This window comes from Lithobates pipiens, unplaced genomic scaffold, assembly GCF_037356315.1.
Source record: "Lithobates pipiens isolate NorthernLeopardFrog02 unplaced genomic scaffold, aLitPip1_a1.2 Scaffold_28, whole genome shotgun sequence".
NCBI lineage: Eukaryota > Metazoa > Chordata > Amphibia > Anura > Ranidae > Lithobates > Lithobates pipiens.
This window is the reverse complement of record NW_027507789.1, coordinates 42,023,699-42,304,187: the sequence shown is the minus strand read 5'-3', so window position 1 is coordinate 42,304,187 and position 280,489 is coordinate 42,023,699. Positions and strand designations below refer to the sequence as shown.

The 280,489-nt window shown below is 43.6% G+C and overlaps 2 protein-coding genes and 1 non-coding gene across 3 annotated transcripts; 2 read left to right on the top strand and 1 right to left on the bottom strand.

The window, feature by feature from the left end:
• The first annotated feature begins 16,311 nt into the window (after positions 1 to 16,311).
• Positions 16,312 to 48,493, top strand: ZHX3 (zinc fingers and homeoboxes 3). The gene is made up of 3 exons (XM_077459132.1): positions 16,312 to 16,503; positions 40,988 to 43,877; positions 48,035 to 48,493. Exons 2-3 carry the CDS (start codon positions 41,120 to 41,122, stop codon positions 48,043 to 48,045), a joined length of 2,769 nt encoding a protein of 922 aa, XP_077315258.1. The 5' UTR covers positions 16,312 to 16,503; positions 40,988 to 41,119; the 3' UTR covers positions 48,046 to 48,493.
• A 16,197-nt stretch (positions 48,494 to 64,690) lies between these two features.
• On the bottom strand, positions 64,691 to 218,777 carry PLCG1 (phospholipase C gamma 1). Its single transcript, XM_077459131.1, has 32 exons — positions 218,138 to 218,777; positions 162,365 to 162,517; positions 159,945 to 160,038; positions 157,285 to 157,332; positions 141,297 to 141,381; positions 132,777 to 132,860; positions 129,317 to 129,339; positions 123,257 to 123,329; positions 118,745 to 118,846; positions 118,398 to 118,516; positions 115,234 to 115,319; positions 111,317 to 111,437; positions 108,357 to 108,525; positions 108,092 to 108,214; positions 106,838 to 106,939; positions 106,211 to 106,398; positions 101,779 to 101,979; positions 101,331 to 101,450; positions 100,980 to 101,160; positions 100,684 to 100,761; positions 100,436 to 100,539; positions 94,372 to 94,468; positions 92,090 to 92,159; positions 88,381 to 88,538; positions 88,019 to 88,115; positions 86,543 to 86,767; positions 84,949 to 85,097; positions 84,139 to 84,253; positions 74,222 to 74,383; positions 74,050 to 74,138; positions 72,260 to 72,426; positions 64,691 to 69,694 (listed from the first exon to the last, which is right to left on the bottom strand). The coding sequence occupies exons 1-32, from the start codon at positions 218,346 to 218,348 to the stop codon at positions 69,652 to 69,654; spliced, it is 3,837 nt and encodes a 1,278-aa protein (XP_077315257.1). The 5' UTR covers positions 218,349 to 218,777; the 3' UTR covers positions 64,691 to 69,651.
• On the top strand, positions 117,146 to 117,279 carry LOC143937626 (small nucleolar RNA SNORA17). Its single transcript, XR_013263716.1, has one exon. It is a non-coding gene; the product is annotated as a small nucleolar RNA SNORA17 (small nucleolar RNA).
• Positions 218,778 to 280,489: the final 61,712 nt, after the last annotated feature.

The window sequence follows — 280,489 nt, the reverse complement described above, 5'->3', positions numbered from 1 at the left end:
TGTGCATAACGAAGCCAAGGAAAGATGGAAAAATCTCCAAATGGCATCAAATTACAGATTAGACATTCTTATAATATGTCAAAAAAGTTAGATTTTATTTCCATCATTTATACTTTCAAAATTACAGAAAACAAAAAAATGGCGTCTGCAAAAGTTTGGGCACCCTGCAGAGTTAATATCTTGCACTGCCCCCTTTGGCAAGTATCACAGCTTGTAAACGCTTTTTGTAGCCATCCAAGAGTCTTTCAATTCTTGTTTGAGGTATCTTTGCCCATTCTTCCTTACAAAAGTGTTCCAGTTCTTTGAGATTTCTGGGCTGTCTGTCACGCATTGCTCTTTTAAGGTCTATCCACAGATTTTCAATAATGTTGAGGTCAGGAGATTGTAAAGTCCATGGCAAAACCTTAAGTTTACGCCTCTTGATGTAATCCCCCGTGGATTTTGAGGTGTGTTTAGGATCATTATCCATTTGTAGAAGCCATACTCTTTAACTTCAGCTTTTTCACAGATGGCATCAAGTTACCATCCAAAATTTGCTGAAATGTTATTGAATCCATTTTTCCTTCTACTAGTGAAATGTTCCCTGTGCCATTAGCTGAAATACAACCCCAAAGCATGATTGATCCACTCCCATGCTTAACAGTTGGACAGAGGTTCTTTTCATTAAATTCTGTGCCCTTTCTTCTCCAAACGTACCTTTGCTCATTCTGGCCAAAAAGTTCTATTTTAACCTCATCGGTCAACAGAACTTGTCTCCAAAATGCCTCAGGCTTGTCTATATGTTCATTTGCAAAGTTCAAACGCAGATTTTTATGGTGAGGACGTAGAAGAGGTTTTCTTCTGATGACTCTTCCATGAAGACCATATTTGTACAAGTATCTCTTTATAGTGGAATAGTGTACCACAACTCCAGTGTCTTCCAGATCTTTCTGGAGGGATCGTGCAGTCAGACATGGGATTTGAATTGCTTTTCTCACAATCCTGCGAGCTGTTCTGTCTGATATTTTTCTTGGTCTTCCAGATCTTGCTTTAACTTCCACTGTTCCTGATGACTGCCATTTCTTAATTACATTACGAATAGAGGATATTGACATCTGAAAACGCTTTGCTATCTTCTTATAGCCTTCTCCAGCTTTGTGAGCGTCAACTATTTTCTGTTTCAGTTTTCTAGACAACTGCTTAGAAGAACCCATGGTGCTGATTGTTGGGGCAAGGTCAGATGAGTCTGGCCATTTACAACCTTTGAGATTGACATCATCTGGTCTTCCTAGATGATGATTGAGAACAATCCATGACACTGGCAGGTCTCAGCTTTGCAAAGGGGGCAGTGCATGCTATAAATTCTGCAGGGTGCCCAAACTTTTGCAGACGCCATTTTTTTGTTTTCTGTAATTTTGAAAGTGTAAATGATGGAAATAAAATCTAACTTTTTTTGACATATTATAAGAATGTCTAATCTGTAATTTGATGCAATTTGGAGATTTTTCCATCTTTCCTTGGCTTCGTTATGCACATTAATACACATTTTTAGCTGTGGTGCCCAAACTTTCGATCCCCACTGTAATTGGGAGAAAGTGTGCCCCATCGTTGTCATTATGAGAAATTGTGCTGCTTCATTGGGGTCAGGGGAGGGGGGTCTTCGAATATGCCCCAAGGGCCATATCATTGGATGAAATAATGGCCCAGGGGCTGGATAAAAGTAAGCAAAGGGCCACATCTGGCCCCTGGGCCACAGTTTGGAGACAACTGGTGTAGAGAAATGGCGGGGGCTATCACAGCGGTAGGTATAGAACCTGCAAAGTTTTTTGGAAACTTATTTTTGTACACTACTGTGTGACAAAAAGACTGAAAAATAAATAAAACATTTAAAGTAGAACTAAAGGAAAAACGTATTTTGTTCATTTTGGATAGAATAAGGGAGTTTTTTGTTTTTTTTTGCTAGCTGTGTCACAGTGGAGACATTTTACTCTACTTCCTATCCCATAATCAAAACAGGAAAACCCTCCAAAGTGAGGGGAAACCCCTGGTTGTCACAAGAACTAGTTTCCCCGTTGCAAGATTTTGCCTCTATTACTGTTCTGGGGGCCAAACCAAAAGGTGGTATTTTCTTTTAACTTCACTTTTTGTTGATGTCCATGCTCCCCTCCATGACCAAATCTTCTATCTTCACCCTGGCATCTTCTGCATTCATAATCTTCATTCATCTTGATTGGCCTGACCCAGATTGATATTACTTCCAGACAAGTGCACCAGAGTTATTTAGGCCGGCCATGCACAGAGCACATTTCTTTCCTGCAACCACAGGTTGCAGGAAAAAAACCTGCTAGATTACCCCATCAACACAGATAGTGTTGATGCAGGAATTCCTCCTGCTGGGCCATTGTCTTTTCCCAGCGGGGTAAGCGGTCCTTGCCGTGAGAAGATAGTGATTACCATAGCAGGTAAAACCCTGGCATGCTGATTGTACCCAATCTGATCGATCAATCAACTTGGTATATTCAGCCTAACCATACATGATTCGAATCGTTCAAAATCGAACCGTGTATTTGTCCCGGTACAGGTCCATCCAGAGATACTACAATGTACACTCAGAAAAAAATTGCTGACACCCCTGTCATGATAGGACTTGCATAGTAACTTCCTGTAACAGGGTGGAAAAGTTCTGTGCCTATCTCCCAGTTGTGCTTCTGTGTAGTTACCCAGCCATGCAGGCTTCGGATGGAGACTACAAGAAGCCTATTGTCACCATCAGGAAACCTGCCCTGAGAAATGCCATACAGCCAATGCTGGGGTACCTATAGTATAGACCTTCCTGGCTGACTGCAGGAGATTAGCAGCACTGAGACTGATGACCGAGGGCTTTCACACTACAGCGGTGCGCTGGCAGGACGTCAGAAAAAAGTCCTGCCAGCAGCTTCTTTGGATCGGTGAAGGAGCGGTGTGTTTACCGCTCCTTCACCGCTGCTCCCAGCGCTATAATACCGCTGGCAAAACACCACTATTCCGGCGTATTGCCGGCGGTTTTAACCCTTTTGCAGCTGCTAGCGGGGGTAAAAGCGCCCCGCTAGTGGCCGAAATGCGCTGCAAATCCGCCGCAATGGGCGGTGTGGTGTGAAAGGGGTCTAAAGGGGATCTAAACCCTCCTATCACGTTCAGCCAATGAAGCTGCCATCTTGGCCTCTGTTTGATCTCCAACTGCCATGGTGCTGCACATGTGATAAGTTATGACACAACCATTTGATGGTTTGACAGTTTGGTTGAGAGCACAAGCAAAAGTGACAGTTACATTCCCAGCACATGCCGGAATGTAACTGTTTGTTGAAACTGTTGAATCAATAGATTTAGTTCTGCTTTTAGGGCTCGCCCACACCACCCACATGTAGCAGGGTGTTATGGGGGTGGGTCTAGGGTTGCCACCTGTCCAGGATTCGCCTAGACAATCTGGGTTTTGAATCATGTGTCCGGGTTTGAGTCTGGCTGAAACCCAGATACATTATTCAGGCCGGGCTGTGGCTCCCCAAGTATCCGAGACAGTCACACACAAATTTGTTGTCTTCTGGGAACTGTGGGTGGCTTTCTGGGGGCAGGTTCGGTATCGCTGGGGGGGTGGAACAATGATGTCAGCAAGAGCAAATTGACCACACCCACTGTTTGCCATAGCGTGCTCCATTACTACTCTCCTTGGAGCACCCAAAGGTGTCCCAGGTCTTTTATAATCCTATATGTATACTGCAAAGAAAAAAAAACGGCCCTATGCCACTAAAGTGTTTGGGTTTGGCTTGAAGAAAAGGTGGCAACCCTAGGTGGGTCAGATGCGCCACTTTCAGCTGCAAGTGCACCGCTGAGTGACACCGGGTGGAGCTGTGTCCTGCCAATCGCTTGGTAGGCAGTGTGGTCACATGATCATTGCTGTGATCTGGGCACAGCGGGAGCCTTGAAAAGAAAAGGTTTGTCCTCTGCAGTGGGCTTCAAGCGGCCATCTTTGGGGAACCCTGTGTCTATTATAGATGGATTTGGCAGACATTTTGCTGTGGAAGTGATATATAAATATCATGTGTACAGCTTTAAAAGGATGTCCTCAGGCAGAAGAAAGATAGATGCGTTCCCTGAAAACGTAGAGACTGATCGAACATACATGGAAAATGGGACTTAAAGTGGAACTTCAGCCAATAACACAACTTTTTTTCTCTTGGCTCCTCCCACAATTGGCTTTTTTGGTGCAGCACTAGGCTGTTTCTTGCCTAGGCAAGACTGATGTTTTACCCCTCACTGCCTCCTGTCAATGTCAGTCATCCCAGAAGACAATTTTACAGTTTGGTGCATGTTCTCTGCAGGATTCTGTGCATGCGCAGACATGCCCCAGGTTTTCAGGACCCAGCCGACACCTGTAGCACATCTGCTCAAGTGCTGGTTTTCCAATGCATACGCACAAACACTTAAGCCTCGTACACACAATTGGTTTGTTGGTCAACAAAACCGTGGACTTTTGTCCAAAGGGAGTTGGCCCAAACTTGTCTTGCATACACACGGCCACACAATTGTTGGCAAACAATTACAAACGTAGTGACGTACTTCGTTGTTATTCTGCCCTTTAGCGCCACCCTTTGTGCTCCTTCTGCTAATTTCGTGTTAGTAGAAGTTTGGTGAGTGTTGATTCGCGCTTTTCATTTTGAGCTTTTCATTTCGCTCTTTTCAGTTAGTTTCTGAACAGCCGTTCGTCAACCAGACATGTTGTGGAATTGGAGGAGATAACATATTATTTATTATTGGCCTTGGAGTTATTGCTTTGATATATATTTTTTGGGTTGAATAATGAATTGATTTGGTATCTTTTCTATATTTTTGGATGCATAGAATGCACTTTTTGGTTAAGTTCTATTGGCAGATAGCGTGTCTAATTTTATTTGTTTTCTTTTTTTAATGCACAATAAAGAAATTGTGGCGAATAATACTTGGCTATGTGTTTTACTTCAAATGACAGTTTGGGAGTAGTCAGTTACAGTTAAAAAAAAATACAATGCAAAATACAATGTTAAAAGGGACACCAACATAGTTGTATCTTTGATCTTAAAAATGACAGGATAATGGTGTTGTGGTAACTTACTCAAATTAAAAAAAAAGCATAATAATATTATTCTTGATATCACTAGAAAAAAGAAGCCTTTGAAAATTAGTTTCCAATAACTCCATCAGTGTCACCAGCAAAGTAGCTTCATTATTATCCCATTAACCGCTTGCCGACCGCCTCATGCAGATATACTGCGGCAGAAGGGTATGTACAGGCAAACTAATGTGCCAAGTTGTGGGTCCCGCGGACTTGATGTCTGTGGGGATACCCACGATTGTCTCACGGAGATGAAGAATGGGGAGATGCAAATGTAAACAAGCATCTCCCCGTTCTGCCTAGTGACAGTGTCACTGATCTCTGCTCCCTGTGATTGGGAGCAGAGATCAGTGACGTGTCACACGTAGCTACGCCCCCCCACAGTTAGAATCACTCCCCAGGACATACTTAACCCCTACACTGTCCCCTAGTGGTTAACCCCTTCACTGCCAGTGTCATTTACACAGGAATCAGTGCATGATTTCTGTATAAATGACAATGGTCCCAAAAATGTGTAAAAATGTCCGATATGTCTGCCATAATGTCGCAGTCATGATAAAAATCGCTGATCACCTCCATTACTATTAAAAAATAATAATAATAAAAATGCCATAAAACTATCCCCTATTTTGTAAACGCTATAACTTTTGCACAAACCAATCAACGCTTATTGTGATTTATTTTTTAACCAAAATTATGTAGGAGAATATGTATCGGCCTAAACTGAGGAAAAAAAATGTTTTTTTATATATTTTTGGGGGATATTTATTATAGCAAAATGTAAAAAATAATGTGTTTTTTTTTTTCAAATTTTTTGCTCTTTTTTTGTTTATAGCGCAAAAAATAAAAAACTCAGTTGATCAAATACCTCCAAAAGAAAGCTCTATTTTTGGGAAAAAATGGACGTCAATTTTGTTTGGGAGCTACGTCGCATGACCGCGCAATTGTCAGTTAAATCGACGCAGTGCTGAATCGCAAAAAGCGCTCTAGTCTTTGGCCAGCAAAATGGTCTGGGGCTTAGGTGGTTAAAGAAGAAGACAATTGTGCGCTGCATTTCGAAAGTTCATAATTTGCTGTATCTGGCTCATCCTTGCTTCCGAGCATGCGTGTTTATACTTTGGACTTTTGTTCGATGGACTTGTGTACACATGCTCAGAAAATCCAACAACGCACATTTGTCTGCTGAAAATTTTAAAACCTGCTAGCCAACATGTGTCTGCGACAAATCCAACAATTGTCCGATGGAGTGTACACACGTTCAGATTTTCCGCCAACAGCCTGTCTTCGAGCATTTCCCGTCAGAAAGTCCAATCGTGTGTATGAGGCTTTAGGCTCAGTCTACATATACGTGTATCGGATGCGTTTTTGACCGCATCTGATTTGCATAACATGTGAATCGGACTGGCTTCCAATGGAGCCGGTTCACACATGTCCGGGGTGGCCTCTGTCCGTTTCTGAAAAGTGTCCTGTGCGATTTTGGGTGCGAATTTAAGTAAAAATTCACAGATGAATTGGTGAACAAAACCGCACTGGACTCCAGGCTGCAAACCGCAGCCAAACGCGTGAATACAGCCTAAAGACCTCAGATGCCAATGGCATTTGCACCTATGTGCGGGAACCCACACAACTGCACAGATATGCCGCTGATTACAATCTGACCATACAATCTCTGTACAATCAACTTTAGATTTACCAAAATGATGTAATATGAGGATCTACCTAATCTATCCAATCGATGGGTATCCAGACAGGCAGAGCCCTGCACTACATGGTTCAGGTAGGATCCAAAGCCATTCACTACATCATCTGACCATGCAATGGGGGAGATTTACTAAAATTGGAGCACTCAGAGCAGGGGCGTAACTAGAAATCACAGGGCCCCATAGCAAAATGTTGTATGGGCCCCCCCCCCCATTTAAAAAAAAAAAAAAATGAACTAATGCCATTGAACAACAGACTACCACACCCATGTGGCACAGTACCCAGGCAACAGCTTATATTAATTTTGAACAACAAAGTATGCACTATACTGTATGCAGCCCCTGAAGGGAACAAATTGCAGACCTCCAGGCCTTCTAACCAATTTCTGTTCTGTTATATAAAATGAAATAGTTCAACTCACCATAATGCAAAATCAGTGGGATCCCTGAGCGTGTCACTTGCCATCATCGCCTGCCACCAGATGCAGATTGTAACTTGTCACAGGTTGCGGAATGTCACCTACCACATGTTGCAGATTGTCCACTTGCCACATCCCAGATTGTCACTTGCCAAGATAGATACCGTATATACTCGAGTATAAGCCGAGATTTTCAGCCTCTTTTTTGAGGCTGAAAGTGCCCCCCTCGGCTTATACTCGAGTCATCGCTGTCTGCCCGCTCGATCAGCGTGTCGAGCAGACAGACAGCGGCCATTCTATTCAAAAGCCGCGCCTCCGGCTCCGCCTTCGCCTGTGATAGGCGGAACACTGAATTTCCCAGCAGCCTGTGTTCCGCCTATCACGGACATCGTATCATCCTCGTACTACGGACGAGGATGATACGACGTCTGTGATAGGCGGAACACAGGCTGCTGGGAAATTCAGTGTTCCGCCTATCACAGGCGAAGGCGGCGGCGCAGCTTTTGAACTTTACAATGGCCGCCGACGAAGAGGGCACGGGACGGAGGCAAGGCAAGGCACGGCACGGCACGGGACGGGACGGGGGCAAGGCAAGGCACGACACGGGACGGATGCAAGGAGGCAAGGCACGGCACGGGACGGAGGCAAGGAGGCAAGGCACGGGACGGAGGCTCGGGACAAAGGTAGGCTGGACACACACACACACACACACACACACACACACACACACACACACACACACACACACATGGATGGAGACACACACAGGGATGGATGGATGGATGGATGGAGACACACACACACAGGGATGGATGGATGGATGGAGACACACACACACAGGGATGGATGGATGGATGGATGGAGACACACACACACAGGGATGGATGGATGGATGGACACACACACACACAGGGATGGATGGACGGACACACAGGGATGGACGGACACACAGGGATGGACGGACACACAGGGATGGACGGACACACAGGGATGGACGGACACACACACAGGGATGGACAGGCATGTCTCACCCTCGGCTTATACACGAGTCAATAAGTTTGCCAGTTTTTTTGGGGGTAAATTGGGGGCCTCGGCTTATATTCGGGTCGGCCTATACTCGAGTATATACGGTAAGTCACACATTATGCCACACATTATGGATTGTCACTTGCCATGTCCTGGATTGTCACTTGCCACGTCACTTGCTAAACATTATGGATTGTCACTTGCCACGTCCTGGATTGTCACTTGCCACATCACTTGCCACACATTATGGATTGTCACTTGCCACGTCCTGGATTGTCACTTGCCACGTCACTTGCCACACATTATGGATTGTCACTTGCCACGTCCTGGATTGTCACTTGCCACATCACTTGCCACACATTATGGATTGTCACTTGCCACGTCCTGGATTGTCACTTGCCACACATTAAGGATTGTCACTTGTCACATCACCTGCTACATGTTGCGGATTGTCCACTTGCCACATCGCCTGCCACCAGATGCAGATTGTCACTTGTCACACGTTGCAGAATGTCACCTGCCACATGTTGTGGATTGTCCACTTGCCACATCCCGGATTGTCACTTGCCACGTTACCTGCCACACATTACGGATTGTCACTTGCCACGTCCTAGATTGTCACTTGCCACGTCCCGGGTTGTCACTTGCCACGTCACCTGCCACACATTACGGATTGTCACTTGCCACATCACCTGCCACACATTACGGAATGTCACTTGCCACGTCACGGATTTTCACTTGCTACGTCCCCTGCCACATGTTACGGATTGTCACTTGCCACATCCAGGTTGTCACTTGCCACGTCACCTGCCACACATTACGGATTGTCACTTGCCACGTCATTACAGATTGTCACTTGCCACATCCTAGATTGTCACTTGCCATACATTATGGATTGTCACTTGCACGTCCCGGGTTGTCACTTGCCACGTCACCTGCCACACATTACGGATTGACACTTGTCACGTCACGGATTTTCAGTTGCCACGTCACCTGCCACATGTTATGGATTGTCACTTGCCACATCCAGGTTGTCACTTGCCATGTCACCTGCCACACGTTATGGATTGTCACTTGCCACGTCCCGGGTTGTCACTTGCCACGTCGCCTGCCACACATTATGGATTGTCATTTGCCACGTCATGGATTTTCACTTGCCACGTCACCTGCCACACGTTACGGATTGTCACTTGCCACGTCGCCTGCCACACATTATGGATTGTCACTTGCTCTGCCACTTTCCTGCTGTGTCACAGAGTCAGGCAGCAGATTATCAGTCAGACAGCAGAGAGATAATGTCAGCTCTCTGCTTCCTGGCTGCCTGCCCAGTGAGGGGGGAACTGCACTGCAGGGATGCAGGGCGGCCAGAGATGATGTCATCTCTATGCTCCCCGCCTGTCAGCTCCATGATTGGCCAGCCCACTCTCTCACCAGCGAACTGGCCACTCTCATCCGCCTCCCACGGATCCTCTGACCGCCCGCTCTCACTCACTGAGCCGCCTGTGGACCACCCGCGGACCGCCCACTCTCGCCCGCGGAGCCGCCCGCGGACCACCCGCGGAGCCACCCGCGGACCACCCGCGGAGCCGCGGACTACCCGCGGAGCCGCGGACTACCCGCGGAGCCGCCCGCGGACCACCCGCGGAGCCGCGGACTACCCGCGGAGCCGCCCGCGGAGCCGCCCGCGGACCTCCCGCGGAGCCGCCGGCTATCTCCCGCGGAGCCGTGGCGCCTGTCCTCACCGGGCCCCACTTGACTGCGGGCCCCATAGCGCCCGCATGTGTTGCTATGGCGGTAGTTCCGCCACTGACTCAGAGTCTGGTCCAATGGTACATGGTAGCCAATCAGCTTCTAATTTCAGTTTGTTCAATTAAGCTTTGGCAATAAAACCTGGAATCTGGTTTCTATGCAGAGTTGCATCAGACTGTGCACTCTTTTTTTATTTTTATTTTTTTAGTACATAACCCCCTACGTTTCTTAATATAAGCCCTTGTACACACGGTCGGACATTCCGATGGACAATGTCCGATAGGACCGTGTTGTCGGATAATCCGACAGTGTGTGGGCTCCATCAGACTGTTTCCGTCGGAGTATCCGACAGACCAAGTTTTCCAGCTGGGCTATAAAATTTTCCGTCAACATGATCCGATCGGACTTTGTCCGATCATGTGTAGAGAATTCCGATCAGACAAAGTGCCACGCATGCTCAGATCAAATTCCTAGACCAAAGCTATTTGCTACTAGCCTGAACGTAGTCATGTCCTAACGAAATAACGTCATCACGTTAAGTACGATCGGATTTTCTGACAACTTTGTCCGACTGTGTGTATGCAACAGTTTCGGACAAAATCCGTCGGACAAAATCCAATGGATTTGGTTGTCGGAATGTCCGACCGTGTGTACAAGGGCTAAGACCCCATACACACTATTAGGTTTTCTGCAGATTTTTGTCTTTAGATTTACCAAAACCATGTAAACCATGTGAAAGGGCCTGCCTGATTGCTCACAAAGTGAATATCTTAAAAAGGTTGTAAACCCTTGTTTTTTTTTTAAATAACAAACATGTTATACTTATATCCACTGTGCAGTTCGTTTTGCACAGAGTGGCCCTGATCCTCCTCTTCTGGGGTCCATCAGTGGTGCTGGTGGCGCCTCCTCACATCGCGTGTCCATGTTGGAGAAGGCATGGGGGACACAGATGCGGGCGCACTCCCGAGTCCATTCACACAAAATGCAGGACGCAGCTCCGCCCCCTGGTGTCGTGTCATTGGATTTGATTGACAGTAGCAGGAGCCTATGACTGCAAGGTGTTTTTTCACCTTAATCATAGCTCCCAACTGTCCCTGATTTCGAAAGACTCTCCCTGATTTGGAGCAATGTCCCCCTGTCCCTTTTCCCCCTTATTTGTCCCTCATTTTGATCTGATCTATGTAGTATATCAAATACACTTTTTAGCTTTCAAAAAGTTTTTCCCAGAGCTAAACCTTTCAACCAATTTCTAAATTGCTGCATTTGTACATTTTAAAAGCCAATATAAAGGAATAATAATGGTAAAAAAAAAAAGTGTGGATTTAATTAACCTTTTTTTGGTTAATTCTCCTTTAAGGGGGTGTGGCAGGAGGCGTATACTGTGCCTACATACGTTTGTTAGTAGGTGTCCCTTATTCCCATCTCAAAATGTTGGGAGATATGCCTTAATGCATAAAAGTGGTTGTAAACCCTCACAGACCACTTTAACCTACAGGTAAACCTAGATTAAGGCTTACCTGTAGGTGCAAGAATATCTCCTTAACCTACACACAACAATGGGCACCGATGTCCATGGCTCATGTGCGCCATAGACAATGGCGCAGGCGCACTGAGCATGCCGTTAGTGAAAGCGATCATGCTGTCACTGATGGCTCCCCACACATGCGCCAGAGTGATGTCATCGCTGCTCCAGGCCAGTCACAGTGGGTATCATGGAGGCAACGGAGGAGGTGAACAAGGATCGCTTGGGGGGTAGTTTTGCCACCTTCCCGGATTCACCCGGACAGTTCAGGGTTTTTTATCATGCGTCTGGGTTTCAGACTGTCTGAAACCCAGGCACATCATTCAGACTGGTCTATGGCTTCCCAGCAGTGTTGCTAGCTGCAGTTGTCTAAGCTGAGAGTGTCTGTTACACTCTCTTTTATGCTGCCCAAAGCCAACACTAACAATCCCCCCCCCCCCACAAACACATACAGAGGGGAGAGGAGAGAGGGCTCGAGCTGTACCTCTTCCCGCCACCCCTCCCCTCTGTGTCTGCCCACACTCCAATCACCGGGGCTGTGCCTCAGTAAAGGAAAGTGTGGCCTGGAAATTTGAAGTCCAGCAGCCTCAGATACATCTAGTTGAGTGGTGCTGACTGCCAAGGGGTGAGTGAGCTCACCATCCATCCCTGTCTGTGACTGAAGTCTCCCCTCTTCTCTCTCCTGCCTCCGAGTGAGTACACTAAGGTAAATCAGGGTTCTCAGAGCACCCCTTTCATCAAAGCTCCCCTTTACACCAGAGGCCACAGTGTTCCCCCTTACATCAGAGTCCTCTCTGTACATGAGAGTTCTCAGTGTTCCCCCCTTAAATTAGGGTTCTCAGAGCATCCCTTATGTTAGAGTCCCCAGAGTTCTCCCTTACATCAGAGTCTGCAGAGTTCCCCTTTACAGTAAATGGGAACTCTGGGAGTTCAGATGTAAAAGGGAAACTCAGTGGACTCTGATGTAAAGGGGAACTCTATGGACTCTGATGTAAAGGGGAACTCTGTGGACTCTGATGTAAAGCGGTTGTATAGTGTTTTTTTTTTTACTTTTACCTACAGGTAAGCTAAGGCTTACTTGAAGGTAAAAAAAAACCTGCTAAACCTGTATGGTTTAGGAGATATTCCCCTCGCAATGAGCCGCTGACTGCAGCGGCGCATGCGCACAGGGGATTTTCGTCAGAAAGCCCTGAAGACGCCGGACTTTGCCGGAAAGAAATCTCTCACGCGCATGCGCGGGAGTGACGATATCACGGCTCCTGCCACTCACAGCGCTGCGATACCCAGAAGACACACCGAGGGAACATGTCAGCTCCCTCGGCGTGGATCGGGCGAGATGTCGGGGCCTCGTTCTAAGGTAAGTATTTCATAATGAGCTAGTATGCGGTGCATACTAGCTCATTATGCCTTTTTCCTTGCAGGTCTAAAAAAAAAAAAAAAAATGTCAGCGGGTTTACTCCCGCTTTAACTTCATTTGATTGGAAATGTTATTTAATGGCAAAATATATGTATAGTTTATGCAACAAAAAAATTTGCTATGTGCCACTAAAGTGTTCGGGCTTGACTTGAAGAAAAGGTGGCAACCCTATTCGGGGGCTTCGATCTGAGGTAAGTAATTCATAATGAGCTAGTATGTATTACTTCCCCTTTAAGGTGAAAAAAACACGAGCCTTTACAACCCCTTTAATTAAGCTTTGGCAAGATTTTGCACTCTCCAGCTTTAGTAAATAATCCCAAATAGTTCAATTTTATACACATTTGACAGGCCTGCACTGTTATCATTGTGCAACACTGAACTAGATTTTTTTTAATTTTTTTTAAATTTATCACAGTTACTTATATAGAGCGACAATTTACGTAGCGCTTTACATATACATTGAACGTTCGCATCAGTCCCTACCCTCAAGGAGCTTACAATCTAAGGTCCCTAACACACATTCATACATATACTAGAGCCAATTTAGACTGGATCCAATGAACCTACCAGCATGTCTTTAGAGTGTGGGAGGAAAGCGGAGTACCCGGAGGAAACCCACTTTTCAGGAGCTTTTGAAGCTCTTTCCATTCATTTCAATGGAGAGGGGCGTTTTTTCCCCGGCCCTGCGAGTGCACTGCTCCAGTGAAAGCATTCATTGATTTTAATGGAAAAAGGTTCTTGTAAGCTTTTCAGGCGATTTTTTTAGCGTGAACGCGCCTGAAAAGCACTTCAGTGTGAAAGAGGTCTTAAATAAATAACTTGGTTGATTGGTATGCCATATGTGGGGGATTGAATTTGCATCGTTTTTAACCCCTTTCACACTGAGGTGCTTTTCAGGCGCTTTTGCGCTAAAAATATCGCCCGAAAACTGCTTCCCATTCATGTGTAAATTTAGTTTTTTGCCTCAGAACAGTAAAGGGGTTCTGAGGGTTAATTATGTAGGTTTAACTTTGACATCAGTTTGGCTGGGTTGTGTTAGAGTTCTGCTTGGTCATGTGTACAGTGAGGTGCACATGGCAGGCTCAGAACCAGGCCTGGTTGGACGTTTTGGGTATCAGCTTCCTCTGAGCCAATCAGTGGGTGTACCGGGCCACGCTGAGGAGTCTGGGGAGGGGTACTTAAAGTGGTTGTAAACCCTTACAAACCACTTTGATCTACAGGTAAGCCTAGATTAAGGCTTACCTGTAGGTCCAAGCAATATCTCCTAAACCTATATGGTTTAGGAGATATTTGCCCGAAAACAGGCACCGCTGTCTACGGCGCATGCGCCGTAGACAGCAGCGCGCAGGCGCACTGAGCGCGGCATTTCCAAGAATGGAGCTGCCACGCGTTGACTCCCGTGCGCATGCGCGGGAGTGACGTCTTTGCGGCTTCGCCGAATGACAGCGGCGGAGCTGCGAGACGCCACCAGCAAGATGGATGCGGCGGACTACAGGGGACAGCGGCGACTTCGCTGGCTCCTGTGTCAGGTAAGTGACACATAATGGGCTACTATGCGATGCATAGTAGTCCATTATGCTTTGCCTTTGCAGGGAATGAAAGAGGAAGTAAATCCATCAGGGTTTACTTCCTCTTTAAGATGTTGAGGTCACGTGTTCTGTGTGGTTTGTTCGTGAGGCCCTAGCGGTCTGTTCCTGATTCTGGACCGGGGTAGCCCCGCGAGGGGTCACGGGAGCGTTCGTCGCTCCACAATATGCTTCAGTTGGTTAACCCCAATAGACCCACCTGGTCTGGGGTAGGGATCCGTCTGTTCCCGAGTCTCGGAACCGGCCGGTCCGAGGCGCAGAAACTGAGGGAGTATTCAAGGTGTCCGGGTGTGCTTTTGGCTTGAAGGGGCACCGCAGCTCGTGTAAGTGACCGGGGGAGGACTCTTCGGAGGAGGGCCAACAAGCTGGCATCCTGGGAAGTGCCTGGTTACTGAGTTTTGAAGGACATTGACGAATCCACGCTTTTTCCAGTACTGTCAAGGAGACTGAGAACGTTCCAGTTACTGAGGAAAAAGGTTCCTGTTCACTTTCAGTTACAACTGAGTCAAAGTGCTGACTGCCATAATCTCTGGCTAGAGATTTGTTCAGCTTTGAAGCGCCCAGCTGCGAGTGGCTACTCTCTGGGTGGTATTAGAGACTTTGTTATAACTGCAGTTCAAGGTGCCTGAGTTCTTTCACCCTTGCCCTCTGTTCATATGAGACTGTGTTGTTGGATGTTACCCCTGCAAATAAAAACTTTTCAAAAGAACTTTATTGGTGTCAGCGTCCAAAGTTGTTGGGTACCAACCCTGGGAACCCCTAGACGTGGAAGAACAAGCCAAGCAGACGTAACTGGTAAGTCCAAAAAGTTAAGGCCACCCTGCCAAGGGTTATGGCCGCTACACAAGCATTCACTTTAAATGGCTGCCTTATGCACATTTGTCGCCCAAAAAAAGCTCCTGCTCCTTTTTGGGTGACAAGCGTCCTGCGATTTTAAAAGTTGTGTTTTGTGGCGCCGATCGCGTCCACATCACACCGCGTTTGGGGGTGCCATTTAGAATGAACGGCACCCAAATGCCTGTTGTGTGCTTTGCACCGATTGTTAAACGGTTTTGGAATTGCGGGCGGAATCGTTGTGAATCTACCCACGATTCAAATCGCCAAGTGCGAGTGGGGCCTTATGGATCCCATCTCTGTTTCCACCATGCCATTTTCAAACCTAATCAATCAAAATACGATTGTCTTCATCTCGGTGCTGCCGATTGATTTAAAACAATCCATCATTTCAGTCGGTCAACTCAGCTTGACTGAATCCAATCGAAATCGAGCCTGAATCGATCGTTATGGCTATTGAATTGCTTGCGGATTCGATTGCTTTGATCAAACTGCACAGGTATTTAAATAAGTGCAATGGGAACCAAAGAGGCCAGGAGGTTGTGGGGTGTCTTTTTTTTTTCTGAAAAGGTGAACTTACACTTTAATGGCGGCCGTTCATGGAATGATTTTCTAAGTGTTTATATTTTTGATTTACTATCCAATTGGAAGACTGAAAAACTATTGTTCATTACACCATACACAATATAGGCATGAGTATGATGCCTATTGGAAATATGGATAAGGAGCTTATGTATGAAAAAGTTGGTTGCCCATAGCAACAGTTCAGCATGACTGCCCATAGCAACAGTTCAGCATTCTTGTTCCCTTCTCCCACCACTCACTACTGTGACAACTAAACTGGTTGCTATGGACAACAGAACTCTATTTTTGGGCCATTATACACTTTTCATTCAGCACTTCCACAGCTCTTTACGCCCTCCCCCTTCCCTCCATGACGGTCACGTGTTGATGTTTCACTGGCGGCGGTTGGCGCTGGTTTGAGTTCGTCCCGCCCAGGCAAAAGGTTGTCACGTGGCGCGCAGCGGGCCAATCGGAGCCCCGCGTTGGTTTCTCAGAGCCAGAGCGTCGCCGTCTGCTCCCGGGCCCTGAAAAGTGTGGAGAGCGGGGACGGAGACGGAGGAGGCCCGGCCTCGGTGTGTGGCGGTAAGTGACGGCAAGGACACGGTGCTGGCCGGTCAGGGAGGTGGGGGGGCTTACTTATGTCTGATGGGGGGGGTCCTCCATGGGTGTTGGGGGCAGTGTGTATGGAGGGGGGGTGGTGGTGGAGAGGAATGGGGGTGCACTGGGGCCTCAGTGGTGGGTGAGGGGGATAGGAAGGCCCGGAGAACCCTCACATGGGAGGACATGCGCACTCGTGGACTGGGGTGGAGAAGCATGTGCCCAGTGAAGTCATAACACCTTCCAGTATGAGTAACTTCCAGAAGGATTGAAGTAGATGGGGAAACGAACTTCTAAGGACTTCCTGGTGATTCTAAGCGTCTTCTCTCTCATTTCTGTGTTGTAAAAAAAAAAAAATTGCTGTTAAAATGCTGTATTTCTACATATTTTGTGGTTATGTGACCTCTGACCCCACAACCATAGCTTTTCTCAGTGAGCGCCGGGGGCGGAGATCTCATACGACGGTGAAGTGACGTCACCAGGTCTGAGCGTAGATGAGCGCAAAGGAACGCGTTGGCTGGATAATCCGAGGTTTGCGCCTCTGCGCAACTTCCAGCGCCAGAGCGATCCACCGTTTCAATGGCAGCTAATTCCTCCCCACCCCCTATACCGTTGGTCAAGTACTCGCCCGTTCAGAGAAGTGATACCTTTTTGCGGTGTGATTTGAACCTGTGCAAAACGAATGGGCTCAAATCGCACTGCAAAGAATTGCATGCAATGTGAACAGGAGTCCTGTCTGAATGGCATGCGGTTTCACACACACCGCTCCTGTGTGAACCCAGGCCTGTCCTAGTGATTTTAAGCTTGAGTTCGCACAGGGGAAAAAAAGAATGCGATTCAGACATGAATCGCACCACAGTCCTGTTTACATCCCATGTGATTTGAGCAAGGGCGCACAGGTGCCACTGCCCTCCCCGCTAGCCATGCATCCAGCCCCTTTCAGGATGCATCGATTCCAATGGGTGTGTGTTTTTGGAAGTACCGGATTAGAGCCAGAGGCTTAAATAGGGTGGGTTTGGGGCGCAGAGAACGTGCTCCGAGCCCACTCAGGCGTGTCACAATAGCGAATAAATATTCGCAATTATAACACTGATCTACCAATCAGGAAGTGGCTTGTGAGACCTGTCACCCGATTGGCTGAAAGGACAGGTGATCCTATTGGATGCCTAGGAGGAGACGCATGGTTGAGAGAACATGTCTGCCCGATGCCAAAACCTGCCACCTAGATGGCGTAAGACAGCGGGGGGGGGGGGGGGGGGGCGGGAGATAAAACGTTGATCGCTGCATATAGTGTCAATTCACCTTTTGCAGATTTAAAGTGATACTAAAGTCTTGTTCGTTTTTTTTTTTAACCACTTCCGGACCACCCAACGCCGTTATACATCGATAATTTGACGTTAAATACCGGAGTATGGCAGCAGATAGCTGAAACTGCAGGCGGTCCGCTTTAAGACAAAAGTGGTCTCTGCGGCGGATTTGTTACGGTCATCTCCACCACTTACCAGAGCTGTCGGTAGCGGCGGAGACGATCCGGCCCTTCCCCCTAAAAGGTAACTGTGTCGAGTGAGGGAATCGTGGCCCCCCACGTCAAATGTCACTTCCGCCTAACGGACTTAAAGGGACATTTTTTATAAATTATTATTGCGTCTAAGTGTAAATGTGAGATCTGAGGTCCTTTTGACCTCATATTGCACATTAAAGAGGTCCTGTCATGTTTTTTCTTTTACAAGTGATGTTTATATTCCTTGTAATAGGACTAAAATTCATCGAAAAAAAACTTTTAAAGAGCCAGTGAATAAAAAAAAAAAAAAAAAATATTTATATATATTTTCTCTCATTTCCCTTTTTTTTTTTTTTTTTTTTTTTTTTTTTTTTTATAAACGCTCTGTCCCTCCATGCTCACATGCAGAAGCATACACATACGTAAGTCACGCTTACATATGAAAATGGTGTTCAAACATGTGAGGTATGGCCACGATTCTAGCCCTAGACCTCCTCTGTAACTCAAAACTGGTAACCTGTAGAAATTTTTAAACGCCACCTGTGGAGATTTAAGTGTCAAAGTTTGTTCCCATTCCACGAGTGGGCACAATTTTGAAGTGTGACATGTTGGGTATCAATTTACTTGGCGTAACATTATCTTTCACAATATAAAAAAAAAAAAACCCATTGGCTAACGTTACTGTTTTCGTAAGTATTTTTTCCCAAAAAATTGCATTTGTAAAACTCTGCGCAAATACGGTGTGACAAAATATTGCAATGACTGCCATTTTGTTCTCTAGGGTGTCTGGCGTAAAGAAAATAAAAATAAAATCTGGAGGTTTTCAGTAATATTCTAGCAAAAGAAAAAAAAAGATTTTAACTTGTAAATAAGTTTGAAAAAAAGGCCCGGTTGTTAAAGGTTGTAAACCCTCGTGTTTTTTTTCACCTAGGATGCATTACTTACTTGAACCCTGGAACTTCCCACAGAGGAGATGTCCCTCTGCTCGGGTTTCTCGGCTCTTGATTGGATACATTGATAGCAACGCTGCTGTTGATCAAATAAAATGACGCAAGGTAGAGCTGCACGATTCTGTCAAACGAGAATCGTGATCTTTTTATTGTAAGCAAAAAAATCATGATTCTCACAACGTAAAATCTTTCACATTATACAAAAAAGGGTTAACTATACTGGTGTGTGTGTTTTTTTTTTTTTTTTTTTTTTATTCGTTAAAGTAATTTTTCCCCCAAAAAAACACTTTGCAAATACAGTGTAACATAAAATATTGCAACAACCACCATTTTATTCTCTAGAGTGTCTATAAAAATATATATTTATAATGTTTGGGGGTGCCAAGTAATTTTCTAGCAAAAAAACCCAAAATGATTTTAACTGGAAACCAACAAATGTCAGAACTTAGTGTTTAAGTGGTTCAACTTTTTTCACTTGGGGTCCTTCCACACGGGGCGGATCAGTGCTGATCCGCCCCGCGGATATCCGTTTGCTCAGCGGGGATCATTCCGTCGATCCTCGCTGAGCAGGGAGATGACAGGTCCGTCTCTGCACACCGTGGGAGATCGGATCACGATGGACCGCAGTGTCTGTCGTCATCCGATCCGCAGACGGATGGAAAAATAGCTTTTTTCTCCGTCACGCTTTTTCGAATCGGAGCGAGTCGGATGTCAGCGGACTTGTCACCGCTGACATCCGACGCTCCATAGAGCTCTATGGAGCATCCGTTCAGGTCCGCCTGAAAAACTGACAGGCGGGCCTGATTGGATCGTCTGTGTGAAAGGGGCCTAACAAGCAAAGTCTATTCCATTGACAAATTGTTACAATTATACTTAAAGGGGTTGTAAAGGTAAATGTTTTTTTCATCTTCATGCATTCTATGAAAGAAAAAAGAAAGAATTGTGAAATGCATTCTATGAACGAACAGAAAGAATTGTGAAACACTTTAGTCAAGATCGCGGTAACGTTTGATGGTTAATTGCGCAGCTCTAAAGCAGGGGTGGGGCTGAGGCCTACATTCAGCATCTATGGACTCGGGAGCGTGCCTGCAAAGCAACCCCCAGGAGAGTGCTTCTACTAGGGGGTTATATGATTATTGGGAGGCTTTACAATCGCTTTAACCACTTCGGTCCCAGAAGATTTTATCCCCTTCCTGACCAGAGCACTTGTTTACAATTTGGTACTGTGTCACTTTAACTGACAATTGCGCAGTCGTTCGTTGCTGTACCCAAGCAAAATTTGTGTCCCCCACAAATAGCGCTTTTTTTGGTGGTATTTGAACACCTCTGCGGTTTTTATTTATTTTTTGTTTTGTTTTTCTGTGCTATAAACAAAAAGCGACAATTTTGAAAAGGGGAGAAAAAAAAAGATTTTTTGCTAATTATATCCCCCAAATAAAAAAACAAAAAACTTAATTTCTTCATCAGTTTAGGACTATATATTTTACATGTTTTTTGTAAAAATCGCAATAAGCATAGGTTTGGTTTGCGCAAAAGTTACAGCGTTTACAAACTATGGGAAAGATTTATGCTTTTTTTTTTTTTTTTTTTTTTAAACCTAGTGATGATGGTGATCTGCGGTTTTTAGCGGTATTGCGACAGATGGATCGGAGACTTTTGACACATTTTTGGGACCAATGGCATTTAATCGGTGCTATAAAAGTGCACTGATTACTGTGTAAATGTCACTGGCAGGGAATAGGTTAACACTAAGGGGCAATCAAGGGGTTAATTGTGTGTTCTAACTGCATATGGGGATAGGATTGACTAGGAGAGGGGACCTATCGTTTTCCTACTTCAAAAGAAACCATATGGCTCCTCTCCTTTGACAGCACAGGGTTTTGTGTTTACACACATAAATCCCTGTGCTGGCGTTCATGATCTGCCACAAGCATCGGGTCCCCCACCGTGCAGCGGGCACATGCCCTCTGGTGGCCGAAAAAAGGGTAGGAGAGTCATTGTGCCTCAGTATATCTGCGAGACATGGTCGGGAACAGGTTAAAGTGGTAGTATGGTCATTTTTTTAACTTTTACCTACAGGAAAGCCTATAATAAGGCTTACCTGTAGGTAAAAAAAATATCTCCTAAACCTGTACGGTTTAGGAGATATTCCCCTCGGTATGCGCCGCTGACTGCAGCGGCGCATGCGCACAAGGGGGTTCTCTCCGTGAAAATCCGGCAGCGCTCGTGCGGCCGGACTGAAATCTCCCGCGCGCATGCGCGGGAGTGACGATATCGCGGCTCCGGCCACTCACAGCGCCGGAGCCGCGATACCCGGAAGAGACGCCGAGGGAGCATGTCGGCCAGATGTCGGATCGGGCCAGATGTCGGGGCCTCGTTCTAAGGTAAGTATTTCATAATGAGCTAGTATGCGGTGCATACTAGCTCATTATGCCTTTTGCTTTGCAGGTTTAAAAAAAAAAAAAAAAAAAAAAAACATTGCGGGTTTACTACCGCTTTAAGTGGTTAAAAAAAAGTCATACCTGCTCTGTGTAATGGTTTAGCACATGGCAGCACGGATGTTCCTGTCCCCTGCCGAGTGCTCCCACAGCAAGCAGCTTGCTCTGGGGGGCAGCTGAGCTGCTTCTGTGTGTGTCCATTCAGACTCGGAGCCCTGGCTTCGCCTCACCCCCTCTCTCATTGGCTCAATTACTGATTGCTGTGTACTGTGCAGCAGCTGTCCGTTTTGTGTGAATGGGCCGTAAAATGTAAGTTCTCCTTTTCAGAAAAAATTAGGTAACCTCACCCACTACCTGTCCCTCCTATACTTGCCTCTGTGGGTGATTGGGTGCCATTGCCTACACAGCTGGTATATCGGTCCAGGGATTTAAAAGCCGCATACCTCTTTCCTTAGGGATATCGGGGTGATTCTGATTTGTGACAAGCTGGCAAATGACCACTTAGACCATTCAGTATTGCTGTGATCTGTGCCGGAAGAAGGCCATGGCTTGCAATTCCCTGGAACCCTGCCCACCTATGTGTGCAGTGACAGCTGATTTTCTACAGAGGTACAGTGCCTTGCGAAAGTATTCGGCCCCCTTGAACTTTTCAGCCTTTTGCCACATTTCAGGCTTCAAACATAAAATTATAAAAAAATTTATTTTTTGTGAAGAATCGCCAACAAGTGGGACACAATTGCGAAGTGGAACGAAATCTATTGGATTTTTGAAACTTTTTTTTTTAACTAATAAAAAGAAAAGTGGGGCGTGCAAAATTATTAATACTTTGTAGAGCCACCTTTTGCTGCGATTACAGCTGCAAGTCGCTTGGGGTATGTCCCTATCAGTTTTTCACATCGAGAGACTGAAATTTTTGCCCATTCTTCCTTGCAAAACAGCTCGAGCTCAGTGAGGTTGGTTGGAGAGCGTTTGTGAACAGCAGTTTTCAGCTCTTTCCACAGATTCTCGATTGGATTCAGGTCTGGACTTTGACTTGGCCATTCTAACACCTGGATACGTTTATTTGTGAACCATTCCTTTGTAGATTTTGCTGTATGTTTGGGATCATTGTCTTGTTGGAAGATAAATCCCCATCCCAGTTTCAGGTCTTTTGCAGACTCCAACAGGTTTTCATCCAGAATGGTCCTGTATTTGGCTGCATCCATCTTCCCCTCAATTTTAACCATCTTCCCGGTCCCTGCTGAAGAAAAGCAGGCCCAAACCATGATGCTGCCACCACCATGTTTGACAGTGGGGATGGTGTGTTGAGGGTGATGAGCTGTGTTGCTTTTACGCCAAACATATCGTTTTGCATTGTGGGCAAAAAGTTTAATTTTGGTTTCATCTGACCAGAGCACCTTCTTCCACATGTTTGGTGTGTCTCCCAGGTGGCTTGTGGCAAATTTTAGACGAGACTTTTTATGGATATCTTTGAGAAATGGCTTTCTTCTTGCCACTCTTCCATAAAGGCCAGATTTGTGCAGTGTACGACTGATTGTTGTCCTATGGACAGACTCTCCCACCTCAGCTGTAGTTCTCTGCAGTTCATCCAGAGTGATCATGGGCCTCTTGGCTGCATCTCTTATCAGTCTTCTCCTTGTCTGAGCTGAAAGTTTAGAGGGATGGCCAGGTCTTGGTAGATTTGCAGTGGTCTGATACTCCTTCCATTTCAAAATGATCGCTTGCACAGTGCTCCTTGGGATGTTTAAAGCTTGGGAAATCTTTTTGTATCCAAATCCGGCTTTAAACTTCTCCACAACAGTATTACGGACTTGCCTGGTGTGTTCCTTGGTCTTCATGATGCTCTCTGCGCTTTCAACAGAACCCTGAGACTATCACAGAGCAGGTGCATTTATACAGAGACTTGATTACACACAGGTGGATTCTATTTATCACCATCAGTCATTTAGGACAACATTGGATCATTCAGAGATCCTCGCTGAACTTCTGGAGTGAGTTTGCTGCACTGAAAGTAAAGGGGCCGAATAATTTTGCACGCACCACCTTAGTTTTTTTTATTTGCTAAAAAAGTTTAAAAAATCCAATAGATTTCGTTCCACTTCACACTTGTGTCCCACTTGTTGGTGATTCTTCACAAAAAATAAATTTTTTATATCTTTATGTTTTGAAGCCTGAAATGTGGCAAAAGATTGAAATGTTCAAGGGCGCCGAATACTTTCGCAAGGCACTGTAAGTGCAATAAGAACCAGGTGAGTGTGGAGTTTTCACTTCTTTTTTTTTTTTTTTGCCAACTGTGTCCCACTGGGTAGATTTTCCTTTTGCTTCCTGTGCCTTAGCTAAACAGGAGATGGATGGAAATCCATTCAATGTAAGGAAGTCTGTGTAGTCGCAGACCTTTTTTCACTTTCGATGATTTTAAACAGGACAAATAGAGAAGGTGAATCTCTCTAACAGGGGCTCAGATGGCAATAAAAACCATGATAGGTGCTCTAATTCCTCCCCACTCTATCCAAAACTAAAGAAGTTTTGACTTTAGTTATACTTTACCCTCCCTGGCCATTTTCCTGAGTGTGGATTGGAGTTAAAGTTCAGTACTATTAGCCGTAACCCTGAGCTACGCTCGGGATTACATCTAAGGATCCTGGTGCAGTGTACTTACCTTGTCCCCAGGATCCTGCGATGTCTGCCCCCCCCCGCTGTGTCTGCGCTCTGTGTCCCCCGCCCGATGCCTCTGTGTGTCAGGCTCCGTTCCCTGTGAGTGTTATATTAGTTATAATAGTATTTTTTTTTTTTTTTAAGGCCATGGAATTTACCACTATTAAAGTGTTGAAAAAAAAGTTCTCACCCTTATAGCCTTAAAGGACTACTCATAGGAAAAGAAAAAATTGATTGGTCGCCAGAACCAGGATTGAGGTAAAATCTTCTAAAGGGGTCACCAGTTCCAATGACAATTAAAAGGGGGTGGCACTCATTTTTGAGAGATTTCCTCTTACTTTCAGGTGCCTCTCCAGGACAGGAAATTGAGAAATCTCCCCTATGGGACCCCGACCGAAAAATTTAATACAGATAAGAGCACCAAAATTGAAAAAATAAAAAATAAAAAAAAATAAAAAGCTTTAGCAAAGTTTCCGTAGCCACCCTGGCGGTATGATTATGTCAAATTGTTTGCGTCTCAAAGCAGTACAATTGTTTTGCATAAAAAATTGCAGTTTTATATTGTAGTCCTGTAATTCTTAGCAATAACACACTTAAATCTGTCCAAACAAGTCTAGTAGACATAGCGGGTATGATAAAAGTTTGAAAAATCATAAATATAAAAAATGATTTTCCCCACGATTCAATTCTGCAAGTGTTCCCGTCTACTATAGCTGTTTTCTTGCTGGTCTAAAACCACTTTTGACATAAAAGGGACACTTTTGTTGCTATGGGCAATCTCAAGTTTTCAGGCAGAAAGAAGTGTGTATGTGTGTATATGTATGTATATGTATGTGTGTGTGTGTGTGTGTGTGTATGTATGTGTATGTATATATATGTATAAAATTTTTTTATATATTTTTTACTTTCTGTTCAATGATGGTCAATAGAGAGGGTGAATCTACCCATCAGGAAATCAGTTATTGTGGTATTCCTTCCTTTGTCTACCCCAGCCATTCTCAACCAGGATTCCTCCAGAGGTGGCTAGGGGTTCCTTGAGCTGTGGTTGATTTACCTCCTGTTTGATGGTGCCTACATACCGGTAGTTCTGAGCCAATGCCACTTGGAGGAGCCAGTGGTATGACACTAATGATTTTTATAGCTCTCTGTAAAGGGGCTATTCTTAACCACTTGCTTACTGGGCACTTAAACCCCCCTCAGTCCCAGACCAATTTTCAGCTTTCAGCGCTGATGCACTTTGAATGACAATTGCGCGGGCATACAACACTGTACCCAAATGACATTTTTATCATTTTTTTCCCACAAATAGAGCTTTCTTTTGGTGGTATTTAGTTACAGCTCGGAGTTTTATTTTTTGCTAAACAAACAAAAAAAGATGCAAAAAAAAAAAAAAAAAAAAATCATGTTTTAATAGTTTGTTATAAAATTTTGCAAACGGGTCATTTTTCTTTTTCAGGCGGCACTGATGGGCTGCATTGGTGGGCACTGATGGGCTGCATTGGTGGGCACTGATGGGCTGCATTGGTGGGCACTGATGGGCTGCATTGGTGGGCACTGATGGGCTGCATTGGTGGGCACTGATGGGCTGCATTGGTGGGCACTGATGGGCTGCATTGGTGGGCACTGATGGGCAAAGATGGGCACAGATAAGATGGCACGGATAAGTGGCAAGGATGGGTGGCACGGATGGGCACTGATAGGTACCACAGATAGATGGGACTGATGGGCACTGATAGGTGGCACTGCTGGGCACTGATGGGCGGCACTGATGGGCGGCACTGCTGGGCACTGATGGGCGGCACTGGGGTGCAGCACCTTTGAGGCACTGTGGGTGGCACTGTGGGCACTATGGGCACAGACGGGGGGCACTTTTACTTTTAGTTATTGTTCAGGATGGCACTGCGGGAGGCAGGTGGGCACTGGCAGGTGGCATGTGGTGCCTTGCATTGCTGGCCGTGATCGGGACTGATGTCCCGATCACGGCCGCCGGTGATCGGCTTTTTTTTTAAAAAAAAAGGAGGAATAATAGCCGATTACCGGCTCCGTTCTATCACATGATCAGCTGTCATTGGCTGACAGCTGATCACGTGATAAGGGGTCGGGATCGACCCCTTACACGGATCGGTGATCAGGCGAGTCTCACGGACTCGCCGATCACAGAGCGCGCCGCGCGCACCCCTCAGGGGGCGCGCAGGCCGCTCGTAACCGGGACGACGTCAATAGACGTAGTCCCGGCAATCTAGGTCCGCGCTAATGCCGTCATTCGGCAATAGCGCGGTACCCAAGTGGTTAAACTGACCACCAAACTAAGTGCCATTGTTCCCACTGAATCCCAATAAATGGATTTTATCCAGGGTTCCCGAGACCTGAAAATAATTTTAAGGGTTCCCCTGGGCTAAAACGGTTGAGAAAGGCTGGTCTACCCAAAAGAGGAAATATGAAAAAATACACATGGTTTTAGTAAAGCTGCCCATACATGATGGTTTATTGGTCAGAAGAGGCAAGAGATGCGATAGTCTTCACACATTATTCATAAGGGACAGCCAGGCTTTGTAGAGTTGTTCAAAATATTTGCATTAAAAATATTAGTGGTTCTAAAGGCGGTTTTCAACCGTAATGCATTCTATGTATTAAGGTTTAAAAAAAAAAAAAAAAAAACTGGGTGCAGCTCCCAGCCCCTCATACTTGCCTGAGCCCTATCTTTACCCCCCCCCCCCCCCCATCTCCTGTAGCGGTAATCTGTCTTCTCCTTGCAGGGATGGTTTTCCCCACCCCTCCCCCTGGAGAAGACGGTTGTTGATTCCCCTGTCTGTTGATGGTAAATCATGGTTGCAGAAAATAAATTTCGACCGGGTATGGCTGGCCTAACACTCGAATTGTGTTGCTGGCCAGATCACCAGGAGAAAATGCAGAAAGGAATCCTAAAGCTTTCTCTTCCTTTCCTTTTACAGAGACAAAACTGGAAGTTTAAATCTATAAAGTGAGGCTAATTCTTCTCTTGTCACGGAAACAAGTATATCTGTTGGAAAATTCCCCCTTAAATCCTGTCCTAGTGACAAGTGTAAAACGTTGGATTTGCTTTAACTGTTTGTCTTTGATGTTTATCAGTGAGAACTAAAAACTTACTAAAAAAATGAATAGGTGTGAACCAGGCCTGAAACAGTTGTCACCTGAACACTGTTCACAATAGAAGCTTCTCCTCTATCCTTTCTTGTGACAATTGTAAAATGTTAAGGCTTCTCATCACTTTGTCATGTTGACAAATGACAAATAGAGGGGCTGAGTTTACCTAGTGGAAATGCGGACAGCAGTACACATCTGACAGGTTCTACTTCTTCCCTCCTCTATTCCAAACAGTAAACAGTTTAGGCTAGAGATGCACTTTAATGATGCTTCCCACTGAGCCTGCAAATCAACCCTGGTTTTGAAACCAAAAGCAAAAAAGTAACGCATGACAGCTTACCAATCATTAGATGTGGTGGCTGCATTTTTACTTTTTTTTTCCCCTTCTGTTTTCACCTTGAGACCTGATCAGTAATAACTTCCTGTGTTAAAGCATGTGCCACATGCTGGATGAAGGAGCATAGGAGTTACATTTGGACAGCAGTATCATAATTTGTCATGGGGGGAGGGGAGTGTTGGATGCACTAGCAGCTTTAGATACTAACAAATTAAAGCCAAATTCCAGCAAATACTTTATAAGCAGTTACAGCAAACAGTTTCTGTTCCTTTTTTAGGGTAAAGGGTTTAAATAAAATCTGACCATTGCAAGTGCCCCTATCGGTCGTAAATGGTTTGTCTCAACCCTATCTAACTGTTGCATCCACAGGACAGCTTGTTCTGTTGAATTACCAACTACTGGCACGATCACTAGAAAATAAGAGCCTTAAAAAGAAAACAAATACAGCCATCACATATTTTGGTAAGCTGCAATATAATGTTTGCTTAGGAGTTTAATACCACTTTAAATGAGAGGATGGGCAGTGCTATATATATATATATATATATATATATATATATATATATATATATATATATATATATATATATATATATATATATATATATATATATATATATATATATATATTTATTCTCTCATACACTAGTATTGATATCGCTATCTATTACACATACACTAGCATTAGTATTTACATACACTAGTATTTAAATCAAGAGTCTTCATTTCTGCACCGCCTGCCAAATTTTTTTTAGACTGGGTCCTGGAAAAAATAAATTTCCTGTGCGGTGGGGCTATGCCCGCATTGCACGTGTTATCTGCAAATTTTTGTCGGGGGGGTGGGTGGGATTTGAGAACGGAGAGATATTTGCCTATTCCTCTAGTCCTTGTGGCTCCTGCTCCTCCAGTCTTTCAGTCCTGTGTGCAAATTGGCAGAACAGTCCACCACTGGAATATGAGGAAGTGCCATTTGCAGGTGGAGTGGAGCATTGGGGGGATTATACAGTTATACAGCTTTCTCCTCTCCCCTGCATAAAATGATCAGATGACCTGTGCAGTCTGGGCACAGCTCCACTGCATGGGAAAACTTTTTTTTTTTTTTTTTGCTCAGTTGAGCTTTTAGTGCAGGAAATGGGACACAGTTTTCATCACTTGTAGCAGCCAAAGGTACGGTAAAAGGTCTTGGCGGCGTAAAACTGTATGGGAGGATGTCTTGCTGTTAGTGCAGCATTTTAAAACTTGTGTCGTATTACTGATTTTTAGGAAAGTGGGTAAGGTTTGATGGAACCCCAAGTAAATGAGTGTGTGGTGTAAATATGGAGAATCTAAATATTGGACCAAAAGTACCACACAGCAAAATTCAACCCCAGATACAAGTTTATTCCAATAACAAACGTTTACAAAGCCAACATGTTTCGGATCTGTAACTACCCCTTTATCAGGGCTGAAAAACAATGGAATACTACATTGGGACTCAAAAAAAATCAAAGACTGGTCAGGTATTTATGACAATATGTGGGTTTGCACGGCACTCTTCAGCAATTCTAGCAGCAAAAATGCTACCAGTGCCATCTGCTAATCAGTGATGTACAAACCCACTTAGGCCCCTTTTTATACAATTGCTCTTCTTTCTTTCTCAGATTTCTATACTAATATACAGTAGTATATCGCATAACTGACCGCTTTCTCTGTTCAGTTTTTTTTTTCTCTACCATCTCATGATGGAGGAAAAGGGGATCCATGTAATCCCTGTGGCTTGCTGGATGTCAGCAGCCGTGCATCCGCCTATATCTGCCCACTTCTGATTAAAATCAGCAAAAGTGGACATGAATGCAAAATTTTTCCCTTCAAATTGACAAACTTGGACTGACCCAGCTATAGGCGGACACAAACATACATGCAAGATAATGACACTGCAGCCCAATCATGCAATTGGGCCTGCAAGAGCTCTCCGTGTCCAATCGGCGTGCCTGACTTGCAGTCTTCAACCCTGTGTCACAAGAGTCCTTTCATGTAGGTAAATTCTGCAACCAGGTGACTATGAATACAATTTCTCTTCATTTTGTTCAAGGAACATACATGTTCCAAATGGCTAACGCTAGTGGTTGGTGACTTTATCTATAGACAGGCGGACGCGCACCCACAGGGATACATTGCTTTCTGTTTTTGACACGTAATCGTGGGTCAAAAAGGGATTGATAGAATGCTCATGTGAAAGGTGCCTTACTGTCATAACTCTCAATAATACATTATTGTCTTCAAGCCCTAATGATGGAGGTGAAGTTACAGCCCCTGAAACACAATTAACCTCTTGCCGACCACATCACAAGGATGTACAGGGGCAACGCAGTGCTGTTCTGCGCTGGATCACGTACCCTGTATGTGATCTAGCACCTCTCTGATGGGGAGCTTGCTGCTCCTGCTCTGTGTTTTGTGTGCAGAAGCCGATCAGCGGTGCTGGCGAATAGCTGTTCTCCAGCACCCGTTGATCATCGGGAAAACGCCAACAACGGAGCTCTGCTTGTATAAACAGGCAGAGCTTCGTTCTGATGGGGGGAGGGATGGACTTTCTTTTCCTGCGTAAGCAGGGAATAAAATCCATTGCTTCCCTTTTTAGTGAAAGCACCAAACACAGTTCACACAAACACTGACTAGGCACACAGTTAACCCTCTGATCGCCCAAGCTGTTTAACCCTTTCCCAGCCAGTGTCATTAGTACATTGACCGCTCATATTTTTAGAACTTGGTGTCACTGGTCCCCAAAAAGTGTCAGAATGTGTGCCGCAATATCAGTCCCACTGTAAGTCGCTGATTGCCAGCATGACTAGTATGCAAAAAAAATGCACAATAAATATACCATAGTTTTGTAGATGGTAACTTTATTTTTTTTTATTTTTTTTTATGCCTTTTGTTTTATAGTGCAAAAAAATTGCAGTGGTGATCACATGCCACCTAAAAGCCTATTTTGTGGGTAAAAAAATTACAAACTTTTATTTTGTCTAATTATTTGCATGACCGTGCAGTTGTCAAAGTAATGCAGTGCTGTATAGCAAAATGACCTGGTCAAGAATGTGGTAAATATTCCAAGTCAAGTGATAAACATTTTGTTATTGTAGTAAACGTTCTTCTGGAGTTAATTATGGCGTGGCATTTCATTTCTAGATTCCCAATTTACTAATCCTGTCCCTAACCTGCAACAGGATTGCGAAAGAGACACCTGCTTATTACTCATTCTTGCTGACCCAAGCGCTATAAAATGTTATTTGCCAGTGAGGGAGCAGAGAGATGGCATATGAGCTGATGAGTATTGTTGGTGCCCTTTCACACCACAGTGCAGTGTGTTGCAGCATGTTGTGTTACACAGCCCATATTAATGCGAGGTGATGCAGGCTACATTATTTTTTATATTTTTTGGACACTGCACGGTCATTGCTTTGTAGTGCACATGTATTGTGGAGGTATGTGGCATGCTTTTCACAATGAATGATACTACAACACACCTTTGTGTGATAATGTACATGTTACCATGTTGCTGCATATGATGTCAATGGGCCGTTTGAAAATTCCCACTGATGACTGGTTTGCGTTTGTGACATGGCCTGAAAACATCAAGTAGTTGGAAAGACAGTGGTTGTGTTTTTTTTTTTTTTTTTGGATAGAGTAGGAAAGAGCTAGAGCCTATTCAAAGTTCAAGAGTAATTTAACCCTCTTTCCCCTGGTCTGCTGACCACTGTGATTGGGAGAATTATATATATATATATATATTTTTTTTTTTTCTTTCTGTGGACCACAATTGGTTAAACCAGAACTCCCATATTTCCTGTCACTTTAAAGTTTTATTGCTTGCAATTATTCTATCTGTTGGAATGATCTGGAAGCTGTAATACACTGCAGTAGCTTGTGCTGCATATAGTAAGCTGTACTGTTTTTTTTGTTTTGTTTTTCTCCCCCCTTCTGCATCTGGAAAGAAACAGTTGGTCTTTCGGCATCTCAGCCATTCAGAAACAGACTTTTTTTTTTTTTTTTGCAATGAATACAAGACCTTTCTCAGGCAAAGGTAAAGATGCAGGCGAATTATGTCACATCCTGCACCTCAGCCAATCGGAGAATGCCTTGTACAACCTCCACAGCGGGTGGACTGATCTGTAACCGTAAGAATTCATTTGAACTGAGCTGCCCCCGATAAAGTTTTTTTTTTTTTTAATTTATTTTTTTATGAAGGGAACCATGGAGTTTTAGATTAAGATCTCTTTAGAAAATAATGCAAAAGGCCTTGGTGTAAGATGACAAAGTTCTAATAGAAGGTTTCTATGCAGCCATAACATCTGGCTCCTAAGTTTTCATTCTTGGCAGCTTGTGTTGTCGAAAATGTTGTCCTGTGTATTTTGCTGCTATGTTTTTTACAGTGGCATGTGTCCAGCAGCTGGGTGTGTGACTGTAAGCTAGTGCATTGCTAATTTCAGAGCTTTACAGTTTGTCTAAATGTTTTAAAGTGGAGTCCCAGTTCTTTTTTTGATGAATGGGAAGTATTGCCTATCAAGGTTGTAAGTGTTAGTGCTGCAGAAGTGCACGTGCGATTCTCTCTGTTTGTGGAACATGAAAACTGGGCCTCCAAGTGCATAAACGCTCGATGGCCGCCAGCCCCCAATCTGTTCTGCTTCACTCTTTTCTTTTGCCTGCCAGGCTGATTGTGGGTCAGATGTTATGCACGCTTCAGTACTTGCCGGTCTCCTGCTGCTGTCTGATCATGCGCATTGTCATTTTTTTTTTTTTTTTCAATACTGTGGGAGTTGCAGGCAAAGAATGGAAAAACACAACCTGCACTCCTAACCCCATGAGTATAGCAACAGTTTAGGTCGGGACATGCTGCACCCATGGGATTATCTACATCTCTATAACATTGCAGGCTGAAAAGAGGTCTTAAACGCTTAGTACTTTTGCCTAAATGGATTTAGATAAAATGGCATCATGTCCATAGTATGTTTGTTTGTTTGTTTTTAATGGTCCATTCAGTGCCTTTTTAGGTAGCTAGAGCTTTCCCAGGGTGTTGCAAAGTACCGTAATCTCGAATTCTTATGTGACTGTTTACTTTTAAAAATCTACTATATTATACATGATTTAAAAAAGGAAAGGGATACGGTACACTTCCAGAACAATTCCAAAACTGTTCAAGACAGAGTTGGAGTGGAGGGCCCTGCTCATGAGAGCTTACACTCTAAAAGTGATGCAGTAGTTAGTAACTGTGAGGGATGCTGTGTTCGAGAAGGTAAGATTATTAAAAAAAAAAAGTAAGGTATACACTTGCCACCCAAGAGGTTTTTAATTTAAAGCGGAACTTGCCTGTATTTGAACATCATGAAACTGCTATTCATTTTTAATGTTTAAATGGAAACTCGCCCATGCCTTATTCTGTTGTGAAATCATTTTGAAAAACGCCCCATTGCATTTCTACATGCAACCATCTTGATTTAAGGGCAGATGAATTGTATAGAATTTACTTAATCAATCTGGCCTTGGCTCAGGCATGCAGACTGGAGGGTGTGCTTAGCTGAGAAGGGCATTCCTTCTCAGCTAATTCCACCTATTCCAGTTGAAAGAAAATAAAATGCCCATTAAGACTTCTGGGATGTATGGCATAATTTTGGCCTTGACCAGAAATCGGGAAGCGACTGAAGAGCTGTTAATTTAAAAATACCTTCCTATCTATTTATTCTAGTAGAATAAGGTGTAAAAAGAATGTAAGTGTTATATTGGGGAAAAATAAAAATTCCACATATGATGCATTGGGGGCATTCAAAAAATAAAATTTTTATAGGATTCCGCGTGCGATGTGAAGGTCACGTGACTCAGTTTTCAGAAGTATGAGAAGTCAATACATCAAAGCGAAATATCGAATGTGGGAAAATACTGTTAAAAAAAAAAAAAAAGTCATTAGAGGAACTTAAGCATCCTCGCCACAGTTTTATTTTATTTATTTTTTACCTTGCAAGGAAAATGTTTTCCTTTAAATCCTATGGGACTCTTCATACCACTGCATTACAAGGGCAGTGCATTTTGAAAATTCCTGTAAGCTGCAGCCTTGCGGTTTTGAAAATGGCACCAAAAACACAGCTCCCCATTGAAGTGAATGGGAAGCGTGGTAAAAACGCAAATCATTTTCGTTTTTTGGTGGGGTTTTTGAGTTAGTTCCATTCTTCGCAGGTGCAGGCAACCCAGAAACGCGCAGGAAATGCATTTGAAGCACAGCAAAATCTTTTGTGAAAAAATGCCAAAAATAAAGATGTTTTAAGGAATAAATATCACAAAACTTAAGATATTTAACGCATTTGGTAAATAACACTTTATTTTTTTTTTTTTTCTGAATTGACTACTTTTGAGACAACTGCATGAGCTCTTTTAACCACTTGCAGACCGGACCATTTTGCTGGTCAAAGACCAGACCACTTTTTGCGATTCGGCACTGCGTCGCTTTAACTGACAATTGCGCGGTTGTGCGACGTGGCTCCCAAACAAAATTGACGTCCTTTTTTTCCCACAAATAGAGCTTTCTTTTGGTGGTATTTGATCACCCCTGCGGTTTTTATTTTTTGCGCTATAAACAAAAATAGAGCGACAATTTTGAAAAAAAGCATTATTTTTTTACTTTTTGTTATAATAAATATCCCCCAAAAATATATAAAAAACATTCCAAAAATATATAAAAAACATTTTTTTTCCCTCAGTTTAGGCCGATACGTATTCTTCTACATATTTTTGGTAAAAAAAAATCGCAATAAGCGGTTATTGATTGGTTTGCGCAAAAGTTATAGCGTTTACAAAATAGGGATAGTTTTATAGCATTTTTATTAATTTTTTTTTTTTTTTTACTAGTAATGGCGGCGATCAGCGATTTTTTTTTTTTTTTATTGTGACTGCGACATTGTGGGGGACCCATCGGACATTTTTGACACGTTTTTGGGACCATTGTCATTTATACAGTAATCACTGCTATATAAATGCAGTGATTCCTGTGTAAATGACACTGGCAGTGAAAGGGTTAACCAGTGGGTGGCAGTGTAGGGGTTAAGTGTTCCTAGGGGTGTGTTACTAACTGTGGGGGGGTTGGGCTTTCATTTAGTGAACACTGATCTCTGCTCCAATCACATGGAGCAGAGATCAGCGTCACTAGTTGCTAGGCAGAATGGAGAAATGTTGTTTACACAGCATTTCCTCCATTCGGCCGCTCCGTGAGACGATCGCGGGTATGCCCGCGGCGATCGAGTCTGCGGGTCCCGCGACCGGACTCACGGGGGTCCCGACCAGCGCGGGAACGCGCCGCTGGCGGCGCGCTCCCGATGGCAGGGCGGCATTGAATATTGGACGTACCTGTATGCCAATATGCCTGCCTGTGCCATTCTGTTGACGTACATCGTCGTGCGCTGGTCGGGAAGTGGTTAAAGCGAAGTTCCAACCAAATGTGAAATTTCCGCTCATTTGTCTCCTCTCCCAGGACTGGTCTTTGACGGGTATCCTGTTCCCGCTTCTGGGAACCGTGGGCCTCCTCCTTATTTATTTTGGGGAGGGGGGAAATGTGTGTTGCATTTATCTTTTAGTGAATTGACCCCTAAGTGTCTGGCATAAACAGGACTTTCTTTGTTTTTACAGTCCCCTGTAACATAATTTTTATTGCCTATTGATCTTTGTCGTAGAATAATTGAAAAAAAAATATATGTAATTTTTTTTCCTTTAACAGCCTAATTATGCAGTAAAAGTGTCAGTTACAGGGCTGGGAAAAACAGAGCTGCAGCTTTTTACCCATGTGATCAGCTGTGTCCAATCACAGCCGATCACATTTAAAGCGGGATTCCGCTCTTTTTTTTTTTTTTTCTTACCTGTGTTACAGGTGGGCGACTGCTACCTTCGCTTAGCATCCACGTCCGGCGTTTTTTTGACCCCCCGCGCGACTATTCTTTTCCTCGGGATGACTTTTAAAAAAGTGCTCTGGCATTTTCCATTTTAAGTGTGGGCATCTGAAGCCCACAGGCATTTACTTCCTGTATATCGATAACGCTCGGCTCCCAGCATGCTCCGCTCCATCTCGCACATGCTCAGTGTGCAATGGTGGTAATGGCAGATACAGCTGCCTGCCCACTTTAAAAATGGCAAATTCGGACACGCCCTCGTCACGTGACCGGCATCCTAATGAAATCTCACGAGATTTTGCGATTTCATTGTCCCCCCATGGATTCTTGGGAAATGGCTTAGAAATTTCCCAGGGACCATTGCGAGGACAATAACCACGCCTACTCCCACGGGAGGACAACCCGGAAGTCAGCAGAAACATCTGAAATAAAAGGTAAGTAAAGAATATTTTTTTTTTTTCAGGGTTCATTTAGGTAAGTATTCTATCTTGTGATTTTAATAATATGAAGTTTAATTTTTAGGTACCAAACCGCTTTAAACAAGGAGATGCCGTTTATCGGCTCTCCTTTCCTCACACTGACAGTGTGTGAAGAGAGCCGAGCAGCTTCATCTCCTCACAAGGGAGACATGTATAGGAAATGTGAACTGATCATCAGTGCTCAGATTCCTGAGAGTCCACTCGGTGCCGCCTCATCGGTGCTGGAGAAAAATTACTTATTTTCATAGTTTTCTGACAAAGTAAATTTTTTTTTTTTTTTTTGCAAAAAAATAAAAAACCCAGTTCTGATTAAATACCGCCAAAATTTGTGGCAAGAAAATGATAAAAAAAATTCACTGGGGTACAACGTTGAATGACTGTGTCATTGTCTTAAAAAATGTGACAGTGCTGAAAGCGGAAAATTTTGCCTGGGCAGGAAGGGGTTGGAAGTGCCCTGTATTGAAGCTGTTAAAGTTCAATTAAAATGTCATATCCTTCTAAAATGATCTTGAACCCATGGTAACAACAATGCTGTGCTTTCACTGCAGAGCGAGCCTGGTGTTCCAATTCCTGTTTCAGGAATTGAACAACATACAGCCCACTGGCAGGATCAGCGAGTAATACAACTGTTGGGGGACCTAAGGGAAAAAAATAAAACCTGCTGCTTTGTATTGGGTTGCATCAGGCATGTGGATCGTTAGACTGCGTCATTTTGTGTGTTGGGTGTAGCACACAACGCAAGCCTGGGATTGTTTACTGTAAGTTGCCTACCTGTGGTTGCCAGTGTGTTCTGCGGCTGATGCAACTCCGTTCAGTTAAATACTATCTATATGTACTGGGAAAGGGAACGCTCGGACAGTGCTTCTTTCTGCACAGTATTTTTCCATTTACCGAACCAGGCAAATTCTGCAGATGGCAGAACACACTGTTCTGGTGTTACTTGGCTCAATGTCAGGCTCTTCCCAGTTTGGTGACTGGGATATGTAAAAGGAAGCTTGGTGTTTTTGAAGATTGCGTACAAATGAATCTAGATTCATCTTCTAGATTGTAAGCTCTTACAAGCGGGGCCCTCTGATCCCTCCTGTATTTGTATTGTAAGCGTACTTCTGTCCCCATGTTGTAAAGCGTTGTGCAAACTGTTGGTGCTATATAAAGCCTGTATAATAATAGGGACATGCTTGTTTTTGACTGACTGAGTGGAGCAGTTTTCTTGATTTGTACTACGAATAGGGAAACTTATGTGTTTAGTGCTAGATCGCATTGTATCACAAACAATAAAAAAATGTTTTTCCCTTTTTGTAATGTACTTTTCATTATATATATATATATATATATATATATATATATATATATATATATATATATATATATATATATATATATATATATATATATATATATATAAATTTTTATTTTTTGCATTTCAGGGCTCTTGATTTCTTGCAGTTTATTTGCAACCAGTTTTTATCTATAGCACATGTGTCAAACACAAGTCCTGTGGGTCGAATCTGGCTCTCCGCCCCCCACCTTGTCTCGGCAGCAGAGAGGACAACAGAACTTCTCTGCCAGATCCTGCACTTCCCTGTGTGGCCTCAACACCCCCTTGTCTCCTCCCTTGTTCTCAGCATTTAGCAGACTCTGGCAGCTGAATCCAGCCCTCCTCTGGTCCTCCTCCAAACCCTGCACTTGCTGCATTATAACTCTGTCTCCAGGTTCTTGCCAGCAGCTGCACAAGGTGGAAGGGTGGAGAACGCCTTGATTTCTGATGGTGTGCAGGCTCTTGTCATCTGTAAGGGGGGGGGGGGGGGTGTTCTGAACATCTGCTTATAATAATACAGTTCTGTGTCAGTTGAAAAGGAAAGTCACACACCGCTTGTGTCAACCGCAAGTAACTTTACAGTGGGGAAAATGATTTGATCCCATGCAGATTATCAACAAGTTTGCCCACTTACAAAGAAATCAAGGGGCTATAGTTTTTTATCATAGGTGTGTTTTAAATGATGGAGACAGAATGTCCAGAAAAAGCACGATACAAATGTTATAAATTGAGTTGCAGTTCAGTGAGTAAAATATTTGATCCCCCCCCAAGCAAAACTTGACTTGGTGGAGAAACCCTCGTTGACAAGCACAGAGATGAGACATTTCTTGTAGTTGGTGACCAGGCTTTTATGCATCTCTGTAGGGATTTTGGTCCACTCTTGTTTACAGATCTTCTCTAAATCCTTAAAGTGGAAGTCCATGCTAACACTAAAATCTACTGCCACCAATATTCTAACACTAGCCTATCTAGCTCTGTAAAGGGTAAAAAAAGAGTATACACACCTTTTCTGAAGCCGATCCGATCTCCAGCGGCGGAAGCTCTGCTGAGTACACGTCCCACAACGGCTGTGAAATTAATGGGGGGGGTGTTGTGTGACGTCACCAATAGGGTTGCTATGGGGCTTGTGTTGTTGGATGTGTCCTCTGCACCCGCCTACACAGCGAAGCTGTGGATGACAGCATGGGATCGGGGATTCTGCCGCTGGAGATCAGGTCGGATCACCTGCAGAAAAGGGATACTGAAACTTGTGTGTGTGTGTGTATATGTGTGTATATATATATATATATATATATATATATATATATATATATATATATATATATATATATATATATATATATATATAGTGTGTGTAAAAATGACCGTATTTATTGGCGTATAACATGCACCCACGATTTTTTCCCCTGATTTTTAAGGGGGAAAGTGTGTGTTATACGCCAATAAATACAGTAATTTTAACTACAGGGGCAATACCAATAATGCAACAGTACACATTACATCTATTTTATATTTTTGTTGCATAAATGATTGAAAAAGCATTTTTTTTTTTTTTTTAATTTTTAACATTTTGACAATTCCAAATCAACTAATGTAGTTGCTCAACTTGCACAAAGTTCTAGTGTAGTTTGCCTCGCTTTTGGGCCTGCAGATTTAAAGCCTAGTACACACGGGACGAATGTTGGGCAGCATCAGCCAGTTCAATTAAAAAAAACGACCGACATTTGGCTCATGTGTACTGGAGTCTGTCAGAAACCGGCCATAGGGCCTGCTTCTTTCGAAGGGGCATGCCTGAAAAGTCTGCCAATTGAGTAACCAGAGTGTTCTGGTCGAGGGGGGTCGTCCCCCTATCAGAACACAATACAAACAGCAAGGGAGATTGCTGTACTAATTGTCGGATAGTTAGTAGGTCGGCTCCTCCTGAGCTGCCAGTTTTCCTTTTCATTTAGCCCTGCTTCTTTGCAAGAAAATACTAGCCTTTACCCTGTGAAATCTAAGGCTCAGAACACTATATCTATATGTGTTTTAATATATCAATTGTGAAGCTTTTTAGGTTATTTTTTGTAAATTGGACTGAAAAACAATTCACCTAATGCAAGTGTTGCTGATTGTTGGGCATTAGTCTGTCCTGCTGCGGTTGAACTTTAAACCTTGTTCTTTGGTGAATCTGTTTCTCTATGGAAAAAGGCTGTGATCAGAGTGAAGATCATTGTTTGGTGCTATGCCCAGAAGTATTTAATTATTCAACCCATAATCACAACTTCCACTGCCTGAACATTTTTCCTGCATACGTAAATATGTGAGCCCAGGCTCTCCATTTACGTTGATTGGGGAGGGGGAGTGTTACATTTTTCATTATATTATTTATATATATATATATATATATATATATATATATATATATATATATATATATATATATATATATATATCTCTATATATATATATATATCTCTATATATATATATATCTCACCCTGCAGGGGAGATGGGTGCAGTGGAGCATATTTAAAGGGGTTGTTTTTTTTCACCTTAATGCATCCTATGCATTAAGGTGAAAGAACATCTGACAGTTAACCAAATACTGATATCATATTTAACTCTGCATACTAGCTCAATATGCCTTTTTGTCTTGCAGGTTTTTTTTTTTTCTTGGGTTTAAAACCACTTTGGATAGATTGATATCAGTGCCGCCATTTGGCTCCCGCTGCTGTCAATCAAATCCAATGATGTGGGGGGAGGGGCCGAGTCCAGCATTTGTGTCTATGGACGCAAATGCTGGACTTGGGAGCGAGCCCACAAGGTAACACCCTGAAAGCTTCTCCTAGGGGGTTAGCTGATGGGGCAAGTAGCCATGAGAGCTGCTGGGGGACCCCAGAAAATGAGGTGCGTGGCCATTCTGTGCAAAACGAGCTGCACAGTGGAGGGAAGTATGTTTAAAACAAAAAAACCCTTACAAGCACTTTTAAGTGCTGCTTGTGTCACATTTTGTGTTTGCTACTCCCTCCTTTTTTTTTATTTATTTTTTTACTTTTTTTCAATCCGCCATTGATAGTTCAACTGCTGAACTATATACTTCTCTGTAGCTAGTGGTACAGCTCTGCAGTCAAGTGGCATCTGCTATATGATTATTGAAATGTCCTCTCGCCCAGGAATAATCACTTATGACAGGTTCCCTTTATTTGCTGGATAGGGTGGTAGCCCACAGTCTTTAAAGCAGAGGTAGGCAACCCGGAGCCCTCCAGCTGTTGCAGAACTTTAAGTCCCATTATGCCTCTGGGAGTAATTGTAACTGCCAGCCTTGCCATGCCTCGTGGGAAATGTAGTTCCACAACAGCTGGAGGGCCCCAGTTGCCTACCTCGTAAATCTAAAATAACGGTCACTGTATAAGGATTGTTAAACGGAAACATATGTAATGTGTTGCACTTTAAAGTAGGTTTGCATCATTCACTCCTGGAGTAGTGTCAATGATTATCTGGCCTGAGCAGGACCTCCAGCACTGTACTGAGCGTGATGTCTGGGACAGTGCAGGAGCGTGGCAAGAGCAGTGGAGTTAAAATTGACAAATGGTGTCCTAATGTTTTGGCTTGAGTTCCACTTTCTTTTCTTGTGCTGCTACTACATTTTTATTACAGTTCAAATTATGTTTTTAATATTCTTCTTGCCTCACTAGTAATTAAAGGCTTTGTTGTGTTTTCTATTTTCTAAAACCCTGAACAACATATTTGTTCACAAAGTAATCTGATTTTTATTTTTCTCCTTTTTAGATCTGTGCCAAGTCAAGCTCAAGTCTTGTAGATCAACATGCTCGAAGAGTAATGCCTTATCAGTGGTCATTCTGAATTAAGACAAACGCACACCACATCCTTCCTTCTGTGGGAAGAAGAAAAACAGAAAGCATGGCAAGCAAACGGAAGTCTACAACGCCTTGCATGATACCACTCAAGGTTCTAGCCCTCGATGGTGGCACAGACATTGCAGAAGAAGACAAGGACCAAAGTTCTACAGAGGAGCACCAAGATATACTACCAGCTGTAGATCTTATGGGTGACGGTCATGACCTGCTCTCTAATGGACATGAAAATGTAGAAGGTCTGAGTTTTTTTTGTAAATATTGTAATTTTGGTTCTCAGGAAACGAGCCCTTTTGTGGAACACATGAATACGAAACACCTTGACTTTAGAGACGATCCCTCGTATGTTTGCATCGCATGTAGCTTCTTGGTGAAAGATCCTAAGGAACTAGAGGCTCACAATGCAGATTCTCATCCTGGTGATCCAGATCTCTCCTGGAATGTGGCCAAGCATGAGAGCTACACTGTTGTGGAACAGAGTGTTGGTGGCCAAGGCATTGACCATGATGAACCTGTACGCCATGGTGACGAACTTGTTGAAGACTACTCAGAAGTGGCTATTACTAAAACCCCTATAATGAAGAATTTGAAAAATAAGCTGGAAACAAAAAAAATTATTACCATGAAGGATAATGGTAATAGCATAGGCGAGGAGCATGATAGAAGAGGCCGTCCAGTCACCAGGAGCGGAACAGCGCTGATAAGCAAAGTAGCAAACAACATTGTCAATTCTTCAATAGTAAATGGCCCCATAATAGGAACAGTACCTGTCTTGCAAACTGGGGTCACCCAGTTGGTATCTATAAACTCATCTCAACCTGTAATACAGCCAAAGATTCCTGCAACTATTCTAACGCCAGTGCTGCCCAAACAGTCTGCGCAAAAGTCTCATAGTCACCAGCTTCCCAATGAAAAGTCTCTCCCTAAAGTAATGATTCCATTGAGCAGCATTCCGACATATAATTTGTCAATGGATTCCAATTGTTTTTTGAAAAATTCTTTCAATAAATTCCCTTACCCCACAAAGGCTGAACTTTGCTATCTGACAGTTGTGACAAAATACCCTGAAGAGCAAATTAAAATATGGTTTACTGCTCAAAGACTTAAACAGGGAATCAGCTGGTCACCAGAGGAGATTGAGGACTCTAGAAAGAAGATGTTTAATACCATAATCCAGTCCATCCCCCAACCCATGCGGCAGCCCACTATAACTGTTTTGAATGCTCCTCTTGTAACCAATGCAAATAATGTTCAGCACCTCATCCATGCAACCCTTCCTAGTCAGATTGTCAATCAACCTCAAGGGACCGGTGGCTTAATAGTAACTCAGCCTATTGTTACCAATGGAATTCAAGGAGCTGTTACTTCATTGTCTTTAGGGGTAGCACCACTTTCCACTAGTCATTCAAATGAGTTTGGTCAAGAGTCCTTTACATCTGATGGAAACTCTCCTCCATTATCAAATCTTTATGAAAGCATTCGAATTAAAAAGTCAAGACAGCAGCTGAGCGCCCTTAAAAACAGTTTTGGCAAAAGTCAGTTTCCTTCCCATGGGGAAGTTGCGAGGCTGACCAGAATTACCGGCCTCGCAACAAGGGAGGTTAGAAAATGGTTTAGTGATAAACGGTATCACTTCCGCAACAAACCAACCACTTTATTAGACCCTAACGAGCAGCTACTTGATCTCCATTCAGATTTGGTGTTTTCTGTGGGAAAAGAGCATGATACTGACTTTGCGCTTCCAGCAAGCAGCCATACACCGTCGCACACACCATCGCACACACCATCCCATACCCCTAGGAGGCAGTCATGGCATCAGGCTCCAGACTTCACAACCACAAGATATAAGGAGAGGGCTCCAGAGCAGCTGAGAGCTCTGGAAAGTAGCTTTGCAAAAAATGACACCCCTTCAGATGATGAAGTGACCAGGTTGCGAAGTGAAACCAAGATGACAAGGCGTGAAATTGACAGCTGGTTCTCAGAGAAACGCAAAAGGGTTGCTGAAGAACTCAAGAGAGAAAAGGCTTGGCATGAAAAGCATGAAGAAGTCTTCCATGAAGAAACTGAGAACTCAGAGGTCAAGACTGCTGAAGACGTGAAAGCTCCTAGTTCTCCAGTCATGGAGCGAAAAGTAAACCCAATAAAGATTAATCTAAAGGCTCTTCGGGTGACAGATGCAGGCAACAACACAGACAGATTTAGGGATGATCACAATCATCACAGCGATGGTGGTAGTAGGCCTTGTACTCCTCAGAAAACTAGATCTGTTAAAAAGACTGCCCAGCAACGGGATCATTTAAGACAATTGTTTGTGAAGACACAGTGGCCATCGCACGAACAGTACGATTACCTGGTAGAGCAGACAGGACTGCCACGGCCAGAAATTGTGCGCTGGTTTGGGGACGCCAGGTACTCTTTTAAAATTGGCAATTTAAGATGGTATGAGGGCTACAAAAAAACCTATTCAGAATCTAAGCCTGTGACTCTGCAGCCTCTCTTGGACTATTATGGCGAGCATCAAAAACTTTGTAAAAGTGACATTAATGATCTTTGTGATCAGACTGGTATGTCCTCGGATGAAATCCAGAGCTGGTTTTCCGAACGGCTGGTGGAAGTCAAACAAGGTGAAGTTGAGGAGGGCAGCGATGACACCCATTGCAACTATGGTGACACGGCTGAAAACCAGAATACAGTGCAAGATTCGTTATCGAATGTATCTGAAAATGGGGAATCCTGTGAGCCGATGACGCAGGAGTGCAGCACTGGTTCACCGCCAGAACCGCCACCATCGGTTATACCACTTGGTAAGAAATTATATTACTGTAACATTATCTGTGCTAATTGTGATGAAGGCCTGTCTGTACTAGATTTTGCTGATTTTTGTATGCCTTTTTTTATTTTATTTTTTTGCTCTTTCTAGCCTATATTGTACTACATGGGTGTCTAATATTTTGACTTTTTCCTGGGCCACAGTGGAAGAGGTGACATTGTTATTGGATTTTATGTGCTGCCCAAGACAATAAGAGAACTGATGAGTAGAAAGGCAGATCACACATTAACGCTCACTGATATAGATAATGAACCTATATGAGTAATAAAAACTTAAAACGTCTTTTAAAAATAAAATAAAAAATTGTATTATAAAAGTTAAAAAGGGCAACATAATACTAGTGCAATATTTTACACTGTTTTTGATGAACTAACGCAGGGGTCCCCAAACTTTCTAAGCAAAGGGCTAGCTTTCTGTCCTTCAAGCTTTTGGGGAGGCCGGCCTGTGTGAGTAGAAAATTCCCCCGGCATCAGTACCTCATCGTTGGAGGAATAGTACCCCATAGTTAACAATAAGAATTGTGCTCCATCATTGGTGTCAGTTGGTGTAATTTTTCCCAAAGGGCCACATCCGCCCCCTAAAAATTCTCTCGCACCCAATAGGATACGCACGATAAACATAAACACAAATTTACATTATCGACTATGCTCAATGAATGTTCACTTTGTGTGTTGAACAGTTAATATCCCCCCCCCTTTTTTTAAATTATATTTAAAGCGGGAGTCCGCTTTATTTTTATTTTATTTTTTTAAAGCCAGCAGCTACAAATACTGCAGCTGCTGACTTTTAAAATAGTGACACTTACCCGCCCAGCGCGCCCGCGATGTCGGCACCCGAAGCCGATCTCTCGATCGTCTTTCGGGTGCTGCCGCCGCCATCTTGGGTATGGGAATCAGGAAGTGGAGCCTTTCGGCTTCATTTCCCGGTTCCCTACTGCGCATGCGCGAGTCGCGCTGCGCAATAAGGATAGTCCCCGCTGTCTCTGGGATCCGTGTTTTTCCCAGCAGGCAGCGGGGAACTTTCGGAAAGGGGCGTAGATTCTGTGGAAAGGGGCGTGCCTTCTGCAGAATCTACGCCGGAAGTGGGTGCAGATACCTGTACTGTACAGGTATCTGCACCCCCCTCCCCCCTGAAAGGTGCCAATTGTGGCGCCGGAGGGGGGGAGGGTTCCAATGAGCGGAAGGTCCACTTTAGGGTGGACCTCCGCTTTAATGCAAATGTGAAAAATGCTAAGAGCACGGACTGCTTGCAGCACCTGAAAATAGAAACTACATGTATGCAATATTTCATTTTAGGTTGTGCTTGCACACGGTGTAGTGACGTGTTTTGCTACGCTAGAAGAATGCATGCCACCGCTAGGACACAGAGAAAACCGTTTTCTATGTGTTCTTTTCACAGTGCAGCAGGATTGAACGCCACTGTACAGCAGTGCACCATGCTTCTGTGCAGTGACATGAATGAAGTCACTTTTGTGCACTTCAAAGAAAGTGCCTACAAAAAAGCTGTGAAATGTGCACCACACCGCACCCCCCCCCCCCCCCCCATAACTGGCTCACTACAGCTACCAGACACTAAAGCCATGGTGTGCATGTGAGCTGCTCAGGCTGCAAGGAAGTGTAGTCCTGTGCCTGCTGCTGTGAGTGAAGGAGCCATGCCCATGTATAAGTGCTGGTGGGGTGAAACGCGTTGAGGGCGTGACCAGGCTGAGACTGACACTTGTTCACACACATCAGCTCTCATCTATCAGACGCTAAAGCCAACCATAAACGACTGGGCTCTGGGCTGGTTCAGCAGATCAATCAACTTGTGTACAATCAGCCTGTTGGATTTCACATGTGATTATTGCTAGTAGCTAATTATAGCTACTGGCACTAGTCACTGCTTTCTGGCTTGGATGGCTACCCTCCGCTGAGAGAACACAATGGCCCAGCAGGAAGGATTCCCCCATCAACGCTGTGAAAATTACTCCAAAATTCAATCAGTCTATGGCCAGCTTAAGGCCATTTTCACATCTGGCACTTTAGGATCTCGTACAGTGCAATAGTGGCAAAACTTGTGTTTTTGGGTGCCATTCATTTTCAGTGACAAATGCAGTGCAGAGTTTCTGCATGATAAACCGCATTACAGTCGCAGCAAACCACACTGAGCAAAAGAAGCTCCTGGTTTACTATGCCATTTATCGCGCAATATTCCATGGCAAAACTGACCGCCCTTTGGTGGCATTTTGAACCATTTGAACAAATGAACTCTGCGTTTTTGCCACAATTGCATTTCTATTTGGGATCGCGGGCAGAATCGCGATTCTGCCTGAAATCCCAAAACGCCACTTGTGAACGGGGCTTTAAAGTGGAACTTCACTCCACAGCCTTTTGGGATACATCACCAGTCCCAAAAGGCTGGGACCATTTTACAAAGTGCACCATGCTTTTTGCATATGCAATAGGAAGCTGGCTATGAAGCCACAAGGCTTCACAGCCGCTTTACAATCACTTTAAAGGTAAATAAAATGCTACTTGCCTCACCCCCCCCCGCACAGGGCAGCCTGGATCATCCTCCTCAGGTCCCTTGTTGCAGCCCCTGGCCCCCTCCCTCCTATCGAGTGCCCCCACAGTCAGCTTCCTATGGGGGCACTGGAGCCGAGTCACAGCTCTGTGTGTTCATTCGGACACAGAGCCCTGACCCGGCCCCGATCGGCTGACTTTGACAGCCGCGGGAGCCATTGGCACCCCTGCTATTTCAGCCAATCAGGCTGAGTGTCCCGGATGGCTTAGACAATTGTGGACATCGTTGGAGAGCAATGGGGCCCAGGTAAGTAATTAGGCGGTGGCTGCTAGACACAAGGGGTTTTATCTTGATGCAAGATAAAAACCACCTGCCTTTACAACTCCTTTTACGATGTTCACCTGGAGCTGATTGAAGAATCAGTTTGCTGGATTCCTGGACAGGTAAGTGTGCTTATATTAAGCCAGCCGCTACAGCCTGGAGTTCCCCTTTAACCACTGTACTGTGTGAACTGGCCCTTATCTGACTAAAAAGAAAAGAGTGTTTATCTACTATTCATTTCCTTTATGTGTATATAAACAATTTGTATATAAATTCTTAGGCCCCTTTCACACTAACGTCCCGTTCAGGCCCGCCTGTCAGTTTTTCAGGCGGACCTGAACGGGTGCTCCATAGAGCTCTATGGAGCGTCGGATGTCAGCGGTGACATGTCCGCTGACATCCGACCCGCTCCGATCCGAAAAAGTGTGACGGAGGAAAAAGCTATTTTTCCATCCGTCTGCGGATCGGATGACGACGGGCACTGCGGTCCGTCGTCATCCGATCTCCCATAGGGGAGAGCGGCGCTGTGACAGGTCCGTCCCTGCACAGTGTGCGGAGACAGACCTGTCATCTCCCTGCTCAGCGGGGATCGGCGGAGTGATCCCCGCTGAGCAAACGGACATCCACGGGGCGGATCAGAACTGATCCGCCCCATGTGAAAGGACCTTAACAATGAAATTCTCTTATTGGCTTTACCTTTTGGTTTTATTACATGGAACAATAAACAAGTTTTGTTGTTTCTATTCAATAAGTGCAAAATGTATCTTATCAATGTGACAAATTCAGAGCTGTCCTGTGCACTCTGCCTATGTTATCTTAGGGAGTCTTGATTTATTTTGGGACTACAGATTGATTAATGTCTTTTGTGGAGGTGGGAAAGTGGGTGGGTATGCGTAGTTTAGCAAAAGACCATTGGGCAGGGTTGACAATGATCACTCGGCTTGTATGTCCCGATGTGGGCTGACAACACATTGGGGTTGCTTTACTAAAACTGGGGCACTCACAATCTGGTGCAGCTGTGCATTGCAGCCAATCGGCTTCTAACTTCAGCTTGTTCAATTAAGCTTTGACCAAAAAAAAACACCTTTTTTATGCAGAGCTGCACCAAATTTTGCACTCTCCTGTTTTAGTAAATTCCCCCCACAGCAATTGTGTGGATTGAGAGCATTTCAGGCACATGAACAGGTATCTGTACTTGCAGATCCCCTTTTAAAGGATTCAAACATGGGGAGATATGCACATTTTATTATTTCTGTATGTTTTATTTTGCCTGACATGCACTTTAATATTTATTTCTATTTTCTTTAGAAACGGACTGAGCACCAGCAAAATACAAGATGCTGTTAACCCAGAGGACTAAAGTACCCCCCCCCCCCGTCTCCTTCTTAGGGGTTCAAATGGCACTGGAGTGTCTTTTCTCCCTGCTTGGTGGCAGGAAGACCTTATGGCCATCTCAGCACTACATAGAAAATAATGGGGCCTTGTTGCCGTGATGCAATTTCTGGCCAATAGACATTCTTTCCCTCGTTGTATATACCATAATGCAGGTTTTCAACTTTTGCCCTTCCTCCCATTGACCCCTCACCCCCTTTTTAGTGCTTTCCCACCCCCTCCTGTCCTGTTCACTGTGTTTATTGGTACAGGCGCTTATTTATATGTCAGAATAATATAACCATTTCGTATTCACAGACTGATTTAATACAAAACTTTCTAGTTGGAAACCTGCTTGGACTAATGCTTTGTAAATAAAGATTTGTTTGTTTTTTTTTTTTCTCCCCTTGTTCTTCGATACAGAAATGTGATTGTGTGCTATGCATATTTTGTATTTTGTATTTGGGAAGGGTATGGGCACCAGGGTTTGGTATGTGAGCCCAAGGAGCTTTTATTGTATGCCGAGCTTGGCAATCCCAGCCGACAAAGGGCTGTACTAGGACATTGTGACTGATCTCCTCCTGTAATTGCTGGGAAGATCTTCTAGTGTATGCAGGCAGGTGTGCTTCTCATTGTCCTTTTTACTATTTCTCCATGTTGCACTGTGTTTGCTGAGTGACACACATAGCAGAGCTTCTAGGGAAATATAAAATACCTGCAAGAAATGTCATATGAAGGCAAAACTTTTTTTTTTTTTTTTTTTATTAAGTGTTTGTTTTTCTCTGTCAGATCCTATATTTTGTTTCCAGAGTTGTACAGCTAATGGTATTAGACCAGTTGAACACTATTCAATGACACTTTTGTTTAATATGCTTGGTACTGTTAATCGATCTATTCCAGTAGATTGATCAAAGGACTGATATATCATAGGAATGAGAAAGTTGCAGTACCTCTTTGCCTACAGGGGGATGTGGCACTGTGGTTGATGGTACTGGACTTTTTTTTTTTTTTTTTTAATGACTAACTATAGTTTTTTAGAGTTTACTTAGTCTGGTTCAAAAAAGACACAAGTCCATCTCGTTCCAGTTTAGAAATATTAGTGTTCTCTTTTATGTTAATGGTAATATCCACAGCGGAGCAAAGGAGGACAAGCAGAATATTATTAATGAGGCAGGCAATCCATTTTAACTGCATTCCATCAGTGTCATGACTCTTTTTTTTTTTTTTTTTAGGGAAATTGATAAACTCTTTTCATTACAGCTGTAGTTTTATCCATTTAAAAGTTTTTAGAAACTGAGCTTCTCTCTTCTTGTTAATGCATAATTATGATTACAGCTGCCTTGCCTGTATGTATGTGATGCGCATTTCATCTCATCCAGTGTTCTTGGCTCTTTTCCAAAAGTAAGACAGTTTCTGTCTCTGGAAGGTGGTGATTGGCTGGATCACAGTGACTGTTTATCCCTTTTAAAGACTCCTCCTGAGCATCAAAGGATGTCAACACTATATTGACTAGGTAGTTGGAGACTGGATTTATTTGCAAAGATGTTGTGGTGTTTGGGACTGCATTGGATACTTGATACATTACTGACATTGATAAAAAGCAAGCCTGTTTGCCATATTAAAGAATACAAGGTTACACTGGCCTAGCTCTGACCAATGGAACTCTGTATAAACTGTGCCTAGAAGCTGGAAATCACTAAAGTAGACACCACTACAGTGAGTTCCACTTGTGTCCAGTGCTGAGTGGCTATTCGTCTGCATTGTTGCCACAGGAAAGGTCGGTTGCTTGGCACTGGCGCCATTCAGAGAATGCTCTCTATTTAAAAAAAAATAAAAAAATGAATGCAAGGTGTTTGAGGTGGAGAGCATGAATGGCAACCCATGCTGAGCGGCCGACCTCTCCTGTTCACAGTGCAGGAAAACAGCCACTATATGGGGCCCAGAGGTTGGTGGAGTTCACTGGAGTAGCAATGTCTGCTTCAGTGACTTCCGGGAGTTTCAGCCAGGCGTGCTATGTCTACTATGTGTTTTTTTTTTTTTTTTTTTTTCTTATCTAAAAACTTTTTGCTGTGCCTCTTAGGCAGTTTTCACTAGAGTTTGATTTCAAGGCTGTCAACTGCTTTTTATTTTTTGTTTTTGGTCCAGTAAGATCTTGGAGGTCATTAAAGCTGTGGTCGCCACTACTACAGTGCTTATCATTGCTGTCTGAGTCCCGTGCTGAGTGCGGTTCCACTGCATACTGACCATAGGGGGGTTGCTTATTGTGAACCAACTGCTATTCACAGAATTCCTTGTTTTTTTTTCAATGAAGACAAAGTGGGAGAGATGTTACATCATCAATGTTTGTAAAGTAATGCTGTTTTAGGCTTCAAGCACACTGAGGTTTTGCTCAGCTCCTCAGAATGCCCTTTCTCCTTGGAGGAGAAAAGCTGCTTGAAGTGGTTCTATGCAATAAGGTTTAAAAAAAAAAAAAAAAAAATAAAACCTGCATGCAACTCCCCACCTTCTCTAAATACTTAGCCTAGTCCAGTTATGGAGAACCCTGGCACCCCAGATGTTTTGGAACTACATTTCCCATGAGGCTCATGCACTCTGCAGTGTAGGTAAGCATCATGGGAAATGTAGTTCCAAAACATCTGGGGTGCCAAGGTTCACCATCACTGCTCTAGTCCCATCTCGATCCAGCAATATGCATGAGAGCAATGGTTCTCTTGAATGTCCATCACAGCCAGGGAGGAGGAAGCAGGGATGGGCCATGCTTTGCCTATGGACATAGCCGGCTTGGGAGTGAGCACAGCAGGCTCTGCTTTTCCTCCCCCACATAGCAAGGGAGGAACCAGAAGTGCCAGCTAGAGACCCAAGAAGAGCTGGTAAGAATACTGTGGTGTGTTTTTATAAAAAATAAATAAAAAAAAAAAAGTGATCCTTTACAATCACTGAGACAGAAAAAAATAGCACCCCAAAAGCTGCATTTTGTCTACACATTTAGATGCATGTAAGGTTAATGGATTCCATTGGTCAAAATGCGTCTAGTGTGGTCGGAAGAGAGTGTTGGGCCCCCCACTGTCAACGATATTGCCTAGTAATAATGCAGAGATCAGAATGGATCCAAGTGCTCCATGCACTAGGTCTCCTGGCAGATTGTGCAAGGATTTAACATTTGTAGTGATACTACTTTAAAAGTCAGGAATTTAGACCCCACTAAAAAGGAACATTTTTAATTGAATGCACTCAGGAGGAGGATTTGTAGTTGATGAAGGTAATTTTTTTTAGCACATTGTATATGCTTTTATGGCTGACAGGTTCACGTTTACAGCAGCATTTCTCTTTAAAGGGTCTGATCTATAATTGATCCAAGTGAAGCTAGTTAGCTGAGTGGAAAACATTGGGATTGAAAGAATAGCCATTTTAATATTTCTATTGATCATTGTATAATTGTAGCTGGAATGTTGAAAAGCAAACTCTGTATGAAGAACCCTGTGATGGCTTTAGGCATCAGTCATTACTTTGAGCCATAAATGTGTGTATTCTGTAATGTTTAATCATAGCAACTGTTCTTTATTTTCAAGAAATGGTATAAAAAATCTGTTTTTGTACTGTATTTACACAATCTGCATAGCAGTCATCACAGTAGCTTTCCTTAACCAGAATTGAATGTCGCCAGTCTAGTCCTATAACTACCAGACACTCCCAAGCATACAAGTACTCTTTAAAGTGGTTGTAAAGCAGAAGTGTTCTGTGTTTCCCCCCTCCCCCCTCCCCCCTCCTTTGGTTCCTGCTGCTGTCAATCACAGCCAGAGACGAAGGGGCAGGACTTGGGTGCAAGCAAGCACAAGTGCCCTCATAAGAAGCAGCTTGCTCCTCCGAGAAGAGGAGAATCAGGGCTGCTCTGTGCAAAACCATTGCACAGAGCAGGCAAGTATAACTTGTTTTAACAAAAAAAAAACCAAAGCAACTTTACAATCACTTTAACAGCATTGGCATAGAGCGAAGAAATTTCAATATGTTGGCTAATTTGTACTGAAAGGAATTTCTTGTCTGCACACACACCATCTTGCATTTGCAAAGAAATTCTTGGTGGCCAATCGGGTTTTGTTTTCTGCTACTATGTTAGAATCGGTAGGGGACTTGGCACTTCTGGCCAGTCCTCCTTGCCAACGGGGAGACCCCAGAAAAGGATGATTGGGGCTGCTCTGTGCAAAACCACTACATAGAGCAGGGAAGAAGGATTTTTATTTTATTTTTATTTTTTTTCTCAAGAAAAAGCTGATCAAGGGTTGAATCTTTTGGCCGGTTTCTGAACTGGTCATGATTCGGACAGTCTATGGCTGGCTTAACAAGCCTTATAAAAAGCTGACACTAGCTATTCAAAGGTTCAGAAAAACAAAGCAAATGCCCCACCAGTTGTACAGTTCAGAGGTTGTGTGGTAACACATACTAAAGAGCAAGGGTTATTGTGATGCCACAATGCATGATAATGCACCTTTGCCATGTTTAATATGTTGCAGTGCCATTCAGTGTAAATGGCACCCCAACATATTGTACAGTAGAGCACAGCGACACGTATGCTGTGCATTGTTTGAATAAAGGGTTTAATCTGCTGTGGTGTGTTGGTAGCTGCAATGCACACAGACAGATCACTTTAGTGTATTGATCCTTAAGATGACTCTAGGTACTAGATCAGTGCACTTTGGGCTTGTGAAAGTGCCCATCTTCATCGGGGGCCTTTTTGAAGGTGCATGGGACTGTTACGAAATAAGCCCAACATTTTGTTTGACAATTACATAATCAGTAATATTTGTTCTTTGCTTGTTTACGTTGTGCTTTTGCCATTTCTCTTAAAATGCACTAGTTCAAATGCTATAATGTTGAGTAAGGCTGACCATGCTTTTTACAGCTTTTATACAATTTTTTTTTTCCTTTTTAGATGTACCAAAAACCATATAATATGAGGTCAAACCTAAACACTTTCAGTTTGTATCCAATCTAGTAGGCCCTTGCACTACATAGTTGAAGGTAAAGCTAAACAAAATTGTACAAGAACATTTTATAATGTAGGGCTAGCTTAAGGCACACACCCCAGCTCTCACTTGGTTGAAGATTGAATAATTCATCTCTATAGTTTCTGGAAATTTTGATGAGATCTATATACATTTCAGCATGGAGGAAAATGTGCAATGATTATGTACGTTCTGTTAATTTTATTAAGCCATACAATTATCATAGAAGTTGACTGCACATTAGCTTGAATTGTTCCTGTGCTGCAGGAATGATTCAAATGTTTCTATGGTGACTACCTTGCTGCAAACATATAGCCAGTCAAAAGAAAAACGTTGTAGTTCTGTATGTCTTTTGGGGCTCCAGAAATGAGACCTGTGTTCCAATTAGAGAGTTTCCACTGAACTATTGTTTTCTCTTGGTGGGGGGCGCAGGGAGCCCACAATGATTATTGCTAGCAGCTATAGCCACTGCCATTACTCTTATGCTAAAAAAATATCCCACATGCTGGTTGCACCCAAGTCAATTGAGTGGATCGACTTGGATATAATTAGCCTCCCCATAAATGGATTGAACCAGCTGAGATCTGATCCATCCATCTCTCTATGGCCAGCTTTAGTACATAGTAGTACATTAGCGTCAAGTGTATGAGTCTTGGCAATTCTGGCGTGAAGATCTCCCCACCAAAACTGCCAGTGACTAGGAAAAGCTAAAGAGTGAAGCCAGTAACTGGTTCCCCTGATTACCCACTCTTTTCACTGCTCACACCTTCCCCACTCTAACCTACCCCTTCAGTGTGTCTCTCCACTGTAGATCCAAGACAAATGGGTTCACATTTTGGGGCTGTAGATTACACAGGACTATTGCCTCTTGCTCTTGGCACCACAAGGCTGGAGTAAGAGGAGAAGATGGCAGATGCTCTGCTGTATTGATAGGCATTGGGTGCTTGGAGGGAGTGCAGAAAAGGTGTCCGCTGTGGAGGGAGCATGCTATCAAGGGAACCTGTTACATTGACCTAAAAGTGCCCAGGTTTACTAACGTGGAAAGTAAGCTGAAATAATGCAATGAAGTTAAAAGAGCTCCAATTTCCCTTCAATTGATTCAATGTTTTAAGTGAATCCAGTCTTGTTTTGTTTGCTTTTAGTAAATCTGCCTCCCCCCCTTTACAATTAGTTTCAAAGATTACACCCTCCCTAATCTTGCCTAAAATGAAGATGTATTGCATGCCAAGTGTGTTGGCGCGATGCAGTGTCATTCATAGGAATGGCACCCTAATGCACCTACCAAGGGATGTACGTTTTAGTTTAGAGTAACGTACATGTGGTGTGCTGCCAAGAAAATGATGCATGCGCTATTTTATGACTGCCCAGCAATGCAAATTTGTCGACAAGTGACTGTGTGTCATTCATAATGAATGGCATCGCATTGCACCAAATTTTCTTAACGTGTGTTACTGATAATAAATGCGGCTTACGGGCCCCAGCCTGTGGCTGACCTGAAATTCCTGCTTTATGCTGCCAGCGGCAATGCAGGGTAAGGGTTTACTTTATCATGGCTTACAAAATGATAGTATACAGTTGAAAAGTGAACTAACTCTGAAATGCTACTGAATTGTAAAATATTTCAAGGGAACATGAGCACTTTTGAAAAAATATATTTGTAAATAATTGTACTGAAGTTTGTACTTTTTTTTTTGTGAGAGAATGGCTTGTCATGGTTTATAGATAATTTTTGTATTGAATTCCTAGCCATCATAATAAAAACTGGTTAGTATTTTGCAAGATAACATGCTGTAAGGTGTCACAATGTTGTTTAATGGTTGTATTTAACACACTGTGGTCTCCCCCTATTATGTCAGTAACTATACTATACGAGTTCACAGCTGTCATCACTGGTTATGCTAAGATGGACTTCAATGTTTATTTATTTGGCCCAGTCTGGAGTGTCACACCACAGTGATCAAAGTGCCCCGACTCTTGGTATGGAAAAGGTGAATACAACAACTCGGGTGCTACTGCTTTGGCCCGCACCCCCGCCTCCCTATTGCTACATTACTATGATGGACAGCCTTGGGGCCAGTGTTAATGGGCTTTTTTGCTCAGAAGACAACCGCTATTTTTCCCATGGAAGTCAATGGGAATCCAAAAGCAGCTCAAAGACTTTCAAATGCACCAGTAATTCTGCATGATTTTAAAGTGGCGTTCCATCCTTCTCTCCCCCAATGGCCCTTGCAAGACCATGCCCATCTGTAATGGCAATAATGGTGTTTTTTTTTGTTTTTTTTTTATTACCTTATTTTTCTCTATACAGTCTGCACTTCCTGTCGTGGCTGCCTAGGTGATGTCTTCATTAGGTGATTCCCTAGGACATCAGCGTCATCTATCCTAGGAATACCCAATAGTGAAATCTTGCGATAGTTCAACACATTAAGTTTTGTATTTGGCAGATTCCCATAAAATCTGGGTGGGAAATTCTGCTGATGCTGCTATTGTTATTGCAGTCTGTTTAAAAAAAAAAAAAAAAAAAAAAAAAAAAAAAAACTGCTCTACGCAGACACGAGGCAGCTGCATGGAACTCTGAAAGCAAATTGGAACGGACTTCAGCTGCCCACATCAATGGTTGCTTCCTGACTGCCTGCTGGAATGCTGTGAGTAATGGTTGAGTAAGAAGTCTTACATTTCCAATAGTAGCCTACTTATATTGTACAATTTGAGAATCACTGCAGTGCTTTTTGGAAAAATAAGAGTTTTACAATGGAGTTGGGCTGTGCCTGCACTGCATAGCTCGACTGGTAATATTTTTGTCTAGGGGTGGGGGGGAGGGGGAAGCTTATACTCCACCGATCCCTTGTTCCACCAAAACAAAGCACTTCCCCATGGTCCAGTGGTGGACTGTTCCTGGTCTATGGAGCCTGCTCTGGTCTTGATAACATCAGGAACAGTCCACAACTCAAGACTGCTGAAGTGCCAGACTGATCGTGTGCTGGGAGGATTAGCTAAGTAAATCGTTCCCCTAGCTATAAATGAGTAGTTGATCTGCGCACTGTGGGTACAGCCCCACTGCATAGGAATTTTTTCATATATATATTTTTTTCTTCTGGAGATGGACTTTAAAATAATTACTTTACTAATTAGACAGGTGTAAGCACATCCCAGTATAATTCCACTCCCAGCACGCCGCATACGGTCCTTGCGTAGTAGGCGAGGTTAAAAAAAAAAAGACACAAGTCCAACCTCTGTGTGTGATTATATGTCAGTATTACATTGTATAGTTGTCATTCAGGTGCTTATCTAAAAGGTTTTTTTTTTATTTATTATATATATATATATATACACATATACAATGCTCCCCGCTGATATAATCACTTGTGGAAGGGAAATCCACATCCTTGATGTTCTTACAGTAAGAAACCCGCTATGCAGCTTAAGGTTTAATGCGTGGCCATGTGTCTTTTTAAACTCCCTTCCACAGAAATGTTTTATCCCTATTGTGGAGGCACCAGTATGGTATTTATAAATTGAAATTGTATCCCCTCTCAACCATCTCCTTCGCCAGAGACAATAGGTTCAGTGCTTGCAATCTTTGTCTTTCAATCATTGATGGACACTTCATCTTGACCTTCCGGTTATATTTGCCACCTTCAGGAGAGGACTAAGGAGAACATGTAAAAACAGCATAGTACCGCCCAGGGGGCAGTCCTACTGGCTATAACCCTTCACACTGCATCCAGCAGCTCAGGTTTTTTTTCTGCCTAGTGTAGAAGGACCATTAGTCCTGGGAATTTCATTTTTCTGCATTGTTTTTTTTTATTCCTGTGATCTACAATCAACAGCAGGGCTGGGTGATAGGCTAGATAATATAGATCCTGGTAGTTGCCCCAGCCTGGCCATTGAGCATAAGCAGACCTTATGCTCGATGGCCAGGCTGGGGCAACTACGTGCTGTTTCGGTCATGACATGTCCCGTCTGATCCAGGGGCAGCCGGTGAGCTATATGCTCCAGGGCACACATATGACCAAGCTAGTGCTGTCTATGTCACAGTGTGCCATGGCCAACAGCCGCCCCGTACTGCTTGGGTGATGGGTCTGTCCGTGGAATGCGTCCAGCAGTCCCTGCTGGAGGGGTAAGTATGGTTCCACCTGTCTTGGCAGGATGGAGCAGATAGGCACTCCCTGGGAGGTCAACTAGGGGGTCTCGCTTCGCTCCCTGTCCCCTTTCCCTCCTCCCCATGCTATGTGCTGCGTGGTAACTGGGCATATGGGGATGCAGTGCATGTACCGGGGGTGGCTCAGAGACCTGGCAGGGGGCTGTGCTGGGTGTGGGTGGTCTGCTCGTCCTTTTCCCTGTTTCTTGGGCCATGGTGGGGTGTTTTAGTGTGTACGTCATGTGGGGAGGCCGCAGAGCGGACTGTGGCCATTTTTCTGTAGCCACAGCCAGTTTTTACCCTTCGGCTATTTTCTGGAAGTCCGGCAGCCATTGTCCCCGGCGCCTTGAGATGTTTCTTGCTGATGCGGCCATTTTCTAGTAGCCGTAGCCTGTTTTGCCTCTAGTGGTGGGTGCCTGTTTTTTCTGGAACAGTGCAGATTTAACACAGAATGCCTCATGGCTGACACAGAGGAGAGCGGATGGTGGCAGCACAGTGCAGTACCTGGGTCAGGGTGATGAGTCCTGCGGGGGGGGGGGGGGGGGGCAGGCCTTGGTCTGCAGCGGCTACGAGGATGGGCATTTTGTGTGACTTGCCTTAGGTCCCTCAGTGGTGACGGGAGCGTGGGTCAGCGTGACGCGTCCCTGGTATTGCAGATGCTTAATGGGCTAACTTGTTGCACTGTGAGTTGGAGAAGCAACAGACTACCCTGGTCTGCGTGGAGTAGGTGGACCAGGTGGTGCAGGGCCTTAAGTATGTCTTTGATACGGCCCCCTTGCTCTCTAGCGCATCAGCTGTGGTGCTACGCCGCCTGATTTGGCTAAAATGCTGGTCTGCAGACTAGGCATCTAAGAAAGCACTGGCGGATTTGCCCTTCCAGGGAGAGAGGCTATTTGGAGCCTCGCTGGCTGACATTACTAAGAATGTCACTGGGGGGTAAAAGTACTTTGCTCCTACAGTCCAGGAAAGGTAAGGAGCCACGCTGTAGGCAAGGGCCCTCCTTATCTGTTCAGAAGCAGATTTTTCGTCCACCTGCGTCGGCAGGTAAGCTTTGCTAGTCTGACAAGGTGCCCACTGAGTGACAAAAGCATCCCTGGTTTCACATACCTGCGAGCAAATCTATTGCCTCATGAAGGTTTGCCCCCACCCGACTCTTGGGTGGGGGGGCTCGCCTTCAGGAGTTTGCAGCTCGGTGAACCTCCCTACTTTCCGACCAGTGGTTCTGCGAACTGGTTTCATCAGGATACAAGATAGTTTTTTTTCTTGCCTGCCAAACTTTTTCCCTCCAATCTTCATATTCTTCCGGCTTGTCAGGAAGCCCTGTTCGGGGCAGTACAGGACCTGCTGTTGCGTGGACTGATGCCTGTGCTGACGCCAGAAAAGCTTCAGGGATTCTACTCCAATCTGGTTGTAGTCCCAAAGAAGGAAGGGGTCTGTCCGGTCCTGGATCTCAAGGCCCTCAACAGCTTTGTGAAAGTACAAAGGTTCAGGATGGAATCAGTTCGCTCCATGCTTGCTGCACTCCATCAGGGGGATTTCCTGGTGTCCCTGGACATCAAGGACACATACTTACATGCCCCCATATGTGTCAGGCATGAGAGGTTTCTGCAATTTGCGGTCAGGGATGAGCACTACCAACTTGTAGCTCTCCCTTTTTGCCTGGCGTCTGCACCAAGGTGCTAGCCCCACTTCTGGCTTTGCTAAGGCAGCGAGGGATCATAATCGTGGGTTACCTGAATGACCTCCTTCTGAGAGCAGCTTCCGTCTCAGACTTAAGGGAGAATGTGGCAAACACTTTGGGAGTTTGGTTGGGTACTGAACCTCCAGAAGTTGGTGCCCACTTAACGCCTGAAGTACCTGGGCTTGCTTTTGCACTCCTCAGAGGCAAGAGTCTTTCTCCCTTCAGACAAGCTGCAGACTCTTCACGCTGCAGTGAAGTTGTTGGTGTCCCGCAGGTAGTCACCGCGTTTTTTTGAATGCGAGTCCTGGGTCTCATGGTAGCTACTTTTGAGGCGGTACGGTATGCTCAATTCCACACTCGAGTCTTGCAAAAGAAGATCCTGTGTAAAATGGGACAAATCTCAGTTTATCTCTGGATTGTCAAATTCAGGTGAGCCAGCTAGTCAGGGATTTCCTGCTCTGGTGGCTGAGGGCTCCAGCCCGGGAAGTCGTTCCTTCCTCTTCGTTGGATGGTGGTTACAACAGATGCCAGCCTGACTAGTGGTGGTGGGGGGGGGGGGGGGGGGGAAGTACAGTTGGCCCAGGGTCACTGAATAAAAGAAGAATCCCCACCTGCCAATCAATGTGCTGGAACTTCGGGCGATCAGGCAGTGCCTCTCCACATGGTCACAGAGGCTGCAGGGGTGTCCCATCAGGATCCAGTCGGACAACGCCACAGCAGTGGTGTATGTCAACCATCAAGGAGCTCAGCTACAGCACTGGAGGTTGCTCACATCCTGCGTTGAGCAGAGAGGCGCCTGACGGCCGTGTACATTTTGGGCGTAGAGAACTGGGAAGCAGACTACCTAAGCCGTTGGATACTGGAGCAAGGGAAATGGTCACTACATCCGGATGTATTTTGGCTCCTTTGCCTACAATGGCGCACGCCAGATGTGGATCTCCTGGCCTCTCAACTGTAGCGGAAGGTACATAAGTTTGTGGCCGGGGTAGACACGTTGGTGGCATTATTGGCCGATTTATGCACACACACAGGTGATTCTGATTAGCCTTGGTACGCCAACATACTAATGGTGGCAGATGTTCCCTGGTGGCTGACGATGTGAGAGGACCTTCTGTCGCAAAGTCCAATACTTCATCCTGCTTTACAGTCACTAGCTTTAACGGCATGGCTGTTGAAAGCCAGGTGCTAAGGGACCTAGGTCTGTTTTTCGATAATCTCCACGATGGTGAGGGCACTGACGTCATCTTCTTGGAGGATTTATCATCGTACTTGGAAGGCCTACATCTCTATGTGTGAGGAGAGGGGGTGGCGTCTGCGTACATATTCAGTTTCTAGGATCCTGCTGTTTTTGCAGTGAAGAGTGGATCAGAAACTTGCCTTAAGCACCATTAAGGGGCAGGTATCTGCTTTGGCTGTCTTTTCTCAGCGACCTTTGGCAACTCATTCATTGGCGAGTACATTTTGTTTAGGGGGTTTGACATGTGGCCCCTCCGGTTCGACCACCTCTGCCTCCGTGGGATTTGAATCTGGTGCTCTCGGTGCTTCAGAAACTGCCGTTTGAAAACATTAGGGAGATCTCCTTATTGACACTCTCTCAGAAAGTAGTCTTTCTATTGGCGATTACATCTGCCAGGAGTGTTACTGAGTTGGAGGCCTTGTCATGCAAGTCTCCCTCCTTGGTTCTCCACAAGGATAAGGCGGTACTGCACCCACAGCCTTAGTTTCTTCCAAAGGTGGTTTCAGTCTTTCATCTAAATGAGGACCTTGTGCTTCCTTAAGTCCTCGGCCGTCGCATCCCAAAGAGGTTGCTTTGTATTCCTTGGACGTGGTCTAGGCTCTGCAGGTGTCTGTCTGCTATGGCTCCTTTTTCGGATGTCGGACTCGCTGTTTGTATGGGTGGTTGGTCCGAAGAAGGGCCTGGCGGTCTCGTCGGTCACCATTTCTCGGTGGATCAGACAGATTGTGGTTCAGGCTTATGTATATAAAGATATATGGCACTGACTCACAGAAATAAAAAATTATTAAGGTGCAGAATACACTATATAGATACTACATCCAAGACCAAGCTGTGTGCTAGAAAATCAAGTGCAAACAATATTTAACATAATAAATGGTAATAATAATTTATATTGCAAAAAATATTCCAAAAGTACAGTCCCTAAAAAAAAATCTCCAAAATGACAGAGAAGGAAAGTGCATGTGCAAAAGCAGCCAAACAAAATCCACCTCACCCAATAAGTATCATCATCAGTGGTGCGCCACTCATTTGCCCCAGTCTCTCACCTCATAGAAAGACCCCTACAGGTCAAATCAAGCCTTGGTATGGATATACACTGGATCCTCAGCAATCTATCAACTCCCACCAATATCCACAGCAATGTCCTTATCAAGATAAATTTTAGGCTCATCAGATGCAGTATAGTCATGCAATAAATAAAACGGGGGGGGGAGGGGGGGCTCCACATTGTAGTAACTCAATACAATTTAAAAAATGTAGTAACGTACAATTCAGAATAGCATGTACAGCTATATAAAAAAAGTGATGACATTGGCTCCTCCGTGACACGTTGCATCACTGAACACGCGACTTCATCAAAGGGCATTTTCTTTAGATTTTTTTTTTTTTTCCTTCAGATTTACCAAAACCATATAAAATGAGGTCAAACCTGAAGCGTTTCAATTTGTATCCAATCAGGCAGGCCCTTGCACTACATGGTTTTGGTAAATATAACGAAAATATGACAACAAATGTATAGTATGTAAGGGGTCTTAGCTACAAAACGTCTCATATTTGCTTGGGTAGAATGCCACATCCCAGACATTAAAAACTTGTAAATAGACTTCCTCAGTTGTCAGTGTCGGGTCTCTTCACCCTAAGGTGTTTGCAAGACATCTGGTGCAGGATGCTGGACATGGACCTCATGGCTCACAGGTTTAACAAAGTGTGTAGGTTTGTTTCCAAGACATCCACTAGTCTTCACAGTGGATGCTGTGGTTGTCCTGTGGAGTGATTTTTAACCTGATCTATTCTTTTTCTCTGAAGAGATTTTTATTTTTATTTTTTTCCACAGGATTGAGAGTTTTCTGGTGATTTTTCTTTTCCAATAATTTTTATTGAAAATTGTATATTTCAAATTCCAAGGCAAAATATTGTTTACGTGAGATAAGACATTATTTTGTATACAGGAATGCTTAAGGTATGAGCAAAATGGTATACCCTGACAAGGGTGCTTGTTGTATCTTATCTCTGTATACTACAACTTAATGAACTACAAAAAAAAAAAAAAAAAAAAAAGTGGAGGAAAGGATTAGCACATTCTTGGATCCCTGTCATTCATTTAAGCTTCATGAAGAAGAGGAATCCATACCATGAGGCCAATGTGCGCTTACTGGTCTCTCAAACAGAATGCAGGGGAAGAAAAAAAATAAAGTAATATCGCTGAAAGGCATTCATTGATCATGATCTACAACAACTTATTTCTCACTAAGTTGAAGGGTGTCATGGGTGCCGTACAAGATCTAGCTACCGCTATCCTGGATGCAGTAAAGATGAATATGTGTCCTGTCACTCCCTTCACTGGGCATCCTAGTAACGTCTGCTGTGGTGATGTTATTAAATTTAGCTGGGTTAGTGAAAAGATAAAATTATAGATGCAAATCCAAAATTGCCTGACTTTAGGGCATGTCCACCATATATGGCACACCGTGCCTTTGCCACAGCCCCTAAAACAGAGGGGAAGTGCCTGGGATATGTCGCCACTCTCACTGGTACCATTGCAGCAAAACTTTGTAATACACCTTGATCATTGAGGTATTAAATGTACGATTTTGAGGTCAATTGTGCCATTTTAACGTATTTATTGATTTCCAAAATTACCTCTATATCCTGTTCCCACTTGTACATACATATAAAACTATTTTTCCGACTTTGAGGACCAGATGCTATATATTTTCACGCTATTCGGGTGGAAGTTGTTAAATCATTTGTGGGCTGTAGAGTCTTCAGATAATGCACACCTGGAAGTAATGGTACATTTCTGAGCTAGGAAGTTGGTATTTATCTAGTAGGGTTTATTTAGATATGATACCTTTATGGTCGCACATGTCAACAATACGTATCAAGCCATTGTTAGTCCACCATACGAGCTCTTGAGAATTAAGACCCGGGGTGAAATCAGGACTACCAGTCAATGGAACATGAGAAGATCTGAATGCATGAGGCTTCATCCATCTGTCCCATAAAGAAAAGGATAATGTGGGGCACATTAGAATTGGTTCTGGTGATTTTTTTTTATCACTTCAAACTGTCCCAGGCGGATGTGATATTTGGACCTCATCAGGCTTCTGCTCGACTCTCTGGACCCTCAGGTTGACCAGATTTTCTGTGCCAAAGCCTAGTTTACCTTAAAGTGGATATAAACCTGATTCATGAAATTTGGCCTAGGCACATCTATGTGTAGTGTTTATTTATCTCTCTCCAAAGCCCTAAGTCCTGTGTCTTTCTGCTGATCTATTCTTCTGTCATCAGCATAACCTTTCCTTTAATCAGCTATCACACGGAGTATACCCAGACTCCCCTTGCCACTTTCTAAAGACTATAGCAAGCTGAAGACAGCTGATATACATGTAAAATTTATGTAGGGAGATTTGTTTCATCTCTGTATCATCTGCGGCTGTTCACTTCACTGGCTATATGTGAGGGTTTACATCCACTTTAATTTTTCTTCCACTTACCTAATATCCCAAAGCCTTGACATGACCCCTCATATAGTGGGCAGAGTTGGGACAAGCGTTGTTAACTCCTACCTCCTCAGCAGCACTTCACACAGGCCAGTGAGGCCGCCTCACCTCAGGCAAGTACAGGTAGACACTGGGCAGGCTCCTCTCCGATGTGTGGTGCTGGTGCTCCCTTCCCTCAGGCTCTGAGCCACGCATTGCTGGAGAAGATGGTGGGTGGAGCTGGAGCCATAATTGAGTCAATGGGCACGTAGCCTTTAACTCCTCCTCCACTCTGAATGCTGGGGCCTCATCCTCTCCTTGCAACGTCACTGGTTTGTAGACATCAGGCGATCCTAGCAGGGGGGGGGCACAGTAGATGCCAGTGAAGGATCAGCCTGCCGCCCTGGACTTGGGCCTAATGATGTAAAACGAGCACTACAAGACCAGGAGGATTTTTGGGGGCCCACTTGGGGCTATAGCCCAAGTCAGGCCCCCCCCCCCCCCAAATGCTTCCTACAAAACGCCTGCAATTCTCCCGCAGTACAGTTGGAGAAATACTGTTCCAGCAGAATAATGCACCATGTCACAAAGCTCAAATCATCTCACCACTGGCTTCTTGAACACGACAAGGAGGTCCCTGTACTCCAATGGCCTCCACAGCCACCAGATCTCAATTCAATAGAGAACCTTTGGGACCAAAATCTCAGAGGAATATTTCCAACACCTTGTTGAATCTATGCCATGAAATATTAAGGCAGTTCTGAAGGCAAAAGGGGTCCAACTGGGTACTAGCAAGTTGTACCAAATACATTTCCCGATGAGTGTATGTACACTGTGCAGGCTTATCTTCTCAATATTGTAAATTATAGTGTTTTTCGGGATACCTCATTACATAAACATTAACACAAAGGGAAAGTCCACAGCTTACCTTGCCCCCAACAAATTGACAGAGTCCAACAATTGATTAAGCAGCCAGTTTAGTTGACCGAGTCTTTAGCCTGAAAACGAATGATTTTTTGCATTTTCACAAGGTAAGCAGATGTACACAAAAGGTCTATAAATATGTGCTTTATTACTAAGATAGTGAGGTTTCATTTTTTGTCAAACAAGATAAACAGTTTTACAATAAACAGAACATTTCAGTCACAGCTGGCTTGACTGTGTTTGGCCATTGGGAAGATGGAATCCCCCCTCTGTAAGCTGGGATTTTTTTTTATACCATAACAGGTCAGAAGGACATGAGTTGGGGGATTACACTGTGGTAAGGGTTGTATAATAACAGCATATATTTTTGAAGCAGTCTTTCATATATGGGGTTAGAATACAAACCATAATTTTTCCAGGCAGCTGTGTGACAAGACTATTCCAATCTGTAAGTAGGCTCTGGTTATGTGCCTGTCTGCCTTCTAAGTGTTCTTCCCAATTGCTAAAACTTTTCACTGTGACCGATAACTCATACAATATAGAAGCGAAAAGCTTTTGGGGTAACTACCATGAAAGTGCGACTGGGTGTATTTGTAGCGGTTTTAAGAGAGAATTTAGCTTAACAATGGATGGCACATCCAGTATTTTACCTGGGCTTTGGGTCCAAGTAAAGTACTGGATGTGGCACTGCTAAGCAAACAATAAGGCTCAAAGAGAGTCTGCTATCCACTTAAGGCAGAGTAACTGTGCCTTCCGATAGCTTCAGGAAAGTGTATTTACCCAGGAGTCCATCCCAGGTTGAAGTATTACTAAACCCAGGACCCTGCATTCACTCTATCTGGTCTCCCACATAAAAACTGATAAATACATTTTCTCATCAGCAGTATATAGCAGTCTTGTGAAGGGGTGCCTTTGAGTATATATCAAAAAACATTTATTAAGAAAAAAACAATATCCACTTCCACGGGAGACTGTAGAGTTGAGTTCAGATACATCTCTGGGCTGAAGAGAAGGGGGAGGACTACAGGTCACAGCGAGTCCAAGTGTTGCTGGCACCACATCAGATCCAACAAGGATAGGGTGGGATGGCTAAGCACAGCAGATTCTCCTTCAGCTATCCAGATAACACATCAAGATTTGATGGGGTCAGTGAAGTGATCGTCAAGCAAGATGTTGGTTCTGGGAGTGGTAGTATGGGGAGGTCAGACGCCGGAGCCCATTGCTGGCCATGCTTTAGTGTCCATAAGGCTCATCCAGCATCCACAGTATGGTAGTCGACACGGCTGTGTGATCGGAGCCAAAACGAGGCTTGGGAAGCAAACAGTGTGGCGCCGGGCTGTGACGTCACAGCTGTGCGGCATGTTTCTGAGCTTGCTATTGGTGTAGAGATAGCTGCAGTCCTTTTTGCTTGAAAAAGAAGTGCGGCTATCTTTACACCAATAGCACGCAAGCTCGGAAACGCGTTGCACAGCTGTGACGTCACAGCCCGGCGCCACACTGTTTCTCTTCAGCCCAGAGATATCTAAACTCAACACCACAGTCTCCCATGTGAGTGGATATTGTTTTCTTAATAAATGGTTTTTGATCTATACTCAGAGGTGCCCCTTTCCTTGTTTTTCTCCTAGCTTACTGGAACCTGCTTCTGGTCTTTTCAGTGACAGCCCTGACAGACTAATCAATAATATATTATATTAATATATATATCCCTGCCCTTCGGAGTATTAGGAACATTATATTGAGGTATCTTAGCATTGCACCTTTTTACTTGTATAATATAGCAATCTTGTGACTTCTATCAGTGTTTGCTTGTAGGAGAAATTTTCACTTTGCACTGGCTGTCTTAGCAGGATGCAGGACCCCTGAAGCTCTGTCTGGACAGTGCTGATTGGCCCTGTGCTGATCACATGCACTCTCCTGAGGCTGCTTTCACACTGGGGCGGGAGCAGCGTCGGCGGTAAAGCGCCGCTATTTTTAGCAGCGCTTTACCGTCGTTTTAGCGGCGGTGTGCGGGCACTAGCGGGGTGGTTTTAACCCCCGCTAGCGGCCGAAAAGGGGTTAAACCCGCCCGCAAAGCGGCGCTTTGCCGGGCGGTATTGCCGCGGTGTCCCATTGATTTCAATGGGTAGGAGCGGTTTAGGAGCGGTGAATACACCGCTCCTTCACCGCTGCAAAGATGCGGCTGGCAGGACTTTTTTCACCGTCCTGCCAGCGCATCGCTCCAGTGTGAAAGCCCTCCGGCTTTCACACTGGAGTTAAAGGGGCCGTTTTTTTTCAGGCGTTACACAGGCGCTATTTTTAGCGCTGTAACGCCTGAATACCGCCCCAGTGTGAAAGCAGCCTAAGAAAAAAAAAAAACAACTCTCTAGCAATACACAAACTGGGCATGTGCAGCCTGATGCCACAAACTCTATCTTATCCAGGATTTGTGCATACAGTAACAAACGGCTTTTTTTTTTTTTTACACAATGTGGAGGATTAACCCCTTAGGTTCCACAGTGAATATAACACGTATGCTTTACTGCATATACAGACTGCTTTTACTGTTGGACGGCAAATCCAATACTTAACCTGGGCTTTGGGCCTAAGTGATGTAGCACTGTTAGTCTTCATGTACGCGGGACGTATTTACAACCTTTCCTGAAGGATTTAACTTGACAGATAGTAACCCATGTTTAAAATGTCAGTTTTACCATGTTTGCGCTTGGAAGAGTTTTAAAAAAAATCCAGAAATGAAAAACGTCTGTAAATGAAATGTGGCTAAACGCAAGTTAACGAGTTTAGCGCTTGAAATGTCTCTAAACTCAGCTTCTGAACCAATGTTTTGCGCTCCAAAAAAAGCCTCTAAACTCAACTGCCTAGAAACTACTTTAAATAACCCTGTGTACATGTACTGATAAGATAACAGAGGAGAGTTCAGGAGCAGTTGAAAAAAATGCCCAACTGCTCCTAAACTTCAGTTTAGCAGCAGCAGTGTATACGAGGCCTTAAGAAAAACAAGGCCAAGGCTTAAAAAGAGTCTCCTACCCCCTTAGGGCAGAGTAACTGTGCCTTCTGATAGCCTCAGCAAAGTATACTTACCCAGGAGTCCTTCCCAGGTTAAAGTGTTACTAAACCCAGGAGCCTGCATTTACCATATCTGGTCTCACACAGAACATGGAAATGCAATAGTTTTAGTAAACTTAAATGCCCTTTCTCATCAGCAGTTGACCCTCTATCTGGACAGTGCTGATTGGCCCTGTGCTGATCACATGCATCCTCCCAAGAAAAAAAACAAAACAAAACACTAGCAACACATAAAACTGAGCATGTGCAGAGTGCCCCCTAGCTCCTGTTCCATCAGCAGATGGATTGGGGACTGTGTAAGACGGGAGGAACAGTCTTTTTTTACACCATGCAGAGGACTAACCCCTTAGGTTCCACAGTGATTATAACAAGCATGATTTACTACATATACAGTCTGATTTTACCGTTTTGGGTTTAGTAACACTTTAACCTCTGCTATTAGCACTAACCTAGTTGGGTGACATCATAACCCATGCACATGTGACATCATAACCCATGCACATTTGTCACACCTGATGATCAGGCCCGGGAATCACATGTGCATATAATTTACTGGAGTGGGCTACCAGGAAGTACTGTCATTTTCCTCTAAATAGTCAAAGTGACAGTGTTTCTTTAAGTTGAATCTATAAGGTTGCACATGTGGGCAAAGCAACAGGTTTACTTCAATGCTTGCTCATACGGCCACTTATATTTCTTCCCCACCACTCTGTGAGCTCGCAGTTGTGAATGGGAGCTTAGGCAGGGCTGAGAACTATGTCCCCACCCCTACAAGACAAACACGGGGTGCCTAAGCACCACTACAGTTCCACGGGAGGGCATTGCCAGGTATTTTTGCTCCAGGTTGCAAAAGAGCTGAAGGGAAAACTGAGCATAGGATGCTGGTGGAGCTCTCTTGCTAAAATAAACTTATTGCTTTAAAAAGTAGACCTCTAAGGTGATCTTACTTAAATATTTTATGTTAAGACCTACATTAAGCATGCCTCCTTGTTCTGAATCAGTGATTCTGAAAGAATACAAGTCAAAGCACAGCAAGAAATAGGACAAAAGGTAGCAGCCACGGATTTGCCCTAATCAGAGTTCTTATCAAAACATGAAGCCTATAAGGAGAGTGACAATTCACATTGTCTGTAGATCGCTACCATCCCTCATCCTGCACTGAGACCCGAAGTTGGAGGATCCAATTAGCTGCTATAGGACCTGCTCTTGTTTCGTACAGGGATCATTTGTCCTCTATCTTCCCAGCTTTTGTTGTGGATACAGATAAAGGGCAAAGTGACGGGTCCACTATAATTACCTTGCTCCCTAAACTCCCTTTCCTTTAATTTCTGTAAGACCCACAGGAGGCGGAAAAATAGTTCATTCATATTGGCTAGAAAAAAAGTCAACAGCTATTCTTTCAAGCAAAACTTAGGACTGTCCGCCAACAGATGTCAAAATACAACCAACATCTTCCCAAAACTATTACTCCGAACTGACCCTTTTAAAAGCTGAATGTTTTATTTAAAACCAAAATTGTAAAAACGGAACCTGAAATATAATGTTGCAACGTACATAACATTGAAAGGGATGAAACGTGGCTCTCACTCTGGAATGTACTCGGCAATAACGGGACAGGTGAAGTCAGGAACAATAAAACGCTTCGGTTTCCTCTTTTCACAGTTGATAGATGAGTGAATATGAAGCAAGAGGCTGCCCAAAGCTCTGAAATGGATTGACAGAAACCTAAGTCTTTCGATCAGCCCCACGCATATACAAGGCATTATATATAGAAAGAGCTCCTACAGCTTGTGCTGCAGATAAACAGTTCCCTTTGCGGAAACATCAGATACTGAACGAAAAAACACCCACTGGGGGGGGTCATCTTAGAGGAAAAGTATGTGTTGCTGAATGTGCAAAGTTCACATCTCCATGCAGCAGAGCTCCCGTCTTAGGCACTTTTTCCGCCTGGGCGAAGGGTAGACAGAATCCAGATTCTGTCCATGGAAAAGTCTTGCTGACCTCCATAAACATCAACACCGCCAACCTACAATCTGTTATCTCCACTTAGGCGTGTCTTCCGAGGCATTCTGCAACAATAGGAGAGAGGATGTTGTAAATATTTGAGGCATCAATATTTGCTAACTCAAACCAAAGCAATGGCAGGTATTGCACAGAACAGAGCACCAAGGTAAGACTGAATTTATTGATTGCCAGCAAGGTACAAAGGGCTCAGTTTCTCAGTTGCTTTGCGCTTAAGCTGGCCATACATGAATCTCGGCTGATTTAGGAGGAACCGGAAAAAATTTGAACTGTTAATGGGCGGGCTGAATGCACCAAGTTGATCAATCAACTTTGGTACACAACCAGTCTGCTGGATTCTCTTAAGATTATCACTAGCGGCTGCTATCAATATTAACTGCCTTCACCCGGGAGCAGACAATGACTCGGCTGGAGGGATTCCCATCAGACTGGGGGAATTGTGGTTGCAGGAAAGAAATTTGCACCATGTATGGCTGGGCATAATCAGCAGTTATTTTCTTAAAGCGGAGTTCCAGTAATTTTTGTGTTTATTAAAAAGTCAGCAGCTACAAAAAGTGTAGCTGATGACTTCTAATAAAATTACACTTACCTGTCCAGGGATCCAGCCCCGTCCTCACCTGAGCTAGTTTTCCACAAGCCTTCCAGTTCCTGGCGCCGGCATCTTAACTGTGGGTTATGCTGCTTTTGGCTTCACAGCCGGCTGCTTGATGAGCTTTGTTAATAGTCCTGTGACGTGGCAGGAGGTACGAAAAATGTAGCTGCTAACTTTTAATAATCAGACGCTCACCTGTCCCACAGTCCAGCGAAGCGGGTGCACAAAGCCCCGCTCCTCTCCGAGGCGCCAGCATTCTACCTGTGGGCGCCTGACTGTGGCTTCACAGCTGGATGCGCCATGAATGGCCGGGTAATCTTCTGGGAACTGTGATGTGTGCCAGAAGATTGATGGGAGGGAGGGAAAGAGGAGAACGCCTGCTTCAGTTGCATAGGCGGCCCGAGCAGAAGTGGAAGCTGGCTACCTGTCAAAACTAGGTACCTGCCCCCCCCCAAAAAAAAATAATGATATTCCAAACGTGGCATAGAAAGGGGTGAGGAGGACTTTAAGCAGAAGTTCCACTTTTGGGTGGAACTCTGCTTTAATACCACACATCATCTAGCGCCTATCTTTTAGATCTCAGCTCACAAAAGGTGCATAAACATGCTTTATTTAATCTGCTTTTTGGGTACTGTACCCTACTAGTGATAGAACACAGAAACTGATATTTTAGTGGTCCTGTTAACTGCACGCCTTAGCCACCTCAGCTCCGGAAAAGTTTTATCCTCTTTATTGCTATTGAGCATTGCACTACTTTAACTGGTATTTGCGTGGTCAACAGAGCCCTGGGCTGTGATTATACACAGCCAATTAGCAGGTCGCTTTGCCATGGCAGGTGGGTGGTCCAGAAGTGGTTAAAGAGGCGTTTCACTCTGGAGAATTTTTTTTTTTTTTAAGTTAGCAACTATAAATCCTGTAGCTGCTGGCTTTTAATAAAATTACACTTACCTGTCCAGGGATCTAGCCCGGTCCTCACCTGGGCTAGTTTTTCACAAGTCTTCCAGTTCCCCAAGCTGGCATTTTAACTGTGGGCAGCTGGCGATGCTGCTTTTGGCTTCACAGCCGGCAGCCGGCTGCCCGCTGTGCTTTGTTGATAGTCCCGCAGTCTTCTGGGACCTGAGATGTGTCCCAGAAGACTGCAGGGAAACTTTGGGGATGAACTGCTCTACAGTGCCTGCAGCCACATGGGATCAGTGTAGAGCTTGCTTTTAAAGCTTGCTTATTAAGAACACAAATATTTAAAGGTTTTTAATCTGTACATAGTTATACTTAACAGCACACCCATGATGTGCAAATCTATGTTCATTGGTCAAATGGCTCTTTAAACTTTTTTAGAACTTTCAAATGGGATTGTTGCAAGGGCACAAAGAACTGTTAATATTTTCCATAAAAAAAGTTGAGATGCACAGAATGTAATGACATACAAATTGTCACTAGACACAAATTTATGAAATATTATGAAAAAAAAAACAAGAATAGTTGCACTTTTTTTTTTGTTTTGTATTGGGTTGGCACAAGAGCCAGGCAACTAGCATTTGCTGCATAACGTTGGCAAACGTGGGCTCACAGTTTTCTCCCAATGCAGGTTTGCTTTTTTTTTATGTATTATTTGTTCCATAAGTGCAACCCCCCCCCCCCCCCCCCCCAAAAAAAAAGACCTGATGATCCTGCTAGAAATCCAGTGCTGTCCTGTGCTTTACACATCCTGCAATGTTATCTCAAACAGCATTTTTGAAGGATTTCAGAACTACTCCAACCCCTATATTATGGAGAAGAGGAGAGTGAGGAGTTCTGTTGTCCTAACGCTTTCTGTCAAAGGGTGAAAACGATGTTAGAATCAGTACAACAAGCAAGCATTGCCATCTAGGACAGGTGGGATCACCAGGTGAAAAAATAAATCCTTAAAAAAAAGACAAACTAATGCACCACTAAGGACTGATGAGTTGCAATAGATTTGATTTTTGTTCTTAAATTTAGATTAACCTCAGCTGAGATTGGGAAGTGTGTGCCCTGGTCTTACCTCCTCTCTCTTTCGAAAGGATCCGCCAGTTCTTGTGACATTCGGAACTCATCTAGCTGATGTGCAGGGCATCGAGAATCTCCCATTCCATCACGTAATCGACCAACTGAGGGGTCACTGATCCGCTCACGGGGTGCTGCTGCACCGTTAATTTCTCCATTCTCTTGCTGCAATTTATTAAGCAAATATTAGTTTCTATGAGCAAGATCTGGGATTACAGGAAATCAAAAAAATACACTAACCCATACAACCAATCAGAAATCATCCAAATGATTTTTTTTTACCAATCTCTGATTAGCCACTATGGGTTGAAGTAACATTCTTTAAAACATTATATTATCTATCCAAAGTGAAGGTTGGGGGTACCCAAGATAAGCTAACCTTTCATTTGGATGCAAAGTCCTCTTTGAACACTCCAATACTGAGCACTTTTTTACCCCCTTCCTGCCCAGGCCAACTTTCCGTCTTCAGCACTGTCGCACTTTGAATGACAATTGCGTGGTTGCGCAACAATGTATCCAAACTAGAGCTTTCTTTTGGGTATTTATTTTTTGCTAAATTTAAAAAAAAATTTCATTTGTTATAAAATTTAGCAAATAAATTATTGTTCTTTATAAATTTAGAGCAAAAAGTATTCACATTTTTTGGGGTAAAAATGACCCAAATCAGTGTATATTATTTAGTCTGTAGGAAATGTATAAAGTCTGCAAACTATGGTATATATCTGAAAATGGACCAATCCTGATGTACTGGCAGCCCATCTCATTTCTTGAAGCCCAAAAATGCCAGGATAGTACAGATATCCCTTCAAATGACCTTTTTGGAAAGTAGACTATCCAAGGTATTCAATAAGAGGCTTGGCTGGTTTTTTGAAGTTGTAAATTTATGTCTTAATTTTTTGGAAATAAAAAAAATAAAGTTTAATTTTAATTTTTGCATATCACCACCAGTACAGTACACCATCATCATATAACTGGTGTGGCAGTGATTAGGGACACTGGCTGATGACAGTATGGAAAAAAGAAAAAGAAAATTACTTTTTTTTTTTCACAATTTCTTTTAAACACACTGTGACAAGAGCCATGTTACCATAGTAACATTACACCACACTGGGGAAGTGAATTATTATTATTATTTTTTTTTTTACACATTATGATTGCCATTAGCATACTCACATTGCTACAAAGCAAGTGTTTTACTGAATGATTTGTCAAAGCTAATTGCTGTGATTTGTCAAAGCTAACGACATAGTACAGCTGTGATTGGCCCTGTCTGTGATCACAATGACTAATGACAGTTAGCAACACAATTGTACACAATGGATGGCATGAAAAGGAAGCCATCCATTGTTTACAACTGTCATGTGACCTGCTGTGATTGGTCACATGGTATCGGCAGCAAGCCGGTACACTGATCAGTTAGCCGGACACAGCCGGGGACAGGTCGTGTTGATGCGCAGCCCTGCTTTATGAGAGGACATTTTTGGATGTCCAATCAGACTGGTAAAGCCACCAGCCAGACGTCATAGTGCTATAGGCTGGGTGGGAACGTGTTAAGGTTGTTATCAAGGAGGATGTGACTTTGGATGGATTGTGAAGTCTCATAAACACGACACATCCATAATACACCAAGGTCTTTGTTAATGAAGGAACCAAGTACAGTTTACCCCGTTGTCTCTTTTCACACTATCACCATGATCAAATAACTGAGCTCATCTTAGACCAGGGCTCCTCAAACTACGGCCCTCCAGCTGTTAAGTGATAAACTATACAACCATTAAGGTCACTCACCTTGCTGGAGTAGATATCTAAACGTACGAGAAGGGACGCCAGCTCCAAGTCTTCGGTGTAATTATTCTTCAGTGGAACTGATCTGTATCCTGCAAAATATAGACGTGACCTTCTAAATGACCTTGCTATGAAAATCACATGTACAAAGCCCCCTGTCTCCTCTTTACTGTACCTGTTTTTAGGCCACGAACCACAAAGGATGCCTGGGCTAGAAAGTTCTGATCACTGAACATGTCCTCCTCATAGACCACAAACCTCAGGAAGGCAAGCTCTGGGTTGGAAATAAGGAACTGGAATGTCTTCTGGGGCCAAACCGGGTTCAACCCATTATCAACTGTTTTTAAATAGAGATAGTTAATTGAACGTACTAGAAGGAGTTTCAACATATACAGGCGTTAGAGTGCCAACTGTTTGTGTAGTGCTTTACAGAATAAAAGACAGTGCAGTTACAATATAATTCAAGACAAGAGGGTTATAAGGCCCTGCTCATAAGAGCTTACAATCTAAACATATTTGAACATTAAAATATTAGATCTTTAGTCAAACAGTGCCTAAAGATAGAAGTGATATCTAGTTAAAAAAAGTAAAAAATTCTTTCCTAAATGTACATAACTGGATACTAACATTTATAGGTAAAGTTGATCCAGGCAAAATCCAATTGGCTCTCCTGGATCAGGAAGGAATTTTTTCCCCTGCTCTAGCAAATTGGATCATGCTTTTCTGGGGTTTTTCTTCGCCTTCCTCTGGGAAGAACTGTGGTTATAGGATTGGGTATATGGGATTGTATATTTTTTATTTTATTTTTTATGGTTGAACTAGATGGACTTGTGTCTTTTTCAACCTGACTTAACTGTAACTATGATATGCTTGGATAAAAACGCACAAAATTGGTCTTTTTAATCATATTTACCGAACAAAAATGTCAATAGATGTAATGGAAAAAGTCAGAAGCTGGTTTTGCCCCCTTATCAGAAATCATGAAATTGCATTTAGTACAACTACCCACCAGGCTTCAGACAAACTTTCACTACATTTCAAGAGGTTTGTGGGTTTCCTTGCATGATCTGCCTGTTCCAAAATCCCCCTACAGACTTTCAATTGGGATCGATCAAGGCTGGGAGTATGCAAGTTCATAATCTTCGGCCTCTCCTTTTTGAGCCATTCCTTACTGGAATTGCAAGTGTGATTCAGACCATTATTGTATGGACAGACTCATTTCTGGTTCAACTTTAAAGCGGGAGTCCGCCGGGACTCCGCGTTTTTTTTTTTTTTTAAAAGCCAGCAGCTACAAATACTGCAGCTGCTGACTTTTAAAATAGTGACACTTACTTGTCCAGCGCGCCCGCGAGTCGCGCTGCACAATGAGGATGGACCCGCTGCCTCTGGGATCTGTGTGTTTCCCAGCAGGTAGCGGGGGACTTTCGGAAAGGGGCGTAATCTACGCCCCTTTCCGCAGAGAGCTATCCAGGAAGTGGGTGCAGATACCTGTACTGTACAGGTACCTGCACCCCCCTCCCCCCTGAAAGGTGCCAATTGTGGCGCCGGGGGGGGGGGGTTCCAATGAGCGGAAGGTCCACTTTAGGGTGGATATCCACTTTAACTTTCGGATAGATTGCCTCACATTCTCATCGTGCACAATATATAGTTTGACTTGTAGACTGTGACCTGCCCAGGCACTGAAACAGCAAAGAAAACCGGAGTTAGACTTACCGGTAACTCTTTTTCTAGGAGTCTTCCAGGACAGCCTTTGAGATATAGGGCTCCTCCCTCCGGGACAGGAAACACGTCAAGCCAATTAAATAAAAGGTATGGTCCTCCAGGCCCTCCTCAGTTTTACTCCAAGAACCGCCGGGAGGCTCTGAAAGACATAACACACTAACAATCACGTTAATACACATCCTCACCACTTAGTCCAATTTAAACAACTTTGGGTGGGAAGCCAGGCTGTCCTGGAAGACTCCTAGAAAAAGAGTTACCGGTAAGTCTAACTCCGGTTTTCTCATATCGTCTTCCAGGACAGCCTTTGAGATGATAAGCAAGGAGCTCACCTTGTCAGGGCGGGACCACTGCCTGGAGGACCTTACGTCCAAAAGTCTGTTCTTTATCAGACCATAAATCCAGACGGTAATGTCTTGCAAACGTTGAGTAGCTGGACCACGTTGCTGCTTTGCAGATCTCCTCCGGAGAGGCTCCAGCCCTCTCTGCCCACGATGTGGAAACCGCCCTTGTAGAGTGTGCCTTAACTAAGGGTGCCTGCTTCCCCTCTAACTCATAGGCTTTAACTATCGCCATCCGTATCCACCTGGCGATAGACGCTTTGGACGCCTTGCAGCCCTTGCGGGCGCCCGAAAAATTAACAAAAAGTGAGTCTGACTTCCTGAAGACCCTAGTGGCTTCTAGAAAAATTAATAGACTTCTCCTGACGTCTAACAAACTTAAAGATCTCGCCACGTCCTCGTCTGAGGTTGAGAAAAAAGTTGGCAAAATAATATCCTGTGTCCTATGAAGAGTGGACACCACTTTAGGAAGAAAACTAGGGTCAGTCTTAAGTACTACCCTGTCCTTCTAAGATTAACAAAAATGGCTCTCTGACCGAGAGTGCCTGCCGATCACTGACCCTTCTAGCTGACGTGATCGCTATCAAAAACACAGTCTTTAGTACCATCCACTTAAGTGATGCTCCCTCTAATGGTTCAAATGGGTCTTGGGTCAAAGCCCTAAGAACCAAGGCCAAATCCCAGGTAGGACAGGTCTTCATTCTGACAGGCCTGGATCTAGACAGAGCCTTGAAGAAGTTCCTGACAAATGGATTCTGCTGAAGGGAGGACTGAAGGAAAACGCTTAAGGCCGCCACCTGTACCTTTAGAGTGCTGATAGATAGGCCCAGCTCTACCCCTGCTTGTAGAAAGTCCAGGACTGCCGGGACCCCGGGGCTTGCAATTCCCTGTTCTCGCAACCAGGAATTAAACCTCTTTCCTACCTTGGCGTAAATTGCCCTAGCAACTGGTTTACGGCATTCTAACAAGGTCATAATCACTTTTTCTGAGAAACCCTGTGACCTTAAGATTTGTTCCTCAGATACCAGGCCGCAAGCTTGAGCCTCTCTATCTGAGGACACCGGATCGGCCCCTGGGAAAGTAAATCCTCCCTGACTGGTAGAAACAGCGGAGGATGGATGGCCAATCTCTTTATGCTGGCAAACCAGGGTCTCCTTGGCCAAAAAGGAGCTACTAAAATGAGGTCCGTAGTCTCCGAACGGAACTTCTGCAGGACCTCCGCCACCATCCTTACGGGAGGAAAGGCATAACACAGGCCGAACAGCCATGGATTGGCAAGGGCGTCTATCCCCCTGGCCCGATCCTGTGGGTGAACCGAAAAAAAGTGCGTCACCTTCCTGTTGCCTTCTGTTGCAAATATGTCTATTTCTGGCCTTCCACAGCATGACACAATCTCCTCGAACACTTCCTTGTTGAGGGACCACTCGTCCTGACCTATCTTCTGGCGACTGAGAAAGTCGGCCAGTAAATTCTGAGTTCCCTTTAGGTGAATGGCTGATATTGCGGACAAGTTCTTCTCTGCCCAGCAGAAGCTTCTGTCCGCAATTACCTGGAGTGCAGGGCTTTTGGTTCCCCCTTGCTTGTCCAGGTAGGCTACTGCTGCCACATTGTCTGAGCGAACTTGCAGATCCCTGCCATGTAACTGGGACTGGAAGGTTTCTATAGCCTTCCAAACTGCCAGAAGTTCCTTCTGGTTTGAGGAACGACCTGTCTCTAGGTTCGACCAGGAACCCTGGGCTAAGCTTCCCTCTAGGTGGGCACCCCAACCCAGCGTACTGGCATCGGTCGTGACCACCACCGTAGCTTGTGGGGACCAGGGGAGACCCCTGTCTAGGTTGACCTGGGCCCGCCACCAAAGAGACCTCTCCTGACTGCCGAGGATAGGGGCATAACCTGATCCAGGCTCTCCTGCCTGCCATCCCAATAACGGAGCATGAGTCTCTGTAAAGGGCGCTGATGATGCCTTGCCCAGACCACCGCTGGAAAGCATGATGTCATCAACCCCAGGACTCTCATAACCTCCCTGATCTGGGCTTCCCGACCAGATTGAAGCTGGGCTACCGCCTGCTCTAGCTTGCAGATCTTCTCCTCCGGAAGGAATACCCTCATTTCCATCGAAGAAATCCTGTATCCTAAATACAGGACCTCCTGTGAGGGGGTCAGCTGGGATTTTTCCTGGTTTATCAGCCACCCCAGTGAGCGCAGAAAAACCAAGGCCTCCTGTATGTCCCTCTGCAGCTGTTGGGCCGACTGGGCTATGAACAGTAGATCGTCCAGATATGGGATCACTGTTATAGCCTTGAGCCTTAATGGGGCCAGTGCCTCTGCCAGAACCTTTGTAAAGATTCTTGGTGAGGCTGAAAGCCCGAAGGGGAGAGCTCGAGACTGGAGGTGTAACACACCCGTGTTCAACCTCACCGCCAACCTGAGAAATCTCTGAGATTCCAGATGAATCGGGATATGCCAATATGCATCCCTGAGATCCACTGTGGCCATGTGACAGCCCTGAAACAGGAACTTGGTTACCGAGAAGATTGACCCCATCCGGAACCGCTTGTATTTTATGAATCTGTTTAGGGGGCGGAGATTCAGTATTAACCTGAACTTTCCCGAAGGTTACTTTACCACAAATACGTGGGAGTAAACCCCCAAGCCTCGCTCCTCCTGAGGCACCTGCGCCATTCCTTCTTGGTCCACCAGATCCCCCAGAAGAAGAGCCAAAGCCTCTGCTTTCTCTTGGTCCCTTGGTAACCTTGTTACTTGAAAATTTGGGAGGGGAACTGAACCAAACTCCAACCTGTAGCCGTTCCTTATTATCTCTCGAATGAACGGACTTTCGGTTGAAGCTTCCCAGTGTGGGAGGAACTTCCCCAGTCTTCCTCCCACCGTGACGCAGGAGTCACTGTGTTTTAGGGGAGGGTTGAGGGGGACTGAATAAGATTCCTCCTTTGCCCCTTCCCTTGCCAATGCTTTTTGGGGCGAACCTCCCGTTCCTGTAGGTTTTGCTGCCTGGGGCTTTGAAAAAGGCGCTTCCCTTCTGGTCTCTTTTTCCTTTCTGGGAAAGCTTTCTTCCTATCCTGCGTGCGCTCTAACGCCTCTTGCAGGCCGGGCCTGAACAAATGGTCCCCTGAAAAGGGTAATCCACATAACCTCAATTTTGAAGCGGTGTCTCCTGACCAGGTTTTAAGCCAAACGGCCCTTCTGGCAACGTTCACTAGTGCTGCAGATCTAGCAGCCAGTTTGACTGATTCTGCAGAGGCATCAGCTAAAAAGCCCACAGCCTTGAACAGTAGCGGAAAGGACTTCAACAGCTGCTGCCTAGAAGTACCCGCAGAAATATGCGATTGTAACTGTGTAAGCCAACACTCCAAGTTTCTGGCCACACAGGTAGCTGCTAGGGCCGGTTTAAGCCCGCTGGAAGAGGCATCCTCAGGCTCTCTTAAGCAGCACATCTCCCCTCTTATCCGTAGGATCCCTGAGTGAACCCATATCATCAAAGGCCAAATCTGTCTTCTTAGAGACCTTAGCCAAGGGAGCATCTAATTTGGGAACCTTGTTCCAGGGATGCACCGCATCCGACTCAAAAGGGAACCTCCTTTTAAGGCTACTTGAAAAAAATTGCCTTTTTTCCGGTTGTTCCCACTCCAGCGGAATCGCCTCCACTAGCGACCTATGGACGGGGAATACCCTGTCTTTCATTACAATCGACCCTTGATACATCATGTCGTGTTTTGAAAGCTGGACCTGTTGATCTCCAAAGTGTCATATACAACCTTGAGGAGGTCACCCACCTCATCCAAAGACAGCTTGTATCTGGCAGATCTAATGGCCTCTTCCTCCCCCTCAGATTCAGAAGTAGACTCTGTCCTAGAGGAGGCTAATGACCTGGGTAACCTCTCCCTATCCACCTGACTTGGTTCGGATAAGGAAGGCAAACTCACAGCCCTGGGTAAAGAGACAGAGGGACCCTGCACCCTATCCATCATGCTTTTAAATGACTGGAAAGTGGATGCAATTTCATCCTTTACGGATGTTAAAACATTGTGACAAGCTGCCACCGAGTCCTCTTTCACCAGGCTACTGACACAATCCGGGCAAGCGGCTTCCCCCAACCGGTGCCTAACTTAGCCCCACACACGGCACATTTCCTTCTGGGCAAAGGTATCTGGGCTCTGTCCTGTTTAACCTACCAACAAAGAAAAACAGGGTCCCATTAAAATACCACCCCTGACCACACCACTGTGCTTCTAGGGTCCGCCTAGGAAGTGCCCCCCTTCACCAGCAGGTTCTCCACCCCGGGAAGGTACTACGGGTCAGAGTGACCCCCCACCCCCCAGTGTAAGTCCTGGTCTGCCCTCACCAAGCTTACCTGAGAGGTACTGGAGCCTGTTGAACCGGAGTCCACCTGCACAACTGCACTCTCCATGGTTCCTGTGTCTCACTCAGTCTCTCTGAGCCTTCACACCGCTCCAGGCAACCCTGTAGTCACACCGCCGCGCCCAAAGGACTGGAACAGGTCCTGCGGCGCCCCCTGATGACGCGAACCCGGCGGAAGTGCGTCTCTCCCACTTCCGTACGCCAGAACGCAAAGTCTCCGCAGTACCCGGACGCCGGTCGGTGGAACGAACGTCTCCTGCCGCCATCCGACCGACAGGTACTAGCGGTTAGCGCTCCGAGGGGGAGATTGCCGCGCATCGGGGTCCCGTTCTCTCCGAACGTTTTAAATGGCAGCGGGGACTGAAAGCTACCCTCTCCTCCCTTCGTACGGACCGAGGGGTGCTAAGGGTCAGGTCCATCAAGGTGCTCTCCCCAGGCAAAACCCCTGAGAAGGAGCTCCCCTTACCAGTTCCAAACGTGCTCCTTCCCGTCCGGCAGGAAACACAAAAACTGAGGAGGGCCTGGAGGACCACACCTTTTATTTAATTGGCTTGACGTGTTTCCTGTCCCGGAGGGAGGAGCCCTATATCTCAAAGGCTGTCCTGGAAGACGATATGAGAAATTCCAAACATGCCATTTCCACCACCATGCTTTACAGTTCTTATGGGGCTCTCCTAAAATACAGTCTTCAGCAGACATGTCTACTGTTACTGTATCCAAACAACTCTATCTTTGATTAATCAGTCTTCAGCACATTATTGTAAAAGGCCTGCCATTTGCCTGTATGTTCAATGAAAAACTATAGCCATGTTCTAAAGTTCTTATCAGATAGCAAAGACTTTTCTTAACACAACTCTCTTTAGCATCAAACAATCAGCTCTTGGCTTGAGTTGAATTTGGTGAGCCGGCCAGTCCTGGGCAAATTAGAAGTCATTTGAAATTTACTCCAATTGTAAAATTATTTTCCTTACAGTGGAATTTATTTGAAATAATTTGGTGATCTTATGCCTTTCCAGACTCCTGGGCATCCAAAACATTCTAGAGAGTACTACTGATCTTGGCATGACACCGCCACCACACAAGCTAATAACAGAACGCCAGACCCCATTTTATCTGGGGTTTAACCACTTCCCTACCAGGCCGATTCTGACACTTCTCTCCCACATGAAAAAAATTCAACATTTTTAGCTAGAAAATTACTTGGAACCCCCAAACACACACATATATATATATACTTTTATAATTTTCTTTCTTTTTTTTTTCAGCAGAGGCCCTACAGAATAAAATAATGGGTTTTCCTTTATTTTTTTTTAGGCCACACAGTATTTGTGCAGCGTTTTTTCAAATGCAATTGTTTTGGGGGAAAAAAAAAATACACATACATTTTTTGCATACAAACACAATATAATACTTCATTTTTTGGTAAAATGTAATAGATGATGTTATGCAGAGTAAATAGATTGCCAACACGTCACGCTTTAAAATTGCGTATGCCCGTAAAATGGCGCCAAACTGTACTACGGTACTTAAAATTCTCCACAAACAGAGCTTGAAAAATGTTTACAGGTTACCAGTTCAGAGTTGCAGAGGAGGTCTCGTACTAGAATTATTGCTCTGACATTTGGGACGATATCTCACATGTGTGGTGCGATCACCGTTTACATATGCGTACGGGATTGTCTATGCGTTCACTTTTGCACATAAGCACAGGCTTTTCTTTCATTTTTTTTTCCCATTATTTTATCGAAAACAATTTTTTACACTGCCGCTTGATTTTTTTTTTCTTGTATTAGCTTTACTGCTATTAAAAGGGATGAACAACATCTCTTGTGACATCATGGGCCATGACAGGTCCTCTTTATGGTGAGATCTAGGGTCCATCATATGATGTCACACGGCTTGGAAGCAAGTGCTTAAAGCAGAGTTCCACCCATTTAAAAGTCAGCAGCTACAAAACTTTTAATAATCAGATATTCACCTGTCCCACGGTCCAGCGATGCGGGTGCACGAAGCCTCGCTCCTCTCCGAGGCACCAGCATTCTAACTATGCGTGCCTGACTGACTTAACAGCCAGGCACGCATTGCGCATGCGCTGTTAATGGCCGGGCAATCTTCTGGAACCTGTGATGTGTCCTAAAAGATTGCAGGTAGGGAGGGGGGAGAGGTGAAATTTCTTCCGGCGCCACGGAGCCAGGGGAGAAAGTGGGAGCTGGGTGCCTGAAAAAAATGATATGCCAAATTTGGTGTGTCAGGAGGTCACGCTCACTTAAAGTGGAAGTACCATTTTTGGGTGGAACTCACTCATTTTAGGGTTGTAGCAGTTACTTTTTCCATATGACAAATTAACATTTTAGTTAATTAGATCATGAAAATGAATACACCATGTCAATTGTATGTGTCATTTATTCAAGTATATCACCTTTATCTGTAGGCACTATTTGAATCAAGATCTAATGTTTGCCATTCATATATGTTGAAAAAGTCAACAATTCCATGGAGATGCACTTACTTTTTCATGTGACTGTATATATTGTGTATAAAGCATGACAAAAGTCCAATCCCTCCCTCCTAGATTGTAAGCTCCAATGAGCAGGGCTCCCCGATTCCCCCTGTTTTGAATTGTATTGTAATTATACTGTCTGCCCTAATGTTGTAAAGCACTGCGCAAACGGTTGGCGCTATATAAATCCTGTATAATTATAATAACAACAACCTAACCCATGTGATTTGCATTTTTTTTTTTGGGTGGGTGTTGCAATAGTAAATCACAAATTTTAAAGTAAAAGATTTTATACCCCCCCCCCCCCCCCCTCAGTGTTTTAAAACCTAAACTGCTGTTAACCCCTTGCAACCGACCACACGCAAATATGCGGACTCTCGGCGAGTGGTCCTTGGCATGGAGGGGCCACATATTTGATTAAATTGCTGTGCATACTCCCAGTATTCATCAGCAATAAACATAAGCAAAAACAATTTATTTTTTTACTTACTCTTTCCTGGCTGTTGCTAAGGGGTGCCTTGTCATCTGCCTCTTCCTCTCCCTGGTGCCTGACGTAATTTCCCTTGGTGCCCGTGCTCCTGGGAGATAAGCGTCATAATTTCCCGGGAGTCAGTGGGCAGCGCCGAGGGCTTCGTTGCCATCACAACGGGGTGGAAACATCCGATGACGCTACCGTTGTGATGGCAACGCAAGACGTTTACGGCGCTTCCATGCGGTCATACTGCGCATGTGCGAGAGCGGGCAGTGCATGCTGGTCACTCAGCTGCACCGTATCCCAGAACATTATGCTTGTGGGCTTCACATGCCCACAAGCAATATGGGAACGGGCAGGAAGCAATGATATAAATTATTTTTTATATTAAACCGAACATCGGGGGGGGGGGGGGGACGAAATTTTAATGATGAGCGTTATATGTTAATGTTTTGAACTTATCAAATGTTTAAAAAAATAAAAATAAATAACATGTCAGTGGAACTCCGCTTTAACACAGATCATGACCTTCACCAGACAGCATGTATCCTGCCTAGACATATAACAATCACTCCACACAACCCCTTAAACAGAATCTATACAGTTCTAAAAAATTCAAACAGCTGTCATTTTGATTTGTGTACCAAGTGCCACATGTACAACCCAGAAGGCAGTTGTCTCACCTACAAATTCTGTTTTGGTCTTGGCATTGTCATACTCAGCTCCACAGACTTCAACCTCCACAAATGGGCACACAATACCTCTACCGTTCTTTGGCAGATGCCTGGCACCTAGAATCTGCAAACATAAAACAGATACTGTCAACTGGCTCATATTAAAGAGCGAAAATGTATACAGAACAGTCTGCTTATGTGTAAGCAATGCCATTATCAGCATTTCTATAATGGCACTTGTTGACCAGTACCTAGGGAAGCTGGGGGCAGCACCAAGCCTACAAATGTACCCAATTTTCTCTCCTCGACATGTGTGGTTAAATTCTGCAAGATCCCATGCTGGCTCCAATATAGAGCATTCTAGCATTAGATTAATACTAGAATATTCTCATGGCACAAGAGGTGGGACTTGTACTAAAGGACATCATTCAGGTGTGCCTAGAGCACAGCAGTGTCTAAGGCCGGCCATACTTGAGTCGCATTTCAAAAAAAATATTTTTTTTCAAAAATCTCAGCTAAGGATTTTTGTTTGAATTTCGCAGCATCAGCAGACTTTAGTGTGGCCATCGAATTTAAGTGATTGGACATTTTTTGAAAAACAAACGATATTCTAATCAATGATGGGAGAATCGTGCGAGAAATATATTTGAAAAAGAAATGCGCATGAGCGCAAGAAAAGCAAATTTTTAGGAAGTAAAGAAGGTTTCCAGTCACAAAAATAATTTTCTATAGCAAAACGAGGTGAAATTGAAGACTTGGTTGGGTGAATTTTGAAATCAATGGTGGTACCATCTGATCACAGAAGGCACAAAATCTTACCTCGATACAGATAATAACTGGTTCCGATGCACGAACGGAACTTTTGTCGAATGGATCAAATACATCATCCCGCATACAGTTTGGCTGCAGAACATAACCGCAGCGACCTCCTGAATGAAACAGGGCCTGGTTCATCTGCATGGGCTTATCTGCATCGGAAAAGAATAGTCATGTGAGATATTACAAATTACAAAATAAATTATGCTGCTAGCTTTAACCCCTTCACTGCCTGACCAACTTTTTCCTTTTTCATTTTTCACATGCGTAAAAACATAATTTTTGGCCTGAAACGTATACGTTTTCTGAAAGGTGCGCAGTCATGCTGGAACAGGAAAGGCTATCCCTAAACTGTTCCCATAAAATTAGGAGCATGAAATTGTCTTGATATACCAATGTCTTAAGAATTCCCTTCACAGGAACTAAGGGACCAAGCCCAACCCCTGAAAAACAACTCCACACCGTAATCCCCCCTCCACCAAATGATTTGGAGCAGTGCACAAAGCAAGGTCCATAAAGACATGGATGAGAGAGTTTGGGGTGGAGGAACTTGACTGGCCTGCACAGAGTCCTGATCTCAACCCTATAGAACCTCTCTGGGTTAAATTTGAGGGAAGACTGGGAGCCAGGCCTTCTCAGTCAACATCAGTGGCTGACCTCACAAATGGGCTTCTGGAAGAATGGTCAAACATTCCCATAGACTCACTCCTAAACCTCGTGGTCAACCTTCCCAGAAGACTTGAAGCTGTTATAGCTACAAAGGGTGGGCCAACTCAATATTGAACCCTACAGACTAAGACTGGGATGCCATTAAAGTTCATCTCCCTTACTCTTTGAGTTTGTGAATTGCTCAAACAGGTTTTAACTAGATTTTATTTTAGGAGATTTTATGATAGATTATTAATATATGTATATATATCAGGAAGACAAAAGACCGTTTTAGTTCATCCAACACCATCTCTAAGGACAGTGTGCCTGGAAAAGGACCGTCACTTCCAGGAATTTTAAATGAAATTATAGGCTCCCCTGGATTGGAATGATGTTGTATTTATCTATTTTGTCATCTGTAATACATCTTTAAACCAAGCTAGGTAAATTCCTTTTATTATCATACTTTTGATTTGTTTGAACTACTGCAATACACCCACATACCTGAAAGGTTAAAACATAGGAACATGGAAGTAATAAAGTTTAACCCTTTATTACAATAACGGTCACAGCATGTGTGCCGAGCCAGGCCAGGAACTTAACTGCAGGGCTCTCATTAATTAAGCACCCCAACCTATACAGCCACCATTATAAAGATGGCTTCCACAGTTGAAATGCAGTACGACAGAACAAACTAAAGTTTTTGTTAGGGGCATCCTTTTACCAAGCACCATATGCAGTAGTCTTGATCAGTCATCTATGTGTCTGAAGACTAGGACAACAATGAAGCAATTGGATAGATAACTGAATATCAGTGTCGCAGAGCCCTTGGAGAGCAACATTGATCAAAATGTGACGTAGGAGAAGATTCAAAACCGCCCCCCCCCCCCCTTCTTTTTATACAGCGAATGCAGTAGAAAGCAGGTAAGTCAGATGAAATGTTGCACACCTGGAGTTTGGAAATTCAGTGCTACCAGCTGGCTGCCACAAATCCACATGGGCATGGGGTCATAGTTAGAGGAATCCAAACGCTGGCCTTTAGGGTAGATGCGGGACAGCTGGCGTCGGTTGTAATGCAAAAACTTTTTGCCTTTTTGCTTGTTGACGTATTTCTCAGCTTTGGTCTCAGGAAAGGACGACATGTCCCGATAGCATACCCTCTCAGTACCGATTTCTAGGAATAAAAAAGTCATCATTGTTATAATGGACGCAGTGCTTGTACTGAGCCTCTTGTATGAAATGAGGCAATGTTCTTGCACTATATAGACAGCCCTCAACTGTAAGGTCTGTTATTCAATCCAGGGAAGTGTAACAAACACATATGTCGAGTTTTGATATAAACGTATGTTATGTGGCTTTGCCTTCTACAAATATAAAATGAAAGGTAAGTCAAAAACGAAGTGTTTGTAACCGTAAAAAAAAAAAAAAAATTAGATCCTGTTCCTTTAAAGCATGTTATACAGCACAGTGCTTATGCTTTGTAATTTGGCCCCCTGTATAACCTGAAATACCTGGCTGATCCTGCCTGGTTCTGCCCTTACCCTTGTAAATTGACCACGGTTTATCATGGCTGCTGAGCCCGGACACTGGTCAGTTTACATTCCTCTGTCATTCACAGCTCTCCTCTGTCTGTCCTCTGTGTACCTTATACTGTAGCGCTGATCATCACTCATGTGACCACTCGGCTCTCTCCTCCTCTCCTCCTGGCTAACGTCAGCGGGTGTTCTTAGACCCTCCCACTGTAGCTGTCGCCTAGGAGAGGAGAGATCTGAGTGGTCACGTGAGCGGTAATTGGTGCTATGGAATAAGGTACACAGCTGCTTAAAAGAAAAAAAAAAAAAAATACACACACTGGGCAACATAGCATTATGTAACAGAGGGGATTGGAGAGACTTTACATCCACTTAACATAAACTCTCCCCCTCTATTCTATCTACCCCGTAAAAGGAAAATGCCTATAGTTGCCAATTCTGAAGTCGCTGTGGTCCAGTTACATGATCAGGTCTCCGTGCTGGCTTCAGTGTAGAGGAGGGACAACAACGGATGCCCCATAGTAAGCCTATGGGTGCTGTCACCGCCTCTCCTCTACACTAAAGCTAAAGCTGGAGAGATCATGGGACCATTACAGAGCAACTCCAGAATAGGCAAGTATAGACAACTTTCCAGGGTGGATAGAATAGGCTTAGAATGGGGGTGGGAGTGGATTTAAGCTCAGTTAGGTTTTGACTTGCCTTCCACTTTATTGTAAATTGAAATAAAAGTTGCATTCAAGGCCACATATTAGGGACCCGACAAAGGGATATAACAGGGAAGACCTCATAAGTTATTACAGGAACATAGTAATGCCTTAGTAAAAATCGATTATAAAATACTGTCTTGCAAAATCATGTGTCGTATTAGATATATAAAAATAAAAGTCACTTGCTTTCTTCATCAAATGGCACAGGTCGGCAATAAATGACAAGTTCAGAGAGTTCCAGGGCAATTTTCTTCCTCCGTTCCATAATTTTGCCCTCTGTGAGCTAATAAAAAATAAAAAAAATGATATAATAGGAAAATAAATACACAGAAGACACAGCAGAGATAGAGACCCAAAGCTACATCTCCCCGCTACAATCACTGGGGGCAAACACTAAAATCTGAAATCTGACCCTCAACCCACCATTAAACACGGCTTCCTCTGAATGCACATACAAGACAATCACCTGATAGGCACCAGCAACATAGATCATCCAACCTTGGTGGGGGACAGAGAGCAATGGAAAGAAATGCGTTAGCTTAACTTACCCTTGCATCTGCGGTTTGGGCTGCCTCTTTGATCTTCTTCACCCAGTCGAGCATATCATCTGCAGAGTCAGCTGCCACATCAAGTGGATATCTTGTTACAGATGGGACATTTATAGAGAAGACGTAAGGACGATTGTACAGACCCTCATGGCGAATAGCTGGATAAAAGGGGGCAGAAGAAAATAATGAAGTATTGACTAACTGTAAAGTCTCCCCACCACACACGCTTAGAGACTTTCTAAATGAGTTAGGGTTATACTTTAAAGTCTAACAAAAATTTACAGGTGCATTAAAAGGCAAGGTCCTTCTCTGAGGTTGCTGGCAAGGGACAGTCAAATCTTCTCAAGCTGTATCTGCTTTCTAAAGAAAATGAAAATGGTCTGGGGCTCTATGCAAGATCTTGCCTCATGCAGTTTCAATGATCATGAGAACAGTGAGGAATCCGCCCAGAACTACAGGGGAGAATCTCGTCAATGATCTCAAGACATCTGGGACCATAGTCACCGAGAAAACAATTGGTAACACACTACGCCGTGAAGTACTGAAATTCTGCAGCATCTGCAAGGTCTCCCTGCTCAAGAAAGCATATGTACAGGTCCGTCTGAAGTTTGCTAATGAAAATCTGAATAATTCAGAGAACTGGGTGAGTGCTGTGGTCAGATGAGACCAAAATCAAGGAGGAGGAGAAATGCTGCCTATGACCCCAAAAAAAACATCCCAACCATCAAACATGGAGACGGAAACATTATGCTTTTGGGGTGTTTTTCTGCTAAGGGGACAGGACAACTTCACTGCATCAAAGGGACGATGGATGGTGCCAAGTACTGCCAAATCTTGGGTTAGCACCTCCTTCCCTCAGCCAGGGCATTGAAAATGGGTCGTGGATGGGTATTCCAGCATGACAATGACCCAAAACACAGAGCCAAGGCAACAAAGGAGTGGGTCAAGAAGAAGCACATTAAAGTTCTAGAGTGGCCCAGCCAGTCTCCAGACCTTAATCCCATTGAACATATGTGGAGGTAGCTGAAAGTTCGAGTTACCAAACGTCAACCTCGAAACCTTACTGACTTGGAGAGGATCTGCAAAGAGCAGTGGGACAAAATCCCTCCTGATATGTGTACAAACCCTGGTGGCCAACTACAAGAAACGTCTGACCTCCGATTGCCAACAAGGGTTTTGCCACCAAATACCAAGTCATGTTTTGTGAAGGGGTCAAATACTTATTTCACTCATTAAAATGCAAAGTCAATAACTTTTGAAATGCATTTTTCTGGATTTTTTTGTTGTTATTCTGTCTCTTATTGTTAAAATAAACCTATCATTAAAATTATACACTGATCATTTCTTTGTCATTGGGCAAACATACATAATCAGCAGGGGACCAAATACTCTTTTCCCCTCACTGTATATTGTTTTGATCCACCTGGAATGTACTGTTGACTTAAAGTGGTTATAAACCCTTACAAACCACATTTCACTACAGGTAAGCCTATAATAGGGCTTACCTGTAGCTACCGTAAACATCTCTTAAACCTGCACGGTTTAGAAGCTATCCCCTGTATCAGCATGTGCTGACGTCATCGGCACACGTGCACTGAGCAACAGCTTGTTCGTGCGGTTGCTTCTGCTGATGTGCAGTTGCCATCGGCTCCTGCACGTCATGTCATTGCGGCTCCGGCCAATCAGTGCCAGGCAGTGTGACAGGACCACTGCGGGGGCTTTGATCTAAGGTGAGAATTTCATAACGAGCCAGTATGCTATACATACTAGCTTATTATGTCTTTGTCTTGCAGGTTTCTTTTTTTTTGTGGGTATACAACCACTTTAACTGCTTTAGCACCAGAAGATTTTACCCCCTTCCTGACCAGAGCACTTTTTGCGATTCAGCGCTGCGTTGCTTTAACTGACAATTGTGCGACGGTGCACCCAAACAAAATGGACAGCCTCCCCCCCCACAAATAGAGCTTCCTTTTGGTGGTATTTGATCACCTCAGCGGTTTTTATTTTTTGCGCTATAAACAAAAAAAGCGCCAATTTTGGGAAAAAACACCAATTTTTTTCCTCAGTTTAGGCCGATATGTATTCAACATCTTTTTAGTAAAAAAAATAAATAAAAATCGCACTAAGCGTATATTAATTGGTTTTCACAAAAGTTATTGCGTCTACAAAATAGGGGATAGTTTTATGGCATTATATATATATTTTTTTTATAGTAATGGCGGGAATCTGTGATTTTTATCGGGACTACGACATTATGGCAGACACAATCGGACAATTTTGACACATTTTTGGGACCATTGGCATTTATGCAGCGAACAGTGCTATAAAAATGCATTGATTACTGTAAAAATGTCACTGGCAGGGAAGGGGTTAACACTAGGGGGCGATCAAGGGGTTGTGTTCCCTCATGTGTGTTCTGAGGGGGGGGGGGGGGACTGTGTAGGGGAGATGACAGATCACTGTTCATACTCTGTATGAACAGATGATCTGTCTCTTCCCTCAGAGAACCTGAGTTCTCAGGTCTCCGTGTTCTCCGTGTGTCAGCAGCGATTTCGGGAGCCCGGTGGTGATTGCGACCACCGGGCACTCGCATCGGCTCCGGGGGGCGAGTAGCAGGCGTTCTCGCCCCTAGTGGCCACAGGGCGAAGTGTCGTTAGGCTGGATTAACACCTATGCATTTTTTGTGCTTTTTGCAGATTTGCACTACAGAACATGTTCCATAGGAAACCATGTTAAATGGACTGTAGTGCAAATCTGCAAAATGCAAAAAGCACTAAAAATGCATAGGTGTGAATCCAGCCTTACATAACGTCATTTCACCCAGCCGTGCCATTCTGCCACAGTACAACTGCGGCGGCTGGTCGGCAAGTGGTCAAACTCAGGAAAACCTAAACAGTATCCCTTGTAATGGGGTTGCATCCGCACTGCAAGGGTTAATGGCTTATTTAGTCTAAGTAAGAATTTTTGCACTTCACCTTACCTGATCCTCTGTTCCCCCATGCTCTGCAGAGAATTGCCCCCTTGATCAGCAGATCACAGGTCCAATGTCCAACTCCTGCAGACTCTCAGGATAGCTGTGTGTTTGTACCTCGTACGAGCAGACAGCTACCCGAGAGCAGGAAAATCAATGGACTATGGAGGACACTCATCAGCACCCTCATTGAAAACTACAAGCCATCAGCCACAATGGCTGCCAGTACTTGTAGGCATTCATTCGCAGGAAACTGAATGAATGACGTGGCAGTATGGCCCCAAACGCTGTTTTCAAATAGTGACAGATCCCCGGCCCACTGTCACAGGGAGGAGGTGGAGGAGCAGGGAAAGAGATGCAGATGCTGAACATGTTCCACCCTAAAAATGGTTGGAACATGTAACATCTTCCAAAAGTGAACTTATCCTTTAAAGTTTCCCGGAATCGGGCTTTAAGCTGAAAGTACTTTACCAGACCAGCTAGTTATAAAGTTATTTCCTATGCAAACATTCCATGTCAACAAATTTGACAATGTTTTTTTCTTCATTCTCTACCTTTAGGTCTTATTTATACACACTGGGCATGAAAAAAAAAAAAATGCTGCTTATACAGGCCTTTGGCATTTTTTCTTTCAGCCTGTAGAACCAACTCTTAGCCTTTGTGTCCATGCATTTATTACACTTTTGTCCTTACCACTTGTAAGGCCAACATCTACCTATCACACAGAAGTATTTTTACCAATTTGGCAAGAAGGCACATCCAGTACTCCTCCCAGTAGGTCTCCAAGAGGACTGTTTTCATCCAGATGCTGTGGGAGTAAAGGCATGTGTTAAAAGTACAGAAAAAACTCAGATACCTCTCTGTCTTTATATACATACACACACACACACACACACACACACACACTTGCTCACCCATGTCTTTATGGACCTTGCTTTGTGCACTGGTCCAAATCATTTGGTGGAGGGGGGATTATAGTGTGGGGTTGTCTTTCAGGACTTGGCCCCTTAATTCCAGTGAAGGGAACGCTTAAGACATCAGCATACCAAGACATTTTGGACAATGTTATGCTCCCAACTTTGTGGGAACAGTTTGGGGATGGCTCCTTCCTGTTCCAACATGACTGCGCACCAGTGCGCAAAGCAAGATCCATAAAGACATGGAAGAGCGAGTTTGGAGTGAAGGAACTTGACTGGCCTGTACAGTTCTGTAAGTCCTGACCTCAACCTGACAGATCATCTTTGGGATTAATAAGAGTGGAGACTAATGCTGGCCATACACGGTTTGAATTTCAAAAGAATTTTCTTTCGAAAATCGTATCTAAGAATTTTCATACGAATTTCGCACCGTGGGCCGCAGCAACAGCCGATTTTTCGTGCAGAAATCAAATTTGAGAAATCGGACATGTTGGAAATTTTTTGAAAAACAAACGATTTTCTAATCAATGATGGGAGAATCATGCGAGAAATGTAATAAGAAAAGAAAATTTACGGAGAGAAAAGAAGATTCCCGGCCACGAAAATTCTTTTCTGTAGCAACATGGGGTGAAATTGAAGACTTGGTCGGCCGAATTTCAAAAATCAATGGTGGCACCATCGGATCACAAAACAAAACAAAAAGAAAAGAAAATTTGGTATGGCCTGCATAAGATAAAGCCTTGATATTCCAGTTTTGTGAGATGCAGGAGGGTTCAATTAAAGGCCTTAGTCGCAAGACCTGAGTTCCTGGGTTTGGTGGACAGAAAACGTTGGAGCTCATGTGAGTAATTTCAGCCAGACAGTTCACCACCCTTTTGGTGTTCAACCTGCTATAGACAAGGCTCATGTGTCTGCTGTCTAAAAGGAAAAACCGTCAAGAGAAAGAGCCTGTAGTTCTAGTTTTCCTCCGGAAAAATCCTAGCTGCCTGGGTTTCACACGGACCCTCTTGTGTCAAAACTGCTAGTCACAGACCAAGAAGGAACATACATATAGGGATTTCCGGGTCAGAGGTATAGAAGCCCGTGTCAGAAAAGCCAGGCAACTAGCATTTAAAAAAGCTAGACCGCAAAAGCAGCCTGCTCTTTCCATATCATGACAGGTTTACTTTAACCACTTCAGTCCTGGAAGGATTTACCCCCTTAATGACCAGGCCACTTTTTGCGATACAGCACTGCGTTACTTTAACTGACAATTGCATATGGGTTTACGGAGCTGTACCCACAAAGAGAGCTTTATTTTGGTGGTATTTGATAACCTCTGCGGTTCTTATTTTTTGCACTATAAACCTAAAAATATTCTATATTCTATATATATATATATATATATATATATATATATATATATATATATATATATATATATATATATATATTCTATATCTTTCTGCTGTAATACATATGCAAAAAAAAAATAAAAATCTTCATCAATTTAAGCCAATATGTATTCTGCTACATATTTTTTTATATTGATTGGTTTGCGCAAAAGTTATAGTGTCTATAAACTATGGAATAGATTTAGGGATTTTAATTTTTTTTTAAATGATTTTTACTGGTAATAGAGGGGATCGGCGCTTTTTTAGCAGGACTGCGACATTGCGGTGGACAAATCTGGCCCCAAGTAACACTGTTGGGGGACCAGTGACACCTATATAGTGATCAGTGCTAAAAAGAAAATGCACTCATCACTGTATAAAGGGTTAACTGTGTTCCCCACTAGTGTTTTAAAACTGTGCGGGGGATCGACTGACAGGAAGAACAAAGAGATCGCTGTTCCTGAATAGGGACAGAGGATCTCAGCGTACATCCCTGTCAGAACGGGGATCTGCCTTGTTTATACAGGCAGCCGGGTCTCTCCTGCAACATCACTGGATAGAGATGGGGTCAGGTAAGTATTAGGGGGGCTGCTGCACACAGGTTTTTCCCTTAAATGCATAGAATGCATTAAGATAAAAACAAAAAAAAAAAACCCTTCTGCCTTTACAATCACTTTAATTACTTGCGCAAATTACTGAACTTGCTTAAAATTACTTAATCTGTACTTACTGGTTGCTCAGGCTCTGGCTCTGGATGGTTAAATATCTCCTCCACGTAGTTGGATGGGAACCACATCTGCTTTTTGCCTCCACAGTCACCTCGCCACCTACAGAATAACAAAGTACAAAACACAACACTAGTTTTAAGGAAGATCTGAACTCCAAAAGCCGTGCCCAAAAAAGGCAGGCAGAGAGAAAAAGGACTAGTCACCAGTATTGATTGCCTATTGGTCTACCAGCATCTGATTATTTCCCTATTACCAAGTTACTATGCCATTTTCTGCAGTGTCTATGTGCGGAGGTGGGCATCTGGGTAAAGGCAGGGCTGTGCTTCCTCATGTCACAGCCTTCAGAAAAGGAAAACAGTGAGCAATGGTAGTGACAGTGCCAAATCTCACGGTGCCTTAGATCTCACACTGCAGATATGCAGCTTTGAGGCTGTAGGTACAGCAGGAATTCATGACAAAAAAGGTAGCTTTTTAGGGTACTGCTTAGACAAAGAATAATAACGTTTTTCAGCGAGCGGGCTGATCAAAAAAGCCAGATCGTGATCAATTGATTATTAGATTGACTTATCACAAATGGGAACGGTCATAGATGGATTGAAATTCAGCCGGCACCTGTGATACTGCCCAAATTTCAATCCATCTGCGACCAGCTTCACTTTTCCCCTTCTATATGTTGTTAGAAAGAGGCTGGGAAGTTGGGTTTATTCCTGTGTGTGTCTGTACTGTGCTGGCTTAATTACTGATTTCTATACTAGGGGTGAACGGGCCTGATGGAGAACTGGGAGACTATTTTCTCCATCAAGTCTACTCCACTTCTGATTAACAGCACATGACAGTGGGCAGATCCATATCCACTATTCAGTCCAATAGCAGCTTTCGAATCCACCCAATGCTGTGCACCATCACTCAAAAGCGGAAGTGGAGCGGATCTAATGGGGAAGTAGTCACCCAGTTCCCCATCAGACTCTGCCCACCCACACGTCATTCCCAAATATGGGCATTGACATCAGCTGCACCCCCCCACTCTTTGGATTTAGCTTAGGGCCGGGGAATCCCCCAGCTGACAGCTAAATGAGGCAGGGGATGCAGTGCTGTGCAGGAAACTGTTGCAGACATGAAAGATTCCCGGGTACAGGCATGGTCTGCTCCGATACTTCTGTACGCCAGATCAGAGTTGGTTTCAATCACCGCCTTTTTCCTGAACGTAAAACTGGCGGTAATTCTTTAAGAATTTGCTGCTGCCATAGCGATAGCTTCTTAAAGTGGCGATAAGAACTACCTGAATTCTTCACATGTGTCAGCAATGTTACTAACGCTGGCACAAATGCTTGCCTGAATTAGGAGACGCAGGTAGTTCTTAAAGTGGTTCTAAAGCCTTAAGGTTTTTCAGCTTCATGCATTCCATGCAATAAAGCTGAAAAGCCTTCTGTGCTGTACCACCCCTCTTTCCTTACCTGAGCCCGATCCAATCCAACGATGTGCATGAGCGCAGCGGCTCCAGCCGGTGTCTGTCTCCTCACTGGACAGATTGATAGTTCCTGCCGCTGTCAATAATATCCTGAGAAATGAGTGTGGGGGCAGGGCTCAGTCTCATTATCTGTGTCATTGAACACAACAGTGGGGCTCGGGAGCGAGCACACATGGGTACCCCCCCCCCCCCAAGGAAAGTGGCTTTCTGTGGGGGAGGGGCCTGGAGTGCTTGCGGGTGAGCCCAGAAGAGGAGGATCGGGTCTGCTCTGTGAAAAAGCATTCCACAGAGCAGGCAAGTAGAACCACTATAAGTCCTCGTTCACACTGAACACTGCTTTCAAATTGTGCAACTTCATCTGAACTTGCACGATTTCAAAGCTGCATTTCAGTCTGATTTTGGGGGTGGGTTTATACACAGGTGTCTACTGAAGTCGCCAAAAGTAGTGCAGGAACTGCTTTTGGAAATTGGTGCAGCGCTACAAAGTCGGCATCGCACCAATTGGAACGCTTCTGTTACCGCATGTCAAATCGTGCAGATGTGAACCGGGGCCAAGGAAGATACTGCCAGAAAAGCAGCACTAGGGGCTCTTTTACACAGGTGATCCGCCCAACTCTGATCCCCCGTGGAGCAAAGCAGAGGACAGAGACAGACATGTCAGAGCCCTGCTCTCCTCTATGGGGAAATCTGATGAAATAAGCTTTCCATGCCCCCCCCAATGAAGAGAAGCCTGGAGCACCGGCAGGGGACCTCAGAAGGAGTCCGTTTTCATCTGATCCCATGCGATCCGATGTCTGAATTTCACGGACAGACATCCGCTGCCCCATAGGAGTGAATGGAGGTTCCGATCAGGTCCGCCTGAAACACCGACAGGCGAACCTGATCGGAAAGCCCGTGTGAAAAGGGCCTTAAGCCCAGGTTTATATTGCTGTGGGTTAGGTGGTTTCAGCTTGCATTTGAGATGCTTCTGGATTGCATCAAAGTTCCTTCACAGAAGCTCCTGATCTGCATTTGATCTCCATCGATATATTCATTCCCATAGGGGAATTAATCAGTTCTGACACAAACAATATCTCCTGTAGTCAAGCTCTAAGGCCCCTTTCACACTGGGGCAGTGCGGGCGTCGGCGGTAAAGCGGCGCTATTTTTTAGCAACGCTTTACTGTTGTTTTAGCAGCGGTATTTAGCCGCTAGCGACCAAAAAAGGGTTAAAACTGCCCGCAAAGCGCCGCTTTGCCGTCGGTATAGCCGCGCTGCCCCATTTATTTCATTGGGTAGGAGTGGTTTAGGAGCGCTTTAGGAGTCCTGCTAGATGCTGCTAGCAGGACTTATTTCACCATCCTGCTAGCACCCCGCTCCAGTGTGAAAGCCCTCCGGCTTTCACACTGGAATGAAAGGGGCCAGGTTTTTTTCAGGCGCTATTTTTAGGGCTGTAATGCCTGAAAACCGCCGCAGTGTGAAAGGGGCCTTAAAGTAGATCTAAACCCATTCACTAGAATCTCATATAAGTTATAACAAGTTAATGTCAACCTTTCTTTAAAATCTGCTGCGATCATTAAAAAGGAGCAGTACAGCCAAAGATCGTTTATCTGTACTTCTCCTGTGGGTCACAAAAGTGCAGTTTGTTTTGCACTCCTGTGACCACTTTTCACTAGACTTCAACTGTCGTCACAAAGCTGGTCCAGGCTCAGGCAAGATTGCGACAATGAAGTCAGGATCCGCCCACATGCCTGGACCTCCACCGGGCTCAGCGAGCTGCTGAGAGCCTGGGCTGGCCACTTCCGCCCCTTCCACAGCCCAGCACTCCCGTAAGCGCAGGGGGGCAGAACAGAGAACCAGTGACTGACCATCACCAGCTTTCTGCTCAAGCAGCCCTGATAACTGAGCGATCTGTGGTGTTTGATTGTTCAGTTCTCAGTGTTAGAGCCAGCAGGGCACCGATGCTGCATTCACCTAGGTAAGTATGAATCAGAAAAAAATAAAGCCATACTTCTCTTTTAAGATATTACCTAGCAACCATTCTGACTAGGGAGGAGCTCAGGCGTGTTCGCATGGAACACATGCAGAGTCCGCCAGGAAGTCGGCGCAGCGCTGCGCTACTCACAGGCAGAGACATTGCCCCGATGTGCAGCTGCAGAGATCGGGCAATGTCTCACTGCCTGTGATTAGCGCAGTGCTGCGCCGACTTCCTGGCAGGCTCTCCATGCGAACACGCCTGAGCTCATCCTTAATTCTGACATGAAGGCCCTTGTTCAGGCACTTCCTGTTAGCTGGTGAAAACTGTGTGCAATTGCATTGTCCTCCTGCTACATGCACTTTCAATGGAGACTACAAGCAGCCATGCCAACATACATTGGTGCAGGCATGGTCCACCATTGACAACTTGAAGTCTGCTATTGGCAACACTTGATGCTGCAGGAAGTGCACATACGTAGGCTGAAATGAGTTGCAGGAGATTGGCAGCACATACAAAAAAAACAAACGGGAAAACTGTATTCTATTCTGCCATCCACAACCCCCCAGCTACGTAACCAACCTAGTCTCAAAGTCTCTTCATCCCAAGACCTCTTGCTCTCTAGCTCCCTCGTTCCCATTCTCGTGTCCAGGACTTCTCCAGAGCCTCTCCCATCCCTTGGGACTCTTTATCCAAATCTGACTGTTTCCTACTCTAGCCAGTTTATGGCATTCCCTGAAAACCCATCTCTTCAGAGAGGCCTAGCCTTCCTCTAATTAACCACTTCAGCCCCAGCCTATAGTCATATGACACCCACAGATGGGATCTCCCATCCTGGGTGGGCGTCATATGACGTCCTCTGACTCCCGGCAGTCTAGGGGAGCGATTGCCCAGGAACACACCAGGACTGTGGATCTGTGTATGTAAACACACAGATCCACGTCCTGTCAGAGGAGAGGAGACCAACAGTGTGTTCCCAGTACAGAGGAACACCGATCGGTCTCCTCCCCTTGTGAGTCCCCTCCCCCACATTTAGAACTACTCCCATAGGGAACATATTAACCCCTGCAGCGCCCCCTGGTGTTAACCCCTTCCCTGACAATCACATTTACACAGTAATCTGTGCAATTTTATAGCACCGATCGCTGTGTAAATATGAATGGTCCCAAAAATGTGTCAAAAGTGTCCGACGTGTCCGCCATAATGTCGCAGTCACAAAAAAAAAAAAAAAAAAAAAAAAAAAAAAGATAAATCGCAGATCACCACCATTACTAGTAAAAAACATGCCATAAATCTATCCCCTATTTTGTAGATGCTATAACTTTTGCACAAACCAATCAATCGCTAATTGCGATTTTTTTTACCAAAAATATGTAGAAGAATACGTATCGGCCTAAACTGAGGAAAAAAGTTAGTTCGTTTTTTTTTTTAAATGGGATATTTATTATAGCAAAAAGTAAAAAATATTGTGTTTTTTTTCAAAATCGTTGCTCTTTTTTTGTTTATAGCGCAAAAAATAAAACCCGCAGAGGTGATCAAATACCACCAAAATAAAGCTCTATTTGTGGGAAAAAAAGGGCATCAATTTTATTTGGGTGCAACGTCGCACGACTGCGCAATTGTCAGTTAGAGCAACGCAGTGCCAAATCGCAAAAAGTGCTCTGGTAAGGAAGGGGGTAAAATCCTCCGGGGGTGAAGTGGTTAATAGTGTTAATTTTCTCCATCATCTCAATTCCTAATGAGCGGGGCCCCCGTTTCCTTTTCTATTGAATTGTGACTGTACTGGCTCATTCCATTTTGTGAAGATGGTTTAGCTATTTATAAATCCTGTATTTTAAAAAAAAAAACGTAAAAGGAAAAAAAAAAACACATGGCGATTGTTTATATGCATACTACCATCCAGTTAAGGTTTAGGCCTATTTAAAAGTACTGCAATAAGATAGTGTTCATTTGTCCATTCTCATCTGTAGGATATACTATAGCAGTGGTCATCAACCCTGTCTTTATATTGCTACATTTGATTGCTTTATACTTAATAAAAACTGAACTTCAGTCATCATTTCATCTTTCCATCTATTAAATCTTCTGCCCTTGTTGTTTTAACTGGATAGTAAAACATTTTTTTTTCTGCCAGTAAATACCTTATACAGCCTGTTTCCCGTTTTTTGTCTAGTCATTAGCCTAGGCTTATGACATCATGCACAGCTCTCTCTCTCTCTCACTGTCAGGAGAGTTTACAAGGAAGGGAGGGAAGTGAGTCATAAGAGGGATAATGAGAGCTGCAGAGCTGGGGGTGTGCCTGTGTAAATCCAGGAAGTGAACAGGCAGCAGCTTCAGCTGCCCACAGTTAAAATGGATGCAGCCAGACTCAGTGGAGGGAGATTTCTGCAGCATATTTGGCAAGTATAGAATCACAGTATATATAAAATATGTAAAGTGGTTGGAGGGAAGCTTCAGGACGGCAAAGATGTTTTTAATACAAATTATGTGTGCAGACTGCAGTTCCTCTTTAGATGTCTTTGTTCGTTTGGTTACTTTTATGGAAATTCAATAAAAATTCTTTAAAAGTAAAAAAACAAAAAATATATAAGGCAGTTCTGAGAAAATAGATAAAAAGTATTTCCTAGCAGTTGTCTCATACTTACCATCCGCCTTCCTGCTTCTCCACATTCTGGATAATTGCGTTCTTGGTGAAAGTGAGTTCATCCTCTCGCTGAGCTTTATAATCAAACAGGGCCTTGACAGAGCACTGGGGAGACACAGGAGGAGTGAGATTCGGGAGGGGAAAAAGGATGTAAAGGAAAGGAAAAGACAAAGGATCAGTGATGAGAGGAGAGACGGACAGCTATAGACAAGGTGTGTCCTTTGGTCAACACTGCAGGCAGCTATTAACCTTGATAGCAGGCATGGGATTGGGTTCCACGTAGAAACCAGGACTTCTCCCCTCGTAGAGCGCTCCATAATCCGGCTCCTATAACGAAAGCATGTATTGCATGTCATTTAACTAACCTTAGGTAAAAAAAATAAAAAAATAAAAAATAATAGCAGCAATAATACTAAATATATGATAAAATTAATAATTACCAAAATGATAATTATAAAATATGCTAGTTATAAATAAAATAATGAAGAATGAACAAATAATTTGAAATAATAAAAAAATTGGACTCATGCCGATTCATTACTTACAGCTGTACCGATCTTATCCAAGGTCTCTTCATTGATGGGATACCTGAGCTTCATCTTGCGATATAGAGGATGCTTCTCATAATAACTAATCAGATCCACGAGGCTGTCAAACTCTGAGCTACCAAGCACAACGCTCTGACCTTCTTGCTGGACTCGGCAATGCTTAATCTTCCCCTCCGCTCTGAATAAAAAAAAAAAAAAGGGCAGAATGAGAAAGCAAAGTGAATATGGAGACGGAAAAACTTGTCAAAGAAAAAAATAGGGTAGAAAGCACTGAGCGTCAATACAAAGATAGTTCCAACTGTCCAAACAAACTGGATGGAAGCGAGGGAGGAACGGTGTAGGTCTCACCTGAATGATATGGCATACGAGTTGGGTTCACTTCTCTTGCGTACCAGGAAAGCTCCATCCCGTGGTACCCTCATCAGCATATGTTCTGCTTGGGCTCGTGTAAGGTTGGCATGGTACCATCTGCAGAATTAGACAAATTACTTATAAAAAAAAAAAAAGTAACAATTCAAATTAACAAGATATACTCTTTCAACATCTGTGCGGTCCAGCCTTCAAGACTGGAATTTAAAGCCGTTAATGTGTCATCTTCTGGCAGTTAACATGTTTCAAATATGCAGACCCAAAAAAGATATGGCAAACCCATAATACATGCCCAAAACAGATTCTATGGCCCTAGAGTTGATGTAAAAAAGCAAACACATGACCAGAGGTGCCAATTTCCTTCTACAGTTTTGTAAAGAGCCTGGCAAAAGGTCTTTTCCATTTGTTCATATTAACCAAAACTTACTCTTTGCTCTCATGTGCATTGGTTTGTGGAACAGGCTCAGTCAACCTCATCTCAAACTCATTACATCGCAGTGGCATCTGCTGGTAGTGGGTGATAAGTGCATAGAGGCTCTCAAATACTAAGTTATCTGTAAGGAAGAATTTGGGGCTCCCAGCCTCCTGTCTGGAGTGTATTCGACAGTGCTGGACCTTTCCATTCCTCCTAGAAGAGCAAAAAAAAAAAAAAAATAGAGAAAAAACGTCAGAGAAAGCAGCATTTAAATACATTATAATATGGTGCAGTGCTAAACTAAATAGAGTCCATAGTGATACGAAGTCAGTAAGTAGTCAAGGTGTTCTTAGCAAGATACATGCTTCAGCAGTGTGAGGAGACCATCACCAACACCCAAACACACAGAATCTTACCCTCAGGCAAGAATAAATAAGCAATGAATGTCACTCAATGGCAAATTCAGCAGTAAACCTGCTTGAGGGGCGTCACCTGGCGCCTCCACCACAATAGAACTTCATGAACAAAGATCAAAGGGCAATGCATGTCAAGCGGTGGTAACTTCGCCAGCAGTTCCCAACCTCTGTGACCCTACTTCTTTTCTGAGTTCTGTTGCTGTGGAGGGGAACATCAGAGGATATCCCTGAGGTGAACTACTGGTGAAGTTACCACTCAATTGATACCCATTGCCCATTGATCTTTGTTCGTGAAGTTCTGTTGTGGTGGAGGCGCCAGGTGACACCCCTAAAGTGAATTACTGCTGAATTTGCCATTGGGTGACATCCACTGCTTATCTTTGCCTGAGGGTAAGAGTGAGTGCATTCGGGTGTTGGTGATGGTCTCCTCGCAGTACCAAAATCACCTTCTTGAATATTTACGGACTTCATATCACTATGTACTCTGCTGCACCATTACCATATTATACTGCTTATGTTGTTTCCAGCAATATTGTGCTAGCTGCTAATATTAGGGTTTATGCATATTTTTTATTTAAATACATTATCCAGTGAAATCGGAAGATCCCCCTCATATACTGATCCCCTTATGTGATCCACACAACCGTTTCTGCTCTAAAATCTTGCTTTTATTCAGGAAACCACACTGTACAGTACACAAATGCAGTCAGTTGACACGTTTCGGCCTACACAGCTTTAATCATAACTACGATAAGACATGAAACAGCTATTTAGCGGCTAACAAAGGCTCCAGCTACTAATTGGATTAATTGATAGATATAATTGCAAAAAACTAACAGCTGATGCAATAGCAGAGAAGCCAATGTAGAAGCCACCAATTTGTTATCACCCAGCCTTTTTTCCTCATCTAAAAAAAAAAAAAAAAAAAAAAAAAAAAAAAAAGGGTGAGTTATCCATGTAACTTAGACCTGCAGGTACTGTCACCTTTTGGGTAAGACTTTCTCCTCGATAGCTAAAGGAGAAGAATTTTCCATAAAACAATATATAAATTGCGGCACAAATGATGCAGTCTACCCAATTACCTGTATTAAGTGCAGCCTGCAGTATGTGGGTTGTACCACACGCTCTCTTAGAACCCAAATAGGAGAACACTATTGTAATACAAATAACCCAAATGTCAAGCACATCTCTAATGCGACACATCATTTTAGAGATCATCAAAGTGATCTCTCATTTAGATTAAGGGGAATAGAGAGGCTTTCACACTTGCTGAGAGGAGGAGATAGAGAGAGGAGGTTTTTGGAAAGAGGCCTGGTGGATTTTTAGACTAACGACTAGATCTCCTCAGGGCTTAAACTAGAGATGGGACCTGGACCTGCATTGTACATTAGGTTGCCTCTTCCCAGTTTCCTCCTCTCTGTACACAATATCAGTATGTTTCTGTCTATTATCTCCTTAACTCTCCCTTTAACACACAACCATCTAATTATACTGCTATTATTCATTTTAATTTCTATTAATATGTTCTAGCACAGTATCTCTCCATGTAGTCTGTTTTTGAAGTATGGTGGCATCTACTTTGGCTCCTCTGCTATTGCATCAGCTGTTCCAGTTTTTTGCAATTATATCTATGAATTAAATTTATAATTTAATTATATCTCAAAGTTTAATATCTTATCGTAGTTATGATTAAAGCCATGTAGGCTGAAATGCGTCAACTGACTGCATTTGTGTACTGTACACTGTTGTTTCCTGAATAAAAGCAAGATTTTAGAGCAGGAACGGTTGTACAGATCATCTTTATGGACCATTACTTTCAGATGGGCTACTGCGGATAAAGCACCTGTGACCTCTGCTGATGGCGGATTATATGGGTAGCAGCATATACTATTGCAGCAAATATTTGTTTGCACTGCCCCCCTGTGTGCAGTAACAGTGTGCAGTGGTGTAAAGGTGGGTCCACCCCTTGAACAGTTCATAAGCAACAATCGAAACCTAATTCCGGTTAATGGTCACATTCCTTTATGGACAGAATATAATAAACTAGATATGTTTCCCCTTGAACATCATTATATTGAATGAACAAGCCAGGTTTTGTAGCACTGCAGATACATTTTTACACTAAGGCCGCGTACACACGGGCGGACTGTTCGCCCAACTAAGTTCGTCAAACAATCCGACAAACAGTCCGTTCAAAATTAGCATGAACGGACTTGACCACACACGATGAGCAGACAGTCCGCTGAAAACGTGCGTGATGACGTGTACAGCACGTACGACGGGACTAGAAAAACGACGTCCTATACACTGCAATGCAACCTTCGGCCGTGTAAACCCTTTCTGAGCATGCGCGATACTTAGTCCGTCCAACTTGCCTACACACGAGCGGACTGTCCGCTGAAACCAAGTTTGGACGGACAAAACCAAGTTTGAACGGACTGTCTTACGGAAATTCCGTAAGACTTTGTTCGTCAGACTGTCCGCTGAAACAGTCCGCTGAAGCCCACACACGAGCGGACTGTCCGCTGAAACACTGTTCAGCGGACTAAGTTGGGCGAACAGTCCTCCCGTGTGTACGCGGCCTAACACTTCAAATATTGAGAAAACTAGGGAAAAGGCATAAGGACCCCTCCATGTTATTACATAGGTTGGTCAAAGGCATCTTAGTGTTTTATCAGAGAATATTGCAAAGAAAAGCTAAAAATTTACGTAAACCTAATCACTAAAATAGTAAAACGATCTTTACATGATTGTGTAACTTCAAAAACGCAATTGTCAGTATTTGTTAAACCCCAGCTTTAATTAAAATATTCAGTGATCCTGGCATAAAAGGTCTTTTTCCAGGCACATACTTTAGAAGGCGACAAACGCTTGAACCCTTTCTGCCAGCTGTGCTACTGTGTTGTCACTCTGTCACATGGGCTTCCAACGGAGACTTCAATTGACAGTAAAAAGTGATTGTAAATGTAATTTTTTTTAAAATTCCAAACCACACCTACCTGCTCTGTGCAATGGTTTTGCACAGAGTAGCCTTGATCGTCCTCTTCTGAGGTTTCCCACCGGTGCTCCAGGCTCCTCCCCCTTGCCGATTGCCCCCATAGGAAGCCTCTTGCTAAATGTCACTCTGACAAGCTCAATCTGAGCTGCCCTGCGTGTGTCCATAGGCACACACAGGGAGGATAGGCCTGTCCCTTTCTCTCTCCTCACAGGCTCTGATTAATAGCAGGAGGAGCCAATGGCTCCGGCTGTTGCCTCCATGGCCAATGAGAGAGAGTGTCTACTCTCTGGCACAGTGATGGATCGAGATCAGGCTCTGTTAAGTATAAGGAGGTTGGTGGTGTAGCTGGGGGTGTAGCTGGATACAGAACTTATTTTTAACCTTAATGCAGAGAATGCATTAAGGTAAAAAACTACCTTTAAAAACATATTAATTAGGCAGGCATTATCCACTGTTGTCACCACTAGGACCCCCCAGGAAATATCAGGTAGCCAATGCTGAATGCATGTAGCTACAAAAAGGGGCAGCAGGAGATCAGCAGTACCAAGATACAACAAATAAAATAAAAACCATAATTAAAAAAAATCTAATTAAAGACAACTCTTTACAGATGGTGCTTTTGAAAACTAAACGTTTAATTGCTAAATGAACGAGTGTTTAGTGTGGCTGCTTTGTTGCACCAGAGCACTTACTGCAATCTAAATGAGGAGAGATCACCTTGATGATCTCTAAAATGACGTGTCACATTAGAGATGTGCTTGACATTTGGGTTATTTGTATTACAATAGTGTTCTCCTATTTGGGTTCTAAGAGAGCGTACTTTCCATTGTTTGAAAGGTAGGCCTTCTACTTAAAAATTAAGCCTCGTATGTGTAGCTTCTAATATGTACAACTGTGGCAGTGACATTTGAATGTCAACTGTACTATGGAAGGGACAGATATGAATGGCAAAATTGTACAATGTACATTCTACTAGCGTTTCATAAGTCTAGGATAAAAAACAAAAAAACAAAAAAAAAACTGATCATACCAAAAGGACAGAGTGTAATCTCCTACAAAGGTCTCACTTTCCCGTACCAGGAAAGAACCGTCTGGAGCCCCAGTCTCAATGCAGTAATCTGTCAAGAGGCGTTCAGCAATATGTCGCCCATCCCGGCCTGCCCCAAGCTTTCCATGGAACCATTTCTCAGTAGAGTGTAATTCAGAACTGTTGCTGGTCTGGAAAAAATAAAAATAAAAGAAGGATATAGCTTTATAAATGACTAAAAATGGCTCGCAGACAGAGTATTTCGAAAACAATATGTCTATGATCACCTCACTACTAAAAGTATGCTGAATGCCAATACAGTTTATGTTGAATCACAAGAGGGGTGGGATTGCAATAAAGCACAGAGAAGCTGACCCATTAGCATTGTCTGTACTTGTATGGCCCCATCAGACACCAGATCCTTACACATGTATGCGCCTTTTTGAACCAACAGACAGGTGTACAGCTTTGGCCAATAGCCCCATATCCATGGTTTACTACAGGAGTATGACGGTTGTAGCTGGGCCCCCTGGACATCAACTTGGCCCTTTTCTAGGTTGCCTTGTGTCTTATTCTACTCTAGACTTAAACAAAAATACATTTGAAATGACACTTGTTAGCATGGTATACCTCCTTCTGCTCCTCCTCATCATCATTGGTTTGTCCTCCTGTGGTCTCCTCTGAGTAGTAGACCTTGCTGCTGGTAAGTACGAAGAAGTGAGGATACCACTCCTGAAAGAGAATATAAGGAGTTATTTATTTCACCAAACCCATAGTTCACTTTTCCGGTAAACTTCCATTCTTCCTATCCAGTTAAATATTACTTTGTGCTGCCTTTACATACTCTGTTATTTCCAGACAAGTATTTAATATGGGACAGCTATTGTACACAGGAAAGAACTATTTTTAATCTGAAAAGAATCAACTGAGGATTCATTATAACTAAATTACTGCTCATCATTTGTTCCAGTTGCCCTGCACCAAGCCACTCAGTTCAACAAAACATGAACATTAGTTACCTGTAAAAGCCTCCCTTGTGAAGACCTTCAAAAGCCCTGAGATTGCTGCTGGATGCTCCCATCTTGGATGTGATGTCAGCAAATTCAAGTAACCTTCTATAGCAGGGGTCTCCAAACTGCGGCCCAGGTGCCAGATGTGGCACTTTGCTTGACTTCATTTTGCTTTTGGGGGCACTTTTCCTTCCTCTGATACAAGGTGCCATTACTCCCACTGACACCAATTATTGGGTAATATCCCTCCAACTGACACCTATGACGGGGCACTATTCCTCCCACTGACACAAATGATGTAATAAAAAAAAAAATTCCCTCCAACTCCCACTGTTTACTAAGCCTATGACATATTAGTTTACTCCCAATGATGCCAGGGCATTTTCTATTTTCCCTAAAATTTGAGGGGGGGAGTAAACTGGCCCTTTGTTTTGACAGTATGGAGAAACCTGATCTATAGTGTTCTCCTTTGCTCCTCCACTAGCAGTTACATACAAGACTTTGTTAGGTGAAGAAAGGGGTGGAATAGCTGGGCCAGCACAGCGAGCAACTAGGCCTAGGAGGTAAGGGCTATAGTGTGCAAGGAAGGAGAGGATGTGCTATGAAATGGACTCTCCCCAGAGTACTCAAATGTTCTCACCAGGCACACTGCAAGCCAATAAAAAAATATTTATGGCAAAGGAAAAAACAGAGCAAGAGAGCATTTAAAAATACTTGATGTTACTCAGATTTTTAGCTACAATTTTATAAGTTGTTGACATGGCCAGTTTGGACACTGCATTAACTCTATCCAGGTAACTGTGAATATATGGTAAGTGGATGTTACACAGGATTCCAATGCTGGTGTATAGTGCCTCAGCCCTGTACAACTTACATGATTAATAGGATCCTGCAGATACAAGATTCCATTCTTAATTGAGTTGCTGATGTCATTTTCTGAATACACAGTGGAGGTGGGGATCTCTTCATAGGTACTGCCTTCTGCTAGCTTCTTGTGCTATAGTCAAGAACAGGAATAATTAGTATTAGTATATTTCCAGTAGAGCGCAGCTGAACCCCAACCAACTCAGGGCCCAGGGTCAGCTACACCACCTGCAGCCTGAGTACTCATACAGGGTGCAGAACAGATGGGCTCTTACCTTGATGAGAATTTTTCTTTTAAGTTGGTTTGGGGAGGGTAAAAAATCAGCACTGACATCCACTGGTTTGGTCAGAAGCATATCCCCAAATACCTTCTTGAAGTGCTGGGCCATGTTCCTCTGCTGGGCAATACTGCAATGGTCTTCAATTGACAAAATAACTGGATATCTAACAATGGAGGAAAAAAATAATGCAACAGAAGTACAGTATGAGCTAAACAGGTCTGTAGGAGTAAAAACATTTTTTTTTTAAAAAGTGCAACTAAAGGCAAAACTTTTATTTTAGTTTTGGATAGAGTGAAGGGGGATTAAAACCCCTGTCAGGTTTTTATTGCTTTCTGTGCCCCCGTTCACGAGATTCACTAGATTTGTCCTGTTTACCATCATCATTTAAAGTGCAATTAAATAAAATCACCAAATTTTGGGTTGTTCCCAGAAAAGTAATAGATTGGAATCTTGCAACAGGTCCTGGTAACCTGCAGGATTTCCTCTCACTTACTGTTTAGTCTATGAAACAGGAAGTGAGGGGAAATCTCCCCAATGGGACACAGATGGCAAAAAATAAACTGATAGGGGTTATGACCTTCCCTTACTCTATCCAAAATGCCTATAGTTCTACTTTAAATTATAGCCAAGCACCAGTTAACTTTTAGGTATCCTCGGAGTTCAGCTTTTACCCAATTTGAACAATCAGAAACCATATACTGTATATTGCTAAATAGTGATTCCTTAATAAAACCAGAAGAGCCTATACCATAAGCCAGTGGTTCTCAACCCTGTCCTCAAGTACCCCCAACAGGTCACATTTGCAGGTTTTACTTTATATTGCACAGGTGCTTTAACCATCTCCCGCCCGCGCTGTAGCCAAGTGACGGCTACAGCGCGGGACTTAATTGTTGGGAGGCCATCAATAGACGGCCTCCCGTGCGTGAGCTGCCCGCGTGACCCCTGCATGGTGCGCTCAAAGAATACTGAGTCAATGAGACTCAGCTGATCACAGATCGGAGTAAGGGGCCGATCCGGGCATCTTACCACGTGAACAGCTGTCAGCCAATGACAGCGGCTCACATGTTGTAAACAGAAGGTCGGTAATCTGCCTTTTTCCCCCCTGCCCACACTGACAGCGTGAGGTAGAAAAAAAAAAAGCCAATCACCATATTCTGACAGAGCGACAGCGGTCCCGAACAGGGAGAGGCACTGCTGCTATGCAGTGCCCCCACCAGTGCCACCTACAGGTGCATATCAGTTCCACCTACCAGTGCTGCCAACCAGTGCCCCCCCCATCAGTGTTACCTACCAGTGCCCTCCCCCCATCGGTGCCAGCCCATCTGTGCCCATTAGTGCTGCCTCATCATTGCACATCAATGAAGAAAAATTACTTGTTTTCAAAATGTTATAACTAGGAAATTTTTCGTTTTATTTTTTTTAGAAAAAAATAAAAAGCCAGTAGTGGTTAAATACCACCAAAAGAAATCTCTTTGTGTGGGAAAAACAATGCTAAAAATTTTGCTACGATATGTTTGCAGATGTGCGGAGGTGCTATTAGTATGCAAACATGCTATTCAGACCTCTGCAGGAATACAATTTTACTAACTGGACCTCTGTGGATTTTAATTCAATACCCCTGATTTAGAGTATCTTCACTTGTGACCTCTAGGCTATTTTTAAGGCCTGTGGGGCTTGCTATCAAAATACAATAGTCACAGCAGGAGATTTGCTCATCTGCAATGTATAGAATAAATGGAGGAATCTAGAGCTGCACGATTCTGGCAAAAATGAGAATCACTATTATTTTTTGATTAGAATAAAAATCACGATTCTCGCAAGATTCTCGTGGCGTAACATCATCTTTCACATTATACAAAAAAAATTGGGCTAACTTTACTGTTTAGGTATTGAATTCATTTTCCAGAAAAATTACGTTTTAAAGACTGCTGCGCAAATACAGTGTGACATAAAATATTACAACAACTGCCATTTTATTCTCTGGGGTCTCTTCTAAAAACAAAAAAAAAACAAAAACAAAAACAAAAGAAAACAACATAAATAATGTTTGGGGGTTCCAAGTAATTTTCTAGCAGCAAAAAAAAAAAATACAAAATTTTAACTTGTAAGCAACAAATGTCAGGAAAAGGTTTAGTCTTTAAAGTGGTTAAGCAGACCTAAGTTTTTCAGGCCCTAGAGGGATAAAAATATAGACTGTAAAAGCACCTGAATACCCCCCCAATCCACCACACCACCCCACCTCCACACACCCCCCCCCCCCCCCCCCCGTAGCCCCAGTGTAAAAGCCCGAGTGCTTTCACACTGGAGTGGTGCACTGGCAGGACATTGCAAAAAGTAATCAGGATCTTTTGGGTGGTGGAGGAGCACCTCCACCATCCCTGCCATTGAAATCAATGGGCACCGCTGCCGAGGCGCCTGCAAAGGGCTTCGGCAGCAGTGCTTTTAACCCTTTATTCGGCCACCAGCAGGGCTTAAAAGCACCGCACTAGCGGCCGAAGAGCGCCACTATTACAGCGGTAAAGTGACGCTAAAATTAGCAGCGCTTTACAGCTAACACCCCACCCACCAGTGTGAAAGTAGCCTTGAAGAAGAAGTTAATTCCTTTGATCTAAGAAACGAAAGGTTTACAATGTTTCTCTTGATCTCTGATGTAGGGATAAACTTGGCAGGCTGTCTGGATTGTTTTTTTTTTGTCAGCTGTCAGAAGTGAGCAGAGAACTTTCTGCACTTGTTACATAGAATCGGGAAACGCTGTTTTAAGATCGGGAGGGTGGTAGAATCGCGATTTCCAGTTTTTCACTATTAATTGTGCAGCTCTAGAGGAATCTTTTCACTTTTTTTTGGTCCAGCCCACAGGCTAAATGAAAAAAAAAGAATCATCAGTTTATGGCTTAAATGTATAAGAATCTTCTATTCAAAAAATTAGGTTCACCATTACAAATACGAGTACGTACTCCGATGTGACAAAAGCATGTTCTTTGATGGTGAGGAGAACCTCGTTGAACTTTATTTTGGTGGTCAAAGTATGTCCATGATAGATGACTGGCATCCCATCTGGTCCATCCCAGCAATCCACTGGAAACAAAACAAAAGTCATCAAGTGATCCTGTAATAATCCATCATCAACTAGATCAGAATGCAAACAACACAAATATATCTCTAACAAAGTACAAGGTGCAATATACTCCTATCAGCCCTGCAAATAAAACTGCTCTAGGGATTATATGTTCCAATCTTCCTCGTTCCAGTTTTTGTGAAATCATTCCATTGTTTTTAGCCAAGATAAAGGTTTACTGCAAATGGCATCAACCTGGATGATATTTTCAGTGTTTAAAATATAAGCAAACCTACATAGGTATTAAAATGAATGTGTACTCCGTAGCCTTTATATCTTCCCAACCTACACACATTCTAGTTCCTCCTTCAGTCTTTTTTTATTGAACCTCTTTGGCTTTTGTTGTAATATCCAACCCTGACTGTTAAAGAATGACCACACTTTTGCTACTTCAAGTGCATGTCAGGGCAAAAAAAAAAAAAAAAAAAAACCTGTATAGCTCAGCAATACATGCACATTTTCCATGGTTTTATACCTTTAAGAATAATACTTGTTGATTTGCCATAAATGCAGTAATCTCCTCCTGAGAGAGGACACCACATGTCTTTTTCAGGATTGAAATGGCAAGAAATGGTGTCAGCCCTTGTCTGATAAATTACCAAATCCCTCCTCATATCCACAGCATAGGAACATATTTTCTGCAGTGTAAAAGAAGAACTGGGAGGACTGCTTTAGACCTAACAGACAAAACTAATACTTTCAATGGTATATCTAATAAACCAAAAGGGAGCAAATAAGAGGTTTATTGTTCTGGTTTACATATACTTTACAAAGCACATCTTATATTATTTTTCCCCTTTATTGGACAGAAAATCTCTTCTGTGCCTGTTTTAGTTGAACTTCACTGCTAGGACTCACTTTCCTAATTTCACTGCAAAGCTCCAACAACTGCCATACCCAAATCTAATGGGAGTGCTCCTATTGGTCACTAAAGCAGCCTCATTGAACAGTGGAACTGGCTGGGCTTGGTCAAGATGACATGGAAAAGTCAGGTCCAATTAAAGTGGGATTAAAAGGGTCATGGAGGAGGTATTTTTTCTGCCCAAAAAGGCTAAAAACATGCTATGCTGTCTGCTCCTAAAACAGGACTTTTAATAGTTTTAAAGGGACCAAATGGATGGAAGACCTGACTTCCAACCTTCACAACCAAGAGTAGAAAATGTGTAACATGTGGTTCCCTCGGAAGAACCTTTTCTATGCATCTACATATAAAGATATGCCAATTTCTGTCTCTAATCAGACTGGAACACAAGAGATCCATGGGTATTTAAAACAAAAACGGTATGTGTGGGATCAATACAAAAAATATGTACCAACAGAATATGTCTCTAGGGGTCATTACCCCAGGTATTTTAATATATTATATATATATATATATATATATATATATATATATATATATATATATATATATATATATATATATATATATATATATATATATATATATATATGACCCCCAGGGATTATGCAATAATAGAAACAAAATATTATTAGTAAAAAAAAAAAAAAATTGTGCTTTCATTGTACACAATACACTGAAAACATCCCAAGACATCTAAAGATTTGGAGTAGGATCTTCCCGTTTACAACAGATATATATGGTAAAATATTTGTAGGATGCTTAGCATCCAATATCTAGTTCAGTCTACGCATTTCACAAAACTATAACTAGATTCTGAATGTTAAGCTTCCCACCTTTCTTTACCATATATATCTTATAGTAAACAGGAAGATCCTACTCCAAATCTTTAGATGACTGGGGATATTTTTAACTGATATTTTGTACCTATTGTCAATGGATACTCCCAGCATATTTAAAAAGTATATGTATATATATGTATATATATATATATATATATATATATATATATATATATATATATAATCTCATTCATCCACGTATAGAAATTTCACGTACTAGTACACACACCCCTACTGCAATCCTTCCTTTCCCATTCTCTACTGTGTGTAGGCATCCCTACTTTCGAAGGAACAGGCTGGAAAACTTTGCGGCTGCATTGGATTCTGATGGTAGTGCATCAATTAGAAGTTTGTCGTTAAGGAGAAGAGTGAGAGACCCACAAACCTAATTTAGTATACCAAAATAGAAAAAACCCTCTGAATGGGACTTTTTAGAGCATCAATCACTACAGTGTTTATATAAAAGAGTACATTTTATTACACAAAATTTAAAATATTCCAGAATACAATACAATAAAAGACGAGCTGCAGTTAACATGACAAGTAACCGTTGGCCCAATACGATCTTCATCAAACCAAACAAATGTGTTGATCAGATGGTTATTTGTCATGTTAACTGCAGCTCGTCTTTTATTGTATTGTGTTCTGGAATATTTTTAATTTTGTATAATAAAATGCACTCTTATACAAACACTGTAGTGATTGATGCCCTAAAAAGTCCCATTCAGAGGGTTCTTTCTATTCTGATGGTAGTGGAAGCCACTGTCAGAATACAGTGCCCCTGCCAGGATGATTCCTCCAGCCACCTCTGAAAAAATAAATAAATAAATAAATGAACCATGCATAGCCAGCTTTACTCTCCTTTATGCCCCTTAGATATTACATAAAAGAAAATAACTGATCTTTCAGGTACAATTTATCTTATTTTATTGATGACATTCAGTAAGACTACTCCTCCAGTAACCACGTTGAAATGCAGGATAGGATTCTCTATTTCAGATGTTCAAAATTTAAGAGGATTTCTGATGGAAAATGCTGCGTACCAATAAAGGGCAGCTAGTATCATCTGACATATGTCTGTACTTGCGATTTGTCTTAAATAAAAGTATAAAAAGAGTGAAATACGTCTTATAAGCAGAATAAGGCTGAGGCTTATGGCCACTGCAAATACATATTTAATGATGTACGCCAACATGCCTGTATTTACATCCACATGCGTGAGCCATAAAAACAAGTTATTTTATTGATGGGGAGATGTTGCTCACTTCATATCTTAGTGACAAAAAAAAAAAAAAAGTCAAGGCAAATCTCTCCAACCAGGACACAGACCGCAAAAAAACCTCACAAGTTTACGAGTTTCTCCTCTCTTCTAAAAAATGTTTTGGCTGGAGTTTGAATTTAAAAAGTGATTCTAAAAGGAAACATTTAAAAAATTAAAAGATAAAGATGCCATACTTACCCACTCTGCGCAATGGTTTTGCACAGAGCAGCCTGATCCTCCTCTTCTAGGGTCCCCTGCAGGCACTCCTAGCTCCTCCCCCCTTCCTAGTGATCCCATAGGCAAGCTGCTTGCTCTGGGGGCACTCTTGCGCGCTCACTCCCTAGCCTCCCTGTGTGTCCATTGACACACACAGGGCAGCTTGGCCCGTCTCCCACTCTCTCCTTACTGGTTGTGATCGATAGCAGCAGCCAATGGTTTCCGCTACTGTTTCAATCTCCAGTGAGGAGGGTAAGAGAGCACAGTGCTGCTACTTTTAGACACAAAAATGGATCGACATCTCGCACAGCAAGTATAAAGTGAGGCACACACAGAAGGTTTTCTACCTTAATGTAGAGAATGCACAAAGGTAAAAAAGCAAACACTTTAAGTGGTTTAAACTGGGGTTATACAGTCTAATATCAAGAAAACCTGAAATGAAAAATAAAATAAAAAAATCAATGACAACATTAACTGTAAGAATAAATAAAGGCAAACATTTCCCATGTTAATGTGTTTTTTTTTTTTTTTATAAAATTAACACCATCATCCACAAGATGGCGTCCTCCACTCACACTCAATACAGCGGCAGCCCATCCGCAAACAGCGGGCATATGCTTCAAGGGAGGATTCGCTGGAGAACTGATCTCCCGTTAGGTACCTATAAGCAGAGTAACCAAAAAAACAAAAATTGTAAATTAACCTTTTTTTAAATAAAAATAGAAAGCAAGGTTCTCATCAATATGTGTGACATTTAAAATTCCCCTTTATACCAGCTTAGCCTGTGACTCTTGCAAGCTTATCTTTCACAGGATGAACTGCACCGTATGTGAAACACATAGTGTGTGTTCTACATCCATTTTAAAAGAAAAACACACAGGAAATACCCACCCCTGGCAAACACGCAGAAGAGAAAATGAATACTTATGCAGGCAAAAAAAAATAAAAAAAATCACACATCCTTACGCTTTAAAACACATCGCACGATACAGCAAAAATAAACATAATTACAAATACATAATAAAGAGACCCTGTCACCAACCTACAAAACTGCAGGTAAAAGCACAGAAAAATCAAGTCTTTTAATTGTTTGCTTATTATTTTTCCTTTCCATAAATGTTTTTTTTTATTCTTCACTTTTAATGTGCCTCTAAACTTGCTGTAAATTTTAACTACTGGAGGAAGAGCAAAATCCATAGCACTCATTGCCACTAACCTCCTTGTATGTCTTAGCCTTCTCCTTTATTACCACTCCCTCGATGATATCTGACAAAATGCATCGAGTTGGTCCAGCGGATGTGACGTCACCACGCACGCTGACACCGGAAACAAACAACAGTGTGCTCTAAATGGCTTCTCTGCCTTTTTAATCATGTGAGTGTGCGTTTATATGAGATTTTAAAAAACCAGTGAACTGCTCTTACTACACATAGAGAACTTTTTTCAAGCCATGTGTTATTGGTGTGAGTTGAAGCATTTGAGTCGGGCCAGTCGCTAGATCACTGCACTCAGACATCTATACCTACTGAGCGCTTTATGACCATGTTCTCATACATGGCAACATACCTTCTGCTAAGGTCATTTATGTGCACTTGAGCATCCCTTATATTTTGGTGGAAGCACACTGTCAAAGAATCTGTTTTTAAATGATCACCGCATGGACGCTGGGAAAGTTATGTATTTCTTTGGATTGGACTTTGTGAATTTGTGTTTTACTATATGGAATCTTAGCATCTTGTTTGATCACTTTGCTTTCATTTTGTTTGTGTTGTGTATTCATGTATTGTAGCGCTGCCCTTTTGTATAAGATTGTCTAATTACTGTCTGTACTGGCCCAGCTCCTCCGCTCATCCCTTTACAATATTTTTTATAGCTAATGGCAGAGGAGCCAAGGTGGACTACTACTTGAGTGACAGATCTGAGTCTGCTGAAATCATATTCAAGATAGCAACAATCAGCAGCAGCAGCCTCAGGGCTTTTGGGTTTCTTCTACACAAAAGGAAGATTTTAAAAAGGTATTTTAATTAAAAAGGGCTGGCAACTCTGATGCTCTTGAATAAAAGTCCTTTATTGGTTACATGGGTACAGGCTCTACATTGACGCGTTTCGGCTAAGAAGCCTTCATCAAAGCATTTGATCATCAAGAGCATCAGAGTTGCCAGCCCTTTTTGATTCAAGCATTGTATTTGGGGCCTGAACGTCCTGGCTAGAGCACCGGATCGCAGCTCATGGACTTTGATATTGGCAGAGGAGCTCTGGTATAATTTTGTTTCTCTCATTTTAAAAGGTAGGCCCCTTTCACACAAGCGGAGTGATCAGGTCTGCCTCTCAGTTTTTTCAGGGAGGCTGGCCCGATCAAACCCTCTATTCTCCTATGTGGAGCAGTGGGTGTACGGTCACATGTGTCCGTTTACACCTGCCTACATCCAATCCGATAAAAACAGACAGATGGGGATCAGTTGTCCTTCTGCCTGGTGAAACGGATCAGATGAAAGTCAATTTTAAACAGACAGGCGGTCCGTTTACATCTGACTGCCCATAGAGGAGAGTGGCTGTGTCTGTGTCCGCTCTGCATAAGCGTGACACAGAGAGCGAGAGCGGATACGGATCAGCCATACACATGCTTAGCGGAGATCGGCAGACTGCTGGCGGAGTCATTTCCGTGAGAAAGGGGTCTAAACAACATGCCAAAATTTGATAAAAGCACATATAATCTTATTGGGAAGATTGCTGTTTAAGTAAAAGGTTTGGCAACAGAGTCTCTTTAAAGTGTTACTAAACCCAGGAACCTGCATTTACTATATCTGGTCTCTCATAGTACACAGAACATGGAAATGCAATTATTTTAGTAAATATAAACTGCTAAATACCTATTCTCATCAGCAGTATATAGCAGTCTTGTGACTTCTATCAGTGTCTGGCCAAGCACTGGTTAAAGCTTGTAGGAGGAGTTTTCATTCTCCTCTGACTGTCCTAGGAGGCTGCAGGACCCCTGACCCTCTATGTGGACAGTGCTGATCACATGCACCACCCCCCCCCAAAAAAACAAAAAAACAGCAGATGGATTGGGGACAGTAAGAGAGGAGGAGGGGATCAGTGAAGACAGGATCAAACAGCCTTTTTACACAATGCAGAGGACTAACCCCTTAGGTTCCACAGTAAGTATAACAAGCATGCTTTACAAACAGATTTTACTGCTGTGGGTTTAGTAACACTTTAAATATAAATATTTTGAATCACAAGGTCTACTAATGCTTTGGACCCCCACTCCCCTTCTGAAAAAATATAGAGTAAAACAAAAAATAAACACATGGGGGGGGGGGGGGGGGGGGGGGACTATGCTTACCTTACACCCTGGGTTCTGGTCACTTCCTGTAGGTGCTGGTGACATCACTGGGCCTCACTGCGGGAGCACTGGGAAAGGGAAGGGTCTCAAATCTTACAATCAGACTCTCCAGGGCTGTGTAGAGATGTCTTCTCAACATATTCCCACCAGAAGGCCCATTGATGTCACCATCGTTAGGAGCAGTGGACAGAAATAGGGGCATAAGGCAAGTTTATTTTTCATTTTCTTCATGGGGGGGGGGTCTAAAAAAAAAAATATATGGATTCAGCTTTTTCAATCTAGGTCAACTAGCTTAGCTGAAATGTGAACAAATCCAGAGTAGAGAGGAGAGAATACAGGAAGAGTACCTGGGCACATAGGGAATCGGGAGTCTGAGCAGCTGAAATGTCTTACGTGTTATGAGAAGAGGAGATCCAGTAATGGGACAGGGGGTTGTCCATGTTTTGGGGACACACGGTGTCCAGTGAAGAATCCCACATATTGTTCTCCTTGGAGAACAGGAATGTAACAAACTGCAGAGACACAACAGCAGATAGACCAAGAAAATCAACTTACAAGGATTAAAAAAAAAAAAGACACACAAAGCTTTTAAAACCTGAAAAAAAAAAAAAAAAAACTGGGCGTGAAGCGAATTTCAGAGAGGCACACACAGGAAGCAAGTTGTGCCCTACATTTTCCAGACTTTTACTTTGAAACCATAAAGAAAAAATACAATTTCGGGTTCTTGTTTTTTGACCTACCTCCTCCGGGGTGAAGTATGGTTCGTCTATCTCCCTCAGAGGGTCACGCAAAAAGTGAAACATGAACTCTTGCACTTTGGTAGGATCAGATGCCCACATCTCCTGCAATGGATTAGTGAAAGGGGTTAGAAGAGACAATATAAATGGAAGGTTCAGAAGGGGCATCCTGGGAAATTCACAAATGCCAAGAGAGAATGCAGAGAGTTGCGAACCGTCCTTATTGTTTTGTCCCCCCAAAATGTATGGGAAACCTTGACCTTCCTGAAAACTGATAATTGCACAGGACTACTCTGGACCTAGTCCTGGTAATTGGCAGCTCAGTTGACTGAAATCAAACAATTTAGGTTAGTAGGACTAATAAAGCACTTGTATACCATGAAAAATAAAGCTTCAAAACCAGATTTTATGACCAGCTGGAGGTACGGGTGACATGAAACATTAGTTTGTTTTGGCCCCATGAAACTAGGGTTCAGCAGGACATGGTAGACCCCATTGTTTGACTATGCGAGAACCACCACCCTTGCTATTCCCTTTCCTTTTTTCTCCACCATCACAAAGGTCCAATCTACAGGTCAAATCTTATGACAAGCCGCACCCTTTTGTCAGCGATGGCGTTGTTCAAATTGGTGCGAAGCCGACTTTGCAGTGACAACGATTTGAAAAAGTAGTTCCTATTCTACTTTTAGAGATTTTGGGTGCGACTTGCATAGATATCTGTGTATGATCTGTGCACAGGTGTAGTCAAAGTTGCGCTGACACGCAGCTGTGAAGATTTCAGATGAATTTGCACGATTTCAAAGCTGCATTCAATGTGAACAAGGGCAAAACACTAGTGTGCTGCAGGTGTGGTGCATTTTTAAAAGTCCTGCATACTGCATTTTAGGTGCATGTTTAACTGCCTGCAGACTGTCCACCATAGATATACTGAGGCAGGGTGGCCGCTCTGCCCGATCACGTACCTATTACGCAGAGGCGTAACTAGAACCTTCAGTGCGCTGATGCAAGGAACCATAACCTCTGGTCCTGGGGCCCTTTCCAATGATCCTGGGCTCCATTTCTCCTATCGTGGGGCCCTTGATTATGGTCCTGTAAGCAGGACCCCTACCTTGCATCTTGGGTAGGGTTGCCACCTTTTCTTCAAGCCAAACCCAAAACTTTACAAGCGCACAGCAAAATAATTTTTTGTAGAATACACTATACATATATTTTGTGATTAAACAACAATTATAAAATTGTATATATGTAATCACAAGATTCCCCCCTCACATCACAGTCCACATAGTTCCACTTTACATCTAAATACGCAGTTTCCCTTTTACTTCTGAATCTATAGAGTTCCCGTTTACATCTAAACTTGCAGAGTTCCCTTACACTTAAGGGGGGACTGTGCTGACAATGGTATAAGGGAGAACTCCAGGGACTTTGATTTAAGAAAGAACAGTGAGAACTCTGATGTAAAGGGGGAACACTACACACTCTGATATAAGGGGGTGATAACTGGAGCCCCCACTTACATCAACGTTCCCAGCATTCCTCTTTAAGCGGGGTTCCCAGAGTCCCAGTCACTTAAGAGTCTGCAGAATCTCCACTTGCACTGTAGGGGCCCTTTTGCACATGTGAACCGATTGGACCACCCATTGTTCTGTATGAGGAGGTGGAAGTAAACAGACAGATCCATTCACCATCTATCTAGCAAAACGGATGACAGTCAGACCAGCCCATAGAGAAGAGTGGGCTGTTTGTGTCTGCTCTGCACAAGTGGAGCAGACATGGGCCTGTCATCTGCCTGCTCAGTGAAGAGATCTCCTGCTGAGCAGGCTGATCCGCTTGGCAGAGTATGCCCATGTGAAAGGTGCCTAAGATTTGATGTAAGGGGTGCTCTGGGAATCCTGGTGCAAGGGGTCTCTGCTCAAGGCCCCCACTTACATCACAGTTCCCCTTTACATTACAGTCCACAGACCTCTCCCTTACATTAGTGTGCTCAGAGGCTGGCGAGATAAGAGAGGAAGGGAGGGACGCTTCACTCACTATAGATGGAGGCGTGGGCCCTGGTGTTCCACCGCTGTGGTCAGTAAGCAAGGCCTAATAGTCTGTGCTATACATACATATAGGCTGGCAGAACATGCTGGGGCTTGTAGTGCACCACACCAGGCAAACTCCAGTAGGCTGCTGTGTTGGAAGAGGGGCTCTGGAGGTGACAACACACTCTAATCAGTCCCCTCAATGACTGACCCACCTGTGTGCTGCTTTGTTTTCAAGCATTGAGATGTTTAATTAGGAAGGAAGGCTTTCCTGAAGAGCTGTGGATCCCCTTTTTTAGGGTTGCAGCATTCGTGGTAGAAGCTGGCCTTTTCTCCACTATCTAGCTGCAGGCTGGCGGATTTAGCGAGGCACGGAGTTTGGAATGTGGGCCAAGCTGGGGGGACGCACAGGGTGGGGGGCGGGAGGAGCAGATCCTGCTCTCTCTAGCTCTTTCTTCTCCTGTCCATGTGAGGTGGGCGGGCTGTCGGTGCGGGGTCTGGGCAGTGTGACAAAGTGTAATAGACACTCTCTGCTCACAACTGCAGGCAGCAACCGTTGAGCTATATGCCATGTTTTTGGGCCCCCCCAACAGTGGCAGAACTCCAAGGCCCAGTCGCAAGCGCGGTTGCTGGGATCCCGGTAGCTCCGCCACTGCTGGTACATGATCTGACACATCCGGTTCTGGGACGCACGAGCGCCGCCTACAACCAGCTTACGTTGGCACAGCACGAGCCAAATCAGCGTGCCCCCCCCCCCCCCCCCCCCGCCACAATTAGCAAGCACTCCCCTATGATCACATTTAACCCTTTTATTGCCCCTGATGGTAACCTCTTCCCTGTCAGGGTTATTTGTACAGTGACCGTGCTTTTTTTTAGCACTGATCACTTTATCCGTGTCACTGGTCCCCAAAAAGTGTCAAAAGTGTCAGTTAAGTGTCCGATTTGTCCGCCACAATATCACAGTCCTGCTATAAGTCGCTGACAGTCACCATTACTAGTAAACAAAAGAAAAATATCCCATAGTTTGTAGACGCTATAATTTTTGCACAAACCAATCAATATACACTTACTGGTATTTTTTTTGTACCAAAAATATGTAGCAGAATACATATTGGCCTAAATTTATGAAGAAAAAAGATTTTTTTATTGGATATGTTTTATAGCAGAAAGTAAAACAATTATTTTTTTTCAAAATTGTCGGTCTTTGTTTATAGCGCAACCAATAAAAAACGCAGAGGTGATCAAATACCACAAAAAAAAAAAAAGACTGCGCAATTGTCAGTTAAAGTAACGCAGTATCGCAAAAAATGGCCTGGTCATGGGGGGGTTTAAACCTTGCAGAGCTGAAGTGGTTAGGAAGTGCGCCAAAAACGCAAATTTTTTGTGTGCTTCCACGTTTCACATGTCCATGATTGGAGTCAAGCAACCAGAAAACGCACCAACACCACACAATATGCGTTTTTACTGCGTAGTTTAAAAGGGCCCTAAAGTAGTTGTAAAACCGAACTGGAAGGAAACCATGTATATGGACTTAAAGGATGAGTTCACTTGTAGTTCATTCACGCACAGAGCTTTGTGAATATATGATGCGGCTGTGTGGGTGGAGCCCAGCTCGGCCACGCTCAATTTTAAAAAGGGACAGCTAGTATGGGGGACTTCTCCATGTACTGCTGTCAGAGGGGAAAACCGGGCAGCATTGCACGCTCCATCCTAAAAACCAGGTGAAACATGTAACCTGTTCCTAAAGATGAACTTACCCTTTACAGCGGTAGAAAACACCAGATTGGCCACTTATAACAAAGCTTACCTGCAGATAAAATTATGAATATCTTCTAAACGTGCCCCGTTGAGGAGAAATTCACAGACAGGGACATCACCAGCGCTTTGAATAGATGGCACACTGAATGTGCTATCGGATCCAGAGTGTTGTCCCGCAGCTGTGATGTCATCGCGGCCCCGCCATTCAAATGGCCAGAACCCACAAAAGGGAGACCGGGTGAAAATGGAAGCCATGTTAGCGGTGAAAGCGTGCCACTTTTACAGGCAAGTGTCATAACGTGATAGTATGAGGTATATACTAGCACATCATTCCATTAATGTTTAGGGGGGACAGTTTATTTTTATAAAGACGTTTACTATCGCTTTAAACTTAAAATTAATTAACGCTATCTTCACCAGTGTGTGGGCTGGTTCACACCACAGAAAAACACACTCCGGATATGTTTTTGCACATGCTTTTTTTTTTTTTTTTTTTTTTTTTTGGCGCATTCCGGTGCCTTTTATTTGATTGGGTTAAAATGTATTTTGTAGAGCAACAGGGTTGCTACCAGTAGCGCTAGTCTTACCTGGTCTCCTAGTCATGGATTTGCTCTCTTGCAGTCCCAATAATAAGACTTCTTCACTTATTTTTTCCAGAGATCTCCATTATGAAACCCCATCCTCAGTCACTGCCATCACACACAAAAACAAAGCATACTATAAAGACCTTTACCTTCTGATACTCCAACAGAAAGCTCTGGAAGTCCAGCAGGGACACTCTGCACAGCCCTTGACGCTCGCCACCTCTGACACAAAGAGAACACAAAATTATTTTCACTCAACCATCTGCAAACCTCATTGGGTCATAGTATCATACATGTGAAGCGGTTTCTAACATCACAAGTTTATATCCACATTTCTGCTAAATTCGATGTGGCCGGTGCAGCGTTTAGATATCCAACTTGACAAAGGACTGGCTTTGATACAAAGCACTTTAAGGCCTCACTCACACAGGTGTACTATAGCGTATGCCCATGCGAGGGCCGTGTTTGCACAAAAAATGCAATGAACACTGTGCATCCCTTGTGCAGGATAGTCCCATTCATTCAAACTAGGAAGCAATGGATGCACGGACACAACAGCTGCTCCCAATGTGATAGCCATATGGGTCCGGGTACTCATAGCTACTGCTCCCAAGTTGACAGTCCTATGTCCATGCAGCTGCTGCTTCCCAACTGAAAAAACGGCCTGCACACAGGCATACGTTATTGCACATTTATATGAATGAGACCTAAATATGCATTGACCACATTTTCTTTGCATTTTTACCAAATTGTGCAATCGATAAGAAAAAAAAAAAAAAAAAAAAACGGGCCATTTTCCACTGTAACCAAGTGCCAGAATACATGTGTTACTGCATGGGCCAGCATTCATTTCCCAAAGCCCCATACGTTACTCCAGTGAAAAAAGTATATTTATTTTATTTTCATTGCACTGCAACACAGTACAGTAACCTCATCAGTCTGCACATACCACAGCTGTGTGTGAAGCGTTCAAGGGTTTCCTGAATTCAAAAACAAGAAAATGCACACACAGGCTCTTCCTCCCACCAGAGGAAGATGGGTAGGCAAGGTCGATGTCAGGTTGGCCCACTTCTCCATCTTCCCCTGATATATGCTCCTTACCCCTTCTAGTAATCTCAGGACATGTAAACATTGCACCAGGTCCATGTATAGTTCATCCGGAAAGTATTCACGGTGCTCCACTTTTTCCACATTTTGTTATGTTACAGCCTTATTCCATAATGGATGAAATTCATTAATTTTCCTCAAAATTCTACAAACCATACCCCATAATGACAACGTGAAAGAATTTTGATTTAAATCTTTGCAAATTTATTAAAAATAAAATCCCATGTACATAAGTATTCACAGCCTTGGCCTTGACACTCTAAATTGAGCTCAGGTGGATCCTGATTCCACTTATCAACTAGACTGGAGTCCACCTGTGCTAAATTCAGTTGATTGGACACGATTTGAAAAAGGCACACACCTATCTATATAAGGTCCCACAGTTAACAGTGCATATCAGAGCACAAACCAAGCCATGGAGTCCAAGGAAATGTCTGTAGACCTCTGAGACAGGATTGTATCGAGGCACAGATCTGGGGAAGGGTACAGAAACATTTCTGCAGCATTGAAGGTCCCAATGAGCATAGTGACCTCCATCATCCATAAATACAATACGTCTAGAACTACCAGGACTCTTCCTAGAGTGGGCTGGCCAAACTGAGCATTTGGGAGAAGGACGTTAGTCGGGGGGTGACCAAAAACCTGATGGTCACTATGACAGAGCTCCAGCATTTCTGTGGAGAGAGGAGAGCCTTCCAGAACAACCATTCCTGCAGCACTCCACTAATCAGGCCTGTACGGTAGAGTGGCCAGACAAAGGCCTTTGCTTAGTAAAAGGCACATGGCAACCCACCTGGAGTTTACCAAAAGGCACCTGAAGGACTCTCAGACCATGAGAAAGAACTGGGAGAATAGTCAGGATCGAAGGTAAGATGAATGCAGCAATGTACAGAGACATCCTTGAAGAAAACCTCCTCCAGAGCACTCTGGAACTCAGACTGGGGAGAAGGTTCATCTCCCAACAAGAGAATGACCCTAAGCACACAGCCAAGATAACAAGACGAGTGGCTACAAAACAACTCTGTGAATGTTCTCTAAAGCCGCGTACACACGTAGCCGTCTGTCCGACGTACTTAGAGCCGTCTATCCGACGTACTTAGTCTGGCGGACTTCTCGCCAGACTGTCCATCAGACTTTCCGAACGGGCTACTTGCCCACACACGGCACTTTTTCAGCGGACTAATACGGCGTACTAAGTCCGCCGTACTATCCGCCCTACTGAACGGACTCGCCCACACGCGCGGAGGAAAGTCCGCTCATTTCGAGCGCGTCTCCAGGTAGGCGGGGCCCACGAAGGAGACGTCGCTGGCCCCGCCACCTGGTATGGACTTAAAGGGGAACCCCAACGCCGAAAAAAATCGGCGTGGGGGTCCCCCCAAGTCCACAACAGACCCTTGTCTGAGCACGCTACCCGGCCGGCCAGGAAAGGAGGGGCGAGCGAGCGCCCCCCCCCCCTCTTGAGCCGTACCAGGCCGCGTGCCCTCAACATGGGGGGTGCCTTGGGGAAGGGGGCCCCACGCGGCCCCCCCACCCCAAAGCACCTTGTCCCCATGTTGATGAGGACAAGGGACTCTTCCCCCGACAACCCTGCCCATTGGTTGTCGGGGTCTGCGGGCGAGGGGCTTATCGGAATCCGGGAGCCCCCTTTAAAAAGGGGGCCCCCGGATACCGGCCCCCCACCCTATGTGAATGAGTATGGGGTACAATGTACCCCTACCCATTCACCTGTAAAATAAAGTACAAAAAAAAACACAAACACACAAGATAAAATAGTTTATTGCACAGCTCCGGGGGTCTTCCGTCTTCGGGGGTCTTCTCGCCGGACTCCTCCGCTATCTTCTTGTAGCTCTTTTACTAGCGGAGGAGTCCGGCTTTCTTCCTCGCCGCCGCCCTCTTCTCCCGACTTCGGGGGTCTTGTCCCCCCTCTTCGGTTCTTCTACCGGGCCACCGCGCCTTCTTATAGCTCTTTTACAGGCGGTGGCCCGGTCTTCTGTCGCCGCCGCCTTCCGTTCTTCTTCTTCTGGAGATGTTGACTCGACGTTCTCTCCGGCCGCAATGCCAGGGACGTGCTGCGCTGCGACTTATATAGGGACAAGGGGCGGTGTCACATGGGTTGATGTCACATGAGTTGGTGTCACATGGTGACCCCGCCCTCTTACGATGTCACAGTCCCGGAGGATGCTGGGACTGTCGCCATGTGACATCAACCCATGGGACACTGCCCCTTGTCCCTATATAAGTCGCAGCGCAGCGCGTCCCTGGCATTGCGGCCGGAGAGAACGTCGAGTCAACATCTCCAGGAGAAGAAGAAGAAGAACGGAAGGCGGCGGCGGCGACAGAAGACCGGGCCACCGCCTGTAAAAGAGCTATAAGAAGGCGCGGTGGCCCGGCAGAAGAACCGAAGAGGGGGACAAGACCCCCGAAGTCGGAAGAAGAGGCCGCGGCGACGAAGAAGAATGCCGGGCTCCTCCACTAGTAAAAGAGCTATAAGAAGATAGCGGAGGAGTCCGGCGAGAAGACCCCCGAAGACGGAAGACCCCCGGAGCTGTGCAATAAATTATTTTATCTTGTGTGTTGTGTTTTATTTTTGTACTTTATTTTACAGGTGAATGGGTAGGGGTACATTGTACCCCATACTCATTCACATAGGGTGGGGGGCCGGTATCCGGGGGCCCCCTTATTGAAGGGGGCTCCCAGATTCCGATAAGCCCCCCGCCCGCAGACCCCGACAACCAACGGCCAGGGTTGTCGGGAAGAGGCCCTTGTCCTCATCAACATGGGGACAAGGTGCTTTGGGGTGGGGGGGCCGCGCGGCCCCCCCTTCCCCAAGGCACCCCCCATGTTGAGGGCACGCGGCCTGGTACGGCTCAGAAGGGGGGGAGGCGCTCGCTCGTCCCCCCCTTTCCTGGCCGGCCGGGTAGCGTGCTCGGACAAGGGTCTGTTGTGGACTTTGGGGGGACCCCCACGCTGTTTTTTTTGGCGTTGGGGTTCCCCTTTAAGTCCATACCAGGTGGCGGGGCCAGCGACGTCTCCTTCGCGGGCCCCGCCTACCTGGAGACCCACTCGAAATGAGCGGACTTTTCTCCGGGCGGGAAAAGTCCGTTCATTTCAAAAGTACGGCGGACTGGCATACACACGGCCGGATTGTCCGCCGAAATGCGAGTCCGGCGGGAAGATTGGAGTGTAAAACTACATTCTAAGTCCGCCGTACTTTCGGGTCAAAAAAGTATGCCGGAGGCTACACGCGGGGGGATTGTTTGGCGGACTTGAGTTTGCCGGACTTTTCCACCCGCTTGTTTGATCGTGTGTACGCGGCGTAAGGGTCCAGCCGGAGCCCAGACTTAAACATCTCTGGAGAGATCTGAAAATGGCTGTGCACTGACGCTCCCCATCCAACCTGATGGAGCTTGAGAGGTCCTGCAAAGAAGAATGGGAGAAACTGCCCAAAAATAGGTGCAACAAGCTTGTAGCATTATACTCAAAAAGACTTGAGGTTGTAATTGGTGCCAAAGGTGCTTCAACAAAGTATTAAAGCGGAGGTCCACCCTAAAATGGACCTCCGCTCATCGGAATCCCCCCCCCCCCTCCGGCGCCACAATTGGCACCTTTCAGGGGGGAGGGGGGTGCAGTTACCTGGATAATCCAGGTAACTGCACCCACTTCCGGGATAGCTGTCTGCGGAAAGGGGCGTAGATTACGCCCCTTTCCGCAACTGCCTGCCCCTTTGCGCAAGTGCCCCGCTGCCTGCTGGGAAACACACAGTTTCTAGAGGCAGCGGGGACCGTCTGGATTGCGCCGCGCGGCTCGCGCATGCGCAGTAGGGAACCGGGAAATGAAGCCGAAAGGCTCCATTTCCTGATTCCCATACCCAAGATGGCGGCGGCAGGACCCGACAGACGACCTAGCGATCGGCTTCGGGTGCCGACATCGCGGGCGCGCTGGACAGGTAAGTGTCACTATTTTAAAAGTCAGCAGCTGCAGTATTTGTAGCTGCTGGCTTTAAAAAAAAAAAAAAAATGCGGAGTCCCGGTGGACTCCCGCTTTAAGCATAGGCTGTGAATACTTATGTACATGTAATTTTTTTTGTTATTTTTAATTTCAAACAATCTTCCACATTGTCATTATGGGGTATTGTTTGTAAAATTTTGAGTAAAATAATGAATTTAATCCATTTTGGAATAAGGCTGTACCATAACAAAATGTGGAAAAAGTGAAGCACTGTGAATACTTTCCGGATGCACTGTAGGTCAAAAAGTTTTCCTTGTCCTCTTTGAAAAATGTTTTATAAGAATCCAACATTGTCACCTATAGCAGATGAAGGCCTCTCTAAATATTCTAATGCTACTGACAAAAATAATATCCTGCTGATACTTCAAAAGACATTGCATGCACAAATGATCACGAGTGGTAGCAAATACAATTAACAAATCTATTTTAAATATTCCCAACAATATGGCATTAGTTAAAAATATATAAAAATAAAAAAATAATACAATATTTATCCTATGCATTAAAAGGCCTAAAGTGATACTAAATTCTTGTATTTGTCTAAAAATAACAAACATGTTATACTTACCTGCTCCGTAAAATGGTTTTGCACTAAGCTAGGCTCTTCTCCGCTCCCTCGCCAGCGCTCCTGGCTCCTCCCTCCTGCCGAGTTCCCCCATAGCAAGCAGCTTGCTATGGGGGTCACACGGGCCGAGCCGCTGCTCTGTGTGTCCATTCAGACATGGAACCGCAGCTCCGCCCTGCCCCCATCTCTCCCCTCATTGGCTCACAGACTTTGACCAACAACATGGGGAGCCGCTACTGTGCCTCAGCCAATCAGGAGGGATAGTCCAGAACAGCAGATTCTCTCGTGCAACATCGCTGGATCGAGATGGAGCTTGGGTAAGGAAATGGGGGGGGCTGCTGCACACTGAAGTTTTTTTTTTTATCTTGATGCATAGAGTGGATTAAAATAAAAAAAACTTCTGCCTTTAGAACTTTAAAATCGGTAAGGTAAAAAAATAAAAATAAAAAATTGCATATGTTAATAGCTATTATAGGGGAAATAATTGTATTAAATCTGAAACGCTATCAAAAACACTGAATCTACTTACCTCTCCAGGAAAGGGATTTGCATCTGTGAAGAGAGAACAAAGTCAGTGTAAAGACTGGCTGCTATGCCAATAAGACAACTATATGGTTCCGAAATAGTGAAAAATGCAATCTCCATTCATGTTAGAATGCGACTTCCTTGTACGAAACAAAAAAAATTAAAGCTGATGAGCATCTTGTATAGTATCTCCTCTAGCTATAATATTTATGAACCGGTGAGGCCCATCCTAGCTTTCCAACTAGGTAGCAATACCAGGATCCGTAGGACAATCCAAGAGCTTACATCTCTAAGAACAAATTAGCAAAGGCAGCTTCCATATTTCATCCTTCACAGAATACCTAATATTTGAGCACCTCTATAAACTGACTCTTTGTTTTGGGTGGAGCGAGACAGGTTTTGATCTCCAGTTGGATTTTTCACTAGCTTTGGCTTTTTTTTTTTTTTTTTCAGAAAAAAGAAGAAGCTTGCACCATGCATGTACAAGTACACCGTACAGTGCTAAGGAGGACCTTTTAGAGGGTGCATGTTAAAATATTCCTCTACCAAGTGCCTGCCAAAAAAAAAAAAAAAATAAAAAAAAAAAAAAAACAGTAAAAGCCGATCTCTGGCCAAAAGCTTTGTTGGGAAAAAAAACCCCCAAAAAAAACACAACATTAAAAAACCCATTTCAAGCCCACCTCTGGCCAAAAACCCTGAAAACTCCACCCCTACCCTTAAATCTCTGAAATTCAAGTGCTCTTCCTAGAAACTTCTATGCCTTGAGTATTATTGGCTGTATATCTGCAGTGTGAAATCATCTAAAGGCACTGCTGCCTCTGACCGCTTAGTCCCACAAAATTTGGTGATGTCACTACTGTGTGTCCCTCTTGTTCTCTTTGCTAGAAAGGAAGATATAACGCAGGACTTGCAATGCAGGTCTGCTTGACTCATTCTGCAGATCTGGCCCTCACCCACCTCCCCTGCTGCTTCTTGAATGTTCCCCTCTAGTCATTGGATCACAAGTCACCAGGGGAGCTGCTCTGACATGGGAAAACGAAGTCCTTTCTCAAATAAGAGGTCCCTTTCCATACAATGGTGAACAAGTCATGGTAGGTCAGTTATAGGAACTAAATACAGCTGCAGGGAGCCTATAAGTAATACTTGGTGACTACACTTTGCCCTCTGCTTGCCTTTTTTGGGCACATCTTCCACAGATCAGGTCGTCTTTCGGGGATGTGTGCTTGTATTGAAAGAACATGCTTTCACTGCTCCTAATCCCTTCAAATTTACGCATATACACCGTTAAAGCCCTCCAGGAAACGTGAACATTTTCCTTCATAATGTGGCTGCACGTCCACTGCAGGAGTAACCTCTTCTTTAGAGCTAGGGGACATAGAAAAGAAGTACTTACCAAATCCTGTGCACTGCTAGATCAGTGCCCGCAGAAACTTCTAATCTACACCACTCTCCAGCAGCCTAAGTTCCTGATATAATCAAGATCATTGCAAGGTCTATAGCCTTGCAATAGACTTGAGGACACCGAGGGACAGTGTTGGCCTGTCGGGGAGCATAGGATCAGTGAAGTAAAAGTGCTTTTATTCTGCCTTAAACTAAATGAGAGATTAACCCTTGTAGTGCGGGCATAGCCCCAGAGTTGGGCTTTAACTACTGTCAATACTCATTCCCAGGACAAATCAACTCTGTTTGAATACTCAGCTTTGGTCAACCTATCAATCATTAACACTTACGTGGCTACAAGCTTTTATCTGCTATGTTCAACTATTGCTAGAATTATAGGGCGAATATAAAGAAATCTTGAATGCATTCATTGATTCTATAAGATTGTTTGTTTAGGAGGTGAGGTTGATTTACCAAAGGAAAACATACTGTGTAGTGCAGTTGCTCTAGATCTTAGGGGAAGCTCTGCTGAGTGCTATCATCCAAACATGTGCAATCAATTAAATTTTTTTTTCCTTGCCTGTGATTGGGTATTCTTTGCAAAGTGAAGCTTTACCCAATTTACTAAGCTCTGGAGCAAGTGCACAGTATATTTGCCTTTAGTAAATCAACCCCAATGCGTCTCTTGCTTATGACAATTCATATGCTTTGCATTGTGAAAAAAGAAAAAAAAAAGAAAAGAAATTCATGTAAAAAAAGAACACTCTTAAAGTTCGGTCTGGATCCTCCACAATGTTAGTCTAATAGGGATCATGCTGCTTCAGTGCAATGTGTCAAAGGGAGTGGCAAAAAAAAAAATTGACAAGTGTTCCAAGTCTTAATTGTTTAACTAGTTACAAGCGGGGCTAAAAAAAAAAAAAAAAAAAAGACAGCCAACGTGTTCTGGGTGCCACACAATCCCCTTTATCAGAGCTGGGTGAAATGTAAGCATGTAAAGACTAAAAAAAACAAAGCAGGGTATACATTGACTAAAAATTAATCGGTTTAGTAGGAACCAGCCAACTTTGGTCTGTGTGTACTGCTGTCTGTTCAATTGAAGCCAATCTAATGACCAGCTTTTGTTGAACATTCATGCTGGAAAGCCCGCATTCAATCAGTGCTGGCTGGCAATGATGGCTGAAGGAGAGGCCTGTGCGCGCCCCGGCGGGGGAGAGGCCTGTGCGCGCCCCGGCGGGGGAGAGGCCTGTGCGCGCCCCGGCGGGGGAGAGGCCTGTGCGCGCCCCGGCGGGGGAGAGGCCTGTGCGCGCCCCGGCGGGGGAGAGGCCTGTGCGCGCCCCGGCGGGGGAGAGGCCTGTGCGCGCCCCGGCGGGGGAGAGGCCTGTGCGCGCCCCGGCGGGGGAGAGGCCTGTGCGCGCCCCGGCGGGGGAGAGGCCTGTGCGCGCCGGCGGGGGAGAGGCCTGTGCGCGCCGGCGGGGGAGAATACAATAGCATTGCAGGGAATATCCCTGCATCACACAATGTTGTATCGATACAGGGATTGGTCAGGTTTAAGCAGTTTGATCTGGAGGCAGAAGATGGTATACACAATGGACAAAGCTAGTGTTCACAGTAGAAATTACACTGCAGGCTCTATAAATCTCTTAGTACAGGATTCCTAAAGGACACTTTAGGAATGCATTAAAATCATAACATCCCTTTACATGACACTCAGGTCCCTGCAAATGACAATTAAAAAAAAAAAACATGTCAATTACTGCCAGTCATGGCTGCCATTAGTCTGGTTGTTCCTCTTCTCTGTAATGACCGATTATTTTGTTACCATTTTATTTAACGCAGCCAATGAAGAGCTCATTAACAAATAAAAAAAAAAAAAAAAAAATCCAAGAGAAAATATTTACTGCAGCCAGTAATCAGAGATCATTTACAACCACTGTCTCCCTCCATTTCACAGCCAGCCACACTAAGCATCCTGCCTGGCTGGAGACTGGCTGGCTCAGTTATTACAAATGGCATTGCTAGAGATAAAATCAGAAACTAGACAGCGCAGAAGGGAACCCGCCTCCGAATGATCCTGTAATACTCACCGTCTTCTGCGCATTGTACATAAGGGAGCGGTACAGCTGGGCAAACTGAGCATAGTTGATCTCTTGGTTTCTCTGCTCCACTTCCTATAGAAAGGGGAAGGGAGGGACAGACAGAGAAGACATTAGACTAAAATCTACAAAGTCAAAAGATAAAAAATAAAAAGTCTATCATCATTGCCAGCGGTGTCTTCCAACCATCGCGGTATCTCAATTGGTCTGCAAACAAGGGGAGTCCAACCACTTTCTTTCAGCTCTGGGTTACAGAGACAACCAAAAAAGAAACAAAGCAACCTACTACTACTACATTGTAGTTCTGCTAGACACGGTTGGTGGTAAGTTGCAGCGGCCGGTCTAAAATCTTAAATTGTTACTAAACCCAGGACCCTGCATTCACTATATCTGGTCTCCCACAGTAAACAGAACATGGAAACGCAACAGTTTTAGTAAACATAAACTGCTAAATAACTTTTCTCATCAGCAGTATATAGCAGTATTGTGACTTATATTAGTGTCCAGCAAAGCACTGGTTAAAGCTTGTAGGAGGCGTTTTCATTCTCCCGATTGTCCTATCAGGCTGCAGGACCCCTGACCATCTGGCTGGACAGTGCTGATTGGCCCTGTGCCGATAACATGCACCCTCCCAAGGGGAAAAAACAAAACACACACACCTCTAGCAATAAAAACCAAACTGATCATGTGTAGCTTGTCCCCTATCTGGTGTGTTTGCATGCTCCACGTGCAGAGCCCACCAGGAACTCGGCGCAGCGCTGCGCTAATCACAGGCAGTGAGACATTGCCCGATCCCTGCGGCCGCGCATCGGGCAATGTCTCACTACCTGTAATTAGCACAGCGCTGTGCCAACTTCCTGGCGGGCTCTGCACGTGGAGCATGCGAACATGCCAGAGCTCATCCTTAGTTACAAGATCTCAGCAGTAAATGGGGAGCAGGTGTGTTAAATTTAGTGTTATCACTCTCACCCTCTCATATTGGTCACTGGAAGTTCCACATGGCATTTCATGGCAAAGAATTCTGAGGATCTGAATAATTTTTGCTCTACATAAAGATGGCCTAGGCTATAAGAAAATTGCCAAGACCCTGAAACTGAGCTGCAGCATGGTGGCCAAGACCATGCAGCGGTTTAAAAGGACAGGTTCCAGTGAGAACAGGCCTTGTCATGTTTGGCCAAAGAAGCTGAGTGCACGTGCTCAGCGTCATATCCAGAGGTTGTCTTTGGGAAATAGATGTACAAGTGCTACCAGCATTGCTGCAGAGGTTGAAGGGGTCAGCTTGTCAGTGCTCAGACCATGAGCTGCACACTGCATCAAATTGGTCTGCATGGTTGTCACCTCAGAAGGAAGCCTCTTCTAAAGATGATGCACAAGAAAGCCCTGCAAACATTTTGCTGAAGACAAGCAGATTAAAGACATGGATTACTGGAACCATGTCCTGTGGTCTGATGAGACCAAGATAAAACTTATTTGGTTCAGATGGTGTCAAGAATGTGTGGCGGCAACCAGGTGAGGAGTACAAAGACAAGTGTGTCTTGCCTACATTCAAGCATGGTGGTGGGAGTGTCATGATCTGGGACTGCATGAGAGCTGCCGGCACTGGGGAACTACAGTTCAGTGAGGGAACCTGAATGCCAACATGTACTGTGACAGACTGAAGCAGAGAATTCCCCCCCCTTCAGAGACTGGGTTGCAGGGCAGTATACCAAAATAACTACCCCAAACACACCTCCAAGACGACCACTGCCTTGCTAAAGAAGTTGAGGGTAAAGGTGATGGAATGGCCAAGCACGTCTTCAGACCTAAACACTATTGAGCATCTGTGGGGCATCCTCTAACGGAAGGTGGAGTAGCACAAAGGTCTCTAACATCCACCAGCTCCGTGATATGGTCATGGAGGAGTGGAAGAGGACTCCAGTGGCAATCTGTGAAGCTCCGGTGAACTCCATGCCCAAGAGTGTTAAAGTGGTTTGGTACCTAAAAATGAAAGTTCATGTTATTAAAATCAACAGATAGCATACTTACCTAAACGAACCCTGAAAAAAAAAAATATTATTTTACATACCTTTTATTTCTGATGTTTCAGCTGACTTCCGGGTTGTCCTCCCGTGGGAGTAGGCGTGGCTATCGTCCTCGCAATGGTCCCTGGGAAATTTCCCAAGAATCCATGGGGGACAATGAAAGTTTTTCTTTCCTTGTCACTGCTCTCACTGAGCATGTGCAAGATGGAGCGGAGCATGCTGGGAGCCAGACGTCATCATATACCAGGAAGTAAATGCCTGTGGGCTTCAGACGCCCACAGTTAAAATGGAAAACGCCAGAGCAGGTTTTTATAAGTCATCCTGAGGAAAAGATTTGTCGCGCCGGGGGTCAAATAAACGCCGGACGTGGATGCCAATCGAAGGTAGCACTCGCCCACCAGTGAGACAGGTAAGAAAAAAATAAAAAAAAGAGTGGAATCCCGCTTTAAGGCAGTACTGCAAAATAATAATGGCCACACAAAATATTGACACTTTGGGCCCAATTTGGACATTTTCACTTAAGGGCGTACTCACTTTTGTTGCCAGCGGTTTAGTCATTAATGGTTGTGTGTTGAGTTATTTTGAGGGGACAGCAAATTTACACTATTATACAAGCTGTACACTCACTACATTGTAGAAAAGTGTAATTTCTTCAGTGTTGTCACAAGAAAAGATATAATAAAAGCTTTACAAAAAATGTGGTGTACTCACTTTTGTGAGATCCTGTAAGCTAACATGCAGGGGCGTTTAGTGGCAAAGAAAAAAAATGCCATATGCCCCTAACAGCAGCATTAAAACGCCCATGAGGCCTTAAGAAAAATCAGTTGCAGTTAGGGGTCTTAAAAGTCCTATCCTAGTGTCAAAATCATTACATAAGAATGTGGCACTTTCAATAGAGCCAAGCAATATATAGTAAAAATAAATAAATAAAAATAAATAAAAAGTGTTGCTCAGAGTGGCCTCAATCCTCCTCTTCCAGGGTCCCCGGAAGCGAACTTAGCGCCTCATCTTCTTCTGCGGGACTACCATAGCTAGCCACTGGCTATGGGGGTAGGTAGTCCCCGCGCTCCTGAGCTGTGCGTCTACGGAGCTGCGCTCCATAGACTTACACAGCCGGACTTAGGTCCACCCCCCGCTTCCTCTGATTGACAGCACCAAGAGCCAATGGCTCCTGCTGCTGGAATGCAGTGTAAAGAGGAAGGGGAGAAAATATTCCGCCGTGCACAGCGCTGATCTCTTCTTTCTCTTAGGCCGCGTACACACGGGCGGACTGTTCGCCCAACTTTGTCCGCTGAACAGTGTTTGGGCGGACAGTCCGCTCGTGTGTGGGCTTTCAGCGGACAGTTGGACGGACAAGGTTTTTCGGAATTTCCGAAAAACTGTGCGCTGAAACCTTGTTTCAGCGAACAGCCCGCTCGTGTGTAGGCTTGTTCGTCAAACAAAGTTGCGCGCATGCTCAGAAAGGATTTTCACGCCGAAAGCTATAATGCAGTGTATAGGACGTCGTATTTTTCGTCCCGTCGTACGTGCTGTTCACGTCATCGCGCACGGTTTCAGCAAACTGTTCGTTCGTCGTGTGTGGGCATGTCCGTCCATGCTAATTTTGAGCGGACTGTTTGCTGAAACTGTTGGATGGACAAAGTTGGGCGAACAGTCCGCGCGTGTGTACGCGGCCTTACTCTTCATACAGGGAAGGGGGGCACAGGGACACGGAAAATGTTTTTTAACTTAATGCAAGCAATGTATTAAGGTAAAAAACTTTTTTTAGGTTTAGTAACACTTTAATTTCAGTATGGATATCACAGGTACAGGACGTGAGACATAATTTCCCAAATGAGTTAACCGTTAGGGCCCATTCACACTTGTGCGACTTGCCATGCGACTTCTTATGTCATGTCACAGTGCATGGTTTGCAATGGCACCTGTTTAGATCAGTGCGACTTAACGTTGCAGCGATTTTGAAAAGGTGCCTGCACTACTTTTGTGCGACTTTCGAAGCAAAAATGGTCCAGACGATGTAAAGTCTGCTCAAAGTCGCACCAAAAGTGAATGGAGCCTTTTTCTCTTAGAATTCCTACAGTACCCATAGTGCCTTGTGTCTAAAACCAGACTAGTCACTAAAGCTCCCTGCGCTTCAGTTATTCACTATTTCAGTTTCTTTCCAGGTTATGGTTTGTTGACATCAACAGCACAGCAGATACAAGTAGGGAGAGCTTACCGCCTATCTGAATGGATCTGGAGTTGTAAAAAGCCTTTCTATATCTTCCTGTGAACTTTGTATTCATACAAAACAGGAAACTCATAGGGGAGGGGGCATCATGGTTCTCAGTCAAACATGAATAACTGTAACCTAGCTACAGAACACATCTAAGAAACCCTTACTGTAAAGATGGGGTTGGCAGCCCGTTGATCGCAGGCTACCTGTCGACCGCGAATAATGGACAGGTAGACCGGGAATGGGTCTGCGCTGCAGACACCCACCTTCGCTCTCTGCCCCAAGCCTCCCTTGCCCCACCTTCAGTCCTTCTCTGACCCCCCCGCCTCCACCGCTGTCATCAGTAAACAGCAGCTATGGACAGAGCCATACCCATATCCGCTACCACCCTTCACATCACCCCACCCCACATTCCGAGCGCAACGCACTCCCGATCCCACCATTCCGAGCGCAACGCACTCCCGATCCCACCATTCCGAGCGCAACGCACTCCCGATCCCACCATTCCGAGCGCAACGCACTCCCGATCCCACCATTCCGAGCGCAACGCACTCCCGATCCCACCATTCCGAGCGCAACGCACTCCCGATCCCACCATTCCGAGCGCAACGCACTCCCGATCCCACCATTCCGAGCGCAACGCACTCCCGATCCCACCATTCCGAGCGCAACGCACTCCCGATCCCAGCATTCCGAGCGCAACGCACTCCCGATCCCCGCATTCCGAGCGCAACGCACTCCCGATCCCCGCATTCCGAGCTCAACGCACTCCTGATCCCCGCATTCCGAGCACAACGCACTCCCGATCCCCGCATTCCGAGCACAACACACTCCTTAACCCTGCATTCTCTTGCTTTTTTTGTGTCCACTGCATTTGCGATCTACATTGGGGTTAATAATGTATCATCACCCGCAGTAAATCACGAAGGCAGTGCGTTTTTGGAGTCACCAGTACCGTATTTGTAAATTGAAATCATATCCCCTCTCGAGCATCTTCTTATTATCGCTTTATCCCTGGAGTTGATCCCCTTTTTAATGAATGCCAATATTCTGTTTGCTTTGTTAGCAGCAGCTTGGCATTGCAGAGCCTATCATCTACTAGGACCCCCAGGTCCTTTTCCATCCTAGATTCCCCCGTCCGAGTTTCACATCCTAGTGTATAGATTGCATTCACATTTTTGCCACCCAAATGCATGATTTTACATTTTTTCTACATTAAACCTCATCTGCCACGTAGTTGCCCACCCCATTAATTTGTTCAGATCTTCTTGTAAGGTTTTCACATCCTGCGGAGAAGTTATTGCCCTGTTTAGCTTAGTGTCGTCTGCAAATACAGAGATTGAACGGTTTACCCCATCCTCCAGGCCGTTTATGAACAAATTAAATAGGATTGGTCCCAGCACAGAACCCTGGGGGACTCCACTAATCACCCATGACCATTCCGAGTATTCCCAATTTATCACCACCCTCTGAACTCGTCCTTGTAGCCAGTTTTCAATCCATGTACTCACCTTATGGTCCATGCCAACGGACCTTACTTTTTACATTAAATGCTTATGGGGAACTGTGTCAAATGCTTTTGCAAAATCCAGATACACCACGTCTACGGGCCTCCCTCTAGATGGCAGCTCACCTCCTCATAGAAGGTCAATAGATTGGTTTGGCAAGAGAGATTCTTCATGAATCCATGCGGATTACTGCTAATAATACCCATTTCATTACTAAAATCTTGTATATATTCCCTTATTCCCTCCAAGAGCTTGCATACTATTAATGTTAGGCTAACTGGTCTGTAATTCCCAGAGATGTATTTTGGCCCTTTTTTTAATATTGGTGCTATATTGGCTTTTCTCCAATCAGCTGGTACCATTCCAGTCAGTGAAAATTAGGAACAATGGCCTGGCAATTACTTGACTGAGTTCCCCAAGTACCCTCGGGTGCAAGCCATCTGGTCCCGTCAATTTATCAATGTTAAGGTTCCCAAGTCTAATTCTAATCTCTGTCAACCATGGAGGTGCTTCCTATGATGTGTAATCAGGACAAACACTGCAGTTTTACTGAAGCCCCCCCAATTCTCTCATGAAGACTGTGGAGAATGAATAAATTAAATACCTTTGCCATCACCCCATCCTTTGTAACCAGATGTCCTTCCTTATTCTTTATGTAGCCAATATGGTCTGTCTACCTTTTTTACCGTTTACTTAAATAATTTCTTGGGATTTTTTTTTGCTCTCCTCTGCTGTGTCTTTTGTGTTCTATCTTAGCCGCCCTAATTGCACCCTTACATATCTTGTTGCATTCTTTGCAAAGTCTGAATGCTGATGATGATCCCTCAGCCTTGTATTTTTTGAAGTCCTTCTCCTTTGATTTTATATGAATTTTTACATTGGCGTTAAGTCATTCAGGACTTTTGTTTGCCCTTTTAAATTTATTTCCCAATGGGATGCACTGGCTAATACTAATTTAATATGCTTTTAAAGCAAACCATCTCTCCGTGTTCTTTGTTTCTAAGATTTTATCCCAATTTATATCTTCTAGAAAGGTTTGTAGTTTAGGGAGTTTGGCTCTTTTGTAATTCAATGTCTTTGTGTTTCCCATTTGTGTGATTTATACTGAAGCCAATTGACCTGGGATCCTAAATTGCTTCCGTATTTCCACATCCGTGATCAGGTCTGTATTGTTGGTAATCAGATATAGTAACACCCTGTTTCTAGTTGGTGCATCTACCATCTGACCCATGAAATTGTCATGCAAGACATTTAGGAACTCGCGAGTCTTAGATGAATGCGTGGTTCCCTCTGCCCAGTCTATGTCTGGATAATTAATCCTCCATTATGATAACACTTCCCGTCCTTGCTGCAAATCCAAATTGTGATAGGAGGTCTGTCTCCCCCTCCTCCTCAGGTTAGGGGGCATATAGCCTACAGCCAGTATTATTTTCCCTTTAGCGTCATCCCTTTGGAGCTCTACCCATAAGGATTCCACCTCCTCCCTAACTCCCTTATTGATGTTCTCTCTCACAGTCACTTGTACATTATTCTTGATATATAGGCATAAGTCCCTCCCCCTTTTTGTACCCTCTCTATCCCTGCAATAAAGGGAATACCCTTGAATGGTTGCCAGCCAATCACGAGAGCTGTTGACCCGGGTCTCTGATATTCCCACAATTTCTGTGCTGAGCGGTACTCTGCTGTTTATTTAAAACCGGAGGCGACGTCACCATCCCACCTGTTCACTTTGTCCAGAGAATGGTTTGCAATTTATTGACAGAATGCAATGTGTTCCCTGAACAGCGCCTGTGCCGAGCAAGTAACCTGTGTTCACAATGCAGCAGGGAGGCCCACTGAGCCCAGGACCCGGAAGCTAGTGGCAACCACTATAGTAGCAGTGTCTACTACAGTGATTTTAAGCTACCACAGGGATCCTACAGGTATGGCTCATACATGCTTATATTAGTCCAAGCTGGACCAATGTAACTATGCATAAATTGGCATACCTGCCATTCATTTTCAACATAAAAATGATTTTAAAAAAAAGGGATACTTTTTTTCCCCAAAATTAAGTTTCATGTAGCAACATTCATTTATGAAAAGTTTACTAGAGGAAGCTTTAAAGCAGTATTAAACACAGCTTACAATAAAGCTCATCTGTAGGTACAAGAAATCTCTCCTAAATGTGCACCATTTAGGAGATGTCCACTTCTGCAGCCAGTGAAGTCACCGGCACATGCGCTCTACACTCTGAAGGTACAGCATGCTGTGCTGCACAGCAGCCGTGGCCCTCGTGCCAATGCGCAGGAGTGACATCGCGGTTCGGCCATTCAAGCGGTGAAGATGAAGATGGAAGCCCTGTCAGTGGTAACAGTATGCCACTGTAGGACTTTGGTCTAAGGTAAGTTTCTCATAATGTGCTAGTAGCTAGGGAGCATCACTGCCAGTTTCTTTTAAGATGCTGGTGCCTGCACCCGAAGCCCATTGAAAGAAATCAGCTCAGGTGAGGACAGTGCTGGATCCCTGAACAGGTAAGTGTCTTTATATTAAAAGTAACAGCTACAGTATTTTCCCACTGTATTATAAAGTGCTCTTATTGTTTTATTTGTCCCCGTCAGAGAAATTTGGGCTTTTATTATTTTTTGCCTTTAAGCATTGGAAAACGATCGGTATCTGATGAGGAGCACAGGGTGGCAAATGAAAAAGGATAAAAACGTTATAATCAACGTAACAAATTTCTAGCCAATAGATAAAATGGATGTATTGAATGGACTTCTCCCCTTACCGTCAGTCTATCACGTAGAAACCTCATATTGGGGACTCTGTAGTTGACCTGTGACAGCATATTCTTCAAATCCTTGACAGAGATCCTATAAAATAAAACCAGAAAGAAAACTGTAGTCGGTTTTCACTGAAGTGATTTAGTATCCCATATTAAAAGGGTAGTGTCCTCAAAACTGAAATTCTATTATTGGAGGGTGGATTGATGGTGGTGGAACCTTGCTATATGATTGCGTGAATGCTTTGTATTTATATCGGTCAATCTACCAATGATTTTTGCTTTTGGGCATCCAAATGACAGTATGGCGATTTCTATAAGCCGAAGGGTTATCACAGTCACCTTAAGATGGACATATATGAATCTGCAATCTCACTCTACCTTCTCCCCTTCATTGAGAGGCTAGTAACGGGATGCTGTGTGTGGAGGTGTCGAGTGTCCTGCTGCTGAGCCTGAAGCAGAAGTTATGTTTAAAGGTAAGGAGGGAAAGGCGCCGCAAATATTACCAAAACCAGGATGGGTGCAGGAGGATTGGGAAGCACTAGAGTAGTGGCCCCCACCTACCTTTCAAACCAGAGCTATTACAAGAGCTGACAGAGCAAGAGGAAATGTCACCCGCCAAGAAGGCATTAACCAGGTGCAAGACCATAATGGACAATTATCGGAATATGGGCTGGTGCCCCGCAGTGAGGGACCCTGCCCACAGGTGATTAAAATGGATGTCCAGCAGACTTTGAACCCCTGTGATAATGAATGGCCCCCATTGGCTTCATCCTCTTCTTTACTTACCGAGTATGAATGCAAATGCATCTACCTGTTCAACTGTCTCTATTCAGAATAGAATTGAAGAGGAGAATACAGCCGGTCAGGTCTTTGAACCCACACTAAGAGTTGTTTATTCTTTGATATAACACTGTACCTCCTCACTTTCCCTGCTTACAGGCCAGGTATGGGCCATATGGGAAGAGGTCGTTCATACACGTGGTGATCTTCAAAATGTACAGGAACGTACTAAAGTATTAGAAAGCTGGGTTAGTGGCAGAGGATACATTTACTCCGTTGGGAACAGATGAAGTCTGCTACACGTAAGCTTAATACCACTGTTTCTAAAGTCGAAGACATTGAGAACCGTTTACGTTGTAACAACGCTCAGGTACTGGGTATACCAGAGAAGGCTGAAGGTAACCCAATTAAATTTGCTGAACAGTGGCTTATTGAAATCCTTGGCAAGGACTATCTTTCTTCATTGCTTATTGTAGAACGAGATCATCGGGTCCCTACTCGGCCTCAGAAACCAGGAAATATACCACACAGCCCTTTCTAATAAGTCTTTTAAATTACAGAGACAAGGAGAATATTTTGCAAAGAGTGCAAGTCCTAAATGATAACAGATATAATGGATCTAAAATTATGTTCTTCCCCGACTTTTCACCAGAGGTTCAGAAACGAAGGGCAAACTTCCACGAAGCTAAGAAATGTCTGTTACTCCAAGAGTTAAAATATTCTATCCTGCTCACTGGCGGGTGGCCCATAAGGGGAACATACAACTATTTGAAACACCCCAAGATGCACAGGACTGGCTTGCCGGTCAATTTAAAATTAGACCTTGGGGCGATGGCCCTCTTCTGGTAGGAAATCCACAAAAAGCTGGATGTGGGGACAACGGTACACATTTAAGTATTAGCCAGGTTGTCAGAGGCTTAACCGCTTCCCAACGATATACGTCAGAAGAAGGGCATGTACAGGCAGAATCACGTACCTGTACATTGCCCTTTAAGAGGCGGCTTGCGGGCACCGCCAGGAGCTGCGCGAGCCTGCTCACAGGTCCCGCAGACTCGATGTCCACGGGGATACCCGCGATCGTCTCATGGTGAGGAAGAACAGGGCGATGACAATGTAAACAAGCATCTCCCAGTTCTGCCTAGTGACACTGTTACTGATCACAGCTCCTTGTAATCGGGAGCGCAAATCAGTGAGTGACGTGTCAAACACGCCCCCCCCCCCCCCCCCACAGTTCGAATCACTTCCTAGGACACATTTAAACCCTACACTGCCACCTAGTTGTTAACCCCTTCACTGCCAGTCACATTTACACGGTAATCAATGCATTTTTAATTGCACTGATCGTTGTATAAGTGTGAATGGTCACAAAACCACGCCAAAAGTGTCCGATCTGTCCTCCATAATGTCTCAGTCATGATAAAAATTTTAAAAAAAGCTGATCGCCGCCATTACCAATAAAACAAAATTATTAATAAAAATGCCATAAAACTATTCCTTATTTTGTAAACGCTATAACTTTTGCGCAAACCAATCAATAAATGCTTATTGCGATATTTACCAAAAATATGTAGAATATGTATTGGCCTAAACTGATAAAAAAAAGTTTTTGGTGATATTAAAGCAAAAAGTAAAATATAATGTGTTTTTTTCCAAAATTGACGCTATTTTTTTGTTTATAAAACAGCAGAGGTGATCAAATACCACCAAAAGAAAGCTCTATTTGTGGGAAAATAAGGATGTAAATTTTGTTTGGGAGCCACGTCGCACGACAGTGCTGAATCGCAAAAAGTGCTCAGGTCTTTGGCCAGCCAAATGGTCCAGGGCTTAAGTGGTTAATCAGCGATAGCCACTAGATGTTTTTTCCTTTTTTGGTGGCTTTCTCCCGGAACGGTTTTGTGTTTTTTTCCCCCCTTGTTGGAGTATCTATATTGTTTTATACCTATGTGCCATTTATTATTGTACTTAGTGCAGGCTGGCTGGCTAGTAGTTCAATTTTACTTTTGTACTAATGGTAAATCAATCAATTAGAATTTTCCCTTGGAATGTCAGGGGAATGAATAATGCTCTAAAAAGACAATCTGTCTTTGATTACCGTATATACTCGAGTATAAGCCGAGATTTTCAGCCTCTTTTTTGAGGCTGAAAGTGCCCCCCTCGGCTTATACTCGAGTCATCGCTGTCTGCCTGCTCGATCAGCGTGTCGAGCAGACAGACAGCGGCCATTCTATAATTCAAAAGCCGCGCCTCCGGCTCCGCCTTCGCCTGTGATAGGCGGAACACTGAATTTCCCAGCAGCCTGTGTTCCGCCTATCACCGACATCGTCTCATCCTCGTACTACGGACGAGGATGAGACGATGTCCGTGATAGGCAGAACACAGGCTGCTGGGAAATTGTGTTCCGCCTATCACAGACAGGGAGGCGCGGCATTTGAACAGGGGAATGGGCGCCGACGAAGAGCGGTGATCCTGGGACGGGACCGGACGGAGGCTCGGCTCGGGACGGGACGGGACCGGACGGAGTCTCGGGACGGGACGGGACCGGACGGGACGGAGGCTCGGGACGGGACCGGACGGAGGCTCGGGACGGGACGGGACCGGACGGAGGTTCGGGACGGGACGGGACCGGACGGAGGCTCGGGACCGGACGGAGGCTCAGGACACAGGTAGGCTGGACACACAAGGCCACACACACACACACACACACACACACACACACACACACACACGGATGGACACACACACACACACAGGGATGGATGGATGGATGGATGGACACACACACAGGGATGGATGGATGGACACACACACAGGGATGGATGGATGGACACACACACACACAGGGATGGATGGATGGATGGACACACACACAGGGATGGATGGATGGATGGATGGACACACACACACAGGGATGGATGGACACACACACAGGGATGGATGGATGGATGGACACACACACAGGGATGGACAGGCATATCTCACCCTCGGCTTATACACGAGTCAATAGGTTTCCCAGTTTTTTGTGGGTAAATTGGGGGCCTCGGCTTATACTCGGGTCGGCCTATACTCGAGTATATACGGTATATTTCCTCTTTCCACCCTGCCCTCCTCTGTCTGCAGGAGACACACATCACCTGCAATGTGACTAGATTTTTGAAACGTCCTTATGTTTGAGAAGCATACCATATGGTTTTTACCTCCCATTCATACGTTTTAGTTTATTTTAGTTTACAACGGCATTGTGTTCTCATGTAGTAGGACTATGGTAAATGAAAACAGCAAATATATATTTTTTACAATGCAAGCTGATATAGATAATATATATACATACATATATACACACAAACATATATATCAATAACAATATCGGTGCTTGGAGATTTCAATAATGTAATTGATCTGAAACAAGACAGATGACCAGCTCCAAGGTCAATGACCTCTGAGCATCTTTCCCCTCTTGGAAAATTATGAAGGGAATTAGGGCTTTATGACATGTGGAGGAAGTTACATCCTGAAGAACATGTCTATACATGCTATTCTAAAAATTCACTATCAAGAATTGATTTAGTTCTGTGTTTGGCAGATCTCATACCATGCATAGATGTTAGTATAGAACCTAAAGGAATCTCAGATCACTCCCCTCTGATAGTCACCTTAACATCAGGGCATCGGGTGTCCAATATGCCATGGAGGTTGAACCCCTTTTGGCTTGAACTATTTCCCAAAGAGGATGCTATTGCTGCTCGCATTATGGACTTTTGTTTTCAAGTTGGGCTCTGCTCCCATACGGGTTTATGGGATGCTCCAAAGGCCTACCTTCGGGGACTGTTGATCCAAAAAACTTGTGTCATTAAAACTGCTTCCCGTAGAGAGCTTGAACTTGCAAAAAGGCCGATACTTGTGCAGCAGCAAGCCCTATATATCCAGGACCCCTCTCCTGATGCTCAACAGGAATGACTTTCATCTCAGAAAAGGTGAATGAACTATTGGAATCCAAGGCGAGGAATAAGCTCTTCTTTCAGAAGAGACTTAGCTGGGCAGAGGGAGAGGTGTTGGCTCAGATGGTAAGGTCTTAATCCAACCCCACACAGGTGTCGGCATTAATGAATGGAGGAGAGGTTATTATCCAGACTAGCCCTATTGTATCTGCCTTTAAGCACTACTACCAGGATCTGTATACTTCTAGGATAGACTATACATTAGCCGAGTTAACTATTTATCTGGCTACTATTAATCTCCAGGTTTCAATGGAAGAGAGGGAGACCCTTAATGCCCTACTTACTCTATTGGCATTGGAGAGTGCAGTGGCTAGTTTTTCTAATTCCAAATTTGGTCTCTCTATAGAGATCTATAAAAAAAAATATAAGGAGAGGCTTCCTGCCCTTCTTGATGCAATAAATGAGATTTTCCATTCAGGTCGGCTTCCAGACAGTAAGTATGGGCAAATCTGTTATAATAGTTATACCTAAAAAAACGATAAAAACCCGTTACACCCTGAATCCTATAGACCAATTTCCCTATTGTCTACAGATGTTCTTGCTAAAGTCCACGCTACCAGATTAAATAAGGTTATTAAACATATTATTCACTCAGATCAGTTAGGACTTATGCCCAATATGTCAACAGCAGTTAATATTAGACGTGCATATTTAAATAGGCAGGTTCCCATCCCGGATCATCCAAATTGTGCCTTTTTGGCACTGGATGCCATAAAGGCCTTCGATAGTGTTGAATGGCCTTATCTATGGGCCATTCAGGAAAAATTTAAGCTGGGTTCTAGTTTCTGTTAAGGGTACAGTTGTTGTATGCAGCTCCTATTGCATCAATTAGGGTTAATGCCCTCCAATCTTCTAGTTTCAGACTTTACCGGGGCACTAGGCAGGGGTGCCCATTGTCCCCCGCTTCTCTTTGCCCTAGCTATAGAGCCCTTGGCTTGTCTTATGTGGGCTCCGTGTGATGCTACCAGTCTGATTAAGGGAGACATGGGAGGAAAAGGTATCATTAGATGCAGACGTATCTTTTTTTGACCAATATCATCTCATCTTTACCGGCAACAATGAAATATCTTAAGGAGTTTGGTATGTTTTCCGGGTTAGGTATAAATTGGGAGAAGCCCATATTGATGCCTGTAGCTCTCCCCCAGGACCCAATATCATCCTCACTTTCTCAGCTCAGGGTTGTGTCTTCTATGAAATATTTAGGTATAGTAATTTCCCATTCCCCTGAGTCCTATATTGTAGACAACATACTTCCACTTCTCGCTAGATTCCAAGACCAAAATAAAATATGGAATTAAACTCCCTCTCTCGTTAATAGGCCGTGTTATTATAATTAAGTTGATATGGATGCCTCAGCTTCTGTATTTCTTCTTGTATTTCTTCTAACCCAAAGATATATTTCTTTGCATCACAACTAGAGCTTGAACCTCTTTCTGCTTGACGATTATTTTCCTATGTATTTAAGGGTCAGTCACCACTATATGTTCAAGACGGAGTAAGAGGGGGTATTTTGTATATGGATATGCCCACTAAAATATAGGACACAGTAAAAAAATAAAATTATGGGCATTCCATACGCCATTAGATATACTCCGATATGGGAAAATGATAGATTCCGCCAACTTTCAGTTCTTAGAGGCTTTCAGAGGTGAAAAAAAGCAGGAATAACAATGTTAGTTCAGCTGTATGAAAATGGTTTACTTAAGTCCTTTGAAGAGTTAAGGGGAGAGTTTCCTTTACAATCAAATTGGTTTTATCCATTCTTTCAATTGAGGCATGTTCTGCATGCTCAGTTTTCATCCGCTGAAATATTCTTCCCCCCCCCCCCCCCCCCCCACCCTTTTGACAAGATCATTCAAGCAAGGTTAACAAAAGGTCTTACCTCTGTTACATATAGGGGGCTATTAGATTTATGGTGAGCTTTCCCCATTTGCTCTAGGGCAAGATGGGAACAAGATCTTGGTCTCATCCCGGAAGAGGTACGAGTAGATGCTCTCCGATTTCTGCCTAGAGTATCCCTTTCTCCATCACACAGACTGACCCAGATCTTTATCCTTCATAGGGTTTATAAAACTCCTCAATTTTCTTGGCCTGAGATCTGAGCCAGCCTGTGCTAGGTGTGGTAACACAGGTACATTAATACATCTTCTCTGGCGGTGTCCTAAACTCCAGAGATACTGGGCAGAGGTGATGGATACATTAAATCAGCTACTGGATATCAATATCTGCTGAACCACTTATGTGCCTATTGGGATACTGTGATATCTCTTCTTTTTCTATAGGTAACACTATTAGGCGAGAAGTGTGGGTAAATATATAGGTTTTTGGATTTCCATTTTTTCTGTGAAAGCTGTACTTTGTGGCCACCCTCAGTGCTTCTAATGCATTAAAGTTTTTTTTTTTTGCCTCTCTCTTATACTCCAAGAAATATGGTGGGGGGGAGGTTTTTTTAATTTTTTTTTTTCTAGTGTATGTTTGGTCTATGTGATTTTGTTAGGATAATTTTTTTGTATTGTTTTAATGTTTTGCATATAAAAATAAAAAGAATCAGAAGTAAAAAAGATTACCCATGCTAATAATCAGGACTAGCACGTGTAGGTTTCACATAGATAATAAAGGTGGTTGCAGTACCAATATTAATGCTTAGAACAAGATCATACCCTAAATCAACTCAAGCTATAGTAAAGTCTCATGAAAAAATAAATAAATAAAAGTAAGCCCCGGTACATCCGAACAGTTTTCTCTGGGGTGCGAGTGTTGCGATAGACTCGGGTCGGCTTCTAGGGCTGATGGCTCACCTCCGTCTGCTCTGGCGGAAGCTCTCCCGCGAGCACAGTCTCCATTCGGAGTTCTCCCCACTGACGTCCTTTCTGTATAACCCGCTCCTGCCGGCTGGCCTGACCCATCAGATGTCCTGGCCCTGGGCTTCGCGCGATCTGTTCCACTTAGGGCACCTGGTAGATCCCAGAACAAGACAGCTTTTGTCCTTCTCGGAGCTCCAGGACAAGCACGACCTCCCCAGAGAATTGTTCTACAGCTACTTACAAATTCGACATTTTGTGCAGTCTACAGCCCCTCGCCTACGTCTCTCCCCGCCCTCTCCTTTCGAACAGATAATTCTGGAAGGCAGACATCGCAGAGGCCTGATCTCGGACATATATCGCATTCTTAACACATACCATTTCCTAACGAAGGGTAAACATTCCTATATGAGACGCTGGGAGAGGGAGTTGGGTGAGGACCTCTCCCTCGAGGCTTGGCAGGGGGTGTGGGGCCAGGCGGCCAAGTCCTCTTTGTGCACATTGTACAAGGAGAACTCCTACAAAATTATTTTTTTCTGGTATCAGACCCCGGATATACTCCATAAAATTTACCCCTCCACCTCAGACCGCTGCTGGAGATGCCTGAAGGAGCGGGGCTCCCTGTTCCACATTTACTGGGCCTGTTCCTTGATCGCCCCGTACTGGCTAATGGTCCGCAGGCTGCTCCAGCGCTTGTTTGACGTCCCAGTACCCCACTCCCCTAAATTATTTTTATTAGGCCTGTCCCAGCCCACACTGGCCAGGCCTGGTCGGAAGCTCCTCAGGCATGTCCTAACAGCGGCCCGTTGTTTGATGGCCTTAAACTGGAAATGCCCGGTGCCCCCGTCAAGGGAGGCTTTATACGCCAGGATCAAAGATGTTGAGCTCATGGAGAAGATGACAGGGATAAGCTGGAGGAGCATGACCTGGTCTGGGAGAGATGGCGGCTGCTGGAGGATTGATGGCGAACCGGTATGGATGTGGTGATGTAGACCGCTGGCGCTCTAGCTCCTTTTCCTTTTCCGTTTCTTCTTCCTTGTCTCTCTCTCCTTTTCTCCGCTTTTTTTGTGTATGTTGTTGATGGTCTTTGTCCTGTTTTCCGTGTGGCATATGAGCTGAGCAGTAGACCCTGGGCGGCTTCGTGGTTTATTGTGCGACTGCTTGACTTTCTGTGTCTCTCATCCCGCTCTGCACCCCTGGTCGAACCGCCTGTTTTTGCTATACCGCCCTATACCATGTTACTGTATGCTGTATCTCTGCAATGGGCCCTCCAAATTTTGGGAGCCTTGCTGTTTTTGCTGTATGCCTGCACTGATATCTCTGTTTTACGACCACGAAAAATAAAATTGTTATTTGGAAAATAAATAAAAGTACCCCCTGCAGGTTTAAATCATACTATACTACCGGTAGTATGCACTGCATACCAACACATTATGAAATACTTAACTGCAAAACAGAGCCCTCCAGTGTGGCCATGGCTCCCCCTAGTCACTGGTGCTTCCATCTTCACCCAGTCTTCCTTCCAGGTTCTAGATCTTCGGCTGCTTGAATGGCCCGGATTGCAGTGATGTCACACCTGCACATGTGCACAGGGGTTATATGTCTGTAGCACACAGAATGGGGGTGGATCACATCACATTACCACTGACAGGCAGGGGGGACATTTATGACAGAAGAGACCTATAAGGTCCCTTCCATTATAAAAACCCTGCCTGGTCTCACAACTACATAACGGGTTGACCTGGCACTAGGAGGATTTTCCTCCGGAAATTAAAGTGCATCCCTCTCTACCTTCTACTCTCTTTTTCTTACTTATTTTACTATCACTATCTTATTTTCTTCTCTCTTTCCGATTGATCCTGACACTGCGTGGATTCTTGTACTATTTATGATCCTTGAGCCCATGCAGAAAGGTCAGTCAGTGGGCTGCAAGTTTGGTTTAGTTTTGACCCTAATAGGTGAACGATACAAAATACAGTCACCTGTATATAGTGGTTTAACATTTATGTAACCGACCTTCAATGTTTTGTACATGTATAATACGTTTTTCACTTACAATGACAAATATTAACTTTGTATTTCTATCTGAAAACTTGAATAAAAATATTGGAAAATAAAAACCCGGCCTGTCAGAGTTTTGTTCATATTTTGACTTTTAGTGCTCATAAATCAGAATTGTATCAACACGAAAATAAATAAGTTACATAAACAGTGTGACATTAAATTAAAATCAGTCTATATATGAAAAAAAGATCCAAAAAAACCTTCAACTGATAATATTTCACTAAAATTAAGAAACCTCTTGGGTAGGCCCCAAGGAGTCCATTCAGACATAACACGTAGGGTAAAAGTAAAATGGTAAAAGTCACACACTGCTATCTCTGGATCAGTTCAGCAGTGCACAAGTGAGTGTCTTTGAGACTGGCTTTTTATTTTACTTTATGTATAATTTGTTTTTAATAAACCATACTGCACTACGAGTCTGCCCCTGCCCCCCCCCAGACTTGTACGCGAGTAGTGGAGCATATAGGTTGGATCAAATTTTGTGGAGAGAAAGCAGATGATATATCCTAGAATTGGAGCACCTGCTTTCCTTGGCGTCCCTGATGCGAAAAGGTTTTTGAGCTCTATTATTAGAGGCCCAATTAATGGTGGGTGCCTTATGTGCACAGTCAGTGGTGGGCAACACACTGGAAGATTCATTTTTAACAAGATTGGTTTCCTTACGTGAAAGATCAGCTGAAGGTGACATTTCTGATTTATAAGCAGTTAAAGTTGATTTATTCTGGGTACACATTAGTGTGCATGGAACACTGCATGTGATTCGCACAGGGCTTTAACAGACGGCGAGGAGATAATGGGGTAGATTTACTAAAACTGGAGAGTGCAAAATCTGGTACAGCTGTGAATGACAGCCACTCAGCTTCCAACTTCAGCTTGTTCAATTAAGCGTGGACATTAAGCCCCCATTCACATCGGGCCGATTTGACATGTCAAATCGCATGCCGAATCGGAGCCTATTGCCGGCAACTGCATCGATTTCCAAAAGTAGTTCCTGCACTAACTTTTGGAGACTTTGGGCGCGATTTCAATAGTGCATGAGCCTACTTAGATGTTATTCAGATTGCTCCCGAACTCGTAATGAAATGCGGGGGTTTGAGATTGTGCGTGTTCCAATGTGAACTAGGGCTATAACCTGGAAGCAGATTGGTTTCTATGCAGAGCTGCCCCAGATTTTGCATTCTCTAGTTTTAGAAAATCAACTCCAATAGGTCACCTCTTCACTGCCCATTTTAACCTTCAAAATGCCTACACACCACACTGCAATCACATGCATGGCACTCTTACATTCATTGCATACAGTTTAATTTTTTCCACCTGTGTAGAGTCCTGAGCAGCTGCATTTGTGCGTTTAGATGGGAAGTCGTGGTCGATAAAATCATGGCTCAAGTTCAATCAGTTTCAGATATTCCCACCTACCTCTTCATGTACCAGTACCTCTTATACATTCTTTAGAAAACAAAATTAAATAAAAAACAGCAAAGGAGAGGGAAACAGTTATCATGGCTACAGAATATGTGCAGACCTGGGGACTCCAGTGCAGAGATTTCACCAATCCCATCCTTGAGTTCCAGTTCACACTTGTGCGATGCAGGAACCAGTGCGATTCCTGTGCGGGTTCCCACATCACATCTCACTTGTAGGCAGTTGACACCGCTCTCTGTGAACCGATACGAGTGTCAATGTAAAGTTAATGACACCCTCAAATTGGTTTGCAGATCGCAGTGCGCACTGTGAAAAATCAGACGGGTATCAGATCGCATGGGTGTGAACACCCATGTGATGCGATTCTAGTGCGGACCAAAAAAAAGGGTCCTGCACCATTCTGGTGCGAATGCGATGCGATTTCAGCCACACAGTTTGCATGGATAAATTTGCATCGCACAGACATTGCACTAGAGTGAACCCAGCCTTAGAGAAATAACTAGGTGGTTTAACTCTCTAGCATCTATCATAAAATGAAATCTAAGTGATCTGGCCATTTAAGGCACTGAAAAACACAAAGAATTCCAATCTGTTGTAAACACCTCCCAACCCCTGGAATTCTATTAATGGTTTATTCTCAGGAAGTGAGTGACAATAGACATAGGACAAACAGAATCATCTAAAGGCCAGCATGACTAGAACATTAGTAACAATAAGAGTAAGCTTGCTGACGTAAATATTAGACTGCGTAGATATGAACCAAATGCCAGTCCAAAAGGTGTGAGCCGAGTAGGTCAAGGGCCAGCAGAGAGCCACAAGGGCAATCAACAGCCTGCTGAAGAATTATCATTTCCCTTATTTACATTGACAGGGAATAATGGAACAAACATTATGGCCATAGGGATTCAGCAACCTCATCCTTGGTAAGTACAAGCATGGATTTAAATAAGGACCACATTAAAATGTGTGACCAGCTGATGGTAGCCAAAAAGAGCAGTGTGCGATTTGGAGTGGTGTTACTATTAGGGGGGGCAGTCCATCATGGTGACAGTGAAAAAAAACAGCTGACAGGGTACCAGGCTTAGGGTATGGTAAAAAATAAAATCAGGAATCCAAATGGCTAGATCAGAAGCTGCAGCACAGACAAGGACCCGCCGGAAGGGTGGATGACAGGCGGGTCCCAGGATTCATTCCGTTTGTTTTGTTTTGATTAGCCGTGATTGGTCAAAGCTAATGGTACAGATGGGCTGTGATTGGCCCTGTCTGTACCATGTGATCACATTGACCAATCACAGCTAGTAACAGAATTTTACACAATGGATGGCATGAAAGGAAGCCAGCCATTGTTTACAATTGTCATGCAACCTGCTGTGATTGGTCACAGCAGTCACATGGAACCGGTAGAGATCGGTTATAGGCTGTATCTGGAGGGGAACAGTTGCTGACCAATCACTTTTTGAGATGACATCATAAGACGTCCAGTCAGGATCTTACAGACACTGTCCAGCTGTTATTTTAGGCCGGGCGGGAAGGTGGTCAGGTACACCGCCGGCATAATGTAGCGATTATATATATATATATATATATATATATATATATATATATATATATATATATATATATACACACACACACATACATACACATACACACACACACATACATACACACACACTCATTCTCAAGTTTTTTTTTACATATGTCCTGCTATGATCAGCTTGATCAAGGGGGCGGAGCCCAAGAAACGCGTAGCGACCTGCCCACTTGCACGACATACACTTTTCCCTCCTGTCAGTGGCACGATCTCCAGGGAACTCTGCAGTAACACACCATGACATTAAAATCCTAGAACAGCTGGACCATGGCAGTCTCTAGTGCAGGAGGGGAGCCCTTGGTGACAAAGGATCCCTTTAACCGCTAACTCAAGTGTTTTTCTGGACTGAACTATGGACCCTCTTGGGGCACTCCATTCTAGCTTGTAGAAAAAGGAAGTAAAAAGTTTACATAATCCAGCAAAATCCACACTCCCAAAGTTCGAGGTAATTTATTCTGCCAAAGCACACTGGCACTGACTAGTATTTTAAGGTTTCTCTTCTCCCTCACTCAGCTAATATGACCCCAGTGCTGACAGAGAGGGGCAGGTAAAAGGTAAACAAGGATGCTGTACAGGCGACCAATGGCTGGAAGGTTGTAAGGGTGCACAATGAAAACCTGTGGCAAGGCAAGCTTGATCCACACACTGGCTTGTATACCATTTTGAATAAATTTTTAGGCATTTTGCCAGGGCCAAAAAAACAGAAGGCTTCCTGGTTGAAAAAGGCTGCTCTAACTGCCAAGGCCATATTGCTGTACACCATGGCTGTGCATGCGCTAGGTAAGAAATTATGAAATGTTCAACGTCATCGAATTGCAAGGGTGAAAACAAGCTCATGGCTGTCCTAGCAGCCCTAACCTAGGTTTTAACATTGATCTATGTGTTTCTCTGTTAGTAGAGGAGATCAGGACAGCTACACAGCCACAAAAATACTTCTACAAAATTAAAGTCTAGGCCTCCTTTGTAGACCCACCTGCTGGTAAAATCAGGTCATGTTTAATAGAGTGCCATTATCTAAACCTCAAAAATGTGATATTTTGTACATAGTATTACAGGGCTAAAACCCAGTAACCAGGTGCCAAAAATCAGCTGGTTCAGCAGGAACGCGCGTACGCAACGCTGTCTATTCAACAGAAGATGGTCCAACAACTGGTTTCTGTGGAATGATCTTGCTGGAAAACCAGCATTTAATCAGCACTTGCAGACAAGTCCTGCTGTCAGAATAAAATAGCTTAGCGGGAGAGATCCCGGCATCACACGTAGTTGGTTGAACGAAAGCAAAATACCCAACTTAAGATTTATTAGAAGGCAGGGAAGATTAGCCACTATGATGACTCCACTTAACAGGTTGACAGCTGCTTAGATAAGATATCAGCCACCCAGGCAGCACATGGTTTTCAATTAGTCCAAACAGAATGGGAGCAATAAAAAAGTCAAACATGGCAAAGTACAATCCAAGTATTGATACATTTTCATAAATGACGTATATACAATTTCAAAACTATATATAGAAACAGTTAAAAAAGATAAAATTGATTAGCACACGCCGATAACATTATTTGCACCAAGCTGATCGCACATTTATACAGGGCCTTGAAAAAGTATTTATACTCCTTGTATACTCATGTTACAACAAAAAAACGTAAATTAATTTTATGGAGATTTCATGTGATAGACCAACACAAAGGGGCACATAATTGTGAAATGGAAGGAAAAGGATCAATGGTTTTGCACATTTTTTTAAAAATAAATATCTGAAAAGTGTGGCGTGCATTTGTATCCAGCACCTGAACCTCTGCCCCACTCCTCTGCCCCACTCTCAAGACTTTTGCAGACTCTAATACAGTGGTTCTCAACTCCTGTCCTCAGGACCTACTAACAGGCCAGATTTTAAGTATTACCTTTGAGAGATGCAGACAAGATTACTGCAATCACTGAGCAGAAAATGATATCACCTGTGATGCATTTAATTTATCTTGCAAACCTGGCCTGGTAATGGGTCCTGAGGACAGGAGTTGAGAACCACTGCCTTCAATGGTTTTCTTCTAAGATTTCCCTGTATTTGGCTCCATGCCTATTCCATCAACTCTGACCAGCTTCCATTTTACCAGTTTACATTTTGGTCTCATCTGACCAGAGCACCTTCTTCCACATGTTTGCTGTGTTCCCCACATGGCTTCTCACAAACTGCAAACGGGACTTCTTATGGCTTTTCTTCAACAAGGGCTTTCTTCTTGCCACTCTTCCATAAAGGCCATATTTGTGGAGTGCACAACTAATTGTCCTGTGGACAAATTCTCCCACCTAAGGCTTGGCTCACACTGATGTCGGATGCGGCTCGTAACAGGAGTCCGGAGTGTCCCTGTTCTCTGCTTCACAAATGAATCAGGGCCGAATTGTTGCCTTAATTCGGCCCTGAAACAGAGCCAAAGACACACAGGACTCCTGTGCATGTGGCTTTGTAGCCACCACATGTGTGAACCGGCTCCATAGAGAGATAGTCAAAATCTCCTATCATACGAATTGGATACAGGGAAATCCGCATCCAATTTGCATTAGGGTGAACCCAACCTGAGCAGTGGATCTCTGCTTCTCCTCCAGAGTTACCATGGGCCTCTTTTCTGCTTCTCCGATTAATGCCTGGCCTGTCAGGTTAGGTGGACCGCCATATCTTGGTAGGTTTGCAGCTGTGCCATACTCTTTCCATTTTTGGATGATGGATTAAACAGTACTCCAAACTGTTCAAAACTTGGAATATTTCTGTATAACCTACTATAACCTTGTTTACATTTCTCCACAACTTTATCCCTGACCTGTCTGGTGTGTTCCTTGGCCTTCATGATGCTGTTTGTCCACTAAGGATCTCCAACAAACCTCTGAGGGCTTCACAGAACAGTTATGTTTATACTGAGATTCAATTGCACACAGGTGGACTATAGTAATTAGGTGACTTCTGAAGGCAATGGGTTCCACTAGATTTTAGTTAGCTATATCAATGCACGCCACACTTTTCAGATCTTTGTAAAAAAAAAAAAAATATTGGAAAACCATTTAATCAATTTTCCTTCCACTTCACAATTATGTGCCACTTTGTGGTGGTCTATCACATAAAATCCCAATAAAATATATTTACATGCATGGTTGTAACCTGAAAAAATATGGAATGCTTCAAGGGGTATAAATAATAAATTTTTCAAGGCACTGTATTAAAAAAAAAGAAGAAAAAAAAAAAAAAAGAAAAAGTTAAATGGAAAGACTAGCCATTCCTTTAAATACATGAAAAAGAGTTGCCCAAGTTGACTAATTTTTCATATAATTCCCAATCCATTACTTACTTGTCTTCTCGATTTCTGTCTAATGAGTAAAACTGTTTCCTGAGCCACCTGTATCAGAAAGAAAAAAGAAACCACGGTATCATTATCGCTGTACTACTACACATAAGATGAGCCCTACTATGTAAAAACTGTCGAAAGTAGAACAGGGCACATACAGTCAGGTCCATAAATATTGGGACATCGACAAAATTGTAATCTTTTTGGCTCTATACACCACCACAATGGATTTGAAATCGAAAAACAATAAAATCGGCCAACTAATTGATTATGAAAATAATCGCTAGTTGCAGCCCTAGCTCACATATATGCGAATTGGATGTGATTTCTCCAAATTCAATTCGCATGGCAGGACTGTGCGACTGTCTCTCAATGTAGCCAGTTCACACAGGTCCGGATTGCAGAAAGGTCCCGTGTGTCTTTGGGCCTGGTTCAGGTGTAAATTCAGGCAAAAATTTGGACCTGAACCGGTGAACAGGGAAACCAAGGACCCCATGTTGTGAACTGCAACCGCACATATGTGAACCCGACCTTACATGAAAAGCCATGTTGATATATAGTGATATTTTAGTTGCCTGGATGTCTCTTGGTTCAATACTTTCTAAAGCTGGCAATTGACGGCTAGAATCAAGAACGGTTAAGCAGGGATTGGCCAAGATTCAAACCATGTATGGGCTAGCAATAATCACTGTGTTCTCCCGCTAAAGCATGAAGGCCTGGATGTTACAATTCCAATACAGCAAAGATCCAGCATATCTCCCCACAAAAAAAAAAGGGGGGGGGCGGACACCTTTAAGAGTGACGTATATAATCAAAGGACACCCCCACCCACCACATCCCCAGTTATGTGGACCAGAAAGCCTTACCACCCAAGAATGTTTCATTGCTTTCACCCAGTTCCCCCCCCCCCCACATTAAAACTTTTTCCTTATACTATTATTTCAAAATAACAAATTTTTCTAACTTCTTCACCAATTTAGGCCCATATGTATTTTGCAACATAATTATTTTGGTAAAAAGAAAAATCCCAAGTATATATTGATTGGCGCAAACCGTTAAAGCCTCTACAAACTGTGGTATATATTTATGAATTTTTATTTATATTTTTGTGTGATTCAGTGCAACTTTGTAGCCCACAGACTTCAATGGAAATGCATCAAAAAACGCATGCATGTGTTTTTAACATATTTTTGGCATGTTACAATGCATTTTTGATGTGTTTCCAAATGCATTGTAGATGTTTATTTTCTTATTTTTTCCTGTACTGGGGTCCGGTGCGTTTTTGCTGCGCAACAATGCATTTTGGCATGGTTTTGTTGCATTTTACCATGTTCCAGTACAGTCCAGTGCAGGGAAAAAATGCAGCATATTCTACTTTTTATTTCTAGAACTGGAAAGCCCTAGAACTGACTGCACCGGTGTGAACTATGCCATTGGAAACCATATAACCTACTTTTCGTTTTTGTTTCAGAAAAAAAAAAAAAAAAAAGGCATTGGACTGAATGTGGTGTGAACTGACCCTCGAAGTGCTTAAGCTCAAAGGATTAGCATGACAGCCAGATGTCCAACATTTTCAGAAGGAGAGGTCAGCAATGGCTAGTTAACATTTTTCTTCCAACGGGTTTCCCTTTAAGAATGTACCACACTGCGTTCTGTAAATCCAGACAAATTGCTTTTGTGTAGTTATACCACCTACAAATGCCTGCCATATTGGCTAATCACAAAGTTAAATTTTTCTTTTGCACAGGTTGTGGCCAAATAAATAGACAACCAAGCAGTCCATGCCAAAAAAAAAAAAACGCCTGAGCTCATCCCTAGTAAGGAGCAGGAAAATTTATTTTGGTTTGTTCTTCAGTGGTAGGTTATGGTAGTAACAAGACATATACAACTAAATTTGAAGAACAAAAATATGTTTTTTCCCTTTGATTAAAAATAAACAAAAAAATAAAGGGAGATATACATAACCATTAACTACCAAATGAAACCCCAATTTGTCCTAAAAAAACCAAAGGTATAATCCACCTGGATGCACAAAGTAGTGATATGTATGGTTTTACTAACACATGTCAAAGTTGCAAAATTGTGCTTAGGCAGTTATATTAGGTGTGAAGGGGCTAATCATGTCCGCCCCACAGTCTTTGATAGGACAATGAAGGGGCAGCAGAGGACCAATTTGATCATCCCATTGCTCACTCATCTTTCTCCCTTTCAGTATGTTCCTCATCAGCACATGCAAATAAAGAAGAGCCTGGTTCAAACATGACCTTTCCTGTCCCAATGTGCAGACAAATCTGCTGCTGTACAGGGTATTACAGGAAGCCATCTACTTACAATATTTGCATTTATAAAACTATTTATTATTTGTAATGCATTTTAAACTATAGTAAATGATTTTAGATCTGCCTTGGGTTCAATTTAATTAGGGAACTGGGCCAAATTTTAGGGAAGGCCAAACATAGGTTGAGGAGTTGTTCATAAACCGCAAAACTAGTTGAGTAAAAATACACTTCTTTGTGTATTTGATCTCTAGCAGCGGAGCCACAAAGATTGCAGTCAAGTACTGCTGTAGTTATGCCATCTATAATTGTTCAGGTGATTCTCCAAGACCTTTCACAATGGATTAAATTTGGAAAAATGGTAAAAGTAAAGCCGCTTCTCCTTACCTCTCGATCTGCAGCGGAGTGGGGGCCAAAAGAGTGTCCTGGAGCAACCAATTCAATCCCTTAATCCACATGTTCACTTCCTCCTCTGATGTGGCTGTAAGACCAAAAAAAGTCAGCAATCAAGTCCGAGAGATAGAGATATTCTCTACAGCTCAAAAGCCCAAACTGGGCAAACCTAAAGGCAGCACTGGTATAATGCCCAACATACATTTAAGATGACCTGTCACTTTTTACATAACTTGGGGTGAAAAAATAGCAAATTCCAGCTGTAGCAGTATACTATATATTATTTAATATTACAAAATAGAATTTGTTTATTCCTAAAATTATATATTTTTCTAACAATAAAATTCAGTTTAAGCCGGACGTCTCCCAGAAGGGAAAGTTCCGCTATTCCCCCACTTACAGCCAGATCACTGCAATGATCCCAGCAGAAGTTTGCCGCCCCCCCCCCCCACAGCCTTCTGGGACACATCACAAGTCCCAGAAGACTGCGGGACCATTCACAAAGTCAGGAGCCAGCTGGCAAGGCTTAACTGCTGGCTTCCATTAGTCAAGATGCTGATGCCTGGACCCGAAGTGGATTAAAGAATCGGCTTGGGTGAGGATAGAGCTGCATCCAGGGGCAGGCAAGTGTTATTATAAAAGTCAGAAGCTACAGTATTTGTAGCTAATGACATTTTTTTTATTCTTGGAGAAGACTGGAGTGCCTCTTTAAGCAACGTTTCATTTGACATCTCTAGTCCAATGGGTATGCATGATATTTTAGTACTGTCAGAACTTTTTTTTTTATATATAATAAAGTATAAATATATACCGTAATCTCTAGCACATCAATGTTTTTTTAAAGGGTGAACCCTTGACACAGGATTCACACATTACATTCAGTGTGTGTGCACACACATTTTTATTTTATTATATATATATATATATATATATACATACACACATACATACACACACATATACATACACACACACACACACACACACACACACACACACACACACGGGACGGAAAGTATTCCAACCCCCTAAAAATTTTCACTCTGTTATATTGAAGCCATTTAAGTTCATTTTTCTTGCTCAGTAATGTACACACAGCACCCCATATTGACAGAAACACTGAATTGTTGATATTTTTGAAGATTTATTAAAAAAGAAAAACTGAAATATCACATGGTCCTAAGTATTCAGACCCAAGGTTACAAAAAAAAAAACTGCTGCACTTAAGGATCCTAAGAGCACAGTGGCCTCCATAATCCTTTAAATGGAAGACGTTTGGGATGACCAGAACCCTTCCTAGAGCTGGCCGTCTGGCCAAACTGAGCTATCGGGGGAGAACAGCCTTGGTGAGAGGTAAAGAAGAACCCAAAGATCACTGTGGCTGAGCTCCAGAGATGCAGTCGGGAGAAAGTTGTAGAAAGTAAATCATCACTGCAGCCCTCCACCAGTCGGGGCTCTATGGCAGAGTGGCCCGATGGAAGCCTCTCCTCAGTGCAATACACATGAAAGCCCGCATGGAGTTTGCTAAAAAAAAAAAAAAAAAAAAAAAAAAAAACACACCTGAAGGACTCCAAGATGAGAAATAAGATTCTTTGGTCTGACAAGACCAAGATAGAACTTTTTGACCTTAATTCTAAGCGCTATGTGTGGAGAAAACCAGGCTCTGCTCATTACCTGACCAATACAGTCCCAACAGTGAAGCATGGTGGTGGCAGAATCATGCTGTGGGGATGTTTTTCAGCTGCAAGGACAGAACAACTGGTTGCAATCGAGGGAAATATGAATGCGGCCAAGTACAGGGATAACCTGGACAAAAACCTTCTCCAGAGTACTCAGGACCTCAGACTGGGCCGAAGGCTTACCTTCCAACAAGACAATGACTCTAAGCACACAGCTAAAATAACGAAGAAGTGGCTTCACAACAACTCTGACTGTTATTGAATGGCCCAGCCAGAGCCCTGACTTAAACCCAATTGAGCCTCTCTGGAGAGACCTAAAAATGGCCGTCCACCAACGTTTACCATCCATCCTGACAGAACTGGAGAGGATCTGCAAGGAGGAATGGCAGAGGATCCCCAAATCCAGGTGTGAAAAACTTGTTGCATCTTTCCCAAAAAGACTCATGGCTGTATTAGATCAAAAGGATGCTTCTACTAAATACTGAGCAAAGGGTCTGAAAACTTAGGACCATGTGATTTCAGTTTTTTTTATTTTTTTATTTTTTATAAATCTGCAAACATGTCAACAATTCTGTGTTTTTCTGTCAATACGGGGTGTTGTGTGTACATTAATGTGGGGAAAAAAATTAAATGATTTTAGCAAATGGCTGCAATATAACAAAGAGTGAAAAAATCTGAATACTTTCCGTGAACACTGTGTATATAAACTTTTTACCTGAAATAAAGGCCACCTACCTTGCAGGCTTAAAGTTTTAAGTCTAAACTCTGTTCCGTACAGGATAACAAAGCAGTGGTCGGTTTCCAAGCGCACTGTGGCATCTTCCAGGTATCTATCAAAGTCCCGCGAATTCTTTCCCACCCGAATTTCCTTTATTTCTCGGATGTCCACTGAAAATAGAAAAACACAATGTAAGCACATACACTGCTGTGAACAATTTCCTAGCGTGTAGTTACAAAAACAATAGTCTCTTATTTAAAGCAACCTCTTCCTGTGTATGTGTTTACAGACACTGCCATCATATATTAGGTAGTATATATTCAGCCTGAAGGCACTGGTGCAGAAGTGAACAAATACTCTGCTGCTATAGGTGTCCATTTATGAAACTGAACAGTGGTTATTCAGTTTATGAAGCTGCGACCTCTGTCAGAATTCACCAGCTCAGAGGTGGTAAAATCGGGGGCAGAAGAGAATCCTGGGGGGGGGGGGGGGGAAATCAGACCCCCCAAGACAGTAACCATATCCCCCTGCCATACATATAGGAGAACAAAAATGTATAATTATATATATATATATATATATATATACACATATACATACACACACATACACACACACATATATATACACACACACACACATACACACTAATAATTTTATTAAATAAGGTGGGCGATCACCTCTGAGAATGCCCGTGTACTCATCCAGGGTAAAGCTGTCCACAGAGACCATCCTCTCATCAACATCATTCCTTCCACACTACGCTCCACGAGCGCTTCAAGCCTTGCTTTTTAGGTCACTCTATAACAGGGTAGTCTTCCCGGTCACAATTGCAGACAGACAGCGGTGTGGAGGACGGTCTATATACTTTACCCCAGATGCCTGCATAACTTTGATGTGCCCCTTTCAATCAATCATGTGATTTTCTAAGTTTTGTACCTTCATTAACTACTTGCCAACCGGCTCATGCCGATATACGCATGGGTGCGCAAAATGTACCCGTACGTCACTGCGTCATCGGCGATGCTCGCAGAAGCGTGCCCACGGTTCCCGCAGAGTCTATGTCCGCCGGCGGCCCGCGATCGTGACATGGAGCCAGAATGGGGAGATGCCTATGTAAACAAGGCATTTTCCTGTTCTGTGCTCTAAAAGGAGCAAGGTCCTCTGATCCCTCTTGTACCAAATTGTATTGTTACTGTAACGTCTGCCTTCATTTTGTAAAGTGTTGAGCAAACTGTTGGCGCTATATAAATCCTGCATCATAATAATTATACGCCCAGTTTAAGTTGCCAAGATTTGAGACCAGTTTAAATCATAAAAGTTATGCAAAAATCAACAACCCTGTTACAACTGCAGCACATATAGTGGTAAGGTTTCTGGTTACCGTAACCAAATCACCTTATTGCATATGCCTATGTATCTTTTCAAGCCTCAGTCTTCCTCCTGCTTTTCTGCGTACTACATAGGTTTCATATTTTAGACGCCTACATCCAACATCTACCCAAACCACAAGAAGTCATATCATAAGTCATATCATAAGTCATGTTTACCACTTTAACACAGTTAGACTCTTCTAATAAAACAGTGAAGAACATAATGACTATGTGCAGCTAGGAAAAACTGTTAAAGTGGTTGTGAGCCTAGTTACACCACTTGTACCTACAATAAGGCTTACTTGTAGGTACTGTAAATATCTCCTAAACGTATTTACCATATACGCTTGTGCCTACATCATCGGCGCATGCGATGTGAAGAAACGGCCCTCCGTGACGTTTATTAGCAAGTGCCGTGACTGATGGTTCCCGCACAGAGTCACAGGACTCTGGCCAGTCACAGAGCCCAGAAGGAAGAGGGGTGAAGATGGATGCGGCCACCAGCATGGAAAACATGGGCTTCGTTTGCAGGCAAGTGCAACATAATGGGCTAGTATGCAATGCATACTAGCCCATTATGCTTTTACTTTGTGGGGGGGGTGGCAAGAGGAATAAAACCCATCAGGGTTTACTTCCTCTTTAATAGCCAGTCGAAGTCCTATTTTTTTTTTTAATGGTCTTACCTCAGTAAACCCAGTCCAGACTGGTTGCTAGGAATTACTCTAGATCCAACCACTAAAGTCTCTAATAAAGGTTTGCATATCTCATGTAAAATGTCAAAAGTTGGTTTCAAAACACCACCCAATAATCCCACTACAAAAAAAAATTTGTTCAGGCACTCCCTGTTATTGGTTAATGATGGTATTCCCAAATATGGTCCTGCCTTGTCACATTTTTCATTGTGGAGGTTTTTAAACTCAGTGGGCCATAAACCATGATATTCAGAAAACAGGCCATCATTAGACGTCCTCCCATGCATGAGCTGCCTGCGGGCCTCACGCGGTGTGATCTGTGATCACAGAGTCAATGAGATTCAGTTGATCATGTGATCATCTATCAGCAGCCAATGACAGCTGATCACATGATGTAAACAAAAGATCGATAATCTGCTTTTTTTTTTTCATTTTACCCTCACGTGAACTGAGTGCTCGTGCTACAATCGCCTCCGTTATAGCAAATTATGTGCCCCAGTGTTTGCTCATGGTCGATGCTGGGCGCTCACGTGACTGGCCACCTCTAGCCCTTCTGGATCTGACAGCTACAGTGCAAGGGGCTGAGAATCCCCTGCTGATGTCAGGGAGGGATGGAGGGAGGGAGGGATGGATGGATGGATGGATGGATGGATGGATGGAGGGATGGAGGGAGGAGGAGGAAGAGGAGGAAGAGGAGGAAGAGGGAGAGGGAGAGGGAGAGGAAGTGGCCGGTCACGTGAGTGCTGAGCAGTGCTATAAAACAACACTCAGTTATTTTAACAGCAGAAAGGGAAGGGGCAGGGAGCAGAGCGGCACTGGTAAGAGCTGACAAGCAGGGAAGGAGGTGGACAGAGGAGAGCTGGGGATGATGGAGGCATGTAAACTGACCACGGTGTCAATCTGACTTGAATCCAATAGAAAATCTATGGCAAGAACTAAAAATCAGAGTTCAAAGAGGCTCATGGAACCTTCAATATGTGAAGACTGTTTGTGTGGAAGAACGACACCTGAGCAACGCATGCGACTAGTTTGTCCATACAGGAGGCATCTTGAAGCTCTCATTACCAACAAAGGATTTTGTACTAAGCATTAAAATACATTTCAGTAGCGTGTGCAATACTTTTCCCTGTGTCATTCCATTACATATACAGTGAATTTATATATATATATATATATATATATATATATATATATATATATATATATATATATATATATATATATATTTTTTTTTTTTTTTTTTTTAAACAGGGGTCTACACTAAATCATTTCAGAACTTTTTGCACCTTTCCATCCTTTAATGTGACCTATACCGTGTACAACTCAGTTGAACAACAAACTGAAATCTTTTGGGTGGAGGGAAGTAAAAATAAAAATTTAATATGGTTGCATATATGTGCACACCCTTAAACTAATAGTTTGCTGAAGCACCTTTTGATGTTATTACAGCACTCTTTTTGTGTATGAGCAGCAGTCTTTTTTGGTACAAGTCTGAGCATGGCACATTTTGACCTGGCAATATTTGCCCATTCTTCTTTGCAAAAACACTTCAAATCTGTCAGATTGTGAGGGCATCTCCTGTGTATAGCCCTCTTTAGATCACCCCACAGATTTTCGATCAGATTCAGGTCTGCGCTCTGGCTGAGCCAATTCTTAAAACTTTAATCTACTTCTGGTGAAGCCATTTCTTTGTTGATTTGAATGTATGTATTGTATCGTTGGCATGCTGAAAGATGAAGTTCCTCTTCATGTTGAGCTTTCTAGCAGAAGCCTGAAGGTTTTGTGCCAATATTGACTGGTATTTGGAACTGTTCATAATTCATAATTCCCTCAACCTTGACAAAGGCCCCTGTTCTAGCTGAAGAAAAACAGCCCCAAAAGCATGATGCTGCCACCACCACCATGCTCCACGGTGCTTATGGTGTTCTTTTGGTGATGTGCAGTGTTTTAGTGCCAAACAAATCTTTTGGCATTATGGCCAAAACGTTCAACCTTGGTTTCATCAGACCATAACACATTTTCCCACATGCTTTTGGGGGAATTCAGATATGTTTTTGCAAAATTTAGCCAAACTTGGATGTTTTTCTTCGTAAGAAAAGGCTTCCATCTTGCCACTCTTCCCCATAGTCCAGACATATGAAGAATACAGGAGACTGATGTCACTTGTAACACACAGCCAAGTACTTGCTAGATATTCCTGCAGCTTCTTTAATGTTGCTGTAGGCCTCTTGGCAGCCTCCCTGACCAGTTTTCTTCTCATCTTTTTATCCATTTTGGAGGGCGATCCAGTTCAGCTTTTGCTGGAGAATGCAACTAAGAACATGTCAGGAAAGACCTACTAGAGCAGCTGAACTTTATTTTGGGTTAATCAGAGGCTCATAGTTAACATGAGTTTGAATGGGATTGCTTAATTCTGAACACAGTTATAAGAGGGTGTGCACACTTATGCAACCACATTATTTTCGTTTATTTTTTTTTTTTTTTTTTAATTCCCAAACCCCCCTCCAAAAAAGATTTCATTTTTTTTCAATTGAGTTGTACAGTTTTACAGGTCACATTAACCACTTACGAACCAGCCGCCCTTCTTATATGTCAATACTTTGACGTGGAATAATGTTATGGCAGTAGATAGTTGCCATAAGCCTCATATCCTCTTAAACGGCGGGCAGTCCACTTTCAGATACAAGTGGTATCTGCGGCAGATTCACTTATCGATGGGAGAGGTGTCCCCCTCGGAAACGGCGGAGACTATCCCCTCACAGGCCTGGAGCCGAGTGAGGGAAAGATCGCCCCCACGTGGCTCCATAATACCAGATGATGGAAGCAATGTCAAACGTCACTTCCGCCCAATGGTCTTACAAAAATAAAAATTTCCCCTTTAAGACAAAATTTTTTTTTTTATTGCATTTAAGCGTAAATGTGAGATCTGAGGTCTTTTTGACCCCAAATCTCACATTAAAAAGGAGGTCCTGTCATGCTTTTTTTTCTATTACAAGGGATGCTTACATTCCTAGTAATAGGAAAAAAGTGACAAAAATTTTTTTTTGAGAAGGACAGTGCAAGAATAAAAAAAAAAAAAAAAAATGGTATAAGTTTAAAGCACCCCGTTCTGCCGAGCTCACGCGCAGAAGCAAATGTATATGCAAGTCGTGCCTGCATGTGAAAACGGTGTGCAAAACATACGCGAGGTATTGCCCCGATCGTTAGCGTGAGAGCAGTAATTCTAGCACTAAACTTCCTCTCCAACTCAAATCTGGTAACCCGTAGAAATTTTTAAACATCACCAATGTAGATGTTTAAGTGCCAAAGTTGGTCGCCATTCCACATGCGGGCGCCATTTTGAAGCATGACAAGTTGGGTGTCAATTTAGTCAGTGTAGCATTATCTTTCACAATATAGGAAAAAAAAATGAATTAAAAAAAATCCTGGATTTACACAGACACGCAGAGGCATGTCTCTAACTCTGCAGCTCTCAGTGGTCCTCTAATGACTCAAACCTCCCCCCCGGCAAAAGCATGAGAGTGAGAAAGGGAGCTGTGCATGATGTCATAAGCCTAGAATTTTTATCAGACAAGAAACAGGAAGTGGGCTGTATAAGGTATTTACTGGCAGAAAGAAAAAAAATGTGTTACAATCCAAAGTTGACAAGGGCAGAAGATTTACTAAATGGAAAGATGAAAAAAAGGACTGAAGTTTGGGTTCCAAGTAATTTTCTTGCAAAAAAATAAAAAATAAAGATTTTAACTTGTAAACAAGTTTGAAAGAAATAGGCCCGGAGCTTAAGTGGTTTAAAGTGGAAAAAGTTCTGAAATGATTTATTTTTGTCTCATTTTTTTTACATCACAGAAACCTAATATTTTAACAGGGGTGTGTAGACCTTTTATATCCAGTGTGTATAGAAAGCTCTGGTATTGTAGCATGCAATGACAAATTTGAACTAAAAATATAAATGCAAGGATCAGCAAGCAATTAAAAAGTGTTCATTTTACAATAATTAATCAATATATTGTAAAATGTAATAGCAGCAAACCTGGTTTTTATATCCAAAATATAAAATTGAGAAAAAAAAAAAAAAGTACAATACTTCCTCAACGAGACACACACGTCATACATATATAGATAGCAACAGAATTTTTTTTTCCAAAATATATGTGGGAGCTGTGGTGACAATGAAAGGCGTGTGATGGAAAATCTGTTTAGGTGGTGGGTATGAACAGAAATAAAAAAAAAATAATTGGCATTAATTAACCTTTCTGCAATGATGGGCTTGTGGTTATTATGAATAGGAAGTCGCACTTCCGAGTATGACTATAAAAGTTACCAGTGCTCTGGAATTGTTTTGTAAAATTAAAGGCCAAGTTTACTGTTTCAGCATAAAAATCTGTGCAGACAAGGGTCCCCTGATTGGTCAAATGAGTTCAATTAAAACGGTCATACGTGTAGGTCTAATTTGAAAGACCGCTGTGCAAATACAGTGTGACATAAAATATTGCAAACAGATGTTTTGGAGCTATATTTCCCATGATATGCATGCACTCTGCAGTATAGTTGAGCATCATGGGAAATGTAGTTCCAAAACATCTTGGGTGCCAAGGTTCACCATCACTGCTCTAGGGTCTCTACTAAAATATATATATATATATATATATATATATATATATATATATATATATATATATATATATATATATATATATATATATATATATATATATATATATATATATATATATATATATATATATATATATATATATATATATAATGTTTGGGGGGTTTAAGTAATTTTCTAGCAAAAAAAAAAAAAAATACAATTATTTTAACATGAAACCAACAAATGTCAGAAAAAGTTTTAGACTCCTGTCAGTTTTTCAGGCGGATCTGAACGGGAGCTCCATGTACCTGTATGGAGCGTCGGATGTCAGCGGAGACATGTCCGCTGACATCCGATCAGCCCCGATCTGATCCTCTCTGCTAAAACCAGACGGATGCAAACCCTATTTTTCATCCGTCTGGTGGATTGGATGAAAAAACGGACAGGCGGTCCGTAATCATCCCATTTCCCCCATAGGGGAAAGCGGGGCTCGGACAGGTCCGTCCCTGCACAGAGTGCAGAGGCGGACTTCGTCATCCTCTGGCTCAGCGGGAATCAACAGAGCGATCCCCGCTGAGCTGTTTACGGGCTCAATGTGGACAGCCCCGTGTAAAAGGTATTTAAGTGGTTAAACTTTCCTCATTTAGGCTGGGTTCACACTGCTGCGATGTACGAGATCGGATGTGATTTGTACCGCACTGCAGTGCAAATCATATGCGATCTCTGCCATACAGATAGTATGGCTGAATTCGCATCCCATCCGGCCCAAACTCGGAGAGGACCCTTTTTTTGGTCCGCAGCAGAATCGGATCGCATGGGTGTTCACACCATGCGATCCGATTCCTGTCCGAGTTTGCAGATCGCACTGTGATATGCGAACTGATTCGGAGGTGTCATTAACTTTTCACTGACACTCCCAGCAGTTCGCATAGGGCAGTGTGAACTGCCGCCGGGAGACATGCGATGCGGGAACCCGTAGTGGATTCACAGCGTTCCCGCATCGCAGCAGTGTGAACCTAGCTTTACACACAGGTCTATTCCTTTGACAAACTGCTACAGGGTTTAGACTTAGTTCCACTGCTAAAGAATGTTGTGATTCTTGGCAGACTGCCTGTTTTTTTTCTTCCTTTTTGACGGCCGTGGTTTCAGCAGAGCAGAGAGAATGCTCTGCATAGAAAGAAAATTTGGAAACAAACACTTTCATCAAGATCGCAACAGGAAAACAAAAAAAAATTGCAATAACGATTCTTGACGATTAATCGTGCAGCTCTAGTCTGGCTGCATCCATTTTAACTGTGGACAGCTAAAGCTGCTACCTGTTCACTTCCTGGATTTACACAGACACACCTCCAGCTCCAGAGCGCGAGAGTGAGCGAGCGTGAAATCAAGGCAGTAAGGAATGTAGAAAGTAAGAGAGACATTCCACTCTGGCTACACAGGTGCGTCGGTGGAGTCCTCTGTGGCCCATGGAATAAATTCTGAGGCGTATCGAAACATAGAACACGAACGAGGTCCAGGTCTTGGAGAATTGCTCCTCTTTACCAGTTTCCTGCGCCAACATTCGTTCCAAACCATTGATTTGGTCCACTTTATTTGGGTAGGTGGGGTAACCATAGGCCTAGTCATTTTTAATAGGGACTGGAAGAGAACGAAACAGGTAAAGCAGCCTGGGGAACAGTGTATTCTTTACAAAATTAACTCTCAGGATAGCATTTCGGGGGCCCAGAACTATCTGCTTCAGAGACATCTGGAGGAATTGCCAGTCGACCCGGTCGAATGCTTTTTCGGCATTGACCGTCAAAAGGTATAGAGGGACATCATGGTTGCGGGCATAGTCGGCAAAGAAGCAGAGTTTTCAGGGTGTTGTCCCTTGCCTCGTGACCACTTACAAAACCCACCTGGTCCAGGTGTATGAGTCGAGCGAGCAATCTAGTGGCTAAAAATTTGGCTTATATTTTCAAGTCCACTCCAATGAACGACATGGGCCTATAATTGGCGCACAAAATAGGGTCCTTATCTGGTTTTGGGATAATGGTAAATGTTGGCTTTGAGCGTTAGTGGAGGAAATGCCGAGCCTTCCAACAGGGAGTTGAACACCTTAGGCTCCTTTCACACACGCAGACAATATGTCCGTATTTAATCCATCCGTTTGTGGATGAAATACGGACATACATGCATTCCTATGGGATAGCGGGTGTCTTCGGATGAACATCCGCAGACACCTGCTATCGTCCGCCTCCGCTATTGTCCGATTCTGCAGACGGAGGAAAATACTATTTTTCTATCCGTCTGCAGAGCGGATCGGATGAACACGGACAGACGGTCCGTGTTCATCCGATCCTGATAGAGGAGAGCGGAGAGCTGACAGGGCGGTTATCCGCCGGCTCAGCGGCGACAACGGAGTGATCCCTGAGCAAGCGGATCATCACGGGGCGGATCATTACTGATCCGTACCATGTGAAAGGGGCCTTAGCCAAGAAGGCGGTCAGTAGGGGAGCATTTTTTTTTTTTATTTAGGGGTGAAACCCCATATCTTGTGAATCACTGGGCTGAAGCACTGACATGTGATGAAAGGGCTGACATGTTTATAAAAATTTCAATAAAAAGCACAAAAAAAAAAAAAAAAACACAAGCATGTTGCAACTAGTACCTCAAAAGCAGGCCGTTTTTGCTTGTGGCCTCATTAGCTGATACATGGTGCAATGCGAATCCTTTGTCATGTGTTAAAGCAGGGATAACAATTAGCGGACCTACAGCTGTTGCAAAACTACAAGTCCCATCATGCCTCTGGGTGTCATGCTTGTGGCTGTCAGAGTCTTGCTATGCCTCATGGGACTTGTAGTTCTGCAACAGCTGGAGGTCCACTAATTGCATATCCCTGTGTTAAAGGATTAAAAAAATAAATAAAACATTTCAGAATGTATACATTAAGAAATGTAATAAAAAACGGTTCCAGAACAAGTCCTGTTTCCTTTAACGTCATGAGTCAGATTTCTTGCTAAGCCCCAGCACTGCCTGTTCTGTTATACACTACATTTGCCTACTGACTGCATATTGCCATCTAATCATAAAATCTTCTTTACATTTACCAGAGATAATAAATATAGTGCAGCCATTCTCGGCCAGGGTTCAGTGGAACTTCAGGGCTCCACCAAAATTTTTCTAGGGGTTCCTTGCTCTGTGGTTGACTCGCCTCACATTTTATGGTGCCTGCATAGTTCCAGTGCCAACAACATCAGCAGTATGACACCAATCATCTTTTTATATATCTGTAAGAAAGGAGTTCTGACTACAATGTACAGAGGGGCTTTCCTTGCACTGAGCCCTCATGGACTGGTTTTAGTTGGGGTTTCCTGCGACCTAAAAACTAAATGGTTCTCTTATGGTGACAAGGTTAAGACAAGTTTTTACAGAGCGAAGAGTGAGGGCCTATCTGACTTGATATAAAGTGAATGGATTGTATGGGGTAGGCTATAAGAAAAAAATCAGAAGAAAACTTTCGTGTGAGGCACGATCGGTCAGTTTTCATATAGTGTGTACAAAACTTTCAACATCCAATTCAGTCCTCCAAACTAAAATTTAAGGGAAAAAAAATGCCAAAAAAATAAAAAAAAGTCTCCTGTACATGAACAGAACAATTTTCCTTGTACCATTTTCGTACGAGAAAAATCACATATGAAAGACGGCACATGATCAGAAACAAACAAAATAAAGCCGTCGTATGAGAATTTTTGTACATCATTTTCATCCTCCTCCGACTTGAGGAATACCAAACGATCATTCACACCAATTTTGTTATAGTGTGTACCCATCTTAAAAACACAATACTGATGTTTGTAAATTTAGAGATTGCACATTAATGTGGCCAGCTTGAAGCTTCCCGTGTACACACCAACAGCTCCGGTCAGAGGCACTGTACTAACCATGCGAGGTTAGTCCAGCGATTGTCCCCGCTGAGCTGCTGTGTGTCGTCGTCCCCCGCAGGCACACTCAGAACAGCGCTCTCTGCCATTGGCTGAGAGCACTGAGCAGGAGCCAGTTGGCTGCCGGTTATCCAACATGCACATCCGACATACACACGGGCAGAACGTCAGCTGTTTTTCCCAACATTCTGCCAGTGTGTACAGGGCTTTAGATACTAAGCTAGTCCGCAAAGTGCCTGTAAAAGGCAGAAGGTTTATCTTGATGTATTCTATACATTAAGTTAAAGAGGAAGTAAACCCTGATGAGTTTACTTCCTCTTTCATTCCCTGCAAAGGTAAAGCATAATGGACTACTATGCATCGCATAGTAGTCCATTATGTGTCACTTACCTGACACAGGAGCCAGCGAAGTCACCGCTGTCCCCTGTAGTCCGGCGCATCCATCTTCTCGGTGGGTCTCGCTGCTCCGCCGCTGTCATTCGACGAAGCCGCAATGACGTCACTCCCGCGCATGCGCACCTGAGCTGTCACGCGCGGCATATCGCCGTTGACGGCGGTGCGCTCAGTGCGCCTGCACGCCGCTGTCTACAGCGCATGCACCATAGACAGCGGTGCCTGTCTTTCGGCAAATATCTCCTAAACCATGTAGGTTTAGGAGATATTTCTTGTACCTACAGGTAAGCCTTAATCTAGGCTTACCTGTAGGTCAAAGTGTGTTGTAAGGGTTTATAACTACTTTAAAAAAGCTTCTGTGTGCATCATCCCCCCTAATACTTACCTGAGCCCTATTTCTATCCAGCGATATTGCAGGAGAGACTCGGTGGCCCAGAACTCTCCCTCCTGATTGGCTTAGACAACAGCAGAGCGCCATAGGCTTTCGCTACTGTCAAAGTCAGTGAGCCAATGGGGAGAGAAAGGGAGCAGAACCTAGCCGGGACTCTGTCTGAATGGGCACACGGAGCTGCGGCTCGCCTCAGGTGCCCCCATAGCAAGTTGCTTGCTATGTGGGCACTCACCAATAGCGAGGGACCAGGCATGCTGAAGAGGGACCAGAGAAGAGGAGGATCTGGGCTGCTCTGTGCAAAAGCACTGCACAGAGCAAGTAGAACGGGTTTTGTTATTTAAAAAAATAAAAATAAATATTAGAACTTAGTATCACTTTAGGAGAAAGAAGACACAAATTCAGAAGAGTAACGCATGCACTTGTAGTAGTGAAGACAGATGGTTTCTACGGTGGCCCAAAAGGTGCTGGTCTCAGCACACTATTAACATTCAAGAAATATATGTGGGATGTGTGACTCAATGAGACATGTCAATACTTTCTCTTCTAAGAAAGCTCTACTGTGCTGCACACTGATTAGAGCGAGAGTTTCTTAATACATTTAGTCCCCTCTCACCTTACCGTCTGCTTGGGTCCCAATCCCTATTCCATAGAAGCCACGGTTTCCAGTCTCTTCACTGACTATGGCCAATTAGCCCAAACAGCTGTATGCAGTTTGGAATCAATGACTCTATATTAAGCTATATTTGCACTATACACCATAGGCTCTGGATGTGCACCAGGCAACAATTTACACACCTTCGCCCACTATCCTAATCTGAGGAATAATCCTCTTATTTTTTGGGATAAGTGACTAAGCGAGATACGCAAATACCTTTGTCGGTTTTAAGAAGTCTTTACTGTGCCACGGCGGCTGGACATTGCAGCTTGGGCTACACTGCAGCAGCGGTTTGGACCCCCCCCCCCCCCAATGTGGTCCTTCCTCCCGGGTGCTTGGACCAAGGTCGGGATGGCCGGTAATTGAGGCCAGCAGCTTCGCAGCCTGCTGGAGAGGGATACATGCTCTTTTGTGCAAACCGGTGTCCTCCTCTGGAAAGTGGGGCTGTTATAAGCATGCCTGAGAGCTTTCCATGCTTGCTCCCTCTGCCCTCCCAAATCTCATTACCAGTTTGACAGCTGGGTGGTCGGGTTTCAGGCTTGATCTGTGGCCCTTTTCTTACTGCTGGCGAGTGGACAGGAAGTCAAGTGCCGCCTTATCAGCGAAAAAAAAAAAAATGCCGCCTAACTTTTTTAGCTAGCTCCTAGATTAAAAGCAAATTTGTCAAGCCCTAAATTAGAACAGCAACTTTTTGGTATGCTTTAGTGAATTGCCACCATATCCTGTATGAGTATCGGTCTTATTTAACTAAAAAAAATGAATAAATCATATATACACTATAGAACAAAAAAAAAAAACTAAACATCTTAAACAGTAAGCTCTAACGAGCAGGGCCCTGTGATTCATACTGTATTAACCTGCATTGTAGTTGTACTGTCTACCCTCAAGTTGTAAAGCACTGCGTAAACGGTCGGCGCTATATAAATCCTGTATAATAATTTTGCAGCAACAGTTCCTTTCTTGGATGAATAGTCCTATAAAACAGTCCTAAAAAATAAATAAAAATGAATACAACTTGCCCATGCATGCTGAGAAGCACAAGAAGCGCACAGAAAATGGCAAGGGCTGAGAGGCAACTGGTCAAGACCACATGGTCACTTATCTCTACAGAAATTTCAATGCTGGCCTCATTATGTCATACATTAACATAGAAGAGAGGAAACCACGCTTCTAATACTCAGTGGTTTATTAAATTCAGATAATGTGGAAGACGAAACCACAGGAACTGATAGATGATACATCTAGCACAGAATCTGTGGGGTTTGCTGTAATTTTTATTTTTTTTGCACTTTTTTATATTGAGTTTTACACTTAAGCCAAAATCAAAAACAAATACAAAATAGGAGTTACAGGGGAAAAAAAAAAAAAAAAAAAAAGGAGGCCTACAGCAACATTAAAGGAGCTGCAGGAATATCTAGCAAGTACTGGCTGTGTGGTACATGTGACAACAATCTCCCGTATTCTTCATATGTCTGGGCTATTGGGTAGAGTGGCAAGACGAAAACCTTTTCTTACGAAGAAAAAACATCCAAGCCCGACTACATTTTGCAAAAACGCATCTGAAGTCTCCCAAAAGCATGTGGGGAAAATGTGTTCTGGTCTGATGAAACCAAGGTTGAATGTTTTGGCCATAATTCCAAAAAGATGTTTGGCGCAAAAACACCACATCACCAAAAAACACCATACCTACAGTGAAGCATGGTGGTGGCAGCATCATGCTTTGGGGCCATTTTTTTTCAGTTGGAACAGGTGGCTTAGTCGAGGTAGAGGGAATTATGAACAGTTCCAAATACCAGTCAATATTGGCACAAAACCTTCAGGCTTCTACTAGAAAGCTGAACGTGAAGAGGAGCTTAATCTTTCAGCATGCCAACAACCCAACACATACATTCAAAATCAACAAAACAATAGCTTCACCAGAAGTAGATAAAAGTTTTGGAATGGCCCAGCCAGAGCGCAGACCTGAATCGAATTGAAAATCTGTGGGGTGATCTAAAGAGGGCTGTGCACAGGAGATATCCTCGCAATCTGACAGATTTGGAGCGTTTCTGCAAAGAAGAGCGGGCAAATATTCCCAAGTCAAGATGTCCCATGCTGATAGACTCATACCCAAAAACACTGAGTGCTGTAATAAATTCAAAAGGTCCGTCAACAAAGTGTTAGCTTTAGGCCCCTTCCACACGAGGCGGATCCATCAGCTCAGCAGGAGATCTCTCAGTGGATCTCTGCTGAGCCAGCGGATGACAGGTCCGTCTCTGCTCGCTGAGCAGCGAGGGGCCTGTCGATCGCTGCCGATTCCTATGGAGAAATCAGATGAAAATGGACAGCATGTCTGTTTTCATCAGTTCTCATTCGATCCGATAGGACGGATGGCAAACGTATCGCCAATCGATTTTTATTGTGACTTGCGACATTATGGCGGACACATCAGACATTTTTGGAACCACTGTCATTTATACAGCAATCACTGCTACTTAAATGCACTGATTCCTGTGTAAATGACACTGGCAGCGAAGGAGTTAACCACTAGGGGCAGTGTAGGTGTTATGTATGACGTTAGGTGTTTTTTGTATTGTAGGGGGCGTGGCCTGGCATGTGACGTCACTGATCATCCTTCCCTATAAAAGGGAACAGACGATCGGTGACAGCCACACAGGGAAGCACGGAGAGAGGTTTGTTTACACAGACTTCTCCTCGTTCTTCAGCTCTGTGACACAATCGCGGGACACCAGCGGTGATCGGTTCCGCTGGTCCCGCGGCCACGGAGCTCAGGACCGTGTCGGGCGCGCTCCCGACCCACGGCTGGGCACTTAAAAAGCAACGTACAGGTACGTGCTATGGCCAGCCGTGCCATTCTGCCGACGTACATTGGCGTGCGGTGGTCCTTAAGTGGTTAATATTTGCAAACAAAATGGTTTAGAGTAATAAGCTGTCAGGTTAGTAAAACCGATATCAGAACAGATTCAAAAATTATACAGTTTGTAGTGTACATAGATTTTCTAAACAATGGAATAAAAGAATATTCCTGAACTTGGTTTTATCTCATGTTACTGTGCTATAAAAAACTAAGCTCCATTTCATGTTGAATAAACTAAATTAATAATTTATCTTAAATAAAAAACCATCTTTAGATGGATTTTTGATATTTTTTTAAATTTGATATAAAAAAAAAATGTATAAAATATAAATATATATATATATATATTTTTTTTTATATCCACCCCTGATTATACAGCATCTACTACTAAAAGGTAGTCAGTGCCCTGACCCCATCATAAAAATTTGGCTGCACAGGGAGGATACTTGGAATACATGCCGCAATAAAAACTCAAGTCCCCTTGCATGGAAGGGAGATGCAGTGCCTTTTAGGGCCTAGTCATTTATATGTTGTGCTAATGTGCGTGTTCCATGACTTTCGCTAAGGTAAGTCATGTTGTACAAGAATGATGTCCGATTTCTGAGCTGTTGAAGTAGATTAGCAGGCCAGTCATACTGAATGCATTGCTTTAGCCCAAGTCAACATGCAACAAGACATGCATATGTTGTTAAATGCACTACAACAGCCCACATAAATATAAATGGGGATGAAATATTTGTGCTGCGTCACCTTTTTGCATAAGAGGTTTTTAGCTCCCAGAGCACAGGGAGCTGCATTGGGACAGGATGCTAGCTTGCAAAGTAACCGCACAGCACCTGCACTCAATAACTCGGCTTCCTCCCTCTCTCTTCCTGTGTCAGGATGGTACAGCAGCGTGTCATCCTCCAGCTGCTCCACTACTTCTAGGAGATCACGTTACTAGCACTTTCTAATAATGTATCCCTAAACCACAGCTTTAACACAGGATTGGCAACTACATCAATTAAGAGGTTATTATGAACCCCAGGTACATTAAAAAAAAAAAAAAAATGGATCTGTATTAAAATTAGTTTTACCCTTCAAAATGTTCAATTTCAGGGAGCTTAAGACACTCGGCCACTCAATGAGATTGGAGGAGAAAAATCGGTAAAACCTTAAATGCCGTAGGGGGTTCTTTAGGTCGGCAAGGATGTGGAACTCCCTTCCACAATCAGTGGTCTCAACAGGAAGTGTTAATCATTTAAAAAAAAAAAAAAAAACAACTCCCAACAAAGGGAATAAAAAAGAAAAAAAAAACCCACATACCACACCACAAGCTGCAAAGCCAGTACCAAAACAGCAGGGGGAAAAAAAAAAAAAAAAAAAAAAAACACACACACACACACACACAAACATCTTGTCGAAGCAATTCGCATTGGCGTTAATGTGCGTTTAGCCACGTTAGCGTTTAGCAGCATTTCTCTGCCCTCTTCTGTTTTTCTTTTCCAAATCCAATTATTACAGCTTAAAAATGCTTGACGCGGCTCAACCCCGTATGCAGGGTTAACACGCATTTAGCAGTGTCAGCTGTAATGCTGCTTGCTCCAAAACGCCCTGGCTTTTTTTTTAAAAGCTTGAAAACGCCTAGGGCCAAAACAACTAATCGATTAAGCGATAACTAATCGATTATGAAATTAATCGATTATGAAATTAATCGATTACTATTTTCATAATTAATCGGCCACTAACATAATGGGGGTTAAAAAAATAAAATAAAATGAGCCCTTTATAGTACAAAAAGAGAGCAAATCGATACTGTAAATATTACTTTCACTGTCCCATAGTAAAAAATAAACACCTTACAGTAGCGATTATTTGCTCTTTTTGTACCAATTTTAGTTTTTTTTAAACCCATTATGTTACTAAACATCTCAGGACTGGGTCACACCTCTGTGTTTTTTGGTGCTTTTTGCAAAAACGCACTACAGTTCATTGACATGGTTTCCTATGGGACACGCTCACATCCATGTTTTTCTCAGCTGCTGCGTATTTGGAAAAGACAAGGACTTTTTTTAAAACGCAAAACGGTGCTATTTTGGTTCAATATACTTTAATGGAGAAGCTGCAGAAAGGCATGTAATAATGTGTTTTTGCAGCAATTTGTGTTTTTTTAATCTGCCCAAAACAAATTGGCCAAAAAAAAAAAAAAAATATGTAAAAATGCAAATCGCAGCATGTGTTTTTTTTTTTTAAAGGTTATTAACCGAAACAATAAATCGGCCAACTAATCGATTATGAAAATAATCGTTAGTTGCAGCCCTAAAAACGCCTATGCCGTGTGTGCATGGACACATAGAACAACAACATGAAAATAAGTTTTTAAGCTGACAAAAAACATTAAAAAAAATAAAAACGTCCTGTGTTCATGAGGCCTTCGATGGGCATCTTAATGAATGCAATATACAGAGATGAGAAATGGTATTGACACACACGTTGAACTGGAAGGACTGATGTTTTTATTCAGTCTTACAAACTATGAAACTAGCTTCATGGATATCAACCACCTGCAATCCAAGCAAGGTCCAAATTGAGTAAGGCAAGGCCAACATACCAAGACAACCTCACTCCAGTCTATCGCACAGTACTATTCCATGCTTATAGAAGCAAAAAGCACATGAATTACCACATCAGTTTGCTGCTGCTCCCTGAGGCCCCTTTTACATGGGTGGATCGATCCGGTAGGCCTGTCCATTTTTTTAGGTGAACCTGATTGGACCATCCATTGCCCTCTATGGTGCGGCAGATGTCAATGGACAACCTGTCAACATCCAATCCTATGCGCTAAAAACAGACAGACGGGGGATCCATTCCACATACGTCTGGCGGATAAGATGACAGTTGGCTAGAAAAATGGACAGGTGGTCTGTTTCCATCCGACTGTCCATAGACAAAAGCAGCTGGGTCCGCTCAGCATCAGCGGTACGGACACGGACCTGTCATGCTCCTGCTCAGCAGGTACCAGCAGGGCAATCCCCCACTGAGCAGGCGGATCTGCTGGTGGACTTCACCAGTGTGAAAGGGGCCTAACTGTCCAATATTGAGCTGGGTGGGCTGGCTTAAAGTGGAAGGAAAGGATACACAACAATAAGCCTATTTAACCACTACAATACAGGGCACTTTCACCCTCTTCCTTCCCAGCCCAATTTTCAGCTTTCAGCGCTCTAGCACTTTCAGTGACAATTGCGCGGTCATGCTACACTGTACCCAAATGAAATTGTTATCATTTTGTTCGCACAAATAGAGCTTTATTTTGGTGTTATTTATTCACGACCCAGTTTTTTTTTTTTGCGATATAAGCGCACAAAAAGCGGAAATTTGGAAAAAAAACAATATTTTCTTTTTTCTATTTGAAAAGAAATCCAATAAAATCAAATTTTGTCATAAATTTAAGCCAAAATGTATTCTGCTACATGTTTTTGGTAAAAGAAATTCCGTTAAGTGTATAATAATTGGTTTGTGTGATCACGGACATATGTACGCAAATGATCATGTACATATGTGTGCAGGTGATCACGTACATATGTGTGCAGATAATCATTGGGACATGTGATTTTAGTGGGACATATGTGGGGGACATGTTTTTATTATTAGGGACATGTGTTTTTATTATTTGGGGACATGTATGTTTTGGGGACATATGTGGGGACTGTGTGGTGTGTTGTGTGTTTACACTACACTGATGATCAGTGAGTAAAAAGCTGTAAAAAGCAGCTCATACTCACTGATCATCAGCCGGCTGCAGCGTTCTGCTCTCCTCTCCTCAGCGGTGACTTCTGTGTGAGGAGAGGAGAGCCGATTGCCTAGCAACCGGCTGTTTGTTTACATCACATGACGGCCGTGATTGGACACGGCCGTCATGTGATCAGGAGGGCCAATCACAGAGCCCTCCTGCCGATCTGAGATGTGCCGTGTCCGGGTGACACGAGCACATCGGGATCGCGCCTATCAGGAGTAGACGGCTCCCACCCAGCCGTATATATGCATTGGCCGGGTGGGAAGTGGTTAAAGAGGAAGTAAACCCTAATGGGTTTACTTCCTCTTTGATTCCCTGCAAAGGTAAAGCATAATGGACTACTATGCATCGCATAGTAGTCCATTATGTGTCACTTACCTGATACTGGAGCCAGCGAAGTCACCTCTGTCCCCTGTAGTCCGGCGCATCCATCTTCTTCGGTGGGTCTCACTGCTCCGGCGCTGTGATTCGCTGGAGCAGCGATGACGCCACTCCCGCGCATGTGCACGGGAGCCGACGCTCGCGGCACATCGCCGCGATCTGCGGCTTACCCAGTGCGCCGTAGACAGCGGTGGCTGTCTTCAGGTAAATATCTCCTAAACCGTATAGGTTTAGGAGATATTTCTTGGACCTACAGGTAAGCCTTAATCTAAGCTTACCTGTAGGTCAAAGTGGTTTGTAAGGGTTTACAACCACTTTAATATACCTGTTAAAATATTGCTTATCCAACATCTTCTGCAGATGTTTTCTACTCAATCATCATCTAAATACATTTATTCTAAGTGTGTCTATGCGGTCACATGACCACATAGCTCAGGCTGGTCCATGTGGTCCATCCATAGCTCATGGGCATAGTCAGCCAACAGAGAGTAAAGGTAAGGGGATAGAGCAGTGACCACATAGAAAACAGTTAGATGGTTATTCTGCATAAAGTGCATGGGGAGAATACAAGCTACTCAAAAGTAGTGTTGTGTAGCCTCTTTCCACTTTAAAGCAATGTAAAACCTAAAACCTTTTTTTTGTATAAGGTAGGAAATGGTTAAGCCACCGTCAGGTTTTGTTGTTGTTGTTTTTGCTGTTTATGTCCCTTTACTGAGATTTCCTTTCGATTCCTGTTCCAGAAGCCCACCAGAAATCAAAAGAAGAAGATCTTTCCAAAGGCACTAGACATCCTGTACTAATGACACCTGTCAAAAACAGGTTTCGACATTGAACGTTTTCTCCTCGAATCTGGTTCTTGTGACAATTCAAAATTTTGGGATTTACCAACATTTTCTGCATCAAGGGTCATCAACAGCAATAGTAAGGTGGAATTTCTCCAGAGGAAATGCAAACATCATTACAAATTTACCAGGGGTTATAAAAAAAAGTTTCGGCTCTACATACAGACTGCAGAGAGGTGCACAACCAAGTTATGATGTCTGATCATAAAACTCCCTTGACACAAAAAAATTAAAAATAAAGAATAAAAACACACACACACACACACCATACCATCATTTGTAGTTTTTGCGCCCCATAAACTTTGAACTGGAATCAAACCAAAAACACTATATACAACAGTGCTGCTCTCCTAGCAACTTCTGCTTTATACACAAGAGATACAGCAACAAGGCCACAGAATGCTGGATGTCAAAGCCGTCATTCATCTGGCCAGAGAAAGGTCATCACTGTATGAGGACCACCAACTGAAGGTCCCTGTACCTTCACGTTCTCTTATGGCAGTAGCTACGACAATGCCATATACATTGGTATAGCGGACGTGAAATAGCACAACTACACAGGAAGGCAAAAGGGAAATGCAACTCAAAAGAAGAGGATGCCTAATGATATCATAGGTGACATTGCTGACCATTTGCCAAAGCAAAAAATGTAAAATGCATAAAAAAATAACTGTCCAAAGTGAGCCAAGAACCCACTTACAAAAGCATCAAAGTGATTCTATAGGCATTTCTTTTTCTTTTGTTTATAAATATGTTATACTTGCCTGCTCTGTACAATGGTATTACACAGAGCAGCTCCTATCCTCCTCTTCTCGGGTCTCCCACTCGTGCGTGGAGACCACTGCCTTAAAAACAATTGTAAAGTCTCTTTTTTTCTCTAAAAATAATAAACATGTTATACCGTATATACTCGAGTATAGGCCGACCCGAGTATAAGCCGAGGCCCCCAATTTACCCCCAAAAAACTGGGAAACCTATTGACTCGTGTATAAGCCGAGGGCGAGATATGCCTGTCCATCCCTGTGTGTGTCCGTCCATCCCTGTGTGTCCGTCCATCCCTGTGTGTGTGTCCATCCATCCATCCCTGTGTGTGTGTCCATCCATCCATCCCTGTGTGTGTGTCCATCCATCCATCCCTGTGTGTGTGTCCATCCATCCATCCCTGTGTGTGTGTCCATCCATCCATCCCTGTGTGTGTGTCCATCCATCCATCCCTGTGTGTGTGTCCATCCATCCATCCCTGTGTGTGTGTCCATCCATCCATCCCTGTGTGTGTGTCCGTCCATCCATCCCTGTGTGTGTGTCCATCCATCCATCCCTGTGTGTGTGTGCGTCCATCCATCCATCCATCCCTGTGTGTGTGTGTGTGTGTGTGTGTCCATCCATCCATCCCTGTGTGTGTGTGTGTGTCCATCCGTGTGTGTGTGTGTGTGTGTGTGTGTGTGTGTGTGTGTGTGTGTGTGTGTGTGTGTGTGTGTGTCCGTGCAGCCTTGTGTGTCCAGCCTACCTGTGTCCCGAGCGGTCCCGTCCGGTCCCGTCCATCCATCCCTGTGTGTGTGTCCATCCATCCATCCCTGTGTGTGTGTGCGTCCATCCATCCATCCATCCCTGTGTGTGTGTGTGTGTGTGTCCATCCATCCATCCCTGTGTGTGTGTGTGTGTCCATCCGTGTGTGTGTGTGTGTGTGTGTGTGTGTGTGTGTGTGTGTGTGTGTGTGTGTGTGTGTGTGTGTGTGTGTGTGTGTGTGTGTGTGTGTGTGTGTCCGTGCAGCCTTGTGTGTCCAGCCTACCTGTGTCCCGAGCGGTCCCGTCCGGTCCCGTCCCGAGCCTCCGTGTCGTCCCGTCCCGAGCCTCCGTGTCGTCCCGTCCCGAGCCTCCGTGTCGTCCCGTCCCGAGCCTCCGTGTCGTCCCGTCCCGAGCCTCCGTGTCGTCCCGTCCCGAGCCTCCGTGTCGTCCCATGCCAGGATCGCCACTCTTCGTCGGCGCCCTGGCGGCCATTCCCCTGTTCAAAAGCCCCGCCTCCGCCTGTGATAGGCAGAACACTCAATTTCCCAGCAGTCAGTGTTCCGCCTATCACGGACATCGGCTCATCCGAGGATGAGCCGATGTCCGTGATAGGCGGAACACTGACTGCTGGGAAATTGAGTGTTCCGCCTATCACAGGCGGAGGCGGAGGCGCGGCTTTTGAAAGGTAGAATGGCCGCTGTCTGTCTGCTCGACACGCTGTTCGGGCAGTCAGACAGCGGTGACTCGAGTATAAGCCGAGGGGGGCACTTTCAGCCTCAAAAAAGAGGCTGAAAATCTCGGCTTATACTCGAGTATATACGGTACTTTACCTGCTCTATGCAGTTGGTTTGCACAGGACAGCCCATATCCTCCTCTTCTCGCATCCCTCTTAGCCATTGGCCCCTCCCTCCTGTCAACTGCCCCAAAAGCAAGCAGCTTGTTATGGGAGCACCCGAATCAATTCACAACTCTGTGTGTCCATTCAGACATGGAGCCCCAGTTAAGCCCCCTCTCCATTGGCTGACTGACTTTAATTGACGGCAGGAGGAGCAAATGGTGCTGCTGCTGTGTCTCAGCCAATCAGAAGAAGAGTCCCGGACACCTGAGGCACTCGTGGGCATCGCCAGAGAGAGATGGGGCTCAGGAAAGTATTAGCGGGTGCTGGAGTGGCTTCTGTACACAGAAGGTATGCATGGAATGCATTAAGATAAAAAACCTTCCGACTTTACAGCCCATTTAATGCATAGAAGGCATGAAAGTAAAAAAAAAAAAAAAAAAAAAAAAAAAAAAAACACATTTTTTTTAATTAAACATGCAAGGCAACATTATAATGAGCTAGTATGCATCACATACCAGCATATCACGCAAAACTTACCTTAAAACTAAGCCGTTCAGCAGCGCGTCTGCACCATTGACAGGGTTTCTATCTTCACCCGGTCTTCCTTCTGGGTGGACGGGCTCTGGTCCTTTGATTGGATGAGCTGCCATGACGTCACATGCATGCGGGAGCCACTGTTCATGGCACAGGGCTCTAAAGGAACGACGCAGTATGGCGTTCCTTCACAGCGCATGCGCCGATGAAGTCACTGGCGGCTTCACAAGTAAATGTCTCCTAAAGGGTGCAGAAGTGTGTACCGTATTTATCGACATATAACACGCATCGTTTCCCCCTTAAAATAGGGGGGGGGGGGGAAACAAGTGTGCGTGTTATACATCGATATAGGCTGCCTCGGAGGGGGAGGGAGGGAACGGGTGTCGCCGAAACACAGAGCCACAATCTGTGTACTCGGCTCTGCTCCCAGTCACACCTAGTCCCGCCCCCTCCTAGTGTTGATGTCTCGGCATTGGACTGCAATTACGTCCATCACAGGAGCCGAGCCAAGGGACAGGACTGGGCGTAACTGCGAGCCGAGTACACAGGAGATCCGGGTCCATCTATCCCGGCGTAGACAAGGCTGCAGACGGGCATGGACCAGCCTGCAATTAAGGACAAGGCTGCAGGTGGGCACTGATTAGGCTGTAATGATGAGCAAGGTTGCAGTTGGGCACTGATTAGGCTGCAATGACGGGCAATGGCAAGGCTGCAGATGGGCACCGACTCTTATTTTGCTTCAAAATTATTTAAAAAAGTAATTTTTTTTCCTAAACTTCCCTCTTAAAATGAAGGTGCGTGTTACACACCGATAAATACGGTATTTACTGTACCTAAAGTTAAAGTGGAAGCAAACTCCCCTATCGTTTTCAGCCAAGGAAGCTGCCATCTTTGCCTCTGTTTAATCTTCAACTGCTATGGTGCTGCACATGTGATTTGTTATGACACCAGCCATTGGATGGTTTGATAGTTTGGCTGAGAGCACAGCCAATGTGCAGTTAGCATTCCCAGCATGCCTTTTTTTTTTTTTTAACTGTTTAAATCAATGGGTTTACTTCCACTTTAATATATTAGGTTTACCTATAGGTAACAATCATCCATGGGAGTTTACTTGCACTTTAAGTTATATAGGCTGCCATTGTTTTTGTACTAAATTAGCTAATAATTAAGAAAAATATTTTTAGAAAGACAATACCAACATAGATTACGAAGCCCAAATACCATTTTAGATGCCAGAAAAACAAACAAGCTCCATACATCCAGAGTCTTTAAATTAAGAAGAGCATTTATACTGCCGTACTGCAAAGGAGCTGCTAAGCAAAACAAAAAAGAGTAAGGCCGCGTACACACGCGCGGATTGTTCGCCCAACTTTGTCCGTCCAACAGTTTCGGCAAACAGTCCGCTCAAACTTAGCATGGACGGACATGGCCACACACGACGGACGAACAGTTTGCTGAAACCGTGCGCGATGACGTGAACGGCACGTACGACGGGACGAAAAATACGACGTCCTATACACTGCATTATAGCTTTCGGCGTGAAAATCCTTTCTGAGCATGCGCGCAACTTTGTTTGACGAACAAGCCTACACACGAGCGGACTGTTCGCTGAAACAAGGTTTCAGCGGACAGTTTTACGGAATTTCCGAAAAACCTTGTCCGTCCAACTGTCCGCTGAAACTGTCCGCTGAAAGCCCACACATGAGCGGACTGTCCGCCCAAACACTGTTCAGCGGACAAAGTTGGACGAACAGTCCGCCCGTGTGTACGCGGCCTTAGGCCACAAAAACTTTTGCTGAAAATATCACTGACATTTCACAGGGCTGCCATTGCTACCAAATATTCCTTTTGCAGACGTTGAAAACTATAATTTAGGCTACTCATCTGCATGAGACAGTGAATACCAGACTTGCTAAACATCTGTAGTACAGACATTCCTTTCTCACGACATCTTCCTAGAAGCAGAAATTATTTTCTCTGACAAAAAAAAAAAAAAGTGCATTTAATATAATTACATGCAACACTACCAGCCAACATCAAACAAGCACTTCAAGGGCAGGAAATGTGCTCGGGTATGGCATCTTATGGTTATCTCAACACGAGGCAAAACATCAAAATACAATGCAAAAAATAGAATTACAAAAAAGAACCACTTGACAAATAATTTCAGTTTTATAAATTGAGCTTTCTGGCAAAGCCGATATAAGAAATTCTTTTACACCCCATTCACGCTTGTGCGACTTGTCATGTGACTTTGGGCATCAAAGTTGCATGACAATTCATACCCCACGTTTTCTAAATGAGAACCAATCATATAGGTGCGACTTAAAGTCACCGCGACTTCAGAGTGGTTCATGCACTACTATGGTCTTCAAAAGACTTCAATGTTCTGTTCTCTCTTTTGTTTATTCATTTAAGATTAGACCTGTTCACAGTTTGCTCCCCTGGGGGTGAACAGGTTTATTCTTGGAGGTTTACTAGCTAGAAAACTGAATTTAAAGATATGAATTTGAAGGATTATTCACAATTATTATATTGACTTAATGTTTTTATCAAAAATGCATTCGCTATAATATGTAACTGTAATGGTGTGAATCCTGTTATACTTTTCTTAAAGGTCTTTGTTATTTTATGTTCTGATAACTACTGTAAATAAAAAATTTGGTAAAAAACAAAAACAAAAAAACACTTCAACGTTAACCCTCAAAAGTTGCATGAAAGTTGTACCTGAATGTTTTACATGCGACAGTGGGTCCAATTTTTGCAGAGGGACAAGTCACATTCAAGTTGCACATCATAGTTGTGGGACAAGCGTGAATGGAGACTTACACAAATATGAAATCTTTTCAAGTTTAACCTGTTGCCGACTGCCCCAATGTACATTTACTGCAGGGTGGCGGCTCCTCTGCGCAAAATCACATACAGGTACACGATACTGCACTTTCGGGTCTGCTTACGGCCAATCGGCCGGTTCAGTGGACCCGATGTCTGCCCGGGACCCGCCGATCGTTCCCAGCAAAAGCAGAACGGAGGTCTGCATATGTAAACAAGGCTGGTTGCCGTTCTGCTAGTAGGGAAAACAGATCTGGTGTTTTTAAGCATCTGTCTTCCTACAGCTAAATCACCTTCCACAGAGTTAGAAAGCACTCCCTAGGCACACATTTAAAGGGGTTGTAACATCTTTTCACCTTAGTGCATCCTGGCAGTCACCGGCCCCTAGCCCCCCCCCCCCCCATTTTACTTACCTGAACCCATTAATTTAGTCGGCGAGGACACGCTCACTCCTCCTCCTCTGGCTTCCAGCTCTTTATTGGATAGATTGATAGCAGCGCAGCCATTGGCTCCCACTCCTGCTATGTAATTTATTGCTTTATGTGTTCCATTGTGGAAATGAATTTTCACTTCCTGTCCCAGGGGCACAAAAAGGATGTTACAGGAGATTTAACACAAGGGGCATTCCCAACACAGACAGCTGTCCCAGAAGAAGTGTTCCAACACTGAACCGTGGTCTCCAAACTGCAGCTCTTTGCTAGCCTTTATCCTGGGCACTATTCCTTCAAAATGATAGAAGACACCATTTCTCCCACTAATACTAAAAAATGGGGCACTATTCTGCCCACTGATGCCAACCATGGGGCACTATTCCGCCCACTGACGCCAACCATGGGGCACCATTCTGCCCACTGACGCCAACCATGGGGCACCATTCCGCCCACTGACGCCAACCATGGGGCACCATTCCGCCCACTGACGCCAACCATGGGGCACCATTGAATAAAGAGTGCAGCACTAAATGCAATACCAACTACACACAAATACACAAAAGTAAATGGGAATACTACCATATGCAAAATATAAAGTGCTATTTATACTTGGAACAGTCCAGGTATAAATAGAAAAGAAAGTCTGCAACAGTTGTATTAAAAGACAATCTGTGTCCACTTAAGGAGTCACCATGACACGTGTATCCACCACCCAGGAGGAATAAAACACTTACCAGAATGTATAGACTAAAAATGAGTCAAACAAGCACGAAGATGGAAATGTCAGGATGATGATCAAAGGACTGATCTCTAGGGGTTTAACAACACAACTCTCCACACCCACCGACCAGCCCTCTTGATAGATCATGGACTCCAACATTTATAGAAAACAAGAAACCTCCACACAGTGCAAAACAGTCTTACAAATAATATAAAAATAAATAAAAAGGTAGAAAACTTACAATTCTAAAGTAATAAGCATCAATGATATATCACATGGGAATTCAAAAAAGCGCAATGACATGGGGCAGGCTCGTTTGGACCCGACACGGGTCACAATTCCTCCCTCTGATACCAATGACACCTACTGACCACCATCCCTGAGGCAATGTTTATTCTCACTGATGCTGGGCCTGGAAAATGTTCTACCCTCACTAGCTGCAATCTGACCCACTGAAAATCTGAAGGACAGTAAACCTGGCCCTTTGTTTGGAAATTAGATTTCCCCACACTTCTTGTTGTGTGAAACATTTCCCCTAATTTTCTTCCCTAGGTGAAAATTGTCAACAGTACAAGTAGAGGGGTAAATGTCCCCAATGGGGCACAAATATATATAAAAAAAAAAAAAATTAATAAAAAAACAAAAAAACAAAAAAAACCCCAACAACACACAGCTTAAAGAAATACTAAAAGCTAAAAATGTTTTTACCTTAAAGTGGTTGTGAACCCTTACAAACCACTTTGACCTACAGGTAAGCCTAAATTAAGACTTACCTGTAGGTCCAAGAAATATTTCCTAAACCTATACGGTTTAGGAGATATTTACCCAAAGACAGCGGCGATATGCTGCGAGTGTTGGCTCCCGTGAGCATGCATGGGAGTGACGTCATCGCTGCTCCGGCTAATCCCAGCGCCGGAGCAGAGAGACCCACCAAGAAGATGGACGCTCGGAACTACAGGGGGCAGCGGTGACTTTGCTGGCTCCTGTGTCAGGTAAGTGACACATAATGGACTACTATGCGATGCATAGTAGTCCATTATGCTTTACTTTTGCAGGGAATCAAAGAGGAAGTAATCCCATCAGGGTTAACTTCCTCTTTAATGCATTCCTTGAAATAAGGTAAAAAAATTTTTGGGGGGGGGGGATTTCTCAGCCCCTCTCTTTCCCTGTGTGAATTAGAGGGGGGGAGAATAGATCTAGCACTGTGCACGGCGCCTGCTGCTGTCAATTAAATGCAGCGAGAGGGAAGTCAAGTCCCACTGTATAAATCTATGGAGTGCGGCTCCATAGACACGCCTCCATATGGCTTGCTATGGATACACACGAAGAAGAGAATGAGCCAGGATCGCCACAGGGGGACCGGGAGAAGAAGTCCCTTGCACAGAGCAGACGAGAGGAACAAGTTTGTTAATTTTCTTTTAAAAAAATGTTTGGCTTAAGTAACACTTTAGGATCAAACATTAAAGTGTATCTTTAATGTTCATGTTTCTTGATATCATTCCCTCATAGCAACACAAAAAACATAACACAAAACACAAAAAAAACAAAAACACAACAAAAACAAACTCGATTCACATTGAGTTTAATTTTCTTTTTTGATGGACACCAGGCCAATCCTGAGGAGCTGCGGGCAGAAGTATTTAGGTGAGGCTGCGGCTTCGGCCTCAAGGACTAGGCGGAAGCCACGGCCGCGCCTAAAAACTCCTGCCCACAGCTCCCCAGGACCAGCGCACTGTCAGCGCCGGTCCTGGTGTAAAAAAAAACAAAAAAATAAATGGATTTGCTAAAAAATTTAATCGATTTAACCTCTCAACTCGATTCAAATCATTTTTCCCCCAGCCCTACCTCAACGATGTGCAAAACTCAGACTTTTGATATATTTTTGAGACTCCAAGGGCCATATTTCTCTGGTGCCACCCCAAGAAACTTAATAATCCACAAACATCTCTACATTTAAAAAAAAACAACAACACTGGTTGAGTTGATGCTATAAAAACATGGAAAAAAAGGAATTGGGACTTTTCAAGCGCAAAGACAATGAATTTAGAAAAATAGAAAATGTATTTTAATTAAAAGTTCATAAATAAAAGTATGAGAATTCCACAATAGATCAGTAACAAATACCAATAAAAGTGTAATTGTGTCTCTACATGTTTTGCCTTTTGCGGCTTCTTCAGGAGATTCTGTTACAATAAACACTGTATGTAGACTAATCACTAAAATAGAGAAATATATATCAGAAAAAGCAATTTAGAAAATACAAAAGACACAAAAAAACGATTCAATACAATTACATAGCGGACTGATGGCAATAAACAAAAAGCATGTTCTGATCATGGTTCCAACCTTTTGAAAAGATTTTCAAAGCATGTCACACTAAACCCAACACCAAGGCCTCATTTTACATCAATACGTTTTGTCGTGCTGCAGGAAAAAAATAAATAAATAAAAAAGACACGCAGCTTACTGCCCAAGAAGTTGTGGACGATTCTATTGACACATTTGTCGTGTGAATGGCATCCCATTAAAGTGAATGGGCTGCCCTATACTGTCGCATTAAAAAAAACAACATGCAGGTGTGAATGGGCCCCAAGTATTTGTAAAGCTAATCATAAAGTAGTTTTCTCATTGTGGATAGAGTAAGGCTGCTTTCACACTGGGGCGGGAGCAGCGTTGGCGGTAAAGCGCCGCTATTTTTAGCGGCGCTTTACCGTCATTTTAGCGGCGGTGTGCGGGCGCTAGCGGGGTGGTTTTAACCCCCGCTAGCGGCCGAAAAGGGGTTAAACCCGCCCGCAAAGCGCCGCTGCAGCGGTGCTTTGCCGGCGGTATTGCCGCGTTGTCCCATTGATTTCAATGGGTAGGAGCGGTGAATACACCGCTCCTTCACCGCTGCAAAGATGCGGCTAGCAGGACTTTTTTCACCGTCCTGCTAGCGCATCGCTCCAGTGTGAAAGCCCTCCGGCTTTCACACTGGAGTTAAAGGGGCCGTTTTTTTTCAGGCGTTACACAGGCGCTATTTTTAGCGCTGTAACGCCTGAATACCGCCCCAGTGTGAAAGCAGCCTAAAGGGAGGATTATAACCTGTGGCAGTTATTTTGCCATCAGTGTTTCATTGGGTAATTTCTCTTCACTTCCTGTCTCAACGTCACAAAAGGAAGGGAGAGAAAATCCCTCCAAAAGGAAATGCCTAGTTGTCACCAGAACTCGTGTCTCTCGCCCTCTGTAAAAAAACAAAAAAAAACAAACACAAAGTTTAATGTGTGAATATAATTCTCTCATAACCCACTGTTGTAACCATCAGGAAACCAAAAAAAAAAAAAAAGCCATGTTGGCACTGCATAAGTGCATCTACACACATAAAAATTCCGCAGAAGACAGGCAGCACTGAGAATCGACAAAAGGGTGAAAAAAGTGAAAATAATTTTATTAAAATTAAAAATAAAATTAGCAATTTTTATTTTAAATAATGTGCAAAGCTGTTGCAACCTAATTTCCATTCAGTTAGGATTTACATGTATTAAAATGAGCCCTTAACACTTTCATAAAGCAGTGCAGCACAACCTATGAAAATAAGATATCGTGTTGTGGTGCGCTGCAACGCATGTGCGTTAGGAGGAGTGTCGTGGGGATGCTATTAAGGATGAATGGCACCACAGTGCACCTGCACTAAAATTGGGTTTGTGTGCTGTGAGATTGGCATACATTACCGCATGGCACAGATGTTAACAGAACCTCATTTCACATTGGAAGCATAACCTAGATAATTTCTTCTGCATTTAAATAAACCAAAATGCAGAAGGCTAGCGTGGATCTGCGAGGAACTGCAGTCTACTCACATAATTTGTAATAAAAACATCTTTGCCATTCTGAAGCTTCCCTCCAACCACTTTTCATATTTTATATATAATGCGATTCTGTACTTGCCAAATATGCTGCAGAAATCTCCCTCCACCGAGTCTGGCTGCAGCCATTTTAACTGTGGGCAGCTGAAGCTGCTGCCTGTTGACTTCCTGGATTTACATAGACACACCTCTAGCTCTGCAGCTCTCATTGGCCCTCTTAAGTTTCCTCCCCCTCCCTTCCTGGCAAACTCTCACAAGAGCGAGAGCTGTGCGCGATGTCATAAGCCTAGGCTAATGACCAGATGAGAAACATGGAAGTGGTTGTAAGCCCTTTACAACCACTTTAAACTACAGGGAAGCCTATTAGGCTTACCTGTAGCTGCACTGGATAGCTCCTGAACCTGCACAGTTTAGAAGATATCCCTGTATTTGTATGTGCCAACATCATCGGCACATGAGCACTGAAACCAACTGAAGCAACAGCACAGTTGTACTGTGGCATTCCCAGTCGCTCACGCACACATGCGCGGGAGTGGCGGCATCATAGCTCCGGCCAATCACAGCGCCGGAGCCGCGATACCCAGAAGTAACCCCCCGGGAGAGATGTTGCCAGCCAGAGGGGGAAACGGGGGCATCGTTCTCGGGGTAAGTAACTCATATGCATACTTGCTCATTATGCCTTTATCTTGTAGGTTTTTTATTTTTATTTTTTACTATTGTTAAAGAAGGTTTACAACCACTTGAGGTGGGCCGTATAAGATATTTACTGGCAGGAAAAAAAAATAAAAAAAAGTTAGATTTAATATAGATGGAAAGATGAAAAAAATTACTGACGTTTCACTTTAAACTCAGTCCCCTAAATCTGGTCCCCTGAACAGCCATTTATATGAAAATTCTCATCAACACAATTGATGACATGATGAAAAAAATAAAAAAAATAAAAAGCTTGCTTTTAACATTTTGTTTTAGAGCGAATGGAACTTCATGAACAAAAACCACATTTGCATTTAGAAATTTGTTTGAAAAATATTTTCCATCCTGCTCCTTTGAATATTCTCATCGCTGCAGTCAAAAACTAAAGTTGATTTGACCACATTAACCACTAGAAAATTGTAAAAACCATTCCTAAAAATTTTTGAACATTCTACTAGTTTATTATTAGCTTAATCCATGGCGATAAACACTAAACCTACCTAACCCTTGAATGTTTCCCTTACACTAAAACACTTGCAGCAGAATGCCTATCCTATGCGAGGAGTAGCGATACTGAAAGCCGCCTCACCATTTATATGCGTGATCTCTGTGCTGAAAAAAAAAAAAAAAAAAAAAAAAAAAAAGGTTGCTATTGCCTACGGCCACATCACCCTGGCAGTGCCCAGTCTCAGAGGCTAAGCAGGGTCCAGCCGGGTTAGTACCTGGATGGGAGACCGCCAAAAAAAAAAAAAAAAAGCTTGCCAAGACTACATGTTTCGGAGGTGCCACATGTAGTCTTCGCAACCGTTTTTTTGTTAGCTAAAAAGAGGAGACATCTCACTCACCTTGTCCTTCCTCTCCAGCCTCGAGTGACGTCACGCAGCGCCGGCTGGACCGTGCGTGTGCCCTACAGCACAGACACAGCCTGATGAGATGAGGAAACGGAGTCCGCAGTGACTTCTCATACCATCACCACACGTTCCTGGGAGCCAACCCAGTTATACAGGCCAGGAAGGGAGACATAGATTGCATGTACAGCAGGATGTAAGTCCTATGTTTGTGAGTGCAATCCTCAATTGTTTGATTTTACATTTGTATCATTATGGAATTACACTAGGGGAGCCTTGCGCTCTTTTTCTTGTATATAACTAGGGAAAAATAAAAAATAAAAAATAAAATATTTTCTGGAATAAGACAAGCCAACTCATGCAGAAATGATTCACCAAATATTGCTTGGTCATTGTAAAAAAAAAAAAAAAAAAAAAAAAATTCTACACGTACGATAAAGCAAGCAGCATCATGTACAGATGCCAAACAAATCGGTTAAAATATGCAAAACAGAAATACAAATCAAGAAACATCAGCACATCCCACTGACAACCCATGTTTGTGAACAATAGGTAAGTTTTGTCCATCTATAGTCTAAGTGCCATTATCCTAAAGTGGAGTTCCACCCATTTATAAGTCAGCAGCTACAAAAATCTGCTGACTTTTAATAATCAGACACTCACCTGTCCTACCGTCCAGCAATTCAGGCGCAGGAAGCCCCGCACTCCTCTCCCCTCCGAGGTGCCGGAATTCTAACTGTGGGCGCTTGGCTGTGGGCGGAACTCCGCTTTAATTGAGGTGATCTACACAGGTCAATGCAGGCTTAACATAAGGGCACAAAGAAAGCACCCATGAAAGATTTGACTCCCGCGCTTATGGCACAAATGAAAATTAAAACGTAAAATATGTGAAGAGCTGCAGCCTCCATCAATAAATTTACCTTAAAAAGGTAAATCTAGAGAAAGGTGGAGGAAAAAAAAAAAAAAAAAAAAAAAGAAGGATGGAGAGATATGGCGCTGCACTTAAGAGGTAATTGAGTGGTGTGTATACCTCGGGTGCATAGAATGCAAAAATGGAAAAAAAGTGCAGAAAATAAGAAATGTAAAGGCTATCCTACTGTGTAAACTTCCTGATTACTTATTTATAAGGCATACTGTTAGAAGCCATGTGCATTCAAACAAAAAATAAAATGAAAAATAAAAATGAAATGAACAAATAGAAAAGCGCTAACTTTTCCCCGATTGTGGATTTCACAGGAAAAGTTAGCGCTTTTCTATTTGTTTTTTATTTTATTTTTGTTTGAATGCACATAGCTTCTAACAGTATGCATTATAAATAAGTGATCAGGAAGTTTACACAGTAGGATATCCTTTACATTTCTTATTTTCTGCATTTTTTTCCACTTTTTGCATTATATGCACCCGCGGTATACACACACTCAATTACCTCTTAAAGGGGTTGTAAAGGTAAATTTTTTATTTTCTACATAGGTTCCTTTAAGATAGGGCATTGTTGGTTCACTTACCTTTTCCTTTGATTTCCCTTCTAAATGTTTTTTTTCTTTGTCTGAATATCTCACTTCCTGTTTCTCCTCAGTAAACTTCTCACCATCATCCGAGCTGGTGGTTAGTCAGCCAGAACAGCTTACTGAACAGCTTACTGGGGTGAAACAGGAAGTGAGAAATTTAGACAAAGAAAACAAAGAAAAAAACATTTAGAAGGGAAATCGAAGGAAAAGATAAGTGAACCAACAATGCACTAGCTTAAAGGAACCTATGTAGAAAATAAAAAAATTACCTTTACAACCCCTTTAAGTGCAGCGCCGTATCTATCCTTCCTTTTTTTTCCACAAAGAAAGCACCCAGTTAGCCACTGACCACCAATGTGAGTGGGACAGCTTGCCCACTGAACGCCAATGTGAGCGGGACAGCTCGCCCACTGAACGCCAATGTGATCGGGACAGCTCGCCTACTGAATGCCAATGTGAGGCGGGACAGCTCGCCCACTGAACGCCAATGTGAGCGGGACAGCTCGCCCACTGAACGCCAATGTGAGCGGCACAGCTCGCCACAGCTCAACGGGAACTGCCAAGATATGCTGTGTATGACCACCTTAAAAAGTGTCTCTTTCATCCCTTTTGGCACTCTTTATCCAACCCCTCCTCTCCTTAAATAGTGGTCTATTTTTGTTTTTTTATAAAAAAAAAAAAAAGTGTGAGTCGGATGAACACAAAAAGCTGACACCTACTGATGTACTGATACTGTATTGATGACCCTACACTCGAACATGATGGCGTCTCATTAGGACAACGCTGGATCTGCTGGGGGGGGGGGGGGGGGGGTAATTCAATTTGTGCAAGCCCCAGTAAGCAAGGGGTTAAAATAAACAAAAATTATTGGAGGTTGAGGATCCGATGAAGGGTTCCCTGTAAGAGAGTACTGAGATATCCATTGCAGATTTGTCCTTTTGAAAATGCTATTTGTCTGGCAGTTGTTCCAGTGGCTTCAGTACTCCCTGCAGCACAGCCTAGGAACAGGTATACAAACAGTTCTGAGATCACTCTGACTTTCTGATCTGCATGCTTGTTCCAGATTAAAGAAGCCAGAAACAGCCAGGCGGCTAGCATTCCTGGGAGCATGTCAGGATTGATTTTTTTTCTCAGTACCGGTTTCATTTTAAGCCAAAGTCTCAATGCTCCCAAAGGCCAATGACTGGCTAAACCAAAAGAAGTAGCCATGCCCTGCCAGGAAGGCCGATGGCTTTACTTCCTACTATTATTAGATTAATCAATTACATTTAACTCCAGAAAATCGATGTTTATTTCATTATACGTGCTTATTTAATACACATAAAAACAGCAGAGCACACTTATATGGTAAAGAGAGAACTCTAGCGTGAGCAGGACGACATGAGGCAGCTACTGATATCCTCTAAACGTCATCTGGGCCTCCTGGGGCTGCTACATTATCCGCTCATATCCTGCCTTGGACTTGTCCAGAGAGCCCGCTAGATCAATCTGATGGATTTCCATCCAGACAGACCCCAGGGAAATGACGAGCAGAGCTGCAATGCAGTGCGAGGGTCAGCCTCATGTGTGTGTCTGTATGATGGGTTACAATGTACAGGCCTGAAGAGCTCCAACTTCCGGCTTTACTGGGGAAAGAGTGAAAACGTGATGTTAGAGAAGAGGGGGGACTCTTCAATGACAACAGTAGATATCCAAACCACTGTCAGGGCCCAGCACTGCCATTCAGATTAGGGATGCACCGATTAAACATAAAATTATATATATAGATTTATTTATTTTATTTACAGCGAGTAAGAGTACCCGATACTTTCACATATTCACTAACAAAGCAAACCAAAAAAACATGAAAATGAAAATGGAGGAGAATGGGGAGTTATTTAAGGCTGATTAGAGTAAATTAAAGGTTTATAAGGGGTTAAACGGAGGAACATTTGTTCATTCCTTTGATTTGAAGACGAAGAAACAGAAAGATTAAAATAAAAAAAGAAACATTGTTTCAGTGTTTCAGCAGCTGAGTAATGTTGTTAATAAACATTGCTGGCTGTTTTTTTTTTTTTTTGACAGCTCCAATTACCAGACTTCTTTAAGGGCCGGTTCACACTGCGGGCGATGCGAGGCGACACGACTTGCCTCGCCGCAATCTGACAAGTCGCCCCCGTTCTGTACAATGGAACCGTTCTGAGAGGAGCGACTCGAGTCGCTCCGACTCAGAAAAAAGGTTCCTGTACTACTTCTGGGCGACCTGGGGGGCGACTTGCATTGACTTCTATACAGAAGTCATTTGCAAATCGCCGCTGAGGTCGCGGTGAGGCAAGTCGGTGTCGCCTCGCATCGCCCGCAGTGTGAACCGGCCCTAACACTTCATCTGTCAACAGGGGAGACCCACTGACAGCTCAAAGAACCGGGCCTGAAAGTATCGGTTGATTTGATTGGCCACTTTAGAAAAAAAAAAGGAAACGAATGCAGCCAGCCACATCTAAGGACTGACAAGCTCCAATATATATAAAAATATTGTTTATGTTTAGGTACACTTTAAAAAAAATAAAAAAAATAAAAAATAAAAAGGGGGAGGAGGAGGAGTTGACTTTCAGCAGCATGTTACATCCATATTTAGCATGGAGCATAACCCTATGCACCTGCCTTCCACTGTCAGAGCTCCCCCCCTCTGTGACAGCAGGCAGGGGATCTTCTCCCCGTACCCGTTGTCATTTTTTGAAAACTACACGCTTGTGTAGGGATCCACGCACACAGCCTCATCATTCATTCACAAAGATCTGTGAATAAAACTGTGGCAGAAGTACTTTAAGTTTGAGGCTGCATGCACACCTGAGCATTTCAAGTTTTTTGCTGTGCTTTTGTACAGGTCACCAATGTAAAAAGCAGAAAAACGCCTGTAATCTGCCCCAAAGAAGCTCATGTTCTTCTTTTGAGCTTAATGTGTTTTTCAGGCATTTTTCTTCACGTGACAAAACACTGAGATGTGAACAGGTGCCATTGAAATTAATGGGATTTTGCTTGTTGGGCGTTTTTTCTGGCGTTTTATGAGCGGAAAACGCACATAGTTCATTCATTCCTCCTCTAGCCTTGTAACAGAAAGCCCTATGGAGGATACAAGCACAAAGCTAGAAGATCGTGCAGGAGCCCGATATTGCACCCTCGATCTGCTAATAGTGGGTGCAATGCTTTGCAGGCTCCAGAAAAAAAAAAAATAAAAATATGAATAGTATTATTATTGTTTAAAAAGTTTTTTTTTTTTTTTTTTTAAAGAATTTAGCCTTTAAGCCCCATTCTTTCCTGCAAAGTTCTGCCAACTACCCCTCCCTATTAGATTGTAAGCTCCCAGAAGCAGGGCCCTCCTAATCTTCTTATATTGTTGCTGTATTGTCTCCTTTTATATTGTAAAAGAACAATATCTTGTTTGTCTATTGTATGGATTCTGACCAAATCCTATTGGGTGGAGCACCCCACTCCCTCAGTAAGTACCTCTCATTAGTGACCACCTGTGTCATGGTGGAGACCTCATGTTCTCCCATATAGACGCGTATAGCTCCCATGGTTCAGAGAAACAGGATCTCCTAGTCTATGGATAGTGTAGGACCCACTAATTATGGGGTACTTTTTCACAGTAAGTGGGCTTAAGCACCGTAGAGCAACATTGGTGTGACCAAATCCCCATATTTTTTCATAATGTTGTTTGAAAACGTCTAAGTGTTTTTAAAAAGCCTTGCTGGAGGTAAATGTTAGTTTTGCATGTGTGCGCTGTAATATTTTTGTTCTGTTGTATGGTCTTATGGCAGCATCATCTGTATGCATTTTTTTTAGGGTGTGCCCCCCAAATATCTTGTTTTTCCTTTATACTGTAAAGGTGCTGCGCAAACTATTGGCACTCTATAAATCCTGTATAAATAAATATGATTATTAATAATAATAATACACTATTACACCGTCTCTCTGCACATCTGCCATACCCTGGATTGTATTACCTCTGCCCACAGGAGACATTGCCAATGCCGATTTATGCCTTCATTAACTAATCTATTACACTGCGGTATTGCGGAGAGAACCTCTTATGTGTTTAAAAAGAACATAGAGTAATTTGCCTTTAATAGATTCTTTACAGAAGGTTCAGAAATGAAAGGATAGGAATCAGCACTCCCTGAGAAGAACTGTATCACTTACTGTCCCATCTGCAGGTAAAACAATCTGCAGAAGATAAATCAATATGCAGCAGACAGCGTATCCCCATAGGGACACAGCCAAGGGCACGAGATACAAGCCACAAAAGAACTCGAAATCTATACAGCGCCATTCACCGTGAGCACTGACCATTACAAACGCATTGGCATATCCAAGTAGGGTAAAACCCTGTTTGATTCAGGACACATAAGCCCGCCGCAGCATCCACGCCAAACGACTTTAATCCAACTCCCCTAAGTGACAGCATTCCGTCAGCAGCGGTGTGGCAGTGAAGGGGTCGGTGACGTTTGGGAAACAGACAGAAGGGTTATGGGAGGGGTGGCAGAGAGCACAAAGACTCCCTGTTGCTAAAAAGGGACATAGATGCCTGTGTACGACTTATGGGTAGGGTGGTATGTGTATCATTACAGGTTATTATACACGTGGCTGAACTCTCGGTTAACACAAGACCGTTTATTTATGAACGAAAATAGAACATACACTGAAATCAGTGGCCACAACAGACTACCAGCACAGGGGAAAAGAAAAAAAAAAAAAAAAAAAAAAAAATGAAAAAAAAAAAAAAACACACAGTACAGTATTCTGTAGCATAGCACATGGCGCCATGCCTGAAAATCATTTCAATCAGTTGCTATGAATTACTTTGCACTTTTTGCTAGAAAGAGGAATAAGGCCTATACTTAAATTGGTGGTGGTGAGGTCAGTGGGTTTGGTATACACAAGCAGTTGAGCAGCGTTTTTACTGCGCCCCCCCCCCCCCCCCCCCAAAGCATCTGTAGAAGAGTATAAAAATGCAGCTGGAAATAAAAATAATAATAATAAAAAATTATAAATAAAATCAGGCTGTTTTGTAAACACTGGTGTGGACAGGTGTCTGCCAAACGCCATAGGAAAAGTAATCTACTACAGTTCACTTTTCAGAGGGCTACCACAAGTGCAAATGAGCAAAGTTACTGCACATACACAAAATAAACATGCACATAAGGATTTCTTCCTGACTTTCCCTCTTCGAATGCCTTTTCTCAGATCAGTAAAATAGAAAGTAAGGCAGACAACCAAGTAACCAGCATTTTCAAAAGCAAGTCAGTAATGGCAGCCTGTATTTCTCTCTGGAGAGTCTTCCTTTAAAGTGCACCTTAAAAGTGGTTGTAAGGTCAGAAGTCTTTTTATCCTAATGAATTCTATGCATCAAGATAAAAAGCCTTCTGTGTGCAAAAGCCCCAATACTTACCTGAACCCAATCTCGATCCAGCGATGTCCACGAGAGCCTCAGCCACCCGGGACTCTCCATCCTCTTGATTGGCTGAGACACCGCAGTGGCACCACTGACTCCCGCTGCTGTCAGTTAGCCAATCAAGAGAGGGGGTGGGGTTGAACCGCAGCTCCGGTGCGGCTCTGTTGTCCCTATAGCAAGCTGCTTGCTGTGGGGGGGGGGGGGACTCAACAGTAGGGAGGGGCCAGGAAAGCTGAAGAGGGACCGAGAAGAGGAGGATCAGGGCTGCTCTATGTAAATCCACTGCACAGAGGAGATAAGTAGAACATGTTTTTGTTTTTTGTTTTTTTGGATAAAAATCATTAACGAGACTTTACAATCTCTTTAAGGACTCATGCGCGCTAGCTCCTGGGGCCACTTAACTTAAAGTGGTAGTAAACTTAGTGTTTTCAAAAATTGCTTACAGGCAGGGTATGCATGACAGAAGAGACTATCGATCTATTCCGTCATAAATGCTTTCTCCTGCCTGTGATGTACACCGTGCCACACATGCGCAGCTCAGCGAACATTTACGGATCTGTTCTGCTGCAATGTGACTTCTATACGCATGAGTGGGAGTGATCTCATTGCAGCCCAGCCACTCGAGCGACCAAAGGCAGAGAACCCAGAAGGAAGACAGGGCGAAAGATGAAGTGCCCGGGACGCACCTGATCGATCATAGTGCAGTGCTGGGAGGGCTCAGTTTAACAGGTAAATATGCTATAATGTGCCAATATGCTGTGCATACTAGCACATTATGGCATAACCCACCTGGGGAACCCCAAAATGAAGAAATTGCAGACTTAAATACCCATTTAAAGCAGAGCTACACGTAAAATACTTACTAATTCTTCAAGTCCGATATGCCTCGCTGGTGCCAATATCTGCTACCCAGATTCTTCCAGATGCCGGGCTTTGTGCATCCTTATTGGCTGGTACAGGGTAACCTCACTCATGCACAGGAGTGCATTCATTCGGACACAGGTTAAATGCCAGAATGTAAAACTAAGCCATGCTCATACAGCATGGTGTGCAGTCCAAAGCAGACAGAGCAGGTAGGTAGGTTTCTTTTATTACATAGAAACCATGAAGAGACTGACTGCTCAGTTTCCGAAGGTGGGACTTTAGTGCTGTTTAAAGTCCTGCCCGAGCGCCACAGCTGCTGCATACAGTCACCCACAGAGATTACCTGGGTATGTGCTGGTACTTGCTTAAACACGGGCATACACCCCTGTATGAAGTGCGTTTACACAAGTGCTAGCATATACCTGTCCCATCCCGTAAATGATTTCTATAGGCAGTTATAATCAGCAGCTCTGGCTCCTGGGTGGGAAAGCCAAGCTAAAAATGTGGGCAGTGTGGCAACCATATGTTCCGGTACCAACTGGCAGTTGTTACAGAACCCCTTAAACCCAGCCTAGTTCCAGGAGCGGTGCTATGGGAATATTTCAAGTCATTTTGAGCAAAGCAATGCACCTTAACACATAGGGGGGTTATTTATGAAAGGCAAATCCACTTTGCACTACAAGTACAAAAGGACACTTGAAATTGCACTGAAAGTGCACTTGGAAGTGCAGTTTCTGTAAATCTGAGGGGTAGATCTGAAACGAGGGGAAGCTCTGCTGATTTTATCATCCAATCATGTGCAAGCTAAAATGCTGTTTTTTATTTTCTTTGCATGTCCCCCCTTGGATCTACAGCGACTTTACTTCCAAGTGCACTTTCAGTGGATTTTCCTTTTGTAAATAACCCCCATAGTAGTGTGTTACAGCACATTGTGGTGCAACATAGGCAAATTCCTTTAGTGCGTTAAAGCATTACTAAAAATAAATAGCAGTGCAACGCAATAATATGCAGCAACACTGTGCTAATGTGTGCGTTACTGCACAGATGTGACTAGGCCCCTATCTGGAATACTGAGCAGCAGGAAGGCTGTGTTTTCCCTGTATGAATTTCAAAAGTTTAAAAAGGTTAGTTCATCTTTATCAGAAACTGCCTATGCAGATAAGGGTGCCAGTAACTCTGACTAAAGTAGAATAATGCCCTTGCTATAGGTGTAGGCCTCACCTACACAAAGCCAGACTTGAATACTCCCAGGACATTGTCAAGTAAGGCCTAGTCGTTACTGCTCACTTCATCACAGAAATAATAAGCTCCCTTTCTCCGATTCAAACCCCCTCACATGCTCTCTCTCTCTCCCAATGCAGTAGGTCAGAGCTCACTCCTGAGATGGTGGAGGCGAGCAGTAACGACTAGGCCTCACTCAGCAACATCCTGAGAGTATTCAAGTCAGGCTTCATGAGGTAAATAATTGGCCTACATATAAAGCAAAAGGCATTATTCAACTTTAGTCAGAGCTGCAGTTTGTTTTTACCTATGGATGCGCCTTATCTGCATTTGGCAGGTTTTTTTTTTTTTGGTAAGGGTGAACTATTGCTTTAAATTTTGTGTTAAATGTACTTTTAAAGGTTTAAAACGCATTTTTTCAGATAAATTTTCCTTTCCAAATCCAGACTTTGACTAGGTCACGCATGGGGAGCGGCACAGGGAGCCAATTAGGAAGGTTTGTACCCCCTCAGCTCTGAACAAGAATGAGAGTAGTGTGTCCAGCCGAACGCACGCTGCCAACTTATCTCTTCAGTCGCACATAAACCAAGGGTAACCGACACAGAAATGTGTCTATATCCTAAACACCCAGAACCCCGCAAGTTTGTTGGCTAAACAGAACTATGTTGTTATATAGCAGACACCAGGATAATACACCATTCATTCACCAACGTGTGTGCCAGGATTAGGTTGGTGCACTTCACATGACTACACATACACACCATTCAAAGAGGTACGCTGAATAGGGGGGGGTTTAATGGTGAAGGTGTTGCAAAGGAGCTACCAGACCACCAGCATTTGGAAACCTTACTGTATAACCTCACAATGGCTCAAGCAAGGACTTCATGTCTATTACCTTCATAAAAAACATTTTAAATCAAAATAACCAAAAAAAAAAAAAAAAAAAAAAAAGGAAGTATGGAGGAATGATTCAATTTGCCCTATGCCTCGTTTAGGAGCAGTGCGTCTCTCCCGGCATTTTAGTGTGCCTGGGAGGGACAGGTAAAGTGCCCAGCCCCCTGCAGGCAGCCTGTCAAAGCAGCAAAAACAATGATAAATGACTATAGCACAAAATTAATTGCGCTAACTTCTGTGAAATAAAAATAAAAATATTGGCACTCTTAAAACACACACACGCATACATATACGTGTGTGTGTGTGTATATATATAACATTGTTTTATTTTCGCCTATAAAACATATGCAATGAAAAGAGAAAAAAATAAAAAATCTTCTGTTGCATGACTAGACTTTTTTGGGTGCCCAGAGGTGGGATCCAATTGATTTCACACCATGTCCTGATAGAAGAAGCAGAAGCAACACCTTTAGATGGGTGCTACCTACCATTAAAAAAAAAAAATAAAAAAAAACACAACACTTCAATTACTGAATAGTACATTTCTCTACATTGTGGTGCATTGAAAACGCACAGGCATTGGGTTGTCATTAAGGAGGAATATTGCTGCATTGCTACAACATGAGTTTGCCCACTGCTGCAGCTGAAAGCAAAAACTGGATTGAACGTGACCGCTTACAGTACACTGTGTTCATAAATAATCCATTATGATCCACTATTGTAATTCCTTTATAATTGTGGAAAACATATTTCCAGCAGTGCTCATGTGTACAAGTGTCACACAGAACCAGATTATATTCAAGCAATCCTTCCCAAACCAACTTCACAGATTTAGACCTCCTGTACACTGCTGTTGGTAAACGGCCGTTGAGGAGCAGTTGGGCATTTTTTTCAGCTGCCCTGAACGCTCCTCTGTTACCCAATCAGTACATGTACATAGGATCATTTGTTCATTTCTAGGCAGTTGAGTTTAGAAGCATTTTTTGGAACGCAAATATGAATTATTATTAATTCAGATGAATGTTCAGAGGCATTTGAAACACCAAATGTCTGTAACAGCTTGTAAACGCTGCTAAACACGGTAACTCGCATATAGCAGCGTTTTGTACAGAAATCTTTTTCATTTTAACAAATAAAATAATTATTATAATTTTTTTATTATTTACAAACGCAACGTGGCATGTAAACACAGCTAAACAGTTGCTTTTAGACGCCAATTTCTAGATGTCAAGTTAAAGCGGAGTTCCGCCGTTTTTTTTTTTTAACCACTTAAGGACCAGCCTCGTTTTGAGATTTTGGTGTTTACATGCTTAAAACTGTTTTTTTCTCTAGAAAAATTACTTAGAACCCCAAACAGTATGTATTTGTTTTTTCTAACACCCTAGAGAATAAAATGGCGGTCGTTGCAATACTTTTTTTCACATCGTATTTGCGCAGGCATCTTACAAGCGCCTTTTTTATTTTTATTTTATTTTTTTTAAGGAAAAAATAAAACATTTGACAAAAAAATAAAAAAATAAGACAACAGTAAAATTAGCCCAATTTTTTTTCGATTGTGATACGATAATGTTACGCCGAGTAAATGGATACTAAACAGGTCATGCTTCAAAATTGCGCCCGCTTGTGGAATGGCGACAAACTTTCACCCTTAAAAATCTCCATATTTAACGTTTGAAAATATTCTACAGGCTGCATATTTTAAGTTACAGAGGAGTTCTAGGGCTAGAATTATTGTGCTCGCTCTACCGATTGCGACGATACCTCACATGTATGGTTTGAATACAGTTTTCATATGCGGGCACTACTCACATATGCGTTCGCTTCTGCACGTGAGCTCGTCGGGATGGGGCGCGTTTAAAAAAACTTTATTATTTATTTATTTTACCATTTATTTTTACACCGTTTTAAAAAATAAATAAATATTTGGGTCACTTTTATTCCTATTACAAGGAATGTAAACATCCCTTGTATTAGAAAAAAACATGACAGGACCTCTTAAATATGAGATCTGGGGGCAAAAAGTCCTCAGATCTCATATTTAGGCTAAATTGCAATAAATAAAAAAATAAAAAATTGGAATTTCAAAAAAATGATTTAAATAAAATGGCCCTTTAAGAGCTGTGGGCGGAAGTGACGTTTTGACGTCGCTTCCGCCCAGCAATTGTTTGGAGACGGGTGGGGGCCATCGTCCCCTCACTCGCCTCCATACCTGACAAGAGACAAGATGTGATCGCCTCCGCCGCTGCCGACGGCTCCGGAACGCGGTGAGGGGGGCAGCCGCTGACTTTTAAAATCTGGACACTCACCTGTCCAGGGCACCCGAGATGATCTATCCCCTTGCTCTCGGGTGCAGCCACCGCATCTTCAGTAAGGAAACCAGGAAGTGAATTCCTGATTGGTCCCTGCTGTCTCCTGGGACCCGTGTGTCTCCCAGAAGACAGCGGGGAGGGACAGGTGGGACAGTGGCACGGGTTTCTATGCCCAGAAGCAAGATACCTGTATTAGACAGTTATCTGCTCTCCCTCCCCCCTCAAAGGTGTCAAATGTGACACTGGGGAGGGGGGTGTCGGTATTCCGAAAAGCGGCAGTTCCATTTTTGAGAAGATGAAGAAGAAGATGAAGATGAAGATGAAGAAGACGAACGACGACGAAAAAGAAGACGAAAAAGAAGACGAAAAAGAAGACGAAAAAGAAAAAGAAGACGAAAAAAAGAACAGGATAATTTTTTTCTGGTTTTTGGTTCCATAGACTTCAATGGATCAAAAACGTGTATTGAAAAACACAAATGCACCTGGAGTATGCAAACTGCAACCTGCATCAGTGTGAATCAGGCCTTACAATCAAAAATGTAAATGTATTTTATTGGGATTTTATGTGATAGACCAAGTAGAAGGAAAATGATAAATGGTTTTCCAATTTTTTTTACAAATAAATGTGAAAGGTGTGGGGTGCATTTAAGTCAATACTTTGCAGAACCACCTTTCACTGCAATTACAGCTGCAAGTCTTTTTGGGGATGTCTCTACTAGCTTTGCACATCTAGAGAGTGACATTTTTGCCCATTCTTGTTTGCAAAATAGCTCAAGCTCTGCCAGATTGGATGGGGAACGTCTGTGAACCGCAATTTTCAAGTCTTGCCACAGATTCTCAATTATATTTAGGTCTTGGCTTTGACTGGGACATTCGAACACATGGATATGCTTTGATCGAAACCATTCCATTGTAGTTCTGGCTGTATGTTCAGGGTCGTTGTCCTGCTGGAAGGTGAACCTCCACCCCAGTCTCAAGCATTTTGCAGACTCTAATGCCGTGTACACACGACCGGACTTTCCGGCAGACTAGGTCTGACGGTCTTCCCAATGAACTTGGACACACACACAATCACACCAAAGTCCGACGGATTTGACCGTGATGACGTACGACCGGACTAGAATGAGAAAGTTTATAGCCAGTGAACCTAGCGTCAGTTTTCATCCGTTGGACTAGCATACAGACAAATGGATGTTTTCAACCGGACTCGAGCCGTCGGAAAGATTTCAAACATGTTCTAAATCTAAAGGCCGTCTGATTTTTCGACAGCAAAGGTCCGATGAAGCCCACACGAATTGTCAGACGGATTCGTTCCGTTTTGCTGTCGAAAAATCAACTCTGACCAGCTTCCCTGTCCCTGCTAAAGAAAAGCATCCCCACAACATGATGCCGCCACCACCATGTTTCACAGTGGGGATGGTGTGTTCTTGGTGCTGTGCAGCGTTTTCCGTCACACATAGCGTTTTGTTTTTAGGCCAAAAAGTTCAATTTTGGTCTCGTCTGACAAGAGCATCTTCTTCCACACGTGTGCTGTGTCCCCCACATGGGGGACATCTTATGGCTTTCTTTCAACAGCTTTCTACATTTTCAATAGATTTGAAAAGTGCACGGCTAGTGGTCCTTTCCTGTGGACAGATTCTCCCACCTGAGCTGTGGATCTCTGCAGCTCCTCCAGGGCTATCATGGACCTCTTGGCTGCTTCTCCTATTAATGTTCTCCTTGCCCGGCCTGTCAGTTTAGATGGATGGCCATGTCTTGGTCGGTTTGCAGTTGTAATAATACTCAAAAAAAATATATGATATCAAAAGAAGAATATATATGAGTGTGCATAAACCAAAAAATTAGTGAATAAGTAATGCGAATAAACCACATATGGGAGATCTGTCAGCCCCTCATACCAAAAGTAAAAATTTAATAACATTTGCGTATAGAAATGCAAGTGATGGACATAGAGTAGCTGAATATCAAAACAGTCCAATATAAATGGTGAAAGAAATATATTAATGCAAAAATGTGCTAGGTGATGAAACATGCACAACACACAGGCAAGATGTAACAAGTGTCTCTTCTTCCATTATGGCGACACCTCTGTGCCGATTGGCCTCTCATCTTATTGCTGTGAATAATCTGCGAGACTCCAATGGCATAGATCAGGTCTCCTGTGGTTAGCCCAGCTGATGGTTCTCTCACACTGCAAATTCCAGCTCACTCTAAAGTCGCGTACACACGTAGCCGCCTGTCCGACGTACTTAGTCTGGCGGACTTCCCGCCAGACTGTCCGTCGGACTTTCCGAACGGGCTACTTGCCCACACACAGCACTTTTTCAGCGGACTAATACGGCGTACTAAGTCCGCCGTACTATCCGCCCTACTTTTGAAATGAACGGACTCGCCCACACATGCGGAGGAAAGTCCGCTCATTTCGAGCGCGTCTCCAGGTAGGCGGGGCCCGCGAAGGAGACGTCGCTGGCCCCGCCGCCTGATATGGACTTAAAGGGGAACCCAAACGCCGAAAAAAATCGGCGTGGGGGTCCCCCCAAAGTCCACAACAGACCCTTGTCCGAGCACGCTACCCGGCCGGCCAGGAAAGGAGGGGCGAGCGCCCCCCCCCCTCTTGAGCCATACCAGGCCACGTGCCCTCAACATGGGGGGTGCCTTGGGGAAGGGGGGGCCGCGCGGCCCCCCCCACCCCAAAGCACCTTGTCCCCATGTTGATGAGGACAAGGGCCTCTTCCCGACAACCCTGGCCATTGGTTGTCAGGGTCTGCGGGCGGGGGGCTTATCGGAATCCGGGAGCCCCCTTTAATAAGGGGGCCCCTGGATACCGGCCCCCACCCTATGTGAATGAGTATGGGGTACAATGTACCCCTACCCATTCACCTGTAAAATAAAGTACAAAAAAAACACAACACACAAGATAAAATAATTTATTGCACAGCTCCGGGGGTCTTCCGTCTTCGGGGGTCTTCTCGCCGGACTCCTCCGCTATCTTCTTGTAGCTCTTTTACTAGCGGAGGAGCCCGGCATTCTTCTTCGTCGCCGCGGCCTCTTCTTCCGACTTCGGGGGTCTTGTCCCCCTCTTCGGTTCTTCTGCCGGGCTACCGCGCCTTCTTATAGCTCTTTTACAGGCGGTGGCCCGGTCTTCTGCTGCCGCCGCCTTCCGTTCTTCTTCTTCTTCTTCTCCTGGAGATGTTGACTCAACGTCTTCTATCCGGCCGCAATGCCAGGGACGCGCTGCGACTTATATAGGGACAAGGGGCGGTGTCACATGGGTTGATGTCACATGGCAACAGTCCTAGCATCCTCTGGGACTGTGACATCATAAGGGGGCGGGGCCACCATGTGACACCGCCCCTTGTCCCTATAAGTCGCAGCGCGTCCCTGCCATTGCGGCCGGAGAGGAGAACGAGAAGGAGAAGACGACCAGGCCACCGCCTGTAAAAGAGCTATAAGAAGGCGCGGTGGCCCGGCAGAAGAACCGAAGAGGGGGACAAGACCCCCGAAGTCGGAAGAAGAGGCCGCGGCGACGAAGAAGAATGCCGGGCTCCTCTGCTAGTAAAAGAGCTACAAGAAGATAGCGGAGGAGTCCGGCGAGAAGACCCCCGAAGATGGAAGACCCCCAGAGCTGTGCAATAAATTATTTTATCTTGTGTGTTGTGTTTTTTTTGTACTTTATTTTACAGGTGAATGGGTAGGGGTACATTGTACCCCATACTCATTCACATAGGGTGGGGGGCTGGTATCCGGGGGCCCCCTTATTAAAGGGGGCTCCCGGATTCCGATAAGCCCCCCGCCCGCAGACCCCGACAACCAACGGCCAGGGTTGTCGGGAAGAGGCCCTTGTCCTCATCAACATGGGGACAAGGTGCTTTGGGGTGGGGGGGGCGTGCGGCCCCCCCTTCCCCAAGGCACCCCCCATGTTGAGGGCACGCGGCCTGGTACGGCTCAGGAGGGGGGGGGGGGCGCTCGCTCCTCCTTTCCTGGCCGGCCGGGTAGCGTGCTCGGACAAGGGTCTGTTGTGGACTTTGGGGGGACCCCACGCCGATTTTTTTCGGCGTTGGGGTTACCCTTTAAGTCCATACCAGGCGGCGGGGCCAGCGACGTCTCCTTCGCGTGCCCCGCCTACCTGGAGACCCGCTCGAAATGAGCGGACTTTTCTCCGGGCGGGAAAAGTCCGTTCATTTCAAAAGTACGGCGGACTGCCATACACACGGCCGGATTGTCCGCCGAAATGCGAGTCTGGCGGGAAGATTGGAGTGTAAAACTACATTCCAAGTCCGCCGTACTTTCGGGTCAAAAAAGTATGCCGGAGGCTACACACGGGGGGATTGTTTGGCGGACTTGAGTTTGCCGGACTTTTCCACCCGCTTGTTTGATCGTGTGTACGCAGCATAAGGGTCCTCCTCTCCTAAGCCAGGTGACTCCCCAGGGTAGTCGTTACGGTTCCTCTAGGTAAATCTTGGATCCTTCCTGGATTTATCAGTGTAGTGTATAAAAAAAATAAAAAATAAAGAGAAGAGGGATTCCCAGATAGTGTAGTAACGTTTTGATAGGTTTATTGAATAAAACAGCTAAATAAAAACTCACTTTTTAGAAAAGAAACATACAGCTTCTAATCCCCAAGCAGCGAGCTTGTATTCCTGTATCACTTCCAGTGTGCCTGTCGAATTTCTGACGCGTATCGTCACGACTATATGACTGCATCAGGGTGCTGATGAAGTTACGTGATGTATAGAGGCAGCACCAAGTTTAACTTTTTTTTGTATCATGGGGTTTCATACCTTACACGATAGCAGCAGCTCCACAACTTTAATTTACTATTGCCATTACTCACTGTATTCGCATGACACCATAGCACAGGTGTTCACACTATTTTCAGTCTTTGATTTGTACAAGCTTCCTGCCCATGGCTGAACGCAAACACATGTGATCCCAGCCACAGAAATACAGATCTATTCGGCCAGGTAAATGAGGCCTTAGAACATGGGGGGGGGAACAAAAAAAATAAAAATATGATACCAATATTTTGGCAAGTTCTATTTGGACGGTTATGTGTTTAAAATTGTAGCTGAACACAACTCAAGTAATGAAAGGCCACACTGACAGCATGTATGTTGGAAGGGTTCTCTACAAATGAGAACATGCCATCTGCTGTCACTAATTATAGAAAAAGAAACTGAAATACACACACACACAGAAAAGAGCTCTTCATAATTAAAAAATATGGGTTTTCTGAATTTGGTTACTCCATTTGGGAAAACCCCCAAAACAGCACAACAAAGGCAACTGCAAAGTTCAAGTATCTACATTGCACACGACGACCAGATTGTAATGTTTCCTATCAAAGTTCAGAAAAATTAATATGCCTTCATTTTCTAACACCTGTCTTGGGCGTCAGATTGAGGATGAAGTAAGTCATTAATCTTCCCTGCCCGCAGAACAAAAATTATTACTGCGGGCGGCTATAGCCGCCCACAGTAATCATATATAAAAAAAATGAAATCGACCTGGGTACAATCAGCCTGCCCATAAATGGATCAAATCTCAGTCAGTTCCCAATAAACTGTCCAAGATTCGATCCATCTATGGCTGGCTTATCCAACATAATCATCATTGAACTGTACTGTAATTGTGCCGTCCCCCCCTCTACATCGTAAAGCACTGTGTAAACTGTTGGCGCTATATAAACTGTGTGTATAATAATAATAATAATAATAATAATAATAATAATACCAGCCAAATCTTTTTTATTTATTTTTTTTGCCACAGTGTCTTTTGTATAACAGACTGGATACAAGCTTCTTTCCAGCCCACACATCCAACAAACACTTGGCTGAACAAAATTTCCAGAAACTAGGCCCGTGGGGTCTAATTTATGATTCAGGAATATCCGCAATGTTGTCAAGCTCCAGAAGCTCTCTCTCCCCTACGCATTTCGTTATATCGAGAAGACATCATCAGGGGCTCTCTGAACATTGCATTACCATTTCTCCTTATAACATCAGTACCTGCCCCACTAGCTGTTATAAGAAGAAATGGTAATGCAATTTCCAAAGAGCCCCTGAAGACATCCTCTTGCAACTAAGGATCTAAACATCAATACATACGCCACGCATTATGCAGGTACCTTTTCTTGAGCGCTGAAAATATTTTTTATCTGTTTTATTAAAATATTTTCAGATAAACTGATCTATTGGAGGGTTTTTGTTTTTTATAACTTTTTATGGCTACTGAAGATATGATGTGGCACTGGAGGTGTTCTTCTTACCATCCTGTATGGGGATTGTACCACATCTATGCTTGTATTGATCTCTAGATCTTGGAGGTCCTACCGTGTCAAGCTACTACAGCAATAGCCACAATCTTCTGAGTCTTGTGTGAACAGCTTCCCCTCAGCACACTGACCGGGAGGTGGGAGGTGAGGCACTTGCTCAACACTGCCACTATTCACACAATGCCTTGTGTTATTTCAAGGAATACAAGGTGTTCTTTGATTGGATGAGATGTTGGTCAGGACATCACCACCCCTCCTCTCAACCTTGTCCCATCAGAGAAGGCATTTTATTAGTTTAGGGGGAAAAAAAAAAAAAAAAAACAACTAGTAGACGTTGCTACGAATGGCGGTAGTGCTGAGAAAGATACCCACTTTGGTCAGTGTGGCAGCTGCTCGTTCAGGACCTGGAAGATCTCTGTAATAGCACCTACTACAGTAATTTTTAGTTTCGCATTAGGTAGGACACACACCAATACAGCTACACGTCTGCCCACGCCGAGAACCAGCTACGTCTACACGTCTGCCCACGCCGAGAACCAGCTACGTCTACACGTCTGCCCACGCCGAGAACCAGCTACGTCTACACGGCTGCCCACGCCGAGAACCAGCTACACGGCTGCCCACGCCGAGAACCAGCTACACGGCTGCCCACGCCGAGAACCAGCTACACGGCTGCCCACGCCGAGAACCAGCTACGTCTGCCCACGCCGAGAACCAGCTACGTCTGCCCACGCCGAGAACCAGCTACGGCTACACGTCTGCCCACACCGAGAACCAGCTACGGCTACACGTCTGCCCACACCGAGAACCAGCTACGGCTACACGTCTGCCCACACCGAGAACCAGCTACGGCTACACGTCTGCCCACACCGAGAACCAGCTACGGCTACACGTCTGCACACACCGAGAACCAGCTACGGCTACACGTCTGCACACACCGAGAACCAGCTACGGCTACACGTCTGCACACACCGAGAACCAGCTACGGCTACACGTCTGCACACACCGAGAACCAGCTACGGCTACACGTCTGCCCACACCGAGAACCAGCTACGGCTACACGTCTGCCCACACCGAGAACCAGCTACGGCTACACGTCTGCCCACACCGAGAACCAGCTACGGCTACACGTCTGCCCACACCGAGAACCAGCTACGGCTACACGTCTGCCCACACCGAGAACCAGCTACGGCTACACGTCTGCCCACACCGAGAACCAGCTACGGCTACACGTCTGCCCACACCGAGAACCAGCTACGGCTACACGTCTGCCCACACCGAGAACCAGCTACGGCTACACGTCTGCACACACCGAGAACCAGCTACGGCTACACGTCTGCACACACAGAGAACCAGCTACGGCTACACGTCTGCACACACCGAGAACCAGCTACGGCTACACGTCTGCACACACCGAGAACCAGCTACGGCTACACGTCTGCACACACCGAGAACCAGCTACGGCTACACGTCTGCACACACCGAGAACCAGCTACGGCTACACGTCTGCACACACCGAGAACCAGCTACGGCTACACGTCTGCACACACCGAGAACCAGCTACGGCTACACGTCTGCCCACACCGAGAACCATCTACGTCTACACGTTTGCCTGCAGTTAGAACTATGTCTCTACATGTATAACCGCACCTAGAACTGTCTACATGTATGCCTGCGCCGAGAACCGTCTACATGTCTGCTCGCAGCTAGAACTATGTCTCTACATGTATACCTGCACCTAGAACTATTTACATGTATGCCCGCACCTTGATCTATCTACGTCTATGGGTCTGACCGTGCATAGAACTAGATCTAAAATTGTCTGCCTGCACCGAGAACCATCTACGGCAATGTCTGCCCCCACCAAAACCATCTATGTCTACATGTCTGCCCAAACCGAGAACCATCTACATGTCTGCCCACACCAAAACCATCTATGTCTACATGTCTGCCCAAACCGAGAACCATCTACATGTCTGCCCGCCCCGAGAATCATCTACGTCTATATGGCTGCCTGCAGTAAGATCTACATCTCTACATGTATACCCACACCTAGAACAATCTAAGTCTACATGTCTGTCCATACCTAGAACTATCTACATCTACAATGTATGCCCGCACCTAGATCTATCGATGTCTATGGGTCCGTCCATACCTAGAACTATCTACAATGTATTCCCGCACCTAGAACTATCTACATCTAAGTCTGTTAAGTTCAGCGTTCGCCCCATCTACTGCTTTATAGATGGGCTCCACAGTATTAAATATGATCAGTAAATCATATCCTCATGTTCCAAGCTGTAAAAAGCCACCACTTGTAGTTAGGACTGGAAAACTATAGAAGAGATCTACTTTATTTTTAATTAAAAACTTATGTAAGCTGGAAGAGGGCAGTCATGTAAGAATTAGGAGCTGTGCATCCCCCGCAGTGTACGTTCATTCTTAGCAGGGTTAGAAGAGGCCTGCAGGACGATATCCGTTCAGACGGGACTGTATGGGTTAACAGAGGGTGGAAATAAGACAATAACATCCAGGATACACCTGGAAGCTACAAATAGACAGGGAAAACCACAGCTATTCCCAGAACTACTACAGCCATCGGGAGTACACTTCCACTGCCACATGAAACAACAACAACCCAACTCAACACAAACTCAATCAGGCCATCTCATCCGTAATAAACGCCAAGAAAGAGTGCAGCATGCTCACAATAAAATATAAAACCGAGGATCTCACAACACACAATAATAACAAGAAAAAAAATTATAATAATTATCCAAATAAAATGTTTCAAATAAGTATTTGAAGTCGGGGTATATGTCACTCTATATGTACACATGATCACCAACATGTAAGGTGTTCTGTACATCAGCAGTGGTGGAGACTTCCTTCCCACTAGAAATCTATTTCTGCTTTTCAATCACCAAAGCAACACGCAGAAGAAGGTGAAAGATTCCTACCGGCCTGGAATGGCCAGAATACAATCCGAGCTCCGGAATAACGGAACATGAAACGGCCGGATTGGATTCATTCTATTCTCCTTCCAGCAGGCCTATACCTCCCATGATGCTTTGCAGAGGAATAGAGGAGATCATGAGGATAAAAGATCTACATGTGCAACTTCCACTGAGAACATCTATCTGTACCTAGAAGGCTAGAACTATCAACATGTACATGTGCAACTTCTACTGAGAACATGTGGAAGGGGGGAGGGGCTGTTCTCTCTGATACCAATGATGTATGTCCTTTAACATTGTGACATGGCAGTTAGTAGAAGTGCTCTATGTATTTCCTATAGGTCTGTACATACCTAGAACAATCTACATCTGTATACAAGCCTGTACCTAGAACAATCTACATCTGTATACAAGCCTGTACCTAGAACAATCTACATCTGTATACAAGCCTGTACCTAGAACAATCTACATCTGTATACAAGCCTGTACCTAGAACAATCTACATCTGTATACAAGCCTGTACCTAGAACAATCTACATCTGTATACAAGCCTGTACCTAGAACAATCTACAGCTGTACCGTATGTACGCCTGTAACTTGAGCTATACATGTCTACATGTATGCCTGTATCTAGAACTGTCTACTCCTATATATCTGCCTGTATTCGAACTTACTATAAGTATATATGTCTGCCTATACCTAGAACTGTGTGTATATAATTTATTTTTTATTATTTATTATGAGATAGAAGTGTATTACTATACAGAGACAAAGCAACAGATATATCATTTATAGAGAGAGATGGCTAAGGTAGGTAGGCCATTCTAGGTACAGACATACATATAGGTGAGCCTTTCTCAACCTTTCCAACACAGAGGAACCCTTGAAATAGTTCTGCGGTCTCACGGAACCCCTGCTAAAAATTAGAAATCTACAACTCATGATATATTAGTGTTATGGTCAGTGGGAAGAATGGTCCTTACACTTGTGGTCATTGGGAAGAATTACCTCCTTACAGATATCTAAAAAGGATCAATGGTGTGAGTGGGAATTTATCTGAGAGGCAGAAATTGCCCAATGCTGAAGGAACCCCTAGCAACCTCTGGAGGAACCCTGGTTGAGAATCACTGATATAGATAGTTGCCAGTATGGATATACATTATAGGTGTACAGTAGGTAGTTTTAGGTACAGACGTGTGTATAGATGCAGATCATTCAAGGTACATACTGTATAGACAGACAGAGATAAGTCTAAGTACAGATATATCTATATCTCCGTCTATACAGTATGTACAGTATGTCTGTACCTTGAACGATCTGCATCTATACACACGTCTGTACCTAAAACTACCTACTGTACACCTATAATGTATATCCATACCGGCAACTATCTATATGTATGTCCGTACCTAGAACGGTCTACCTACCTTATAAATATATATGTGTTGCTTTCTCTCTGTATATTTAGACACTTCTATCAATATATATCTCTATGAATACATGTCACACCTCCACCTCCTGTGTGGACATTTACCTCTCCCTCCAATGTGTATAGTTAGGTCTGTGAAGATAACTTACCTGCCATATATATATATATATATATATATATATATATATATATATAAAAAAAAAAAACGGGGGTTGATCATTTTATATACTGTGTTGACTTTAAGTGTAAAGTAAGCAAATGACTTTGTTCTAGGTATTGTCAGTGTTTCCAGATCATGTTTATCCTGTTAAGATATTCACTGCGTTCGTTTTCGATAGGAGTTCTGTAATTTATCAGGTTGGCAACCCTGGTAGGTAGGTGACTTACCTGCCCTCTTCCCTCAGTATGTAGGTAGATGCTCCCTCTATGTATATAGGTAGGTGGGTAGGCAGTTAGGTGTCTATCCCCCTGTATATAGATATGTGGGTGACTTACATGCCCCATTTATATAGATACGTGGGTGACTTACCTGCCCCCGTTTATATAGATAGGTGGGTAACTTACCTGCCCCCGTGTAAATATATGTAGGTGACTTGCCTGCCCCCTCACCTCAGTATGTAGGTAGATGCCCCCCCCCCCCATGCATATAGGTAGGTAGGTGACTTACATGCGCCACCCCATGCATATAGGTAGGTAGGTGACTTACATGCGCCACCCCATGCATATAGGTAGGTAGGTGACTTACATGCGCCCCCCCCCCCCCATGTATATAGGTAGGCGACTTACCTGCCCCCTCCACCTTGTCGGCCCCCCGGCTCCAGATGAGCTGCCTTGTCTCCAGCTTGACCTGGAAGGTCCTCCTCTCGGGTTTCTGGGACTTCTTGGAGTAGTAGAGGGTCATGACAGTGCCCACCTCCAGGCTCCGGCACAGCTCGGCTTCACTCTGCCCGCAGGGGGCGAATCCATTGAGGAGAAGTCCGGGGTCCATCATCAGCATAGCGCCGGCCAGGCGGGGGTCCACTCACACTGCACAGCCCGGAGCACAGAGCCGCCCTCCTCCGGCCATCAGAGGACAATACCACCCCGCACAGTGCCTGAGCTGCCCGCAGTGTGATCCCGGGGAGAGCTGGAGGGGGGAGGATCTCCAGCCTTCTCTATTGTTGCCAACCGAGCTCTCCGCTCTCCTCCTCCTCCTCCTCCTCCTCCTCCAGCACCTCCCGCTCTCCCTCCTCCTCCGATCACACACTGAGGAAGTCTCTCCAGCTCACATCTCCTCCGCTGCCCCCCTCTACAGTCTATCAGATTGCCTACAGCGCCCCCAAGCCAGGGATATTCAAAGATGGCTTCCTAGGGAGAAGGCTCAGTCTGCGCCCACCAATCACAACTACCCATCGCTCTTCGCTGTGTCCTGCCTGACAAGACCTCAAGAGATTCCAATGGGATTAATAGGAAAGAGAACTGGAGCCAGAACGCCCCACCCTCCCCATCCTAGGACCGCCTCTTAAAGGGACAGGACGCTGCCTGTCATGCTATATGCAGGTCTGTGGGGTGTAGTGTGGACCTCCCCAGTTGTCTCTTCTATTTCAGACGGGCTGCTGACATGAACAGTAGTTCACCTTCTATCCTAATATGTACAATAAAGCACACTAAAACATTAAAGCGGAACTTTACACATAAAAACTTTAATCCAAACATATTCTAGCCAGAAACGCTTTACATCCACTTTGTGTGCACCAAACACCTTTACAAATACAGATATTACCTTGTAAAAAGTTACAGTGGTATCATTACTGCCTTGTACACAGGCTGTGCAGAGCAGAGAGCTGTGGGCAGGGCCCAGCAAGCCCCACCTACTACAGGCTGCCTGTAGGATACTGCCGGTGTTCTGCCTAATACAGTCCGGCCATCGATATGTGTCCGTTCCGTACTGCGCATGCGCAGTACGGAGCAGACGAAGCTTCGGAAAATCTCCGAAGCTGAACGGCGCCTGCGCCGTGAGTGGAGGAGGTAGCCCCACTATCCAAGCGGACATAGGGTTTAGAATTTTAGAGGGCCCCTCGCGGGCGAGCTTCGCTCGCCACGCTTCGGGCTCGGCCTCGCTGCGCTCGGCTCTTTTTTATTCTAACTCTATGTCCACTTGGATGGTGGGGATAGAACCTGGACTCACGGCGCAGGCGCCGTTCGTCCTCGGCAATTTTCGGAATCTGTGCTCCTGTGTACTGCGCATGCGCAGTACGCAGAGGACAGCATCTGATGGAGGACCCTAATTGACAAGACACCGGTGTTCTGGCAGATACAGTGGTGTGAAAAAGTGTTTGCCCCCTTCCTCATTTCCTGTTCCTTTGCATGTTTGTCACACTTAAGTGTTTCGGAACATCAAACCAATTTAAACAATAGTCAAGGACAACACAAGTAAACACAAAATGCAATTTGTAAATGAAGGTGTTTATTATTAAAGGTGAAAAAAAATCCAAACCATCATGGCCCTGTGTGAAAAAGTGATTGCCCCCTAAACCTAATAACTGGTTGGGCCACCCTTAGCACCAACAACTGCAACCAAGCGTTTGCGATAACGTGCAATGAGGCTTTTACAGCGTCCTGGAGGAATTTTGGCCCACTCATCTTTGCAGAATTGTCCTAATTCAGTTACATTAGAGGGTTTTCGAGCATGAACGGCCTTTTTAAGGTCGTACCACAACATCTCAATAGGATTCAGGTCAGGACTTTGGCTAGGCCACTCCAAAGTCTTAATTTTGTTTTTCTTCAGCCATTCGGTGGTGGACTTGCTGGTGTGTTTAGGATCATTGTCCTGCTGCAGAACCCAAGTTCGTTTCAGCTTGAGTACACGAACAGATGGTCGGACATTCTCCTTCAGGATCTCTTGGTAGACAGCAGAGTTCATAGTTCCTTTTATCACGGCAAGTCTTCCAGGTCCTGAAGCAGAAAAACAGCCCCAGACCATCACACTACCACCACCATATTTTACTGTTGGTATAATGTTCTTTTTATGAAATGCAGTGTTCCTTCTACGCCAGATATACTTGGACACACACCTTCCAAAGAGTTCCACTTTTGTCTCATCGGTCCACAGAATGTTGTCCCAAAAGTCTTGGGGATCATCAAGATGTGTTGTGGAGAAATTGAGACGAGCTTTGATGTTCTTTTTGCTCAGCAGTGGTTTTCTCCTTGGAACTCTGCCATGCAGGCCATTTTTGCCCAGTCTTTTTCTGATGGTGGAGGCATGAACGCTGACCTTAACTGAGGCAAGTGAGGCCTGCAGTTCCTTGGACGTTGTTGTGGGGTCTTTTGTGACCTCTTGGATGAGTCGTCGCTGCGCTCTTGGGGTAATTTTGGGCGGCCGGCCACTCCTGGGAAGGTTCACCTCTGTTCCATGTCTTCGCCATTTGTGGATAATGGCTCTCACTGTGGTTCGCTGGATTCCCAAAGCTTTGGAAATGGCTTTATATCCCTTTCCAGACTGATAGATCTCAATTACTTTCTTTCTCAATTGTTCCTGAATTTCTTTGGGTCTCGGCATGATGTGTAGCTTTTAAGGATCTTCTGGTGGACCTTACTGTGTCAAGCAGCTCCTATTTAAGTGATGCCTTGATTGTGAACAGGTGTGGCAATAATCAGGCCTGGGTGTGGCTAGAGAAATTGAACTCAGGTGTGGACAACCACAGTTATAGTATGTTTTAACAAGGGGGCAATCACTTTTTCACACAGGGCCATGATGGTTTGGATTTTTTTTCACCTTTAATAATAAACACCTTCATTTACAAATTGCATTTTGTGTTTACTTGTGTTGTCCTTGACTATTGTTTAAATTGGTTTGATGTTCCGAAACACTTAAGTGTGACAAACATGCAAAGGAACAGGAAATGAGGAAGGGGGCAAACACTTTTTCACACCACTGTAGTGTCCTGCCATTATATAGTGTCCGCTCCGTACTGTGCATGCGCAGTATGGAGGAGAAGAAGCTTCGGAATATCTCCGAAGATGAACGGCGCCTGCGCCGTGAGTGGAGGTGGTAGCCCCACCATCCAAGCGGACATAGGGCTGGGAAAATTAGAGAGCCCCTCGCGGGCTCGCTTCGCTCGCTGCGCTTCGGGCTCGGCCTCGCTGCGCTCGGCTCTTTTATATTCCAACTCCATGTCCACTTGGATGGTGGGGCTAGATCCTGGACTCACGGCGCAGGCGCCGTTCATCTTCGGAATCTGTGTGTGCACTGTGTACTGCGCATGCGCAGTACACAGCGGACACTATCCAATGGGGGACTGTATATGATAGGACACCGGAGGGGTCGGATCCAAGACCAGTCACCCTGCACAAGGAGGGAGAACAGCAGTGACTGGTCTTTATTAGAGTGCTGTGAATCAGAGCTGAGAGAGAGGTGAAGAACAGGCAGGGCATGCAAACTAATTAACTGCCCCAAGCCTGCATTGAGGGAGACATATAGGGTAACTGTCTCTGTCCTTTATTTAGGGAGGCATTAATGGGGGTAACTGTCTCTGGCCTTCATTGAGGGAGACATATAGGGTAACTGTCTCTGACCTGCATTGAAGGAGACATATAGGGTAACTGTCTCTGACCTGCATTGAAGGAGACATATAGGGTTACTGTCTCTGGCCTGTATTGGAGGGAGGCATACAGGGTAACTCTCTGGCCTGCATTGAGGGAGGCATATAGGGTAACTCTCTGGCCTGCATTGAGGGAGGCATATAGGGTAACTCTCTGGCCTGCATTGAGGGAGACATATAGGGTAACTGTCTCTGAACTGAATTGAGGGAGGCATATAGTGTAACTGTCTCTGGCCTGTATTGGAGGGAGACATATGGAGTAACTCTCTGGCCTGCATTGAGGGAGACATATAGGGTAACTGTCTCTGACCTGCATTGAGGGAGACATATAGGGTAACTGTCTCTGACCTGCATTGAGGGAGACATATAGGGTAACTATATCTGACCTGCATTGAAGGAGACATATAGGGTAACTGTCTCTGACCTGCACTGAGGGAGGCATATAGTGTAACTGTGTCTGGCCTGTATTGGAGGGAGGCATATAGGGTAACTGTCTCTGACCTGCATTTAGGGAGACATATGGGGTAACTGTCCCTGGCCTGCATTGAGTGAGACATATAGGGGTAACTGTCTCTGGCCTGCATTGAGTGAGACATACAGGGTAAATGTCTCTGGCCTCCATTGATGGAGACATATAGGGTAACTGTCTCTGGCCTGCATTGAGGGAGCCATATAGGGTAACTGTCTCTGACCTGCATTGAGGGAGGCATAAAGGGTAACTGTCTCTGGCCTGCATTGTGGGAGACATATAGTGTAACTGTCTCTGGCCTGCATTGGGGGAAACATATAGGGTAACTGTCCTGACCTGCATTGAGGGAGACATATATTGTAACTGTCTCTGGCCTGCATTGGGGGAGACATATAGGGTAACTGTCTCTGACCTGCATTGAGGGAGACATATAGGGTAACTGTCTCTGACCTGCATTGAGGGAGACATATAGGGTAACTGTCTCTGGCCTGCTTTGGGGGAGACATATAGGGTAACTGTCTCTGACCTGCATTGACGGAGGCATATAGGGTAACTGTCTCTGACCTGCATTGAGTGAGACATATAGGGTAACTGTCTCTGACTTTCATTGAGGGAGGCATATAGTGTAACTGTCTCTGGCCTGTATTGGAGGGAGGCATATAGGGTAACTGTCTCTGACCTGCATTTAGGGAGACATATGGGGTAACTATCTGGCCTGCATTGAGGGAGACATACAGGGTAAATGTATCTGGCCTCCATTGAGGGAGACATATAGGGTAACTGTCTCTGGCCTGCATTGAGGGAGCCATATAGGGTAACTGTCTCTGACCTGCACTGAGGGAGGCATACAGGGTAACTATCTCTGGGCTGTATTGAGGGAGACATATAGGGTAACTGTCCCTGGCCTGCATTGAGGGAGACATATAGTATAACTGTCTCTGGCCTGCATTGGGGGAGACATGTAGGGTAACTGTCTCTGACCTGCATTGAGTGAGACATATAGGGTAACTGTCTCTGGCCTGCATTCAGGGAGACATATATTGTAACTGTCTCTGACCTGCATTGGGGGAGACATAGCCATAGCCGGGGAATCAGCCAGGCCTGAAGTCAGGGATCCAAGTAGAGCAACTGCAAGCAGGATAAGAAGCCAGGAGGGATGTCAGCAAGCCAGTCTTGAAACAAACCGCAGGAGATGGTTCCTTGTGATGTGACCAACGCGAAGGCAAAGGTGAAATGAGCTGGAAGGCTTTAAGTAGGCAGGTCAGACGAGCATCATCGGGAACAGCTGGTAACTGTGGAGAGAGAAGAGAGCTGGCAATTAGCCGACAGCTGAGCGGCCAGCCCAGAGAAGGAAGGGCTAAGCCAGCCCTGACACTCTGACCTGCATTGAGGGAGACATATACGGTAGTCTCTGGCCTCCATTGAGGCAAACATTAATGGGGGTAACTGTCTTTGACCTGCATTGAGGGAGACATATAGGGTAATTCTCTGGCCTGCATTGAGGGAGACATATAGGGGTAACTGTCCCTGGCCTGTATTGAGTGAGACATACAGGGTAAATATCTCTGGCCTCCATTGAGGGAGACATATAGGGTAACTGTCTCTGGCCTGCATTGAGGGAGGCATATAGGTTAACTGTTTCTGACCTGCATTGAGGGAGGCATAAAGGGTAACTGTCTCTGGCCTGTATTGGAGGGAGGCATATAGGGTAACTGTCTCTGACCTGCATTGAGGGAGGCATATAGGGTAACTCTTTGGCCTGCATTTAGGGAGACATATAGGGTAACTGTCTCTGACCTGCATTGAGGGAGGCATATAGAGTAACTGTCTCTGACCTGCATTGAGGAAGACCTATAGGGTAACTGTCTCTGACCTGCATTGAGGGAGGCATATAGGGTTACTGTCTCTGGCCTGCATTGAGGGAGCCATATAGGGTAACTGTCTTTGGCCTACATTGGAGGAGACATATAGGGTAACTGTCTCTGACCTGCATTGAAGGAGACATATAGGGTAACTGTCTCTGGCCTATATTGGAGGGAGGCATATAGGGTAACTGTCTCTGACCTGCATTGAGGGAGGCATATCGGGTAACTCTTTGGCCTACATTTAGGGACACATATAAGGTAACTGTCTCTGGCCTGCATTGAGGGAGGCATATAGAGTAACTGTCTCTGACCTGCATCGAGGAAGACCTATGGGGTAACTGTCTCTGACCTGCATTTAAGGAGACATATAGGGTAACTCTCTGGCCTGCATTGAGGGAGACATATAGGGGTAACTGTCTCTGGCCTGCATTGAGTGAGACATATAGGGTAGTCTCTGACCTGCATTGAGGGAGACATTAATGGGGGTAACTGTCTCGGACCTGCATTGAGGGAGACATATAGGGTAACTGTCTCTGGCCTTCATTGATAGAGACATATAGGGCAAATGTCTCTGTCCTCCATTGAGGGAGACATTAATGGGGGTAACGGTCTCTGACCTGCATTGAGGGAGACATATAGGGTAACTGTCTCTGGCCTTCATTGATGGAGACATATAGGGTATCTGTCTCTGACCTGCATTGAGGGAGGCATATAGGGTAACTCTTTGGCCTGCATTTAGGGAGACATATAGGGTAACTGTCTCTGACTTGCATTGAGGGAGGCATATAGAGTAACTGTCTCTGACCTGCATTGAGGAAGACCTATAGGGTAACTGTCTCTGACCTGCATTGAGGGAGGCATATAGGGTTACTGTCTCTGGCCTGCATTGAGGGAGCCATATAGGGTAAATGTCTTTGGCCTGCATTGGAGGAGACATATAGGGTAACTGTCTCTGGCCTGCATTGAGGGAGCCATATAGGGTAAATGTCTTTGGCCTGCATTGGAGGAGACATATAGGGTAACTGTCTCTGACCTGCATTGAAGGAGACATATAGGGTAACTGTCTCTGGCCTATATTGGAGGGAGGCATATAGGGTAACTGTCTCTGACCTGCATTGAGGGAGGCATATCGGGTAACTCTTTGGCCTACATTTAGGGACACATATAGGGTAACTGTGTCTGGCCTGCATTGAGGGAGGCATATAGAGTAACTGTCTCTGACCTGCATTGAGGAAGACCTATAGGGTAACTGTCTCTGACCTGCATTTAAGGAGACATATAGGGTAACTCTCTGGCCTGCATTGAAGGAGACATATAGGGTAACTCTCTGGCCTGCATTGAGGGAGACATATAGGGGTAACTGTCTCTGGCCTGCATTGAGTGAGACATATAGGGTAGTCTCTGACCTGCATTGAGGGAGACATTAATGGGGGTAACTGTCTCGGACCTGCATTGAGGGAGACATATAGGGTAACTGTCTCTGGCCTTCATTGATAGAGACATATAGGGCAAATGTCTCTGTCCTCCATTGAGGGAGACATTAATGGGGGTAACGGTCTCTGACCTGCATTGAGGGAGACATATAGGGTAACTGTCTCTGGCCTTCATTGATGGAGACATATAGGGTATCTGTCTCTGGCCTGCATTGGGGGACACATATAGGGTAATTGTCTCTGGCCTACATTGAGGGAAGCAAAATGGGTTACTGTCCTTGGCCCACACTATCAGCGGGCTACCTTAGTCCCAGGTTCTGGAATGTTCTCTGTACTAGCACCCAAAACAGGTAGTAGAAGAGCTCTACAGGCTGAGGAGGAAAATATGTGGAGTTTCACCTTAAGAAGAAGGCAAGAAAAAATGGAGACTGCTGGTTGGGAGCTGCAGATCTGCCTGCCTGCAGGCAGGTGCGGTCTATGTGCTCCACTGTAGATGGTACTCGACTACAGCAACATGAAATGTACAGCACACACTGTAGCCTCATGTAGTGTAGTCCCAAAGTGGGCTGTCTACAATCTCTTTTTTTAGCCCTTTGCACAGAAGAGAATTGTCTAAAGCTAGTTTTTTTGTTGAGCATTTCTCTTTCTATGTGAGATGAGCAACAAGACAGACAAATATAAACTACCGTGACAGGTCAAGATGTGGATCCTCTTCTCTGTGCGGTTTCATCTTTTTTGAGATATAGATGCGTGCTGCAATGTGTTCCTTTATCTTATGGGTCTATTGCCCAATGTCAGGTTACCTGAGGCCAGGTGACAGGTGCACACCGCTGGGATTAGTAGCGCACCACTAAGGTTGTGGACCCTTTGGCTGACTGGTACAGATGGCGCTTTGGGTGGTTCAGGAAAGCAGCTCCAACTGAACACCGTCACGGACCAAACAGGGAACTAGAGCGTAAGATTCCCCAGGGTGTGGAATCTAAGAGCCAGCAGGTTTTAACCAGAACCTCTGGTGGTGAGGATAGATTTGGCTGCAGCTGACTCCAGGTCGCGGCCTCCCAGGGTCCCTCAGCTCATGCTCACAGACTGGCTCTGGTAGACAGAGTGGAAGCAGTAGTACAGGGTTAAGCACAGGATAGTCAGGAGAACAAGCCAAGGTCGGGCAACTAGCAGACAGGAATGGACAAATGAACACGCCAAGGTCAGTACATGGAAGTCAGAGATAAACATACAGCAGGGCGCCACACAGAAGTCTAAACACAACCATTATTCAGGCAAGGCTGGTTTGCAGTGCACGGGGTTAATTTGTGTTTCCGGTTAGGGGCTGGTGTGGAGCCATGCTGAGAGAACATTACTTTAGACATAGATGTGAGAGCACAGCCCCTAAGCTGATACACAAACCAGAGAGGTAAGCAGACAGACGAGACATGAAACATTACTGCAGATTCATGACAGTACCACCCCTCTTATGAGGCCTCCCCCTCCCTCGCTTGGGCCCAGGCTTGGATGGGAACCTGAAATTAAACCTCCTCAAAAGACGAGGTGCAAAGGCATCAGATGCAGGGATCCAAAGCCTCTCCTCAGGACCAAAACCTTTCCAATGCACGAGGTACTAAAGAATGCCTTTTTCAGAGCTGGGAATCCAGAATTTGACTAACCTTATACTCCTGATTATCCTCAGAGACTGGAACTGAGGTAGGGAAAGGACGGGAGAACTTATTGAGGACTAAAGGCTTCAGAAGGGAAACGTGAAAAGAGTTTGAGATCTTGAGGCTTTTAGGGATCTGTCAAGATATGAAGACATATGTAACACATATCTGTATATAACCCAGAGTTCCCCTTCAATATAAGAATGTATTTCTTTATATAATGTTTTTTAATTCTTCTTGGGTATTCTCAATATTGCAACACATATCTTGTTATTCACTTGTTATTGTTATTGTTATTACTTGTTATTTGCTTCACATGAGATTATTCCTAGAAATGATGTTCAAATGTTTTTATGGAAAATACCTGTTGATAACATAACTTACCAAAAAGTCAGAATGACCTTTTAAAGTTGTTATTGTGTTATGGCGAAAATGACCATGTGAAATATGAAATAGATTATCCTGGAATGTATTGTGTATTTTCTATTTTCACTCTTTCCCACACATAGACTGTAATTTTATAATTTTCTTATAAAAACGCTGTTACAAATTGAGTAATATCATCACTTTCATCACTTTCCCTTTGGAAAGGAAGTGACGTGATCCTCTGTACGGAGATTGATTTTCTGAGTAAATATACATTGATGAATGCAACTTCGTAGAGGTCTTTTATTTCAAGGCTTTACATAACATTTGGTGACCCCGACGTTCTTCTTGTCTGCATCCCCACCTCCGGCTCTCAACCCGCAACAGGAGAGACAACAAAGAGGCCTCAGGTGAGAAAAGTTTTATTTCTCATTATTATAAAGTACTATCTTTCTGTGCGGTTTTGAGGAGCCGGGTGGGGCTTGTGGAATACAGAAGGTAACACGTTCCTTTTTGATTTCAATGCATTCTGTCTGTGTATGATTACTGAGAATAATAATGGTACCAATTATAGCTGATGCATGCAAATGTACGTACTTGTGTTTCTTTTTGTTGCCCTCAGAAATGACAATGTATATAGTTGTGTTATTAAGGGATGTGTAAGAGGCAGGTGCCACAATTTCTATGAGTGAATAGAAGGTGGTGAATGTTGAATTTTTTGTGTGATTTTTTGAGAAACGTTTGTGGTCCTAAGGCGGATAGGTTTGCCTTCAGCGGATAGCCACAAATGGGTGAATGACCTGCTGTATGTTCTCTGGAATAGGGAGTTGAGAAAGACTAGCCTATTACCACTCAGAAAGGAGACGTCCTTCTGAGAGTAGAACGAAGTGAGATATCTCAATATATGTACTGGGCTGCTGGTACACAGCCGTAAGAAGTAAAAAGTAGAGCTCTCAGTCCCGGAGCTCTAAACTATTGTCATTTCTGAAAGGGGTAACAGGAAAAACATAAAGAAAATGGGAAATTTGCTTGGAAAAAATATTTTACCGGTAATGAATACTTTTGGGTTAACAAAAAAAAGGGCAAAGAAATTATTAAAAATAGCAAAGAAAACAGGGTTAAATGTATCAAAGTTGCATCCAAGCACTCCTATCATCAAGATGATGGTAAGTGGAGAGCCGGATGCTTTAAAGCATCATGTAAAGTGGTGTAAAATTACAAAAAGGGAATACAAAAAGGACCCGTCTAAATGGTGGCCTCCACAAGGTGCATTTGACACCCCAACAATTGATGCGTTATTTAATTTACTTTTCAAAATGTCTGATTGTGGGGGGATTGAATGTTTGGCTGCTTGGGAAGAAGAGTCCCGAAAGAATCTAAAGCCACCCCCTTATAAAATGTGTACTGAAAAAACTGCTCTGCATCTGGAAGATGAAGAGGAGCTTCCCAATGCTTGGGCATCCCCGTATGAGTTTGCAAGAAGGGATTTAGAAGTAGCATCTAGAGCAGCATCTGCCCCTATAGGTGAAGTTGATCCTGTAGAGGAAAGGGAAGAAGACACGGGAGAACAAAGTGCTCCCTACCCGCCTTTTCAGGTTACCCCTCAGCAGCAGCAAGCTGTTTCCAGCTTCTCACAGGAGGGAAGGAGTCGAAGGCTAGAGGGAGCCCAAGGGACTTCCCAGCGGAGGAGTAGTTTGGGATCTTCATTAGATAGAAGTGAGGGGGTAATATTTGATAAAGATGGACAAATTTGGCAGTACACTCCATCAAGGCCAAATGCTTTAGCAAAATTCACAAAGGTAGATCAATCACATAGCCCCCTAAGACAGATAAATCAAAAGTATAGCCCAGTAACTACAAGGCTAAAGGCAGCAAAACAGAAAACAACTCTGGGGGTACTGCATACTCCAGAAAAAAAGAGAGAAACAAGAGAGTTGCTTAGGTCTCTATTAAGAGAAAAGCCACTAGAGCAGATGCCCCTAAGGGAAGTAGCCCTGCCAGGAGGGATAGTGGGAGATCACTATGTAGCTAATATGGCCCAGGTTTATGTCCCGTGGAAGCCTAGTGAAATAAGAGCTATTGTAGCAGAATTGCCCAACATGGAAAAATGCCCTAAGAAATGGTATAGAAAAATGATGTGGATGGAAAGGACTCAGCAAGCCACATATATAGATATGTGGATCTTGATTGATTGTGCCATCCCTGAGAAGTATGTGGATGTCTGGAAGGTTTTTGCTCAAAAGAAGGGTGCCTGTCAGGAGGGAGTATTGAAGGTAGAAGAAGATGGGGCGGAAGCATATGAAAAAGCTGTTGATAGATTGATTGAGATTTTGAAAGACTGGGTTACAACTACGTTTGATAAGGGACAAGATATGCGAGTGTTAATGGATGTTGTTCAAAGGAAAGGTGAGGATGTATTAGATTATTGGAATAGGTTCAAGGATGCTATACAGAAGCACACAGATTGGATGAAGCTGATATGAAACGTCCTGAGTTAGTGAATGTGTTGGTAGGAGGAATGTTGCCTGAAATAAGAGAAGAGATAGAGCTTAGAACTGTAGGATGGAGAAAGAAGGCTGCCCCAGATTTGGTTGATATAGCACAAGCAGCCTATGAGGTGCTCCAAAAGAGAAAGGATAAAATAGAGAAGAAATAGAAATCTAAAATAATGAATGTGCAAACTCCCGAAGTCAGAGAAAAGATCTCTGAGCCCAAAGGAATACCAGTTTCTACGGTGCAGGTATCACCTCAGGGTATGCCTGTAGCTGATCCTCCCTATCCACCCTCAGGTGTAGTATACATTTCTAATTATGGTGTTCCCCAAAATAGACTAACTAATTGGAAACAAAATGAAATGCCCCGCAGGAATCCTAAAATACAATCCAGATATCAACAGATCATTCCAAATATACCTAGACCTGCGGCTCCCCAGCTTCGTGCTCCACCCACCTGCTTTAAGTGTGGTGTGGGGGGTCACCTGGCACGGGATTGCCGGAGGCGCTAGGATGAGGCGGAATGTGGTGATAATACGGAGGACCAAACAGTGTACCAGGCATTGGCAGCTATTGAAATTGATTCAGGTGAAGAGCCGATGATCATGATAAATGTCAATGGCGTTAACCTGTATAGCTTAATTGACACAGGTGCTTCGAGATCCCTTTTGAATGTCCTTGACCTTGACCTGCCGCTCTCTAATGAGAAAGTCTCATTGGTGGGGGTGAGTAATAATGTTATCTCAGCAGAGGTTACTAAACCTGTGCGAGTAACTTTGGGTGGACATTCAACAGAGCATTCCTTCGTATTGTCTCCACATTCCCCCTGTAATTTAGTAGGTAGAGATTTGCTGTCAAAAATGGGAGTGACCATTGCTTTATCCCCAGGGAAAACTATAGTGGATATACCCAGTGGAATGGAGCAGGAGGCTGCTGATCTCCTGTTCATGCCCTTATCAGTGAGGGAAATGGAAAAGGAGGGGGGGATACCAGAGGGAGTAAAGCAACAAATTAACCCCTCCATTTGGGTGACTGGCGCTAACACGCCTGGCCTCATGCAAGTTTCTCCGGTAAGACTAAAAAGAGACCCTACACTGCCAGTACCTAGACTACCTCAATACCCCTTATCCCCAGATTCAGTAGAAGGTATAAGGCCAGTGATAGAAGAGCTACTACAGGAGGGGGTACTCACCCCCTGTAGGAGCCAGGCTAACACTCCTATTTATCCAGTACCAAAACCCATGAAAGCTGGTGAGGGGAGTTGCAGGTGGAGGTTGGTACATGATTTACGTGCAGTTAATAAAGTGATTGTTCCATCTGTACCAGTGGTGCCTAATCCTTCGACAATTTTGGCAACGATACCTCCCTCTGCTACTCATTTCACAGTAATTGATTTAGCTTCAGCATTCTTCAGTGTCCCTGTTCATCCAGAGGACCAATGGCTTCTAGCTTTCACGTTTGAGAAAAAACAGCTAACCTGGACACGGTTACCTATGGGATATCATGACTCCCCTAGCTGTTTTTCTCAGGCATTAAAGGACAAACTGGATGGGTGGCAGCCGCTCCATGGGTCCATCCTAATACAGTATGTGGATGATCTTCTATTGGCCTCATCGGATGAGGAAGCCTGTACTGAAGATTCTATATCCCTAATGAACTTTTTGGCCACTATTGGACAAAAAGTAGATGCTACAAAAGTGCAATGGGTTAAAACGAAAGTGCAATACCTAGGTCACTGCATCTCTCATGGCATAAAACACCTCACCGATAAAAGGAAACAGGTAATTGCTAAACAAAAAATGCCTGTAACCTTAAAACAATTAAGAGCATTTTTAGGACTAGTGGGCTATTGTAGACAATTTTTACCACAATATTCCACTATAATAGGTCCATTACAAGACTTGTTGAAAGGTCATACGAAAAGTAATTACAAATTTACCACAGAAGAGTTAACTCCAGCAGTTAAGGAAGCGTTTAAACAGATAAAGCAATCCTTGCTAACTGTACCGAGTCTGGGTTTGCCTGATTATAGCAAGGATTTTTATCTGTTTTGTACGGAGGTTAATGGACACGCCAATGGGGTTCTAACTCAACATTTCTGTGCCAGGCATCGCCCGGTAGGGTATTACAGTTACCCACTGGACAGTGTAGCCAGAGGTTTGCCTGGTTGCCTAAAATCAGTAGCGGCGGCTGCCCTGCTGGTAGAAAAAACTACTGACATTGTACTTGGAAATGACTTATACTTAATGTGTCCGCATGACTTGGAAGCTATGTTAAACAGTGCTTATACTAAACATTTTTCTGTCCAGAGAATAACCCACTATCACTTGATTTTGCTGTCAGCTTCTAATCTAAAAATTCAACGTTGCCAGACCTTGAATCCGGCCACCTTCTTGCCAGAAGATGACACCGAGGAGATTGAGGACTCATACTTGGCACATGATTGTGCTACCTCAATTGATGAAGTGACCAAACCCAGACCCGACCTATTGGATGAACCCATCTCAGGCCTGCCTCTGTGTGCTGACCTATTTGTAGATGGCTCATCCCTTAGAAGACCTGATGGATTGAATCTAGCTGCCTGTGCAGTAGTGAACGGAGAAGGTAAACTATTGCATGCTGAAGTCTTGCAAAATTCTAAATCAGCACAGGCAGCTGAACTTACTGCTATTTGTGTGGCTTTAGAGCTTGCTGAAGGTGACACTGTGAACATTTATAGTGATTCAGCTTATGCTGTGGGTATCTTGCACAGTTTTGCACAACTTTGGCAGGAAAGAGGTTATCTTACAGCTGCAGGAACTCCTATCCAACACAAAGAATTGATTGTTAGACTACTTACTGCAGTACAGTTACCCTTCAAAGTTGCAGTAATCAAGTGCAAAGCCCACACCAGAGCGGAGGATAGTGTGTCTATTGGGAATGCTTTAGCTGACGAACAGGCTAGAACTGTTATACATTCCTATGATGCATCTAACCTGGTTTCTACTTTCACATTAATGGATCTACAAGTTGATCTAGCGGTACTATCAGCCTTACAAGACAGCTCGCCTCACAAATCTTCTTGGATCGCTAAAGGAGCGATCTGTGTAGAGGATGGATTATGGCGTTTCCATGGGAAATTAGTTGCCCCTCCGACTCTTTTTCCTTCTCTGTTTGCTTTGAGCCATGGGCCTTGCCATGTCTCAACAGGAGGGATGTGTCGGACGGTAAAAAAACATTGGTGGGCTCCAGGTTTCCACACATATGCTGTTAAGCAGGTTCAGGAATGTGTAACATGTCAAATGCATAATATTGGTAAACTAGTTCCCACTCCTATGAAGCATATTCCACATACTGAGGAGCCATTTAAAATTGTGCAAATTGACTTCTCAGATATGCCCCCTTGTGGCCGTTACCGGTATCTTTTGGTTTGCGTGTGTCAATTTTCGAACTGGGTTGAAATCTTCCCCACTGCGAAGAATGATGCCCGTACGGTAGTTAAATGTCTTACTAGAGAATTAATACCACGGTTTGGTATAGGGGCTGTCATTTCCTCAGATAGAGGTACACACTTTGATAATAAACTAATGGCAGAAGTGGTGAATATTCTGGGGATAAGACAGCAGCTGCACACGCCATATAGGCCACAAGCTAGTGGGATGGTTGAACGCACTAACCAGACTTTAAAGAGATATCTTGCAAAAATAACTGCTAATGGGAAAAGCACATGGGTAGAAGCGTTGCCTATAGCTTTAGCTACCATTAGGACTACCCCTAAAGAAAAACACGGGCTATCACCCTTCGACATACTATTTGGAAGACCACCTCGGAGACTTCCTGTACCTTTGGCACCCCCAGAGACAGTAAATTTGAGAAATGGTCAAGATACCATGATAGACTATGTGCGCAGACTGGCAAATGTGTTTTCTGATACTTTTTCCAGAGCCAAAGCAGGACAACCAGTGGACACAAGTGACGGAACGCATGGACTAAAGTCAGGAGAGTGGGTGTACATCAAGAATCATACACCCCGGACCACTTTGTCTCCCAGGTGGAAAGGTCCGTTTCAGATCATTCTTGTATCCCCAACTGCAGTGAAGCTGAAAGACTACAAGTACTGGGTTCATGGTTCCCATTGTAAAAAGACTGTAGCTCCGAAGGAACCTACAGATCAGTCTGCTGGTAGCAGGTATTCTTCTTTACCCTTGCATTCTAGGTCATCACCGCCAATTACTCGTGCCAGAGCCAGAAGACTCCAGAATGAATCTCCTGGGGCCTAGACCGAATGTGGTGTTATGGAGCATTATCCTCTGTGGTGGAGCGGTGGTGTGGATCACAGTAATGGCATTCGAATGGACATACCATAAAGAAAAGGGTAAGATACATGACACCTACCTTTTCAATGCCACTGTGACAAGTGAGAAATTGCAACCTGAAGAAAGCCGCAATCCCAATCAAAGAGCAAGAAGAGACACTCATGAGTATCATGTTAAATTGGGTGAACCCTTTCATAACTCCTTTGTGTCCATGTACCTACAGGCAGCAAAGAAACTGAACATTTCTAATTGCTGGATATGCACACACGCACCTATATCACATAAGACTATACCCTTATTAGGTGTTCCCAGCACATTGGCTGAAATAGAGAACAGTGCTCACTTTGAAGATGTAAGCAGAACTATGGTTGACAGAGTTGTTTCACTCCTGTTGTTCACTAATGCTCCAATGACAATCCCCTCTGTCTGCATAAACTTCACTCGAGAATATTCATCTGAGCTGCTTACTCAAGGTTTTCAAAGTACTACCAGACCTATTGGGAACTCTAACTGTATGGACAATGCTGAGATCAGATATTGGTTTGATGGTAAGGATACAGCATGGAGCACAGATCGGTATCAGGAACTACATGACTACATGCATCGACAACATTCTAGGCAAAACAATATGAAATTATTAATGTGTTTGCAGGGGTATAATTTCAAGAAGGCTTGTGCAGCTCCCCCAGGTTATTACTTTATATGTGGGAAGAAAGCATATAATTGGATCCCTTTAAATTCTATGGGGGTTTGTTATTTTGGGAGAGTAATACCTGCCACTTGGTATATGAGTAACGATGAGTTTAAGGAGTTCCAAATCCGTAAAATCCCCATACATCTTTTAAAAAGAGATTTAGATTCTCAGTCAGAACCTGGGGGGGAGGAAGAGAATCATGATGAGGTTGAAGATCCTGACATGAACAAGGAGGGTGAGACTAACATTGAGGTACCCCTAGTTAATGTTGAGGAAAATACTAATAACATTTATAATAGTGACCTTGGCACTAATATAGAGTCCCATGACAGGGAGATAAAGCCAATATTCTCCATACCATGGGTAAATAGATGTTGTATCAAAAAGGCATTCAGTTTTATCATTGATTTAGCTGACTTGATCGATAATATTACAGCATTGTATGATATGAACTTTGTGATGCTTGCCACTGAACTAAAAATGGTTAAAAAGGAGATGTTGCAGCACCGGCTGGTGCTGGATTATCTTACAGCGAGCCAGGGAGGAATATGCACCATAGTGGGAACAAGCTGTTGTAACTACATTGGAAATGATACTAAAGCAGAAGATGCTATCATTTCACATGTGGAGCAGGTACAACAGCTTAAGCTCAATTTTCGGAAAGAGCATACTGAAACTGCTTGGGTTGAAGGAAGCTGGGAAAGCTGGACTTCCTGGCTTAATCCTGCCAACTGGTTTTCAGGCATTGGAGGTTGGTTTGCTGGTATATTACATGGTATCCTATATATTGTTGGTATCATAGTACTTATAATCCTTATAATCAAATGTGCACCTATGTTATTCAAATGTTGTTTTAAAGTAACTACCACTTCTTGTTGCGCTATTTGGAAAGCTTGTACTAACACTGGTTCTTTTGAGCCCCAAAGGTCAAGAGTTAGAACTGCTCATGAGATGGTGGCTCGTATACCTGGAGGTCAACCCAGAGCCATAGAGGAAGTTTAAAGAGGAATACCCAAGGAATTATAAACATAGGAGGGATGTCAAGATATGAAGACATATGTAACACATATCTGTATATAACCCAGAGTTCCCCTTCAATATAAGAATGTATTTCTTTATATAATGTTTTTTAATTCTTCTTGGGTATTCTCAATATTGCAACACATATCTTGTTATTCACTTGTTATTGTTATTGTTATTACTTGTTATTTGCTTCACATGAGATTATTCCCAGAAATGATGTTCAAATGTTTTTATGGAAAATACCTGTTGATAACATAACTTACCAAAAAGTCAGAATGACCTTTTAAAGTTGTTATTGTGTTATGGCGAAAATGACCATGTGAAATATGAAATAGATTATCCTGGAATGTATTGTGTATTTTCTATTTTCACTCTTTCCCACACATAGACTGTAATGTTATAATTTTCTTATAAAAACGCTGTTACAAATTGAGTAATATCATCACTTTCATCACTTTCCCTTTGGAAAGGAAGTGACGTGATCCTCTGTACGGAGATTGATTTTCTGAGTAAATATACATTGATGAATGCAACTTCGTAGAGGTCTTTTATTTCAAGGCTGTACATAACAGATCTAAAGTTTAAAACAAACCAGATTTAACTTAGAAATTATAGTGTACGGGCCAATGAATCTTAGGGCAAATTTCAGAGAAGGGAGCCGGAGCTTGATGTTCCTGGTGAAAAAGCCAGACTTTATCTCCAGGCTGTAGAGAAGGCGGCTTACGCCTGTGACGGCTGGGAAAACCTTTGAATTTTTTTAGCAGCTGCCCGGAGGGAATCATGAACATCACCCCAAATAAAATTGAATGATTGTTGAACCATAGCCAAAGCTGGAATGTCCAGAGAACAGGTCATAGGAAGAGGAAGCTGAGGGTGTCTTCCATAAACTGTTAGAAAGGGTGTCTTGTGAGAACTGATGTTAACATGATTATTGTGAGAAAATTCTGCCCACAGGAGTAGAGAGGACCAATCATCATGATGAGTAGAGACTAAAGTGCGGAGAAAAGACCTCTAACTCCTCTAACTCCTGATTAACCCTCTCAGTCTGTCCATTGAATTGAGGATGGTAAGAAGAGTAAAAATCCAAGATGATATTGAGGGATTTGCAAAAGGCTCTCCAAAAACGAGATGTGAACTGAACACCCTTGTCCGAAACAATATGGGAAGGAGCCCCATGGAGGTGGATGATTTCTTCAACAAAAATGGGAACCAAAGCAGGAGCAGAAGGGAGACCAGGAAGAGGAACAAAATGAGCCATCTTGGAGAACAGATCGATTACCGCCCAAATTACTGTATTATTCTCAGACAGTGGAAGATCGGTGATAAAGTCCATGGCAATGTCAGACCAGGGCTTCTCAGTAATGAGCAAGGGCAGGAGAAGATGAGCAGGAGCTTGCGTGGAGGATTTAGACTGGGCACAGACATGACAAGCCTAAACGTAGTCTTTGACATCTGAACGGAGAGTCGGCCACCAGTAGTGGTGACTGATGAGAAGGAAGGATCAGAGGAACTCAGCATGACCTGCCACCTTGGACTCATGTCCCCAACAAAGGATCTTTGTTTTTAGCTCAGTGGGGACAAAGGTCTTGTCAGGAGGAATGCATGAGGTAGGAATGATCGGCTCAGGTTCAGAGGTGGGCTCCTCATCCTGAATGTCAAATTACCTAGAGAGTGTATCAGCCCGACTTTGGCAGGAACAAGATTTGCGCGTAATACTGAAATTAAAACGGGAAAAGAAAAGACTCCACCTGGCCTGTCTGGGATTCAGTTGTTTGGCATTCTGTAGGTACTGCAGATTTTTATGGTCAGTGAAAATTTTTATGGAATGTGGGGAACCCTCCAAGAGATGACACCACTCCTCCAATGCCAATTTATTCAAAAGGGGTTGTCGATCACCAATACCATAATTTTTCTCTGCCTGAGAATTTTTTTTGAAGAAAAATGCACATGATTGACTTTTTTTCTCAAAGGATTGAAGAAGAACAGCTCCCACCCCAGTCGAGGAAGCATCCACTTCAATAAAAATTGATCCCCAAGGTCAGGTTGCCTCAACAAAGGTCCAGAAACAAAGGTCTGTTTCAAATCATAAGATGCAGAGACAGCTTCCGGAGGCCACCCCTTGGCATTTGCACCTTTCTTGGTCAAGACAATAATAGGCGCAGCAATGGAAGAGTAATGCCGCATACACACAATCGGAATTCTCGTCAGAAAAAGCTCTGATGGTTTTCCTGACGGAATTTCGACGGAATTCAGCTCAAGCTGTCTTGCCTACACACGGTCACACCAAATTCTGATAGTTTATAACGCGGTGATGTACAACACGTACGACGGGACTTGAAAAGGAAAGTTCAATAGCCAGTAGCCAATAGCTTCTGTCTCGTAGTTGAATCTGAGCATGCGTGATTTTTGGCATGTCGGAATTGCATACACACGATCAGAATTTCCGATAGAAAGTTTTTCCTTCGGGAAAATTGAGAACATGCTATCAATTTTTGGCTTGCGGAAATTCGGACAGCTAAATTCTGATGGAGCATACACACGGTCCCATTTTCCGATGAAAAGCTCTCATCTGTCTTTTTCTGTCCGGAATTCCGATCGTGTGTACACGGTATAATTCCTAATGAACTGTTTGTTATAATTAGTGAACCCAAGAAAATGTTGTGTGGCCTTGAGGCTGGCAGGAAGAGGCCAGTTGGTAATGGCCAAGACCTTTCCAGGATCCATACGAAGACCCAAACTAGAGACAAAGCATCCCAGAAACAGGACCTCATAACATTTAAAAGAACATTTCTCCAGCTTGGCATACAAGTTATTTTCTCTAATGCCATGTACACACGATTGGAATTTTGGTCAGAAAATGCTCTGATGGTTTTTCCGCCGGAATTCCGAAAGGATTTTGCTTAAGCTGTCTTGTATACACACAGTCACACCAAATTCCGACCATCAAGAACGCGGTGTCTAAAAAGCGATTCACCCTTTTCAGACTCGTGCTTATTTCCGATTGTTTTATTGCGGCTCAGTTTGTGCTTGTGGGCTTGTATCTGGTTTTCAGTGTGTGTAGTCAGTTCGTATCTGTTTTTCAGGGGGGGGTTGTCCGCTCATTTCTGATTTTCAGCTCACTCTTCACAAGCCTTGCTGTTCTTCAGTGTGTTTGGTTAGTTCCTTCTGACCAGTCGACTGTTTTGAAGCCATGTTGCGGTTAAGTACTCATCGTAGAGTTTGTGCTGTGCGGGGGCTTGGTGTTGGGGTTCTTACTTTGACCCAAGCCCAGTCCATGAACAGGGCGAGGAGGAGTTCCTGGACCAAAAATTGGTTACTCCAGCATGACCAATTCTCTCATATGCCTCTGCTGCGTGAGATCCAGGAGAATAACCCTGATGATTTCAGGAATTGTCTCTGGATGACGGACCCCATTTTTCACCATTTGTTGGCTTTGCTCACCCCTTATATTAGCAGGTAGGACACCTGTATGCAGCAAGCCATCACTCCGGAGCAGAGGCTAGTCGCCACCTTGCGGTACTTGGCAACTGGGAGAAGTCTACAGGACCTCAAGTTCTCTACAGGCATGTCCCCCCAGGCTCTGGGGATCATTATTCCAGAGACCTGTTCTGTCATCATTCAGGTACTGCAGAAAGACTATATTAAGGTAAGTTTTATCATTTAACATCACATTCTATGTATTTAATGTTTGCTAATGTTTTGTATTTATTTCATCATTCCATAATTACCCTGATTGTAATATGCTGTGAATGTTCTCTTTGTCCTCATGCATGCTTGAATCTTTTAACGCTCCTTTTTTGGCCTACATGCATATTTGCTTTCACTAACCTCCCCAGCACGCTATCCTGGGCCTATACACACCTAGCCTAGTCACTTAACAATGTATTTTGTCATCTCCATTGTAGTGCTTTACCCTAAACACCCCCTATAATGTGTACAAATGTTATTGTCCTTAAATTCATGCAGAGTGTCAGAGGCTTTTTTGGGCTCACAAATTCATTTAGAACCCCCCTCCCCCCTAAAATTTGTAAGTGGACCTTATTTTGTTGTCAATGTTATACTGATGTTGGCCAAAAATGTTTGTGTCTAATCTGCTTGTTTATTTTTATGTTTATGTGCAAAATTACTATTTTTTTTTCTACTTTGACTCCACAGTTTCCTTCAACGCCACAGGAATGGCAGATTGTGGCATCCCACTTTGCACATTATTGGGGTAATAGATGGGAAGCACCTCCACATTGTCCCACTACCCCATTCTGGGTCATACTATTTTAATTATAAGGGGTTTCATAGTATCGCGTTGATGGCGGTGGTGTCGGCGACATACAAGTTTCTGTGGACGTGGGGGAAGAATGGCCGGATGTCAGATGGTGGAGTCTTTGTGCAGACTGAGTTCTACGGACATCTCCAGAGCAGTGGCTTGGGATTGCCACCTGCGGAAGAGAAAGTCGAAGGACTTCCTTTTTTTTTTTTTGCTGATGAAGCATTTGGTCTGGGCAATCATGCGATGAGGCTATTCCCCCGGAGGACCCTCACCCCGGAGAGTCGTGGAGAATAACTTTGGGATAATGGCCAGCCGGTTCCATATATTTCTAACGGCAATCAACCTGGCAGAGTACAAACTGAACCACATTGTTTTATGCTGCTGCATCCTGCACAAAGAAATGCTCTAAATTATATATCCTCAATTGGGCCTTCGGGAACCAACACTGAGGGCCCTGGAAGCTGTCCATCCTGGCTTGCCCCCCAATGCGCCCGCCAAGTGCGCCAAAAATATGTGGAATATTTTACGGGTGGGGGGCCATTGCTATGCCAACTAATTTTTAAATATTTTTTAAATAAAAAAAATTGATCTGATAAAATCTTTGTAGCACTAACTCCCTAAGGAGCTGCTGGTTTTATTTGGGCTTAGCGTTACCTCACCTGCTCGCCTCTCTGTTGGGGTCCTGTTGGAAAGTAGCCCAAATGATGTTGAATCAGACACTTAGTCCTTTTTTTAACATTTATTCAGGATAAACACAAAAGTCCTTCAATAGAGGGTCAGAGGATAAAGGGGGAGTTCAGGCACCTAGTAATTGTGGGTTAGAGATATTGGTCAGATCCAGAGAACAAACTGGATGCATCAACCATCGGATAGGCCCCTCTCACTGACCTAGCAGCCGATGAGATGCTCAACAAAGTCTCTGCCACAGACTTGTCAATTAAACTTTGAGAAATCTTGAGAGTTTAGAAGAACTACCATACAGTACCAGATTCTTTCAGCCGACCCGGCGATACTGTATGGGTGTTGATCCGGGTTACGTCCTCTAACTGAGTTTCCAGGCTCCTCCAGAGACACCAGCCTTGCGCTCGGTCCTCTACTAGAAAAGTCCTCCCCTGGATCCTCCAGTTATCTTGGCTTCTCCCCACAGGTGAGACAACACAGGATCAGTACGCCCCAAGACTTTTGTGGGCCCACCCTCTCAGTTGCACAGCCTCGGGCCATGAGATCGGGATATCGGACCCTGCAAAAGAACCACCAAAAATGGCGTCGGTACCTTAAATATCCTCTCCCAGAACGCACAACAGGGGAGACACTCCAACTGTGCTATTTCCGAGCAAGAGGTAGTATTCAATACATCCAGCCTGCTGCATTTCCACACCTACCGGCGGTCACAGCGACACCTACGGTCAAGTGGGAACCAGCTGGACTGGCAGAGAAGACAGAACTTTTAGGGAAAATTAGCCTGAGCCAGCTTCAGGCAACTAAATTTGAAAAAAATAATAGCGTCTGCCCATCAGGAGCAGGGCGCTACATCTTGATTTGGATTTACTGCATACTGTGTTTCTTTTATCCATGTGGTTTTCACATTATTTAAATAACACCCATTGTGACTGTATACACCAACTCAATACAAAAAGTGTTAAAGTTGAGTAAAAAGCCTTTTTCACATGTGCATTTTATAAAACATTTGGCGGTAAAAAACACACATCTTAAGGCTTAAGGTCGCAGGTGCAGTGGAGGCTTGAGGTCTGATGTTTATATGGCCTCTGGCAAAAACATATTTATTACACCTTTCCGCTGCGGCAAAGTGCAGCATATTTGGTATGTGTGGTGCTGCTGAATGGCACCCCAATGCAGCTTTCCTAATGACCCTGCATTGCACTACAACCCATGTTTCTGCACAATGTTTTCAACATAGTGCATGCATCTTTTTTGGTGCGTTAAAAAGCCTGTTCAAATAAAATGCGACATGCAACACCCCAAAGGCTCATTCACACTTGCTTTGGCCCCAATGCCAGCCATACACAGTTCATATCTTGGCCAGTTCCTGCTGAACTGATCGAGATTCAAACTGTTAATGGGCAGGCTGAATGTACCAAGTTGATTGATCAACTTGGGTACAACAAGCCTGTCGTATTCTCTTATGATTATTGCTGCTATAGCTAGATAGATAATCTAGCCCAGTAACCATAGTCTACTGGGAGAATATAATACTTTATAACAACTACTGACAACCTTAAAACTTATCTACAGGAAAACAGGTAATTACATGCATAAAATACATTTAAGTAGACTGTTTTACCTGCCAAATGATTTGTTTCTGTCCATCCATTCCTGAGATTTACACTGCTGTGCCACATAGCATAGCCCTGTCTGGAGGGGCAGGAGACCGGATTTGTGTCTGCTGCAGTTCAGTAACAGATCTCCTTTCCATTCTTTCAGTAAGACTGAACCACAAAGCCTCACGTGTGCTGAGGTATAAAATCCACTATATCGCTTCTGATGAATCACATTTTTTTTCAACGCTGTACTCAGATAACATTTATGTATTTTTTTCCCCACAAATAGAGCTTTTTTTATGGTGTTTAATCACCTTTTTTTGTGCTATAATGAAAAGACAGATAATTTTGAATAAAAAACTATATTTTTTACTTTCTGCTATAAATTATATCCAATAAAAAATATGAAAAAATCATACGTTTAGGCAAATATGTATTCCGCTACATATTTTTGGTAAAAAAAATCCCAATAAGCGTATATTGATTGGTTGTGCAAAAGTTATAGTGTCTACAAACTATGGGATAGTTTTATTTATTTATTTTTACTAATAAGGGCATTGATTAGTGACTTAAAGCAGGACTGCAATATTGTGGTGGACATTCTGACACTAACTGACACTTTTTTGGGACCAGTGACACCAATACAGTGATCAGTGCTAAAATTATGCACGGTCACTGTACTAATAACACCGCCGGGAAGGGGTTAACATCAGGGGCGATCAAAGATTTAGCTGTGTGCCTACCTGTGTTTTACTACAGTGTGGGAGGTGCTTTTAATAGGGGAAGAGATGGAATTTGCTTTGCAGGGACACAAATTCCATCCCTTCCCTCCTGTCAGAATGGCGATCTGCCTTGTTTACCGTTCTGCCTCTCTGCCTGACAATCGGAAAGTGCCGGCAAACAGTGGAAGCAAGCTGTCAGAGTTGCGCATGCATGCCATCTACCGGGAAGTGTTGGATAACGTATAAATACGATCTGCCTTGTTTACTGTTCTGCCTTTCTGCCTAACGTAACGATCGGCAAGTGCCGGCAAACAGTGGAAGCAAGCCGTCGGTGTTGCACTTGCATGCTCCCTACCAGAAAGTGTTGGATCATGTATAAATACGTGATCTGTCACACTGGCGCCGCCCTGTAGCAATAAAACTGAAATAGGGCAGACCTGAATTGGTAATACATTGAAGACGGAGCCAGGCAGATGTGTGTACGGGCAACGTAGTTGAGGCATGAGCAGGTTTCGTCTACTATGGTGTCAATGTTCGTCTTTCAATTTCTACACTATGGTGCAATTTATAATAGGGCAAGCGTTCGGGGTAGGGTGGATTTGCGCGATCCACATATTGTATTATCTTGCAAGTCATTAGCTACAGCTGCATAAGGGATCTGCAGGTTTGGTGTGCAGGGGAAGAGGTATGCTGGGCCTGTGTGTTTTTGGGGACAGAAGCAGGGGGATAGTCAGAAAGAGGAGGACTGGGTGTAATCCTGCAGGTACTGGATATAATACATGCATACTGGACTCGGGTTCTTACAAATTAAGTATACCAATGTAGAAGAGGCTAGGCTTGTGCAATGTGTTTCGTAACGAATCGTAATTCGGCCGAATTTTGCATCTTTCGGACATTCGGTTGCATTCGAATGTCCGAATAAAAAAATAACGAATAACAACGAATACGAAAGAAATATAACGAATGAATTCGACATGATTCTGTAATTCTTTAAAGATCTAATGAAACAAAAGGTCAGCTCAAAGTAAATCTTATAGTCCAATCAGCTAATTAATTTTGTGCCGGAGGATGGATTACTGGCAAAGTGCATTCCTGAGAACTGAGTTAGAAGGGTGTTGTATTGTATTTGAGCCGAGGAGAAGAGACGTTGTCATTGTGTGTGTTAAAAGATTCAATAAACAAACGACTTTCCAAACTACGAATCATCACGAATGTCTATACATACATAAATAGCGAATTTCAACGAATACGAACGAATGAATTCGACACTCTACGAATAATAACGAATTATCCAAAAACTTATTAACGTAACATAACGAATATAACAGAACGAAATGATGCATTTTACGAATGGCAACGAACCGAAATTTTACTTATCAATGCTAAACCTGAGCTTGGAACAATGCATGCAACCACCTTGAGAAAATTAAGTTCAGAAGCCCCCTCTTCATATTAGAGGTTCCCCCAATCACATCAGACCCCCCACGGACATCAGAGTCCCCCCTACATTTCAGAGTTCCTCTATCACTATTTTGGGTTAACCCTAGAGGAGGAGAGATCTTCCAATGGGCAAACTAGTTCTAGTGTCCCTGGGGACAACCAGGGATTCTCTCATTTTGAAAGACTCCTCCTACTTCCTGTTTTGGCTATGGGACAGAAATTAAAGGGAAATCTGCCCAATGGGACACAGAGGAGACACTTTAAGAATAGAATTCATAATTTAAAAGCACGTAAACCTAAGTGAATGACATATGTATCATAAAAGTGTAGGCTGAGGGGTAGGGGAAGACCCAGGTGGTAGGCACCTAAAGAGAAAACTCGGCACACACAGTGGTTGAGAATGCAGAATGCTTTATTAACCATTCCAGAAAAACAATTAAGTCTCCAACAGTAATGACTGGGCAGCAACAGGAGAAGGAACTCACAGCAGGAGAGTGGTAGACCGAGTTTGCCGGCACATGGCACAGAGGCGGCAGGCAGATGGAGTATGCTCAATAGCGGAAAAGTTTCCCAAGTATGTTCCAATCCCATATACTGTCTCTCCTCTTCGGGAACCTGTCCATGCTCTAAGTTCACTCTCCCTGTCAAGTGGGTAACCTAACCTCACCACATGTAGAAGGCAACTAACAGCAGTGGGCCTGGGCTTTTTGTAAGCTGTGCCCTCACCAAAGATGGCTGCGAGGTCACCTGCGATGGCAGCATCGATTTGGACTGTGTAGCCCACCCGATAACACTGTGGTGCCCTAAGAGTAATACATAGTCCTCCTGTCCACAACTCTCCCTGCAAGGCAGATGCAAGATGCAACAGAGCCACCCTTGTAGGGAGGTCAACCTGCACCTGCCTACAAATAATTGCCATTTTTATTCTAGAATAAAATCCTTGTTTTTCCTTTTTTCCCCCAGTTTTTTTTTTTTAGATACCAGTACTACTTCCTGTCTACAGTCTTCAGGGTGGCTGCATAGTGATTTCCTAACTGTGACAACATTGGACCATGCCAGCATAATGTGCATTGAATTGGGAACTTGTAGTTCCTATCAGACAAGGTGACAGAGCAGAGACACAATTGGAAGATTAGAACAGAGTGTTGTCCTCCTATATCAGGGAGTACCCAAACAAGCAATATAACCAAGCATTGTCAAAGGGAAAGCTGCAGATTTAAAAGTACTGAAAAAGACTTTTGAAATAATATGTTAAAGCTTATATGAGACTGATGTGGTTAGGATTACATTTACTTCAAAATGGAACTAGAGCCCCAAATATTGTGAGCGGCACATTTTTATTGCAGAAAAAAAAATACACATCTCTTCTACAATACTGGCTTCTTACCTTCTATACGCATGAGTCAGCCAATTAAGATGGCAGCAGATGCTGAACCCCCCCCAAAAAAGGTTAGATGCTATTGGTGCTGGCTAATGAGTTTGCAGACTAGAGGAGGTGACTATATTTCCACTTTAATAGTAATATAAATCTAATAATAACAATTTGTCATATTAGTCTTTAGTAGCTACACTGGTAGCATAGATAAAATGTAGGCACCTAGAAATGCCTGGTCTTCTCTGTATATTTTCATTATTTCATATCTTAATATTAGAGGTTCTCTCATCACAGCAGACCCCCCATTGATATCAGAGTTACTTTACATGTCAGAGTTCCTCTGTTGCAATTTTGGGTTGTCCATAGAACAGGAGATATCTTCCAATGGGGAAACTAGTTCTAGTGGTTATAGGGCAGGACAAGAAGGGAAATCTCCCTAATGGGACACAGGTGAGACACTTTAAAGAGGAAGTAAACTCTCCCACTCTGATTGCTTCTTTTCATTTAGTCCATTATAAGTAATCATCAGACTATAGCCACTGTAATCCAGCCCAAATCACATATTACTTACTGTTTAAAGAAACTTTAAAAAACTTGTTTCCAGGGGTTAGGCAGCGCCATCTTAAGTATTGTTTTCTGAGTCCACAGTGGAGTGAATTTCCGCCCTTACATTGAGCACTTCCTGTACTGTTAACCAAGCCTCCTTCTCAATCCAACGCTTCTATGGCAACCCTGTTTCCCTGTTCATAGCTGACTTGTTTATTTAATAGTATTTACTTGTGCCCATGTCTAATGTTTGATTTTGTCAGAATTATCAGCTTCAGCTGATAAGACTGCAGTAATGGCCAAGTTTAGACTGTATGTGAGGTCACATGGTCACATGGTGTGTAGGAGGAAGCTCTGAGTGATTAGCAGAGTTCAGTGTTGTGCCATAGGAAGTCCTGACAACAGATAGATAAGCACATAGAGAGTGTGCCGTAAATCAGGGGAGATCTGGGCATGCTCAGTGACTTCATTCTACAGAACAACAAGGATTACAACAATACTAAGCAAGTAAGCAGATATCTACAAGCAGTGTTCATTAGGGTTTTGTATGCTGATTTACATGGGACAAATTTGTGGGGGAGGGTTTACAACCACTTTAAGACTTTAATTCCTACTTTAAAAAGAAGTAAACCCTAAGTGAATGACATTTAGTTCTCTCTGAGCACTTGGGAAAAGTTTTGCAAGTAGTCTGCACCAATCCCATATACCTCCCCCTCGGGAACCTGTCCATACTCCAAGTTCACCCTCCCTGTCAAGCAGATAACCTAACCTCACCACATGTAGAAAGCATGCTAACAGCAGTGGGCCAGGGCTTTTTATTAGCTCTGTCCTCACTAAAGTTGGCTGCAGGGCTCATCTGGGTGGCAGCATCCATTTGAACTGTAGCCCACCCGATGACAGTGTGGAGCCCTAAGAGGAATACGTATTTCCGTAGCTCCCAAATGTCCCTGATTTGGAACAAAGACGCTCTGTCCCTCTTCTCCTCACTTGTCCCTCATTTTGGTCTGATCTATATAGTTCTATATAAAATGCACTATTTATCTTTCAAAACGTGATTCACAGTGCTAAACCTTTCATCCAGTTTCTAAATTTCTGTATTGGTAAATTTCAAAAGCCAGTATAAAGAAATAGCAGTGGTTAAAAAAAAAAAAAAACACTTGTGGGTTTAATTAATAATTTTTTTTGTATAATTCTCCTTTAAGGGGGCATAGCAGGGGGTGTGTCCCATGCATACATATTTTTGCTGATAGGTATCCCTCGTTCCTATTGCAAAAAGGTGGGAGGTATGTTTTCCTCCTGTCCACAACTCTCCCCCATGGAAGGCAGATGCAACAGCGCCACCCATGTAGGGAGGTCAACCTGCACCTGCCTATAAACAACTGCTATTTGTATTTTATAATAAAATACTTGTTCTTATTCCTTTTTTCCATTTTTGTTGTTAGATATCAGTGCTGCTTCCTGTCTAAAGTCTTCAATGATTGCTGAATAACATTCCTCAGAGTGATTTCCTAATTGTGACAACATTGGACCATGCCAGCATAATGTGTATTGATTGGGAACTTGTGGTGACAATCGAAAGACTAGAAGTTCGAACCTCCTATATCAGGGAGTGCCTGAACAAACAAGATAACTAAGCATTGTCAAAGGGCAAGCTGAAAATTTAAAAGTATTGAAAATTATTTTTGAAACAATACACTATATTGCCAAAAGTATTGGGACGTCTGCCTTTACACGCACATGAACTTTATTGCCATCCCAGTCCACAAGATTTAGGAGTGTGTCTGTAAGGAAAGGCTGGCTGGGAGCAGTGGTTCCTCATCGGTCCATGCGCACGCACGCATGGTTACAGGCCCCAGCTGGGCTATTTAAACCTTCTTCTCCCCTCAGCTCTTGCTGCTTAATCTACAGCGTTCCTATGATCACCTTCTGACCTGATCATATTGTGTGTGTTGGACCCGGCCTGACCTATGACCTTCCCTGCCTGCCTCTGACCTCCGGCTTGTCAACAACTCTGCATCTGCCTCATCCTCTGGTCCATCCGTGATTATCCGCTACCGACCCCGGCTTGCTCCACGACCCTGTCTCTGCATCCTCTCCTGTAACGATCATCTGGTTTGACTCCTGAGGGACTCATTGCTTCCTGCGTGCCTTACTACCTGCTGGCTCCTGGCTCCTACTGCCAAGCGCTGCTGGTCCAGTTGCAAGCTCCCTGTGTGCCCTGCTTTCTGCTGGTTCCTGTCTCCTGCCACCAAGGCCTGCTGATCCTGATACAGCTTCCTGAGAGCCGCCTGATCCATCCTTTGGCTGTTGATCCTGCCAGGCATGCATGCTACCTTCAACTCCTGTGCCTCCTGTCTCCTCTACCAGGGACTGTGAGTCTGGGATGCAAGAGAGGTCTCCTTCTACAATTCAGGCTCACCACTAGGTACGTGACAGTGTCTATGGGAATGTTTGACCATTCTTCCAGAAGTGCATTTGTGAGGTCAGGCACTGATGTTGATAAAAAGACCTGACTCGCAGTCTCTGTTCAAATTCATCCCAAAAGGTGTTGAGGTCAGGACTCTGTGCAGACCAGTCAAGTTCATCCACCCAAAACTCGCTCATCCATGTCTTTATGGACCTTGCTTTGTGCACTGGTGTTGGGAGTATTATCAGGTTATTGAATCATGAGCTTGGAAGCTTGTTGTATGCAGAGAATACTTTACTCTCATGGAGGATTAGCAATGTATGTCTTACAGGAAACAGGAATATACAAATACATGCACTAAATATAGACAGAACATCCTGTTATTACTTTACCATAGAATAACACACTTTCATACTGGAGTGCCACCTGCTGGATAGAAAGGTATAATGCATACAGTATTGTAATTTTTTTACAACTTTGCTGTTGTACTTTTCCAACACCCCCTCTCAACAGCATGTGCTTTGTCAAATTATATTCAGCTTCTTCTGGAAATAACTAAGATGTTCCTTCAACAAAGGCTTGGTAAATGCATCAGCAGCCATCTCCTCTGATGGGCAGTATTGAATGTCAATAACACTTTGCTCTTGATTGTCCCTCAGAAGGTGATACATGATGTTGATCTGTTTGGTCCTAGGATTGACCCTTTCTGATTGTGTAAGCTTTATACATCCCTGGTTGTCTTCAAAAATGGGAATTGGTTTTGACATGTCTATCCCAATGTCCACAAAATTTTGCAGATCTCGCTTTTTGTCACAGAGTTTTGAAATTTGAAAAAAAGAAGAAAAAAATGTTCTTTACTTTTTTCATTTTCCAAAACAGATGAGAGCTGCAAAATACTCACCATGTCTCTTAGCAAATACCTTGGGTTGTCTACTTTCCAAAATGGGATCATTTGGGGGGAGGGGGGGTTGTGCTATCTTGACATTTCAGGGCCTCCGAAACTGTGATAGGTAGTGAGGAGTAAAATTACCATTTTACGCTCCTTAGAAAGCCTGAAGGGGTCATGTACGCAGATAGGCTCCCAAAAAGTCTCACACGTGTGGTATCCCCATACTCAGGAGAAGCAGCAGAATGTATTTTGGGGTGTAATTTCACATATACCTATGCCATGTGTGAGCAATATATAATTTAGTGACAACTTTGTGTAACAAAATTTTTTTAATTTTCCAGAAACTTGTGGCACAATATAAAATATTCCATGAACTCCATGCCTCTCATCAAATAGCTTGGGGTGTTTCTACTTTTCAAAAAGGGGTCAATTGAGGGGGGGTGGGGGTTTAACTGTCCTTGCATTTTATGTCCAACATTAGATGCCACACATCACCCACTCTTCTTCTAACCACTTGAACCACCAAGTCCTTTCTGACACATTTTGTTTAAATTAAAAAATCTATTTCTTTTGCTAAAAAATTACTTTGAACCCCCAAACATTATATATATATTTTTTTTAAGCAGAGCCCTACAGGCTAAAATGGTGGGTGTTGCAATTTTTTCACAAAGTATTTAAGCAGCGATTTTTCAAACCCAATTTTTTGGAAAAAAAACACTTTTTTGAATTTTAATGCACAAAAACACACTATATTGGCTAAATGTTTGGTGAAATATAAAAGAAGATCTTATGTTGAGTACATAGATACCGAACATGACATGCTTTAAAATTACGCACACTCGTACAGCGGTGACAAACTATGTACATTTTTAAAAGCCTTTAAAATCTCTTACAGGTTACCACTTCAGATTTACAGAGGAGGTCTACTACTAGAATTACTGCCCTCGATCTGACATTTATGGTGATACCTCACATGGTGCAATTGCAGTTTACATATGACACAAGATCGACGCTTGTGTTCACCTTTGCCCCCGTGCACAGGGGGGCAGGGGTGCTTACATTTTTTTATTTATTTTTTTTAATTATAAATTTTGCTTTTTATTTTATTTGTACAATGTCCCTTTAATTGTTTTTAGCATTTTTATTGTTATCACAGGGAATGTAAATATCCCCTTTGATAGCAATATATAGTGACAGGTACTCTTTTTTGGAAAAAATAAATACATTTGGGATCTGTTAGACTCTAGATCTCTCCTCAGCCCTTAAAGCATCTGACCACAAAAATATCGGTGTGATAAGATGCTTTCCCAATCATGCTGTTTATATCTGGCGAAACCGAAGTCATGAAATGCTCATAGCTTCCGGTTTCTTAGGCCATATAGATGATTGGAGCTATTCTAGTTTCTGATCAGCTCTATGGTCAGATGGTAGAACCACCAGCTGCATTCTCTGGTTCCCCGGTGGGACAGGAGAGCCTGAGAAGACCATAGAAGATGGTGGGATGGGGGGAACGTTCCCTACCATTGCTTGTAAAAGCAGTCTAGCGGCTAATTAGCCGATAGGATTGCTTTTACATGAAAGACGACCATCATAACCATAACCTGTATAACCACTCAAAGTCCAGAAACATACCAGTACGTCGCTGGTCCTTGTTGGGCATATATTGTAATGTTATTTTTTTTTTCATGCAGCCTGTGGGTTAAATGAAAAAAGAGAACCTAACAGATTCCTCCATTCACATCGATCGATTGGTGGTAGGCCCACCATTATAATACCACCCTGCATCCACCCACTTCTAATGATGGGCATACATGCACCTTTCTTTTTTTTTTGTTCAGCCCATGGGGATTGATATGTTAAAAAGCTGTGAGTTGAGTGACTCTAGAATATCCAGCACCTCATCCCCGGCATTGAAACTTGGTAATAGCAAGAGGATGGGATTATAGAAGTGCTCAAATAAGAAAATATACATATATGATAAAATTTAAATCTTTATTATTACATACAATCTCAACATAGAGATAATGTTCAATAAAATACAGAGCATATGTAAAAAAAAAATTTATTGGTCGCTGGTGTCCCAAAAAGATCGTCAAAGATAGATGTTATATCCCAACATTTTTTGCCAGCATTGGCTTCTTCAGTGTATTATTTGGGAGCACCAGCAATCACACAGCTCTAGCAAAGTACAAAGAATTTCATCAATTATAAAATACAAAGAAAAAACAAGCAAAAAAGAAACAAGATACATATACATCTGTCATGGCTCCAAAAGTATTGAAAGGAAGCATCCTGGGAAGTTGCGCCACAGCACCGTCTGGAAACAGAAGGGCTGTGATGATCTCTTCCTGGAATTTTAAGAAGGATTCAGTTCTTCCTGACGCTTTGTATAGCACATAAGCCTTTAGCAGGGCCAATTGGAATAAGTATACAGACACTTTTTTGTACCAGGGTCTGGCCTAAGGGCAATTAAGTATGGTGCCATCATCTGGTCGTTGAAATCCACCCCTCCCATGTTAAGGTTGTATTCGTGGACACAGAGTGGCTTCCCAACAACACCAGTCGACGTTGTAATTTGGTTGTATCTGCGTGAACAAAAACATTCCGTGTGTCCCTATTACAATTTATTACACTTCAAGCAGGCTTTCTCCCCCTGTCTAAGTTAGGATTCTACAAGCTATTGGGGAAAGCCCTGGCGGTTAGATCGCACAGTGCCACATGCACCAATTCCAGAGTCAAAAAGGTGACAAAAAAGTGGCACGCTTCTGTAATAATTGTGCATGTACAAGTGATTGGTACCCCTTTCCGAATAAGGGTGACATCAAGTCCCAAACAATTTTGCCAGCGCTCCCTATGTAGGCGGGGCAGTTGAGGGGCTCCACGTGACTATCTTTTCCCTCGTAAACCAAAAAATTCTATGTATAGTCTGTGGCCCTGTCACAGAGCTTATATATCTTGACCCCATATCTGGCACACTTGCTGGGGAGATACTGTTTGAAACGAAGGCAGTCGGAAAACGTAATCAGGGACTCATCAACGCAGACAACTTGATCGGGAATAAACAAGGCTGTAAGTTGTTGGTTAAAGTGGTTTTACGAGGGGCCGAATTTTGTGAAGCCGATCATATTCAGGGTCACCTCGAGGAAGACATAGTTTATTGTTGTTAAAGTGCATAAACCGCAAGATTTGCTCGTATAGTGTCCTGGTCATGGAAGCAGAGAACACCGGCATATGGTGAATTGGGTCAGTGGACCAATATGACCGCAACTCCCTCTTTTTAGTAATGCTCATGATGAGGGATAGATAGAAAGTTTTTAATTTCGGGAACCATTATAGGTTTCCAGGCAAATTCTCTGGCAAGGGTCAAATGGGGATTTGTGGTGACAAATTGACCAGCTTATAAATTGATTTGGTCCACAATAGATCTGTACAGATCTTCTGTGAAAAACAAGGAATGAAATTCAAGGGAAGTAAAATTCGCTGTTCCCACCTGAATTCTGGGTTGGCCAGTGAATGGGGGAAGTATGGGCGCTGCAGAAGTGGTAGGCTGCCAATCAGGATTTGCAAGCGCATCAGGTAAGATGCTATAGGCTCTACGGGCCTGTGTATGAATTCTTGGTGGCTGTGGGGCACTACTTGTGCTAGCCACTGCACCAGCTTGAACTTCAATTATGGGACTCGCCACCGCACCAAGTGATACTGCAGTGCTGGTTGTCTTCGACTACGACGTACTACCAGAAAGTTGAGCGCACTAGTACTGGCTATCTACTCCATATGAGAACCCTGGTTATCAGCATCTGCTTCAATCACTACCAAAAAAATGTCCGGTTTTTCAGGAATCAGGCATCACTCTGCTAACGCTGCAGTTTTGTGTGCTATATTTTGTACCCAACGTGTTTCATCCACATAGACTTCTATATAGCCTATATAGCCCAGCAGATGTGGATGAAACGCATTGGGTAGATATGCTAGTCTAGCCACTTTTTTTTACAAATTGCACATTTTTATCTGTTCAATTGAATCTTTTTATATTTTTTTCGATGTTGGAAGATACATTAGATGAATAATCTTTATGTGTTGCTGGATTTACACTTTGTGGAGGCTCCTTTTTTCTTTTTTGCATATCCTGAAAAACTTGCATGATTATTGAGGAGTATTGAAGCGTTTAAGGATTCCAACTGTGGTGGTGAACGCATAAGCGGAACGTTTGGGTCCAGTGCATCTTCTTCTGGAGTGTGTCGTTCCACGTCATTCATTTTGGCAGGAGTACTCTATTGCTTTGGATTTGTTTACCCCCTGTTAGGTTAAGCTTGTCTGACTCACGGCCATTGGTCTGGGAGTCCATCACTACTGGTAAGAGTACCCCACCTCTTTTTATTTTATGAAGATATTCACCAGAATGTTGGACCTTAAAAACACACTCAGAAGCCACGCAGAGATTCAAATAGAATATACATTTTTACCTATCTATATGAACTTTCTATATATACAGATCTGGACTTTAAAGGTTATTAGTATTTCTGTTCAATACATTTGATTTATTACCTCTGCACTTTATAAGCTTTTTTTGTTACTGTCTCTGTTGATATTAATATTTGAAGGTTTTGATTCATATTTCTTTTAGAAATTGTATTTAATATATGAACGGTCTGCTTCTGTTCTTCGGTTTACATACTTTAGGGTGGATACAAATCTCTGTGCCCTCTGACCATTCATATATTACACATCTCAGCGTTGTGTTGGTTTAATTGATCCATTTATTATGTTTATTTCGAGCCTTTGTACTTAGTCACCTCGTATTTGTTTGTGTTGATGTTTTTTTTTTGCGACTTGGGATTCGCATTTCACTGTACACACTTATAATTTTCTATATACAGATATAGTATATTTTGTTCCTTTCTTATATTTGGGACCTTTTGATTTAGGTACACTTATATTATTGATATAAGTATGTTTCACATATATATTGTTTTTAATTCACATATCATTCTAGATTGTTATATCACCATCTTTGTTACTATTTGCATCTGGATTTGTTTTCTAAGATTTTTTTGTGAACACCACTAGCGCTACACTTTGTTCTCCATTTTGTTATACAATTAGTCTGATTGTTGTGTTGGCTACTTATATTTTAGGGTAGGCGTGGTATTATCACCATATTTTTGAGATCTCCTATACGGTGCCCGTTTAGAAGATATTATAAGCTTGCCTGTGGGTAAAAATCACAAATTAAAGTTTACTACCACTTTAATGCATTGCATTCTGGTGGTTTTCTATTAATATGTGTAAATGAATACCATCTCTTAAAGTGGAGGGCCACCCTGGAAAAAAAAAAAAGTATTAATATTATTAAAAAATGTAAAAAAAAAAAAACATTAAAAAATTTTTTTTTTTACCTGGTTACAAATCCCTGTTGCTAGGCAGTCTTCCTAATCTGCCTTCTTCCTGCTCCTCTGTGATCTTCTGGGAACTGTGTGTTCCCTAACACAACGCGTCCCATTCACAAAGCGACTCGTGCATGCGCAGTAGGAAACGGGCAGTGAAGCCGCAAGGCTCCACTGCCTGTTTCCCTTAGTACGAATGGCGGCGCTGGGACCCGAGGGATATGTCTGTCTTGGCGGCCATCATCGCAGGTGCCCTGGAAAGGTAAGTCTCCTTATTAAAAGTCAGCAGCTACTTTTTTTTTTAGCTGCTGACTTTTTAAAAAAAACATTTTTACAGCTGAAACACCGCTTTAATCATTTTTTTTTTCTTCTTGATATTACTACCTGTTAACTTCCTGTACATCTCACCATTGTACCTGTGCATTTTAATGAATTGCTTTTTTAGTGCCATCTTGTGGTAGATTTATAAATTGCACATCCACAATTCACATAACATCGCTGATTCTTCATATAGGATTGGGGCATTCAGCTGGCTGTTTAGATTAAAGCAATATAAAGATTGGCACTAGATGGACTCCAATCCAGTATGAAGAAAAGAAGTCTAAGAATGCAGTGTGCATAATTTAAATCCACAAGTTGACAGTAGTAGTTACAATGATATAAACTTCTATTGAGAATTTATTGCTGGATATACTTTTCTTATGGGAGCTTATTTGGGGTTTATTACTGCTGTACAGGCCAGTTACAGGCACGTATCCTCACTTTTACATTTGTAAATGCATCATTATTATTACTACAGGAAGTTATATAGCATTGACAATTTACGCTGCGCTTTACAAAGTGCTCATTTACATTTGTCTATGGTCCCTATCTCACATGCATACACACGTATGTACACACACATACTAGGGCCGGTATAGACAGGAGCCAATTAACCTATTAGCATGTCTTTGGAGTGATGGAGGAAACAGGAGCACCTGTAGGAAATGCACATTCAGCTAGTGTCCTGACTGGGATTTAAACCAGGGACTCCAGTACTGCAAGGAGACTAGGATACCTCAAAGAAACCCATGCAGGAAAAGGGAAAATATGCATGCTCAACGGAAATGGGGGCGGGGGGTTACGAAAGGCAAATCCACTTTGCACTGAAAGTGCACTTGGAAGTGCAGACGCTCTAAATCTAAGGGGTAGATCTGAAATGAATGGAAGCTCTGCTGATTTTATCATCCAATCATGTGCAAGCTAAAATGCTGTTTTTTATTTTCTTTGCATGTCCCCCTCAGATCTACAGTGACTTCCAAGTGCACTTTCAGTGCGAAGTGGATTTTCCTTTAGTAAATAACCCCCATGGTGTTCTGATTGGGGTGTGAACCAAAGACCACATATTTTCTATTTTAATAGTGGCTACAGTGCCTTGAAAAAGTATTCACACCCCTTTAAATTTTCCACATTTTGTCATGCTACACTCAAAAACAAATTAATTTTATTGGGATTTTATGTGATAGATAGACCAACACAAAGTGGCACATAATTATGAAATGGAAAGAAAATGATAAAAAAGTTATTCAACATTTTTCACAAATAAACATGTGAAAAGCGTGGCGTTTGTTTGTATTCAGCCCCCCCCCCTACGTCAGTACTTTGTAGAACCACCTTTCACTGCAATTACAGCTGCAAGTCTTTTTGGGGATTTCTCTACCAGCTTTGCACATCTACAGAGTGACATTTTTACCCATTCTTCTTTTGCAAAATAGCTCAAGCTCTGTCACATTGGATGGAGAGCGTCTGTGAACAGCAATTTTCAAGTTTTGCTACAGATTCTCAATTGGATTTAGGTCTGGACTTTGACTGGGCCATTCTAACACATGGATATGCTTTGATGTAAACCATTCCAATGTAGCTTTGGCTGTATGTTTATGGTCCTTGTCCTGCTGGAAGGTGAACCTCTGCCCCAGTCTCAAGTCTTTTGCAGACTCTAATGCTGTGTACACACAACCAGACTTTCCGGCAGACTAGGTCAGACGGTCTTCCCGACGGACTTTTGGCTGAGTTGCGACTGACTTTTTGAATGAACGGACTTGGCTACACACGAACGGACTAAGTCCGTTCGAAAGTCCATTCGTTTTCAGCATGATGATGTAAACGGGACTAAACAAGGAAGTTCAATAACCAGTAGCCAATAGCTTCCCTTGCGTTGTATTTGGTCCATCGGACCAGCACACAGACGAACGGTTTTCCCGATTTTAGTCCGTCGGATAGATTTGAAATATGTTCTATTTCCAGGTCCATCGGATTTTTTTTCCGAAAAACTGATCGAACTAACCCACACACGATCGTATTGTCCGACGGACTAATCCTATCGGACCTAGTCTGCCGGAAAGTCCGGTCGTGTGTACACGGCCTAACACGTTTTCTTTATCCATCTTCCCATCAACTCTGACCAACTTCCCTGTCCCTGCTGAAGAAAAGCATTCCCACAACATGATGCTGCCACCACGTTTCAGGCGTAGATCAGGTTGAACTTATTCCAGGATGGCACCAGAATGTACAGCAGTGGCGGTGTGTCCATTAGGGGCACCTCTTCTGTGTAGAATGGATGGATTCATGCATAGCATGAATCTATCCATGGCCGTTGTAGCCAACCCCTAATCAGGCATCCGGACCCTTTTCGGACAGTGGGCGCCTGATTTCCAGCAGCCAGGGTGTTTTATCTTTTTATTTTTTTAAGCACCTGATTATAGCCACAGTAGACTCTAATAGGCTTCAAAAAAGGTGGACTTGGAACGCAGAGAATTGTGCTCCAAGTCCACGCAGATGTGGACCCAAGTCCACCCAGGTGTGTTGTCTGAACCAAAAAAGACCCGCGGCCAATTTTCTACACTTGGGATGTGTTCAGTGGATTGAGTTTTCTCTTTAAATTTCTGCAACTTCTGCCTCCTTGATGACTGATGTAGGCCATGGCTTCTGCATTCCATAATGTTGATGCGTCTGCTTCAACAACCCAATCCCCTCAACCGAGAGGTTCTCCAGAACGGTTTCTCAGCCCAACAGGCTGGAACGTGCCATGAGAACTCTCTAGGACTGTGGAGGAAAGAGCTTCCCTAACTCCAACAGTAGACTGGCAATCCGCCACACTAGGGACCCTGGGGGTCAGAGACATGGGGCGGTCCAAGGACAGAGTCTGGTCCAGACAGCAATGGTCTGACAGATGGTTATAGACACAACCACAGGTTGCATGGCAAGACCCGCCAAGGCAAAGACAGCTTGAAGGAGGGTCTCTAACCTCTTATCATCTAGGGGGGTCTAGAGGGTCTTGTTAAGGCAAGAAATGGACAGATCCACCACAAGTAGTACCCATTTCATAAAAAAACTTTTCCTCAATAGAACAATGTTAGGCAAAATTATTTGGAGGAGAAAAAAAAAAAATCTTCTCCGGGTGAGGCCAGTTTCTTACAGAGCCGGTCCAACTAACATGTGAACCAGGGAGAGAGAGTTTTTTTTTTATTTTTTATTCCATACTGGATACTTTTGGGTGAACAGGCATTGGCTTCTCTAACAATAAACAAGAACATACAGCTTCAATAAGTGTGGCAATAATGTCCTTTAGGTTAAAAGAAATGTCTGTAGCAGGCATAACATTTCTGATCCAGCTATCACCTTCTCTGTACTGTGTCTGGCTCAAGGGCAAAATCAAAGATGAATTCAGAGGGTGAGGACTAAAGGGCATGGCTGTGACCCCTGCTGTGAAAAGGCAAATGTCCTTTAATGGCCTAGTCACAGCCAAGACTTGCAGTGCATGGAAAAAGTATTCATACCCCTTGGCACTTTCCCCATTTTGTCCTGCTACAACAAAAAGCGTAAACGTATTTTCTGTGATAGACCAACACAAAGTGGCACATGATTGTGAAAATGATAAATGATTTTCCATATTTTTTTCCACTAAATATCTGAAAAGCGTGGCGTGCATTTGTATTCAACCAATACTTCTAATGAAAATCTAGTGGAACCAATTGACTTCAGAATTCACCTAATTAGTAAATAGAGGCCGCCAGGGTGTAATTTAATCTCAATATAAATACAGCTCTTCTGTAAAGCCCTCAGGAGGTTTGTTAGAGAACCTTAGTGAACAAACAGCACCATGAAGGCAAAGGGACACACTAGACAGGTCAGGGATAAAGTTGGAGAAGTTTAAATCAGGGTCAGGTTATAAAAAGAAAAAGTCCCAAACTTTGAACATGTCACAGAGCACTGTTCAATCCATCATCCAAAAAAAAAAAAAAAAAGGATTATTGCACAACTACAAACCTACCAAGACATGGTCATCCACCTAAACTGACAGGCCGGGCAAGGAGAGCATTAATCAGAGACGTCAAGAAGCCCATGGTAACTATGGAGGAGCTGCAGAGATCAACAAGACAACTATTAACCGTGCACTCCACAAATCTGGCCTTTAAAAGGAAGAGTGGCAAGAATAAAGCAAACATGTGGAAGACGGTGCTTTGGTCAGATGAGACCAAAATGTAACTTTGTGGTCTAAAAGAAAAACGAGGTGTGATGCAAAACACTACACATCACCCTGAACACATTCACACTGTGAAAAGTGGTAGTGGTGGCAGCATAATGTTGTAGGGATGCTTTTCTTCAGCAGGGACAGGGAAGCTGGCCAGAGTTGATGGGAAGATGGATGAAGCCAAATACAGGGCAATCTTAGAAAACCTTAGTCTGCAAAAAACTTGATACTGGGGGTGGAGGTTCACCTTCCAGCAGGACAACCCTAAACATACAACCAGAGGTACAATGGAATGTTTTAGATCAAAGCATGTTCATGTGTTAGAATGGCCCAGTCAACGCCAAGACCTAAATCCAATTGAGAATCTGTGGCAAGACTTGAAAATTGCTTTTCACAGATGCTCCCCAACCAATCTGACAGAGCTTGAGCTATTTTGCAAAGAAGAATGGAAAAAACGTCACTCTCTAGCTATGAAAAGCTGGTATAGACATCTGCAAAAAGACTTGCAGCTGTAATTGCAACAAAAGGTCATCCACAAAGTATTGACTCGGGGGGGGGGGGGGGGGGGGGTGAATACAAATGCACACCACACTTTACACTTTTTATTTATTTTTTACAAATAAATAACATACCATTTGAAAATCATTTATCATTTTCCTTCCGCTTTACCATTATGTGCCACTTTGTGATGGTCTAGAACACAAAATCCCAATAAAATACATTTCTGTTTTTGGTTGTAACATGGCAAAATGTGGAAAATTAAAAACAAAAAAAAAGCATATGGATACTTTTGCCAAGGCACTTTAAACCTCATTGAAAATCTGTGGAATGACATGAAGACTCCAGTCCACAAAGAACACCAGCAAATTTAACTGAACTTGAGCAGTTCCGCAAAGAGTGGGCAAAAATTGCAAAGTGTAGACGTGCAAAGTTATCAGACACATTTCCCAGCAGACTAAAGGCTCTAATTAAAGCAAAAGGTGGTTCAACAAAATACTGACACAAGGGGGTGATCTATTTTCAACTGATACGGTTATTGATTTTTTTTTTGTTGACATGTTGGTGTTCTATTGTTCTCTTGGATGTTATAAGTTCTACTGAGTAAATACAGCTGGATAAAACAAAAAAATAAATATATGTGTGTGTCTTCATTTCAGGCTGCAAAGCAATAAAAATAGGATTTTTCTACTCACCGTAAAATCCTTTTCTCTGTAGTTCCGACTGACACAGCTCCTTTATTCTTGACCATCGGGTTGTTAGGCCACCTTCAGAAGAGGACTAGGCAGAACATGTTAACATGTACAAAAAACAGAACCCCCCAGCTTGCATCCCGCAGCCTCAGTACGTGAACAAGCAGTATAACATAATCAATAGGAAGGGAGGGTGCTGTGTCAGTCAGTGAACTACAGAGAAAAGGATTTTACTGTGAGTACAAAAATCCTATTTTCTCTTAAGTTCACTGACTGACACAGCTCCTTTATTCTTGACCATCGGCATGTCCCCAGGCAGTGTCATAACGAGGGGTGGGAAACAGCATAAAAACTTCACCCACAAACAGAAGTGCGGTAACAATGCAGCACTGCATTATACTCAAAAGGTAACTGTTTTCTTAACAAAAAAAAAATGAAAAAATAGGTGCAATTGCAGCATCACACGGCCGCCTGCAAAACTTTGCGGCCAAAACCGGCATCAGCCGATGCGCTGACAACTACCTTGTAGAATTTTGTAAAGGTGTGAACGGACGACCAAGTCGCCACCTTACACACTTGAGCGGCAGACGCTCGATGTCAGAAGGCCCAAGAGGTTCCAATTGCCTTGGTGGAATGGGCCGTGACAGGAAAGGGGGGCACTTGCCCCTTCAAGGCGTAAGCCTGTACCACAATCTGTCTGATCCACCTGGAAATGGTGGGGGACGAGACCTCCATACCTTTTTTCAGACCAGCTACCGAAACAGAGTCTGACTTCCGAAAGGGAGCTGTGGCAGACAAATACATCCTTAGAGCCCGGACCACGTCCAGGGAATGAAGGGCCACTTCCTTAGAATGTGTTGGTTTAGGACACAGAGTCGGTAGCACGTCTTCATTGATGTGAACCGCCAAAACCACCTTTGGCAGAAAAGAAGGTTGCGAACGCAACACCGCCTTATCTTTATGGATAACCAGATAGGGCGACTTGCAAGACAAGGCCGCCAGTTCCGAAACCCTCCTGGTCGATGTAACGGCCACTAGAAAGACCACTTTCTGGAAAAGAGTCAGCAAAGGAATTTCCCTGATATTCTCAAACTGAGGTTTCTGAAGAGCCGATAACACCAGGTTCAGATCCCACGGGGTAACTGTGGACGCACCGGAGGAACTACATGTCGGACCCCCTGAACAAAAGTGCTTACTAGAGAGTGAGTTGCCAGGGGTCGCTGAAAAAGACAACTAGAGCTGACATTTGTCCTTTAATGGTGCTTAAAGCCAATTTCTAGCCTACTCCACGCTGTAGAAACAGCAGGATCCTGGAAACTGAATAGGTGCGCAGACTCCATCCTTTCTCCTCACATAGAGATGTATGCCTTCCAGGTACGATGATATATCTTCCGAGAAGATTTCTGTGCTCTCAACATAGTTGAAATCACCGAGTCCGATAGGTCCTGGTTACTTAGCACCTGGCTCTCAACAGCCATGCCGTTAAAACCAGCGATGGTATACCTGTTAAAAAAAAAAAAACCAGCGATGGTAAAGCAGTATGGAGAATCGGACCTTGAGACAGAAGGTCTTAATCGCATTGGTAGTCGCCAGGGAGCATCCGGCACCAGGCGTATTAGGTCGGCGCACCAGGGGCGCTGAGGCCAATCTGGGAGAAACAGAATTACTGGAATCCCCTCAGTCTTCACTCTGCAAAGCAGATGTGGTAGTAGCTTTAGCGGAGGAAAGGCATAGATCAGTTGGTACTGACCCCACGGGGCCACCAGCACGTCTGACTCATCTGCCCAAGGATCTCTTGTCCTGGACACGAATCTCGGCACCTTCCGATTGAGACGGGAAGCCAGGAGATCCACGTCTGGTGTGCCCCATCGCAGGCACAGGAGCCCGAACACCTCCGGATGCAGCGCCCATTCTCCTGGGTCCAACATCTGGCGACTGCCAGTTCTCCACTCCCGGGATATAAATGGCCAATACATGTCGCTCTGCCCACTGAAGGATGTGAGCGACCTCCCGTGCTGCAGCCGAGCTTCTTGTTCCTCCTTGATGATTGACATATGCCACCGCCGTGGCGTTGTCCGACTGGATCCTGATTGGACACCCTTGAAGGCTCACTGACCATGTGGAGAGGCATAGCCTGATCGCTCGTAGCTCGAGCACATTGATCGGCAACTTGGATTCCTCCCCCGACCAGAGGCCCCGGGTCGACTGTACTCCCAGTACTCCATCCCAGCTGGTCAGGCTGGCGTCCGTTGTGATCACTTTCCAACGTAGAGGTAGGAGCAACTTCCCGGACCGAAGTGCCGGGGGCCTCAGCCACCAGATCAGGGACTCCTTGACTGACTGGATCTGAATCTGGCGATCCAGGGATAACAGAGATTTGTCCCATTTTGTCAAGATCTCCTTCTGCAAGACTCTGGTGTGAAACTGGGCGTACGGTACTGCCTCGAATGAGGCCACCATGAGCCCCAAGACTCACATGCAGAAGCGTAGCGACAACCACCTGCGGTTCAGCAACAGTTTTACTGCGGCTCTGAGAGTCTGCAGCTTGTCTGAAGGGAGAAACACTCTCGCTTCTATGGAGTCCAGCAGTAAGCCTAGGACAGTGATGGTGAACCTTGGCACCCCAGATGTTTTAGAACTACATTTCCCATGATGCTCCACCACACTGCAGAGTGCATGATCATCATGGGAAATGTAGTTCTAAAACATCTGGGATGCCAAGGTTCGCCATCACTGGCCTAGGTACTCCAGTCATTGAGACTGTATAAGCACCAACTTTTTTAGGTTCAACAGCCACCCAAATTCCTGCAGGGTTTGCATGGTGATCGCCACATCCTCCTTTAATTTTGAGGCAGAAGATGCTCTCAGGAGATCTAGGTAACCTACGATCGTGATCCCGTGTTGTCGCAGCAATGCAAGAGCTGGAGCCAACACCTTGGTAAAGACTCGGAGGGCTGAGGTCAAGCCAAAAGGGAGAGCCACAAACTGGTAGTGGGCGTCCCCAACTGCAAAATGCAGAAATGCCTGATGCCGTAGGCATATGGGTATATGGAGGTACACATCCTTGATGTCCAAAGACGCCAGGAAGTCCCCTTGATGGAGTGCAGCGACTACTGTGGGAACTGATTCCATTCTGAACCTCTGTACTTTCACAAAGCAATTGATGGCTTTTAGGTCTAAGATAGTAGTTTCCAAAAAGGAAGGGGTACATCCAAACAGATTGGAGTAGAACCCCTGGAACCTTTCTGACTCTGGAACAGGAACTATCACCCCACGACTTAGCATGTCCCTTACCGCCCCCAATAGGGCCTCCTGGTGAACCGGGAGTAAGGGTATGCTGGAGGAGAAGAATCTGTTTGGTGGACAAGAGAGGAACTCTATCTTGTAGCCAAGGAAATCAGTTCACAGACCCATTGGTTGGACAGCCAAGAAGCCCACTGGGCTGCAAACTCCCGAAGGTGACTCCCGACTCGTGAGATGGGCGGGGCAAACTTTCATGCGGTAGCATTTTACTTGCAGTTCCAGGGACGCTTTTGTCCTTCAGGAGGTTGTCCCCTATCAGGCTGGGGATGTTTAGCCGAAGCCCCGGGTGGACGAAAAAGCAGTTTAGGAGCAGAAATTGAGGGCCCTTGCCTACGGCATGGCTCCTTAGTCTTCCTGGTCTGTAGGAGTAAGGTACTATTCCCACCCGTGGCATTCTTACTGTCATCCAAAGAGGCGATCACCAAGGAAGGGTAGATCAGTCAGGGCATTTTTAGATGCCTGGTCCACAGACCAGCATTTTAGCCAAATCAGGCACCTCACCACCACTGCTGACACTTAAGCCCTTGATAACAGAGGAAGAGTATCCAGGGCAGCGTCACAAACGTACTTAAGGCCTTGTACTAACTGGTCTGCTAGCGGGGGTGCTTTTTACCACCTTTGCACCCACGCACCGCCTCCATCCTGGCAACGAACGTGTCAAGGACCGCCGACAAAGCGTCCAGAGGCACTGCACTGTTTGCAGATGAACCTGTTGCAATTGCCTGGCGTTTGGGGGAATAAACACCAGTTTCTGAAGCCATGCTGACCCACCCTGTCTGCCAACTGTTAGGGACTTAGGACAGGTGTATAGTCCCACCCTCCTACCTGCTGCAGGCTGAGGGGCCCCCACCGCAGGACTCACCACCCTGACCAAGTTCTGCGCCGTCCAGCTAGTAGTGCCTGTGTCCCGAGTCAGCTCCCAGGTATCAGAGGAAACCGTGCTGTTCTGAGCCTCAGGGATCAGCGCTGGGCATAAAAACCGTGCTGGGCTACAACAAAATGGCAGCCGAGTGTCCAGTATATAGGACATAATCATAGGCAAAATGGCCGCCGAACTACAGTAAAATGGTTCCTGACCATGCTTCTCCCTGGTCACAGCAAACATGGCCACCAAACTGTACACAGAGAGGAACAGTGAAAAAAAAAAAAAAGACAGAAAATGGCAGCAGACAGCGCTCCAGACACCCAGCGGAGAGACCCAGGGGCACAGCCATCCAGTTCAGCCCCCCACCCAAGGTGAGAGCCCCCATCTATGTGGCACACACACTGCACAGCAGCCCATAACGCATCCCCCACGGGGGGTGGGGGGAATAGGGACAGAGAGAGAAGAGAGGGACTCCCGAATCGATCTCCTAGAGAATGCACAGCCCCACGAGGCAGACAGAGCTGTACTCACCATCCAGACGAGCTGGGGACATTCCATCACAGACCCACTCTCCGATCAGTACAAGGCGGCTGCTGGCCACAGCACACTGACACAGACATCAGTAGCCTGGTCATGTGTGTGCCCCGGAGCATTGCGCTCACCGGCTGCCCCTGGAGCCTGAGGGGCATGTCAGCGCATAGCTATGGTCTGCACACGCTTGCTGGCCAGGCTGGGGAGACTACAAGGATAAGGGTATCCAGCCTGTCACCCAGGCGGCTGTTAGCAGATCACAGGATCTAAATCTTGTGCAAAAGAAACTTCTGCAGAAAAAAATCCCTGGACCGCAGGGCCCGCAGGGTTCCTAGGTCCATCTCTTTCACTAGGCAGAAAAAAAAAAACAGACTGCAGGATGCAGGCTGGGGGGGTTGTTACTGAAGGGACTGCCCCCTGGATGGAACTAGTTATGTTTTTTTTATACATGTTAACATGTTCTGCCTAGTCCTCTCCTGAAGGTGGCGTAACAAGCCGATGGTCAAGAATAAAGGAGCTGTGTCAGTCAGTGAACGTAAGAGAAATTGGATTTCACAGCTCAATTCAGATATACAGTATGCAAAACAGATGCGTTGAAAAGCATCCGATTCACATTACATATTGTAGCCTTCTCAATGCAGCCAGTTCACACGTTTGTGGTTTTTAACAGTCCTGTCCCATTTTGGGTCCGTGTCAGGTGTGATTTTAGGTTAAAAAAAATAAAATAAGCATTCACGCCTGAATCGGTAAGAACTGGTGTGTGTGCGCACATAGACAGAATAGTGGCTCTATGAAAATAAAAATTCTTGGGGCATGGCCGGCCAGCGCGGAAGATGGACGCTCAAACACAGAGCTCCATCGTGAGGGGAAAGAACGGAACGATTTGGATCCGAACAGGACCGTGATTCCGTCCAAAAACATTACCCAGTAGCGAACGGACATCCCGTGTAACGATGTCACGTAAAAGAATGGGAGAATACCGACCGAAAAAGCTTACAACACTAATGCATGCTCCCAGAGAACAGGTCAGTGAAATCCAAAATGGCGCCGACGACATTTCAGCACCTCAGGGAAACTACACCGCTCTCCCCTCAGAACAACAGGAGAAAATAATGGAGAAATACCTAAATCCCCTACTCAAGATGCCAGTGCTGACTCTTGGTTAAACAGCCCCGCCAGAGCAAAAATGAGGATAGATACATTAATAGTACAGCCTCATTCACAAGCACTACAGACCCAGGCTTCTAGTTCTTTACATACTAAGTAGGCCTTGCAATCTCCTATGGAATCATTCCCCACATCAGGGCAACCAGTTATAGACACTGCATTAAAGGAAATGCTAATATCGCTACACTCCTCATTAGTGTCAGATCTGTCAATCCTATTCCATAAATTAAGTGCCGATGTGAGCTCATTAGATAACAGAGTCTCCACTATGGAAAGGGGAATGACAGAATGTTCACACACAGTGAATGATCTCATTGATGCCTATGACGACATGAAAGATGAACATGAATGGGTGCCAAGCTGGCCGATTTGGAAGACCATTCCAGACGTAACAATGTCAAACTAAGGGGTGTCCATGGAAGTGTTAATACGCCAGATTTGACCAAATATGCAAAGGACTTGATTTGCACAATTTTACCAGACATTACACCACGAGATTTGATTATTGATTATAGAATACACAGAATTGCAAAACCACAATATTTGGCACCTTCGGTACCGAGAGATGTACTTATGAGGATTCATTTTTTTCCATGTCAAATGAAAAAATGATGTATGAAGCTAGATCCAAAGGCCCACTTCCACACCCATTCGAAGGTGTACAAATATTCCCTGATCTTTCCAAACACACACTACAACTAAGAAGAGACTTAAATCCAATAACTAAGAGTATGCACAATCATAAAATCCTATATAAATGGCGATACCCAGCCACATTGATCATTACTAGAAATGGATCGACACATGTTGTTAACGATCTACAAAAGGGCATCAAGCTTCTGAAGGACTGGGGGATAATTCTAGATCTCCCCCAAAACAATTGACTCATCTTTACCAAAACATATACCTCTGCTATACCAACGCAATCAGGAATCCCGGAATCATCAACCAATGGAAATATCTGGTTCTTAAATGATCCATCTACAACGTATACGACATCCCCTCATGGAAATTTGTTCTGTCTTCCGTTCCACCGGTATTAACGGTTTCCTCCAAAAGCGGTTTAGCTGTTTCAGCTTCTATTTGTGTATATCACAAACCGCCAAATTTTATTGTATTTGTGACTGATAAGTTTACGACTCGTTTTTTTTCTCCTCTTTTCGTTTGTTTTAGTACAGTTCTCATTTCAGGTTTAACAACAACAGATACGCATCCAAATACCAATCAAATTAACTCATTACAACGCTGAATCTTGATCATTCTTCCTACGATGCCCCTACTACAAACTGTAAGTGTTATCCTTTTTCATTTATCAATCTTAATTCATTCCAGCTACTATGCCATTTAAAATACTATCCTTAAATGCCAGAGGACTTAATCATCCGGTTAAGAGACAATCCCTATGGCACTCAGCAAAAAAACTTGGCAGCGACTTTCTTTGTGTTCAGGAGACGCATCTGACTCCTACGTCATCTCCTTTATGTCGAAACAACAAATTACCTCATATTTTTCATTCCACCTTCACCACTAAAAAGAGAGGCGTACTCATAGCAATTAGCAAAGACATTGACTTTACCTCCCTACAAGAAATATATGATCCTAATGGTCGCTTCATAATTCTAATTTGCACAATTAATGGAAACAAATACACAATTCTCAATCTTTATGCTCCTAACTCACATCAAGCAACTTTCCTTAAGAAAGTATTCAACAAAGTCAACAAGATAAAACAAGGGCTTCTCCTTGTATGTGGAGATTTCAACCTAGTTGCGGATATTCATATGGACACCACCTCAGCGGCAAAAAGGAATCCATCTCCTTTGGGTCAAATACTGCATTCATTCGATCTTTACGATGTATGGAGATGTTATCATGGAACAGAGAAGGACTACACATACTTTTTCCCCCCCCCACCATAAGTCTTATTCCAGAATCGATATGTTTCTTTCAGATAAATGGTTATTACAAAATGTTAGTTTGTCTAATATCCACACCATGACATGGTCTGACCACAATCTAATTTCCATTACTATTGATGATACTTCCCCCCAAGCGGAATTCCTTTCTATGGCGAGCCAATAATTACATATTACAACATCCAGTATATTCTAAAGAAATTGCTGATTCAGTGTTGGATCCTGCCGTCGAATGCACATAAAGTAGTTATTAGAGGTATTATTATGAAACTTAGTTCAGTTTACAAAAAGAAAAGAACACAACAAATTGATTCCCTTACCTCCCAAATTTCTAAATTAGAGTGAGCACAAAGTTTCATCACAATCTAATACTCTGGCTCAACGAATGCAGCTTAGACATGAACTTAGAGCTCACCTTTTGCACAAATATGAATACATGCAACGTAAATTTAAAGCTACATCATATTCCACATCTAACAAAGCTGGCAAAAAATTAGCGACTTAAAGGTATACAAACTAAATCTAAAATCCATCCTCTCTTCCACCCAAAATCAAAAGATAAATGATCTAATCCAGAAGATATAGCGAATGCTTTTAGTGACTATTACAGTGATCTTTATAATCTTCATACAGATGCTTCCACCCACCAACCGTCCCCGGAGGAAATTGATACGTTTCTTAACCAAATTAACCTACCTACCCCTAACTGAATCCCAATCAACTTACTTAAACACACCATTCTCTACCAAAGAAATTCTTGCAACTATTGCATCATTACCAAGCAATAAAGCTCCGGGTGCCGATGGTCTCTCGGGGGAATATTTTAAACAATTCTCCACATATCTGACTCCCCATGAAACAAAATTCTTTAATTCAGCTGCATCGTCTTCTAATTTCCCCGCAGAATCATTATCAGCACTCATTGTCACGCTCCCGAAACCTGGGAAAGATCCAACCTCACCCCAAAATTTCAGACCAATTTCCCTACTTAACCTTGATCTAAAAATGTATGCTAAAACTATAGCTAGACGCCTAGTTTCCATTGTGCCTGATCTGATAAGGATCAATCTGGCTTCATTAAAGGGAGACAGGCTCCTGATGCAACACGTAGAATGATAGCTCTAGTGGAACGCCTTCTCTGCTTCTCTCTTTGGATGCAGAGAAGGCAGTCAATCGGGTACAATGGACATATCTACAAAAGGTCCTATTAAAATTCGGATTTAAGGATTACATATACAATGCTATCATGGCATTATATACTCACCCATCGGCTCAAGTATTTTCCGCCAATATGCTTTCCCAATCATTCCACATATCAAATGGTACACGCCAAAGTTGCCTGCTATCACCTTTAATTTTTAATTTGGCAATGGAACCCTTGGCTGAACATATACGTAAAAATTCTAACATACAGGATTAACCTTGGGTTCCACCTCTCATAAAATTAGTTTTTTTGCGGGTGATATAATTCTTATGTTACCACCCAGTTTCCAGCTTTGGTGATAACATTGTATGTGAACTATATTTTCCTGATATTGTTTCATGGTCATTGCTTGCCTTGTTGATACTCCCCTTATTCTTTTATTATGCCCAGATTCAATAGTACATTGTGATGTACATGTGTACCCCATAATTAGGATGCAATTTGGTCATCATACCCACGCACCCACGGCAATCAGCCCCTTCTCCGTCATATGCAATCAACCTAACCCCTCCAATTAGAGTTTGCGCTCTCCCCGTACAACAATTCAGCATCCTACTCCCCTGCCTTCCTTCATATCTTCTACAGTCAAACAGACTAGATGGTATCCCCCATAATCCTTTCTGACCTCAAGGGAAACCGAGACCGCACTCATCTTTGCTCAGCTACTAATCACTCTCCACCTCAGAAATCTCTGCGAGATTCACCTGACCTCTACTGGTTTAGTTTTTAGTTGGGAAAGTTATAATTATACTTCCCAACCCCAGTAAAAACCTTATCCCTCTCCACTATTAACCACTCCACATACCGTTAGCATATTTAACCGCGCACATCGCTGACTCTCCTACGATCTTGATCCCCCACCCCTCTGCCTTTTTTTCCCCCTACTGTATTCCCTCTCCTCCTATCCCTCTTTTCAATCTCCCTTAGGAACTCCACTACTCGCCATCTGCATTCCCCCATACTTAATCACTTCTCTTTCACCATGCATCCTCAGAAGCAGCTTAATATACCAAGCTTTAGCTCCCTCAAGATTGTATCTTTAAATGCGAAAGGTCTAAACACCCCTGAAAAACGATCTCGTCTTCTGGCACATTTGAAATCTCTGAAAGCCGATGTCACCTTCATTCAAGAGACCCACTTTAGCTCTCAGGCGACACCAAAATTTTCCAACTATCATTACCCACACAATTATCATTCAACTACCCGAACTCTAAAACAAAAGGTGTCTCCATATTAGTGTCTAAAAAGACTCCTCTTCAAATAACAGACACTGTAATTGATGATCAGGGCAGATACGTTTTCCTCAAGGGCTCGATTCATAACAAACCTATCACACTTGCCAATATCTATAGCCCTAACACAGCACAGGTCCCCTTCTTCAGAACAATTACAAACCAATTAGCGGCATTTCAAACTGGTATATTGATTCTAGGAGGCGACTTTAATGTCCCCCTGGATCCACTGGTGGACACATCGACAGGAATCTCTCACCTCCCAAATAGGGCTCTCAGACAGATCAAACTGACTCTCCAAAACCTTCTGCTCCACGATACTTGGAGGACTCTTCACCCGACAGAAAAGGATTTTACATTTTATTCTAACCCTCATGACAGGTATTCTAGAATTGATTACCTATTTTTGACCCAGGCTGACCTTCCATATCTCAAGCGACGATTGAGCCTATGATCCTGTCGCATCACCACCCCATCTCAATTACGTTGACGTTACCTGAAACACAAGACCGAACCCATATCTGGAAACTAGATCCAACTATCTTGACTGATATTGCGTGAACCTTGCAGATACGACAATGTCTAAATGACTATTTCACAGAAAATAACACACCGGACACCTCCTTTATCACCCAATGGGCCGCACATAAAAGCGTAATAAGGGGGAAATTGATATCCATCTCAGCCGCACTTAACAGAGAACGGAAACAACGTTTATCCGATCTATACGCAAAGCTCAGGATCCTGGAAGCAACCCACAAATGTACACTTGCTACACAAACCTTACATGACCTACAAGTCATCCGTTCCTCCATTCGAGAGGAGTTAGGGAATCTATTCAGAAGAAATACATGCTTTCTCAAATACAATTTTATGAATTCGGCAACAAAAGCGGTCACCTTCTAGCTCAAGCCCTGAAGGCCAAACAATCAAAGAACACCGTCCACACCCTTCATACCTCCACCGGTAAAAAGCTCACATCTAACACAGACAGCCAGAGAGTTTGAATGTTTTTACTCTAATTTAAATAACATTAATCAATCTGACTCATCCGCTTCATCTCGTTTCACCAGACAACGCAAAACGGAAGAATTCTTAGAAAAACTCTGTCCTAAGATCTGAAACCCAGACATTGTGTCCGAATTAGATAGCCCTAACACTCAACTGGAATGGACGAATGCACTTAGACTAAAAATGGCAAGAGCCCAGGCCCAGATGGGCTATCCGCAGTATATTATAAGACTTTCTCAGAGGTTCTCCAAGACCCCTTTAGACGAGCCTTCAATTCCATATCTGACACTATGCCTCTTCACCAAGACATGCTAGAGGCTCACATAGTAGTACTCCCGAAAGGAGACAAAGACCCGACCAAGACTGAAAATTACAGACCTATATCCCTACTTAATGTAGATTTGAAAATATTCTCAAAAATTATAGCCAATAAAATTCTTCCATTCATCCCCCAGCTAGTTTCTTGTGACCAAGTTGGCTTTGTTCCTGGCCGCGAAGCACGGGACAATACGGTTAAGGCTATCAATTTGCACCACCTTATCAACACTACAGGGCAGAAGGGCTTCTTCCTCTCACTTGACGCGGAGAAGTCATTCGATAGGGTAGCATGGGACTACATGCAATGTGTTCTACAAACCATTGGCTTAGGACCTCAGATGCTACGCTTCATTAATTCTTTATACCTCAATCCAAAGGCGAAAATAATAGTGAACACCACCCTATCGAATGCCTTCTCCATACGGAACGGGACCAGATAAGGTTGCCCTCTGTCTCCAATACTATATATCCTTACTCTGGAACCTCTCTTTAACAGTCTAAGGTAGTACCCCGATATCAATGGTGTCCAGTCCAAATCAAGAGACTATAAAATTGCTGCATACGCGGACGATATCTTAATGTTCCTCACTAACCCCCTTATAACGATCCCATCTCTATTAAAAGCATTCCGTCTATTCAATACGCTATCCAACCTAAAAATAAACTTCGGTAAATCTTACGCTCTCAACATCTCTCTACCACATGACATTGCAGAACAATGTAAACTCAACTTCCCATTTCAGTGGACTAATGAGGCCATTACGTATTTGGGCGTACAACTCACAAAAAACCTGAATGAACTATACGCGAAAAATTATCTACCCATCTTCAACAAGATCATATCAGACTTAAAACAGTGGAATAAACCAATTTTTTCCTGGTTTGGCAGAGCCTCCATTTTAAAAATGAACGTCCTTCCACGCATCCTATATCTTCTACAGGCAATGCCAATAAAACTTCCACTGGCTTTTTTAAATCGTACAGGCAGGCATGTACTAACTTTCTTTGGAGTATGCGTAGACCCAGAATCCGTTACCCTCAACTCTCCCTACCCAAAGACAAAGGGGGTATAGGCCTCCCGGACATTATAAATTACTATAAAGCCACTCATATGACGAGGATAATTGACTGGAATATTCACTCACCCTTTAAAGACTGGGTAGACCTAGAAGCTTCATTCGCAGATTCCCCACTTCCCTCTCTGCCTTGGATACAACATTCCAACATATCTCATACGGCTAAATCCCATCCGCTTATTGCCCCAACACTACAGTGCTTCTATACTACATGCGCACAAAACCATATCTCATCTATCCCTGGACCCTTGACTCCACTGAAACTGAATCCTAACTTTCCCACAGGCATGCACAAGACCTTCCTTATCAAACACTGGACACAAGAACCGATATTGGTGAAATCCTTTTACAAAAACGGACGAATGCTCACGGCAAACCAACTAGCTGCAGATATGCAGCCACCTCCCATACCCATGTGGACCTACCAACAGATTTGACACTATTTACAATACATTGGTAAACATACTGATTGTTCTAGACAACTAACCCCCTATGAGAAACTTTGTTCTTCCAAGACACCCCTGACCCATCATTTCCCTGACACACTCTCCTATTTCAAGGATATAGCCCTGAGAACTCGGATTGGGAAAAAGACCTGGAAATATCCTTTTCCAGTGAAGAATGGGAAAATATATTTCTCAACATTCACAAAGGCACGCTGAATGTTTCGACTCAGGAAAATGGGTACAAACTCCAATGTCACTGGTATCGAACTCCTGCTCTAATTCATACTTGGGACCCTCAAACCCCCGATACTTGCTGGAGATGCCAAAGTCACCGCGGCACTCTCCTACACCTGTGGTGGCTCTACACGGCCATACAACCCTTTTGGCAGGAAACACACGGGTCGATTAAAAAGATCACGGGCGCGGATATACCCTTTACTCCAGCCCAATACCTTTTACACCACAGTGTCTCCCTTAAAACCTCTTACCGCAAATACTTAACGCTCCATTTAATTAGTGCGGCCAAGCAGTGCATCCTGATTCACTGGAAGTCTCCTAGCGTCCCCTCCACTAAAGAATGGCTCTGGAGAATAGACAAAATAGCGAATATGGAAGAACTAATCCATATCAATAAAGACACGCCGACAAAATTTGGCTCGAAATGGGCTCCTTGGCAACACTTCGTGACCACCTCTGACCTTCACAACATGACACAACAACCTACCCGATTGAGCCATCTGTCAGTAATGTTCAGATACACACTGCCTTGTATTCCAAAGATCCTTCTCAGCACAAATAGTTTACCCCCCAGTATTCGACACATCGGTTTTACCACACGGGATTACAGGCATGCATGTTATGTAGGCCAGAATCTGTAGACGGGCGAGTGGCGGAGTGTCCATGTCCCTATCCCTACCCTACTCTATGTTCTCACCCAAACCTCTTTCTTTCCCTGTAAATTTCACCCCCACCCTTTCTTTACCTAGTCCCCCCCCCTTCCTTCAACGATGTGAACGCACCAATAGTAGGAGGTAAAAATCCATCCTACCTTCCCTTCCTCTCATCCCCGATTTTCATACATATACGAATGATCTTGACGACTTCAGCTAAGCAGTATAACAATGAACATATTAGTAAAAGCTTATACCCGGTTCTTATAGGGAACAACAGAATGATCTTGCTAAAGCTTTGAATTTCTCATGCTAATTTTCATATAGATGGTTCTCTGTTATGTTAGACTGTAGTTACACTGCGTAAAACTGCGTTACTTGTCATCTTTCTGTAATGACTACATGTCAAAGTTTTAATTCTCTGTATTTTGTTCTCTTGAAAACAATAAAACTTTTCGGAAAAAAATAAAATTCTTATATTAAACCCTACCTCATTACTAGCCGCGGCTTGTGAAACATTGGACTGGTTCAGGTCGGGTATCCCTATACAAACTAAAAATACAACCAAATCACATATATTGGATCTAAAATTAGATGCTACCACTAGAAACCTCCTACAAGCCCAATACCCCTTCACATGGTCTGAAGATATTTCTTATTTGGGTATACAACTCACAAGATCTACAAAACACCTTTTTAAGTCAAATTATAAACCCCTTCTGAATAAATTGCGTATAGAATCCCAGATCACTAAATTGGAACTTTCGTGGACCGGAAGATTAGCAGCGTTCAAAATGATGCATTTACCTCAAATCCTTTACCCATTTAGAACTTTACCTATCCCCATTCCTAAATACTTCTTCACATCCCTACAAAGGTTACTCAACCAATGTATCTGGCACGGAACAAAACCTAGATGTGCTCATTCCAAACTTAAAAAAAAAAAATCACAAATTGGCAGGAGGATCGGGATCTATTGATTTAGAAGATTACTATATAGCAGTAATAATTGATCAATCTAAAGAATGGTTCCAAAATTCCCCAAGTAAACTCTGGAGTAACATTGAACATACCTTTCTATTAAGTCCCGGATTGAAGGACTGGCTTCTAAGTACTCCACTGGGGACTAAACTGCCCAAAGATTTACCACCTACAATGATTTCCACGACCAAAGCTTGGAAAATTTTAAACCAAGAAATACATTGTGAACCAAATATACCACAAATATCGATCCCTATTGAATCTTTACATCATTTATCACATGACCTATCACTACAACATTGGTCTCACAAAGGCATCAAATACATAAACCAACTTATTAGGTACACATACGCAATCCTTCTGTCCTACAAAAACAATTTAACTCACTACATTCAGACATCTCTACATATAACCGCATACAACAATGCCTCAATAAACTCAAACTTTGTTTATACAATATCTCGCCAACAATATGGGAGTTTAACCCCTCCTCACCCCACAAAAAATGAATTTTCTTAGTTTATAATATCTTACACCTCAAAAGTATTTTCACAAAATCAACTTCTCATACACATTGGGAAAATGACTTGCAAAAGTCCTTTACAGACCAACAATGGGAACAAGCATTAAAAAGTGTTTACAAAACTACTAAAAGTTCAACATTATGGGAACTTACTCAAAAAATTACTTAGATGGCATCAGACTCCATCAAGATTAACATACTACAATTCAACTTCATCTGACTTATGCTGGAGATGTAATTCTGCTAAAGGTGACATGTTTCAAATTTTTTGGAGTTGCAATAAGCTCCAAAATTTCTGGAAAAACGTTTCTTATATTATCAGACATAACTCAAATACAAATTCCTTTTTCACCTGGGTTAGCGATATTGAACCCGACTATAGAAGACATACCCTACCCTTTTTGTCATGCAACGACACATGTCTTCCTGGCAGCCAGAATATCCATAACCAGATTATGGAAATCGGCAGCACCTCCAACTGTATATCAACTTCCGGATAACGTATCCTTACACTACAGCTATGAATTAATGGTGGCCTCCAGTGCAGGTAATTTACCAAAAGAAAAAAAAAAAAAAAAAAAAACGTAGGTGGGCACCATGGGAGGGATGGTCAAAATCCACTGATTTTCTGAAATAATCTTAAACCATATCTCAATAGACTTTTACTGTGTTTTCAATTTCTTGTTGCATTTTATTTGGATGTATTGTAGCTATAAGTGACTAAAAATACTCACTTTTGGCGACATTACCCTCCCCCAAGACACAGCTGTGCACCCATTGGGGTGTCTGGGGGAGGCTAACATTGATATAATATCATATATACCAGCTAATTTTGTACTTCTGTTTATGTACCGTATTATTGATCTCTTAATGGATGAACTGTACGCCTATAAGAATGTTAATATTTTTTTACTGGATATCTTGTTTACTCGTATTGTGACATTTTGTACGGTGTATATCTTATATGCATTATTTTTAAAAATCAATCTTTTTTTATTGATCAAAATTTCTTCTGGCAGCGCTCACCATTTATCAAGAATTACAATTTAAAAAATCTGAACAAATTAATAGAGTGGGCAACTACATGGCAAATGATGTTCAACGTAGAAAAATGTAAAATAACGCATGAACCTCTGGGGGAATCTAGGATGGAAAAGGACCTAGGGGTCCTAGTAGATCATAGGCTCAGCAATGGCATGCAATGCCAAGCTGCTGCCAACAAAGCAAAACAGAATATTGGCATGCATTAAAAAGGGGATCACCAGAGATAAAACGATAATTCTTCCACTCTACAAGACTCTGGTCCGGCCGCACTTGGAATATGCTGTCCAGTTCCGGGCACTAGTCCTCAGGAAGGAGCTACTAGAATTGGAGCGAATACAAAGAAGGGCAACAAAGCTGATAAAGGGTCTGGAGGATATTAGTTATGAGGAAAGGTTGCGAGTACTGAACTTAATCTCTCTGGAGAAGAGACGCTTGAGGGGGATAAGATTTCAATATACAAAACGCCATACTGGTGACCCCACAATAGGGATAAAAAAACGTTTTCAAAAGGGACTTTAACAAGACTCGTGGCCACTCATTAAAATAAGAAAAGAGGTTTAACCTTAACCACTGGGCACTTAAAACACCCTTAATAACCAGACCAATTTTCAGCTTTTGGTGCCCTCACATTTTGAATGACAATTACTCAGTCATGCAACACTGGACCTATATGAAATTTTTGTCCTTTTTTTCCACACAAATAGAGCTTTCTTTTGGTGGTATTTAATCACCGCTGTTTTTTTATTTTTTGTGCTATAAAAGGAAAAAATACAGAAAATTCTGTAAAAAAAAATGAATTTTTCTTTGTTTCGGTTATAAAATTTAGCAGATTAGTAATTTTTTATTATTTTTTTATTTTTTTATTATATTTAATATACTTCATAAATTTTGGCCAAAATGTATACTACTACATATCTTTGGTAAAAATAAGTACAAATTCGTGGATATTATTTGGCCTTTGTGAATTAGTTATAGAGTCCACAAGCTATGGTGCCAATATCTGAAAATTTACTGATGGTAGGGGCGCTTAAGCAAATATAAGTATCAATCACAAAATGTGAGACTTTGATAATCATATAGCATCTAAAGTGATAAACACCATATCACAAAAATACAATAAACAAAAAATTACAACCAAAATATATAATGAGAACAATAATAAATAAAGTCCCGATTGGGTAGTGACACCAAAAAGAAAAAAACTTTATAGATATAAATCCAAAGCAGTGATTTTTTCAGTGAAAAACTCCTTCTGAATCCATAAATCAGAAAAAAACTGGAATCTTCTATAACGTAGTGACACGTCCCTTCACCACAAACTTATGGACATAGAAAAAACACCCCACTTGTGAAGATAAAGATGTCTTCTTACCAGATGCTGTTGACTACTTTATTTAAAAAGATAGTCAAATAGGCTTATGCAGGTTGATTCCCTGCTCACATGTCATCAGGAAGCGTGTCAAACGAAACGTACGTCGAGGCGGTATCCAGTCACGTTCGTACACGCACAGTTCCGGTCGTCTTTGGTCATCGGCTGCTCCTTGGTGGAACGCACGCCCTACACCACGAGGAACTACGTATCCATTACGAAACGTTTGTTTTAAGCAAGCAGCCCCAGTGCCAGGTCGGGCACCGGCATATGTAAGCAGCCATTTGGCCTTATGTTTTTTAAAATTTACTTTTATGATTAAACGGTGTTACGCTATGGATTTTTGTTTGGCTTTTTTTGTATGACCTATCTGAGTCTATGAGGAGAAGCTTCTGTCCATACGGAGGTCCACCTTATTCCATGTGAGCAGTGAATCAACATGCATAAGCCTATTTGACTATCTTTTTAAATAAAGTAGTCAACAGCATCTGGTAAGAAGACATCTTTATCTTCACAAGTGGGGTGTTTTTTCTATGTCCATACGTTTTTGGTGAAGGGACGTGTCACTACGTTATAGAAGATTCCAGTTTTTTTCTGATTTATGGATTCAGAAGGAGTTTTTCACTGAAAAAAAAATCACTGCTTTGGACTTTGGATTTATATCTATAAAGTTTTTTTCTTTTTGGTGTCACTACCCAATCGGGACTTTATTTATTATTGTTCTCATTATATATTTTGGTTGTAATTTTTTGTTTATTGTATTTTTGTGATATGGTGTTTATCACTTTTCTCAAGTCTCACATTTTGTGATTGATACTTATATTTGCTTAAGCGCCCCTACCATCAGTATATTTTTAGCACCACAAGTTGTTTTTCTTGTTTTTTTAGGGAGCAGCTATCAGTGTTTTATTTAGTATATTTGATCCACTGAGTATTGGTTAATTTTTTTATTTTTAGGGGCACGGAGTTTACTAGTCGCTGTTTTTTCAGCTACTTTCCTTACAATATCTGAAAATTGATCTCACCTGAAGTACTGACGGCCTATTTCAATTCTTGAGACCCCAACATGCCAGAAAAGTACAAATACCCCCCAAATGACCCCTTTTTGGAAAGAAGACATTCCAAGGTATTTAGTAAGAGGCATGATGAGTTTTTTGAAGTTGTAATTTTTTCCCACTATTCTTTGCAAAATCAAAATTGTCATATTATCAGTTTATTTCTCACACACAGCATATGCATACCACAAATTACACCCCAAAACACATTCTGCTATTACTCCCGAGTACGGCGATACCACATGTGTGAGACTTTTACACAGTGTGGCCACATACAGAGGCCTAACATGCAGGGAGCGCCATCAGGCGTTCTGGAGCACCTACATGTAAAAATC

Coding starts and splice junctions, on each gene's coding strand:
- ZHX3 (XM_077459132.1), top strand. CDS start 41,120: ATGGCAAGCAAACGGAAGTCTACAACGCCTTGCATGATACCACTCAAG.
- PLCG1 (XM_077459131.1), bottom strand. CDS start 218,348: ATGCTGATGATGGACCCCGGACTTCTCCTCAATGGATTCGCCCCCTGC. Junction 160,039..162,364: donor TAAAACTTTAAGCCTGCAAG/GTAGGTGGCCTT, acceptor TTGGTCTTACAG/CCACATCAGAGGAGGAAGTG. Junction 72,427..74,049: donor TAGATATCTACTCCAGCAAG/GTGAGTGACCTT, acceptor AATAAATTGCAG/CAAGAGAATGGAGAAATTAA.